Raw genomic sequence first — 255315 nt, forward strand, 5'->3', positions numbered from 1 at the left:
TGCATCTTTTCAGCAGATATCTGATACGTACAACCTTCCAACTTCTCTTTTTTTTAAATACTTGCAGGATCTGTACTTTGTCTCAGTCTCCATCCCAGGGTTCCTAGATAAACCTCCAAACAATGTGATGGATGAGATCATGATTTTCAATCCCTCCAAAAGGAAAGCCATTTCAGCAATGATAGCTCTGATTTCACGTCTGGATTCTGTTACGGTTTACAGCCGTAACAGACAACCCAATGAACTAACAAGGTCCAGCTGTGGACTCCAGCAGAGTAATACTTGATACAAAGGCCAAGTTTGAAGACTGTTTAATAACAGTAGACCAAAACCAAGGTGTAGCACACAAAACGCTCAAACAAAGAGATACAAAACAAGATGGCTTAAATAGACAGACAGGACTCCAGCAGGAAGCACAGGTGAGTGGGCGGAGCAAGAGGAAGAAGCCACAGCAGACCTGCACAAGATCACAGAGTGAAAACCAAAAACAAAACAAGCAGAACGTGTCATAACCCCTCCCCCAACGTCCGGCTACTAGACGGACGGCAAGGCTGGGTGGGATTGTCCCGATGAAACCGGGCAATGACGTTCTCGTCCAGTATATGTCTCTCAGGCACCCACTGACGGTGCTCAGGTCCATAACCCACCCAGTCAACCAGGTATTGAATGCCCCGCCTCCTTCTTCGGGAGCCAAGAAGCTGGTTGATAGAATAGACAGGACCACCATCTATGTAACGTGGTGGGGGTGGTTCCAAATCAGTGGTCTGAAGAGAGCTCTCCCTCACTGGCTTCAACTTGCTGACATGGAATACCGGATGGACCTTCAAGGTCGACGGAAGGTCCAACCTCACGGCTACTGGATTGACGACCTTCGTGATGGTGAAAAGTCCAAGGAACCGTGGATGTAGTTTTCTGGAGCCTCCTTTCAGGGGTATGTCCAAGGAGGAAAGCCACACTTTACCTCCCACCTTGTACTCAGGAGCCCCGTTCCGGCGACGGTTGGCCACAGCAGTGAACCGCTCCTGGTTCCTCAGCAAACTGGCTCTTAACCTCCTCCAAGTACGCTGGCAGCGTCTCACAAAGGCAGCCGGATCAGATGTAGATGCCAGTTCTTCCTGATGTGGGAAAAGCGAGGGTTGATATCCATAGGCTGCCTGGAACGGGGAGAAGCCAGAGTTGTTGACTAAGGAGTTGTGGGCATACTCACCCCATGGAAGCTGCCTGGCCCATGTGCCAGGGCTCTTGGCACACATGGCGGTCTCCAGATCTTGATTATAACGCTCCACCTGGCCATTGGTTTGTGGATGGAATCCAGAACTCAAACTAAGAGTGATCCCCAACAGCTTGCAGAACTCCTTCCAGAACTCTGCCACGAACTGGGGTCCTCTATCTGAAACAATGTTAACAGGGAGACCATGCTGTTGAAAAAGGTTTCTAGACATCACTTCTGCCAATTCTTTGGCAGTGGGTAGTTTTTGAAGAGGGACTGCATGGGCCAACTTAGAGAACCTGTCAACAATAGTCAAAATTACAGAAAAACCTCTGGAGTTTGGGAGTCCTGTGATAAAATCTACGGCGATATGGTACCATGGCCTGGAGGGCACTGGGAGAGGCTGTAGGTGGCCGGCAGGAGGTCGTCGGGGCACCTTGGCACTAGCGCATGCAGGGCACGAAGAAACAAATGCTCTGATGTCAGAGGTCATCGTGGGCCACCAGAATCACTGTCCAAATAGGAAAATTGTTCGAGTGACACCAGGATGGCAGGCCAAACGAGAGCAATGTCCCCATTTTATAACTTGTGAACAGAGACTCGAGGGAACAAACAAACAATGGTTGGGCAATCAGATGGAACAACAGAGTCATCAGGCACAGAGGCTTTAACCCTCCGCTCTAGGGCCCACCTTGTTGTAGCCAGCACCATGTTTTGAGGAAGGATGGTACACTCTTTATCTGAAACCATAGAGTCGCTCTCCTTCTGGTGCTGCCGGGACAGAGCATCCGGTTTGGCATTCTTGCTTCCTGGCCGATGGGACAGCAAAAACCTGAAATGGTCAAAAAACAAAGCCCATCGAGCCTGGCGAGAGTTAGGTCTCCTGGCAGTTCTTATATATTCCAGGTTCTTGTGATCTGTCCATATGAGAAATGGGTGTTCAGCTCCCTCCAACCAATGACGCCACTCTTCAAGAGCTAATTTAACAGCGAGGAGCTCCCTGTTCCCTATGTCGTAGTTTTTCTCTGCAGGAGTGAGCTTGCAGGAGAAATACGCACAGGGGTGCAACTTACTATCAGATGCCCTCTGGGACAACACTGCACCCACCCCTGTGTCAGACGCATCCACCTCCACAATAAACTGTTTGGAGGTGTCAGGCTGAACCAGTTTGGGAGCCACAGAGAAACGTCGTTTGAGCTCTGAAAATGCTTCGCTGGCATCATTATCCCACAGGAAGCGTACTTTTTGTGACGTTAGTTTGTGGAGTGGGGCAGTAATGGCACTAAAGTTCCTGATGAAGTGTCTATAGAAATTTGCAAAACCAAGGAAGCATTGGAGCCGTCTCCTTCCCGTTGGTTCGGGCCACTCCAAGACAGCTTTCACCTTGGTAGTGTCCATATGAACGGAACCTGGAGATATCACATGACCGAGAAATATTGTCTTGGTGGTGTGAAACTCACATTTCTCGGCTTTGCAGTAGAGCTGATTCTCCAGAAGCCGCTGAAGAACTGCTCTCACATGCTGCACATGAGTCTCAGAGTCTGGGGAGAAGATCAGAATGTCGTTGAGGTAAACAAAAACAAACTTATTGATCATGTCCCCGAGAACATCATTTATGAGACACTAAAACACAGCTGGAGCATTAGTTAGCCCAAAGGGCATAACCAAGTATTCAAAATGTTCACTGGGAGTGTTGAAAGCTGTTTTCCACTCGTCCCCCTCTCTAATCCGCACCAAGTGGTAGGCACTGGGGAGATCCAGCTTAGTAAAGATGTTAGCCCCCTTCAATAAATCAAAAGCAGGACTTAGCAGGGGTAGAAGGTAAGTATTGCGAACTGTGTTGCTGTTCAGTCCTCTGTAGTCGATGCAGGGACGCCAACCACCATCACGTTTGTCAACAAAGAAAAAACCTGCTCCTGCTGGGGAGGAGGAAGGGCGAATGATTCTTGCCTGTAGGCTCTCCTGAAGATATTGGTCCATCGCTTTACGCTCTTGAGGGCTCAAGGGGTACAAATGACCTTTGGGTGGTTGAGTTCCTGGGAGCAGGTCCACGGAGCAATCATAGGGACGGTGTGGGGGAAGGGACTTGGCCCGAGTCTTACAGAACACATCATCTAAGTCATGGTAAACAGAAGGAACCTTGCCAAGGTCAGGAGGCTCTGGAGCAGGTGTGTTCTGGACAGAAGGACGTAAAGTAGCAGCATTCAAACAGTTCAACAAACAGAATGGACTCCAAGACAAAATCCTACCAAAAACCCAGTCTATGTGAGGGATATGTTGACAAAGCCATGGATAGCCCAAAATGATGGGGGGCTTCATTGACTTAACAACAAAAAAAGACATCAGTTCATTATGATTTCCAGAGACTGTCACTTTAACAGGGGTGGTGCGAGCAGACACTCTGAATGAGTGCTCCATTGATGGCATTGATGAACAGGGCAGCAGGCAGGCGCTCTATGGGTATCCTCAGCCTGTCCACCACATCTTGGCATATCAAGTCTCCATCAGAACCAGAGTCAATAAGAGTCTCGAACTCAACCAACCGCAGATCACAAGCCACCAGAATCGTCGTTGGAGGCCGATTGGGCGGAGAAAACAGAGAAACGCGGCTCACAAGTTGCTTTTGTGGTGTTTTGCCGGACAGCTTCTGACGAAGTGGCCGGGTCTCCCGCAGTAAAGACACAAGCCACCTCTCATGCGTCTCTGTCGTTCTGTTGGAGATAGCTGCCCCAAGACTGCCTGCAGGGGTTCCGGAGGAGTCTCAGAGGATGGAGCCCAGTCATCAGGGTGACTATGGGTAGGGACAGGTGGTGTCAATCGCTGACGTTGGTGACGTGTCGTAGGACCAGACCCGTTCCTGGGTTCTCTCTGTTTTGCGTCGGTTGATCCGAGTCGCGAGATCAATCAGGGCCTCCAAATCTTCAGGAACCTCCCTCGCTGCCAGCTCATCCTTTAAGGAGCTAGAAAGTCCTTGGTGGAACACATCCACAAGCACCTTGTTAGGCCAACAGGTGCTGGCAGCAAGTGTGCGAAACTCTACTGCATAATCTGAAACAGTGCTGGACCCCTGGGTCAGCCGGAGGAGTCGAGAAGCAGCTGTTTGGTGAGACTTGGAGGGGTCAAAAAACGTCAAAAGCTGAGTGGAAAAAGCACTGAAGGAACAGCAATGGGGCGCCGCCTGATCCCACTCAGCCAAACCCCATCGTTTTACTCTTCCCGTCAAAAAACTTGGGGCATAGGGGAATTTGCTCTTTTCGGATGGAAAGTCACTGGGGTTGAAATCAAACTGAAGCCGACACGAAACAAGATAGGGCTGGCAATTTTCAGCCGTGCCACCAAAGAGTTCAGCAGAACCAAGTCTTATCTGTCGGGGGTGAAGGTGAAGGCTGCTCCAGACGTGTCATGCGACCATGAAGCTCCAGCAGTTCAGACATGCAGCCATGCAAGTCCTGGACAAGTGAGGCAATCCCGCCATCGGGTGGAATGGCTCCATCTGCTGGAGGCAACGGAACATCACAAGCCTGAGAAAACTCTGCTGGGTCTGTCATGTTGGTTGGAGCGTAATGTTACGCTTTACAGCTCAAGAACCCAGATGCAGAGTAATACTTTATACAAAGGCCAAGTTTGAAGACTGTTTAATAACAGTAGATCAAAACCAAGGTGTAGCACACAAAACGCTCCAACAAAGAGATACAAAACAAGATGGCTTAAATAGACAGACAGGACTCCAGCAGGAAGCACAGGTAAGTGGGCGGAGCAAAAGGAAGAAGCCACAGCAGACCTGCACAAGATCAAAGAGTGAAAACCAAAAACAAAACAAGCAGAACGTGTCAGATTCAACTTCAATGTTAGTCATTAAAAAGGGTTGGGAGATGGATCTTCAAATTAAGATCAGTGAATCAGAGTGAGATGATGTTTTAAGGAAGATTTGCTTCTCCTCAATGTGGGCCAAACATAGTCTTATTCAGTATAAAGTGGTTTACAGGATTCACCTTCATAACTCCAAATTGGCAAAAGTACACCCACATATTGACCTGATTGATCTGATTCACATGTTTGGCTTTGTCCCAAAATACAAATGTTTTGGGGCAAAGTTGGTAAAGCATTGACTGTTGTATTTGGAACTAAAGTTCCTTGAAACCCACTTTTATTCCTCTTTGGGGTCAGGGATAAAACCTTAAAATTGCCTACTAGGGGTCAGCAACCAATTGTTTTTTCAACTCTTTTGGGTTTTCTAAATTGGAAGGATGCTGCCCCACCCACAGTGACACATTGGATTAGAGATGTGCTGTTCCATCTTAAATTAGAAAAAAATAGTTATGTGATGAGAGGTTCAGGAAGAAAAATGTTTATGACAAGGATTGGAGGCCTTTTCTGGACTTTTTCCATCAGCAGTCTACAAAGGTTCAAGACTAACTTATTGCATATGTGGCTGATTTTGTTGTCATACTTTCTGTTTGTATGGCTAATTTTTGTCAGCAGGTATGGGGTTTGCAATGTTTGAAAAAAAAGTTGCAGCATATATGGTATGTCATATCTACAGCATTAAGAGGGCACAGCAAAAGTGGTTTCATAAAAATCATGCAAAAGAACATGAGATCAAAGTTGAACTCATATTGTAACTATGTTTGTTTGAAACAGACAGTTCTGCATTTGTTGTATGTCATACATACAGCAATATAATTGGCTAGGTTGCAACAAAATACAATCAACATTTCCAAAAACTTCACAACCATTAACATTCAAAAAAGCGAATGATTTTATTCATCTAGTTACATTATGAGACAGGGCCTGAGTATCTTAATGTAAGTTCATTCCGTCATGGGGTTTTTAATGCAATTGAAAGTAAACGTTTTACTTTCTCCATTGTATGCTAGAGATTATTATTCAAATCTTCCACAATTGGACAGCGTCATCGTTCATTTTTTTCATCCTCAGTGAATGGAGTGGGGATCAGCTGTAGTATCACATTTTATTTTGATATTTGGTAGAACAGAAAGAAAGTCTGGGTTTAATCTGACCTTGCTTGATGATTATTCAACAAACTGAACTCAAATGTCTGCCGCTGAAACGCCAAAAACATGACAAAAAAAACAGCTGTGCGGTCAGAAGCGGGTTCAGCAGCTCGCAGATCAGCTTCACGTGCTCATGTTCCATCCACAGACACTCCCTCATTTTGCTCCACCTGTCATTTCACCGACAACTGTTTCAAAACACAAAAACTATTAACCCTTGTGCTACCTTAGAAGACCCCACACTTACATTAACGTGTTCTCCCTACCATGACAAAGGTGGATAAAGGGGGAAAGATTTCATGTAATCCATGGACACCAGTGAAGATCACAAATCATTGAAGAAAAAAGGTTCAGAGCACTGTCTAGTGGGTCTAGATGACCCAACCCCCAATGTTAAAGTGCGTATGATAGCACAAGGGTTACAACCACTGCCAGCTTGGAGTCTGACTGAGTGATTCTGTAGACAGGTGTCTTTTATACAGGTGACAGGTTGATTAGGAGAGTCTAACTGGTCTCTGTGAACCAGAACTCTTAATAGTTACTGGGGGATCAAATACTTCTTCCAACTTAAATATTTCTCTTAATGAAATGCAAATTTCTATTTAAAAATTTTGTCTGTGATTTTCAATCTCTCACTGTTGAAAGGATCCTGCCATCAAAATGACAGACTGTCAATTTGTTTTTAGGTGAGCAAACCCACTAAATCAGTAAGGGATCAAATACTTATTTCATCCACTGCAGACAAAATGTAAACATCTTTATCATGACTGAAAATGAAATGTTAGAAGTAGTGTTTTCCAACCACTCTAGAGTATAAGAAGCAGTTTATTTCTTTTCATTTCTTTTGTTTTTTTTTACAATTTTCTGTAATCACGGGATTCCTTTAGGAAGTGTTGAACATATTTGAGTTACTCTTTACCTGAAACTCCTACAAAGGCCCAAAGAAAAACAAACAGACAAAGGAAAGCCCATTGTTAAACAGGAAGTTTGTGATGCCACGTATTTCCAGTAAAAAGATCTGCAAAAACGACAAGATCTGAACCTTCATTGTCTTGTTTTTATAAACGTTTGAGTTGCATTTCTGGTTCAGTTGAGCCTCAGGTTTCTGTGTTAATGTTCTCAAGAGCACATCAAACAAACAAGGATGCAGATGCCTCAGAGATAAAGAGATGCTTCTTGGGTCTCTGGCAGTTGAAAAAGCAGACAGACAAGTGATTTGGTTTACCTATCATTTTCGATTAAATACTAAGTTTTCTGTTTTCTTTTCAAATTATAGGCCGGTTGCAGGAAAGACGGGATTTAGGGACATCTGTGTGAATTATCAATGTATCCTAACTATCAGGAAATATTTCACTTCCATTCAGGCATTTACTTGGCTCAGAGCCAAAGGACATTTCTGCTTCAACAATCAATTCAGGCTTAAATTTGATGCGATACATGAGCCGTTTCAGTTCCCTCACATTTGGCTGGGAGGTCATCCGATAGATAGAGGTCCTTCATTCATGAGAAACACTTAGAACTTTCTTCACACACAGACAAACCATGTTGATGGAAATATCTTGGGTGCTTCTAAAAAAACCAAGTGAAACATCTCAACATAAATTCATTTTATTTAGAGGAAAGAAAATAAAAGCTTGAATTGCCAGAACACATCACACATCTAGATGTTTTAATCTGTCTTTATGCCGTCAAACAGATTTTTTAAATAACAAATTTGGTGATAAATTATGAACAATGTTTCCTATCTTATGGTAAAAATATTTTTAAAGAAATGTTGGTGAAAATGTATAATTTGCTTCTTCATAAACAGTAAATATTTCTTGTTTTCTGAAGAGTGAAATCAGCTTTGCTGCTTCTTTCTCCCACTACTGCTTCAACACTTTTAGCTCTCTTTAGCTCTCTAACCATCATCCCAGCATCAGGTCCTAAGCTGCCTGTGGCTGGAGACACACAAGTGAGCGGAGGGAGGGAAAAAAACAAAACAGCCTGATCCTCTGAGGGAGCTTGTAGGAAATGTTTGTAACATGTAAACACAAAGAAACTGGGGACTGAAGAGGAAAGCTGGAAACCAGCCAACAGGGATGGCATTAAAGGTCAGCTGGGTAAAGAAATTCACAAATATAAAAGAAATTATAAACCACCCAGCTAAGGGTTTCTTTAACAAGTCAAACAGGTGTATTTCTGCATTGAGCACTTGCTTGTTAGAAGTGATAAGGAGTGTGGGTGACCCAGTTGGACATTTGGTCTTTAGAGCGTTTGGCAGAGCTGTGGGTGGTGAACAGAGATTTAAAAGCTTCAGACTTCTCCTCCAAGTCCTGGATGGATCTTTTGGTGGTAGAGCTTGTTGAGGACTTGGAGCTCTTAGAGGAGCTGGAGGATCCAGAAGGTCCAGCCACAGCTGGGTGGTAAAAAAACAAACAATAAGGTCAAAAAATATTAAAACCAAGAAATATTTTAAACAAGTAAAAATAGCACAGTTTAAATAATTATTTTTTAAATGAGCATTTATTTTGGAATTAGCTCAGACAAGATAGATTCGTTTGAAAAAACATTATGGAGCTCTGTCCAAACTTTAACAAGGCACAGACTAACACTCAGTAATGTCTACTAAATGTTAAAAACTGTGACTAGACCTTCATGAAACCTTAAGGATGTTTTTATGATATGGGTTTAGGTCATTTATAATCTCACTGAGGTTTATGCATAATCCTGAGCTGCTTCCTGTCTGCAACCCAAAAGAGTCCTCTCACACAGCTAACCCTCTCTGCTGCAGCTGCTGCACTTTTGTTTGCATAATCTTTGCATTTGTGAGCGTCTATGAATCAATTTTAAGTTTCAACAAAAAAACAAAAGTGCACCATTTTGGCATTTGTTCATGCACTGTGCTGTTGTTTTCATTGTTCTATTAAATTAGTTAAACTGCAGAAAAAAAGCTAATTGATATTTTCCTTGTGCTCCTCTGTGAGAGTCAGAGTCCAGAGCAAACATTTGAAGAGAATAATTCCTGTTTATGAGGAAGAAAGAAATTAAGAGATTTTATATAAAATAGTATCAGAATATTTAACAGTTTTCGATGGAACCCAAGTGTGTTCATCCTACCTGACTGGCTGCTTCCATCACCATTTAGCATGGAGCTCCTCCCAGCTGTATCGGCTGGTGGAGGTTTTGCAGCTCCTGCGCAGAAGAATTAGGAATCGGTTCATTATGACCAAAGCACTGCGACTGATGACACGATCAAGCTCTTTCTGCCTCTCAATAATGACTGTTCGGAGTGTTCTGTAAGTGATCTCCATTTTAATGAAATCAATGAAATCAGTTATCAGGCATTTTATGATGAGATATATTTTCAACTTTTGCCAGTTACGTAGTCCTCTGTTACTCAAAGGAAAGTGTGGACTTGTCGTTATTAAGAAGCTTTTATGTGAAAACAGGAGACGGGGGACATTTTTAACACGTTTCTTAGAGTCTAAAGTAAAGGTTAAAAAAGTGAAATTTTACAATTGTTTCTCAGCTGTGAGCTCGCCTGTGACGGGGTTCTTCTTAGCAGTGAATAAATTAATCACTCTAAAATAGGATGACCAAGCCAGCAGACTCCAAATTTCAAAATGGGATTGTATTGATCCCAAAACAATAATCAAAGAAAGAATACAAAGTTTCTGGGAAAGCCTGTTGCCACCACTGCAACCAAGACTGCTCTCTCAACTGGGAAATGTTCACCCATTATAAAGGCTTATGCCCTCACACAGGCAAATTAACAAAACAATTCCTTAAAACAAGTTCCTGGGGTATCCTTACACATAACTCCAAAATTACAGCTATTTCGCAGAAAAAAATAGTAACAGTTGAAATACAGAACTAGGTTTGAAACAAAATCAATCAGACAGACAGGGGAAAAAAGAGAAAAAAAATTATTCTGACATGAGAAGTCACTTCCTGTTTCCTGTAGATATGCATGCTGATGTATACAATGCTCTGGTTTGGGTGTTTGTGCACAGAAACGTAGAAGGTGAGTAAGATTCTATTTAAAACCAAGTGTGCACCCTTAGAACTAAACAAGATATGATGTGTGAGTGATTTCTTTGTCTGGGTGAGTGCATGTGTTCGGTGAAACTACAAACTGCTGCTGGGCTGGGAGAAAAGAAACACAAAACAAACAATGTAGGCTGGTGTTTACAGTATGCGCTGTCCTGCAACCTGTGAAGCTACTTCACCACATCTCCACTCATCGTTTATAAAATATATGTAAATATATACCTAAAGCTATTATAAATGTATCAAATACATGTATTCATAAAGCAATGCATGAGAAATGGTATTGTTTCCTACTTGTGAGAACAGTGTTAACTCCTCAACAGGGTGTTGGATTACTGCTGCAATCATTGATAATTATTGCTCTATCGCATGTCACAGCTTTGTATTAGGGAACTAAATGAGAGAAGAGGAAGAAAAAAAAAAGGGGGAAACCTTTCAACTCATATTTTTCAGCAGTGACATCCCTACTCATTGTTTCTACATATTTATATAGAAGTATAAACCTAAAATGTACATTTGAAAAAATAGAAGTGGTCGCAACCTCTTTCTGCCTCTCAATAAAGACTGTTCGGAGTGTTCTGTAAGTGATCTCCCTTTTCATGAAATAAATGAAATCCATTAATTAAAACAATTGCCAGTGATACGTTTTATTATGAGATATATTTTTGACTCTTGCAAGTTACCTAGTCCTCTGTTACTCAAAGAAAAGTGTGGACTTGTCCTCATTGAAAACCTTTCAAGTGAAAACAGGAGACGGGGGTGATTTGTAACACGTTTCATAGAGAGAGTCTACAGCAGGGGTCAGCAACGTTTATGACATGAAGTGCAAATTGGACATTTTCTCCTTAACAAATGTGCCATCACCAACTATAGTGCAAACTATAATACAAAGATATACAAAAACGTTTCAAATATTTCTGACATTTTATTTAATTTTACAAACTGCAGGTCAAATGGTTTTTTTAACTCAAAAAAGTGGTTTCATAACAATCATGCACAAGGAAATTAGATCTAAGTTGAAATCGTATTGCAACTATGTATGTCTGAAACAAAAAGTTCTGCATTTGTCGTATGTCATACCTACAGCAACAAAATTGGATAGGTTGCAACAAAGTTCCATCAATATTTCTAAAAACATCACAACCATTAATATAAAAAAAAAGCGCATGATTTTGGCTTTTTTATCGTTGTTACATTATGAGACAGGGCCTGAGTAACTTAATGTATGTTCATTCTGTCATGGTGCTTTTTTTGCACTTGAAATTAAATGTTTTACTTTTTCCATAGTATGCTAAATATTATCATTAAAATTTTCCCAAATTGGACTGCGTCATCATTAATAATTTTCATCCTCAGTGTATGGAGTGATGATCAGCTCTCTGTTCCATCCACAGACACTCACTCACTGGTCATGTGACCGTTAGAGGTTTCTGTTTGTAAAGACTGATGTGGTAAAGTGGAAGTATTTTATAGGTGGGTGGGGTCACAGTGACAGGACTGCATGAATAAACAATGTCCTTATGATGCCATAGGGGGAAAAAGCTCATTGTGACTTATTAAAACCCTTGTGCCATCTTAGATGACCCCACCCTTACATTGACGTGTTATTCCTACCATGAAAAAGGTGGATAAAGGTGGAAAGATTTCATGTAATCCATGGACACCAGTGAGGTTCAAAAATCGTTGAAGAAAAAAGGTTCAGAGCACTGGCTAGTGGGTCTAGATGACCCAACTCCCAATGTTAAAGTGCCTAGGATAGCATGAGGGTTACATGACCATTGTTGTCACACTACAGCGTACCACTGTCTTTCTCTCCACATACCAACTCTGGCACACATGCCCCAGGTTACCAACTGTTGGTCTATAGTAAAAACTAAAAACGTACAATCTTTCAACTCATATTTCTCAGCTGTGAGCTCTCCACTCATTGTTTTTGAAATATCTGTATATAAATATAAACCTAAAATTATTATGTATGTTTATCCATTATGCAAATATATGCAGTCATAAACTATGCAAGCTATGATTCAATAAAGTTCATTGTGTCTACAAATTTAAACTGAGTTCTTACATTTGTATTTTTTCTTTTTTTATCAGACTCGGTTTGTTTTTGTCAAACATACCTTAAATGTTTTTGCGAAATACCTTCCGCCTTCGTCACAACTCAGTTTATGCAAGCTATGGATGAGAAATGTTATCATTTCCTCCTAGTGAGAAATCTACATCAAAGGTTTGTATTCTGGAAATTTTTGCAGAAAAACAAGACACATAAATCATTTGGGGGGATCTGCATAAAGTAGAGCACAGAAAGTAAGTATTTGATTCCTTGTTGGTTTTGAATTATTTGCCACCTAAAAGGGAATTGACAGTCTGTCATCTTAATGTTGGGTTTATGTATACATCGAGAGACAGAAAATCACAGATAAAATCAAGAAATCCACTTTAAGTATTGGAACCCTCTTGCTGGAAATTAGCCTGGAAAGGCTTAGTACTTTGTATCAAAACCCTTATTAGCAGCACAGATGTCAGACATTTCCTGTTGTTAGTTGATAAGCAGGTGTCTGCACATATCAGCTGGAATTTTGGTCCACTGCTCTTCTAAATCATTTAGATTCGGTGGCAGTCACATAGCAACTCTAAGCTTGAACTCTCTCCATAGGTTTTCTATAGGATTAAGGTATAGAGACTTGCTGGGCCACTCCATGACCTTGATATGCTTATTCTTCTGCCATTTCTTGGTTTCCATGGTCGTATGTTTTAGGTCATTAACCTATTTTGAAAGACCAACCCACGACCCATTTTAAGCATCCTGGTGGAAGGAAAGGAGGTTCTCACACAGGATTTGACGGTACATGGCTCCGCCCATTCTCCTATGCACACAGTGAATTAGCCCTATTCACAAAAACACCTTAATAATATTTTCACCTCCGTGCTTGACAGTGGTGATAGTGTTCTTAGGTTTAAAGGGATCATTTCTCTTCCTCCAAACATGACAAGTTGACTTGATGCCAAAGAGTTCAGTTTTGGTCTCATCTGACTATAACACCTTCGCCCAGTCCCTCTAAGACATGAAGGTTTTCACTGGCAAACATCAGGCAATTCTGAACATGTGCCTTCTTAAGGTGGGCTACTTTGCCAGAACTGCAAGATGTTAAACCTTTGTAGCATAAAGTGTTCACCAGTGGTTTCCTTGGTGACTGTGGTCCCTGCTGCTTTGAGCTCATCTACTAACTCCTGCTATGATGTTTTAAGCCGGTTTGTCAGTGTTTGCATGATCATGGAAAACCCACCAGGTGAGATCTTGGTTAGAGCCACAGGACTGAAAGCCATTTTGTAATTCTTGTTCTTTGCCACATTTGCACCAGCCGTTGTCTTCTTAACCCCCAGCTTCTTGCTGATGGTATTGTAGTCCATTCCAGTCTTGTGCAGGTCTACAGTCTTCTCCCTTAAAATCACTGCAAGCTTGGAGTCTGACTGAGTGATTCTGTAGACAGGTGTCTTTATACAGGTGACAGGTTGATTAGGAGAGTCTAACTGGTCTCTGTGAATCAGAAGTCTTAATAGTTACTGGGGGATCAAATACTTCTTCCAACTTAAATATTTCCCTCAATGAAATGCAAATTTCTATTTAAAAATTTTAATGGATTGTCTGTGATTTTCCATCTCTCACTGTCGAAAAGATCCTGCCATCAAAATGACAGACTGTGTGTCGGGGTCCCGCCGAGAAAGGATGCAGAGGAGCCAAGGTGAGGAGGATCTGTCTTTATTTCCGACACTGTGAGCACCGCGCAGGGCCACGCAGCACATAGCACTCTGTCACTCCTCTCTCATTACACCACCTGCAGTGCTCCCTCTTAAATGGGACGCCACGCCCACGGGGCGTTGCTCTCCATTCCATCCAGGTGGCACCACAGGTAGTAATCATTAAATGAAAAATACATCAACACACAAACAATAAAACACGGCGTGGCCCCCCCTCGTCATCTGAAGGTGCCACACCGTCACACCATCCCCCTCCTCTGAGAGATCGACGGTGTGCGGCGATCCAGTCCAGCCCTCCGCCGCCGCGCAAGCCCACGCCGAACCACCAACCCGTTCCGCAGGCGCCCCTCGCCTAATGTAGAGGCCCTGCCCGGTTGGTCTACAGGCATCAGCGGGACTGTCCTCCGGCACGTGCTCCTCCTCCCACTTCCTCGCGTCGGATGGATATACGGGCTGCGGCTGCTCCACGACGGCGATCCCTCCGATCCGCTCCTCGGTGCGCCGCTCAAGTCGGTCCCAGCCCCGGCTAAGGCCCTTCCTTCGGCCACACGCCCCCGCTGGTCTCCTCCCGGATGGCACCTCAGCCGATCGGAGCCGCCGACAGCAGGTTACAGGCGAGTCGTTACGCCTCTCCCGGAGCACTCCCCTGACGTCCCGGTAGACGTCGGTCCGCCTCCTGTCCAGCTCCGCGCAGGCCTCCAACGCCCGCATCCGCGGCAGTGGAACCGGGCGGTGTGCCCGTCCCGCCTCCGGCCGTCTCCGCGCCCCGGCGGTCCGCCCCTGCTGCCCGCGAGGTCCGCCGCTCGTCATGGACGCCGTAGTGTCTCTTTCCGGGCCCCTGGCCAGGCCTGATGCTCTGACAAGGCCACCCGGATCCACCCCCTCTTCCTTAGAGGATGAAGTACCTGGAGGAGGTGCTGAGCTGCCGGGGAGTCGTCGTCCCCACCACGCCGCTGCGTCCCCACCTTTTTGTGGTCTCCTCTGCGATCCCACTTCTGACAGCAAATGTGGTGGGGTCCCGCCGAGAAAGGATGCAGAGGAGCCAAGGTGAGGAGGATCTGTATTGATTTCAGGAAACTCAACTCCATCTCTGAGTTTGACACCTATCCCTTGCCCAGAATAGATGACCTGCTAGAGAAGATTGGACCTGCAGAATACATCACCACCCTTGACCTGTGCAAAGGGTATTGGCAAGTCCCTCTGGAGAAGACGAGTCGACCGTACACTGCATTCCAAACACCTGCAGGGTTATTTCAGTTTACTGTTATGCCCTTTGGTTTGCATGGTGCCCCAGCCACCTTCCAGAGGTTGATGGACAGAGTGCTACAGGGATGTGGCGTCCCATTTAAGAGGGAGCACTGCAGGTGGTGTAATGAGGGAGGAGTGACAGAGTGCTATGTGCTGCGTGGCCCTGCGCGGTGCTCACAGTGTCGGAAATAAAGACAGATCCTCCTCACCTTGGCTCCTCTGCATCCTTTCTCGGCGGGACCCCGCCACAGACTGTCAATTTGTTTTTAGGTGAGCAAACCCACTAAATCATTAAGGGATCAAATACTTATTCCATCCACTGCAAAAAAATGTAAACATCTTTACCATGACTGAAAATGAAATTTTAGGAGCAATGTTTTATAACCACTCTAGAGTATAAGAAGCAGTTTATTTCTTTTTATTTCTTTAGTATTTTTTGTTTTTTTTTACAATTTTCTGTAATCACTGGATTCCTTTAGGAAGTGTTGCACATATTTGAGTTACTCTTTACATGAAACTCCTACAAAGGCCCAAAGAAAAACAAACAGACAAAGGAAAGCCCATTGTTAAACAGAAAGTTTGTGATGCCACGTATTTCCAGTAAAAAGATCTGCAAGATCTGAACCTTCATTGTCTGGTTTTTATAAACGTCTGAGTTGCATTTCTGGTTCAGTTGAGGCTCAGGTCTCTGTGTAAATGTTCAAGAGCACATCAAACAAACAAGGATGCAGATGCCTCAGAGATAAAGAGATGCTTCTCTGGCAGCTGAAAAAGCAGACAGACAAGTGATTTGATTTACCTATTATGTTGGATTAAATACTAAGTTTTCTGTTTTCTTTTCAAATTGTAAGCCGGTTGCAGGAAAGACGGGATTTAAGGACATCTGTGTGAATTATCAATGTATCCTAACTTTCAGGAAATATTTCACTTCCATTCAGGCATTTACTTGGCTCAGAGCCAAAGGACATTTCTGCTTCAACAATCAATTCAGGCTTAAATTTGATGCGATACATGAGCCGTTTCAGTTCCCTCACATTTGGCTGGGAGGTCATCCGATAGAGGTCCTTCAGTCATGAGAAACACTTAGAACTTTCTTCACACACAGACGAACCATGTTGATGGAAATATCTTGGGTGCTTCGAAAAAGAAAAAACCAAGTGAAACATCTCAACATAAATTCCTTTTATTTAGAGGAAAGAAAACAAAAACTTGAATTGCCAGAACACATCACACATCTAGATGTTTTAATCTGTCTTTGTGCCGTCAAACAGATTTTTTAAATAACAAATTTGGTGATAAATTATGAACAATGTTTCCTATCTTATGGTAAAAATATTTTTAAAGAAATGTTGGTGAAAATGTATAATTTGCTTCTTCATAAACAGTAAATATTTCTTGTTTTCTGAAGAGTGAAATCAGCTTTGCTGCTTCTTTCTCCCACTACTGCTTCAACACCTTTAGCTCTCTTTAGCTCTCTAACCATCATCCCAGCATCAGTTCCTAAGCTGCCTGTGGCTGGAGACACACAAGTGAGCGGAGGGAGGGAAAAAAACAAAACAGCCTGATCCTCTGAGGGAGCTTGTAGGAAATGTTTGTAACATGTAAACACAAAGAAACTGGGGACTGAAGAGGAAAGCTGGAAACCAGCTAACAGGGATGGCATTAAAGATCAGCTGGGTAAAGAAATTCACAAATGTAAAAGAAATTATAAACCACCCAGCTAAGGGTTTCTTTAACAAGTCAAACAGGTGTATTTCTGCATTGAGCACTTGCTTGTTAGAAGTGATAAGGAGTGTGGGTGACCCAGTTGGACATTTGGTCTTTAGAGCGTTTGGCAGAGCTGTGGGTGGTGAACAGAGATTTAAAAGCTTCAGACTTCTCCTCCAAGTCCTGGATGGATCTTTTGGTGGCAGAGCTTGTTGAGGACTTGGAGCTCTTAGAGGAGCTGGAGGATCCAGAAGGTCCAGCCACAGCTGGGTGGTAAAAAAAAAAGACAAACTATAAGGTCAAAAAAGATAATAAGCCCAGAGAGATTTAAAACAAGTAAAAATATAGCAATTTTAATCAATATTTTTTGAATGAGCATTACTGGTAATTTTGGTACTAGTTCGACTAGATTGGTTTGAAAAAGCTTGATGGAGATCTCTCCCAACTTTAACAAGGTACAGAATAGCAAAAAATAATCTCTACTGAATGTGGAAAAATCTGACTAGACGTTCATAAAACCTTAAGGATTTTTTAATGCTATGGTCATTTACAATCTCACTGAGGTTTATGCATAATCCTCACCTGCTTCCTGTCTGCAACCCAAAAGAGTCCTCTCACACAGCTAACTTGTCTGCTGCACTCTTGTTTTTCATAATCTTTGCATTTGTTAGTGTCTATGAATCCGTTTTTCATTAGTTTTCAGTTGGACCCAAGTGTGTTTATCCTACCTGACTGGCTGCTTCCATCACCATTTAGCATGGAGCTCCTCCCAGCTGTATCGGCTGGTGGAGGTTTTGCAGCTCCTGCGCAGAAGAATTAGGAATCGGTTCAGTATGACCAAAGCACTGCGACTGATGACACGATCAAGCTCTTTCTGCCTCTCAATAAAGACTGTTCGGAGTGTTATGTAAGTGATCTCCATTTAAATGAAATCTAATTCTATCATTTTCAATTATTCAATTAAAAAAACTGTCAGTCATGCATTTTATTATGAGATATATTTTCTACTTTTGCTAGTTGCCTAGTCCTCTGTTACCCAAAAGAAAGACTGGAATTAATTTTTATTGAAAACCTTTAATGTGAAAACAGGAGATGGGGGACATTTATAACACTCTTCTTTTCTTAAAGAGTCTTAAAAAACAATAAAATCTTTCAACTTATATTTCTCAGCTGTGAGCTCTACACACATCGTTTTTGAAATACTTATATATAAGTAGTTATTTAATGGTTATATATTAATAAGTTATTATAAATGTATCAAATTCATGTATTTACAAAGCAATGCATAAGAAATGGTATTGTTTCTTCCTTGTGAGAACGTCGTTAAATTCTCAACAGGGTGTTGGATTACTGCTGTAATCATCAGTTTGTATCAAGGAGATAATGTCATAGGTTTCATAGGTTAATGTTAAGGAAATAATGTCACAGGTTTTACAGGTTAATGTTAATGGCTAATGTTAGGTTACTATGGAAATAACATAGTGGGGGTGGCACTTTAGCTCAGGCGGTGGAGCAGGTCGACCAACAACCGAAGAGTTGGTGGATCGATTCCCGCTCTCCCCAGCCAACTGTCACCGCCGAGTCAAGCTTGTCTTCAGTTCACCGCTCCTCCAGGGGATAGGTCAAAATGCGGAGAACAATTTCCCCATTGTGGGATAAATAAAAGTAAAATAAAAAATAAAACATTTAGTGACCCTGCGACAGACTGGTGACCTGTCCAGGGTGTCCCTTGCCTTCGCCCATTAGTGGCCGGGATAGGCTCCGGCAGCCCCGAGACCCCGAAAGGGATAAACAGAAGAAGATGAATGAATGAATGAATGAAAAAAAAAAATTACTGTCACAGGTTAATGTTAAGGAAATAATATCACAGGATTCACAGGTTCCACAGGTTAATGTTAAGGAAAAACTGTCACAGTTTATACTAGGGAAATAACATAGTGGGGGTGGCACTTTGGCTCAGGCGGTAGAGCAGGTCGACCAACAACCGAAGAGTTGGTGGATCGATTCCCGCTCTTCCCAGCCAACTGTCACCGCCCCACCCACCCCTGAGTCGAGCTTGTCTTCAGTTCACCGCTCCTCCAGGGGATGGATCAAAATGTGAAGAACAATTTCCCCATTGTGGGATAAATAAAAGTAAAATAAAAATGGGCTTGTCGGCCTGTCCTGTGGGGGGGCGTTCTGGGGGGGAGGGGGGGGGCATTATTGGTACGGGTCGGGGGGGCTAGCGGGTCGGGGTCTCCGCTGAGGCAATCAGTGGTTGCCTCGGCCGGTTGGCCTCCTCGGTCCCGTCAAGGCCTGACCAGAGCTCCTCTAGGGCCGGCGTCTAGGGGTGGGGGCCTGGGCTTGCTCCGGGGGGGGGCGTCGCTCTCTGGCTCCTCTCTCTCTATGTGGGGTGGGTGGTGCCGGGCCTGGGGTGGTGGGGCCCCTGGGCTGGGTGGCCCTGGCCTCTTTGCTGGGGGGGGGGGGGTGCTGGGGGACAGCTGTTTGACCACCGGGGGACAGTCTACCAGCTGTCCCCAACTTACCCCCTTCCTCATATAACCTCATATTAGGGTGAGGGGGTGGGGGGGTCTAGCCTGCGATGCGCCTTGGGGGGGGGCTACTTGGCAGTGGCCCCCCTCCTATGGTTGCCGTATGGAGTGCCCCCCCCCCTTTCGGTTTTATTTGCACCTTAGACATGAAGGGTCCTTGGTAGGGGGGGTGCTTGGACATCACTGCAAGCAAGCAGCAGATGTCCTCCTGGCACCCTACCCGCCAATTTTAACCGCACCTTAGACATTTAAGGCCCCTTGGTGGGGAGGGTGAGGGGACATCACTGTGAGTAATCAGGAGATATCCCCCTAGTGCCCTACTCGCCAATTTTAACTGCACCCTCCTTAGTACACACACCCCTCCCCCTTCAATATATACATCCCAACATAAACACACACACATGCACACACACACCCTCTCATACACACATACACGCACACACATTTTGCAAGGAAGGTGGGACCTGGGTCCATCTGTCCCCTACCCCTTCCCTGGTGGGGGGTGCGGGCCCCTTGGCGATGGCGGCCGTGTCCCTTGGGTGCCGGCTCCCTGGGCCCGGCGGTGCTCTCTCCGCACGGTGGGGGGGTTCATATTACACCTGAGCCGGGGGTGTTCGTGTCCCTGGGGGATGGGTCCTGGTCCTTGCCCCTGAGCGCTGAGCCCCGCCAAACTTCCAACATGGCCGAGCCTGGTCGGGCCATATTTATAACACCCCTTGTGGGCCACCCTTTTTTCCCCGGGGTTCCCCCCTCCTGGGCGGGGGCGGCGGGCCCCTGCCTTGCTCCTCCCTGGACCAACCGTGGGCCGGGTGGGTGGCTGCCTGGAGTGCGGAGCGGGTCTCCCTTGGGGGGTCCTGGCTCGTACCTGGGGTTGGGGCGGGGGGATGCCCGGAACTCCTGGGTGGTGGTGGGGTGCTCGTCTGGGGCTGTGGGCGTCCTTCTCCGGTGGGGCCCTGCATTGGGCTCTTCCGGCGTGGCGGGGGGGCTGCTTTCCTGGCTGGGCTTTCCTGGCTTTCCCTCCGCGCCTCCCTGCTCTTTGGCTCTGGGGGCCTCGCGGCGGTCCTGCTGGCCCTGGCCTGGGTGGAGGTCTTGGTCGCCCGGGGGGCGGTCGTTCCCTGCCTGTTCCCGTGTGGCGTTGGGGGAATTCCGGCTGCCGCTGCTGCTGTGGCGGGGGTCTGGGTGTGGGGGTGGCTGGGCGCTCCTCCTCCTTCTTTTCACATTCCACCATCCATTTTAGAAGAACATAAACACTCACCTGAGCACAGGTGTTAGCTCACTTTGCACATATAGTTTGCATGATTGAATGAATGAAAGATTTCACACTAGTTGGTTTAAAGGCATAGGTATGCGTTCGTGAACACTATCTGTTTTGTGTACATGTTGACATGTGAACATTTTTTTGCAGCTAGCAGGTGTGTTGATAATATTTGAGTGTGTGTGAACAGGCCCCGCCGTTTTTGTACTACATTTAAACTGTACCATAATGATAAACAACCAGTAAACCTGTCTGCTTTATGCTGCTACATGGTCTTACCCCCCCCCCCCCCTCTCACTATCACCCCCCCCCCTGACATCCCTCCCTCTTCTTCCCTTCTTTCCTTTTCCGTCCGGTCCAACACCAAAGATTTTCAATCATGGTTGAAATGAATAAAAGTTTGGCCTCAATTACAAAAGGGGTTTGTTCAGTCATACCTTTGGTTTGTCTGAAGATTAATAACCCCTCTTGTTAAAGTAAAATATGTCCAACACAAGAGGCCCTCAGCTCTCATCTGCCTGCCTAGCTGTTGGACAGGACAAGTAAAAAAAAAAAAAAAAAAAAAAAAAGTAAAATAAAACATAAAACATTTAGTGACCCTGTGACAGACTGGTGACCTGTCCAGGGTGTCCCCTGCCTTCGCCCATTAGTGGCCGGGATAGGCTCCGGCAGCCCCGTGACCCCGAAAGGGGAAGAACAGAAGAAGATGAATGAATGAATGAATGAATGAATGAATGAATGAATGAATGAATGAATGAATGAAAAAAAATTAATGTGACAGGTTTATATTACTTTTTATATTTTATATTGCTATATTATTATTGAGAGGGGAGGGATTTTTCAACTCATATTTCTTAGCAGTGAGTGGATTCACTTTCAGCTGCTTTGGTCTTCTTTGATTTCTAAAAATGCAATAATTAAACATCAATATGACTACGCCTTAAATTTTACTATGTATTTTACAGGTTTATAAGTAAAAAACAAGTCAACTTTAGCAATTTAGTTCTTCATTTGTGATAATATGACCTTGGTCTTGGCTTTGGCTCGCCTCTCTTCCATCTTCTCCCTCTGCTTCTCCACCTCTTCCTTTGTGCCGTTGAGCACAATGATGTTGTCATCTTCAAAAGGATCTCCACACTGAAATACAAACAGAAAATTCTTACAAAAGAAAAAAAAACTATAAACATTGACTGCACCCCCATTATTTATCATTAAGTGTAAATGTTTTTCAGATTCAAAGTATATATTTTTTTTTAAAACACCATCTTGTTGTAAAATTACTGCTTGAAGCTCAGTTTATGAATTATAGATATCTAGAAATTAGTTTAAAAAAAAAAGAGTATACTAAGAGAAAAAACTTGAAACAAACTCCACTGTGATGTTTTAAATGTTCCTTAATTTTTTTGGACTTGGTAAATATTTAAAAATATTTATCGTTTTTGTGGCCCTGGGAAGTGTGCACAAACATATCTTAAACAAACAGAGTCCTTGTGCTTTCCTTTGTTTACCAGAGGAACCTGCATTTTTATTGTTAGCATTTGTTTTTAATGACCATAATTCTCATGAAGAACAAAGATTTTCCTTTTAACCTGACATTCATCTGTCCCAGGGTAACATGACAAGCACTGTCTGTAAGCCCCTGCATCCTATTTAAATTCAAATCTGACATGAATTCTACAATTCCAAATGGTATCTGCCACTTTCTTTTAGCAAAAGTGACAGACTGAATTTTTAATAGTGAAAATAGTGATTTTTAACAGCATTTGCTGTAGGTAAGTGCTTTGTCAGATTTTTTTCAGTCTTTTTATGGGGTTTGTTGCATTTTGGAGTGGCAGCCACATCCCAAATTTTCACTTCAGCTAATAACTTTTAACTGGACACTTTATCTTTTGTCTTCCACTTTAGTTACTACTTTGTCGAAGTATGAAATGCCTTCACCAGAATCAATTTTCAATCAAGTTGTTAAAGCCTGTCAGTGATAATGGATTTTATGCACATCATTATCAGGCTTTGTTTCCCTAAAGTTACACCACAGGCTGATTTTAAACATTTTATTTTACTTGGAAAAAAAACAATCTTGCTTATAATGGTACATTTTCTGAAGGTGGTCAGAAACAGGCATGTGGATAAGTACAACATATTTAACGTTGTTTTAAAAAGGCCATGCTGCTGCTAAGACTCTGCTGAAAATGAATGGCTGTTCTATGTCAGAAATAAAATCTATTATATACGTAAAAGAAGGAAAATGTCCCAGTTTTCCAACCACAACTTTCAAAACAGACAGCAAAATGTGTTGTTTCCCTTTCGGCTTTTCCCATCAGGGGTCGCCACAGCGAACGAGTCGCATGGTAAACTTGGCAATGTTTTACGCCGGATGCCCTTCCTGACGCAACCCTCTCAGAGCAACCGGGCTTGGGACCGGCACAGAAGTAGAGAAGGGAATAGGGAGCAGCCTGGAGACGAACCCTGGTTTCACGGATGGAAGGCGCCGCAAACCAGCACGAGCTAAAGCGGCTGTCTTTTGATGAGCTGCTGTTCAGCTAAGTTCAGAGAAGAAAAGAAGAGACACTTCTGGTAAAAAAAAGTAAGGGTAATTTAATAGAAATCAAGAGGATAAAAAAAAAGATGCAAGCAACATTAGGCAGGAAAATGGACGTGGGAGGAGAGTGGATAAAAAAATGATAGGAAGTGTGTGCACGATGTGCGAGCATGTTCTTGCATCAGGTGTGGTGTGTGTATACTGTACACAGCATGAGGAAAAATACTAATATTTGGCTTAAAAAATACAGGAGAAAAATGAAAAAGCATGGCAACAAAAATACTTTTTGCTGTTTTTTTTTACACTGTGTACATTATATCCTCTATTTTTATAATGCGATTGAAAAATAGAGGATCCTTGTATCAACGTTCTATAGTGCTTTTATGACATTATACATAGTGTAAGCCAAACTTATACAAGCATAGCACACTTTTACAAAAAAAATATAAATTGGGAATTTAATGTATAAAAATAGGACTGAAAGTAAAAAGAAAAATCAAGATCCGCAACAAAACTAAGACTGAACTAACGAAACAATAATCTTACCAAAACACAGCATCAAAGTCCATTTATGCAGTGCAATGTAAATGATTAACATAAAAAAGCAGAAGGAAATCAAACACAATACAATTAGAGTAGAAAGCAAAAACATTAAAAAATTAAATAGTAAAGACTAATAAAGAAAAAAGGAACCATCACCAAAATAAGTAAACACAGAATTCCAGGAATTATCAGGACAGAATTTAGCAAGAAAAACACAAAACTGCAGCATGACGATTACTGATCGAGCAACATGTGTGTACATGATGTGATACTTCAATTCCAATACTAGTAATCTCAATGGTTGCACACAAGCACTTATATACTGATAATGGAATAAACATCTCTCAAGCATAAGAACAGATGAATATTAAACTCCCACAAATATTTGCTGTTAGTCAAGCTTTACTTAACAGCATAAGTAAAATATATTGTTCAGTGTTTTTACAATTTAATTGATTTAGCCTACATTTAACCATGAAAGTCCCATTGAAAGTATAAAACCTCGTGTTTAATGGGAGTCCTGGCCAAGCGGTGGCAAATACAAATCACTTACTGCTGATAAAGATGTGGCTTCCACATGTTTACTGAAGTGCAATACAAGAGATTGATGTTCCAAAAATACAAGCACATTTTGTGAAATATAAATCCTTAGAAATTAGTCAACATATTTTGAAAAATTCAATATTATAGAATGCACTGATTTAGATAAAAACCTGGTTGATATCAGATTCTCAAAAAGTAGAATCTGCCAATATATACAGTATTTAGGCAGAATTAAATTTCTTTCTAAAAACTAAAAATGAAAGTACGTGGAAATTAAATATGACCAACATTAACTCAGGATACTTGTATTATTATAATACTTACACAACTGCACAGTTTGAAAGTGTACCGGTACTACTTCTCCTTCTCCCTTAACTAAACTTAAACAGTGAGTTAAACAGTATAGAGAAGAAAAAACTGCGGGGAGGATATACCAGTAATTTTACTACAACAATTGCAAACCAGGAAAAAAAATTGTTTCTAAATTCCGTCGTAGATCAATGGGTCAGCGCATATCTGCTCAATTACAACACCAGGCTTTGGTATATTTATATTTATTGCTGTTGGGTAGTGGCTCTGCAACATCAACCACGAAACATATAGTGGATTTATGATATACACAGATACTATTTTTTTGCCTACAAAGATCTGATTGGACAAACAACCAAGAAATCCCAAATATGTTAAAACTAAGAAGGACATTGTTAAAATGAGAGATGAACCTATTTATAATTGAACATGTGTTGCTCCATCTATACAGGGCAGTTAAAGAACAAGATAGAAACCCTAATAATATCATATTTATAAAATTTAAGGAGAATGTTTTCTTGTCTAAAGGGCTTGTTTGGCTATTAAAGATTTAGATTTGGATTTTTTTAGCTATATATTGTTCATTTTGAGGAAGACATTTTGGCTGAAATGTTAACACATTAGCTTTTGTTATTTGAAACTGCATTTTCAGTGTAACCAGCTTAAACTCTCCTTACTGACAACAGCTGTGTCTTACTTCCCTGTGCGATTTGTGCTGCGTGTAAACAGCAAAGACAGGAGCATCTTCCTTCCCATGCATTGCTCTGCATTTTGATTATAGAACAAACAATTCATATACATCACAAAACTACTACTACAGACGGGAACTATCCCAGAGTTTTTGTGAAATAGATTTCATAGCCTAAGCTACTAAAGCTGGTTTCATCAATCAGACATAGCCTACATATTGAACTCCTTTTAGTATTCCTAAAGGGTCTGAAAGAACTTTGCAAATAACTGAACCAAATCTCTTTTTCACAGGAGCTCTTTCTGAGGCGGTGCTGGAGTATTACGGACAGACAGGACTATTATGTACCAGCTTGTAGGAAAAAAATGCAGCTTCTTGCTTTGCCTAGGAATAAGCATAATTATAGTTTCATTTATCCATTTCAAAACTAGAATCCCAACTCAACTAAAGCACGTGCAGAGTTCTGACTGCAGAAACTTTTCCAATGAATGTAGGCCCATTCTGAACGGCCTAGAAACAGCTGTACAATGGTATCGGCGCGACTGCCAGGTACGTCTCTGATTCTGCATTTGTGTTTTTAATTTGTTAAATTAAATGCAAAGAAACATTTTTGATCCAATCTTTGATGTAACTACTAATACCCTGGAGATGAATGAACTCATGCTTTAGCCATAAGATTTCAGGATAACACACGCTGAATGCATTGGCAACAAGACCAATCCAATCCTTTTGCAGAAATGTAAACTAAAACACTGGTTTAAATTAGTTTAATTCCTCACTCTGGGGTCCTAAAACTACAGCTAGGTAAACCTTGTCTTGTTTACGTGGTAGACGACGTAAACTGACGGAGAGGGGTCAGCGGATGTTGAAGCGTATAGTGCAACAGAGCTCCAAACTTCGTGTGACCTTCAGATTAGTACAAGTACAGTACGCAGAGAGCTGAATGGAATGGGTTTCCATGGCCGAGCAGCTGCATCCAAGCCACATGTCACCAAGCGTCAGATGCAGTGGTGTAAAGCACGCCGCCACTGGACTCTAGAGCAGTGGAGACGCGTTCTCGGGAGTGATGAATCTGGATTAGAAGGTTGCCAGTAGAACGGTACATTTGGGACAGCATTGGTCCAAGTGTAAAATTTGTTGCAGGAGGAATTATTTTGGACAATTCCATGCTCCCAACATTGTGGGAACAGTTTGAAACAGGGTCTTCCAGCATGATTGTGCACCAGTGCACAAAGCAAGGTCAATAAAGACATGAATGACAGAGTCTGGTGTGGATTAACTTGACTGGTCTGCACAGAGTCCTGACCTGAACTGGGATAAATTAGAGTGGAGACTATAACTAGAGTGGAGACATCAGTGTGTGACCTCACCAATCCACTTCTAGAAGAATGGTCCAAAAGTCCTATAAACACAAACCTCAACCTTATGGACAGCCTTTCCAGAAGAGTTTAAGCTGTAGTCGCTGCAAAAGGTGGGCCGACATCATACTGAACTCTATGGGTTAGGAATGGGATGACACCTCAGTTTATATGCTAGTCAAGGCAGGTGAGCCAATAGTTTTGGTGATATTGAGTATGATGGAAGACAATCATCTTGTGGCTGGTATGTTTAAAATCCTAAAAGCAAATGTTGATTAGGCCTTAGTCACTACACCCTTATGGGTGGATACGGGCGATTGATCAATCACAGGAAAAATAAAAAGTGATGCTGTTTTAATGACATCGAGATTCCAATATTCTGTTTTTGTCAACAGGTGGAAAACTACATCCTAAAAGAAAATCTGCCGTGTTCAGAAGTAATCAGAGACTTGCACTTTATTACTAGACCCCTGAGTCAAGAAGAAGAGGCCTATCCCTTAGCTTTCATTATGACTATTCACAAAGATCTGGAGATGTTTGTGCGTACACTACGAGCTATTTACATGCCCCAAAATGTGTACTGCATTCATATTGATGCTCAAGCTCCATTAGAGTACAAGAAAATCGTGAGTGGGTTAGTCAGCTGTTTTGAAAATATATTCCTTTCCAGTCAAAAAGAAACAGTGACCTATGGGGGCTATTCTCGCCTGCAAGCTGACTTAAACTGCATGAAAGATCTAATCAGGTCGAACGTAGGCTGGAAGAAGGTTGTGAATTTGTGTGGACAGGATTTCCCCATTAAGAGCAACCTGGAACTTGTTCAGTACATGCAGAGCAAAGAGTGGAGGGACAAAAACCTTACACCTGGGGTCAAACAGCCAGCGCACATCAGATCCAGGACAGAATTCCAGCATCAGGAGATTGTAGGATCCCACGTCATTCAAAAAGGAGAGAAGAAGGAACCTCCACCAGATAATCTGCAAATTTATTTTGGAACAGCATACTATGCTTTAACAAGGGCGTTTGTAGACTTTGTTTTGAAAAGCCCGATAGCCCTCAACCTCTTGAAGTGGTCCAAAGACGCCTACAGTCCAGACGAGCATTACTGGGTGACACTTAATCATCTCAAAGGTAAGATTTGGACAATACAACATCCTACCACTGATTTTAAATTATTGTACCAAGCATGAATTGTAATATTTTTTATCTTCTTTATTTAACTAACTTTATATAATGATAAAATGATGAAACCCTAGAGGAGCATTTATGACGGATTGCATGACTCTTTGGCACAACCTGTCCTATGACTCAACACCATTCTAGGGACTAAATTCTAAATTCCCGGCATACTTGCATCAAATAAAGTATAATAGAAATGCCTGCACAATACCATAGAACATAGAATTTTGGGACTTCTGTAATCTTAACGAACTAAAAACATGAAATGATTTCATGCCATGTGTTGGACAAGTGACATTTATGAGGCAAGTGATTCAGATAAACCTTAGTGACATAATTATTAGAAATCTGTACTTTCTTTTTCGTAAAGAAGCTCCAGGCAGCCGTGTTGATGGCGGTTGGGAAGGAAACATCCGAGCAATAAAGTGGAGTGATCAAGAAGGAACAGCTCACCAAGGTTGCAAAGGTAAAGCATATAAGATCTCACAACAACTAGTTAATGAGTAACAACTGAATTATAAAGACTAGATTGTTTTAGAAATGTTTTACATGGTAGTAATATCCCATAACAACATTTTTCCAGTCCTTTATCTGTTTGACCGGAAATATTTCATGTGTACGTTTGTTTGAATTATGCAGGACTGTATTTTATAATCATGAAGTCCAATTATTTACAAAACTTGCATGCAACACAAACTTCCATCCATCCATATTTTTAACTCCCTTTTGGTGTAATGGGGTTGCCAAAGTCAGTTAACTGTTGGCCGAAGGCGGGGTACACCTCGGACAGGTTGCCAGTCTGTCGCAGTGCAACACTAACTTTTTCTATTTATTTAAGAGCAAACAGACAAATAAAAGCAAACAAAACCATTGTGCACAGATTTAAGTCATGAAACATAAAGCCTAAAGTCCAGGTTAACAGCTGTTTCTATTTTCAAGGACACTACGTTAGAGGGATCTGCGTTTACGGAATGGGGGACATCGAGTGGATCATCAACAACAACAACATGTTTGCCAATAAGTTTGAAAGTAATGCCTATCCTGAGGCCTTGGACTGTTTGGAACAGTGGCATAGGAGCAAAGTGCTCAACCAGGCAAAGATTCCAGTTCAACCATCGTGGGTTCTGGCGATAACAGAGAAATTAAGCACCAGCGATGACTTCAACAGCACTACAGTGACATGACATGTCTGCGAATATAAGCAAGTCATTACAGATCATTTGGCCACTCTCTAAAACATATAACATGTTTAAATAAGGCCTGCACAATTAATCACAAATTTATCATTATCACGATTTCAAGCTGTGCAATATCCATATCGCAAAAGTCAGCGAAAATCGCAATAAATGGTAAACCTTAAATGTGCTAAAACAAACCCTTTACAGCCCTTTACATTGTTGACCAATCAGATGGAGCTTTTATGCCATATGTGTCTTTATATTTAAACATTTATTGATGAAAATAAAACAACAGTTCAGATACAAATCTTAATTGTAATAAACTGTAACTTCAAGCTGAACGAGTCGAGCTCTGACATTTTTTCTGCAGGAGACATTTTAAACACGCTGGCTGCTACACTAACATAAATAAATACAAAACCCTGTTTTATTTTAGTGGCTTTGCAGCTCCTTCTGGGGTTTAATCTGAGAGAAACAGACCAGAATGGTTGAAAACGGCAGAATACCGTTCGAACAGAACCAATACAAAGTCCAAAGTCCATGTTTACCTCCAAGCACCGTCAATACGAGACAGAGATACCTGATTGGTTGTAATCTAGACCAATCAAGCGGCTGTTTGATGGAAGCTTTGTCACACTAAACTGAAGCTCATGTGAGAAAAATCAATGATTAATTTAAATACAAGTCAACATCACTTAAATTGCACTCCAAATCCCCCTCGCCTACATAGGAGGCAGGCCTCAAACATCAAAGGGATCCATCCGATTGGTCAACAACGTAAAGTGGTCCACCTGATTGGTCAAATGCATAAAGGGATATTTTTGATTCGTTCAATACTTCAAGCTGCCATAAGATCGTTTAAGCACATTTTAAGCAACCATCATTGCAATTTTTGCTATCTTTTGCGATATTCGTATTGCACAGCTTGATATCGCGATATCAATAAATCTGCGATTTACTGTGCAGGCCTAGTCAAAAGTATTAACAACACAATTAAGCAAAGTCTTCCTTGAGTTTCCCATTTATGGTACTTTGTCAAAGGCACTATCCCAGGAGCACTAATCTGAGCAGAGGTAGCCACATCACTCTCATCAGCCACCTTCGTCATCTCATCTAAGATAGGAAAGCTATCAAAATAGAGCAGCAAAGCAATACAAGCAGACCAACCAGAGTTGTTGTGTTCTGTGTTGATATAATATTGTTTAAGACAAATTTCTGGGGCAAAACTGGGGCAAAGGCCTCTGTCCACACTGATGTTATTCAATGCTTTAGTCTTCACTTTTAGAGTCAAATGAGTTCTGGGAACCTGTTCCACCTACATCAATGAGATGTGGGAATGTACATATGCATTACAAATGCATCTGCTCACTTATGAATAAACAACACACAGCCAAAGACTTAATCACAGCTGCCCTCACAGGGGAATATGGACTGTCTGCAGTTAAAATGAGCAAACATATATGACATACGCATAATATCAAATGCATGGACCACTCTGTGAGCATGTAGAGCCAAAATGTTCATGCACTTTTTTGTTCCAATTTTTATGACGTCCCTTAAGGTGGCACCACAAGCCTCAAAGTAACTACGAGAAACACCTGAGCTTCCAATAAGACTTCCAAGAAAATAAGTCACCGCTCCTCTCTACAATCCTCCTACAACGAATCTGGACAACCCAAAAATCTGTGGGACCCCGTACGGGTCAACCCTTCCATACGGGTGCATGTGACGCTCCATGTGAGTGGTAACGTACCAGGCAGCTGTGGTCAGACGCCACATTCTGGTTGACAATTAAATTTTAGCAATCCATAAACATTATTTTCTGTGGTAAAGATGGAAAATTTGGATCGGGCTGGGCCTTGGAATAAATGGATTCCCATTACATCTTTTCCTCCTCAGACTTTTTCTTTAAGCTGCAGTTCTTCGTTTTTGTTCAGGGTTATATTGGTGGGTCTGGGTGGGTGAAGAGAGGAATCTGGTGAGGGAGGGGTGCTAATTTTGTGTGAGTGACCTGTGTGTTTTTTTTAAACTATTTTTCATATTTTATGGCTATTTTATTTCCTTTTATGTAAAGCGCTTTGTATTTTTAATCAGTATGAAAGACGCTATACAAATAAATAAAGTTTGAGTTTAAGTTTGAAAAGGAGAAGAGACAGGATCCATGAAACTGTCTTAAAGACCCACTTCAAGGAAAATGGTATTTTTGGTGTTTTTAACATTTTTCTTATAAATGGAGGAGGTAATAAAAAAATTTGGCTTCAAATTACAATTCTGTGCATTTTTTTATCATGGTGAATCAGAAGCAGACAAAAAATAATACTGAACAAAAACTTATAGATGAGACAGAGAAATTACAGTGAGCCACAAGCTCCCTGCTCAGCTCCATTCTGATGCATCCGCGTCCAGACAACTAGATCTATGTACATCTTCATTTTCCTCGTCTGAGCTGGTATAGGCTCTAAAGTGTACGGCTGGATTGCTCCAGTATGGTCATCATTTTTGTTGCACCAATGATGTTAGGTTGGGGTTGTGAGGGACTGACTGTAAGCTAGTAAGAGAGAGAGTATAAACAGATGGATCATGGGAAGGAGGTGGGCTTAAACAGTGCCAACAGTCCCATCCACAACTCAAGACACGAATTTCTAATGAACTGCTGCTGCTCTACAAAAACTATTTCATAAGAAATGACACAGGTTTTTGATTTAGGTGAAACACTGCATATTCAAAACTAAAAGACCACTGGGAACGCCTTTAAAATAGATCAAAGATGATCAGAGTGGGACTTTAAAATATTTAAGTGACATTAACCCCAAAGCCAGCTGAGTACATCCCAATGATTTTAATCTAGTACTATAAACAACTATTAAAAGCAACTACATACACATTCTTATCAGTCTTTACTTGTTTTTATTACAAATCTAAAGATCAAAGGTAAAACTGGAATCTTTGACCAGTCTAACCACAGCAGGGAGGACTGGAAAATACCTTTCTATGATGAATTTGGGTGGAAATTCTAGAGTCCAGCCAACAACAATTAATATTATATATAAAGATCACAAACTTTGAAGCTTGTATAGCCAGCAGTAAGACATCTAAATATAAAGTCAATGCTAGCAAAAGTCTCTCTGGTTTTAGGTTCTATGTAAAACACAATAAAAATGTAAAAAAAAAAAACACTACAGGGTTTATCTGCAACATCTTTTAATAAAAGGGACATTTAACCCTTGTGCTATCCTAGGCACTTTATCGCTGGGAGTTGGGTCATCTAGACCCACTAGACAGTGCGCTAAACCGTTTTTCTTTAAAGATTTGTGATCTTCACTGGTGTCCATGGATTACATGAAATCTTTCCACCTTTATCCACCTTGTCATGGTAGGGAGAACATGTCAATGTAAGGGTGGGGTCATTTAAGATAGCACAAGGGTTAATCATCTACTGCCTAAAACCTTAAAATAGCCTGTGCATGGGGAATCACAACCACAGCCTTGATGCTGCTTATAACAGAGGAGAGCCCAAAATAATCTGTAGCTTCTTCTCATTTCAGAATAAACTAGAAGGAAAACAGAGATAAGCCAAGCTAGAGACAGTAAAACCTAAGTAATACCACAGAACTGAGCATATAGGTGATTACAATCTGATGTTTATATTGAAGTAGTGCTTCCCACAGAATAACACAATCATTTTTAAGGACACAGTGGCCCTATCATCTCAAGTTTACTTTCCTCAGCCTCGTCGAACCTGTTTGGACAAACAGTTCAACAGTTTGGAGTAACAATAGAAACCTTTTTTTCAAGTCTTTACTGGTTTATCTTTGATGTTTAAAATATATCTGTAGTTGCTTAACAATAAAGTTTATAATGTTAAGTTTTCCAAATGTACTAGATATCTTAGGAAAATTTAAAAAAACTGCCATGTTTAGGTATTTTTATTCTATGGGAAAAATAAAACACACTTTGGGATACTGTTTTAGACAATTAATGGGATTTTTCTGAAATCCACTTGGGCATCGGGTATTGTGTCACATTTTTTTTTAAATAAAAACATAAAGGAGGCCAAATGCACTACAATAGAAGCCTAGCATGATTCTTTGAAATTGGACATACCGGTAGTTACTAAGAAATACCCCAGAGGAAGGAGCTTTGTAGAAGGACTTACCTTGTGACAGATTTCTTTTCTTTTTTTTTTTTTTTTTTTTAACTTGTCCTGTCCAACAGCTAGGCAGGCAGATGAGAGCTGAGGGCCTCTTGTGTTGGACATATTTTACTTTAACAAGAGGGGTTATTAATCGTCAGACAAACAAAAGGTGTGACTGAACAAACCCCTTTTGTAATTGAGGCCAAACTTTATTAATTTCAACCATGATTGAAAATCTTTGGTGTTGGACCGGACGGAAAAGGAAAGAAGGGAAGAAGAGGGAGGGATGTCAGAGGGGGGGGGGGGGTGATAGTGAGAGGGGGGGTAAGACCATGAAGCAGCATAGAGCAGACAGGTTTACTGGTTGTTTATCGTTACGGTACAGTTCAAATGTAGTACAAAAAGGGCGGGGCCTGTTCACACACACTCAAATATTATCAACACACCTGCCACCTGCAAGAAATGTTCGCATGTCAACATGTACACAAAACAGATAGTGTTCACACACGCATACTTATGCCTTTACCTCGTACCCCAGGTACGAGCCAGGACCCGCCAAGGGAGACCCGCTCCGCACTCCAGGCAGCCACCCACCCGGCCCACGGTTGGTCCAGGGAGGAGCAAGGCAGGGGCCCGCCGCCCCCGCCCAGGAGGGGGGAACCCCGGGGAAAAAAGGGTGGCCCACAAGGGGTGTTATAAATATGGCCCGACCAGGCTCGGCCATGTTGGAAGTTTGGCGGGGCCCAGCGCTCAGGGGCAAGGACCAGGACCCACCCCCCAGGGACACGAACACCCCCGGCTCAGGTGTAATATGAACCCCCCCACCGTGCGGACAGAGCACCGCCGGGCCCAGGGAGCAGGCACCCAAGGGACACGGCCGCCATCGCCAAGGGGCCCGCACCCCCCACCAGGGAAGGGGTAGGGGACAGATGGACCCAGGTCCCCCCCTTCCTTGCAAAATGTGTGTGCGTGTATGTGTGTTTGAGAGGGTGTGTGTGTGCATGTGTGTGTGTTTATGTTGGAATGTATATATTGAAGGGGGAGGGGTGTGTGTACTAAGGGGGGTGCAGTTAAAATTGGCGGGTAGGGCACTAAGGGGACATCTCCTGATTACTCACAGTGATGTCCCCCCACCCTCCCCACCAAGGGGCCCTAAATGTCTAAGGTGCGGTTAAAATTGGCGGGTAGGGTGCCAGGAGGACATCTGCTGCTTGCTTGCAGTGATGTCCAAGCACCCCCCCTACCAAGGACCCTACATGTCTAAGGTGCAAATAAAACCGAAAGAGGGGGGGCCCACTCCATACGGCAACCATAGGAGGGGGGCCACTGCCAAGTAACCCCCCCCCCAAGGCGCATCGCAGGCTAGACCCCCCACCCCCTCACCCTAATATGAGGTTATATGAGGAAGGGGGTAAGTTGGGGACAGCTGGTCGACTGTGCCCCGGTAAGATATAATTTTATCTTAAATACTTGTGCATGTATTTGTAAAAGAAGTTAACAAAACAAAAAAAAAGTCAAAAGCATTATTTACTTTAATGAATTAATTTTGGATTATATACGGTATTTCTGATCTTTTACACAAGGTAACTATTACGTTTATTTAGAAAAATAGACTTTAATATCCTACAAGTGTGGTGCTATAATTGAGTACAAAACACCAGAAGTTCAATTGAATGTATTTGTGAAGCTAAAATTGGTTCTAAACCAACATATTAAATGTTTCTTTTTTAACCAAACCAAAGATGACATTTCAAATCTACTGTAATAAGCAAAGAAACATTCTCACACTTCATCAGGGGATGTGGGGAATGTCAAATGTCAAATTGATATTAATAATGAACATCAAATTTAAGATTTAGACACATTTCCATCTGCAGTACGCTGGCAGGTTGATCTTATTATTGAAGAAATAAAAGTGACTTTAGGAAGAAACTTAGAAAATTAGAGGTAAAAGACAAAATACCAATAGAAGTAAAGTATAAAACTAAAAAAATATTGTAACGACCCAGGGTTTGGACAGAGCTGCAGGTGGCTGGCGCCCCCCTCTTTCTGTCAGTTGCTAGACCACAGTGTGTGTCAATCAGCGGTGGGCTGGTGACTGGTGGGAGAGAGGGGGCGGGGTCTACCTGTGGGTGTGTGGGTGATCGGTGAACGCGCTCGCTTAAGTTAGTTAGTAGAAGCTGGCTGTGCCTGTTGGTCAAGCTGTACCCGTTCTGAGATACAGAAATAAAAATAAAGAGCTGTTTGACAACCGGCCGCCTAAGGAGCTTCCTTGCAATCACTACACTGGTGTCAGAAGTGATTTCGGACGCGGGGCGGCGTACTGACGGTCGGACTGGTTCATGCCGGCGCTCGGATTAGCTGTACTAGCTGGAGCTAGCTTGGAAGCATGGCCGTGCAGCGAAAGACTAAAGTAAAAGAAGAGGTGAGCGGAGAAACGGGGGAAGACGGCGCATGCGGCTGGTCGGATGACGCAGTTAAGGAGTTCGCTAGAGCTACATGTGAAGCTAGAGACCGCGTGAGGGAGGCCGCAGTGAGAATGGCTGACGCAGCGGGACTAACTCCATCGGCACGCGCCACTTCTATCCGCTCCGGAATCGGTGGCCATGATGCAGCCTTGAGCGGGAACGTCGGCTCTAGAACGCCAGTTGTTGTCTCAACCACCAAGATCCCCAGGTACACCGGTAGGTCAGATTGGGAAGCGTTTCTGGCGCAATTTGAGCTGTTGGCGGAAGCTGAAGGATGAACTGTTGAAAAAAAGGCTTTAAACCTGGCACTTTCCCTCACCGATGATGCGTTGTCCTGTCTTTTGCTGCTGAACCCGGCTGACAGACGTGATTATGGAGCACTAGTGGGTACTCTACAGCGACGTTTTGGACAGTGCTTACAACCTGAACTCCTGCGCAATGAACTGAGTAACCGGGTCAGGAAGTCTGGTGAGCCACTAAGGTTGTTGGCCAACGATGTGGAAAACCTGACCCGGCGGGCCTATGCACACATGTCCCCTGGCGTACAGAGCGAGTTGGCGCGGGACCAGTTCATTAGAGCTCTCACACCCTCAGAGCTGCGCATTCAGGTGCAGCTGCTGCACCCTCAGACCCTGCAGGCAGCCCTGGGGATGGCAGTGGAGAGGGAGAATGTGTGGGGTGTGTCGGTTTCTGGGGGGCCCGGTTCTTATGGAGACCGCCCTGCCAGGGGAGCTGCAGTAGAGAGTCATACAGTGGAGAAGCCGGCCTGGGTGAGTGATATGACTGAACTGTTGAGAGCTGTATCATTACAGACAGCCCGCCGACCTCACCCAGGTCCCAAGGCCTGCTGGGGATGTGGTCAGCCTGGACATTTGGTCAGAGAGTGTCCCAACTCAAACAGACGGCAGGGAAACGACTCGGGGTCTGCATAAAGGGGGATATGCAGACCCAGACCTCTGCTTTGCATGTGCCACCCCAGCTAATTCTCTCGCTACCACCAGGAGGCGCCCAACATTACAGCCGGGGAGGCATGGCGCAGCCTTCCCCAGAAGCAGACGCGACCACTCACTGGGAGCCAATCATCGCGGTGGGACGTGCCGGCTCTGGAGACTCTTGCTACGTTCCTGTTAGAGTTGAAGGGGTTCCCTGTTCGGCGCTAGTGGATACAGGGTCAACAGTCACTGTGGTGAGACATGACGTGGTTCCAGAGGGAACCGTGCTGGAGCCCACTTTGGTACGTCTACGCACTGTCACAGGTGAGCTGGCCCCAATGAAAGGCAAAGGTGTGCTCTCTTGGACTGTTGGGGGGAGAACACTTCGCCACACCGCTTGGATAGCGGCAGTGCAGGACCCGTGTATTCTGGGCCTGGATTTTTTAAGGGCTGCAGGCTGTCAGTTAGATCTATTAAGAGGGACTGTGAACTTCTTCGCGGGGTCGGTTTTCACCTTGTTTCCTAGGTGTCGTGAAGGACACCCAGAGCGGCTAACAGCTAGGGCCGCAGACACAGTTGGTGTCACCCCCTTCCAAGAGTCACCTTCTGGGAGGGACGGCGGTTGTGCCACTTCAAGCAGACATTTTTGCTCATCAACCTCCCCCGCTGGAGCGCAAATGGAGAGAGAGGGAGCGGTGGGGGTGATACGAGAAATATGGGAGAAAAACTGCAAGGGTCTTGAACCACAACAACGGGACCAGTTGTGGGAACTGCTAGTGGAGTTTCAGGACTGTTTTGCCATGAGTGATGAAGAGGTGGGGAGGACGGAGCTGGTGCAACATGAGATTGACACGGGTGATGCACGGCCTATTAGGTGCCGCCCGCGTCGACTCCCACTGGCTCGACAGCAGGCATGTGATGAGGCTGTGACCAAAATGCTGCAGGCAGACATAATCGAACCTTCAGACAGTCCATGGGCGGCAGCTGTGGTCATGGTCCCAAAGAAGGTGTCAGGTTGGCGTCTCTGCTCTGACTACAGGCCGCTGAACTCTGTGACAAAGAAAGACTCGTACCCGCTTCCGCGCATTGATGAGTCGCTAGATCTGGTTTCAGGGTCCTCCTGGTTTTCCTCCTTAGACCTCCGCAGTGGGTATTACCAAGTGCCTCTTGCCCCAGAGGCTACACCCAAAACAGCGTTTTGTACTGGACGAGGCTTGTGGAAGTTCAAGGTCCTTTGTTTTGGACTCTGTAATGCCCCAGCTACTTTTGCCAGACTGATGGACAAAGTTCTGGCCGGTGTACCCCGCCAACAATGTCTGGTCTATCTGGATGACATACTTGTGCATGGCAGCTCCTTTGAGGCAACCTTCGGTTCCTTGCGGCTGGTGCTGACAAGAATCAGGATGGCTGGCCTGAAGTAACATCCAGACAAGTGTCACTTCATGCAGCGGGAGGTGTTCTTTCTGGGACATAAGGTGGGAGGAGAGGGGATTGGCACTATGAAGGAAAAGGTGCAGGCTGTAACTGACTGACCCACTCCAACCACTCAGAAACAACTGAAGAGTTTTTTAGGCCTGGCGTCATACTACCGTAGGTTCGTACGGGGTTTTGCATGCACAGCCGCTCCTTTGTTTCAGCTCATGCAAAAGGACAGAGACTATGTATGGACCGAGGCATGCCAGGAGGCTTTCAGTTGCCTACAGCGTGCATTGAGTGAAGCTCCAGTGTTGGCTCCGGCTGATCCCTCTTTACCCTTCATCTTAGACACAGATGCTAGCAGTATTGGAGTGGGAGGCGTGTTGTCCCAGGCGGGGCCAGAAGGGGAGCGGGTGGTTGCTTATTTCAGCCGGGCGTTTAACAAGCACGAAAAGCGGTATTGCGTCACCCGCAGAGAACTGCTAGCAGTTGTGCTGTCAATCAGGCATTTTAAATACTACCTGTGTGGATTAAGATTCACAGTGAGGACTGATCACTCTGCCCTGCAGTGGCTCATGACGTTCAAGGAGCCTGAAGGGCAAGTAGCCAGGTGGATCGAAGATATCCAAGCTTTTGACTTTAAAGTGGAGCATAGGGCTGGGGCACGCCACGCTAATGCAGATGCTCTCTCTCGCCGTCCATGTGCAGCGGATACTTGCCGGTTTTGTGAGAAGAGGGAGGCCAGAGAAAAGGAGCTACAGTTGGAAGGGATGGGGGCCACAGAGCAGCCAGTAGTCGAGTGGACTTGCCGGGGGCTGCAGACTGTAGACATGGCAGAGTGGAAACGGCAACAGGAGCAGGATGTGGACCTACAGCCTGTGCTGCAGTGGGTTGTCGCACAGCGGCGGCCACCGTGGGAGAAAGTGGCAGCACTATCCACTGCAAGCAAGGGGTTTTGGTCTAAGTTTGAGGCTCTGCGGTTAGAACAGGGTGTCCTACAGCGTGCATGGGTGGCGCCTGCAACGGGTGAGAAGAAGTGGCAGATCGTGGTCCCAAAGGGCCTTAAATTGGAGGTGCTGCGGGCCATGCATGGAGTGGCGGGGTCTGGACATTTTGGAGTTGCAAAAACTCTTCGCCGACTCCGTCAGGGTTTCTATTGGGGCAGATGTAGGAGGGACGTGGAGGACTTTTGCCGTCAGTGCGACCCCTGCATAGCCCGCAAGGGTCCTTCAGGCCAGTCACATGCTCCTCTCCAACCATTTCAGGTGGGAGGGCCAATGGAGAGGGTGGCTGTTGACATCGTGGGCCCGTTGCCGCGCTCTTCTAGAGGTAACCGTTATATTCTTTCTGCTATAGATTATTTTACTCGGTGGCCAGAGGCGTACGCATTGCCTGACCAGGAGGCAGAAACGGTGGTGGATGCCCTTCTGGGGGGCATGATCAGCCGTTTTGGGGTTCCGGAGACCATACACTCCGACCAGGGCCGGAACTTTGAGTCTCGGGTGTTTGCCCTCATGTGCGATCGCCTGGGTGCCCACAAGACTCGCACCACCCCCTTGCGACCGCAGAGTGATGGATTGGTGGAAAGATTTCACCGCACCTTGGGGCAGCAACTGGCTATCATCACATTAAAGCACCAAAAGGACTGGGATGACCACCTTCCCCTGGTGCTAATGGCATGTCGGTCAGCTGTGCAGGAATCCACATCCTGTACACCTGCTCTTCTCATGTTGGGAAGAGAGCTCCGTACACCGGCCATGATGGCTTTTGGCCGGCCACCCGACTCTGACGACACGAGTCTGGGGCATAAGTATGCTCGGAAACTTCAGGAGCGTCTGGACTCTGCGCATACTTTTGCTCGGGAACAGCAGAGAAGTGCCGGACAGAGACAAAAGCGCCACTATGATGTGAAAGCTAAAGGAAGACATTTCGTAGTTGACGAGCCAGTGTGGGTTTACAGCCCCCAACGCAAAAAGGGACGATGTCCAAAGCTGGACAGCCAGTGGATTGGGCCATGCAGGGTCCTAGAGAGGCTAGGGGAAGTCGTTTACAGGGTGCAGTTTCCACACAGGGGGAGAAAGGTGATTCTCCACAGAGACAGACTGGCTCCCTATCGGGGTATCTCTGCTGCGCCTACACAGACAACGCCAGCTGTCCCATCCTTGCTGGTTTCTACACCAAGTCCCTTTTCTGCCCCTCCAGCTTCTCCAGATCCACTTCCAGCGGCGGCAACACCAACCCTCTTAACCCCGTTGCCTCCGCGGGGTAGGCCGCAGCGTCAGAGGAAAGTTCCAAGCCGATTCAGAGACTTTGTTGCTTCCTTTTAGCAGGGAAAGTTGTTAATGGTGGGACAGTTTGTTTTAGAGGGCAAGAATGCGCCCTGGTCCCTCCGGAAGGTCAGGTGGTCTACCCAAACCTTCTTTAAAAAAAAAAATTAAAAAAAAGAAGAGGAAAACTGTGTTGATGATGATGGTTCTATGGTTCTGTCCTGTTTTTCTTTACACGTTCTTGGTGTGTAAAGTTGTGGGTCAGGTAATGTGTGTCCCTCGTGGGCAAGGGACTTGGTGGGGCAGGGGTAGTGTAACGACCCAGGGTTTGGACAGAGCTGCAGGTGGCTGGCGCCCCCCTCTTTCTGTCAGTTGCTAGACCACAGTGTGTGTCAATCAGCGGTGGGCTGGTGACTGGTGGTAGAGAGGGGGCGGGGTCTACCTGTGGGTGTGTGGGTGTTCGATGAACGCGCTCGCTGAAGTTAGTTAGTAGAAGCTGGCTGTGCCTGTTGGTCATGCTGTACCCATTCTGAGATACAGAAATAAAAATAAAGAGCTATTTGACAACCGGCCGCCTAAGGAGCTTCCTTGCAATCACTACAATATATAATATTTTAAAATCAGTTTCTGTTTAGTAATACCATTTCATGACTCATTTTATAGCAGGATTCGACAGGTCTAAGAACAGATGAGTAGGCAAATGACCAAATACTAGCGACACAGTGATTTATGGGATAGAATCATTCATTCTATGTAGATTTACCTGCCAAGCTCGCAAGACATAATCCAGGTGTGAAAACAGCGTGAGTTTCGTGTCGATCATCTGTTCTTCGGCTGCACCGCGCGGTAAAAGTTGTGAGGTGAAAGCTAAAAGGTCCACCTGGCCGACTGAGTTTCCACGGTTGAAGGAAAATAGTATTTGTCAGGAAATCTTGTCCCCCTTTTCCTCTCCACGCGCCTGGCTGTGCTGTGAAAGTGGGCGAAGTTGCTGCATAAGAAACTTGACTCCTTCTTTTGGACAAAGCTACGGAGCCCGTGTCCTGACATTAAGATATAAAAATATATCTTGTTCCCACAGATTAATATCTTGTTCCCACAGATTAATATCTCGTTCGCACGAAATACTATTCCGTTCCCACAAGATAGTATTCCGTTCCCACAAGATACTATTCCGTTCCCATAAGATACTATTGCGTTCCCTCAAAATACTATTCCGTTCCCTCAAAATGATTAACTCGTGCGAACGCATAATTATGTCGTTCGAACGCAATAATTAATCCGTTCGAACGCAATAATTATTCACGTCATAAGTCATTCACGCGGATATGCTCTCTCTCTGTACGCCGGCAAAAGCCGCTTTCAGTGGTAACTTCCGTGTCTCTGTGACCCATATTCGTTCAAAAAAGGAACATGAAAAACAAAAATGATCACTTTATTACTGTCTCAATGAATATAAGAAAAATATCAAAAGATTTATGATAACTACTAGGCTGCTTTGTCAGACGATAGCTCATGCTAGGCTACTACTAGCGCCGCCGCAGAGCTCTTTGATGTATGCCGGCATTTGGGCAACTGGCTGGTCGGTTGACAGACAGCTGATATTGTAGTTTAGGGTCGAATAGGAATAATAATATTCAGGACTTGTATTTAATTAACTTTAGCAGTCAGCCGCTTTACATTCAAAGGCTATTAGGCTACATGCTAACTGACTAGCCGATTATATCCTGTTATTGATTTACGTCATAGATTTACAGCACATAACTTCACATTTCTGTATGTGTGTGTCTCATTACATTGCATTGAAGACACGGAGGATGTTTAGAGATCAGATTTATTTATTTTAAAAAGCACAAAAGCATCCATCGGATTCACGTTCATTCACATGATGATGATCTGGTACGCCCTCAGTCATCTTGCTGCAAAAGCCGCTTCCTGCCGCTACATCCGTGTCTCTGTGAGCATTCAATAGGGGTAAAAATAAAAGCAAGAATGGTCGATCTGTTATTGTCTCGATGAAAATCTGGAAAATATCATATTAAGCTGGCTGCTTCGCCTAAAGCACTTACTTTTAGCTCGTAGCATAACAACAATAGCAGTACGTCACGTTACCCAGAATGCTTTGCTGCCAATCATTGGTCTTGTTGTTACACCTTGGTTACAGGGACACGGTGATTGGTCAGATGCATTTTGGGAAATGGCCTCCGTTCTTGCGCACGTAATGTGGACCCGCAACGTGGAGAGGTACATGTGAAAGCAAAGCTCTACAGTAAGTAATGGCATCCTTTGCTCATTGACTGTATAGGCTAAATGTATGGTGTATAGGCAACAATTTGAGATTCACTCACATTTTAAGTGATAGTCCAAAACTTCCTCAGGAAGTACCTGTTACCTGGGAGACGGAAAAAAATAAAAGAAGAGGAGGAAAGACTCAACAAAGACAGAGATATTTCAAGTAAATATGATTTAACAGTCAATCATATCGTTGCTGTTGCAGAACTAATGCTAGCATCGTTAGCTTAACGTCAATTAGCTAGCGCGAGTGCTCGAAGCTTTAACTTAAACTTCAACGTCTGTATTCTGGTCATGTTAAGTGATCCTTGTTGTTATGGAAAAGTTTTGTAACAATGCCTACCTTACATTCCCCCAGACTAGGTGTTATGCTAATTGATTTAAGTGCTTTTCTTATGTTGTCCCACCTTGGCTTGTTGTAACAGTCAATCAAAATCGTGTACATCGTTATGTCATAATGTCATCATAAAATTCACACATGCTATATTTTACTGTTATTGCATTCCTTATTGCAATTACTGTAATGACGGCATCATTGAAATTACATATGAATGACTAATATAATTTGCAAATTAGAGAAACTTCATTGAATTTTATACAGTCTAGTCAACATAGCACATGCATCTCCATGTTATTTTTAAATGTATACTATTTCATTTAATTTGATTCTGAGACCATTATGTCTTATAAATTGTGTTTCACATAATCCTCTTCTGTCCTCAGATGCGCTCCTGTGATTTCTCAGTCCTTCCTCTCCAATTCCTTGTCGCCTACACATCAGCATCACATCTCAGCATTGTTGCTGTAGCATCAAACGCTGCTCCTCCAATAGACCTAGCTTACTGGCTTATTTCATGTGCCATGTATTTACAGGAACTTTTTATTTTAATGTTACCTATTTTGAGATTGTTTCTGTGTTTTCATTATAATTTGAATGTTTTTTTTCTTCTTAAAACTCCAGAAGAATTGCATATTTCCAAATGTTAAAATATTAATGAATTAACATTTTTACCAAAACATATAATAAATCATAGCAAAAAACTATTTCCTTGATATCTCATAAGTATTACATACTTGCTGGCCCACCTTCCCTCAAGTGGCTTCTTTTGGTTCAACCTTAACTCAGAGAGAAAATTTGAACGGGACAAGAACAGCTACACTGGAATAGTAATACAAAAATGAATACTGTAAAACTGAACCTCGAATTGAGCTTTGACACTTTAAAGAACCATTAAAAATAATTACCAGTATTTACATTTTATTATTTAACTTGATTAGTATTTATTCATCAAATTATCTTATAAATCTCTTTTAAAAGCTACTTTTATAAGTATTCATTGTGTGTGGGGTCAGGTGTTGTATTTGTTAACGGAGGGGAGTGGGAAAGGTGAACGGTGGATTGGGTTCTTATTGTAATATTGTGTTGTTTTTTTGTATGAATGTTTTAGCGTTTCTAGTTGCGCATGGTATGACAAGTTTTTTTTTCAACAAAAAAAATAAATATATATAGGTTGATTTGATCACACTTCAAAGACTAATATTATGCCAGTTTGTGGCATATAAGGTTGAAAGCTACATTGTTAGACCTTGAGTCTGGCACATTGACTTTTCATCAAAGTCTGAAATGTTATCTCAGGCAATACACTATGAAAAAAAGCTAAATGCATACAAAAGTAATATTTGGAGAGGTACGTTCATGTGCTATGTTTCAAGCCTGCTATTCATTTGAATGTTCTTTGTAGAAATCAATCCAAAATGGAGACACAGCTGCGGGAATTCCTGATCGAGCGCAACATAGCTGAGGAACTGATTAAGAAACTTGAAGATGAAAACGTAAGTTACTATTTTATGTATTTGTGAAATCAAGCTCTTATATTGACCTACCGGTACACTGCTTTAAATATGGCACAAAATGTGTTAGAAGGAAATCATTTTCCAAGTACTATAGGTTTTTTCCCACCAACACTGTAGCCTTTTTTTGAGCCGGGAATCAATTTAATAAAAAAACAAAAGGACAAATTAGCTGGATATCTGAAAATTTAATTGCGATGATTTGCTATAACAAAAATATATAACAACAACTCAATTCAACTCAGTCATGTAAACATAATAACCCAAACAATCATTTAAATGAGTTACACCAACACATTTCATAAATTAGGAGGCTTTATCATATCGCATCTAGATTGCACTCCAAACAAAAAATTATTCTAAGTTTTGTAAGTATGAGCTAACCATGATGGTTGTGACTTTCCAGAATATTTTGCAAAAGCTTAAACTAACATATACCATCACAATATAACTCAATGCAATAACCATTGATGTGATGCACACCAGTCTCAATAACCCAGATAAACCATGTGACTCTTTGATTTCTGCAACTACCCCTGGTTGCGGCCTGGTGAATGCTTAACGTCGTGGAATACTCGATCACTGCGGAATGCTAACCCCGCCCACGTTGAGCTCGTCTTTTTCTTCGCATTTTTAAAGTTTCCATGTGCTATGTTAGGGAGTTAATAAAATTAAGACTCAAAAGCGCTACTTTTTTGCTTGGCCTCACGGATTCTGAGGAAGTATGTGTGTCCGACTTTTATCCTTGAATGCACTTAAAATGCATGCAGGCAATGGAGCAATGTGCATCTTGGCTGCATGTGTTGCGTGCGACCAATGTGAATTTCCATTGGTGTTTGTGTTTGATCGCATGTACATAAATGCAATTAACCGCCTTTAGGAATATTTTTTTTTTTTGTAATTGTTGTGTATTTCAGCTCAGTTCACACACAACTCAAGGAGTGCACAGTCTCTGTTGGCTCTCCAGCAACGGTTGTCTCTCTTGCTGCTCGGGAATATCTTTAATTTACAAACATCCTTGATTTCAGTGCAAAATGCTTCACAGTCGCTTCTAATAAAAAAATTAAAAAAACAAAAGTTTCCCTCAGTTCCATGACTCTTGTAACTCATGAGGGAACCATTTTGGAGCTCTTTCAGAATTTCCCTTCTGTTCCCTTTTATTACCTTCATACCATCAGGCAGGGAATATCTTCCTTGAAACGACAGAAAAAAACGCACATTACATTTAAAAATACGAAATTGTTTTGGAAAAGCAAGCAATAATCACAATAAAAGTTTTCTTTTCATTAATTTTTTGTTTTTACGTTGCTGCGTTCCTCCATTTTGAAAAGATCCCTGTCGCTGCACATGGAAACGAAGAAGACCACAACTGCGCTGATGGAGACTCACATGCAGGAGCTCAGTGTGGGCGAGGTCGGCGTTCCGCGTGGTGATGTGGGCGGGGTTGGCATTCTGCATTGTTCCAGCATTCCGCGATGTTGAGCTTTCCCCAGGCCGCAGCCAGGGCTTACTCGACTTCTGAGCTACGGAGCTTATAAGTTGGAATGACATCACTCTTCGCTCAAGTCACATGAGCAAAGGAATGCTGGGTAATATAATCACATAGAGAAATGGGGAAAATTTTGGAAATTACTAATGCTCTACTCTAATTTAAAAACCATCACACACTTTAGATAAATTAGAGATTAGGAAAAGGACTCATATTAACAAGTTTAGATCAGATTTCACCAAATGTGTTATTTTATGTTTGCATGACATTTTATTGTGTATTATTGCCTTGTTTGTGTTTAAGTTGTACATTTTTTTTTTAGTCCTTAGATTGACGCAGCTGTTATTCCACTGATGTCAGATACTGACTTGGCAAAATATATTCCCAAAGTTGGAGATAAAGTCTCCACTGTTGCTTTCTGCAGACGAACAGCTTTGTCAGAGAGTGGGTCATCCAGGAAGGAGTCCATCCTTTCAAGACTGCGGCAAAGAGTCAGTGGAACTGAAGAGATGCCTTTAAAAAAGCGTTTTTCTACACTCAAAGGAAATGTAAATGCCACGCGACAAATGAGACGAATCGAGATTGGCTGGATGGACTTTGATGAGATTGCAGAAAGATACAAACAGGTGAAGTCAGTTAATGGTGGTGGCACAAGGCATCTGTCAATTGAAAAAGAAAAAACTGTGGCAGATGTCAAAGTACTGGCTGAAAGTCTGTTTTTTCCTGAAGGCTTTTTAAAAAAAACATGCGTCTTTCAAATTATTCCACTCATATTGAGAGCTCCCAGATGAACATTTGCGTTTCTGATACAAGTTGCAAAGTCAAACTACTGAGACTTTATCTCTGCACCAAAAAGAAAATGGAACGGAACCAGGCAGTAGAAGAAGATAATGACCCAAAAAGCCAGTCTTCCATGATAGATCTCACTGAAAATGACCAAAGTCAGATTGTTGAAAATTTGGCAACATCAAATCAACATGCAGTTGGTGGAATATCCACAAGTGAAGATTTGGAGTTAGATGACACACTTGTATGGGATGGACATTTTACTGTAAGTGAAGATGAAGAATCAGACACAGTTGTTATCTTGCATGCTCGTGACACGGTGGAACTGAGAGTAGATGAGCCAAACAATCAGGCTATCGTTTCCGAAGGCACTGAAGATTTTCAAACAGTGGAACATTCAGCATCTGCTCCAAACATTGCAGAACAGACTAGCACAGACGCAGAGGCAATGCCTGAACAACAGTTTTCTCCTGTGACAGTGATTGTGAGAAGAGGTCATTGTCTTACTGATTTAATGTGTGCCTTTAAGGACCCAAAGGTTTTGACATCAGAGATTACCATCAAAATGCGTTTACCAAATGGGGAGCTTGAACAAGGAGAAGGGGCAGGTGTTTTTCGAGACAGCCTGACTGAATTTTGGACAGAATTCTATGACTGTTGCACGTTAAGAGTTCAAGTGAAAGTCCCATTTATCAGGCATGACTTTCAGTTGGAAGAATGGCAGGCTGTGGCTCGGGTGTTTGTGGTGGGCTGGAAACAAGTTTCTTACTTCCCAGTGAAACTGGGAAGTAAGAAATTTCTGGAAGAAGTGCTCTATGGGTCAGTAACCAGTAGTTTAAAAGAATCCCTTTTGATGTATGTATCACAAGAGGAAAAAGATCTCATTGTAAAGGCTTTGGAGGACTTTGACTCTGTGGAAAGTGATGAATTGCTTGATTTTCTTGGAACGCTTGACTGTAGGCAACTGCCTACCAAAGACACACTCCTTCCCATTTTAACACAAATGGGGCACAAACTAATCATTCAGGCCCCAAATTATGTCATCAAGTGTTGGCAACCAATTTTGCACTCCATTAGTAGTTCACTTTTTTTTGTATTTTGCAAACAAAAAGACAATAAACACTTATGCTATGATTTTCACAAAGGTATGATTCTTTTTTTTAATTTATTTTTTATAAGAAATTTTAATGTTGAGTAAACACTTAAGTTTTGGTATTTGAAACACACAATTTTGATTAATTAAATGTAGCTGCAATTGTTTTTGCAGAAATTACATTTACACAGTTACCTACAACGGATTTTTAGTGCCACCCACCCGTAACGTGGTCTGTTCACTCTCCTTCCCTCGGGATGAAGGTACAGTAGTTAAAGTGCAGGACCACCATGTTTGGTATGAATGTTTCAGATATCCTGTATACATCCTACTCCATCTTTAGTTTTTTATTTAACAAAAAGTCAGTCAGCTTTATTGTCAAGTATTCTGCATACACAAGACAAACAGCACATATGAAATTACTTTCTTCTTGAGCCATAGTGCAAGCAGCATATAAAATAATAAAAATAATAGCAATCTAAATTGAGCAAAAAGAGCAATGAGATCGTGAAGCGACAATTCTCAGCACAAGTTTGCAACATGGAGTGGAGGGGGAAGAGGGGGTATGGCAGGGAGAGAGTCGAGTTTCCTTATTGCCTGATGGAGGAAACTGTCCTTGAGTCTGCTGGTTCTGGCCTGGAGACTTGGCAGTCTCCTGATGGCAGCAGGCTGAAGTGGTTCTGGGATGGATTACGGTACCTGCAGTCCTGATGGCTTTGCAGGTGAGACGAGAATGATAAATGTAGGCCAATGAGAGGGACACCGATGATCTTCTCAGCTGTTTTTACAACCTTTACCCTTTAGGCATTTAGAGCAGACGGCAAAGTAAGCATCTCATTGTACAGGGACAACCCAGTCTCATCCTAAAATGTGTAGTAGCTACATTTGTCCACATGGAAATGCGTGAGAGTTTTACAAAAACGCCCCCTAAACTGTGAGGGGGATACGTTTCATTTTTCTATTCATTTTCTACGAGCCTTCTCAGGATCACGTGACTTTGGAGGTTTGGCCTGCCGTGAGCAAAAAACATGGCGGATGCACGTTCATTTTTCGGTGGAATATCCCATAAAACAAGGTATTTTGAGGACTAATTTTTATTTTGACAACATTTCTAGTGAGAAATATACCATTGTCTTTTAAAATATGCTTTCATTTTGTACATACAGTTTGTAGTTTGCTTGTTTCGTTCAACTTTTTCTCCCAAAGGCTCTGTTACGTTGGAGAAACACGTTAACTTTCATTCATATCTGCAGACGTGCGCGTGGGTCACGTGACTAATATGTTTCTCTTTTTTTCCGCAGAAAATGCAATAAAATAGGAGTGATTGTGGACTAATTTATTTTTGAAAACATTTCTAGCAGTATATATCCCCTTTATTTTCATAATATCCATTCATTGCAGACATGCAGTTCGTAGTTTGTTTGTTACGTTCAACTTTTCCTCAAAGGATCTGAAGGCGTTTGATCTTTTCCATAAATATATGCAGCCTGACGTGGGTCACGTGACCTGAGTTTCTTTTTTTTCATATAGAAGATCTCGTAAAAAGGTACGTTGCTATTTATTAATTATTTTTATTTACATTTCTACGGACCCGTGTATAGGTTTCATGCTGTGTTGTTGCGACTTTGAAGGACATTTAAACAAACCGGAAGAATGTTGTTCAGGAACGGACTGGAGAGTTCTCTAAATTTACTTAGCGATTTATTTTATTCAATATTCTTTTACATGTTAAAGTATTCACACTACAAGTCTAAATACTGTGTACAATGTCTGATCTTTCCCATCATATCTGTGGGCTGACGTGGGGTCATGTGACGCGAGTTTCTTTTTTTTCCCGTGGAAAAAAAATCTCGTAAAATAAGATCGTCTGAGGTTTAACATTTACGTTTAACAACATTTCTAGGGACCGATGTACTCTGTCGTAACGTCCATGCAAGCGTATTTTTTCAACATCAACTAGTTGAGTTAAGAAATACACTGTAAATAATAAAAAAAGACGTTTGGCTCTAAACTGGTTTTGTGATTGCTCCCACGTTTATCGGGAAGATTAAGTTTTAAAAATAAGCCCAGCGACAAACAGGTGTTTATTTTTAACAGAAATTAATGTTTCCATTACTAATGCAAACTTTTTGTTTTGCAGGTACTTAAAGAAACAAAACATCAAATGTTTTTCAGAGCGAAGGTACCTTGTCGCATGACAGATTGCAGTTGTTTTTTATTCAAACTTTATTGACTAACAATTCAAAACAACAATTCCAAAAAGCAACAAGAAAGAAACAAACCAGGGGATTATTATGAAATTTTTCACAAAAACATTGATTGAATGTTTTAAATGCTTTCTTATTGTCAGAGTTTCTTATTGTGTTCATGTTTTGTTTGAACTCATTGATAAAGTTAAAAAAATGGGGGGTATGATTTATAACTTTGTATTTATGAATGTGCCATATGAATAAAAATAATAAAAGGTTAATGATGTAGAATTGTTCTTTTTATGGGATGGACAGTGGGTGAGGCACGACAGATTACAGTAAAACAGTCAAACTGCTACCACAATAGCGTTGAACTTCTGTTGAGAATAATTCATTCATAAATCTGTCTATATATTAGAATATCAGCATCTGGATCATTTACGTCTATTTTAACATAAAAGGGGCTAAAAAGAACTAACATCAACAAACAACAACTACTAATAAATATTATAGGAAATAAGGAAAAAGTATAAAAAAGTAAAACAAAATAAATGTACATAGTATATTATTTATTATTGTAAATAAAAAAAATAAACATGTCTGACTAAGAGTGGGAGTTGAGGGCGGGGTTTTTTTTGTCTCTTTTTTGGAATCCAGCGTAGAGGCCATGACCCCCCCCTGCAAGAAAAGTAGAGAAGGTTCAATCAAACAGTGATAGACAATGGGCTACAGTTTGTTCACTCAGTGCTTACAGGACGACTGTTTTTAATTTGATTAGTGTCAATTATCCTTTGTAGGAAATATTAGTACTATTCAAATATTCATGAATAATTACAATATTACATTGATTTTTAACGCATAGCACAAAAGCATCAAATAATCAATATCTAACAACTTGTAGAACATGAATAATAAAACTTGGACATGCATCCATCATCTACCCCTTTTGTCCTTTTATTGACAAAATTAGAAAAGATTTATATAATTTTAAATAAACAAAAAAACAAATTAGGCTGATTATTATTTGGAATTATTTATTTGCGACCAAGCAAAAAAACTGATGGAAATTCATGTTGAAGAGGCACGTTGCTGGATTGTCCGCACGTATTTTAACCATAACCCCGCCTTCTTTACTTGCAAATAGGCACTTCAAAAGAAATAAATAAATTCATTAATAATATATACAACATAAAACATGACGAGCACTCCATTAACTCCATCTGGGTTTCATAAATAAAATAAAAACGTTTACCACTCAAAACAATCATCAGAACTCTAACACAGTAAATATGCCAAACAAATTAATAAAAAAGCATTTATATACATTAGAGTTCTACTTTAAAATAGTAATAATGTAAAATAAAAACTGCTCCTTTTTTCTTTAAATGTCCTCATTGCATATTAATCTTTTCCTCCAATCACACGGCTGCATTCTGAAAGATGAAAAGTGTAAACTTGTTTAAGAGATGTTTAAGAGGACTACTGTAAACTAAGATAAATGTGTTAGTTAAAATAAAGTAATAATGCATAGTTATTTTATAATAAAAGACTAAAAAAGGCAAATTAATAATACAAAATCCAAATCTTTACAAATTCTGCAAGTATTTTGTCGTATTACTTTTTACTGGTGGAAATGCAAAGAAAAGCGACAAATTAGAAGAACTGGTTTGAACATGAATTATTGCACAAAGACGGAAAGGTGGGCGTGTCTCCAGGAAAGAGATCCTCATGACAACCAACATGATTTTTGATACGGAGGCTGATGCTTCAAGGAGAAAAGAAACGTCAACAGCCAGTGCTGATCAGAACACAATCCAATGTTCTCATCATTTGAATAAATCCTGAAATGTTCATCTGCTGGTGTTTGTCTGCATTTCTTGATGAAGTTTTGCTGCAAAATAAACCCATTAACCATCACTGTGATGGAATACACGCCAGGGCTACTATGGGAAGATATACGGTAGTCAACATTTTCTTGGAAAGGATTCTTTTTAAATAATATTTTATAGAATCTTTTAATAGTGTGTAAAATGTTTTTAACTACAAAGCATTTTAATTGCATGTTATATGTTTTATATCAACTGTAATGCCCATTAAAAAGAGAAGCTAAAGTAAACTTGAACTGAATTATTTCTTTCTTATTAAAGATTTGAGGAAAAGTGTAAAAATAACCACCAGATGAATAATTCTGTAGTTTCACATTTCTTTGGAGAAACATTTGTTGATGATAAAAAAAACACAGGAATTTCTTAAAAACATATCATTTTTGCTAACTGTGCAGAAAAATAAGATTGTACCAGGATAGTAAAATGTCAGGAGTTGGGACACTGGTGGACGGCTGTGGGGCTGAAGTGGTGAGAGGATGGATGTCTGAAACGGTTGATGGTTGGACGGCTGAAGCACTGGAGGGCTGCTGGTTTTTCCAACCTTAATGGATGAAAATGATGATATGATTAGTGTGGTTGTTTTGGTGAGACATGACCAGATCTGCTGACGGTTCACAAATGAAAGTTTCTAATCAAACTAGAGTTTATGCAGATTGAAGATGTCGTGTCATCAAGCTTCCATGAATAATGAGGAACAACAACAGACTGAGGTGAATGTAAAATTATTATTACCAGTATACCTGATACAAGGCCTTCATCTAGTCAAAGCACGTTTCTGCTTGATCAGGGAACTTAGGGCACCTTAGGGGCACAACATGTGTGTGGTAAGAGGCGGGACTTTTTGGCAGGTTTGGCAGCAATTTTTGTATCGTCATCGTCAAAATTTAAATTATCATATAACACTGTGAACAGATCGACAATTGGTTAATGACTCTGAGTCACAGATGGTAAATACATACCAATACAGACACTTCATCACATGTGAGGCTTTCTCTTTTGGCCTGAAATCTTTGTAGCCCGCCTGACATTTGGATGTTTTGGCGGCCACAGCGATCACAGTTGATGCAAGAAGTTGTCGAGCCTCGTGGCAGAGTCAGCTGAAAATAGGAAAAGCAGAATTTTTATGTCTCCAGTTCCCCATTCTGATAAGATTTGGGGAAAATATTGCCATATTAATGACAATTAATGGTTGTTCGTTTTACAATTAAATTAAGGTAGCAATTGAAGTCTAACAGTTTTGTAAGAATGTGCAGGTTATTATTTCTGAATTTTAAAAAGAAAAGTTATAAAAAAAGGTCATGAAGACTTGGTTTTGAGCTGAAGATGTCTTTCCTCTTGTCCAAAATGATTTCTGGAATAAAACTGGTAAAAAAGCAGTTTGACTGGATCAGAGAAAAGGTCTGAGCGAGTGTGACGTCACCCATTTACTTCCAGATCCATCATAACAAATTCAATTCTGTCGTCGTTTCTCTGTGATACAGACGTCCCCACGTTGGAGCCAGTTGACAGTGATTGATCTGAGTCAACATTTCTATGGCAACTACTGTCGCCAATCAGGAGTAAGCTTGTTGAAAGTCCACACTGCTTCCACTGAAAGTGAGCTTGGTGGAATTTGTCAAACAAACATTCAAGGTGGCACATGCTATTACTGAGGCATCTGTTGGTCAGTCTATAATTTGAATAACTTGTGATAAAGAAACAGTTTTGTAAGACAAATAACTGGAATTAGCAAAAACATGTTGAAAAGGGTATCACAACAAGAATGGTTAATCTGAGCCATAGAATGACTAACTAACAGCTGTTTGTTTCTCTTTAGAAGTCTACAGGATTTTGGCTCCTTGGAGCCAGCGGGTACTTCCTGTTTGGAACGTGAGGGGGAGGAGTCAGTCAGTCCAGGTCTCTGAGACAGAGACTGTTTTAAAATATTTACAAAACCAAGTCCAGATGATCGTTGTTACAACGTTTTTTGTGTAAATTTGGAGAAAAACCCTAAATAGGTCAATCATAACACTTTAATATATCAGTAAATTACTGTTCCTTTTTTTGCCGGGAAACCGGCGGTGGCGCGAGCGCTGCCATAATCATTAGCTAATGTAACCCCGATTCTCACAAAGCCTCCCTTCCTCTGCTCCACCACAATAACTATACAGTCGAAACAAATAATTAATACATTTTTCTATGACGATCATAGTAACCTGCAGTCGTGTTACGTTCAGTATCTCGATGGAGGCCGTATTTTTCAGCACCGCTCTTCCGTCACAGTGATAACAACAGCGGCATTCATCTGTCAGATGAAAATACATTCAGATGACCATAAAGTATTTTCATTACTGCCTCTTGTGTCAAACATTTCTTACCTTTGAGACTTCTTTAGCTCGTGCAGAGATGCAGAACGCGCGACAACCAGATTACCTTTATTGACGCCCAACACCCACCGACCGGCGCGCGGATACGTGGGGGTGGGGTGGCTTAATGTGCACGGCGCGCACGCATGCGTATTTGCACAAGAATTTTCACATGGCCTCTTTGGCATATGAACCTAACATTTCTATCATTTGTGTCTAAATTACGAGCATTAAATAACACAACTTGATGTGTGTCTGTCATAAAATATTCCATGTTGGGTCTAAATCAGATAAGCATTGTTCATCACATCAAATATTTACATATTTACTGTATTATACTGTTTTCATATATTTATTACTTTTATCATCTAAATTGTCCTAAGATTTATGAAAAAAATGAAAATCACACACTGAAAAATAGGGTTTGCTTTATCAGTTTATTCTGCATAATGGAATGTTTGGCTCAAAACTGAGCTCTTTGGCATCAACTCAACCATTGGGTTTGGAGGAAGAGAATTGCTACCTATGACCCCAAGAACAGCTTAACCACTGTCAAACATGGAGGTGGAAGCATTATGCTTTGTGGCTATTTTTCTGCACAGAGCTACGTCACCACGTTGATGGAGCCATTAATGGAAAATCCTGAGTGAGAACTTCCTACCCTCCTTAAGCCAGGACCCTTCAAATCAGTCATGGATGGGTCTTCCAACAGGTTAGTGACCTAGAACCTACAGCCAAGGCAACCAAGGAATGGCTGAAGAACAATCATATCAAGGTCATTGAGAGGCCCAGCCCATGTCAATCCTATGGAGAGATCTCACAGTCGCCAAGCAACAGCCACCAAATATTCATGATGTAGAAGGGTCAAAAGAAGGGCAAATACATTTATATAAATTCTTTCAACTTGATTTCTTTCTAGGTTTGCAATTCTGCACAACAAACAAAGGACAAAAACTTTTTTTGCTCCAAATAAAGGGAAAAACCTTGAAACTTCATGTGAGTTCTTGGCAACTGCCATTTCCCAAATCCTGCTCATACTGGACCCACATCTCCATGTCTTGGATATAAGTAATTAACTTGCCAATAACAAAGACTTATTAAAGGTCACTGAGGTGAACTTTGTAGACAAGTGCGGAAACTGTATAGTGTAAGGCTGATCGGCAAATAAAAGACCATGAAAGTCATCTTGGACTTTAGTAGGCATAGAGGAGGGTTCACAGCTTCCCTTTCCTTGGCATCCCCATCTCAGCTGATCTAACTTGGTTTCCTAACATTCAGGACGTTATCAACAATGCACATAAGCACGTCTGAAGCTGCTGGCAACCTACCGCTCAGCCAGTCCAACTGCATCATGGTCTGGCTCTCAGATCAAACTGAAGAAGAGCAGCAGAAGCTTCAGTGCTGAAGATACTGGAGCAGATCATCGGCTACCCCCTTCCCTACCTGTCATCCTGTCTGAGTAAAGGAACATGTCAAGGACAGCGCCCTTCCTGCAGCTAACATACTGATACACATATCACTCCACACTTCTAATATTCTTAATTTCTCATGTCATTTACCCCTAATTTAAGATAACTCATTGTCATTTTGCTACATTTTACTTCAGTCTTGCTACAATTAAAATGTAGTCTGTACCCTGACAAAGGATTTGGAGATGCATAGCACATTTATTATTTGAGTTTAATAGGTCAGTGTTTCATTCTAAGGTGTTGGACATACAAATCAAAGGCCAAACGTTTGAGTTAAAATGAGAAGTGTCTTCAGCACAGGTGTGAGCACTGAAATGTTAGGCTAGTGTTGTAGAAACTTGAACGGAGGTAAAAAACAATGTAATTGTTGAAATTTAGGTTGAAAAACCCTTCATTGGTGCAGTTCAGAAAAAAATCTCTCATTTCAATTAAAAGTCATTTATTGGTACAAAGTTGAAATGAGGTTTTCCTTTATATAAGCCTTTTTTTAGGGGTGGAGCTGGGGCTTGAACTGCAGAAAAGTCTCCTCCTCAACAGACAATTAGTCCTTCACGTCCTCTCTCCATCAATGACTCTGTGCTGCCTAAAAATGAAATGAAGAAGAAAACACATAAATGCCACAAGCCCTGGACATCCATGCAGATCACAAAGAGAAACCTCCTGGCTGTGTGGGGCAGAACCTTCCAAAAGCTGGGAGGAGAGCTCTTCAACCACACTTCAAGGATCTGCAGTGCTGCTGGACTTCACCAACCACAGTCTGGTCAGCAGCATGACATCATAGAGCCTTTAGTTCTTTACCATGGCACCATAACCTGCAATCCATCACATCATGCTTGATCAGTTATGCAACAACTTTAGAAAGTGTAACCCTTGTTCTATCCTAGGCACTTTACCATTGGGAGTTGGGTCATCTAGACCCACTAGACAGTGCTCTGAACCTTTTTTCTTCAATGATTTGTGATCTTCACTGGTGTCCATGGATTACATGAAATCTTTCCACCTTTATCCACCTTTGTCATGGTAGGGAGAACACGTCAGGGTGGGGTCACAAGATAGCACAAAGGTTACAAAAGATTTTTACCATATCTTGATGACAGCTGATTCTTGTTTTCCTGATGCTCAGACAAAGCCCTTCAGTGTTTTTCTCTGGGTCATTTTGATTGGTCCTTGTGGGAAGAGATTAATGTATTAATAATACTGAAGAAATCAAGAGATATTCCACATCAACAGCATGAGAGTAACATGAAAGAAACAAGCCAACATTTATCTACATTACCAGAGTCTTTACCTGGAGGTATCATTCTGGTCACGTCTGCTCCAGCTTTTCTGACTTCCGCTTGTTCCAGCCACCGGCCTGAACGGCGAGGATGTCTGTGCAGAATGAAAGGATCAAAATGTATTAAACTGAGAAAACAAACTACACAAAAAGGATGCATCTTCAATGAGTATTTACCAATATTTGACACATATGTACTCGGAACATGTGTCTGCTGAAGAGAGGAAGCTGTTCAGTCGGTTCAGTCCCTTTCCCTGATGTTGTCCCTTCTTGATTTCATCCTCGGATCCTCATCATTTCAACCAAAATGTATGTTTGCAAACTTTTGAAACATAAGGGGTTAGAAAAAAACTCCAACAGGAATAAGGGCAGAGGCCCTAAGGGAGACCCAGGACACGCTGGGGAGACTACGTCTCTCAGCTGGCCCCGGGGTCCCCCAAGAGGAGCTGGAGGAGAGGGAAGTGTGGGCATCTTTGCTTAGACTGCTGCCCTCACAACCTGGTTCCTGATGAATGGAAGAAGATGGATGCATGGATGGAACGTGTTCAGGCCTTTCAGCAAAACTCCACGATGGCAGACTGCGATCCTTCCTCATTTACTTTGCCAGAAAACTTGTTGGAGGACTCTGGTGCTGCCACAAACTTACCTGCTCCACATCTCCCATCTCCAGGATTCTATCAAAACAAATAAATGTCGTATATTAACATGATGATATGACACAAAATACAATAAAACATATATGCAGGCATGTTCATTTTCTTAAGGAAGAGGCCATGAAAATAACCTTACATATTCTATTTCCCCATGAATGCAGTTCACAAAGGAGGTCACCACAGTGTTTTTGGTCAAAAACGCATCTTCCAAATAACCACTGAGCCTAAAAGAACAGAAAAGTTTACATAAAAAAAACATTTAGACCATCAAAAATGTAGGTGGAAAAGAATTTTACACAACCCAGTTGGCTCTCAAAACAGTACATTTAGCAAGTTCCATCCACTGCTACGGCAAACATAGAGGGAGAGCATGCAGGACCCTGAAACAGATGAACCTGACAGCCTCTCCATCTCAAAGTTAGCAGAAGATCAGTCCAGGAACTATTTGTGCATGTTGTCTCCAAATAACTGACCAGTCTGAGAGAGGAAAGGGAAAAAAACATGAGGTTCTTTTATGTATATACATACACACACAAAAGAATCAGGAATCAGACATTCTGTTGGAGTGGGACTTTAAGTCCCACTCCAACAGAATTTTTAGCTATTATAAAATCGTTCCCAGTGTTTTTTTTAATTACGATCATTTTGTTTTTTTAAGACATTTTTCTGCAGCACAGCAGCTCATAAGAATTTCACCTCAGAGCTGTGGTGCAGATGTTTGCCTCTGCTAATTTCCCATAAACCGTTTGTTGATTCTCTCTCCCGCTAGCTTATAGCACCTCACAAGCCCTAGCCGACATTAGCATAGCAAAAAAAAAAAAAAAAATCAATGAGCAACATTGGAGCTATCCATGTGTACACTTTTGAGCCAGATACCAGCTCAGACAAGGGAACTCAGGACATTAATGGATCTACTGGTTTTTGTCTGCAAGTGGATGCATCAGAATTGGAGTGGAGTAGAGACTTTGGCCCATTCATGGCAGTTAGAGCGTCACAACTATAAGCTTTTTGAGACAATCAGTTTCATTTTCTCCTGATCCATTGAGATTTGAATAAATACTCAGAAACAGTTTTAATCTTATATTATTGTGTATGTGTTTATATTTTTGTTAATGTTCTCAATAAAGAGAAAAATGTTTGATCTTAAAAACATGACTTCCATTGGAGCGGCTCTTTAACTTTGTTGACAATGCTAGGATAAATACATGTGGTCAGCCAAATCAGCCATAATTGTTTAGACCAGGGGTCTGCAGCCTGAGGCTCCACAGCCACAAGTGGCTCCTTGACCCCTCCTCTGTGGTTCTCCGACAAAAAATAAAAATGTTTTTAATTCAAACAAATATCCTATTTTTCAGACGACACAGCGCATCACGCAAAACAAAACAGTCAGATAAGTCAAACTTTACTCAACTTGGTGATCTACTCAACAGTTGAAGCAAAGTATTACTGTGCCAGGCTCCTGACTACAGTACCCATAATGCTTCAATAATCTATCAAGCGGTGATGCACAATATTTTAAGAAATTCCAGCATTTATGAAGAATTTTTTTAAACCTGACAACGTACCCTAAAAAAAATCAATTTGAGGTCAATACGCACAATTTAGAGGGCCTATACCATGCTAGCCATTTAGAATAAACTATTTCCTTGATCTCTGAGGCTCCGCCTTTCTCTTCTTGTGGGTGTCGCCTATTTCATGACATCAACCTAGAGTCGGCGTCGGCAGCGTTTCTGCGTTTCTTCCATCCAAACTTTTGCAAAGATGGATGTGAATATTGTGCAATGAAAGCATTTTGCTGATCACCGCTAGCTCCATTGAGAAAGTGGGCGTGTCTGTTAGCCTGGAGGCGGTTTTAGCTGCACAGGCTCTTCCTAGAAGAGGCTGCTCCTCACTTATGATGACGTCACAATGTGAGGACCCTCTTATTGTGAATTGGGAGGGGCTGGTGCTCAGAGGGTTTCAGAGGAATGCTGAGAGATGCGTGAATGGATCAAAATACCGCTGTGGATTAGTTTTTGTGAGGAATTAACATTATAATACACTTTAAAATTTTAAAACGTTGATGTTGCATGATATAGGCCCTTAAAGAAATACTGGCTGAGATGTACTAACAACATAAAATCTACAATGTGTAAAAAAAAATAAGCCTTTGTAAACCCCAGTAGTTATCCAGTTTCCAAAATAACATAAATGCAAATGAGTGTTTGATTTTCTAAAGGCTGAAGAGAAACCTTGTGTGTCCTACTGAGTTCTGGACAGTGAGACATTTAAATGCTCTTAGCTGTTTAAAGGGCTGCAGACCCCCGTTTCTGGCTAAATGACCCAAAAGGAAACTTACCTCTGCGGAGACCACGTGACGTTTCCGCCCCCGTCCTCTATACAGAAGAGGCCTTCACCGTGATGCTGCGGCCTTTTAAATTTAAGATGGAAAAACGCCTCGTCATTCAACGTTTATCCTAAACAGCCAACACGTTTTTACTAAAAACCCATCCCTGGTTTCCCAAATCTAAACATTACATTTCTACAGAGAAAAGTTCAAAGCATCGCCCACCTTCCAGCTGTCCAAGAAGTTCCTCAGCCGCGCGCCTTCCTGCGGGTTCATCCGGGGGTTTCCGGGGGAGTGGGGTGGGGGTGCCCGTATGACGCTGCGTTCACTGGCTTTTCGAAATGCGCACTTCATGTCAATTGGGGCAAATTGAAGGCTTAAAAGCCTGTTTACTTTAGATAATATATCCTATTTAATATATCCTATTTAAAACATTATTGAGAATTACTACAGGAAACAGTGATGAAACCTTTTTTAACAGATAAATTAGAGCACTTCATTGTAATACTATAATATATGAGATACGTCAAAAAATTGACAGTTAAAGAAAAAAGAATATAATAGATCCTAATATTTTATAAACTCCATCAAAATAATTTTTTCATCTCATTTATCATAATATTTATAGTTTTTTCTATCACACACCATTAGACTCGTAGTGTAAATAAATTAAAATGCAGAAAAATCAATTTAAAGAACTCTTTGGTCCGTCCCTGAACTCAACATTTTTCCGGTTTGTTGTCACATGTCAATCAAAGCCTGATCGCCGCAACAGCAACACGGAACGAGAAAACCTATACACGGGTCCCTAGAAATGTAAATAAAACAAATTAGTAAATCGCAACGTACCTTTTTACGAGATTTTCAACAGGAAAAAAAGAGAAAGGCACGTCACGTGACCCACGTCAGCCCGCATATATGAATGGAAAAGATCAGACGCTTTCAGATCCTTTGAGGAAAAGTTGAACGTAACAAACAAACAACTTCATGTCTGCAATATTACGAAAATAAAGGGGATATATTCTGCTAGAAATGTTTTCAAAAATAAATTAGTCCACAATCACTCTTATTTTATGGCATTTTCTGCGGAAAAAAAGAGAATCATATTAGTCACGTGACCCACGCGCACGTCTGCAGATATGAATGAAAGTTAACGTGTTTCTCCAACGTAACAGAGCCTTTGGGAGAAAAAGTTGAACGAAACAAGCAAACTACAAACTGTATGTCCAAAATGAAAGCATATTTTAAAAGACAATGGTATATTTCTCACTAGAAATGTTGTCAAAATAAAAATTAGTCCTCAAAATATCTTGTTTTATGGGATATTCCACCGAAAAATGAACGTGCATCCGCCATGTTTTTTGCTCACGGCAGGCCAAACCTCCAAAGTCACGTGATCCTGAGAAGGCTCGTAGAAAATGAATAGAAAAATGAAACGTATCCCCCTCACAGTTTAGGGGGCGTTTTTGTAAAACTCTCACGCATTTCCATGTGGACAAATGTAGCTACTACACATTTTAGGATGAGACTGGGTTGACAGGGAAAACTGTTTCCTTACTTTGCATATGACAATAAACCCCTTTGAATCCTTTAAGTTTAGTCTGTCTGCTTTGCTGCTGCGTGGCATTCAATTGCTGCACTTAATGGTCACTTCAACTCTAATCTTGTAAATTTATGAAGAAACAGTAGGAAATGTAAACCTTTAAATCTTGTAATGTTTATTCATTCATTCATCTTCTAAACCTATTATGTCCCTTTCAGGGTTGTGGGGCTACCAGAGTCTATCCCGGCCACTCGTGAGCGAGGGCAGCAGACATCATGGACGTGTTGTCACTGTCGCAGGGCCACAATCATACTAATAAATACCCTCACATTCAGACCTAGGGACCATTTAGAGTAACCAATTAATCTATAAAGCATGTTATTAGATCTCGTAATATAACTTTTTTTGAGTGGCCCTAAAAGTCTGTTGTAGTTATCAAACACAAAACTTATGCATTAAAAAGAACAACTACAGATATATTTTCTACAATTAAACAACACCATTGCCAGTCTTCAATGTGATTCTGATTTGTTTTAATTTTAGTTGTAAGCAAAAGAACAAAACATGTTTCAATACAAAATCTTAGTATGTTATCCAGTCCTTAAACACCCTCAGCCAACTCTGAACGAATATTTTCCCTCAGATTAAGATATAAATCAAGCGACTGAGACATGGTGGATGGGAACTCTAAGTGTGACTCTTGCATTGTTATTGTAAAAAGTTCAAACAAATCCATTTCACATGGGACGGGACTTAAAAACGTGCAGCTGCTTTTGCACATGGTCAGATCGTCGTTCAGTGGAACAAGGAAGTCTTCTGCGTCCCAGAGGTGTGGAGCCATGTACATGATATTTGATATCCCACAGGGCACATGCTGGTTCTTAGAGGGCCTTAAGCGGTGTGCATTCCAGACATTCTTGATGTCATTTAGCACCTCCTGTTGTAAAAAATGAATACAAAATTTAGGAACATGGGGTACATATTATAACCAATGATCATCTTTGGTTTTCAAATTTATCTTAGATAAAAGAGTGCAGATGAAAATAAAAGAGATACGAAAATTACATCAAATTATATTGTTGTGATGTGTTTGAGAAACAGTCACATATTTATTAGAAAGTTATTCAAATTCATTTTTCTTTTCTTTCTTTTTGTTTACCTGAATGACTGGCATGAAGCAAAACTGAGACAAAGCCTTATCCAACAAGTCTCCAGAGAAGGAGCCCTCATCCTTCAGCTCGGACAGCATCACGATCCACTGTTCGATTCCTTCTTTTCTCATCAATCCCCACCAACTTTCAATCCTCTGGTTGGCTGTACTCGCCCCTGTGATGTGACTTCTCTCTGCTGCTCTATCATCCTTGTTGTTTCTTCTGAGATACTGCTGAATGTCTCTCACCACAACATTTTCTGTTCCCAAGTCTGTTCGTGTGATCCTAGGGCATCCCTCAATGCACTCCACTGCCTCCAGGAAGTATCCCCCGATGACTTTTTTTTTTTATTGATTTATTTCAAGCATTGTAGTCAAAGCAATAAAGAATTTACACATATTTATCAAACTCATTACAGAAATGATGAAATGAGGTATAAGTAGAGTTTGATTTATTGCTTGAAAAGGAGTGGGAAGAAGCAAGCTTATATAATCCCACCCCTACTACTTTGGGATCGCTATTGGTGAAGGCAGCCCGCAGCCAGATTATTTTACGGGAGAAACCGTCAATGCAGCCATTAATGCATATTCCATAAGGCTTTAACTTGTCATATGAGTCTATGTTTGGACCTTTAGCAAAATATTGTCTTCTTCTGAGCCTTCTTCTCTGGCGAACATGACAGCCAACCGGGTCAAGAAGATAAAGAAGAATCCTCACGTCTTCTTTTCGGACTCGGATACCCCGTTGTTTACACTTCGTATACATCCACCTGTATCCGTGATCCTGTCCATCGCCTTGGAGTTGCTCAGCTATGAAATCGATGGCTTCATCCAAGTCATAACTCCACCTTTCTAATCCCATTCCTCTCAAAAGTCGGTATAAATGTCTCTCCGAAATGATGATTCCTTGTATTGCCAGGCTCTGCAAAATGCCTTTATAATGCATTCCCATTTGGAAATACACCTTGATTAGATTATCCCTGTCCATCGTTCAAAAGGAAAATTGTGGTCAAAGTGGGATGTGAGATGGAAAAGGGTAACATACTAAATGCTACGTATCCCATGCACCACACATATCCCAAAATGCATCTGACCAATCACCGTGTCCCTGTAACTGAAGTGTAACAACAAGACCAATAATTGGCTGGTCGAAGTGTATGCTGGGTATTCGTGATGCATGACGGGTTATTCTATGTGTGTTATGCTAGGACCTAAAAGCTAAGTGCGGTAAGTAATTTTCATCGAGACAATAATAGATCGACCGTTCTTGCTTTTATTTTTAACCCTATTGAATGTTCACAGAGACACGCAATCATCGTGTGCATGAACGTGAATCATGATACCGATGGATGCTTTTGTGCTTTTTAAAATAAATAAATCTGATCTCTAAACATCCTCCGTGTCTTCAATGCAATGTAATGAGACACACACATACAGAAATGTGAAGTTATCTGCCGTAAATCTATGACGTAAATCAATATAAGGATATGATCGGCTGGTCAGTTAGCATGTAGCCTAATAGCCTTCGATTGTAAAGCGGCTGACTGCTAAAGTTAATTAAATACAAGTCCTGAATATTATTATTCCTATTCGACCCTAAACTACAAAATCAGCTGTCTGTCAACCGACCAGCCAGTTGCCCAAATGCCGGCATACATCAAAGAGCTCTGCGGCGGCGCTAGTAGTAGCCTAGCATGAGCTATCGTATGACAAAGCAGCCTAGTAGTTATCATAAATCTTTTGATATTTTTCTTATATTCATTGAGACAGTAATAAAGTGATCATTTTTGTTTTTCATGTTCCTTTTTTGAACGAATATGGGGCACAGAGACACGGAAGTTACCACTGAAAGCGGCTTTTGCCGGCGTACAGAGAGCATATCCGCGTGAATGACTTATGACGTGAATAATTATTGCGTTTGAACGGATTAATTATTGCGTTCGAACGACATAATTATTGCGTTCGCACGAGTTAATCATTTTGAGGGAACAGAATAGTATTTTGAGGGAACGCAATAGTATCTTGTGGGAACGGAATAGTATTTCGTGCGAACGAGATATTAATCTGTGGGAACAAGATATTAATCTGTGGGAACAAGATATATTTTTATATCTTAATGTCAGGACACGGGCTCCATACAAAACGGCCATGTTCAGTCTCATTGGTCCAAAAGTGAACACTGTATTTTATCAACACTGCCACCTCAGGTGGGCGTGACCCAGCACGATGAAGTTAAGGCTCAGACGAGGCAAGCACAAGCTGATTGGTGGAACCGGCGTCCAATCAGAACCCTGTGCGTCTCACCGACAGTCAAAGCAGCGGCGTCAGAAAACGAACCAATCCACATTATTACTTCTTTAAAAAATAAACGATTTGACTACTTAAGATTCTGATCCGCCAGCTTATTTTGTAACGAAGTCTTGTTTACTATATTACTGTTTAGAAACAACATTTACAGCAATTTTCTTTTCTTTATTAAAAGAACAGGTTACTATTAAACAAGGTTTTTTCATTCGTTAACAACAAAACTAAAATAAAATGAAATGAAAAAAACAAAGAAGAAAAAAGAATTTTATGCAAAATCTTTTTTCTGACTTTTACCTTGGTGGCCAGCCTACTTTTAAAATAAAAAACAGATTAAAATGACAAAAATAGGATTATATGATAACAATAATAATAATACGTTTTCAAGTTAATAAAAACAATTAAAGTTGTATTTCTTACTAAGTGAGAATCTCAGACTTCCAATCATCTTTCACACACTTTTACTTTCTGTCTTTTTTTATCCCTTTTTCCTTCACACAACTCTATTATGTAAAGTAAATGTATTTCTGCCCCTAATATCAACAGTGACTTCCTAGATAAAATAGTGTTGTTGCAAAGTTTATTATTTTCAATATAGAAAAATAATTCCTAATTTTTAACGTAGCTTAATCTGGACAAGCATTTCCTATATATTTAGAAAGATCTGCAGACATATCAGTGTTGGTCCTTCTTAATTGCTCGTTTCAAAGCGCACTAGGCCCGAAGGCTGAGCAGATCACTCTCTCCAAACTCCGTAAAGCTCCAAGAATCTCAACGCACTACTTTGTCGTTACTTATTGCTTCTTGGTGAAGTGTTGCCCCGTTGAAAGGGCCACTCTGATATCCAGATTATTATCAAATTTCAGGACAACACCTTACCGCATGTGTTCCTTCTTTTCTTAGTATTTTTTGCTTACTTTTTTTATATCTTTACAAATATACCATTAATGCCATCTTTCCATTATTCTTAATTCCTGAGTCATTACATCTAATGTAGACCAAATAGTGATTAAAGTACTTTAACCGCGTGTTTTCATGACCAGGCTCAAATGACACATTTTCATCTTTTTGGGTCCATCCAGCCGCGTCATAATGCGCATGTGAACCGCAGGACATGCGGGATTGAGGATTATCTCTGTCGCCCCTGTTGGTCGCGGGTCTGTTGTGATGCCAAGCAGAAACCAAATGATTAAATAGCATCTGAACAGAAACAGGAAGGACCTTAAGGACGGTACGTTTGGCCTAAACAGCACTGATGCTTGTGTCAGTCGGCTGCAGTGACCAGGCCCCGCGTTTATCCAGTCTCCCATGTATCCTTGAATGATAAACAAGTTTATGATCGGTTATGCAGCGGGATTTGACTTTTGTCTTTCAACTAATGTGAATTCTAATTCTGAACAATAAAAGCGCAAAAAACAATAACACCGTAAATATTTGGATTTCGTTTTAATTAAAAAAAAATAAAAAAGAAGTAAAACTGTTTCCAGACGCAGAACACTTAATTTGAATTTTCATTTTCTTTTTAGATAATAATACGCAAATAAAATTAAATCTCACTAAAATTGAATAGAAACACACTTTCGGTTAAAAAAAGCTTCGAACAATATTAATTTTATTTTTTTCAAAAGCGCAGCTCGATTACAAACAGGTGATCCTCATCCTCAGGAGCAAATGTGATAAATATGGAGCAGGTTTGTTGAAATGAAATCAGCCGTGAAAGGGGAAAAGCCAACTCACCCTCCAGTCTATTCTCTCCAGCAGAGACATCTGCAGGGCTCCGGTCACAGTAATCCCAACGAGACGCAGCGAATGAGTGAAACCATGGGAGGTTCACGTCTCACCCCGCTTCTGACGACTGCGCCCCCGCGCATGCGCCCTTCGTTATCAACAATACACTATAACATTTAAATTGTCATTTTTGTATACAGTATCTTTTACCATCTAATTGTCTATCTAAACAGAGGAGTGACTTTTTTTCAGAGGCATGAATACCAAAAAGTTAAAAAAAAAAGAAATGTTGCACAAAAAGGTTGTGTTGTGCGGATGTCCTCCTAGCACCCTACCCGCCAATTTTAACCGCACCTTAGACATTTAGGGGCCCCTTGGTGGGGAGGGTGAGGGGACGTCACTGTGAGTAATCAGGAGATGTCCCCTTAGTGCCTTACCCGCCAATTTTAACCGCACCCCCCTTAGTACACACCCCTCCCCCCTCAATATATACATCCCAACATAAACACACACACATGCACACACACACTCTCTCAAACACACATACACGCACACACATTTTGCAAGGAAGGTGGGACCTAGGACCATCTGTCCCCTGCCTCTTCCCTGGTGGGGGGTACGGGCCCCTTTGCAACGGCGGCTGTGTCCCCGGGGTGCCGGCTTCCTGGGCCCGGCGGTGCTCTCTCCGCGCGGTGGGGGGGTTCACATTACTTCTGAGCCGGGGGTGTTCGTGTCCCTGGGGGGTGGGTTCTGGTCCTTGCTCCTGAGTGCTGGGCCCCGCCAAATTTCCAACTGTGGCCGAGCCTGGTCGGGCCATATTTACAACACCCCTTGTGGGCCCTCTTTTTTCCCCGGGGTTCCCCCCTCCTGGGCGGGGGCGGCGGGCCCCTGCCTCGCTCCTCCCTGGACCAACCATCGGCCGGGCGGATGGCTGCCTGGAGTGCGGAGTGGGTCTCCCTTGGGGGGTCCTGGCTCGTACCTGGGGTTGGGGCGGGGGGATGCCCGGAACTCCTGGGTGGTGGTGGGGTGCTCGTCTGGGGCTGTGGGCGTCCTTCTCCGGTGGGGCCCTGCGTTGGGTTCTCCTGGCGCGGCGGGGGGGCTGCTCTCCTGGTTGGGCTGGGGCGGCGCCCTCTTTCCCTCCGTGCCTCCCTGCTCTCTGGCTCTGGGGGCCTTGCGGCGGCCCTGCTGGCCCTGGCCTGGGTGTCGGGCTTGGTCGCCCGGGCGGCGGTTGTTCCCTGCCGGTTCCCGTGTGGCGTTGGGGGGATTCCGGCTGCCGCTGCTGGTGCGGTGGGGGTCTTGGGGTGGGGATGGCTGGGCACTCTCCCTCCTTCTTTTCACGTTCCACCATCCATTTTAGAAGAACATAAACACTCACCTGAGCACAGGTGTTAGCTCAACAGACTGAATGACTGAAATATTTCACACTAGTTGGTTTTAAGGCATAAGTATGCGTGTTAACACTATCTGTTTTGTGTACATGTCGACAGGTGGACATTTTTGCAACTAACAGGTGTGTTTATAACATTTGAGTGTGTGTGTAGACAGGCTCCGCCCTTTTTTTTTTTTTTTTTACATTTAAACCTTACTATAATGATTAACAACCAGTAAACTTGTTGCTTTATGCTGCTTCATGGTCTTATCCCCCTTCCCCTCCTATTATCACCCCCCCCCCCCTCTCTCTAACGTCCCTCTCTCTTCTTCCCCTCTTTCCTTTTCCGTCCGGTCCAACACCAAAGATTTTCAGACATGTTTGAAATTAATAAAGTTTGGCCTCAATTACAAAAGGGGTTTATTCAGACATACCTTTGGTTTGTCTGAAGATTAATAACCCCTCTTGTTAAAGAAAAATATGTCCAACCCAAGAGGCCCTCAGCTCTCATCTGACTGCCCAGCTGTTGGACAGGACAAGTAAAAAAAAAAAAAAAAAAAAAAAAAAAAAGGTTGTGTCACCACCTTGTGACCATATTTGTTCATTACATCATTTCTTAGCACTGTTTTACTGTTGCAAATGTTAGCAAAGAAAAGTCATTATCTGACTTATTTGATTCAAACTTTTTATTTTTTATAATGAAGGGAGGCTTTTCATAGTTCTTCACATCACTGTCATTCAAAACACACCAAACTTCATTTTCTTTCTAAATGAACACTTGTCAGAGCATCCATCCATCCAAATAACTGAAGATACTCATGTACCACAACATTCAGTGGGGGACTGTTTTTCTACAATAAAGTTTTTTTCCTCAATGTTTCTCTTCACTCTTTTGAATGAGAATGGGAGCAGATACAAAGAGTGACTTGAGTTTTTTAAATGCAGCATCAGCCTCCGGGTTCCAGGAGTAGACTCTGTTGATGGAGGTGAGTTGGGTGAGTGGGGCAGCAATGCTGCTGTAATTACGGATAAACCGGCAGTAGAAGTTGGCGAATCCTAGGAATTGCTGAAGCTTCTTCCGGGTAGGGGGAACTTCCCACTGGGTTACTGCCTCAATTTTAGCTGGATCAGGGCGGATATTGCCAGCCTCTATGATGTAGCCCAGAAATGGGATGGAGGTAACATGAAATTCACATTTCTCGGCTTTGACATAGAGCTGGTTTTCGAGGAGCCTCTCGAGGACAAGGCGGACATGATGCTCATGCTGTGGGGGATCAGTGTAGTAGACTAAAATGTCGTCTAAGTAAACAAAAAGAATCGATTGAGGAAATCTCTCAAGACGTCGTTTACTAAACGTTGAAATATAGCAGGGGCATTGGTTAGACCAAACGGCATCACTAGGTATTCATAATGCCCTAGCGGGGTGTTAAACGCAGTTTTCCACTCGTCCCCTTCACGCATACGCACTAAGTGACAGGGGTTGCGCAGGTCGAGTTTAGAGAAGATTTTAGCCTGTTGAACCGAGTCAAAAACGGAATCGAGTAGTGGAAGAGAATATTTGTCTTTGACAGTAATTTGGTTGAGCTCACGGAAATCAATGCATGGTCTAAGAGACTTATCCTTCTTCTCCACGAAGAAAAACCCGGCGCCTACTGGAGAAGAGGAAGGACGGATATGACCCAAAGAGAGGGCTTCTTGTATGTAATTTTCCATGGCGCTCTTTTCGGGTCCAGAGAGATTATAGAGCTTCCCCTTGGGAAGTGGGGCTCCATTTAACAGTTCAACGGAGCAGTCGTATGGGCGATGAGGTGGCAGGGCACTAGCTTTAGATTTAGAAAAAACGTAGCGAAGATCAGGGTAACAGGCAGGCACATTAGTGAGGTCAATATCTTTAACGAGAGCAGGATCAGGCAACTTGGTAGCAGGCATTGCGGAGTGTAAACAGTTAGCCATGCAATACATGCTCCAGTTAACGACGCGAGGCGCGCTCCAGTCAATGAGAGGATTATGAGCTTGGAGCCAAGAAAAACCAAAGATTATAGGTGTTTGAGGACACTGGGTGATAAAAAACTGGTGGTATTCACGGTGATTACCGGAGGTCAAAATGAGAACGGGATTGGTGCGCTTTGTTATGCGCGTGAGTTGTTTTCCTCCCAAACCAGCAGCATTAATAGGGTTGGAAAGAGAAACCACCGGCAGCGAGAGATCCTGAACGAGGCGTTGGTCGATTAAACTATGTTCAGCTCCGGAATCTACAAGGGCTTGGAGCTCAATAACTTGGTTTTGATTACTAATTTTGACCGGAACAAACAGAAACTTAGCACATGAGGTGAGTTCAGAATTTTCCTCATGTGGTCTGACTTCTAACGGGGGTTTTCGAGAGTTAAAATGAGATTCGCATTTCGAGACTTGATGGCCCGGCTGGCCAGAGTAAAAGCATAGACCTTCCTCCCGTCGTCTCTGTCTTTCAACAGAAGGAAGCTTAGCATGACCGATTTGCATGGGTTTGTTATGTTGGTTGGAAGATGTTTTATGGTTGGGAAGAGGGTCCAACATAACAGGGGTAACGAGATTAGCCGGGGGCGACGGAGGCTTACGCTGTCGTTCGATGTGGCGTTCACGAAAACGGGCGTCGGACCTCAGGGCAGCAGTGACCAGGTCTTCAAAGGTGTCAGCTTCAGGCTGAGAACATAGGTGGTCCTTTATCCGATCATTCAATGACTGATAGAAGATGCCTTTAAGAGCGGGATCCGGCCAACCAGCTTCGACTGCTAAGATGCGGAAGTCGACTAGATGATCACTTACCGGGCGGTTACCTTGTTTGAGACTCAGTAACCGCCGGGTGGCTTCTTCCTGCTTTCTGGGCTGGTCGAACACCAATCTGAATTCTCCAATGAAGCGATCGTATGGAAGCTGTATGATAGGATGGGCGGCCAGAAACGCCTGAGCCCACTGGAGAGCCCTGCTGCGGAGAGAATTTACAATCAAAGATATGCGACTGTGATCGGCTTGATAATACCTGGGGGCCTGTTGGAAAATTAATTGGCATTGAAGCAGGAACCCTCCACAGGTTTCAACGTCACCAAAAAAAGGTTCCGGCTGGAGACGGACATTTTCCGGGATCTCGGCGGAAGAGGAAGTGAGGTAGTTGCCGGAAACAGGAACATGAGCAGTGTTAGCGGGATTAGCATGTTGGCTGGGAGTAGCACTGAGTATTTGCGTGATGCTATCGAGGCGACGGAAAAGATCCCACTGTGCCGAGGACATGAGAGTGATGGCCTCCGCTTGCTGTTTAAGTAGATCTCCTTGTAAGGACACGGCGTGGTGGAGCCCCTCCGGGTCAACTGGGTCAGGAGTATGGCCAGATCGTTCTATCATGATGAGGCATGAAAACAGAGTGACCCAAACGCTGAAACCCGGAAAGAGACTCAGACTAAGAGGTAAGTTTGGGAGGTTTAATTTGGCGGAACGTGAGTGGTGGCGTTTTTCCCAGGGTGGGGAGCGACGGCTGGCTGGAGGAGTCTTGCAGAGCGGGTCCAGGAGCGAAGCACGAGAGACCAGAGGATCGCGACCAGGTGAGTACCAGAGCAGGATTTTCCGTTGGAGGAACAACGATCTGGCGTCGGCTGAAGATCCATGAGCTCCTTAAGAAGGCAGCAGTAATGAAGGGGTAAGTGGAAACAGCTGGTCTTGATCCAAGGCAGAATCAGCGGGGGAGGGGGAGAGAGACTGTCAGGCCACCATGACAATACACTCCGTAATGGTGATGATGGGAGGCTTACAGTGGAAAGCATTCATCAGTCCCCTTTATATTTTCAGACTGTTTAATTGCAGCCATTTGCCAAAATAAGTAACGTTCATTTATTTCTCAATAATGTATACTGAGTGGCCCCATCTTTACAGAAAAAAACAAAGGTGTAGAATTTTCTGCAAATTTACAAAAAAAGAAAAACTGAAAGGTGCGCAGTAGCACAGGAGCTAAATTTCATCTGTTGTCCTAAGGCAGGATAATCGGTTCAACAGTTACATTTACAACACAATAGCACAATATTAGTGATACAGATATTTACAAAAATCATTTACAATAAAACAGGAGTCTAAAAAAATCCAAGAAAAACAACAATAACATCATTGTCTGCAGGACTGGTTTGTTTTTTTAGCCATTGTTTAAGAGCTGTTTTGAAGGTAGGATATTTTTCACAGGTTCTAATGTGCTGTGGCAGTGTATTCCATAACTGTGTTCCTCTGATTGACACCGCTGTTTGGTAATTGTAGTCCTGCGCCTTTGTACATTACAGTCCCCTCTCTGATTGCTTGCACAGAATTGTTACAGGAAGAGTGTGTTCAGAGTTGAACATATTTTCAGTTACTTTTTATACAGAACATCTTCTTGCTTCCGGTCTGCAATCAAAATGAGTCTTCTCACACAGGTTACCTGTGAACGACCATTTTGTTTTACGTATCTTTGCATTTTTTTAGTTTCTATGGAGCTGGTCTTTAGAAAGTCATAAGTATTTCAGATTTGGATTTTCCACAGATTAAGTGCACCAGTTTGACATACGTCCGTGTACTTTGTGTTTTTTTAATTGTTTTTTTTTTAGTCAGATCCAGTTTCTTTCATAGTTTGTAATGATGTTAATTTTATCAATTTAAAACAAGAAAGGAAAAAAGAAGTTGGCTATGATGACTGGTTTGAACCAAGATTGACAATTATTGACTAATCATTGAATAATACAGAAAATGGAGAAGAGATTATGTTGCACAAACCAAAGTTCTGAGATTTGAGACTTCAGAATAAAAAGACTTTCTGATAAAGAAGTCAACAAGTTATTTTTACCGATGCGGGTTGGAAACCACCCTCCTCCCGCAAGGTGGAACAGTGGGCAGTGCTTCGGCTTCACAGCAAGAAGGATCTGGATAGAATCATGGGACCCTCCTGTGTGGAGTCTGCATGTTCTCCCTGTCCATGTGGGGGTTTTTCTCTGGGCCTATTGTTTCATCCCACAGTCAAACAACACGCCTCATGTGTTAAATGGTGACTCTAAATTGTCACTTGGTAGGTGTAAGTGTGTGGCCCCGCAACAGTCTGGTACCTATTCAGTGTATCTCACCTTCGCCCAGTTGCTAGGTTAGCTCCTGCACCCCCGTGGACCTGAATGGGATGCAGCAGTTATATTAAATTAGTTGAATTGCAGAAAAAAAGCTAATTGATCTTGTCCTTGTGCTCCTTTGTGAGTGCAGAGCAAACTCTGATTGCAACCCAATGTGGGAACAAAAAGGAGTAAAAAAATATATCTTTGTGTAGCACCTTTACTTGAACACATTTAAAAAGGGGATAATTCCTTTTTATGAGGAAGTAAGCCCCACTTTCAAATTAAGATATTTAAATTAAAATAGTATCAGAATATTCATCAGTTTTCAGTTGGACCCAAGTGTGTTCATCCTACCTGACTGGCTGCTTCCATCACCATTTAGCATGGATCTCCTCCCAGCTGTATCGGCTGGTGGAGGTTTTGCAGCTCCTGCGCAGAAGAATTAGGAACCTGTTCATTATAACCAAAGCACTGCGACTGATGACACGATCAAGCTCTTTCTGCCTCTCAAAAAAGACTGTTCGGAGTGTTCTGTAAGTGATCTCCATTTTCATGAAATCAATGAAATCAGTTATCAGGCATTTTATGATGAGATATATTTTCAACTTTTGCCAGTTACGTAGTCCTCTGTTACTCAAAGGAAAGTGTGGACTTGTCGTTATTAAGAAGATTTTATGTGAAAACAGGAGACGGGGGACATTTTTAACACGTTTCTTAGAGTCTAAAGTAAAGGTTAAAAAAGTGAAATCTTACAATTGTTTCTCAGCTGTGAGCTCGCCTGTGACGGGGTTCTTCTTAGCAGTGAATAAATTAATCACTCTAAAATAGGATGACCAAGCCAGCAGACTCCAAATTTCAAAATGGGATTGTATTGATCCCAAAACATTAATCAAAGAAAGAATACAAAGTTTCTGGGAAAGCCTGTTGCCACCACTGCAACCAAGACTGCTCTCTCAACTGGGAAATGTTCACCCATTATAAAGGCTTATGCCCTCACACAGGCAAATTAACAAAACAATTCCTTAAAACAAGTTCCTGGGGTATCCTTACACATAACTCCAAAATTACAGCTATTTCGCAGAAAAAAATAGTAACAGTTGAAATACAGAACTAGGTTTGAAACAAAATCAATCAGACAGACAGGGGAAAAAAGAGAAAAAAAATTATTCTGACATGAGAAGTCACTTCCTGTTTCCTGTAGATATGCATGCTGATGTATACAATGCTCTGGTTTGGGTGTTTGTGCACAGAAACGTAGAAGGTGAGTAAGATTCTATTTAAAACCAAGTGTGCACCCTTAGAACTAAACAAGATATGATGTGTGAGTGATTTCTTTGTCTGGGTGAGTGCATGTGTTCGGTGAAACTACAAACTGCTGCTGGGCTGGGAGAAAAGAAACACAAAACAAACAATGTAGGCTGGTGTTTACAGTATGCGCTGTCCTGCAACCTGTGAAGCTACTTCACCACATCTCCACTCATCGTTTATAAAATATATGTAAATATATACCTAAAGCTATTATAAATGTATCAAATACATGTATTCATTAAGCAATGCATGAGAAATGGTATTGTTTCCTACTTGTGAGAACAGTGTTAACTCCTCAACAGGGTGTTGGATTACTGCTGCAATCATTGATAATTATTGCTCTATCGCATGTCACAGCTTTGTATTAGGGAACTAAATGAGAGAAGAGGAAGAAAAAAAAAAGGGGGAAACCTTTCAACTCATATTTTTCAGCAGTGACATCCCTACTCATTGTTTCTACATATTTATATAGAAGTATAAACCTAAAATGTACATTTGAAAAAATAGAAGTGGTCGCAACCTCTTTCTGCCTCTCAATAAAGACTGTTCGGAGTGTTCTGTAAGTGATCTCCCTTTTCATGAAATAAATGAAATCCATTAATTAAAACAATTGCCAGTGATACGTTTTATTATGAGATATATTTTTGACTCTTGCAAGTTACCTAGTCCTCTGTTACTCAAAGAAAAGTGTGGACTTGTCCTCATTGAAAACCTTTCAAGTGAAAACAGGAGACGGGGGTGATTTGTAACACGTTTCATAGAGAGAGTCTACAGCAGGGGTCAGCAACGTTTATGACATGAAGTGCAAATTGGACATTTTCTCCTTAACAAATGTGCCATCACCAACTATAGTGCAAACTATAATACAAAGATATACAAAAACGTTTCAAATATTTCTGACATTTTATTTAATTTTACAAACTGCAGGTCAAATGGTTTTTTTAACTCAAAAAAGTGGTTTCATAACAATCATGCACAAGGAAATTAGATCAAAGTTGAAATCGTATTGCAACTATGTATGTCTGAAACAAAAAGTTCTGCATTTGTCGTATGTCATACCTACAGCAACAAAATTGGATAGGTTGCAACAAAGTTCCATCAATATTTCTAAAAACATCACAACCATTAATATAAAAAAAAAGCGCATGATTTTGGCTTTTTTATCGTTGTTACATTATGAGACAGGGCCTGAGTAACTTAATGTATGTTCATTCTGTCATGGTGCTTTTTTTGCACTTGAAATTAAATGTTTTACTTTTTCCATAGTATGCTAAATATTATCATTAAAATTTTCCCAAATTGGACTGCGTCATCATTAATAATTTTCATCCTCAGTGTATGGAGTGATGATCAGCTCTCTGTTCCATCCACAGACACTCACTCACTGGTCATGTGACCGTTAGAGGTTTCTGTTTGTAAAGACTGATGTGGTAAAGTGGAAGTATTTTATAGGTGGGTGGGGTCACAGTGACAGGACTGCATGAATAAACAATGTCCTTATGATGCCATAGGGGGAAAAAGCTCATTGTGACTTATTAAAACCCTTGTGCCATCTTAGATGACCCCACCCTTACATTGACGTGTTATTCCTACCATGAAAAAGGTGGATAAAGGTGGAAAGATTTCATGTAATCCATGGACACCAGTGAGGTTCAAAAATCGTTGAAGAAAAAAGGTTCAGAGCACTGGCTAGTGGGTCTAGATGACCCAACTCCCAATGTTAAAGTGCCTAGGATAGCATGAGGGTTACATGACCATTGTTGTCACACTACAGCGTACCACTGTCTTTCTCTCCACATACCAACTCTGGCACCAACCCAGTCTCATCCTAAAATGTGTAGTAGCTACATTTGTCCACATGGAAATGCGTGAGAGTTTTACAAAAACGCCCCCTAAACTGTGAGGGGGATACGTTTCATTTTTCTATTCATTTTCTACGAGCCTTCTCAGGATCACGTGACTTTGGAGGTTTGGCCTGCCGTGAGCAAAAAACATGGCGGATGCACGTTCATTTTTCGGTGGAATATCCCATAAAACAAGATATTTTGAGGACTAATTTTTATTTTGACAACATTTCTAGTGAGAAATATACCATTGTCTTTTAAAATATGCTTTCATTTTGGACATACAGTTTGTAGTTTGCTTGTTTCGTTCAACTTTTTCTCCCAAAGGCTCTGTTACGTTGGAGAAACACGTTAACTTTCATTCATATCTGCAGACGTGCGCGTGGGTCACGTGACTAATATGATTCTCTTTTTTTCCGCAGAAAATGCCATAAAATAAGAGTGATTGTGGACTAATTTATTTTTGAAAACATTTCTAGCAGAATATATCCCCTTTATTTTCGTAATATTGCAGACATGAAGTTGTTTGTTTGTTACGTTCAACTTTTCCTCAAAGGATCTGAAAACGTCTGATATATGCGGGCTGACGTGGGTCACGTGACGTGCCTTTCTCTTTTTTTCCTGTTGAAAATCTCGTAAAAAGGTACGTTGCGATTTACTAATTTGTTTTATTTACATTTCTAGGGACCCGTGTATAGGTTTTCTCGTTCCGTGTTGCTGTTGCGGCGATCAGGCTTTGATTGACATGTGACAACAAACCGGAAAAATGTTGAGTTCAGGGACGGACCAAAGAGTTCTTTAAATTGATTTTTCTGCATTTTAATTTATTTACACTACGAGTCTAATGGTGTGTGATAGAAAAAACTATAAATATTATGATAAATGAGATGAAAAAATTATTTTGATGGAGTTTATAAAATATTAGGATCTATTATATTCTTTTTTCTTTAACTGTCAATTTTTTGACGTATCTCATATATTATAGTATTACAATGAAGTGCTCTAATTTATCTGTTAAAAAAGGTTTCATCACTGTTTCCTGTAGTAATTCTCAATAATGTTTTAAATAGGATATATTAAATAGGATATATTATCTAAAGTAAACAGGCTTTTAAGCCTTCAATTTGCCCCAATTGACATGAAGTGCGCATTTCGAAAAGCCAGTGAACGCAGCGTCATACGGGCACCCCCACCCCACTCCCCCGGAAACCCCCGGATGAACCCGCAGGAAGGCGCGCGGCTGAGGAACTTCTTGGACAGCTGGAAGGTGGGCGATGCTTTGAACTTTTCTCTGTAGAAATGTAATGTTTAGATTTGGGAAACCAGGGATGGGTTTTTAGTAAAAACGTGTTGGCTGTTTAGGATAAACGTTGAATGACGAGGCGTTTTTCCATCTTAAATTTAAAAGGCCGCAGCATCACGGTGAAGGCCTCTTCTGTATAGAGGACGGGGGCGGAAACGTCACGTGGTCTCCGCAGAGGTAAGTTTCCTTTTGGGTCATTTAGCCAGAAACGGGGGTCTGCAGCCCTTTAAACAGCTAAGAGCATTTAAATGTCTCACTGTCCAGAACTCAGTAGGACACACAAGGTTTCTCTTCAGCCTTTAGAAAATCAAACACTCATTTGCATTTATGTTATTTTGGAAACTGGATAACTACTGGGGTTTACAAAGGCTTATTTTTTTTTACACATTGTAGATTTTATGTTGTTAGTACATCTCAGCCAGTATTTCTTTAAGGGCCTATATCATGCAACATCAACGTTTTAAAATTTTAAAGTGTATTATAATGTTAATTCCTCACAAAAACTAATCCACAGCGGTATTTTGATCCATTCACGCATCTCTCAGCATTCCTCTGAAACCCTCTGAGCACCAGCCCCTCCCAATTCACAATAAGAGGGTCCTCACATTGTGACGTCATCATAAGTGAGGAGCAGCCTCTTCTAGGAAGAGCCTGTGCAGCTAAAACCGCCTCCAGGCTAACAGACACGCCCACTTTCTCAATGGAGCTAGCGGTGATCAGCAAAATGCTTTCATTGCACAATATTCACATCCATCTTTGCAAAAGTTTGGATGGAAGAAACGCAGAAACGCTGCCGACGCCGACTCTAGGTTGATGTCATGAAATAGGCGACACCCACAAGAAGAGAAAGGCGGAGCCTCAGAGATCAAGGAAATAGTTTATTCTAAATGGCTAGCATGGTATAGGCCCTCTAAATTGTGCGTATTGACCTCAAATTGATTTTTTTTAGGGTACGTTGTCAGGTTTAAAAAAATTCTTCATAAATGCTGGAATTTCTTAAAATATTGTGCATCACCGCTTGATAGATTATTGAAGCATTATGGGTACTGTAGTCAGGAGCCTGGCACAGTAATACTTTGCTTCAACTGTTGAGTAGATCACCAAGTTGAGTAAAGTTTGACTTATCTGACTGTTTTGTTTTGCGTGATGCGCTGTGTCGTCTGAAAAATAGGATATTTGTTTGAATTAAAAACATTTTTATTTTTTGTCGGAGAACCACAGAGGAGGGGTCAAGGAGCCACTTGTGGCTGTGGAGCCTCAGGCTGCAGACCCCTGGTCTAAACAATTATGGCTGATTTGGCTGACCACATGTATTTATCCTAGCATTGTCAACAAAGTTAAAGAGCCGCTCCAATGGAAGTCATGTTTTTAAGATCAAACATTTTTCTCTTTATTGAGAACATTAACAAAAATATAAACACATACACAATAATATAAGATTAAAACTGTTTCTGAGTATTTATTCAAATCTCAATGGATCAGGAGAAAATGAAACTGATTGTCTCAAAAAGCTTATAGTTGTGACGCTCTAACTGCCATGAATGGGCCAAAGTCTCTACTCCACTCCAATTCTGATGCATCCACTTGCAGACAAAAACCAGTAGATCCATTAATGTCCTGAGTTCCCTTGTCTGAGCTGGTATCTGGCTCAAAAGTGTACACATGGATAGCTCCAATGTTGCTCATTGATTTTTTTTTTTTTTTTTGCTATGCTAATGTCGGCTAGGGCTTGTGAGGTGCTATAAGCTAGCGGGAGAGAGAATCAACAAACGGTTTATGGGAAATTAGCAGAGGCAAACATCTGCACCACAGCTCTGAGGTGAAATTCTTATGAGCTGCTGTGCTGCAGAAAAATGTCTTAAAAAAACAAAATGATCGTAATTAAAAAAAACACTGGGAACGATTTTATAATAGCTAAAAATTCTGTTGGAGTGGGACTTAAAGTCCCACTCCAACAGAATGTCTGATTCCTGATTCTTTTGTGTGTGTATGTATATACATAAAAGAACCTCATGTTTTTTTCCCTTTCCTCTCTCAGACTGGTCAGTTATTTGGAGACAACATGCACAAATAGTTCCTGGACTGATCTTCTGCTAACTTTGAGATGGAGAGGCTGTCAGGTTCATCTGTTTCAGGGTCCTGCATGCTCTCCCTCTATGTTTGCCGTAGCAGTGGATGGAACTTGCTAAATGTACTGTTTTGAGAGCCAACTGGGTTGTGTAAAATTCTTTTCCACCTACATTTTTGATGGTCTAAATGTTTTTTTTATGTAAACTTTTCTGTTCTTTTAGGCTCAGTGGTTATTTGGAAGATGCGTTTTTGACCAAAAACACTGTGGTGACCTCCTTTGTGAACTGCATTCATGGGGAAATAGAATATGTAAGGTTATTTTCATGGCCTCTTCCTTAAGAAAATGAACATGCCTGCATATATGTTTTATTGTATTTTGTGTCATATCATCATGTTAATATACGACATTTATTTGTTTTGATAGAATCCTGGAGATGGGAGATGTGGAGCAGGTAAGTTTGTGGCAGCACCAGAGTCCTCCAACAAGTTTTCTGGCAAAGTAAATGAGGAAGGATCGCAGTCTGCCATCGTGGAGTTTTGCTGAAAGGCCTGAACACGTTCCATCCATGCATCCATCTTCTTCCATTCATCAGGAACCAGGTTGTGAGGGCAGCAGTCTAAGCAAAGATGCCCACACTTCCCTCTCCTCCAGCTCCTCTTGGGGGACCCCGGGGCCAGCTGAGAGACGTAGTCTCCCCAGCGTGTCCTGGGTCTCCCTTAGGGCCTCTGCCCTTATTCCTGTTGGAGTTTTTTTCTAACCCCTTATGTTTCAAAAGTTTGCAAACATACATTTTGGTTGAAATGATGAGGATCCGAGGATGAAATCAAGAAGGGACAACATCAGGGAAAGGGACTGAACCGACTGAACAGCTTCCTCTCTTCAGCAGACACATGTTCCGAGTACATATGTGTCAAATATTGGTAAATACTCATTGAAGATGCATCCTTTTTGTGTAGTTTGTTTTCTCAGTTTAATACATTTTGATCCTTTCATTCTGCACAGACATCCTCGCCGTTCAGGCCGGTGGCTGGAACAAGCGGAAGTCAGAAAAGCTGGAGCAGACGTGACCAGAATGATACCTCCAGGTAAAGACTCTGGTAATGTAGATAAATGTTGGCTTGTTTCTTTCATGTTACTCTCATGCTGTTGATGTGGAATATCTCTTGATTTCTTCAGTATTATTAATACATTAATCTCTTCCCACAAGGACCAATCAAAATGACCCAGAGAAAAACACTGAAGGGCTTTGTCTGAGCATCAGGAAAACAAGAATCAGCTGTCATCAAGATATGGTAAAAATCTTTTGTAACCTTTGTGCTATCTTGTGACCCCACCCTGACGTGTTCTCCCTACCATGACAAAGGTGGATAAAGGTGGAAAGATTTCATGTAATCCATGGACACCAGTGAAGATCACAAATCATTGAAGAAAAAAGGTTCAGAGCACTGTCTAGTGGGTCTAGATGACCCAACTCCCAATGGTAAAGTGCCTAGGATAGAACAAGGGTTACACTTTCTAAAGTTGTTGCATAACTGATCAAGCATGATGTGATGGATTGCAGGTTATGGTGCCATGGTAAAGAACTAAAGGCTCTATGATGTCATGCTGCTGACCAGACTGTGGTTGGTGAAGTCCAGCAGCACTGCAGATCCTTGAAGTGTGGTTGAAGAGCTCTCCTCCCAGCTTTTGGAAGGTTCTGCCCCACACAGCCAGGAGGTTTCTCTTTGTGATCTGCATGGATGTCCAGGGCTTGTGGCATTTATGTGTTTTCTTCTTCATTTCATTTTTAGGCAGCACAGAGTCATTGATGGAGAGAGGACGTGAAGGACTAATTGTCTGTTGAGGAGGAGACTTTTCTGCAGTTCAAGCCCCAGCTCCACCCCTAAAAAAAGGCTTATATAAAGGAAAACCTCATTTCAACTTTGTACCAATAAATGACTTTTAATTGAAATGAGAGATTTTTTTCTGAACTGCACCAATGAAGGGTTTTTCAACCTAAATTTCAACAATTACATTGTTTTTTACCTCCGTTCAAGTTTCTACAACACTAGCCTAACATTTCAGTGCTCACACCTGTGCTGAAGACACTTCTCATTTTAACTCAAACGTTTGGCCTTTGATTTGTATGTCCAACACCTTAGAATGAAACACTGACCTATTAAACTCAAATAATAAATGTGCTATGCATCTCCAAATCCTTTGTCAGGGTACAGACTACATTTTAATTGTAGCAAGACTGAAGTAAAATGTAGCAAAATGACAATGAGTTATCTTAAATTAGGGGTAAATGACATGAGAAATTAAGAATATTAGAAGTGTGGAGTGATATGTGTATCAGTATGTTAGCTGCAGGAAGGGCGCTGTCCTTGACATGTTCCTTTACTCAGACAGGATGACAGGTAGGGAAGGGGGTAGCCGATGATCTGCTCCAGTATCTTCAGCACTGAAGCTTCTGCTGCTCTTCTTCAGTTTGATCTGAGAGCCAGACCATGATGCAGTTGGACTGGCTGAGCGGTAGGTTGCCAGCAGCTTCAGACGTGCTTATGTGCATTGTTGATAACGTCCTGAATGTTAGGAAACCAAGTTAGATCAGCTGAGATGGGGATGCCAAGGAAAGGGAAGCTGTGAACCCTCCTCTATGCCTACTAAAGTCCAAGATGACTTTCATGGTCTTTTATTTGCCGATCAGCCTTACACTATACAGTTTCCGCACTTGTCTACAAAGTTCACCTCAGTGACCTTTAATAAGTCTTTGTTATTGGCAAGTTAATTACTTATATCCAAGACATGGAGATGTGGGTCCAGTATGAGCAGGATTTGGGAAATGGCAGTTGCCAAGAACTCACATGAAGTTTCAAGGTTTTTCCCTTTATTTGGAGCAAAAAAAGTTTTTGTCCTTTGTTTGTTGTGCAGAATTGCAAACCTAGAAAGAAATCAAGTTGAAAGAATTTATATAAATGTATTTGCCCTTCTTTTGACCCTTCTACATCATGAATATTTGGTGGCTGTTGCTTGGCGACTGTGAGATCTCTCCATAGGATTGACATGGGCTGGGCCTCTCAATGACCTTGATATGATTGTTCTTCAGCCATTCCTTGGTTGCCTTGGCTGTAGGTTCTAGGTCACTAACCTGTTGGAAGACCCATCCATGACTGATTTGAAGGGTCCTGGCTTAAGGAGGGTAGGAAGTTCTCACTCAGGATTTTCCATTAATGGCTCCATCAACGTGGTGACGTAGCTCTGTGCAGAAAAATAGCCACAAAGCATAATGCTTCCACCTCCATGTTTGACAGTGGTTAAGCTGTTCTTGGGGTCATAGGTAGCAATTCTCTTCCTCCAAACCCAATGGTTGAGTTGATGCCAAAGAGCTCAGTTTTGAGCCAAACATTCCATTATGCAGAATAAACTGATAAAGCAAACCCTATTTTTCAGTGTGTGATTTTCATTTTTTTCATAAATCTTAGGACAATTTAGATGATAAAAGTAATAAATATATGAAAACAGTATAATACAGTAAATATGTAAATATTTGATGTGATGAACAATGCTTATCTGATTTAGACCCAACATGGAATATTTTATGACAGACACACATCAAGTTGTGTTATTTAATGCTCGTAATTTAGACACAAATGATAGAAATGTTAGGTTCATATGCCAAAGAGGCCATGTGAAAATTCTTGTGCAAATACGCATGCGTGCGCGCCGTGCACATTAAGCCACCCCACCCCCACGTATCCGCGCGCCGGTCGGTGGGTGTTGGGCGTCAATAAAGGTAATCTGGTTGTCGCGCGTTCTGCATCTCTGCACGAGCTAAAGAAGTCTCAAAGGTAAGAAATGTTTGACACAAGAGGCAGTAATGAAAATACTTTATGGTCATCTGAATGTATTTTCATCTGACAGATGAATGCCGCTGTTGTTATCACTGTGACGGAAGAGCGGTGCTGAAAAATACGGCCTCCATCGAGATACTGAACGTAACACGACTGCAGGTTACTATGATCGTCATAGAAAAATGTATTAATTATTTGTTTCGACTGTATAGTTATTGTGGTGGAGCAGAGGAAGGGAGGCTTTGTGAGAATCGGGGTTACATTAGCTAATGATTATGGCAGCGCTCGCGCCACCGCCGGTTTCCCGGCAAAAAAAGGAACAGTAATTTACTGATATATTAAAGTGTTATGATTGACCTATTTAGGGTTTTTCTCCAAATTTACACAAAAAACGTTGTAACAACGATCATCTGGACTTGGTTTTGTAAATATTTTAAAACAGTCTCTGTCTCAGAGACCTGGACTGACTGACTCCTCCCCCTCACGTTCCAAACAGGAAGTACCCGCTGGCTCCAAGGAGCCAAAATCCTGTAGACTTCTAAAGAGAAACAAACAGCTGTTAGTTAGTCATTCTATGGCTCAGATTAACCATTCTTGTTGTGATACCCTTTTCAACATGTTTTTGCTAATTCCAGTTATTTGTCTTACAAAACTGTTTCTTTATCACAAGTTATTCAAATTATAGACTGACCAACAGATGCCTCAGTAATAGCATGTGCCACCTTGAATGTTTGTTTGACAAATTCCACCAAGCTCACTTTCAGTGGAAGCAGTGTGGACTTTCAACAAGCTTACTCCTGATTGGCGACAGTAGTTGCCATAGAAATGTTGACTCAGATCAATCACTGTCAACTGGCTCCAACGTGGGGACGTCTGTATCACAGAGAAACGACGACAGAATTGAATTTGTTATGATGGATCTGGAAGTAAATGGGTGACGTCACACTCGCTCAGACCTTTTCTCTGATCCAGTCAAACTGCTTTTTTACCAGTTTTATTCCAGAAATCATTTTGGACAAGAGGAAAGACATCTTCAGCTCAAAACCAAGTCTTCATGACCTTTTTTTATAACTTTTCTTTTTAAAATTCAGAAATAATAACCTGCACATTCTTACAAAACTGTTAGACTTCAATTGCTACCTTAATTTAATTGTAAAACGAACAACCATTAATTGTCATTAATATGGCAATATTTTCCCCAAATCTTATCAGAATGGGGAACTGGAGACATAAAAATTCTGCTTTTCCTATTTTCAGCTGACTCTGCCACGAGGCTCGACAACTTCTTGCATCAACTGTGATCGCTGTGGCCGCCAAAACATCCAAATGTCAGGCGGGCTACAAAGATTTCAGGCCAAAAGAGAAAGCCTCACATGTGATGAAGTGTCTGTATTGGTATGTATTTACCATCTGTGACTCAGAGTCATTAACCAATTGTCGATCTGTTCACAGTGTTATATGATAATTTAAATTTTGACGATGACGATACAAAAATTGCTGCCAAACCTGCCAAAAAGTCCCGCCTCTTACCACACACATGTTGTGCCCCTAAGGTGCCCTAAGTTCCCTGATCAAGCAGAAACGTGCTTTGACTAGATGAAGGCCTTGTATCAGGTATACTGGTAATAATAATTTTACATTCACCTCAGTCTGTTGTTGTTCCTCATTATTCATGGAAGCTTGATGACACGACATCTTCAATCTGCATAAACTCTAGTTTGATTAGAAACTTTCATTTGTGAACCGTCAGCAGATCTGGTCATGTCTCACCAAAACAACCACACTAATCATATCATCATTTTCATCCATTAAGGTTGGAAAAACCAGCAGCCCTCCAGTGCTTCAGCCGTCCAACCATCAACCGTTTCAGACATCCATCCTCTCACCACTTCAGCCCCACAGCCGTCCACCAGTGTCCCAACTCCTGACATTTTACTATCCTGGTACAATCTTATTTTTCTGCACAGTTAGCAAAAATGATATGTTTTTAAGAAATTCCTGTGTTTTTTTTATCATCAACAAATGTTTCTCCAAAGAAATGTGAAACTACAGAATTATTCATCTGGTGGTTATTTTTACACTTTTCCTCAAATCTTTAATAAGAAAGAAATAATTCAGTTCAAGTTTACTTTAGCTTCTCTTTTTAATGGGCATTACAGTTGATATAAAACATATAACATGCAATTAAAATGCTTTGTAGTTAAAAACATTTTACACACTATTAAAAGATTCTATAAAATATTATTTAAAAAGAATCCTTTCCAAGAAAATGTTGACTACCGTATATCTTCCCATAGTAGCCCTGGCGTGTATTCCATCACAGTGATGGTTAATGGGTTTATTTTGCAGCAAAACTTCATCAAGAAATGCAGACAAACACCAGCAGATGAACATTTCAGGATTTATTCAAATGATGAGAACATTGGATTGTGTTCTGATCAGCACTGGCTGTTGACGTTTCTTTTCTCCTTGAAGCATCAGCCTCCGTATCAAAAATCATGTTGGTTGTCATGAGGATCTCTTTCCTGGAGACACGCCCACCTTTCCGTCTTTGTGCAATAATTCATGTTCAAACCAGTTCTTCTAATTTGTCGCTTTTCTTTGCATTTCCACCAGTAAAAAGTAATACGACAAAATACTTGCAGAATTTGTAAAGATTTGGATTTTGTATTATTAATTTGCCTTTTTTAGTCTTTTATTATAAAATAACTATGCATTATTACTTTATTTTAACTAACACATTTATCTTAGTTTACAGTAGTCCTCTTAAACATCTCTTAAACAAGTTTACACTTTTCATCTTTCAGAATGCAGCCGTGTGATTGGAGGAAAAGATTAATATGCAATGAGGACATTTAAAGAAAAAAGGAGCAGTTTTTATTTTACATTATTACTATTTTAAAGTAGAACTCTAATGTATATAAATGCTTTTTTATTAATTTGTTTGGCATATTTACTGTGTTAGAGTTCTGATGATTGTTTTGAGTGGTAAACGTTTTTATTTTATTTATGAAACCCAGATGGAGTTAATGGAGTGCTCGTCATGTTTTATGTTGTATATATTATTAATGAATTTATTTATTTCTTTTGAAGTGCCTATTTGCAAGTAAAGAAGGCGGGGTTATGGTTAAAATACGTGCGGACAATCCAGCAACGTGCCTCTTCAACATGAATTTCCATCAGTTTTTTTGCTTGGTCGCAAATAAATAATTCCAAATAATAATCAGCCTAATTTGTTTTTTTGTTTATTTAAAATTATATAAATCTTTTCTAATTTTGTCAATAAAAGGACAAAAGGGGTAGATGATGGATGCATGTCCAAGTTTTATTATTCATGTTCTACAAGTTGTTAGATATTGATTATTTGATGCTTTTGTGCTATGCGTTAAAAATCAATGTAATATTGTAATTATTCATGAATATTTGAATAGTACTAATATTTCCTACAAAGGATAATTGACACTAATCAAATTAAAAACAGTCGTCCTGTAAGCACTGAGTGAACAAACTGTAGCCCATTGTCTATCACTGTTTGATTGAACCTTCTCTACTTTTCTTGCAGGGGGGGGTCATGGCCTCTACGCTGGATTCCAAAAAAGAGACAAAAAAAACCCCGCCCTCAACTCCCACTCTTAGTCAGACATGTTTATTTTTTTTATTTACAATAATAAATAATATACTATGTACATTTATTTTGTTTTACTTTTTTATACTTTTTCCTTATTTCCTATAATATTTATTAGTAGTTGTTGTTTGTTGATGTTAGTTCTTTTTAGCCCCTTTTATGTTAAAATAGACGTAAATGATCCAGATGCTGATATTCTAATATATAGACAGATTTATGAATGAATTATTCTCAACAGAAGTTCAACGCTATTGTGGTAGCAGTTTGACTGTTTTACTGTAATCTGTCGTGCCTCACCCACTGTCCATCCCATAAAAAGAACAATTCTACATCATTAACCTTTTATTATTTTTATTCATATGGCACATTCATAAATACAAAGTTATAAATCATACCCCCCATTTTTTTAACTTTATCAATGAGTTCAAACAAAACATGAACACAATAAGAAACTCTGACAATAAGAAAGCATTTAAAACATTCAATCAATGTTTTTGTGAAAAATTTCATAATAATCCCCTGGTTTGTTTCTTTCTTGTTGCTTTTTGGAATTGTTGTTTTGAATTGTTAGTCAATAAAGTTTGAATAAAAAACAACTGCAATCTGTCATGCGACAAGGTACCTTCGCTCTGAAAAACATTTGATGTTTTGTTTCTTTAAGTACCTGCAAAACAAAAAGTTTGCATTAGTAATGGAAACATTAATTTCTGTTAAAAATAAACACCTGTTTGTCGCTGGGCTTATTTTTAAAACTTAATCTTCCCGATAAACGTGGGAGCAATCACAAAACCAGTTTAGAGCCAAACGTCTTTTTTTATTATTTACAGTGTATTTCTTAACTCAACTAGTTGATGTTGAAAAAATACGCTTGCATGGACGTTACGACAGAGTACATCGGTCCCTAGAAATGTTGTTAAACGTAAATGTTAAACCTCAGACGATCTTATTTTACGAGATTTTTTTTCCACGGGAAAAAAAAGAAACTCGCGTCACATGACCCCACGTCAGCCCACAGATATGATGGGAAAGATCAGACATTGTACACAGTATTTAGACTTGTAGTGTGAATACTTTAACATGTAAAAGAATATTGAATAAAATAAATCGCTAAGTAAATTTAGAGAACTCTCCAGTCCGTTCCTGAACAACATTCTTCCGGTTTGTTTAAATGTCCTTCAAAGTCGCAACAACACAGCATGAAACCTATACACGGGTCCGTAGAAATGTAAATAAAAATAATTAATAAATAGCAACGTACCTTTTTACGAGATCTTCTATATGAAAAAAAAGAAACTCAGGTCACGTGACCCACGTCAGGCTGCATATATTTATGGAAAAGATCAAACGCCTTCAGATCCTTTGAGGAAAAGTTGAACGTAACAAACAAACTACGAACTGCATGTCTGCAATGAATGGATATTATGAAAATAAAGGGGATATATACTGCTAGAAATGTTTTCAAAAATAAATTAGTCCACAATCACTCCTATTTTATTGCATTTTCTGCGGAAAAAAAGAGAAACATATTAGTCACGTGACCCACGCGCACGTCTGCAGATATGAATGAAAGTTAACGTGTTTCTCCAACGTAACAGAGCCTTTGGGAGAAAAAGTTGAACGAAACAAGCAAACTACAAACTGTATGTACAAAATGAAAGCATATTTTAAAAGACAATGGTATATTTCTCACTAGAAATGTTGTCAAAATAAAAATTAGTCCTCAAAATACCTTGTTTTATGGGATATTCCACCGAAAAATGAACGTGCATCCGCCATGTTTTTTGCTCACGGCAGGCCAAACCTCCAAAGTCACGTGATCCTGAGAAGGCTCGTAGAAAATGAATAGAAAAATGAAACGTATCCCCCTCACAGTTTAGGGGGCGTTTTTGTAAAACTCTCACGCATTTCCATGTGGACAAATGTAGCTACTACACATTTTAGGATGAGACTGGGTTGCTGGCACACATGCCCCAGGTTACCAACTGTTGGTCTATAGTAAAAACTAAAAACGTACAATCTTTCAACTCATATTTCTCAGCTGTGAGCTCTCCACTCATTGTTTTTGAAATATCTGTATATAAATATAAACCTAAAATTATTATGTATGTTTATCCATTATGCAAATATATGCAGTCATAAACTATGCAAGCTATGATTCAATAAAGTTCATTGTGTCTACAAATTTAAACTGAGTTCTTACATTTGTATTTTTTCTTTTTTTATCAGACTCGGTTTGTTTTTGTCAAACATACCTTAAATGTTTTTGCGAAATACCTTCCGCCTTCGTCACAACTCAGTTTATGCAAGCTATGGATGAGAAATGTTATCATTTCCTCCTAGTGAGAAATCTACATCAAAGGTTTGTATTCTGGAAATTTTTGCAGAAAAACAAGACACATAAATCATTTGGGGGGATCTGCATAAAGTAGAGCACAGAAAGTAAGTATTTGATTCCTTGTTGGTTTTGAATTATTTGCCACCTAAAAGGGAATTGACAGTCTGTCATCTTAATGTTGGGTTTATGTATACATCGAGAGACAGAAAATCACAGATAAAATCAAGAAATCCACTTTAAGTATTGGAACCCTCTTGCTGGAAATTAGCCTGGAAAGGCTTAGTACTTTGTATCAAAACCCTTATTAGCAGCACAGATGTCAGACATTTCCTGTTGTTAGTTGATAAGCAGGTGTCTGCACATATCAGCTGGAATTTTGGTCCACTGCTCTTCTAAATCATTTAGATTCGGTGGCAGTCACATAGCAACTCTAAGCTTGAACTCTCTCCATAGGTTTTCTATAGGATTAAGGTATAGAGACTTGCTGGGCCACTCCATGACCTTGATATGCTTATTCTTCTGCCATTTCTTGGTTTCCATGGTCGTATGTTTTAGGTCATTAACCTATTTTGAAAGACCAACCCACGACCCATTTTAAGCATCCTGGTGGAAGGAAAGGAGGTTCTCACACAGGATTTGACGGTACATGGCTCCGCCCATTCTCCTATGCACACAGTGAATTAGCCCTATTCACAAAAACACCTTAATAATATTTTCACCTCCGTGCTTGACAGTGGTGATAGTGTTCTTAGGTTTAAAGGGATCATTTCTCTTCCTCCAAACATGACAAGTTGACTTGATGCCAAAGAGTTCAGTTTTGGTCTCATCTGACTATAACACCTTCGCCCAGTCCCTCTAAGACATGAAGGTTTTCACTGGCAAACATCAGGCAATTCTGAACATGTGCCTTCTTAAGGTGGGCTACTTTGCCAGAACTGCAAGATGTTAAACCTTTGTAGCATAAAGTGTTCACCAGTGGTTTCCTTGGTGACTGTGGTCCCTGCTGCTTTGAGCTCATCTACTAACTCCTGCTATGATGTTTTAAGCCGGTTTGTCAGTGTTTGCATGATCATGGAAAACCCACCAGGTGAGATCTTGGTTAGAGCCACAGGACTGAAAGCCATTTTGTAATTCTTGTTCTTTGCCACATTTGCACCAGCCGTTGTCTTCTTAACCCCCAGCTTCTTGCTGATGGTATTGTAGTCCATTCCAGTCTTGTGCAGGTCTACAGTCTTCTCCCTTAAAATCACTGCAAGCTTGGAGTCTGACTGAGTGATTCTGTAGACAGGTGTCTTTATACAGGTGACAGGTTGATTAGGAGAGTCTAACTGGTCTCTGTGAATCAGAAGTCTTAATAGTTACTGGGGGATCAAATACTTCTTCCAACTTAAATATTTCCCTCAATGAAATGCAAATTTCTATTTAAAAATTTTAATGGATTGTCTGTGATTTTCCATCTCTCACTGTCGAAAAGATCCTGCCATCAAAATGACAGACTGTGTGTCGGGGTCCCGCCGAGAAAGGATGCAGAGGAGCCAAGGTGAGGAGGATCTGTCTTTATTTCCGACACTGTGAGCACCGCGCAGGGCCACGCAGCACATAGCACTCTGTCACTCCTCTCTCATTACACCACCTGCAGTGCTCCCTCTTAAATGGGACGCCACGCCCACGGGGCGTTGCTCTCCATTCCATCCAGGTGGCACCACAGGTAGTAATCATTAAATGAAAAATACATCAACACACAAACAATAAAACACGGCGTGGCCCCCCCTCGTCATCTGAAGGTGCCACACCGTCACACCATCCCCCTCCTCTGAGAGATCGACGGTGTGCGGCGATCCAGTCCAGCCCTCCGCCGCCGCGCAAGCCCACGCCGAACCACCAACCCGTTCCGCAGGCGCCCCTCGCCTAATGTAGAGGCCCTGCCCGGTTGGTCTACAGGCATCAGCGGGACTGTCCTCCGGCACGTGCTCCTCCTCCCACTTCCTCGCGTCGGATGGATATACGGGCTGCGGCTGCTCCACGACGGCGATCCCTCCGATCCGCTCCTCGGTGCGCCGCTCAAGTCGGTCCCAGCCCCGGCTAAGGCCCTTCCTTCGGCCACACGCCCCCGCTGGTCTCCTCCCGGATGGCACCTCAGCCGATCGGAGCCGCCGACAGCAGGTTACAGGCGAGTCGTTACGCCTCTCCCGGAGCACTCCCCTGACGTCCCGGTAGACGTCGGTCCGCCTCCTGTCCAGCTCCGCGCAGGCCTCCAACGCCCGCATCCGCGGCAGTGGAACCGGGCGGTGTGCCCGTCCCGCCTCCGGCCGTCTCCGCGCCCCGGCGGTCCGCCCCTGCTGCCCGCGAGGTCCGCCGCTCGTCATGGACGCCGTAGTGTCTCTTTCCGGGCCCCTGGCCAGGCCTGATGCTCTGACAAGGCCACCCGGATCCACCCCCTCTTCCTTAGAGGATGAAGTACCTGGAGGAGGTGCTGAGCTGCCGGGGAGTCGTCGTCCCCACCACGCCGCTGCGTCCCCACCTTTTTGTGGTCTCCTCTGCGATCCCACTTCTGACAGCAAATGTGGTGGGGTCCCGCCGAGAAAGGATGCAGAGGAGCCAAGGTGAGGAGGATCTGTATTGATTTCAGGAAACTCAACTCCATCTCTGAGTTTGACACCTATCCCTTGCCCAGAATAGATGACCTGCTAGAGAAGATTGGACCTGCAGAATACATCACCACCCTTGACCTGTGCAAAGGGTATTGGCAAGTCCCTCTGGAGAAGACGAGTCGACCGTACACTGCATTCCAAACACCTGCAGGGTTATTTCAGTTTACTGTTATGCCCTTTGGTTTGCATGGTGCCCCAGCCACCTTCCAGAGGTTGATGGACAGAGTGCTACAGGGATGTGGCGTCCCATTTAAGAGGGAGCACTGCAGGTGGTGTAATGAGGGAGGAGTGACAGAGTGCTATGTGCTGCGTGGCCCTGCGCGGTGCTCACAGTGTCGGAAATAAAGACAGATCCTCCTCACCTTGGCTCCTCTGCATCCTTTCTCGGCGGGACCCCGCCACAGACTGTCAATTTGTTTTTAGGTGAGCAAACCCACTAAATCATTAAGGGATCAAATACTTATTCCATCCACTGCAAAAAAATGTAAACATCTTTACCATGACTGAAAATGAAATTTTAGGAGCAATGTTTTATAACCACTCTAGAGTATAAGAAGCAGTTTATTTCTTTTTATTTCTTTAGTATTTTTTGTTTTTTTTTACAATTTTCTGTAATCACTGGATTCCTTTAGGAAGTGTTGCACATATTTGAGTTACTCTTTACATGAAACTCCTACAAAGGCCCAAAGAAAAACAAACAGACAAAGGAAAGCCCATTGTTAAACAGAAAGTTTGTGATGCCACGTATTTCCAGTAAAAAGATCTGCAAGATCTGAACCTTCATTGTCTGGTTTTTATAAACGTCTGAGTTGCATTTCTGGTTCAGTTGAGGCTCAGGTCTCTGTGTAAATGTTCAAGAGCACATCAAACAAACAAGGATGCAGATGCCTCAGAGATAAAGAGATGCTTCTCTGGCAGCTGAAAAAGCAGACAGACAAGTGATTTGATTTACCTATTATGTTGGATTAAATACTAAGTTTTCTGTTTTCTTTTCAAATTGTAAGCCGGTTGCAGGAAAGACGGGATTTAAGGACATCTGTGTGAATTATCAATGTATCCTAACTTTCAGGAAATATTTCACTTCCATTCAGGCATTTACTTGGCTCAGAGCCAAAGGACATTTCTGCTTCAACAATCAATTCAGGCTTAAATTTGATGCGATACATGAGCCGTTTCAGTTCCCTCACATTTGGCTGGGAGGTCATCCGATAGAGGTCCTTCAGTCATGAGAAACACTTAGAACTTTCTTCACACACAGACGAACCATGTTGATGGAAATATCTTGGGTGCTTCGAAAAAGAAAAAACCAAGTGAAACATCTCAACATAAATTCCTTTTATTTAGAGGAAAGAAAACAAAAACTTGAATTGCCAGAACACATCACACATCTAGATGTTTTAATCTGTCTTTGTGCCGTCAAACAGATTTTTTAAATAACAAATTTGGTGATAAATTATGAACAATGTTTCCTATCTTATGGTAAAAATATTTTTAAAGAAATGTTGGTGAAAATGTATAATTTGCTTCTTCATAAACAGTAAATATTTCTTGTTTTCTGAAGAGTGAAATCAGCTTTGCTGCTTCTTTCTCCCACTACTGCTTCAACACCTTTAGCTCTCTTTAGGTCTAACCATCATCCCAGCATCAGGTCCTAAGCTGCCTGTGGCTGGAGACACACAAGTGAGCGGAGGGAGGGAAAAAAACAAAACAGCCTGATCCTCTGAGGGAGCTTGTAGGAAATGTTTGTAACATGTAAACACAAAGAAACTGGGGACTGAAGAGGAAAGCTGGAAACCAGCTAATGTAACAGGTTCAGTTCGGTCGCCGATGCACAATGAGGAGGGGGAGACTCAAATCTGGTCACTGCGTCTTTAATTCTTTAAAACAGCGCAAAAGAAAATAGCATCAGTGGACATCACAACTGCAGCTCCCAGCTCAGACCGCTCACTCCAACTGGTTGTTTACATTCATCCAAAAAGTTCAATAAATGTACAATTTTCAGAATAAAATATACTCAGACACAATGCCATACAATAATAAAACAAAAAGAAAACACATTTGGTAAATACAGCATTTAAAATAAAACATTGTTAAACAGAATAAGACAAAATGGCGGAGACCAACCTTTAAAACAGCGCAAAAGAAAATAGCATCAGTGGACATCACAACTGCAGCTCCCTGATCAAAGGAAAAAGAGCGCATCAAAACCGGCACCAAAAACCACATAAAAATATAGTTAAAAGTAAATGTAAATTATTCGAGAGCAGTTTCTTGTCAACTGCATCCATTTTTAAACATATTTAAGAAACTTATACCCGTTTATTTTAACAGCTAACTAAAAATATTGGGAGACTGCAGAAAACGCGACTCACCAGCTCAGACCGCTCACTCCAACTGGTAAGGGAGGGGCTGCGGCCGCATGGTGAAGGCAGGGTGTGTCCCACTAATTGCCTTCCCTGCGCAACAGGTAACCATGTGGAACACATTTTTCTTGTGAAATAATGAGATTAACCAAATATTTATATAACGTGCTAACTCAAAATAAAATAATTTCAAAATTAAATAATCACTGAAGGTTTGAGAATGTTCATTAAAAAAATCAATTTGCTACACTAACAGGGATGGCATTAAAGATCAGCTGGGTAAAGAAATTCACAAATGTAAAAGAAATTATAAACCATCCAGCTAAGGGTTTCTTTAACAAGTCAAACAGGTGTATTTCTGCATTGAGCACTTGCTTGTTAGAAGTGATAAGGAGTGTGGGTGACCCAGTTGGACATTTGGTCTTTAGAGCGTTTGGCAGAGCTGTGGGTGGTGAACAGAGATTTAAAAGCTTCAGACTTCTCCTCCAAGTCCTGGATGGATCTTTTGGTGGCAGAGCTTGTTGAGGACTTGGAGCTCTTAGAGGAGCTGGAGGATCCAGAAGGTCCAGCCACAGCTGGGTGGTAAAAAAAAAAGACAAACTATAACTATAAGGTCAAAAAAGATAATAAGCCCAGAGAGATTTAAAACAAGTAAAAATATAGCAATTTTAATCAACATTTTTTGAATGAGCATTAATTTTGGTACTAGTTCAACTAGATTGGTTTGAAAAAGCTTGATGGAAGTCTCTCCGAACTTTAACAAGGTACAGAATAGCAATCAATAATCTCTACTGAATGTGGAAAAATTTGACTAGACGTTCATAAAACCTTAAGGATGTTTTTATGCTATGGGTTTAAGTCATTTATAAACTCACTGAGGTTTATGCATAATCATGAGCTACTTTATATCTGCAACCCAAAAGAGTCCTCTCACACAGCTAACTTGTCTGCTGCACTCTTGTTTTTCATAATCTTTGCATTTGTTAGTGTCTATGAATCAGTTTATCATTAGTTTTCAGTTGTACCCAAGTGTGTTTATCCTACCTGACTGGCTGCTTCCATCACCATTTAGCATGGAGCTCCTCCCAGCTGTATCGGCTGGTGGAGGTTTTGCAGCTCCTGCGCAGAAGAATTAGGAATCGGTTCATTATGACCAAAGCACTGCGACTGATGACACGATCAAGCTCTTTCTGCCTCGCAATAAAGACTGTTCGGAGTGTTCTGTAAGTGATCTCCATTTTAATGAAATCTAGTTCTATCATTTTCAATTATTCAATTAAAACAACTGTCAGTAATGCATTTTATTATGAGATATATTTTCTACTTTTGCTAGTTGCCTAGTCCTCTGTTACCCAAAATAAAAACTGGAATTATTTTTATTGAAAACCTTTTATGTGAAAACAGGAGATGGGGGACATTTGTAACACTTTTCTTAAAGAGAATCTACAGTAAAGGTTAAAACAATAAAATCTTTCAACTCAAATTTCTCAGATGTGAGCTCTGTGGTGTCCAGGGTGTCCCTTGCCTTCGCCCATAACTGGCCGGGATAGACTCCGTGACCCTGAAAGGGATAAACGAAAGATGAATGAATGAAAAAAAAAAATTACTGTCACAGGTTAATGTTAAGGAAATAATGTCACAGGTTTAACAGGTTTCACAGGCTAATGTTAAGGAAAAACTGTCACAGTTTATACTATGGAAATAACATAGTGGGAGTGGCACTTTAGCTCAGGCGGTGGAGCAGCTCGTCCAACAACCGAAGAGTTGTTGGATGCCAAGAGTTTAAGCACTGACAATATTTTTATATTGAATGAAAAGTTTCAATAGGATCATTTTCAAATCCGTATCCAAAAGAAGAGGCACAAATTTTCCTTAAATGTTTTGGACTTGCTAAATATTTAAAAATATTTATCCTTTTTGTGGCCCTGGGAAGTGTGCACAAACATATCTTAAACAAACAGAGTCCATGTGTGCTTTACTTTGTTTACCAGAGGAACCTGCGTTTTAATTGTTTGCATTTGTTTTTAATGACCATAATTCTCATGAAGAACAAAAAGTTTCCTTTTAACCTGACATTCATCTGTCCCAGGGTAACATGACAAGCACTGTCTGTAAGCCCCTGGATCCTATTTAAATTCAAATCTGACATTAATTCTACAATTCCAAATGGTATCTGCCCCTTTCTTTCAGCAAAAGCCACAGACTGAATTTTTAATAGTGAATTTGTTAAAGCATTTGCTGTAGGTAAGTGCTTTGTCAGATGTTTTTCAATCTTTTTATGGGGTTTGTTGCATTTCAAAGTGGCAGCCACATCCCAAATTTTCACTTCAGCTAATAACTTTTAACTGGACACTTTATCTTTTGTCTTCCACTTTAGTTACTACTTTGTCGAAGTATGAAATGCCTTCACCAGAATCAATTTTCCTCTTTTCTTGAGAAGTTGTTAAAGATGGATTATGGATTTTATGCACATCATTATCAGGCTTTGTTTCCCTCAAGTTACACCACAGGCTGATTTTAAGTATTTTATTTTGCTTGGAAAAAACAATCTTGCTTATAATGGTACACTTTCGGAAGGTGGTCAGAAACAGGCATGTGGATAAGTACAACATATTTAACATTGTGTTAAAAAGGCCATGCTGCTGCTAAGACTCTGCTGAAAATGAATGGCTGTTCTATGTCAGAAATGAAATCTACTATATAAAAGAAGGAAAATGTCCCAGTTTTCCAACTACAATTTCCAAAACAGATAGCAAAATGTAATAACTAAAAAATTACGGGTTTAACGATTCATTTTAACAACTTCTGACAATTCATATCAGAATTTGTGGTTGATGATACGATTTATAGTGGATATTAGTCCATTTTGAACAATCCCATTCAAGCTCTAGAGTCAGTTACTGCCATTATCAAATGACACACAGACTTTTACTTAGTCACTAATTTGATGATTAGGTGTTTGGCTAAGTCAACCAGAATCCTGCAGCAGCTGGTGAGGGGACAGACATGGTTGATGTTCAGTGGAGCGACATTACAGACGCTTAGACTGCAATGATGAGCTGCTGTTAAGCAAAGTTCAGAAAAGAAAAGAAGAAGAGACACTTCTGGTAAAAAAAAAATGTCTGGGGTAAATCAATGGAAATCAAGAGGATAAAAAAAAGATGCAAGCAACATTAGGCAGGAAAATGGACGTGGGAGGAGAGTGGATAAAAAAATGATAGGAAGTGTGTGCACGATGTGCGAGTATGTTCTTGCATCAGGTGTGGCGTGTGTGATTGGGTGTTACTGTTGGTAACCAGGCAGGGATGGACCTTGTCTCGTGGGGATGTGGGGGGAGCGCCTTAATCAGCTATGAGTACGACCAGAGAATAACACAGACACTGACAGAATCTTGAGCTAAGGGAACTCTGCCTCGCTGCCAGGACGAAACAAAACAAGCCTGGCCAACAAATTTAGCTCGAATACTGTCAACACTGCTGCTCAAGCCGCCAGTGGGAATCCTTTTTGTTCCTCCCAGGACTTCACATGGATTGTAGGAACTTAAAGAGGACTTCAGAAAATGATCCAAAGAAACGCTTAAATGAGAAGTTTTACTTCTTTTTCAAACAGAATTGCAGACTGAACTGCCTCGAAGGTAAATAGATCACCGTTTTAATTTTGTATATGCTATTTACATATGTAAGTCTTTAACATGGTCATACGCCTTTGCTTTCATCTCCTGGTTCAATGAGAGACATTGATGCTATTCTAGATTATGCACTTGGGTTGTAGACTCAGACTCCTCAGAGTTTGTCAGGAAAGAGGTCTTCTTTAAAAACAAACATAAGTGGAGACATTTTTAAGTAGATCACAAGTGAAATCAATAACATTAGTTCTAGTCTCAACAGGCTTAATTGAGGAAGTATAATGTACACAGCATGAGGAAAAATACTAATATTTGGCTTAAAAAATACAGGAGAAAAATGAAACGGCATGGGAACAAAAATACTTTTTGCTGCTTTATTTTTACACTGTGTACATTATATCCTCTATTTTTATAATGCGATTGAAAAATAGAGGAACTTTGTATCAACGTTCTCTAGTGCTTTTATGACATAATACATAGTGTAAGCCAAACTTATACAAGCATAGCACACTTTTACAAAAAAAAATACATTGGGAATTTAATGTATAAAAATAGGACAGAAGGTAAAAAGAAAAATCAAGATCCACAACAAAACTAAGACTGAACTAACGAAACAATAATCTTACCAAAACACAGCATCAAAGTCCATTTATGCAGTGCAATGTAAATGATTAACATAAAAAAGCGGAAGGAAATTGGTTTCCTAAACACAATAAAATTAGAGTAGAAAGCAAAAACATTTAAAAATTAAATAGTAAAGCTTAATAAAAAAAAGGAACCTTCACCTAACTTAATAAACATCGAATTCCAGGAATTATCAGGACAGAATTTAGCAAGAAAAACACAAAACTGCAGCATGACAATTACTGATGGAGCAATGGAGAAACATGATGTAATACTTCATTTCCAATACTAGTAATCTCAATGGTTGCATGTCAGCACTTACTGTATATACTGATAATGGAATAAGCATCTCTCAAGCATAAGAACAGATGAATATTAAACTTCCACAAATATTTGCTGTTAGTCAAGTAAGGGTTAATGGCCGACGAAGTGTGCGTTTATTACTTTTTAACGCACGCCGTGGAAGCCTGAACCGTCCGACGTGATGCGGAGGACGGTTGCTTCTGCGAAGTGCGTTAAAAGGTAATAAACAAACACTTCGAAGGCCATTAACCCGCTTATACCATGGTCACTTACAAAAAAATATATTTTTAATCAGTTTTAGCACTTTATTCTTGTTTTTTGTTCAGTTTAGATCACTTTTTCACAAAAAGCGGACTATTTTTTATGTGGTGCTGCGCGTTGTCATGACTACAAGTTCAAGTGCGGAGCGGAAGAAAGTAGGATCATATGGTCATCGTCATGATAAGTGCACCTCTTACCGCTCGTTATTGTCCAGATGATGAAGCAAAGTGTGATAAAGAAACAAATACACAAGTAGCTTCCAAAATTTTACTATAACAAATCTCTAACAATAAATCTGAACATTAGCTGTCAACGAAAAAAACAAAAACGGTTTTATTAATTAATAAGTTATTTTACATCGAGCTTGTTAACTTTGAACCGAGCAAAAAAATCGGGCTTAGGAAGACAGAATTGTTTATTTAAAATTAAATTCAACATTGCCATTAATTGTAAAATTTGAAAGAGATACTGGCATGTCCATCATATTGCTGTTCGAAGGACAGATATTTAGTTTTTGTGAACCCTGACCACTGCTGGTGGCGACGTTGCGGGACGACAGAATGTTGCTCCATTCTCGTCTTTCCTGGAGTGACGGAGCCCAGTAAGCCTGCAGGCTGCTTTCACAGCGGTGCCCCGTCACAGACATGATCTGGCGTGATTCCAGACCGGCGTCTGAGAGTCGACCCACAGCCGTGCTCCACAGACTGTGATTTGTGTAAATCTGCGATAGACCCACCTTAAAAAACAAAACAAAAAAAACAATCATAAACACGCAGGTTATTTACAAAAGCAGGAGAGGAGTTTGACAAAAAAATAGGGCTATGTAGATCGATGTACAGACCTCTTCACTAATTTTTTTTAGCATTGCTCCCAGGTAGTTGACACCCATCGGTTCCCTGGAGTACCAAACCTCCAATGCTGCGGTGTCAGAGCGCTTCGGATGCAGATAAAAAGATTTTGCATCTGGGGGACGTTTAGAGATGTATTTCTTGAAACTTTGTATTGGGCACAGAGGATCCCCGGGTCTTGCAAACATAAAACCTCTTAGGTTTTGCTTGTGTGGGTCGTTTGGAGTTTTGTGATTTTTAGTGTCCAGATTATGCGATAGGCTAAGGTATTCCACGCCTTCCTCGTCTCTGTGGATGCTAAAAGATGCCATTGTCAGCTCACGACACCCCTCCCTCCCACGTCGAGCCAAACACAGGAATACGAGGATGGTGAGGGCTGGTGTCTTTCCCACTCTTTCTGTAGCTGGTGTCTTTCCCACTCTTTCTGTAGCTGGTGTCTTTCCCACTCTTTCTGTAGCGCTTCATTATGGACTTAAAAACCGCATTGCTGCTCTTGAAGACAGTGTCGCTTATGATGTTGACGTCTCTTACATGGCGATTGATGCGGGCTCTCAAGCTCCCCAGACTGGCAACACTGTACTCTCCTCCATCCTTAGTGGACTGAACAGACGCATAAAAAAGCCGCAGACTCTCATTGAGAGTGGTGGCAGTGTAATTTTCAAAGTTGATGTCCATGTATTTTTGAACCAGGAAGTCTCGAAATATATTAACTGCCCATTTCGTGATTTTCTTTGTGTTTACCTCGTCCATCTTCCAAAAAGTTCAATTCTTCCGGTGTCACTTCATTGTGTCTCCTCTCCCTCTTTTGATGTTCTTGTCTCTCTTTCTCTGTGGCTGCATCCCAGTCATCAAAATTATCAAAGTCACCGAACAAGTTAAAAGAAACAACGAAATCACTCATGTCTTTTTTCTGGCTCTTGGTAAACTGTGAAATAACGTATTTCGACGTATGCTTTAAGTTTTATCCTAGCGCAGTGATATGTGACCGGAACTTCTTTTTTCACCATGCGGTTATCAGATTTTAATGCACACCCAGCAGCCAAACAGAATCGAGTATTCAACCGGACCATGGTATATGCTTTACTTAACACAGGGGTCTGGAACCTATGGTTCGCGAGCCATATATGGCTCTTTTGATGGTCGCATGTGGCTCGCAGACAAATCTTTAATTATACTTTTTTTTATCCTTAGTCCAGTCCTTCTCGGGCGCGATGCCATGCCAGAGGCGCGCAGTATTAGCGGTGCTTGGAGAGAAAAATCTGCGCCAGCACTATCAGTTTACTATTATCTATTATTTCACAGAGTTTGTACCAGCCTGAAACCTGTGAATTGCCGTGCCTAAAACTGCGCGCTCCCGTCTCTGAGAAAGAGTGCGCAGTTGCGGGGATGGGATGTGTGACAACGAAAGCAGAGGGTGGGGCAGGCAGCAAGGGGAATCACGCAGGGATTGTAAAAACGTAAAACCCGCTGCCCGTCACTCACTGCAGCATGTGAGTGTGTGTTTGGCTCCAGGTCTGCATGTGAGCCGTCTTTCTCACATGTACAAAACATTCATACCAACCAACGATCACGTTTAAAGTCTCAACGCCTGCATGAAGCAGAAACTCACCACCGATCAACCGGACTAAACCATCAGCAAAACTACTACGAGAAATACTCATCATTTATTAGCAACAGCATAACGATGTTATTAAAAAGAATCCACAGAGTTATCATACTTTAAAAATGTTGAAATTACATCAAATGCACACATTCACTTGTATATTTAGTTTTAAACATTGTCGCGGACTGAGTTGGATGACTGTCGGACCACGTTAAAAGTTCTGGAGTTCAATGAACGCATCAAGTAGAGATCTGATTGGCTCTCAGTTCTGTCGCTCAGCCTGTTGTTAGGTAATTTGGACCATTGGGGCTCAGCTATGGGCCGAATAAGGGAAATGGGAGGGCTGGAGCGGGAGCAGGGGAATATAAAGTTGGGAGAAACGCTCTCGTCTCAGCGGGAGGAATTGAGGAGTTGATGAATTAATTGTACAGCGTTTGTTGCGGTCTACAGTAATCAGAATAAAACACCTTAAAAGAGGTTAAGTCTTCGTGCCACAGTGTGGGAAAGGGAAACTACATTATTGTATGGCTCTTTCGAAATTACTTTTAAAAATATGTGGCGTTTATGGCTCTCTTGGCCAAAAAGGTTCCCGACCCCTGACTTAACAGCATATGTAAAATATATTGTTCAGTTTTTTTTACAATTTAATTGATTTAACCCACATATAACCATGAAAGTCCTGTTGAAAGTATAAAACCTCGTGTTTAATGGGAGTCCTGGCTAAGCGGTAGCAGATACAAATCACTTACTGCTGATAAAGATGTGGCTGCCACATGTTTACTGAAGTGTAATACAAGAAATTGATGTTCCAAAAATACAAGCTCATTGTTTGAAATATAAATCCTTAGAAATTAGTCTACATATTTTGAAATATCCAATATTATAGAATGCGCTGATTTAGAATCCTGGTTGATAACAGATTCTCAAAGTAGAATCTGCCAAAATGTATATAGGCAGAATTGTAGTAGGTTTAGGGGATGTCATCTGGACTTGGTTTTTAAAGTTAGAAGACGTTTCACCTCTTATCCAAGAGGCTTTGTCAATTCTGAATAAGCTGGTCGAAGAGCTGGTATATATGCACTCATGGGGGAGGAGTCAGACCTGAAACTGGATGGTATTGTCAACTTAACCTACATGGTTTCGGGTCGTTAAGAGTCCTTTGTCCTCAGCTGGGGGTTGGGGTATGTTTGCAAAATCTTGTGAATTCCTAACATGATGCTCTGAGAGATTAAGTCATCGACAAGCCTCTATATTACAGACTGTACCCGGGTAATACCATTCCATGCATTTATGGCCTTCACAAGATTTTGCAAACAAAGTCAAACATCTTCAGCTGGATTCTGACGAGACGATGGTGTTTTATGATGTAACTTCCCCCTTCACCTGGATTCCCACCACCAAGGCAGTGATTTCAGTGAGGAAGAGATTACTTCAGGATCTCAGTTACAAGACAGAACAAATCTGACACCAGACTCAACTCCACATATTTCCAATTCAGGGGAAACTTCTACAGGCAGAGGCACGGCTGAGCTATGGGCTCTCCAATCTCGCCCATTGTGCCCAATTTGTACATGGAAAAAGACAAGAGAAGAGCCCTGGACTCTTTCCCAGGTACTACTCCAAGCCACTGGTTCAGATATGTGGACGACACTTGGATCAAGATCAAAATCCAGGAAGTGGAGACTTTCACAGATCATATCAACGCAGTCGACAAGAACATCAAGTTCACCAGGGAAGACACAAAGGACAACACCCTAGCCTTTCTAGACTGTGCTGTGGTCATTGGAGAGGACAGACAGCTCCAGGTTGAAGTGTACAGGAAGCCTACTCACACAGATCAGTACCTGTTATTTGACTCAAACCACCCCTTACAGCTCAAACTAGGCGTTATCAGGACACTACAACACAGAGCCCAGGAGGTGCCCACAAGCTCTGACAGAAAGAAGAAAGAAGAGCAACATATCCGCCAAGCCCTCCGAACCTGTGGATATCCCAACATACAGAAAAACAAGACAAGAAGGAACAAGAGCCGAAAGGGAACATTATTTCAATTCTGTATATCTCAGGCCTGTCTGAAAAACTTAAAAGGATTTTCAAACAACATAACATCCCAGTTCATCTCAAACCAGTTAATACTCTCAGACAAAAACTGGTTCATCCAAAGGACAAAATTTCCAGCTACAAACAGAGTAATGTTGTGTACTCTATCCACTGCAAAGAGAACTGCAGGGAACATTATATAGGAGAAACCAAACAACCTCTACGCAAGCGGCTTTACCAACATCGCAGAGCCAACCCAAGTGGACCTGAGTCTGCAGTACATCTCCACCTGAAGGCCACAAACCACTCGTTCGAGGACAGTGAAGTCCGAATTCTAGCCAGAGAGAAAGGATGGTTTGAGCAAAGAGTGAAAGAAGCCATCTTTGTCAAGAAGGATAAACCTTCTCTTAATAAGAATGGTGGTCTCAGGTTTATTCTTCCATCCATCTACGGCAGTGTTTTAAAACCTAAATAAACCAAACCAGTTCCACCTGGGTGGTTAATAGCTGAAAGAGATGACCAGTTTGGGGAAGGAGTCACTGGCTCCCCAATCCCCAGCTGAGGACAAAGGACTCTTAACGACCCGAAACCATGTAGGCTAAGTTGACAATGCCACCCAGTTTCAGGTCTGACACCTCCCCCATGAGCGCATATATACCAGCTCTTCGATCAGCTAATTCAGAATTGACAATGCCTCTTGGATAAGAGGTGAAACGTCTTTTAACTTTAAAAACCAAGTCCAGATGACATCCCCTAAACCTACTACAATGGAACCAACCTGGATGAATGAGAGTCTTCATAGACATATAGGCAGAATTAGATTTCTTTCTAGAAACTAAAAATGAAAGTATGTGGAAGATAAATATGACCAACATTAACTCAAGAGACCTGTATTATTATAATACTTACACAATTACACAGTTTAAAAGTGTACCGGTACGACTTCTTCTCTCTTAACCAGACTTAAACATTGAGTTAAACAGTATAGAAAAGAAGAAACTGCAGGGAGAATATATGAGTAATTTTACTACAACAATTGCAAACCAACTTTTCTAAATACGGTCGCAGATCAATGGGTCAGCACATATCTGCTCAATTACAACACCAGGCTTTAGTATATTTATATTTATTGCTGGTGGGTAGTGGCTCTGCAACATCAACCACGAAACATTTAGTGGATTTATGATTCACACAAATACTATTTTTGCCTAAAAGGATCTGATTAAACAAACAACCAAGAAATCCAAAAAAAATTTAAATTAAGCAGGACGCTTTTAACATTTTTAATATGCTAATATCATGATATTGGTTATTAAAATGATAGATGGACCTATTTATAATTGAACATGTGTTGTTCCATCTTTACAAGGTCAGTTCAAGAACAAGATACAAACCCTAATAATATCATATTTCTATAGAAAAAATTAAGGAAAATGTTTTCTTGTCTAAAGAGCTTGTTTGGCTATTAAAAATATAGCTGTTCCCCCCTCCCCCTACTAGGTTGGTCAGATCACAACCTGGTTCATATTTTACCCGTCTATAAACCTGTGGTGAAACGATAACCTCCAACTACAAGATCTGTGAGAAGATGGACAGAAGAGGCCAGTGAGGAACTGAGGGACTGTTTTGAGACCACAGACTGGGAGGTGCTGTGCGGATCGCACGAGGACATTGACAGTCTGACACACTGCATTACAGACTCCAACAATAAACCACGCTGTCATCTACTTGATGCACAGAACCCTGCTACACCTGGAGGAACCTGGAAGTACTGTTAGAATCATGTTCTTCGACTTCTCCAGCGCCTTCAACACCATTCAACCATCACTGCTCAGGGGAAAGCTGGAAGGTGCTGAGGCTGACCTTGTGGATTGTTGACTACCTCACCAACAGACCACAGTATGTGAGGCTCCAAGACTACGTTTCTGCCCAGGTGGTCTGCAGCACGGGGCCCCACAAGGGACAGTGCTCTCTCCTTTTCCTTTCACACTCTAAACATCTGACTTCCACCATGACTCAAACCTGCCATATCCAGAAGTTCTCCGATGACACAACCATCGTTGGACACGTGTTAGAAGGAAATGATCTGGAATATAAGAAGGTGATCAAGAACTTTGTGGACTGGTGGAAACTCAATCATCTTCACATCAATGCCACCAAAACGAAGGAGATGGTGGTTGAATTCCGCAAAAAGGCTTCTCAGTCTCCTCCAGTGGTCATTCAGGGACTGGACATCGAGAGGGTGGATGTGTATAAGTACCTGGGTTTTCACATCAACAATAAACTGGACTGGTCAGATAACACAAGGGTCCTGCACAAGAAGGGCCAGAGTCGCCTCCACCACCTGAGGAGACTGAGATCCTTTGGTGTGTGTAGGCCACTACTCAAGACCTTCTATGAGACTGTCGTTGCATCAGCAACTTTCTATGCTGTGGTCTGCTGGTGTGGAGGAATTAATGAAAAGGACAAAAAGAAACTGGACAAGCTGGTCAAGAGATCTAGCTCTGTCCTGGGCGGTTCCCTGGACTCAGTGGACTCTGTAGGTGAGAGGAGGATGCTGACCAAGCTGTCCAGCATCCAGAACAACCCCTCTCACCCCCTGTATGCAACGGTGAAGACCATGAGTAGCCCGTTCAGCCAGAGACTGCTGCACCCCCCCAGTGCAAAAAGGAACATTACCGGAGGTCCTTCGTCCCAACAGCAGTCAGACTGTTCAACAACACGGTCTAAGGACTGCTGAAACCGCTGTTGCTATTTATTACCCTATTTAACTTGTTATTTATGATGTGTACTTTTACTTCCACTTTGTATTATTACTATTTTATTCTTACTCATTGCAACTTTGCTTTTTGTCTTTTTCTAACTGCTATATTTCTTGTTTTGGCTGCTGTGACAACTGAATTTCCCTCCGGGGATCAATAAGTCCTATCTTATCTTATCTTATCTTATCTTATCTTACTACTACAGGAAAAAACTTAACTGACAGGAATTATCCCAGATAAGAGTTTTTGTGAACTAGATTTCATAGCCTAAGCTACTAAAACTGGTTTCATCAATCAGACATAGCCTACATATTGAACTCATTTTAGTATTCCTAAAGGCTCTGAAAGAACTTTGCAACTAACTGAACCAAATCTCTTTTTCACAGGAGCTCTTTCTGAGGCGGTGCTGGAGTATTACGGACAGACAGGACTATTATGTACCAGTTTGTAGGAAAAAAATGCAGCTTCTTGCTTTGCCTAGGAATAAGCATAATTATAGTTTCATTTATCTATTTCAAAACTAGAATCCCAACTGACCTAAAGCCGCTGCAGAGTTCTGACTGCAGAAACTTTTCCAATGAATGTAGGCCCATTCTGAACGGCCTAGAAACAGCTGTACAATGGTATCGGCGCGACTGCCATGTACGTCTCTGATTCTGCATTTGTGTTTTTAATTTGTTAAATTAAATGCAAATAAACATTTTGATCCAATCTCTGATGTAACTACTAATACCCTGGAGATGAATGAACTCATGCTTTAGCCATAAGATTTCAGGATAACACACGCTGAATGCATTGGCAACAAGAACAATCTAATCCTATTGCAGAAATGTCAACTAAAACACTGATTTAAATTTGTTTAATGCTTAACTCTGGGTTCCTAAAACAACAGCTAGATAGACCTTGTCTTGTTTACGTGGAAGACCACGTAAACTGACGGAGAGGGGTCAGCGGATGTTGAAGCGTATAGTGCAACAGAGCACCAAACTTCATGTGACCTTCAGATTAGTACAAGTATAGTATGCAGAGAGCTGAATAGAATGGGTTTCCATGGCCGAGCAGCTGCATCCAAGCCACATGTCACCAAGCGTGAGATGCAGTGGTGTAAAGCACACCGCCACTGGACTCTAGAGCAGTGGAGACGCGTTCTCAGGAGTGATGAATCACTCTTTTCCATCTGGTAATCTGATGGATAGGTCTGGGTTAGGAGGTTGCCAGGAGAACGGTACATTTGGGACAGCATTGGTCCAAGTGTAAAATTTGGTGCAGGAGGAATTGTGGTGTGGGGTTATTTTCAGGACTTGATCTTGGCCCCTTAGTTACAGTGAAAGGAAATCTGAATGTTTCAGGATACCAAAAAATTTTGGACAATTCCATGCTCCCAACCTTGTAGGAACAGTTTGAAACAGGGTCCGTCTAACATGATTGTGCACAAGTGCACAAAGCAAGGTCAATAAAGACATGAATGACAGAGTCTGGTGTGGATTACCTTGACTGGCCTGCACAGAGTCATGTCCTAAATTGGGATGAATTAGAGTGGAGACTAAGAGCCAGGCATTCTCCAACAGCATCAGTGTGTGACCTCACCAATCCACTTTTAGAAGAATGGTCCAAAATTCCTATAAATTTAACCCTCAACCTTATGGACAGCCTTTCCAGAAGAGTTTAAGCTGTAGTACCTGCAAAAGGTGGACTGACATCATACTGAACTCTATGGGTTAGGAATGGGATGGCACCACAGTTTATATGCAAGTCAAGGCAGGTGAGCCAGTAGTTTTGTCGATACAGAGTAGGATGGAAGACAATCATCTCGCGACTGGTATGTTTAAAATCCTAAAAGCAAATGTTGATTAGGCCTTAGTCACTACACCCTTATGGGTGGATACAGGCGATTGATCAAGCACAGTAAAAATAAAAGGTTATGCAAAATAATGTTTTAATGACATTGGGATTCATTTTTTCTGTTTTCGTCAACAGGTGGAAAACTACATCCTAAAAGACAATCGGACGTGTTCAGAATTAATCAGAGACTTGCACTTTATTACTAGACCCCTGAGTCAAGAAGAAGAGGACTATCCCTTAGCTTTCATTATGACTATTCACAAAGATCTGGAGATGTTTGTGCGTACACTACGAGCTATTTACATGCCCCAAAATGTGTACTGCATTCATATTGATGCTAAGGCTCCATTGGAGTACAAACAAGACGTGAGGGGGTTAGTCAGTTGTTATGAAAATATATTCCTTTCCAGTCAAAGTGAAACAGTGACCTATGGTGGCTATTCTCGCCTGCAAGCTGACTTGAACTGCATGAAAGATCTAATCAGGTCGAACGTAGGCTGGAAGAAGGTTGTGAATTTGTGTGGACAGGATTTCCCCATTAAGAGCAACCTGGAACTTGTTCAGCACATGCAGAGCAAAGAGTGGAGGGACAAAAACCTTACACCTGGGGTCAAACAGCCAGCGCACATCAGATCCAGGACAGAATTCCAGCATCAGGAGATTGTAGGATCCCACGTCATTCAAAAAGGAGAGAAGAAGGAACCACCTCCAGATAATCTGCAAATTTATTTTGGAACAGCGTACTATGCTTTAACAAGGGCGTTTGTAGACTTTGTTTTGAAAAGCCCGATAGCCCTCAACCTCTTGAAGTGGTCCAGAGACACCTACAGTCCAGACGAGCATTATTGGGTGACACTTAATCATCTCAAAGGTAAGATTTTGACAATACAACATCCTACTACTGATTTTAAATTATTGTACCAAGCATGAATTGTAATCTTCTTTATTTAACTATCTTTACATAATGATAAAATGATGAAACCCTAGAGGAGCATTTATGAGGGATTGTATGACTCTTTGACACCACCTGTCCTATGACTCAACACCATTCTAGGGACAATTAGCAATACTCCCGGCATACTTGCATCAAATAAAGTATAATAGAAATGCCTGCACAATACCATAGAACATAGAATTTGGGGACTTCTGTAATCTTAATGAACTAAAAAATTGAAATGATTTCATGCCATGTGTTAGACAAGTGACATTTCTGAGGCAAGTGATTCAGATACACCTCAGAAATCTGTACTTTTTTTGTAAAGGAGCTCCAGGCAGCCGTGTTGATGGCGGTTGGGAAGGAAACATCCGAGCAATAAAGTGGAGTGATCAAGAAGGAACAGCTCACCAAGGTTGCAAAGGTAAAGCATATAAGATCTCACAACAACTAGTTAATGAGTAACAACTGAATTATAAAGACTAGATTGTTTTAGAAATGTTTGAAATGGTAGTAATATCTCAAAAAAAAATGTTTCCAGTCCTTTATCCGTTTGACCGGAAAGATTTCATGTGTACACTTGTTTGAATTATGTAGGACTGCATTTTATAATCATGAAGTCCAATTATTTATAAAACTTGCATGCAACACAAACTGCCATCCATCCATGTTTTTAACCCGCTACATACTTTATGGTGTAACGGGGTTGCCAAAGTCAGCTGACTGTTGGGCGAAGGCGGGGTACACCTCGGACAGGTTGCCAGTCTGTCCCAGTGCAACACTAACTTTTCCATTTATTTAAGAGCAAACAGACAAATAAAAGCAAACAAAACCATCGTGCACAGATTTAAGTCATAAAATATAAAGCCTAAAGTCCAGGTTAACCGCTGTCTCTATTTTCAAGGACACTACGTTAGAGACATCTGCGTTTACGGAATGGGGGACATCGAGTGGATCATCAACAACAACAACATGTTTGCCAATAAGTTTGAAAGTAATGCCTATCCTGAGGCCTTGGACTGTTTGGAACAGTGGCATAGGAGCAAAGTGCTCAACCAGGCAAAGATTCCATTTCAACCATCGTGGGTTCTGGCGATAACAGAGAAATTAAGCACCAGCGATGACTTCAACAGCACTACAGTGACATGACATGTCTGCGAATATAAGCAAGTCATTACATATCATTTGTCCTCTCTCTAAAACATATAACATGTTTCAATTAGGCCTGCATAAGTAATCGCAAACTTATCGTTATTGCGATTTCAAGCTGTGCAATACCCATATCGCAAAAGTCAGCGAAAATTGCAATAAATGGTAAACCTTAAATGTGCTAAAACAAACTTATGGCAAATTGAACTATTTAATGAATTGAATAAATCCCTTTATGCATTTGACCAATCAGACCGAGCCCTTCACATTGTTGACCAATCAGATGGAGCTTCTATGTTATATGTGACCCTCCTAATTAGAAACAGGTCATTTGGAGAATAATTTAAGGTATTTTGACTCTTGTTTAAATTAAACTTTTGCAGGGAAATGGAAATGTTTTTGTTGTTTTTGGTATTTGTTCATTTATCGCAAGTTATATCGTCATCATACTTTTACATGCCGTAAATGTGGAATACATATACTTTAAAGATGTTTTTAAATGCCTATACATATATTTATGTATATACTGCTAAGATGTTTACCTATTGTGGAATAAACTAAAGTTAAAATAGTTATTTTAAACATGATGTCCAGTTAAGACACGCCAATACCTTCATGTCTGTAGAGTTTAGTGTGTTCAAAGTAGGGCTGCATGATTTGAGGAAAACTTGCGAATTATGATATTAATGATCAAAATTGTGATGACAATATAATATTTATATTTACATAACATGGTGTCTGCTACCTAAGCTCAGAAGATGAGCAAGCTCTTTTTACCCTCGATTTTGTCTCTTTGGCTGAAAGTTTATAATTATAATCATTTTAACAATAATTTATACTTTATTTTTTTTATTTTTTAGCATTGGTTATTTTTTTTTATTTTTTTTTACCATAGTAAGATTTGTGAATTTATGGCTGAGGATCTCCTGAAACTGTAAAATAAACTGTAACGTTTATCTGCTGACAGTCCATATTATTTTATGCTGCACAAGTTTATGGAATAGATTAACAGCAATAATAAGCATGAAAACGATGGCTCACCAAAGTAAACACAATGTATTTAGCAAAAGGAGCATTTTTAACTTTTATGTTAATTTTTTACAGCATCATATTTTTAAGAACTCCTGTGCGTTTGTTCAAAGTTTTAAAAAAATTACTCCTGAAAAAATGCAATTTTCTCTTTATATTTAAACATTTATTGATGAAAATGAAACAACAGTTCAGATACAAATCTAAATTGTAATAAACTGTAACTTCAAGCTGAACGAGTCGAGCTCTGACATTTTTTCTGCAGGAGACATTTTAAACACGCTGGCCGCTACACTAACATAAATAAATACAAAACCCTGTTTTATTTTAGTGGATTTGCTGCTCCTTCTGAGTCTGAGAGAAACGGACAAGAAAGTTTGAAAACGGCAGAATACCGTTCAAACAGAACCAATACAAAGTCCAAAGTCCATGTTTACCTCCAAGCACCGTCATCACGAGACAGAGATACCTGATTGGTTGGAATCTAGACCAATCAGACGGCTGTTTGATGGAAGCTTTGTCACACTAAACTGAAGCTTCTGTGAGAAAAATCAAAGATTAATTTAAATACAAGTCAACATCACTTAAATTGCACTCCAAATCCCCCTCGCCTACATAGGAGGCAGGCCTAAAACATCAAAGGGATCCATCCGATCGGTCAACAACGTAAAGTGGTCCACATGATTGGTCAAATGCATAAAGGGATATTTTTGATCCGTACAATACTTCAAGCTGCCATAAGATCGTTTAAGCACATTTTAAGCAACCATCATTGCAATTTTTGCTATCTTTTGCAATACTCGTATTGAACAGCTTGATATGGAGATAACAATAAATCTGCGATTTACTGTGCAGGCCTAGTCAAAAGTATTAACAACACAATTAAGCAAAGTCATCCTTGAGTTTCCTATTTACTGTGGTTTGGCGGGGCGGCCGTGGTGCAGCGGTAGGGCGGTCGACCCATGATTGTAACATTGCAGGTTCCCGCCTTGCACACCCATGAGTCGAAGCGTCCTTGGGCAGGCGGGCGCCTGTGTTTGGCAGCGGAACCGCCACCAGTGTGTGATTGTGTGAGTGCATGTGTGTGTGACTGGGTGAATGGGTCTGTGACTGTAAAGCGCTTTGTCTTTGTAGGAAGAAAGGCGTTGTACAAGTATACGCCATTTACCATTTGTCGAAGGCACTATCCCAGGAGCACTAATCTGAGCAGAGGTAGCCACATCACTCTCATCAGCCACCTTTGTCATCTCATCCAAGATAGGAAGCTATCAAAATAGAGCAGCAAAGCAATACAAGGAGACCAACCAGAGTTGTTGTGTTCTGTGTTGATATAATAGACAGAACATCAGTGTGGAAAGAGGCAAAGGCCTCTGTCCACACTGATGTTATTCAATGCTTTAGTCTTCACTTTTAGTGACAGATGAGTTCTGGGAACCTGTTCCACCTACATCAATGAGATGTGGGAATGTACATATGCATTACAAATGCATCTTCCTCACTTATGAATAAACAACACACAGCCAAAGACTTAATCACAGCTGCCCTTACAGGGGAATATGGACTGTCTGCGGTTAAAATGATCAAACATGTATGACATACGCAAAATATCAAATGCATAGACCACTCTGTGAGCATGTAGAGCCAAAATGTTCACGCACTTTTTTTGTTCCAATTTTTATGACGTCCCTTAAGGTGGCACCACAAGCCTCAAAGTAACTACAAGAAACACCTGAGCTTCTAAAAGACTTCTAAGAAAATAAGTCACCGCTCCTCTCTACAATCCTCCTACAACGGATCTGGACAACCCAAAAATCTGTGGGACCCCGTACGGGTCAACCCTTCCATACGGGTGCATGTGACGCTCCATGTGAGTGGTAACGTACCAGGCAGCTGTGGTCAGACGCCACATTCTGGTTGACAATTAAAGTTTAGCAATCCATAAACATTATTTTGTGTGGTAAAGATGGAAAATTTGGATCGGGCTGGATCTAATCCCCATTACATCTTTTCCTCCTCAGACTTTTTCTTTAAGCTGCAGTTCTTCGTTTTTGTTCAGGGTTATATTGGTGGGTCTGGGTGGGTGAAGGGAGGAATCTGGTGAGGGAGGGGTGCCAATTTTGTGTGAGTGTCAATTGTTTTTTTTTTAAACTATTTTTCATATTTTATGGCTATTTTATTTCCTTTTATGTAAAGAGCTTTGTATATTCAGTCGGAATGAAAGACGCTACACAAATAAATAAAGTTTGAGTTTGAGTTTGAAAAGGAGAAGAGACAGGATCCATGAAACTGTCTTAAAGACCCACTTCAAGGAAAAGTGTATTTTTGGTGTTTTTAACATTGTTCTCATAAATGGAGGAGGTAATAAAAAGAAATTGGCTTCAAATTACAATTCTGTGCATTTTTTTATCATGGTGAATCAGAAGCAGACAAAAAATAATACTGAACAAAACCTTATAGATGAGACAGAGAAATTACAGTGAGCCACAAGCTCCCTGCTCAGCTCCATTCTGATGCATCCGCGTCCAGACAACTAGATCTATGTACATCTTCATTTTCCTCGTCTGAGCTGGTATAGGCTCTAAAGTGTACGGCTGGATTGCTCCAGTATGGTCATCATTTTTGTTGCACCAATGATGTTAGGTTGGGGTTGTGAGGGACTGACTGTAAGCTAGTAAGAGAGAGAGTATAAACAGATGGATCATGGGAAGGAGGCGGGCTTACTCTGTGCCAACAGTCCCGCCCACAACTCAAGACACGAATTTCTAATGAACTGCTGCTGCTGCTCTACAAAAACTATTTCATAAGAAATGACACAGGTTTTTGATTTAGGTGAAACACTGCATATTCAAAACTAAAAGACCACTGGGAACGCCTTTAAAATAGATCAAAAGATGATCAGTGGGACTTTAAAATATTTAAGTGACATTAACCCCAAAGTTAGCTGAGTAAATCCCAATGATTTTAGTCTAGTCCTGTAAACAACTATTAAAAGCAACTACATACACATTCTTATCAGTCTTTACTTGTTTTTATTACAAATCTAAAGATCAAAGGTAAAAGTGGAATCTTTGACCAGTCTAACCACAGCAGGGAGGACTGGAAAAAAACCTTTCTATGATGAATTTTGGTGGAAATTCTAGAGTCCAGCCAACAAAAATTAATATTTTATCTAAAGATCAAACTTTGAGGCTTGTATAGCCAGCAGTAAGACATCTAAAAATAAAGTCAATACTAGAAAAAGTATCTCTGGTTTTAAGTTCTATTCAAAACACAATAAAAACATTTAAAAAAAAACACACAACAAGGTTTGTCTGCAACATTTTTTAATAGAAGGGACACTTAATCATCCACTGCCTAAAACCTAAAAAATAGCCTGTGCGTGGGAAATCACAACCACAGCCTTGATGCTGCTTATAACAGAGGAGAGCCCAAAATAATCTGAAGCTTCTTCTCATTTCAGAATAAACTAGAAAGAAAACAGAAACAAGCCAAGCTAGAGACAGTAAAACCTAAGTAATACCACAGAACTGAGCATATAGGTGATTACAATCTGATGTTTATATTGAAGTAGTGCTTCCCACAGAACAACACAATCATTTTTAAGGACACAGTGGCCCTATCAGCTCAAGTTTACTTTCCTCAGCCTCGTCGAGCCAGTTTGGTATGGAAGCGATTGTGTAGCATAAATAAAAAGAAAAGTCAAAACCAGAAATGCTTTTTCATTTTCAAAATTAAGCTGCATTTTTTTGACTCAAAATTAAAATGAAAAAGCAATCCACCAAAATGCTTTTTCATTTCCTTCCTCAACACTGCTTATTCTGTCACTTAATTAAAATGATAATGAAAATGGTATTTGACATTTCATTTTCAAAATGTTTTCTGGTAAATGTGTAGCATAATTCATTTAAAAAATGTCTAATTTGACAATTAAAATGGATTAATAGAAATGCTTTTTAATTTTCAAAATGAAGCTGGATCAAATGACTCAAAATTAAAATGAAAAAGCAACACTTCAAAATGCTTTTTCCTTTTCTACTTCAACACAGCTATTTCTGTCACTTCATTAAAAAGATAGTGAAAATAGTATTTGACATTTCATTTTCAAAAAGTTATCTGGTAAATGTACAGCATAATCAAAAAATGCAGCTTCATTTTGAAAATGAAAAAGCATTTCTGGTTTTGACTTTTCTTTTTATTTATGCTTCACAATCGCTTCCATAGTTTGGACAAACGGTTCAACAGCTTGGTGTAACAATAGAAACCTTTTTTTCAGGTCTTTACCGGTTTATCTTTGATGTTCAAAATATATCTATAGTTGCTTAACAATAAAGTATATAATGTTAAGTATTCCAAATATACTTGATATCTTAGGAAAATTAAAGAAAACTGCCATGTTTAGGTATTTTTATTCTATGGGAAAAATAAAACACACTGTGGGATACTGTTTTAGACAATAAATGTGATTTTTCTGAAATCCACTTGGGCATCGAGTATTGTGTCACATTTTTTTTTAAATAAAAATATAAAGGAGGCCAAATGCACTACAATAGAAGCCTAGCATGATTCTTTGAAATTGGACATACCGGTAGTTACTAAGAAATACCCCAGAGGAAGGAGCTTAGTAGAAGGACTTACCTTGTGACAGATTTCTGTCTTGACCTCCTTCAGGGCTCTTTCTGAAAACACACAGCCACAGGTCTGCAGGTAACAGAACCTACAATTTTAGAACAAAAAGGTTTTAGAAAAATTCTTCAAAGTAAGTTCACTGATTCATAAAGCCACCAGTCATTGTCAAAGGTAAGTAAAAAATAAAATAAAATAAACTAGCCATGGTTCTAGAAGTGCTTCCTTGCATTTCACCCTTGCAAATGTCAAGACAAACAGAGCAGCTTAAACTGGCAGGGTTCAACTAAACATGTGTCCTCTGAGTGTGCGTAACCCCTAACAACAACGACTTCAGCATTGGGTCTCTCAGCAGATTTAACCAGAAGATATTCAATAACTGCATCCTTGTTATAAAGCCTGAGAGACAATCCAGACAAAAGTGTTAAGAGTAGAATGTCTTTGTATAAGTTAAATTTAAAATTATAATTTTATCTTAAATACTTGTGCATGTATTTGTAAAAGAAGTTAACAAAACAAAAAAAAAAGTCAAAAGCATTATTTATTTTAATGAATTAATTTTGGATTATATACGGTATTTTTGATCTTTTACACAAGGTAACTATTACGTTTATTTAGAAAAATAGATCTCATATCCTACAAGTGTGGTGCTATAATTGAGCACAAACACCAGAAGTTCAATTGAATGTATTTGTGAAGCTAAAATTGGTTCTAAACCAACATATTAAATGTTTCTTTTTTAACCAAACCAAAGATGACATTTCGAATCTACTGTAATGGGCAAAGAAACATTCTCACACTTCATCAGGGGATATGGGGAAAATGTCAAATTGATATTAATAACGAACATCAAATTTAAGATTTAGACACATTTTCATCTGCAGTACCCTGGCAGGTTGATGTTATTATTGAAGAAATAAAAGTGACTATAGGAAGAAACTTAGAAAATTAAAGGGTAAAAGACAAAAGACAAAATACAAATAGAAGTAAAGTATAAAACTAAACAAAATATAATATTTTAAAATCAGTTTCTGTTTAGTAATACCATTTCATGACTCATTTTATAGCAGGATTCGACAGGTCTAAGAACAGATGAGTAGGCAAATGACCAAATACTAGCGACACAGTGATTTATGGGATAGAATCATTCATTCTATGTAGATTTACCTGCCAAGCTCGCAAGACATAATCCAGGTGTGAAAACAGCGTGAGTTTCGTGTCGATCATCTGTTCTTCGGCTGCACCGCGCGGTAAAAGTTGTGAGGTGAAAGCTAAAAGGTCCACCTGGCCCACTGAGTTTCCACGGTTGAAGGAAAATAGCATTTGTCAGAAAATCTTGTCCCCCTTTTCCTCCCCACGCGCCGGGCTGTGCTGTGAGAGTGGGCGAAGTTGCTGCATAAGAAACTTGACTCCCTCTTTTGGACAAAACAGCCACGTTCAGTCTCATTGGTCCAAAAGTGAACACTGTATTTTATCAACACTGCCACCTCAGGTGGGCGTGACCCACCAAGTCTCAGATGAGGCAACCACAATGCTGATTGGTGGAACCGTCGTCCAATCAGAACTCTGTGCGTCTCGCCGACAGTCAAAGCAGCGGCTTCAGAAAACGAACCAATCCAGCGGCAAGATGGCGGACCACGAGCATACAGTGTTCTAAACTGCTTCCCTTGAAGAAAAGATCTACAGAAACACTGCAGATATTGTAACCATCAAAGAAGTGGTGGAAGGCTTGGATCATCAGGTTAAAAAAAGCGAGGCAAGGATGCAAGAGGTGAATCACAGATTTTCAGATCTGGAGATGAAGACCGATGAGATGGAACGGTACAATCGCAGGTGGAATCTGAAGATGTTCAACCTTCATGAATCCACAAATGAAACAACGGAGGAAACAAGAGGAAAAGTTTTTGAGGTTTTTGCCCAGATAGCTCCAGAAGAAAGGCAGAAATTTGGCTTTCTCATTGACACAGTGCATCGCGTGGGACAGCGTAAAGATGAAAGCAGGCCTCGACCAGTCATCATTCAATTCACAATGCAAGTCTTCAGGCAGAAAATCTGGAGGGCGTCAAAGGATGTTGCAGTCATGAAGGTAAAGAAGCTTCGCATCGCCGAAGATCTGACCTTTCGTGAAAGGCAGAACAGGGGAAAGATCTGGCCATTGGTGGAAAAAGCTCGGAAAGAAGGGAAGAAAGCCACCTGGAGAAGACAGGATGCCATCATCGATGGAAAGAGAGTTTCAGCTGAAAATCTAAAAAACTGATTGATGTAACTTTAAAGGTCGGTGATTAAGAAATATTCCCTTTGCAACAGTCATTTGTTGACTTAGAATTTACCTTATGAAGGCATGTCAAACTTTCGATAAGTTTTTGTTTCCAACTTATCCCTAAAGCTAGGTAAGTTGGTATAGAATTGTTATATGTTCTTAGTTCTTCTTTTCAAGTTCTGTGTTCTATAAGCTATGACTGATTTTAAGTTTAACTCTTTAAAAATAACTTCTTTAAATGTTAGGGGACTACGTGATACAACCAAGAGAAAAGCATTATTTCTTTTTCTTAGAAGAACTGGCGGAAATATTTTTCTGTTGCAAGAAACTCACTCTTGTGAGTTGGATGAAAAAGTTTGGAAATCTCAGTGGGGTGATCAGTATTTTTTCTCTCATGCTTCTCATCATTCTGCAGGTGTTTCAATAGTCTTTAACAAATTTACTGGCGATATTTTAGAATAAAAGAGTTCTGAAGATGGCAGATGGATAGTAATGGCGTTAAAGCTGGATAATTCCATTTTCATAATCTTTAATATGTATGGTCACAATATAATAGCACAAACAAAACAATTAGCCACAGATGTTTACAATATTATACAGACTTTTATAAAGAAATATAAAGATGCAATTCTGATTATTGGGGGAGACTTTAATGATGCCCCAAATGATTGTGTGGATAGATTTCCAGTAAGAGCTCTAAACTCTCAATTTAAATTGACTGATTTCTTAATTGATAAACTTCCCCTCATTGATGCATGGCGTTTTTTCAATCCAAGTAGCAAAGAGTTTACCTGGAGTAACTCTCGTAAAACTCTGCAATCAAGAGTAGATTTATGGTTAACATCCTGTAATTGTCTACAATATATAACTAATACTTCACATTGTTATGCCCCCTTTACTGATCACAAAATGATAACTATCCAACTAAATGGTTCAAAACACAAAACTAACAATAAACTAAGAGGATATTGGAAATTTAATAACAAATTACTTGAAGATGAACATTTTGAAAATTCCATTAGACAAGAAGCAAAACATATATTCGGAAATGAAAGCATGAATGCTAATCAGAAATGGGAGTTCTTTAAATTTAAAGTTAGATCAATAGCAATTGAACGTAGTAAAACTCTTAACATAAACAAACAGGCCAAAGAAAATACGATAATGGAAGCTATACAGTCTTTATTACACAAAACGTGTCTTTCTGAGGATGAAAAGACAAATTTAACCCAACTTCAAAATGAAATAGATAAATTATACATTGAAGCTGCAAAAGGCGCCTTCATTCGATCTAGAGCAAAATGGCTAGAAAATGGAGAAAAAAATACCAGCTACTTTTTTGCTTTAGAAAAACGAAATTATAAAAGAAATACAATTACAAAGTTGAAGATTGATAATAATATAATAATATTTGTACTGACCCCACAGAAATCGCAAACCATATAAAAAGATTCTATGAAGAATTGTATATTTCCAAATTTAATGAAGAATACAGTCAAAAATTTTTAGGTAACCTAAAAGAACACATCCCTTCTATTTCAGACACATTCAAATCTATCTGTGATAATCCTTTAACTAAAGATGAGCTGCTTAATGCCTTAAAAAAGATGAACAATGGGAAATCTCCAGGAAATGGTCTTTCTAAAGAATTTTATTGTCACTTTTGGGATGTTATCAATCCTCATCTTATGGAGCTGTACAAAGAGTGCATTGTACAACAAGAAATGACATCTACAATGAAACAGGGTTTATAACTTTAATACCCAAACCAAATAAAGACCCTGTTTTGATAGAAAATTGGAGACCAATAACTCTCTTGAATGTGGATTATAAAATATTAGCTCTTGTTTTTGCCCAACGATTGAAAAGTAATCCACACGAAATTATTAGCGAGACTTAATCTGGTTTTATGAAAAATCGACATATTAGCAATAATATAAGGTTAATTTTGGATTTATTAGACTACTCAGAACATATTGATTCTGAAGCACTCATTCTTTTTTTAGACTTTTACAAAGCTTTCGACACTGTAGAACATCCCTTTCTCTATGATGCACTGAAATTATTTGGCTTTGACGAAATTTTCATTTCTATCGCTAAAATGTTTTATAAAGACATTAGCAGCTCTATTCTGCTTTATCCTGATACATCCCAAAGATTCTCCATAAATAGATCAGTACGCCAACGATGTCCAATTTCTCCATTTTTCTTTTTAATTGTTGCAGAACTACTTTCATTAAGAATTAAAAATTGTCCAAACTTCTTAGGTTTATCTATATTTCAGAAAGAAATCAAAATAACACAACTAGCAGATGATACTGCATTATTCTTAAAAGACAGAAACCAAGTTGACCTTGCTATAAGCACAATTAACTCCTTTTCAAATGCTTCCGGATTACACCTTAACTTAGGAAAATGTGAAATATTAAGTATTAAAAACGTAAAATATGAAAAAATTCATAGTATCCCGATTAAAGATGTAGTTACATATTTAGGTATTAGTATAACTAAAGACATTAAATTTAGACAAAAGCAAAACTTCTCCTTGAGAATTAAAAAAATGCAGGATGTTATGAATATGTGGCTACAATGTAATCTATTTATTTTTGGCAGGATCCTCTTGACTAAAGCAGAAGGGATCTCAAGAGTAGTTTATCCTGCCTTATCTTTATTTGTTCCTGATTCAACTTCCAAAGAAATAAATAACCTCTTAGTTAACTTTGCATGGAAAAATAGACGTCACTATCTCCAGAAAGAACAACTTTATGCCCCCTCATGTAAAGGTGGGTTTGAACTCATACATTTTTCTGATTTGAATTATACATTTAAAATTAACTGGATTAAAAAATGCCTTCAACACTCGAATTCAATTTGGTATTTCATCCCCTTCAATATTTTTAATAAAATTGGTGGCCTTCAATTTCTATTAAAATGTAACTATAATATCAAAAACATAATATCAATCTCTCAAATTTTTATCAGTAGGCTCTTCTTGCTTGGAAGTTATGTTATAGTCACAATTTCTCACCACACAAAATTATAATTTGGAACAATGAAGACATAACAATACAAAATAAATCTTTGTTTAAACAAAACTGGATTGACAAAAAAATAATTTATGTTTCGGATCTTTTTGACGAGAATGGTACGATTTTGGATTATGGCAGATTTCTAAATAAAATGTGTTTTCCAGTAACCAGCAAAGAATTTAAAAGTGTAATGAAAGCTCTCCCCTCAGAATTAATTCAGCTGATGACCTCTCACCTTAAATATCAAGACGCCTCTAAAATTGACTCTCCTTTAATGCGACAATATATTCGGAATACCTTAAGTGAAAAAAGAAATATCACACCAAAAGGAGAAATATTTTGGCACAATCTTTTAAATGATATAAATTGGAAAAAAGCTTGGTTATTGCCAGATACATTTTGTATAAATAACAAAGTTAAAGAAATACACAAAAAAAATTCTACATAACATTTACCCCACAAATATGTTTATATCCAAATTCTCAAATATAGAAAACAATTGTAGTTTTTGTATTGATTTCCCTGAATCAGTTCTTCATCTTTTCTACTTTTGTAAACTTTCCCGTGAATTTTGGAACCAATTAGAACGCTTTGTAAACAGCAAATTTAACTGTAACATTGCATTAAATTTGAAACAAATAGTCGCATATTTTAATTCGGATGATAAAAAAGTAGAAAAAAGTATTAATTTGTTACTTCTCCATTCCAAATTTTACATTCATAAGAGCAGAATAAAAAAAACAACTCCCAACTTCACCATATTTAAGATCGAGATGCTCCAGTTTTATGAATATATTAAAAAAATTAAAACACCCAAAGCAAGTAACACTGAAATAATTTGTGCTTTTTGTTTGATCCCCTCCTCTAAGAAAACTTTGTTTTATAAATATTATTATTATCATTATTTTGTAATCCCCTTTTATATAATTTATGATACTTATGATCAGCATTTCTATTTTGGATATTTTTCTGATTATTTGTTTTTTTTTTTTAACTTTAGATGATTCAATAAGTTTGGATTGATGACATTGACTATCACTGCTGATGTTCTGATTCATTGATGCTGGAATTTGTATGTTTATGCTTTGTTCAATAAAGTTGAAAAAAAAAAAGAACCAATCCACATTATTACTTCTTTAAAAAATAAACGATTTGACTACTTAAGATTCTGATCCGCCAGCTTATTTTGGAAGGAAGTCTTGTTTACTATATTATGGTTTAGAAACAAAATTTAGGGCAATTTTCTTTTCTCTTCTTTTTTTAACAGAACAGGTTACTAATAAACAAGCTTTTTTCATTCGTTAACAACAAAACTAAAATAAAATGAAATGAAAAAAACAAAGAAAAAAAGAATTTTATGCAAAATCTTTTTCTGACTTTTACCTTGGTGGCCAGCCTACTTTTGAAATAAAAAACAGATTAAAATGACAAAAAATAAGATTATATAATAACAATAACAATAATAATACGTTTTATAGTTAATAAAAACAATTAAAGGTGTATTTCATACTATGTGAGACTCTCAGACTTCCAATCATCTTTCACAAACATTTACTTTCTGTCTTTTTTCATCCCTTTTTCCTTCACACAACTCTATTATGTAAAGTAAATGTATTTCTGCCCCAATATCAAAAGGGACTTCCTAGATAAAATAGTATTGTTGCAGAGTTTATTATTTGCAATATAGAAAAATAATTCCTAATTTTTAACGTAGCTTAATCTGGACAAGCATTTCCTATATATTTTTAACGCATGTGTTCCTTCTTTTCTTAGTATTTTTTGCTTACTTTTTTTATATCTTTACAAATATACCATTAATGCCCTCTTTCCATTATTCTTAATTCCTGAGTCATAACATCTAATGTAGACCAAATAGTGATTAAAGTACTTTAACCGCGTGTTTTCATGACCAGGCTCAACTGACACATTTTCATCTTTTTGGGTCCATCCAGCCGCGTCATAATGCGCATGTGAACCGCAGGACATGCGGGATTGAGGATTATCTCTGTCGCCCCTGTTGGTCGCGGGTCTGTTGTGATGCCAAGCAGAAACCAAATGATTAAATAGCATCTGAACAGAAACAGGAAGGACCTTAAGGACGGTACGTTTGGCCTAATTGAAATGCTGTAAACAGCACTGATGCTTGTGTGTCAGTCGGCTGCAGTGACCAGGCCCCGCGTCAATTCAGTCTCCCATCCTTGAATATAATAAAATAATATGGGTATATATAGAGGTTTTTGAACGGTTATACTGGGGGATTTGACATTTGTCTTTCAACTAATGTGAATTCTAATTCTGAACAATAAAAGCGCAAAAAACAATAACACAGTAAATATTTGGATTTTGTTTTAATTGAAAAAAAAAATAAAATAAAACTTTTTCCATGCGCAGAACACTTAATTTGATTTTCATTTTCTTTTTAGATAATAATACACAAATAAAATGAAATCTAACTACAATTTAATAGAAACACAGTTTCGTTTAAAAAAGCTTCGAACAATATTAATTTTCTTTTTATTTTCTTTTTTCAAAAGCGCAGCTCGATTACAAACAGGTGATCCTCATCCTCAGGAGCAAATGTGATAAATATGGAGCAAGTTTGTTGAAATGAAATCTACGGAGCCCGTGTCCTGACATTAAGATATAAAAATATATCTTGTTCCCACAGATTAATATCTTGTTCCCACAGGTTATTATGTCGTTCGCACGAAATACTATTCCGTTCCCACAAGATACTTTTCCGTTCCCACAAGATACTATTGCGTTCCCTCAAAATACTATTCCGTTCCCTCGAAATGATTAACTCGTGCGAACGCAATAATTATGTCGTTCGAACGCAATAATTAATCCGTTCGAACGCAATAATTATTCACGTCATAAGTCATTCACGCGGATATGCTCTCTGTACGCCGGCAAAAGCCGCTTTCAGCGGTAACTTCCGTGTCTCTGTGACCCATATTCGTTCAAAAAAGGAACATGAAAAACAAAAATGATCACTTTATTACTGTCTCAATGAATATAAGAAAAATATCAAAAGATTTATGATAACTAGGCTGCTTTGTCATACGATAGCTCATGCTAGGCTACTACTAGCTCCGCCGCAGAGCTCTCTGTCTGATCATGTATGCCGGCATTTGGGCAACTGGCTGGTCTGTTGTCAGACAGCTGATATTGTAGTTTAGGGTCGAATAGGAATAATAATATTCAGGACTTGTCTTTTATTAACTTTAGCAGTCAGTATCTTTACATTCGAAGGCTATTAGGCTACATGCTAACTGACTAGCCGATCATTTCCTGTTATTAATTTACGTCATAGATTTACAGCAGATACCTTCACATTTCTGTCTGTGTGTGTCTCATTACATTGCATTGAAGACACGGAGGATGTTTAGAGAACAGATTTATTTATTTGCTGCCAATCACTGGCCAATCATTGGTCTTGTTGTTAGACCTTGGTCACAGGGACACGGTGATTGGCTAGTGATTGGCAGCAAAGCACTCTGGGAAACGGGACGTACTGCTATTGTTGTTATGCTACAAGCTAAAGGTAAGTGCTTTAGGCGAAGCATCCAGCTTAATATGATATTTTTCAGATTTTCATCGAGAAAATAACAGATCGACCATTCTTGCTTTTATTTTTACCCCTATTGAATGCTCACAGAGACACGGAAGTAGCGGCAGGAAGCGGCTTTTGCAGCAAGATGACTGAGGGCGTACCAGATGATGTGAACGTGAATACGATGGATGCTTCTGTGCTTTTTAAAATAAATAAATCTGTTCTCTAAACATCCTCCGTGTCTTCAATGCAATGTAATGAGACACACACAGACAGAAATGTGAAGGTATCTGCTGTAAATCTATGACGTAAATTAATAACAGGAAATGATCGGCTAGTCAGTTAGCATGTAGCCTAATAGCCTTCGAATGTAAAGATACTGCTGCTAAAGTTAATAAAAGACAAGTCCTGAATATTATTATTCCTATTCGACCCTAAACTACAATATCAGCTGTCTGACAACAGACCAGCCAGTTGCCCAAATGCCGGCATACATGATCAGACAGAGAGCTCTGCGGCGGAGCTAGCCTAGCAGGAGCTATCGTTTGACAAAGCAGCCCAGTTATCATAAATCTTTTGATATTTTTCTTATATTCATTGAGACGGTAATAAAGTGATCATTTTTGTTTTTCATGTTCCTTTTTTGAACGAATATGGGTCACAGAGACACGGAAGTTACCGCTGAAAGCGGCTTTTGCCGGCGTACAAGATCATATCCGCGTGAATGACTTATGACGTGAATAATTATTGCGTTCGAACGGATTAATTATTGCGTTCGAACGACATAATTATTGCGTTCGCACGAGTTAATCATTTCAAGGGAACGGAATAGTATTTTGAGGGAACGGAATAGTATCTTGTGGGAACGGAATAGTATATCGTGCGAACGACATAATAACCTGTGGGAACAAGATATTAATCTGTGGGAACAAGATATATTTTTATATCTTAATGTCAGGAAACGGGCTCCGTAGAAATCAGCCGTGAAAGGGAAAAAGCCAACTCAGGGCTCCGGTCGCAGTAATCCCAACAAGACGCAGCGAATGAGTGAAACCATGGGAGGTTCACGTCTCACCCCGCTTCTGACGACTGCGCCCCGCGCATGCACCCTTCGTTATCAACAATACACTATAACATTTAAATTGTCATTTTTGTATACAGTATCTTTTACCATCTAATTGTCTATCTTAACAGAGGAGTGACTTTTTTTCAGAGGCATGAATACCAAAAAGTTAAAAAAAAAGAAATGTTGCACAAAAAGGTTGTGTCACCACCTTGTGACCATATTTGTTCATTACATCATTTCTTAGCACTGTTTTACTGTTGCAAATGTTAGCAAAGAAAAGTCATTATCTGACTTATTTGATTCAAACTTTTTATTTTTTATAATGCAGGAGGCTTTTCATAGTTGTTCACATCACTGTCATTCAAAACACACCAAACTTCATCTTCTTTCTAAATGAACACTTGTCAGAGCATCCATCCATCCAAATAACTGAAGATACTCATGTCCCACAACATTCAGTGGGGGACTGTTTTTCTACAATAAAGTTTTTTTCCTCAATGTTTCTCTTTCTGCCACCACCAAGTGTCATCCTTGACGACAACTGATTTCTTCAAATAGTCACTCTAAGTGTTGTTCTCCTGGAGGTTTCGACCTGTGGAAAATGGTAAATGAAATATACTTGTAAAGTGCTTTCTACCTTCCTCGAAGCCCCAAAACGCTTCAGAGGAAGGAAAGGAAAGTGTGGGGTTAACTTACTTGCCCAAGGTATGGCGGGAATCGAACCTGCATTCTCTCCGGCTATTTATTTGGGAGAGACTGAGGGACAGATTTGACTAATATTTAGAGGTCTTACTAGAGCCACAGGGAAATGCCACTGGAGGAATTGATAGGAAAGTGAATGATATTGCAGGCTATGTAAATTTCTGCATAAACGTATACTAATAAAAAGCCTTGCATCACTTCTGATATCAAGTATCCTGAACAGGAAGAGGTATACACTCCGTAATGGTGATGATGGGAGGCTTACAGTGGAAAGCATTCATCAGTCCCCGTTATATTTTCAGACTGTTTAATTGCAGCCATTTGCCAAAATACGTAACGTTCTTTATTTCTCAATAATGTATACTGAGTGGCCCATCTTTACAGAAAAAAACAAAGGTGTAGAATTTTCTGCAAATTTACAAAAAAAGAAAAACTGTAAGGTGCGCAGTAGCACAGGAGCTATATTTCATCTGTTGTCCTAAGGCAGGATAATCGGTTCAACAGTTACATTTACAACACAATAGCACAATATTAGTGATAGAGATATTTACAAAAGTTATTTACAATAAAACAGGAGTCTAAAAATCCAAGAAAAACAACAATAACATCATTGTCTGCAGGACTGGTATGTTTTTTTAGCCATTGTTTAAGAGCTGTTTTGAAGGTAAGATAGTTTTCCCAGGTTCTAATGTGCTGTGGCAGTGTATTCCATAACTGTGTTCCTCTGATTGACACCGCTGTTTGGTAAATGTAGTCCTGCGCTTTTGTACATTACAGTCCCCTCTCTGATTGCTTGTACTTTTAAGTGCAGTGTAAGTAAGCCATAACATTAAAATGAACTCATGCAGTCTGGCCCCAGCTGTACAGCCTTACACTGATCTATAGCTTCTTGCAGTTTTTTTTTGATTAGTCATTTGAAACCAGCAAAAGAAAAAACAAAAACCATCCATCAAATTTCTAAACCTGCTTAATTCCTCTGAAGTTAGACGGCTGCTGGAGCCAATCCCAGCCACTGTTGGGCGGTACATCCATAACAGATCGCCAGTCCATTACAGATTTTGTTTAAGATATAAAATGAAACAAGAATACAACATTTTCATTAAAAATTTGTTACAAACAAGAATTTTGATGAAAATCTCAGAATTCGCTGTCGTTGGAGAGACAAGATTTCATATGATTTCACTACAGTAATTTATTGACTTTAATAATAATTAATTGCCTACAATTAGGAGCTCTGTCTTTGACATATGACACATTTATGTCTAAAAGAGAATAGTTGTGTCACATTTCCTTTAAAATACATTCTCTTATCAGAAAAATTAAAGAAAACCTCATGACAATATTAGTTGTTATCTGGTCGGCACTGTGTGTAAGCCATTACAAAACTTTCACAGAACACACCTGAGACCACTCCTACTTCTGTTTGGTGATTATGTATGATTCAAATCATTTTTTGGATGTGTGCCTGAGAGTTTGGGCAATAAATTATTACTTCATGACTCCTAATGCCTTTTAAAACTCTGACATCATAAACTGCAAAACCATGTACTTGAGGAAATTACTTTATATATCTTGACTCTACCTGATAAAGCAGGAGGTCCGTGCTTCTATAGAAAAAAAGGGGGGGGGGGTATGTTTTGCTTTGAAACAAAGAAACGATACTCTGAAAATGGTTCCAGTTTGCTATTAAAGTGATTGTTCATTTTTGTAAGAACTGAATGAAAGACATTTGCCAAATGAAACAAAGAAAAATCAATACCACACCTCTGGAAAAAGGACCAACAGGGTAAAGATATTCAAATTCATTCATTCATCTTCTTATCCATTTGTTCCCTCTCGGGATCACAGGGCTGCCGGAGTCTATTCCGGCCAATTACGGGCAAAGGCAGGGGACATCCTGGACAGGTCTCCAGTCCGTTGCAGGACCACAATCACACTCACACCTGTGGACAATTTAGAGTAAGCAATTAACCTACCTTTTGGATGGTGGAAGGAAGCTGGAGGAGCACAGGGAGAACATGCAAACTCCACACAGAAAGGTGTGGAGTTCTGTTTCATGTCCCCCAGCCTGGACTTGATCTGGGGGCCTTCTTGCTGTGAGGCAAGAGCCCTAAACACTGCACCACCGTTCAGCCCATATTCAAATTACTTTTTATATAAGACATAAGAAACATTTATGTAGAAGATATGGGAAGATAACCGGGGGAGGGAGAAATCAAAAGTTAAGTAAGACACCTTTAACTAAAGAAACAAGCATATATAACTGTATAAACATACAAAAAAGTAATAATCAATTAAACAAAATTTAAAGCTATTATTTAAAAATCAAGCAGTAAAACAAAGATTCGTTTTTAACTACATCATGGGTGAGATGCTGCTACATTGTTAGCATTTGTTAACAACATGCTAATACACGCTTCCTGAACTTTGAGTCGCGTAGTTGCTCTGTCTCGGGCAAACTGAAATGTACATATATATTTAATAAAGTGATTTTCACATGAGAAAAACTTACAGCACGAAAAAACCCACTGCACTTGTTCTTTGTGGTCGTTTGTTCACGTTTTCAAAGAATTTCTACCCTGTGGGATGAATAAAGTTTAATTATCTTATCTTTTCTTTGCATCCACATTACATCCACTGTTTTTTCTTTCAAAGGCCTCTGGAAAATGAAAGTCCCGCCCCATTGCCTTGCCAGAGTGGACATGCAAATTTCCGCCTATCAGATCAACCAGAAAGGTTACCGCTCCCAAGTGACAAACACACCCCTGAACACCGCCCCCCAAGTGACGAAAACGCCCCTCAACACTGCGCACAAATCCTGACCTGGTGAGGGTGCAAAAGGGAAGTGACCGCGTGGGCTCACCGCTCAGTTAGGAATGCAGGCGTGCAGTTTTAGAATTGCGCCTGCGCGGTTGTAAGGTTGGCTCACTCAGTTCCTGAATAAGCCTGCTCAATTGTCTTTACGCCCTTTCACTTTATGGCAGCGATGAAACCCAATACTTCTAATATTATTTTCCTACTTCATGTAATTGGTGCATCTCTTCCTCCAAGTAAAAATTTGTCGTTTAGCAATCCAATTGATCATAAAATTTATAAAAAATTTGCTTATAATTTAGGAAGTATTTTGGTCTGTTAAGAGTGAGTCTACTAGTCCCAACTGCACCTAATGTTTTCTTCCCCCCTTCAGTCTAAGAGTCTACATTTCTCAGGTAGCAACAAAAAGGGCTGAAAACTCTCAATCATTTATTTCATGAAAATAAGTTTGCATCTTTTCAGCAGATATCTGATACGTACAACCTTCCAACTTCTCTTTTTTTTAAATACTTGCAGGATCTGTACTTTGTCTCAGTCTCCATCCCAGGGTTCCTAGATAAACCTCCAAACAATGTGATGGATGAGATCATGATTTTCAATCCCTCCAAAAGGAAAGCCATTTCAGCAATGATAGCTCTGATTTCACGTCTGGATTCTGTTACGGTTTACAGCCGTAACAGACAACCCAATGAACTAACAAGGTCCAGCTGTGGACTCCAGCAGAGTAATACTTGATACAAAGGCCAAGTTTGAAGACTGTTTAATAACAGTAGACCAAAACCAAGGTGTAGCACACAAAACGCTCAAACAAAGAGATACAAAACAAGATGGCTTAAATAGACAGACAGGACTCCAGCAGGAAGCACAGGTGAGTGGGCGGAGCAAGAGGAAGAAGCCACAGCAGACCTGCACAAGATCACAGAGTGAAAACCAAAAACAAAACAAGCAGAACGTGTCATAACCCCTCCCCCAACGTCCGGCTACTAGACGGACGGCAAGGCTGGGTGGGATTGTCCCGATGAAACCGGGCAATGACGTTCTCGTCCAGTATATGTCTCTCAGGCACCCACTGACGGTGCTCAGGTCCATAACCCACCCAGTCAACCAGGTATTGAATGCCCCGCCTCCTTCTTCGGGAGCCAAGAAGCTGGTTGATAGAATAGACAGGACCACCATCTATGTAACGTGGTGGGGGTGGTTCCAAATCAGTGGTCTGAAGAGAGCTCTCCCTCACTGGCTTCAACTTGCTGACATGGAATACCGGATGGACCTTCAAGGTCGACGGAAGGTCCAACCTCACGGCTACTGGATTGACGACCTTCGTGATGGTGAAAAGTCCAAGGAACCGTGGATGTAGTTTTCTGGAGCCTCCTTTCAGGGGTATGTCCAAGGAGGAAAGCCACACTTTACCTCCCACCTTGTACTCAGGAGCCCCGTTCCGGCGACGGTTGGCCACAGCAGTGAACCGCTCCTGGTTCCTCAGCAAACTGGCTCTTAACCTCCTCCAAGTACGCTGGCAGCGTCTCACAAAGGCAGCCGGATCAGATGTAGATGCCAGTTCTTCCTGATGTGGGAAAAGCGAGGGTTGATATCCATAGGCTGCCTGGAACGGGGAGAAGCCAGAGTTGTTGACTAAGGAGTTGTGGGCATACTCACCCCATGGAAGCTGCCTGGCCCATGTGCCAGGGCTCTTGGCACACATGGCGGTCTCCAGATCTTGATTATAACGCTCCACCTGGCCATTGGTTTGTGGATGGAATCCAGAACTCAAACTAAGAGTGATCCCCAACAGCTTGCAGAACTCCTTCCAGAACTCTGCCACGAACTGGGGTCCTCTATCTGAAACAATGTTAACAGGGAGACCATGCTGTTGAAAAAGGTTTCTAGACATCACTTCTGCCAATTCTTTGGCAGTGGGTAGTTTTTGAAGAGGGACTGCATGGGCCAACTTAGAGAACCTGTCAACAATAGTCAAAATTACAGAAAAACCTCTGGAGTTTGGGAGTCCTGTGATAAAATCTACGGCGATATGGTACCATGGCCTGGAGGGCACTGGGAGAGGCTGTAGGTGGCCGGCAGGAGGTCGTCGGGGCACCTTGGCACTAGCGCATGCAGGGCACGAAGAAACAAATGCTCTGATGTCAGAGGTCATCGTGGGCCACCAGAATCACTGTCCAAATAGGAAAATTGTTCGAGTGACACCAAGATGGCAGGCCAAACGAGAGCAATGTCCCCATTTTATAACTTGTGAACAGAGACTCGAGGGAACAAACAAACAATGGTTGGGCAATCAGATGGAACAACAGAGTCATCAGGCACAGAGGCTTTAACCCTCCGCTCTAGGGCCCACCTTGTTGTAGCCAGCACCATGTTTTGAGGAAGGATGGTACACTCTTTATCTGAAACCATAGAGTCGCTCTCCTTCTGGTGCTGCCGGGACAGAGCATCCGGTTTGGCATTCTTGCTTCCTGGCCGATGGGACAGCAAAAACCTGAAATGGTCAAAAAACAAAGCCCATCGAGCCTGGCGAGAGTTAGGTCTCCTGGCAGTTCTTATATATTCCAGGTTCTTGTGATCTGTCCATATGAGAAATGGGTGTTCAGCTCCCTCCAACCAATGACGCCACTCTTCAAGAGCTAATTTAACAGCGAGGAGCTCCCTGTTCCCTATGTCGTAGTTTTTCTCTGCAGGAGTGAGCTTGCAGGAGAAATACGCACAGGGGTGCAACTTACTATCAGATGCCCTCTGGGACAACACTGCACCCACCCCTGTGTCAGACGCATCCACCTCCACAATAAACTGTTTGGAGGTGTCAGGCTGAACCAGTTTGGGAGCCACAGAGAAACGTCGTTTGAGCTCTGAAAATGCTTCGCTGGCATCATTATCCCACAGGAAGCGTACTTTTTGTGACGTTAGTTTGTGGAGTGGGGCAGTAATGGCACTAAAGTTCCTGATGAAGTGTCTATAGAAATTTGCAAAACCAAGGAAGCATTGGAGCCGTCTCCTTCCCGTTGGTTCGGGCCACTCCAAGACAGCTTTCACCTTGGTAGTGTCCATATGAACGGAACCTGGAGATATCACATGACCGAGAAATATTGTCTTGGTGGTGTGAAACTCACATTTCTCGGCTTTGCAGTAGAGCTGATTCTCCAGAAGCCGCTGAAGAACTGCTCTCACATGCTGCACATGAGTCTCAGAGTCTGGGGAGAAGATCAGAATGTCGTTGAGGTAAACAAAAACAAACTTATTGATCATGTCCCCGAGAACATCATTTATGAGACACTAAAACACAGCTGGAGCATTAGTTAGCCCAAAGGGCATAACCAAGTATTCAAAATGTTCACTGGGAGTGTTGAAAGCTGTTTTCCACTCGTCCCCCTCTCTAATCCGCACCAAGTGGTAGGCACTGGGGAGATCCAGCTTAGTAAAGATGTTAGCCCCCTTCAATAAATCAAAAGCAGGACTTAGCAGGGGTAGAAGGTAAGTATTGCGAACTGTGTTGCTGTTCAGTCCTCTGTAGTCGATGCAGGGACGCCAACCACCATCACGTTTGTCAACAAAGAAAAAACCTGCTCCTGCTGGGGAGGAGGAAGGGCGAATGATTCTTGCCTGTAGGCTCTCCTGAAGATATTGGTCCATCGCTTTACGCTCTTGAGGGCTCAAGGGGTACAAATGACCTTTGGGTGGTTGAGTTCCTGGGAGCAGGTCCACGGAGCAATCATAGGGACGGTGTGGGGGAAGGGACTTGGCCCGAGTCTTACAGAACACATCATCTAAGTCATGGTAAACAGAAGGAACCTTGCCAAGGTCAGGAGGCTCTGGAGCAGGTGTGTTCTGGACAGAAGGACGTAAAGTAGCAGCATTCAAACAGTTCAACAAACAGAATGGACTCCAAGACAAAATCCTACCAAAAACCCAGTCTATGTGAGGGATATGTTGACAAAGCCATGGATAGCCCAAAATGATGGGGGGCTTCATTGACTTAACAACAAAAAAAGACATCAGTTCATTATGATTTCCAGAGACTGTCACTTTAACAGGGGTGGTGCGAGCAGACACTCTGAATGAGTGCTCCATTGATGGCATTGATGAACAGGGCAGCAGGCAGGCGCTCTATGGGTATCCTCAGCCTGTCCACCACATCTTGGCATATCAAGTCTCCATCAGAACCAGAGTCAATAAGAGTCTCGAACTCAACCAACCGCAGATCACAAGCCACCAGAATCGTCGTTGGAGGCCGATTGGGCGGAGAAAACAGAGAAACGCGGCTCACAAGTTGCTTTTGTGGTGTTTTGCCGGACAGCTTCTGACGAAGTGGCCGGGTCTCCCGCAGTAAAGACACAAGCCACCTCTCATGCGTCTCTGTCGTTCTGTTGGAGATAGCTGCCCCAAGACTGCCTGCAGGGGTTCCGGAGGAGTCTCAGAGGATGGAGCCCAGTCATCAGGGTGACTATGGGTAGGGACAGGTGGTGTCAATCGCTGACGTTGGTGACGTGTCGTAGGACCAGACCCGTTCCTGGGTTCTCTCTGTTTTGCGTCGGTTGATCCGAGTCGCGAGATCAATCAGGGCCTCCAAATCTTCAGGAACCTCCCTCGCTGCCAGCTCATCCTTTAAGGAGCTAGAAAGTCCTTGGTGGAACACATCCACAAGCACCTTGTTAGGCCAACAGGTGCTGGCAGCAAGTGTGCGAAACTCTACTGCATAATCTGAAACAGTGCTGGACCCCTGGGTCAGCCGGAGGAGTCGAGAAGCAGCTGTTTGGTGAGACTTGGAGGGGTCAAAAAACGTCAAAAGCTGAGTGGAAAAAGCACTGAAGGAACAGCAATGGGGCGCCGCCTGATCCCACTCAGCCAAACCCCATCGTTTTACTCTTCCCGTCAAAAAACTTGGGGCATAGGGGAATTTGCTCTTTTCGGATGGAAAGTCACTGGGGTTGAAATCAAACTGAAGCCGACACGAAACAAGATAGGGCTGGCAATTTTCAGCCGTGCCACCAAAGAGTTCAGCAGAACCAAGTCTTATCTGTCGGGGGTGAAGGTGAAGGCTGCTCCAGACGTGTCATGCGACCATGAAGCTCCAGCAGTTCAGACATGCAGCCATGCAAGTCCTGGACAAGTGAGGCAATCCCGCCATCGGGTGGAATGGCTCCATCTGCTGGAGGCAACGGAACATCACAAGCCTGAGAAAACTCTGCTGGGTCTGTCATGTTGGTTGGAGCGTAATGTTACGCTTTACAGCTCAAGAACCCAGATGCAGAGTAATACTTTATACAAAGGCCAAGTTTGAAGACTGTTTAATAACAGTAGATCAAAACCAAGGTGTAGCACACAAAACGCTCCAACAAAGAGATACAAAACAAGATGGCTTAAATAGACAGACAGGACTCCAGCAGGAAGCACAGGTAAGTGGGCGGAGCAAAAGGAAGAAGCCACAGCAGACCTGCACAAGATCAAAGAGTGAAAACCAAAAACAAAACAAGCAGAACGTGTCAGATTCAACTTCAATGTTAGTCATTAAAAAGGGTTGGGAGATGGATCTTCAAATTAAGATCAGTGAATCAGAGTGAGATGATGTTTTAAGGAAGATTTGCTTCTCCTCAATGTGGGCCAAACATAGTCTTATTCAGTATAAAGTGGTTTACAGGATTCACCTTCATAACTCCAAATTGGCAAAAGTACACCCACATATTGACCTGATTGATCTGATTCACATGTTTGGCTTTGTCCCAAAATACAAATGTTTTGGGGCAAAGTTGGTAAAGCATTGACTGTTGTATTTGGAACTAAAGTTCCTTGAAACCCACTTTTATTCCTCTTTGGGGTCAGGGATAAAACCTTAAAATTGCCTACTAGGGGTCAGCAACCAATTGTTTTTTCAACTCTTTTGGGTTTTCTAAATTGGAAGGATGCTGCCCCACCCACAGTGACACATTGGATTAGAGATGTGCTGTTCCATCTTAAATTAGAAAAAAATAGTTATGTGATGAGAGGTTCAGGAAGAAAAATGTTTATGACAAGGATTGGAGGCCTTTTCTGGACTTTTTCCATCAGCAGTCTACAAAGGTTCAAGACTAACTTATTGCATATGTGGCTGATTTTGTTGTCATACTTTCTGTTTGTATGGCTAATTTTTGTCAGCAGGTATGGGGTTTGCAATGTTTGAAAAAAAAGTTGCAGCATATATGGTATGTCATATCTACAGCATTAAGAGGGCACAGCAAAAGTGGTTTCATAAAAATCATGCAAAAGAACATGAGATCAAAGTTGAACTCATATTGTAACTATGTTTGTTTGAAACAGACAGTTCTGCATTTGTTGTATGTCATACATACAGCAATATAATTGGCTAGGTTGCAACAAAATACAATCAACATTTCCAAAAACTTCACAACCATTAACATTCAAAAAAGCGAATGATTTTATTCATCTAGTTACATTATGAGACAGGGCCTGAGTATCTTAATGTAAGTTCATTCCGTCATGGGGTTTTTAATGCAATTGAAAGTAAACGTTTTACTTTCTCCATTGTATGCTAGAGATTATTATTCAAATCTTCCACAATTGGACAGCGTCATCGTTCATTTTTTTCATCCTCAGTGAATGGAGTGGGGATCAGCTGTAGTATCACATTTTATTTTGATATTTGGTAGAACAGAAAGAAAGTCTGGGTTTAATCTGACCTTGCTTGATGATTATTCAACAAACTGAACTCAAATGTCTGCCGCTGAAACGCCAAAAACATGACAAAAAAAACAGCTGTGCGGTCAGAAGCGGGTTCAGCAGCTCGCAGATCAGCTTCACGTGCTCATGTTCCATCCACAGACACTCCCTCATTTTGCTCCACCTGTCATTTCACCGACAACTGTTTCAAAACACAAAAACTATTAACCCTTGTGCTACCTTAGAAGACCCCACACTTACATTAACGTGTTCTCCCTACCATGACAAAGGTGGATAAAGGGGGAAAGATTTCATGTAATCCATGGACACCAGTGAAGATCACAAATCATTGAAGAAAAAAGGTTCAGAGCACTGTCTAGTGGGTCTAGATGACCCAACCCCCAATGTTAAAGTGCGTATGATAGCACAAGGGTTACAACCACTGCCAGCTTGGAGTCTGACTGAGTGATTCTGTAGACAGGTGTCTTTTATACAGGTGACAGGTTGATTAGGAGAGTCTAACTGGTCTCTGTGAACCAGAACTCTTAATAGTTACTGGGGGATCAAATACTTCTTCCAACTTAAATATTTCTCTTAATGAAATGCAAATTTCTATTTAAAAATTTTGTCTGTGATTTTCAATCTCTCACTGTTGAAAGGATCCTGCCATCAAAATGACAGACTGTCAATTTGTTTTTAGGTGAGCAAACCCACTAAATCATTAAGGGATCAAATACTTATTTCATCCACTGCAGACAAAATGTAAACATCTTTATCATGACTGAAAATGAAATGTTAGAAGTAGTGTTTTCCAACCACTCTAGAGTATAAGAAGCAGTTTATTTCTTTTCATTTCTTTTGTTTTTTTTTACAATTTTCTGTAATCACGGGATTCCTTTAGGAAGTGTTGAACATATTTGAGTTACTCTTTACCTGAAACTCCTACAAAGGCCCAAAGAAAAACAAACAGACAAAGGAAAGCCCATTGTTAAACAGGAAGTTTGTGATGCCACGTATTTCCAGTAAAAAGATCTGCAAAAACGACAAGATCTGAACCTTCATTGTCTTGTTTTTATAAAAGTTTGAGTTGCATTTCTGGTTCAGTTGAGCCTCAGGTTTCTGTGTTAATGTTCTCAAGAGCACATCAAACAAACAAGGATGCAGATGCCTCAGAGATAAAGAGCTGCTTCTTGGGTCTCTGGCAGTTGAAAAATCAGACAGACAAGTGATTTGGTTTACCTATCATTTTCGATTAAATACTAAGTTTCCTGTTTTCTTTTCAAATTATAGGCCGGTTGCAGGAAAGACGGGATTTAGGGACATCTGTGTGAATTATCAATGTATCCTAACTTTCAGGAAATATTTCACTTCCATTCAGGCATTTACTTGGCTCAGAGCCAAAGGACATTTCTGCTTCAACAATCAATTCAGGCTTAAATTTGATGCGATACATGAGCCGTTTCAGTTCCCTCACATTTGGCTGAGAGGTCATCCGATAGATAGAGGTCCTTCAGTCATGAGAAACACTTAGAACTTTCTTCACACACAGACAAACCATGTTGATGGAAATATCTTGGGTGCTTCTAAAAAAACCAAGTGAAACATCTCAACATAAATTCATTTTATTTAGAGGAAAGAAAATAAAAGCTTGAATTGCCAGAACACATCACACATCTAGATGTTTTAATCTGTCTTTATGCCGTCAAACAGATTTTTTAAATAACAAATTTGGTGATAAATTATGAACAATGTTTCCTATCTTATGGTAAAAATATTTTTAAAGAAATGTTGGTGAAAATGTATAATTTGCTTCTTCATAAACAGTAAATATTTCTTGTTTTCTGAAGAGTGAAATCAGCTTTGCTGCTTCTTTCTCCCACTACTGCTTCAACACTTTTAGCTCTCTTTAGCTCTCTAACCATCATCCCAGCATCAGGTCCTAAGCTGCCTGTGGCTGGAGACACACAAGTGAGCGGAGGGAGGGAAAAAAACAAAACAGCCTGATCCTCTGAGGGAGCTTGTAGGAAATGTTTGTAACATGTAAACACAAAGAAACTGGGGACTGAAGAGGAAAGCTGGAAACCAGCCAACAGGGATGGCATTAAAGGTCAGCTGGGTAAAAAAATTCACAAATGTAAAAGAAATTATAAACCATCCAGCTAAGGGTTTCTTTAACAAGTCAAACAGGTGTATTTCTGCATTGAGCACTTGCTTGTTAGAAGTGATAAGGAGTGTGGGTGACCCAGTTGGACATTTGGTCTTTAGAGCGTTTGGCAGAGCTGTGGGTGGTGAACAGAGATTTAAAAGCTTCAGACTTCTCCTCCAAGTCCTGGATGGATCTTTTGGTGGCAGAGCTTGTTGAGGACTTGGAGCTCTTAGAGGAGCTGGAGGATCCAGAAGGTCCAGCCACAGCTGGGTGGTAAAAAAAAAAGACAAACTATAAGGTCAAAAAAGATAATAAGCCCAGAGAGATTAAAACAAGTAAAAATATAGCAATTTTAATCAACATTTTTTGAATGAGCATTTATTTTGGAATTAGCTCAGACAAGATAGATTCGTTTGAAAAAACATTATGGAGCTCTGTCCAAACTTTAACAAGGTACAGACTAACACTCAGTAATGTCTACTAAATGTTAAAAACTGTGACTAGACCTTCATGAAACCTTAAGGATGTTTTTATGATATGGGTTTAGGTCATTTATAATCTCACTGAGGTTTATGCATAATCCTGAGCTGCTTCCTGTCTGCAACCCAAAAGAGTCCTCTCACACAGCTAACCCTCTCTGCTGCAGCTGCTGCACTCTTGTTTGCATAATCTTTGCATTTGTGAGCGTCTATGAATCAATTTTAAGTTTCAACAAAAAAACAAAAGTGCACCATTTTGGCATTTGTTCATGCACTGTGCTGTTGTTTTCATTGTTCTATTAAATTAGTTAAACTGCAGAAAAAAAGCTAATTGATATTTTCCTTGTGCTCCTCTGTGAGAGTCAGAGTCCAGAGCAAACATTTGAAGAGAATAATTCCTGTTTATGAGGAAGAAAGAAATTAAGAGATTTTATATAAAATAGTATCAGAATATTTAACAGTTTTCGATGGAACCCAAGTGTGTTCATCCTACCTGACTGGCTGCTTCCATCACCATTTAGCATGGAGCTCCTCCCAGCTGTATCGGCTGGTGGAGGTTTTGCAGCTCCTGCGCAGAAGAATTAGGAATCGGTTCATTATGACCAAAGCACTGCGACTGATGACACGATCAAGCTCTTTCTGCCTCTCAATAAAGACTGTTCGGAGTGTTCTGTAAGTGATCTCCATTTTCATGAAATCAATGAAATCAGTTATCAGGCATTTTATGATGAGATATATTTTCAACTTTTGCCAGTTACGTAGTCCTCACTCAAAGGAAAGTGTGGACTTGTCGTTATTAAGAAGCTTTTATGTGAAAACAGGAGACGGGGGACATTTTTAACACGTTTCTTAGAGTCTAAAGTAAAGGTTAAAAAAGTGAAATCTTACAATTGTTTCTCAGCTGTGAGCTCGCCTGTGACGGGGTTCTTCTTAGCAGTGAATAAATTAATCACTCTAAAATAGGATGACCAAGCCAGCAGACTCCAACTTTCAAAATGGGATTGTATTGATCCCAAAACAACAATCAAAGAAAGAATACAAAGTTTCTGGGAAAGCCTGTTGCCACCACTGCAACCAAGACTGCTCTCTCAACTGGGAAATGTTCACCCATTATAAAGGCTTATGCCCTCACACAGGCAAATTAACAAAACAATTCCTTAAAACAAGTTCCTGGGGTATCCTTACACATAACTCCAAAAAAAGAAAACAAATAGTAACAGTTGAAATACAGAACTAAGTTTGAAACAAAATCAATCAGACAGACAGGGGAAAAAAGAGAAAAAAAATTATTCTGACATGAGAAGTCACTTCCTGTTTCCTGTAGATATGCATGCTGATGTGTACAATGCTCTGGTTTGGCTGTTTGTGCACAAAAACGTAGAAGGTGAGTAAGATTCTATTTAAAACCAAGTGTGCACCCTTAGAACTAAACAAGATATGATGTGTGAGTGATTTCTTTGTCTGGGTGAGTGCATGTGTTCGGTGAAACTACAAACTGCTGCTGGGCTGGGAGAAAAGAAACACAAAACAAACAATGTAGGCTGGTGTTTACAGTATGCGCTGTCCTGCAACCTGTGAAGCTACTTCACCACATCTCCACTCATCGTTTATAAAATATATGTAAATATATACCTAAAGCTATTATATATGTATCAAATACATGTATTCATTAAGCAATGCATGAGAAATGGTATTGTTTCCTACTTGTGAGAACAGTGTTAACTCCTCAACAGGGTGTTGGATTACTGCTGCAATCATTGATAATTATTGCTCTCTCGCATGTCACAGCTTTGTATTACGGAAATATATGAGAGGAGAGAAAAAAAAAGGGGGAAACCTTTCAACTTCTCAGCAGTGAGCTCCCTACTCATTGTTTCTACATATTTATACATAAGAAAAAAAAAAGAAGTGGTTGCAACCAACTCCTCTAAATACTGTGCAAGAGAATGGTTGAAAAAAAAAGTCAACAGCTAAAAAAAAGTAACTCTCAACTTTGGACAAGAATTACGGAGAAAGCCTTCCCTCATTTCCCATCATCCCTTTGTTTACACTTTCTCTCACCAGCCTACAGTCCCTCACAATCCCAACCTAACATTACCAGTGAAATAAAATTAGCGATCAATATTGGAGCTATCCAGCCGTACAGTTTTGAGCCAGATGCCAACTCAGACGAGGAAAACAAAGACGCACATGGATTTAGTCGTCTTAAGTTTAATTTTCTTGTATATGTCCCCCATCATAAGGAAAATGCTACAAGAACATGTTAAAAACGCTATTTTCATTGGAGTGAATTGTGTTAAACTAAACACTATTTAATTTCCAGCACAACAATCAAACACTAAGCTGTATTGGTAAATATTATATAACAGTATTCAGATAACTTTATGTGTTCTCTCACTTTTGAGCACTGACAATATTTTTAATTTGAATGAAAAGTTTAAATAGGATCATATTCAAATCCTTATCCAAATGAAGAGGCAAGTTTTGCACCATTCTGTTAGCTTAATAGTTTTGTTTATGTAAAGTCTAAAGCATAAATCACTTCCATGACTTTAACAAACCTTTTGATGCTGCAGGTGTGGATTCACTTTCAGCTGCTTTGGTCTTCTTTGATTTCTAAAAATGCAATAATTAGACATCAATAGGACTACACCTTAAGTTTTACTATGTATTTTTAAGTCAACTTTAGCAATTTAGTTCTTCATTTGTGATAATATGACCTTGGTCTTGGCTTTGGCTCGCCTCTCTTCCATCTTCTCCCTCTGCTTCTCCACCTCTTCCTTTGTGCCATTGAGCACAATGATGTTGTCATCTTCAAAAGGATCTCCACACTAAAATACAAACAGAAAATTCTTACAAAAAAACTATAAACATTGACTGCACCCCCATTATTTATTATTAAGTGTAAATGTTTTTCAGATTCAAAGCATATTTAAAAGAAACAAAATATTTTGTTATACAATATAAAATATAAAAATTGACGCTCCGTTTATTGAATTATAGATATCTACAAAATATTAAAAAAAATAAAATAAAATAAAAAAAGTATGCTAAGAGAAAAAACTTTAAGCCAACTCCACTGTGGTGGACTTGGTAAATACCATAATTTCTGGACTATAGAGCGCACATTGTTATCAGCCGCACCCATTACATTTTTAAAGGATAAAACATTTTGTACATGCATAATGCTGCACCTGTCTATAAGCCGCATGTGCCCACATTGAAACATGTGTTGTAGAATGAGAATGTGTGTGTGTTGCAACCATGCGCCACGTGTGTAAGAAAGAGGGAAGAGCGTGTGAAGCGGAGGAGGGAGGGAGCGCTCCCACTCACTCTTGCGCTGCTCAGCTCCTTCCTCTTACACACGCAGCGCTGACACGCATACTCATTCTACAACACCTATGTAGTTAGTTCCTTAGTTAGTAGTCAGTTGTTACTGTTATTTGTTATTAAAGAATAGTGTGTTGTAATCATTACTTGTATCGGTATTCATTTGCCCCGCGGCTGCCGGGGGATTTTGTGTTGGGGGGGGGGGGGGGGGGGGGGTGCACCTCAACTCCTGCTGCTTCATCACCGCGATGATCAAGAATCCCTCACTGTCACAGCTCTATTCCAAACAGTGTCTGTGACGCGTCAGTAACACGGCAGCAATATGGTAGTAACAGCACTACCATAGCACTATCAGCACTAGCTGGTTAAAAAAAAATACCAGTAAAAGTCACTGAGAGCAGCAGTAACTTATAGGCGAACGCCTCCTGTGCACTGAAACTATGGAAGTCTTCCTCCTCAGTGTCGGATTGGAATAGCGTCACATATTTTTCCCCACACACTATCTCAGTGTCTCCTTCATTGTCGCTGTCAGAGTCACTCTGAGGTAAATTCTCTATTTTGTCGGGACACGACTGGAAACACAAATCCACGTGATTGTTTGACGGTTTCTAAGGACTGAGCGACATTCTGCTTTGAAAAGTTCGCACACCGCCCCAAAGCCGCTGTGTGAGCTCGAAGTCCGAGCTCTGCTCGGACACACGGTTCTCCTGCGTCCGGCAGCCGCTAACCCAGAGCGGCGGGACGGATCGCAGTCCGAATTCTCCCACATGTAACAAAACAACAAAATGCACATGTAACAAAGCATCTTCCTCCCTCCCCTCAAACACAAAGTTATTAATCCAGCTGCTCTGCTCAGAGACACAGTTCGTTCGGTCCACCGGCACCTGAGCCAGTACCGTGCAGGGTCTAGACGTCACAGGGCACGAAGCGCTCCTCCCCGGCACCCCTCGTGAGGGGTGTAAGATAGGGAAGAGGCGAAGAGCCAGCGGGGTGAGAGCGGAGCGGGGCTTCTCACCGGGCCTCCGGAGAGGATCTGGGCGGTCCTGTTTGAGCTCCAAAGCTTTCACTGTAGCACCGTACCGTCTATGCATGACGTTAAACCACAGCAGAAGTGACACACGATCAGAATGAACCGTTTACATGAACAACCATCGGATCAACAATTGGCATAACCCACCTATCTCGATTGGAAAGAAATTTTGAACCGAATGAGTCTGATCGGGGCAGAGTATTCCGAACAGCGTTTTTACATGATGCAATTTTCTTCCGATCAGGCGTTCTTTCCGATTACTTTTGTCCATGTAAACGCAGCTAATAAATAAGCCGCAGGGTTGAAAGCGTGCGACAAAAGTAGCGGCTTATAATCCGGAAATTACGGTATAAAAAAATATACATAAAAATTATAAAAATAATAAAAAATGTCCTTTGTCCTTTTTGTGGCCCTGGGAAGTGTGCACAAACATATCTTAAACAAACAGAGTCCATGCGCTTTACTTTGTTTACCAGAGGAACCTGCGTTTTTATTGTTAGCATTTGTTTTTAATGACCATAATTCTCATGAAGAACAAAGATTTTCCTTTTAACCTGACATTCATCTGTCCCAGGGTAACATGACAAGCACTGTCTGTAAGCCCCTGCATCCCATTTAAATTCAAATCTGACATGAATTCTACAATTCCAAATGGTATCTGCCCCTTTCCTTTAGCAAAAGTGACAGACTGAATTTTTAATAGTGAAAATAGTGATTTTTAACAGCATTTGCTGTAGGTAAGTCCTTTGTCAGATTTTTTTCCAGTCTTTTTATGGGGTTTGTTGCATTTCAAAGTGGCAGCCACATCCAAAATGTTCACTTCAGCTAATAACTTTTAACTGGACACTTTATCTTTTGTCTTCCACTTTAGTTACTACTTCCTCGAAGTATGAAATGCCTTCACCAGAATCAATTTTCCTCTTTTCTTGAGAAGTTGTTAAAGCCTGTCAGTGATAATGGATTTTATGAACATCATTATCAGGCTTTGTCTACCGAAAGTTACACCACAGGCCGATTTTAAACATTTTATTTTACATGAAAAAAAAAAACAATCTTGCTTTATAATGGGACATTTTCTGAAGGTGGTCAGAAACAGGCATGTGGATAAGTACACCATTTTTAATGTTGTGTTAAAAAGGCCATGCTGCTGCTAAGACTCTGGTGAAAATGAATGGCTGTTGTATGTCAGAAATGAAATCTACTATTAGGGTTGGGCGATGTCCCTTAAATTGTCCGTTGACGATGTTTGCTGTCAACCATCGGGATGGACGATTATATCGTCGGGGGGGGGGGCTGTTTTTAATATTTCGGTCTTATATAATTGCTATTCGTTATTTTACTTTATTACTTTATTTATTTTATTTCCCAACAAATGACTCATTCGTGATTATCCAGTATAAACTGAGGGAAGTGACTTTAACAAAAAAGGTAACAAACAAACTAGAAAAGAAATGGTCTGCTCCCGCACTTAACTAGTCAAGTGGACCGGCGGGGCGCAGACTTACAGCTTTGTGTTTGAGTGGAAGGGGGGGGGGGGGGGGGGGGGTGCTTTATTACATGAGTGGTATGTGGGAGATTTAGAACTGCGATCCGTTCCGCAGCTCTAGGGGAACGGGCTACCGAACTCAGAACCGGGTCTAAAAGTGTGTGTCTGACCAGAGGATCGTGAGCACACACACAGCGCTTTGGGGCGGTGTAAGCTTCAAAGTAGAAATGTTGCTCAGTCCTTAGAAATCGTTCAAACAATCACGTTGATTTGTGTTTCGAGTCGTGTCCCGACTAAATAAAGGCTGATGTTATTCCCACATGTTTATATGCAGCCAAGATGCAGATTGCAGCACCACCCAGCGCTAATGTTGTTAGCCCGTGTTAGCATACTGCTAATTCTGGCTTCTTTCCGGCTCCGTTTTTCAACAGAAAAAGCAATGACCACACGGATTAAAAATAAAACGATGAGCGAACAGGCGTTTCATAATAATCGAACATTATTAAAAGCACGTTTAGAAGATCGTCTTGTATATTACCGAGCTGACATATCAATGTATAAAGCCGCTCGGCAACATTTTGTATTGAATTGTTACATTCAATAAAGTTTGAGGAAAAAATAGCCGCTCTGCGGAACTGATATCCGCTTCCGGTTTTTCAAACCCTACTGCGCATGTGCGAATGATTTATTCCGACCGAAAGTGTGACCCATGTGAACGTTTGTTATATTCTGAAAACATTTTTCTGGAACCATGTACACGGTTGGATTCTAATCCGACCATTGATCTGATCAAGATATTTTTTCACATGTAACCGCGTCTTATGGTGTCGACTCGCAGCGTGGCGGGGGCGTGGCATCACGATGGTGTCTCTCCATCGGGATGTCAGTCACCCATCACGATGGACGATGGTATCGTCCATCGGCACAACCCTATCTACTATATACATAAAAGAAGGAAAATGTCACAGTTTTCCAACTACAACTTTCAAAACAGACAGCAAAATGTAATAACTAAAAAATTAAGGGTGTAACGATTCATTTTAACAATGATTCGATTCATATCAGAATTTGTGGTTGATGATACGATTCATAGTGGATATTAGTCCATTTTGAAAAATCCAATTCACTGACTAAAATAGATCCGGGACATCTTTAGCCAAAACTTCAACCAGTGTGACTCAGAGATAAATACTAAAATAGATTAAAACAGGACATTATTAGAACATTCTACCACAGTGTAATGATGGCTTGAATATTCTTTACTGCCATCACATGTATGCTGTTGGATGTGATGCACTTGTTTTTTTTTACAATACAGTAAAATAAACCTACCGCCCTCAAACCAAACGGTATTTTCTAATTTAGAAACATTTTTATAATGCTATAGGTCGATAGGATAAACAACTTGCCTCAGACAATTCAATACGGTTGGATCGTAGGAATATAAACTGAGTCATTGATTAAGTTGATCAACAACACCCCTACTAAAAAGACTATTTCAGGCTATTTTTTGCCATGACATGACTTGGAACAATTTTTTTTTAGTTAAACTCTCACAATGAAATTCACATTTGCTAAACGGAATTTGTCAAAAACTGAAGGCTAACAAATTCTTTCTTGATCATTTTACAGAGATTGTGATCCAAGTATTGTCAAAACCAGAGAAGCACTGGAGAGCTTAGGGTGAAAGTAAGTATTCACAAATGTACAATTTCTATCTAAAACCAGAAAACTTCAAGCGAGATGACAGCCTCCCAAAAAGGAAAACACACCCATAACAGAAATATTAAACACAAGCAACCGGCAGGGGATCCATTGTTTGGTTATAATGCGGGCTCAGTCGGGTTTGAACTCCAGCCATGTGCTGTGTTCAACAGAAGAGGGATAATCTCAGAAGCTGACCAGGCAGCAAAAAAAAAACAAAAAAAAAAAAACGGTGCGTGCAGCTCTAGGGTCAGTTACTGCCATTACCAAATGACACACAGACTTTTACTTAGCCAAACACCTAATCATCAAATTAGTGAATAAGTCAACCAGAATCCTGCAGCAGCTGGTGAGGGGACAGACATGGAGGATGTTCAGTGGAGCGACATTACAGACACTTGGACTGCAATGAAGAGCTGCTGTTCAGCTAAATTCAGAGAAGAAAAGAAGAGACAATTCTGGTAAAAAAAAATGTCTGGGGTAAATCAATGGAAATCAAGAGGATAAAAAAAAAGATGCAAGCAACATTAGGCAGGAAAATGGACGTGGGAGGAGAGTGGATAAAAAAATGATAGGAAGTGTGTGCACGATGTGCGAGTATGTTCTTGCATCAGGTGTGGCGTGTGTGATTGGGTGTTACTGTTGGTAACCAGGCAGGGATGGACCTTGTCTCGTGGGGATGTGGGGGGAGCGGCTTAATCAGCTATGAGTACGACCAGAGAATAACACAGACACTGACAGAATCTTGAGCTAAGGGAACTCTGCCTCGCTGCCAGGACGAACAAAACAAGCCTGGCCAACAAATTTAGCTCGAATACTGTCAACACTGCTGCTCAAGCCGCCAGTGGGAATCCTTTTTGTTCCTCCCAGGACTTCACATGGATTGTAGGAACTTAAAGAGGACTTCAGAAAATGATCCAAAGAAACGCTTAAATGAGAAGTTTTACTTCTTTTTCAAACAGAATTGCAGACTGAACTGCCTCGAAGGTAAATAGATCACCGTTTTAATTTTGTATATACTATTTACATATGTAAGTCTTTAACATGGTCATACGCCTTTGCTTTCATCTCCTGGTTCAATGAGAGACATTGATGCTATTCTAGATTATGCACTTGGGTTGTAGACTCAGACTCGTCAGAGTTTGTCAGGAAAGAGGTCTTCTTTAAAAACAAACATAAGTGGAGACATTTTTAAGTAGATCACAAGTGAAATTAATAACATTAGTTCTAGTCTAAACAGGCTTAAATGAGGAAGTATAATGTACACAGCATGAGGAAAAATACTAATATTTGGCTTAAAAACTACAGGAGAAAAATGAAACGGCATGGGAACAAAAATACTTTTTGCTGCTTTATTTTTACACTGTGTACATTATATCCTCTATTTTTATAATGCGATTGAAAAATAGAGGAACTTTGTATCAACGTTCTCTAGTGCTTTTATGACATAATACATAGTGTAAGCCAAACTTATACAAGCATAGCACACTTTTACAAAAAAAAAGATACATTGGGAATTTTATGTATAAAAATAGGACAGACGGTAAAAAGAAAAATCAAGATCCACAACAAAACTAAGACTGAACTAACAAAACAATAATCTTACCAAAACACAGCATCAAAGTCCATTTATGCAGTGCAATGTAAATGATTAACATAAAAAAGCGGAAGGAAATCGGTTTCCTAAACACAATAAAATTAGAGTAGAAAGCAAAAACATAAAAAAATTAAATAGTAAAGCTTAATAAAGAAAAAAAGGAACCATCACCAAAATAAGTAAACACAGAATTCCTGGAATTATCAGGACAGAATTTAGCAAGAAAAACACAAAACTGCACCATGACGATTACTGATGGAGCAACATGTGTGTACATGATGTGATACTTCAATTCCAATACTAGTAATCTCAATGGTTGCACACAAGCACTTATATACTGAAAATGGAATAAACATCTCTCAAGCATAAGAACAGATGAATATTAAACTCCCAGAAATATTTGCTGTTAGTCAAGCTTTACTTAACAGCATAAGTAAAATATATTGTTCAGTTTTTTAAAATTTAATTGATTTAGCCTACATTTAACCATGGAAGTCCCATTGAAAGTATAAAACCTCGTGTTTAATGGGAGTCCTGGCCAAGCGGTAGCAGATACAAATCACTTACTGCTGATAAAGATGTGGCTGCCACATGTTTACTGAAGTGCAATACAAGAGATTGATGTTCCAAAAATACAAGCACATTTTGTGAAATATAAATCCTTAGAAATTAGTCTACATATTTTGAAATATCCAATTTTATAGAATGCGCTGATTTAGAATCCTGGTTGATAACAGATTCTCATAGTAAAATCTGCCAAAATGTATATAGGCAGAATTAGATTTCTTTCTAAAAACTAAAAATGAAAGTACATGGAAATTGAATATGACCAACATTAACTCAAGATACTTGTATTATTATAATACTTACACAATTACACAGTTTGAAAGCGTACCGGTACTACTTCTCCTTCTCCCTTAACTAAACTTAAACGGTTAGTTAAACAGTATAGAGAAAAAAACACTGCAGGGAGGATATACGAGTAATTTTACTACAACAATTGCAAACAGGGAAAAAAAATTGTTTCTAAATTCCGTCGTAGATCAATGGGTCAGCGCATATCTGCTCAATTACAACACCAGGCTTTAGTATATTTATATTTACTGCTGTTGGGTAGTGGCTCTGCAACATCAACCACGAAACATTTAGTGGATTTATGATTCACACAGATACTATTTTTTTGCCTAAAAAGATCTGATTAGACAAACAACCAAGAAATCCCAAATATGTTAAAACTAAGAAGGACATTGTTAAAATGAGAGATGAACCTATTTATAATTGAACATTGTGTTGCTCCATCTATACAGGGCAGTTAAAGAACAAGATAGAAACCCTAATAATATCATATTTCTATAGAAAAAAATGAAGGCACATGTCTAGAGGACTTGTTTGGCTATTAAAGATTTAGATTTTTTTTAGCTATAAAGTTCATTTTGAAGAAGACATTTTGGCTGAAATGTTAACACATTAGCTTTTGTTATTTGAATCTGCATTTTCAGTGTAACCAGCTTAAACTCTCCTAACTGACAACAGCTGTGTCTTACTTCCCAGTGCGATTTGTGCTGCGTGTAAACAGCAAAGACAGGAGCATCTTCCTTTACAAGGAATCCATGCATTACTCTGCATTTTGATTATAGAACAAACAATTCATCTACATCACGAAACTACTACTACAGGAAAAAACTTAACTGACAGGAACTATCCCAGATAAGAGTTTTTGTGAACTAGATTTCATAGCTTAAGCTACTAAAATTGGTTTCATCAATCAGACATAGCCTACATATTGAACTCCTTTTAGTATTCCTAAAGGGTCTGAAAGAACTTTGCAAATAACTGAACCAAATCTCTTTTTCACAGGAGCTCTTTCTGAGGCGGTGCTGGAGTATTACGGACAGACAGGACTATTATGTACCAGCTTGAAGGAAAAAAATGCAGCTTCTTGCTTTGCCTAGGAATAAGCATAATTATAGTTTCATTTATCTATTTCAAAACTAGAATCCCAACTGACCTAAAGCACCTGCAGAGTTCTGACTGCAGAAACTTTTCCAATGAATGTAGGCCCATTCTGCCCGGCCTAGAAACAGCTGCACAATGGTATCGGCGCGACTGCCAGGTACGTTTCTGATTCTAAATTTGTGTTTTTAATTTGTTAAATTAAATGAAAAGAAACATTTTGATCCAATCTTTGATGTAACTACTAATACCCTGGAGATGAATGAACTCATGCTTTAGCCATAAGATTTCAGGATAACGCACGCTGAATGCATTGGCAACAAGACCAATCAAATCATTTTGCAGAAATGTAAACTTAAACACTGGTTTAAATTCGTTTAATGATTAACTCTTTTGAAAGAATGGAAAGCTCTCAGAAGCTCAGTGAATTCCAGTGTGGAACTGTCATAAGATGCCACCTTTTCGACAAATCCAATCATGACATTTCCTCACTCCTAAATGTTCTACACTCAACTGTCAGCAATATCATAAGAAAATGGAAGAGTTTGGGAACCACAGCAACTCAGCCACCAAGTGGTAGACGACATAAACTGACGGAGAGGGGTCAGCGGATGTTGAAGCGTATAGTGCAACAGAGCTCCAAATTTCATGTGACCTTCAGATTAGCCCAAGTACAGTACGCAGAGAGCTGAATGGAATGGGTTTCCATGGCCGAGCAGCTGCATCCAAGCCACATGTCACCAAGCGTCGGATGCAGTGGTGTAAAGCATGCCGCCACTGGACTCTAGAGCAGTGGAGACACATTCTCAGGAGTGATGAATCACTCTTTTCCATCTGGTAATCTGGTGGATAGGTCTGGGTTAGGAGGTTGCCAGGAGAACGGCACATTTGGGACAGCATTGGTCCAAGTATAAAATTTGGTGCAGGAGGAATTATGGTGTGGGGTTATTTTCAGGACTTGATCTTGGCCCCTTAGTTCCAGTGAAAGGAACTCTGAATGCTTCAGGATACCAAAACATTTTGTACAATTCCATGCTCCCAACCTTGTGGGAAGAGTTTGAAACAGGGTCCTTCCAACATGATTGTGCACCAGTGCACAAAGCAAGGTCCATAAAGACATGAATGACAGAGTCTGGTGTGGATTAACTTGACTGGTCTGCACAGAGTCCTGACCTGAATTAGGATGAATTGGAGTGGAGACTTAGGCTATGTTCACACTGCAGGGCTTAATGCTCAATTCGGATTTTTTGAAAAAATCCGAATTTTTTGCAAGACCGTTCACATTTCCAAGTAAATCCGAACTTTTGTGGTCTCCAGTGTGACCGTGAGACGACCCAAAACTGACCCGCATGCGCAGAAGAGTACTCAACGGTGAACGACGTCACTCGTTTTTTGCGGAGCCAATGTGAACAATGTATGTCAACAACAGTGTTGTCAACAGTGGAGCTCTTTTTGCAATATTAAATTTATTTTTACGAAGGAGCAGCGCAATTACAATCTTCTCATTTTAAGAAGGCAATGGAGTCGGGATCGTCTGTACACACTGTAGTAGAATGAGGATGTGTATGTGTTTGGGCTGCGCGCCGTAGAGACAGGAGAAGAGCGCGTGCAGCGGTGGAGAATGGGGGAGGGCAGTGTGGGCGCGCTTTCATGTTGTGTGTTACGGAGGAAGGAGAACGGTAATAGAAGAAGGTTTCCCCCAGAATAAATGCTATTGATTCTTTATTAACCCGCTCTGGAGAATCCTCGAGAATCTAAGGGTCAGAACAGGGAGGAGACGGAGGATCCGCCTTGGGTCCCACGCGCTTCTGATCACGGTCGGAAAGGGGAGAAAGAAAAAAAAGTCATCGCGGGAAAGGTTCAACACCACGCTCGGCCATTTAGCTGGAAATTTTTTCAAAAACCGCCCGGTTGCGATAAGAGCCATCCAGTTTGGCCTGAATAGAGCGATCGACCCAAATATTAGTCCAATCGGGGACATCGCTTCCCTTCCACTGACTGGTCTCAGCAGCATCGTCCGCCATGGTTGTTGTTTATGTTTTCATTCCCGCCTACTTCAACGCAAAATAATGACGTTTGTTTCGTATCGATCACATATGGTTCGGAATCAAGCCGCCTGGCCGGTCAGACGGCGGTCGCAATTGAAAAGATAGGATACGTTTCGGAATCAGGACGGCATACCCAAGTGGCCTGGGTCGCAATTGAAAAGATCGGATCTGTGTCGTTCAGACTGTCATGAAAAGATCGGAATTGGGTTGCATAGGGGCAAAAATATCGGAAACCGGTCGTTTCCGCCTGCAGTGTGAACGTAGCCTTAAAGCCAGACCTTCTCCAACAACATCAGTGTGTGACCTCACCAATCCACTTGTAGAAGAATGGTCCAAAATTCCTTTAAATACAAACCTCAACCTTATGAACAGCCTTTCCAGAAGAGTTGAAGCTGTAGTCGCTGCAAAAGGTGGGCCGACATCATACTGAACTCTATGGGTTAGGAATGGGATAGCACCTCAGTTTATATGCAAGTCAAGGCAGGTGAGCGAATAGTTTTGGTGATATTGATTATGATGGAAGACAATCATCTTGTGGCTGGTATGTTTAAAATCCTAAAAGCAAATGTTGATTAGGCCTTAGTCACAACGCCCTTATGGGTGGATACGGGCGATTGATCAAGCACAGGAAAAATAAAAAGTGATGCAAAATAATGTTTTAATGACATCGGGATTCACATATTCTGTTTTTGTCAACAGGTGGTAAACCACATCCTAAAAGACAATCAGCCGTGTGTAGAATTAATCAGAGACTTGCACTTTATTACTAGACCCCTGAGTCAAGAAGAAGAGGACTATCCCTTAGCTTTCATTATGACTATTCACAAAGATCTGGAGATGTTTGTGCGTACACTACGAGCCATTTACATGCCCCAAAATGTGTACTGCATTCATATTGATGCTAAGGCTCCATTGGAGTACAAGAAAGTCGTGAGGGGGTTAGTCGGCTGTTTTGAAAATATATTCTTGTCCAGTCAAAGTGAAACAGTGACCTATGGTGGCTATTCTCGCCTGCAAGCTGACTTAAACTGCATGAAAGATCTAATCAGGTCGAACGTAGGCTGGAAGAAGGTTGTGAATTTGTGTGGACAGGATTTCCCCATTAAGAGCAACCTGGAACTTGTTCAGTACATGCAGAGCAAAGAGTGGAGGGACAAAAACCTTACACCTGGGGTCAAACAGCCAGCGCACATCAGATCCAGGACAGAATTCCAGCATCAGGAGATTGTAGGATCCCACGTCATTCAAAAAGGAGAGAAGAAGGAACCTCCACCAGATAATCTGCAAATTTATTTTGGAACAGCATACTATGCTTTAACAAGGGCGTTTGTAGACTTTGTTTTGAAAAGCCCGATAGCCCTCAACCTCTTGAAGTGGTCCAAAGACGCCTACAGTCCAGACGAGCATTACTGGGTGACACTTAATCATCTCAAAGGTAAGATTTGGACAATACAACATCCTACTACTGATTTTGAATTATTGTACCAAGCATGAATTGTAATCTTTTTCATCTTTAACTAACTAACTCATTTAACTAACTTTACATAATGATAAAATTATGAAACCCTAGAGGAGCATTTATGAGGGATTGTATGACTCTTTGACACCACCTGTCCTATGACTCAACGCCATTCTAGGGACAATTAGCAATACTCCCGGCATATTTGCATCAAATAAAGTATAATAGAAATGCCTGCACAATACCATAGAACATAGAATTTTGGGACTTCTGTAATCTTAATGAACTAAAAACATGAAATGATTTCATGCCATGTGTTAGACAAGTGACATTTATGAGGCAAGTGATTCAGATACACCTTAGTGACATAATTATTAGAAATCTGTACTTTCTGTTTACGTAAAGAAGCTCCAGGCAGCCGTGTTGATGGCGGTTGGGAAGGAGACATCCGAGCAATAAAGTGGAAAGATCAAGAAGGAACAAATCACCAAGGTTGCAAAGGTAAAGCATATAAGATCTCCCAATAACTAGTTAATGAGTAACAACTGAATTATAAAGACTAGATTGTTTTAGAAATGTTTTACATGGTAGTAATATCCCATAACAAAATTTTTCCAGTCCTTTATCTGTTTGACCGGAAAGACTTCATTCATATGTTTTTTTTAATTATGCAGTACTGTTTTTTATCATCATGAAGTCCAATTATTTACAAAACTTGCATGCAACACAAACTTCCATCCATCCATATTTTTAACCCGCTATATCCCTTTTGGTGTAATGGGGTTGCCAAAGTCAGTTAACTGTTGGGCAAAGGCAGGGTACACCCCGGAAAGGTTGCCAGTCTGTCGCAGTGCAACACTAACTTTTTCTATTTATTTAAGAGCAAACAGACAAATAAAAGCAAACAAAACCATTGTGCACAGATTTGAGTCATAAAATATAAAGCCTAAAATCCAGGTTAACAGCTGTCTCTATTTTCAAGGACACTACGTTAGAGACATCTGTGTTTACGGAATGGGGGACATCGAGTGGATCATCAACAACAACAACATGTTTGCCAATAAGTTTGAAAGTAATGCCTATCCTGAGGCCTTGGACTGTTTGGAACAGTGGCATAGGAGCAAAGTGCTCAACCAGGCAAAGATTCCAGTTCAACCATCGTGGGTTCTGGCGATAACAGAGAAATTAAGCACCAGCGATGACTTCAACAGCACTACAGTGACATGAAATGTCTGCGAATATAAGCAAGTCATTACAGATCATTTTTCCTCTCTATAAAACATATAACATGTTTTAATGTGAACAGAAAACAGTCACTGCACTTTTACATGCTGTAAATGTTGTGATCCTGTGGGTATGCTGTCATCCAGTGCCTGAGCCACACCTGCACCTCATCTTGGTCTCGCACCTGGTCCTCATCTGCTCCTCGTCAGCCACTCTACTTAAACCTCACATGGACCTCCAGCCGACGCCAGAATATTGTTCACCTCTGATCCTGCCTGTCAGCCCTCCTGCTTGCCAGCCTTCCTGCCCGCCTGCAAAACTGCCAGCCCGCCATCCTCACTCTGTTCAAAATAAAACTGGTTACCCGGACAGCCTTGTCCGCATTTGGATTCCACCTTCTACCCACCTGCCATAACAGTAAATGTGGACTACATATACTTCAAAGATGTTTTTAAATGCCTGTACTTATTGTTATATACACTGACCAAAAATATAAACGCAACACTTTTGTTATTACTCCCATTTTTTATGGTATGAACTCAAAGATGTGAAACATTTTCCACATACACAAAATAACCAGTTCTCTGAAATATTGTTCACAAATCTGTCTAAATCTGTGATAGTGAGCACTTCTCCTTTGCCAAGACAATCCATCCCACCTCGCAGGTGTGCCATATCAAGATGCTGATTAGACAGCATGATTATGTGTCTTTGTGCCTTTGGTACGGTGGCCCAGAAGGGTCACAACACAACACATTAACTTTACCCACAACACATTAACATTACCCACTACACATTAACTTTACACACAACACATTAACTTAACACACAACACATTAACTTTACACACAACACATTAACTTTACACACAACGCATTAACTTTACACACAACACATTAACTCACAACACAACACATTAACTCACAACACAACACATTAACTCACAACACAACACATTAACTCACAACACAACACAATAACTCACAACACAACACATTAACTCACAACACAATAACTCACAACACAACACAATAACTCACAACACATTAACTCACAACACAACACATTAACTCACAACGGAAGTAAAGCTGCAATGGAAGTGCTTTTATTCTGAAATTAACGTCACAGTGAGCTGTGGAGGGAGCATGTTTCTTCTACAAGAGAAGCTACACAATGTTAACGCACACTCCTCCGTGCTGCACTCACACCCCCTCTCTGTCGCTGCACGTGCTCCGCTCCTCTCCCTTCTCCAGCCCCCTCCTCTCCAACTCACTGGGTCCCCAACACCCCCCACCCACACACCCTCCCAGTCCCTGCACCTGCTCCTCTCCTTTCTTCGGCTCCCTCTTCCTCTTCCTCTCACACACGCACGCGGTCCCCAACACTTGACACGACAAATGTGGAGAGATCGCACTGTCAGGCTTTAATGAACACAATTTCTAAGAGGCGGGGCGTTGCACTCCCCCAACAACAGGTTAGATGACAGAGCCCGGTCCATTAAGCTCTGCCGTTCACGGAGCTTCAGTAGAACTCCAAAAGCCACACGGCCTAACGTAGGCCGCTATTATATATTCATGAGTGGGAAAAAACCCGCTGAACCGACCTTAAAACCGCCCAAATTATGCATTTTTGACCGCAAATTTACACCCAAAACCGCCCAATCTGGCAACGCTGCTGCTAGCTTCTCTTGTAGAAAATCATGCTCCCTCCACAGCTCACTGTGACGTTACTTTCTGTTAGGCAGTTAGCCCCTCAGCCCAGTGGAAATTTCAGAATAAAAGCACTTCCATTGCAGCTTTACTTCGGTTGTGAGGTAATGTGTTGTGTTGTGAGTTAATGTGTTGTGAGTTATTGTGTTGTGTTGTGAGTTAATGTGTTGTGTTGTGAGTTATTATGTTGTGTTGTGAGTTAATGTGTTGTGAGGTAATGTGTTGTGTTGTGAGTTAATGTGTTGTGTTGTGAGTTAATGTGTTGTGTTGTGAGTTAATTTGTGTGTTGTGAGTTAATGTGTTGTGTTGTGAGTTAATGTGTTGTGTGTAAATTTAATGTGTTGTGTGTAAAGTTAATGTGTTGTGTGTAAAGTTAATGTGTTGTGTGTAAAGTTAATGCGTTGTGTGTAAAGTTAATGTGTTGTGTTGTGACCCTTCTGGGCCACCGTACTTTGGAGACAGCTTACGGTGGACAAATGGACATTCAATTCCCTAGCAACAGCTCTGGTGGACATTCCTGCTATCAGCATGCCAATTGCACGCTCCCTCAAAACTTGCGACATCTGTGGCATTGTGCTGTGTGATACAACTGAAGATTTAAGAGTGGTCTTTTCTTGTGGCCAGTCTAAGGCACACCTTTCCAATAGTCATGCTGTCTAATCAGCATCTTGATATGGCACACCTGCGAGGTGGGATGGATTGTCTTGGTAAAGGAGAAGTGCTCAGTATCACAGATTTAGACAGATTTGTGAACAATATTTCAGAGAACTGGTTATTTTGTGTATGTGGAAAATGTTTCACATCTTTGAGTTCATACCATAAAAATGGGAGCAATAACAAAAGTGTTGCGTTAATATTTTTGGTCAGTGTATATACTACTAAGATGTTTACATACTACGGAATAAAGTAAAATTTAAATAGTTATTTTAAATGTGATGTCCAGTTAAGGCACGCCAATACCTTCATGTCTGTAGAGTTTAGTGTGTCGAAAATAGGGCTGCACGATACGAGGAAAACTTGCGATTTGTGATATTACCGTAATTTCTGGGCTATAGAGCGCACCTGATTATGAGCCGCACCCATTACAATTTTAAAGGATAAAACATTTTGTACATACATAAGGCTGCACCTGTCTATAAGCCGCATGTGCCCACATTGAAACATGTGTTGTAGAATGAGGATGTGTATGTGCTGAAACCGCGCCCTGCGTGTGTAGGAAAGAGGGTAGAGCACGTCCAGCGCAAGAGGGAGCGCTCACTCTTGCGCTGGTTGAGCTCCTTCCTCCAAAACACTTGTGCGCGCTCTACACACGCAGCACTGACACATATACTTATTCTACAACACCTATATAGTTAGTTCATTAGTTAGTGGTTAGTTGTAACTGTTATTTGTTAATAAAGAATAGTGCGTTGTAATTATTACTTGCACCGGTATTCATGTGCGTCGCGGCCGCCGGGGTTTTTTGTGTTGGGGGGGACCGCGACACCCCAACTCCTGTTGATTCATTTCGCGATGATCAATAATCCCACACTGTCACAGCTCTATTCCAAACAGTGCCTGTGACGTGGCAGTAACACGGCAGCAATATGGTAGTAACTGCACTAACAGGGCTGGTTAAAAAAAACATACCAGTAAAAGTCACTGAGAGCAGCAGTAACTTATAGGCGCATGCCTCCTGTGCACTGAAACCATGAAAGTCTTCCTACTCAGTGTCGGATTGGAATAGCGTCAGATATTCTTCGCCACACACTATCTCTGTCAGGAATTTACATTAAACTTCCGTCTTGCTAGACACATACACTGTATTCCCCCTGTCTCACTCTTACCCTTTCCTGCTTGAGCGCCCCTAGCCATTAGAAAAAATGCATTAAAAAAAAGAAAAAAATGCATAAATTATCCGCATCATTGAATAAGCCGCAGGGTTGAAAGAGTGTGACAAAAGGAGCGGTTTATAATCTGGAAATTACGGTAATGATCAATATTGTGATGACAATATAGTTTGCACTACATGGATATGGAGTAATATTTATGCCACCGCACACAAAACCTTCTAAGTTGCAAATAAAAATATTAAATGTTTGCTTTCAATTTTGAGTTTGGCTTTTTAAATTTTTATTTTCACTTTCAAAAACTTTTTTTTTTTAGCTTTCAAAAGATATTTTTGTGGTTGCAAAGCAAAATATCTTGTCTTATCTCGCTTTTTTCCTATCTTTGACTCACATAAGTTTCAGTTAGCGTGACAAAGATTGGTCCAGATTCTAAACAATCAAATCGCCATATTTATCCAACATGGTGTCTGCTACCTAGGCTCAGAAGCCGATTGAGCTCTTTTTACCCTTGATTTTGTCTCTTTGGTTAAAATCTTTTTATTATAATCATTTTAACAATATTTCATACTTTCTTTCTTTTTTTCTTTTTTAGCATTGATTTTTTTTTTTTTTACCGTAGTCAGATTTGTGAATTTATGGCTGAGGATCTGGGGCAAAGGCCTCTGTCCACACTGATGTTATTCAATGCTTTAGTCTTCACTTTTGGTGACAGATGAGTTCTGGGAACCTGTTCCACCTACATCAATGAGATGTGGGAATGTACATATGCATTACAAATGTGTCTGCTCACTTATGAATAAACATCACACAGCCAAAGACTTAGTCACAGCTGCCCTCACAGGGGAATATGGACTGTCTGCGGTTAAAATGAGCAATCCTGTAAGAGATACGCAAAATATCAAATCCATGGACCATTCGGTGAGAATGTAGAGCCAAAATGTTCATGCACTTTTTTTGGTTTCAATTTTTATGACGTCCCTTAAGGTGGCACCACAAGCCTCAAAGTAACTACGAGAAACACCTGAGCTTCCAATAAGACTTCCAAGAAAATAAGTCACCGCTCCTCTCTACAATCCTCCTACAACGAATCTGGACAACCCAAAAATCTGTGGGACCCCGTACGGGTCAACCCTTCCATACGGGTGCATGTGACGCTCCATGTGAGTGGTAACGTACCAGGCAGCTGTGGTCAGACGCCACATTCTGGTTGACATTTAAATTTTAGCAATCCATAAACATTATTTTCTGTGGTAAAGATGGAAAATTTGGATCGGGCTGGGCCTTGGAATAAATGGATTCCCATTACATCTTTTCCTCCTCAGACTTTTTCTTTAAGCTGCAGTTCTTCGTTTTTGTTCAGGGTTATATTGGTGGGTCTGGGTGGGTGAAGGGAGGAATCTGGTGAGGGAGGGGTGCTAATTTTGTGTGAGTGATCTGTGTGTTTTGTTTTAACTAATTTTTGTATTTTATGGCTATTTTATTTGCTTTCATGTAAAGCGCTTTGTGTTTTCAGTTGGAATGAAAGACGCTATACAAATAAATAAAGTTTGGTTTTGAGTTTGAAAAGGAGAAGAGACAGGATCCATGAAACTGTCTTAAAGACCCACTTCAAGGAAAAGTGTATTTTTGGTGTTTTTAACATTGTTCTCATAAATGGAGGAGGTAATAAAAAAATTTGGCTTCAAATTACAATTCTGTGCATTTTTTTATCGTGGTGAATCAGAAGCAGACAAAAAATAATACTGAACAAAAACTTATAGATGAGACAGAGAAATTACACTGAGCCACAAGCTCCCTGCTCAGCTCCATTCTGATGCATCCGCGTCCAGACAACTAGATCTATGTAAATTAGGCCTGCACAATATACCGCAAATTTATCGTTATCGCAATATCCAGCTCTGCAATATGCATATCGCAAAAGACGGAAAATATCGCAATAAATCGCAAACCCAAAATGTGTTAAAACAATCTTCTAGCAGCTTGAAGCATTTAACGAATCAAATAAATCCCTTTATGCTTTGACCAATCAGATGGACGCCTTCCCATTGTTGACCAATCAGATGGAGGCCTATTATGTTAACCCTGGTCCTGAAGAGCCTCAACCCTGCCTGTTTTCCAGCTCTCCTTAACCAGCTTGCTGTTGATTGGCTGACTCAAGTGATTTCACATCCTGATTGACTGAACACACCTGATTTTGGTTATCATTATCGATAAATCTAGGGAGAATTGGAAAACAGACAAGGTTGAGGCTCTTGAGGACCAGGGTTAGCCACCCTGACGTTTGTCCCCCATGTCGATGAGGGTCATTTGGAGTATAATTTTTAAACTGTTGCAATGAAATGGGAATGATGTTTTTGTTTATTTTTCTATTTGTTTATTTACCGCAAATTTATCGTTATCGCAATATTGATCACTAATATCGCATATCGCAAGTTTACCTCATATCGTGCAGCCCTAATGTACATCTTCATTTTCCTTGTCTGAGCTGGTATAGGCTCTAAAGTGTACGGCTGGATTGCTCCAGTATGGTCATCATTTTTGTTGCACCAATGATGTTAGGTTGGGGTTGTGAGGGACTGACTGTAAGCTAGTAAGAGAGAGAGTATAAACAGATGGATCATGGGAAGGAGGTGGGCTTACTCTGTGCCAACAGTCCCGCCCACAACTCAAGAGACGAATTTCTAATGAACTGCTGCTGCTGCTCTGCAAAAACTATTTCATAAGAAATGACACAGGTTTTTGATTTAGGTGAAACACTGCATATTCAAAACTAAAAGACCACTGGCAACGCCTTTAAAATAGATCAAAGATGATCAGAGTGGGACTTTAAAATATTTAAGTGACATTAACCCCAAAGCCAGCTGAGTACATCCCAATGATTTTAATCTAGTACTATAAACAACTATTAAAAGCAACTACATACACATTCTTATCAGTCTTTACTTGTTTTTATTACAAATCTAAAGATCAAAGTTAAAACTGGAATCTTTGATCAGTCTAACAACAGCAGGGAGGACTGGAAAAACCTTTCTATGATGAATTTTGGTGGAAATTCTAGAGTCCATTTAACAACAATTAATATTGTATATAAAGATCACAAACTTTGAAGCTTGTATAGCCAGCAGTAAGAAATCTAAATATAAAGTCAATGCTAGCAAAAGTCTCTCTGGTTTTAGGTTCTATTCAAAACACAATAAAAATGTAAAAAAAAAAAACCCACAACAGGGTTTGTCTGCAACATTTTTTAATAGAAGGGACACTTAATCATCCACTGCCTAAAACCTTAAAATAGCCTGTGCATGGGAAATCACAACCACAGCCTTGATGCTGCTTATAACAGAGGAGAGCCCAAAATAATCTGAAGCTTCTTCTCATTTCAGAATAAACTAGAAGGAAAACAGAGATAAGCCAAGCTAGAGACAGTAAAACCTAAGTAATACCACAGAACTGAGCATATAGGTGATTACAATCTGATGTTTATATTGAAGTAGTGCTTCCCACAGAATAACACAATCATTTTTAAGGACACAGTGGCCCTATCATCTCAAGTTTACTTTCCTCAGCCTCGTCGAACCTGTTTGGACAAACAGTTCAACAGTTTGGAGTAACAATAGAAACCTTTTTTTCAAGTCTTTACTGGTTTATCTTTGATGTTTAAAATATATCTATAGTTGCTTAACAATAAAGTTTATAATGTTAAGTTTCCCAAATATACTAGATATTTTTAGAAAATTAAAGAAAACTGCCATGTTTAGGTATTTTTATTCTATGGGAAAAATAAAACACACTGTGGGATACTGTTTTAGACAATAAATGTGATTTTTCTGAAATCCACTTGGGCATCGAGTATTGTGTCACATTTTTTTTTAAATAAAAACATAAAGGAGGCCAAATGCACTACAATAGAAGCCTAGCATGATTCTTTGAAATTGGACATACCGGTAGTTACTAAGAAATACCCCAGAGGAAGGAGCTTTGTAGAAGGACTTACCTTGTGACAGATTTCTGTCTTGACCTCCTTCAGGGCTCTTTCTGAAAACACACAGCCACAGGTCTGCAGGTAACAGAACCTACAATTTTAGGACAAAAATGTTTTAGAAAAATTCTTCAAAGTAAGTTCACTGATTCATAAAGCCACCAGTCATTGTCAAAGGTAACTAAAAAATAAAATAAAATAAAAAAAAACTAGCCATGGTTCTAGAAGTGGTTCCTTGCATTTCACTCTTTCAAATGTTTAAATTTTACCTCAACAATTCAAGACAAACAGAGCAGCTTAAACTGGCAGGGTTCAACTAAAAATGTGTCCTCCGAAGATTGAGCGTAACCCCTGACAACAACCCTCCTTAGAAGTGTCAGATGCTGGTGTCAATAGCAGGAAGACTAGAGAATTATAGTTCCAACAACACAGTGTTGAGACATTTACTAGGTCACCTTTATTATGAAAACCTTTATGAACAATTTAAAACTGATAATAAAACAGAAGTGTGTTATGGTGATCAAACAAAATAGCATTTCAATGACGGTATTACAAGCGCTTGTGAATGTGTTTAGAAACCAAAAAGAATTTAAATTAAAACTAAAAAGAATACACCAATAAATTCAAAAATGATAAAGCATTTTTTGCAAATCATTAAAAGTCTGAGAATACAATAAGAAACTTTAAAGAGGAAATTGCAACAATTACTTTGGATATAATGTTGTATAATGCTGTTTAGGTTCAATACCCTTTACTTAACATTGCTTACCTGTGTTTTCCATTCATTTCCAAACCAACGACGGGACAAATGAACATGCCACGATGGATGTCCTCATATATGTCTCCTTTTGCATTTCTTCTCTCCCCCTCCCATTCAGGATTATCGGTCAGGTTGAGCTCCTTTATATCCTGCAAATAAAGATTGGTTTATCAATGTACAGTACTTCCTGTTTAGAAAAAAAGAAAACAATGAACAGATTACTAGACAGTTTCAAGGCCCCTAAACCACCATGTCAATGTACAAATCACTGACACTAATATTGAAGTCATTTCAGTGCGAGTGGTGTGGCGCTTTCTGAAACAATCTTAACATAAATCTACGAGCATCAGCACTTCAAACATAAAGACGTTGGTTGGCAAACAAAGTAAAATAAAGCATGATTAACATTTACCTCAAAAGACCTGAGCTCTAGTTAGATATGCCTTTTTCATTTCTCTTTGACAGTTAAGCAGAATTAACTACTGTGGTGATATAACCCAAATTGTGAAGTCCATGCATGCGGACGCCAGGTCTTCAGAGGTTAAAAGAGAGGTGGGCAATGTTCTGATATTCGTAAAGACCTAGTAAAAAGTCACTTACCTTAGTCCCACGGATATGTGCTACAGCGTCAGCATTGGGTCTCTCAGCAGATTTATCCAGAAGATATTCAATAACTACATCCTTGTTATAAAGCCTGAGAGACAATACAGACAAAAGTGTTAAGAGTAGAATGTCTTTGTAAAAGTTATATTTAAAATTATAATTTTATCTTAAATACTTGTACATGTGTTTGTAAAAGAAGTTAGCAAAAAATAAAAAATAAAAGTCAAAAGCATTATTTACATTAATGAATTGATTTTGGATTATATACAGTATTTTTGATCTTTTACACAAGGTAAATATTAAGCTTATTTAGAAAATAGACTTTAATATCCTACAAGTGTGGTGCTATAATTGAGTACAAACACCAGAAGTTCAATTGAATGTATTTGTGAAGCTAAAATTGGCTCTAAACCACCATTTTAAATATTTTTTTAACCAAACCAAAGACGACATTTCAAATCTAATGGGCAAAGAAACTGTCAAAAAATGTCAAATTGATATTAATAATGAACATCAAATTTAAATTTGCCAGATTTAGACACATTTCCATCTGCAGTCCCCTGGCAGGTTGATGTTATTAAAAAAATGTTATAAAACTGACCTGTAGAAGAAACTTAGAAAATTAGAGGTAAAAGACAACATACAAAATTCAAATAGAAATAAAGTATAAAACTAAACAAAATATAACATTTTAAAATCAGTTTCTGTTTAGTAATACCAATTTCTGACTCCTTTTATAGCAGGATTTAACAGGTCTAAGAATAGATTACCCGACAAATGACCAAATACTAGCGACACAGTGATTTATATAGGATCGAATCATTCTATGTAGATTTACCTGCCAAGCTCGCAAGACACAATGGGGCGTCTGAGTCTCTCCTGACTCAATGCACAGAATTTCCACTTAGCAAGTAGTTCAGCATTTTTATCCACCTAAAAATCAGCGTGGACAAAACAACATATTATGAACATAAATGATAATTTTCTATAAGTAAAAAAAATGTATATAGTAAAACAGGCTATTCATTAGAAACGAGAACACGCTAAAGGGTGAGGTACCCCACTGACTTTAAGGTAAACGCTTAAAAAATGATTTACTGGGTGACTTTTAGATAACAACAGACATTAGCATGTTGTCGTCGTTGACTCCTTCCTTAGCCTCTCTAACGCTGAATATTTTAACAGGAGAAGAAAAAATGCCCTACCTTTTCAACCTTCTTGGGACCTTTCACTAACTCGTGTCTTTTGGGAATCGTTCCACCATCGCATCCCATTTTTGAAACTTATTTTAAGATTAAGTCAATCGGTTAGCTTGCAGGCTTACGCAGACCAACACATACAGGAAGTGATCGAGCTGTAAACAAACAGATCTGTGAACACTTGCTAAATTCGCGTTTTGTTGCATACCGCCCTCTAGTGGCTTGGCTGAATTTATAACTTGCATCCCACAGCTGCAGTTTGTAGTTCCAACCACAAGGTGGACACATTACACCAGTAATCAGTCAACTACGACTGAACTAAGGCAGTCACTCTTATTTATCCTTAAACTGATTTTTGAGAGAGAAAAAAGAGGAATAATCACAGTTTTCTGTTTTAAGTTTAGCATTTTTATTTTATTTTAGAATAGATAAAACATAGGTTGATTGGCAACTCTAAATTGACCATAGCTATGACTGTGAGAGTGAATGGATGTGCGATTGTGGATATTCTACCCTGCGACAGACTGGCGAACTGTCCAGGGCATCCCCTGCCTCCGCCCACAAGTGGCCGGGATAGGCTCCGGCAGCCCCGTGACCCCGAAAGGGAAAAACGGTACAGAAAACGAATGAATGAATGAAAGATAAAACAATAAATTTAAACGTGTAATGCACACAACAATGAGTGAATCATGAAAGCAGAGCATGCAATTTGGGCCACAAATCAAGTAAACATGCCTGATTAGTTTTTATTCAGTACATAACTTTACTAAAAAACTCTTTCACTTACATATTCTACATTTGCGTACACCCTTGAAAATAAAACAACCAAAGACACATTACTTCATTCTTTTACTGCTCATCCATCTATTTGACAATTTCAGTCAGCCATTAACTTTAGAACTAGTAAGTGACATTAGTCTGGCTCTTAGGGCTGTTGTCAAAGTGGTCTAAAGATGAAAGTTTCCTTGGAAGATAGTTCAATGAGTGCTAATGAGATCTGTTTCCTGTGCCTTGCAGGCATCAGATTAGTTTACTATCGATGATGCTGTCCAAGAGCGACCATTAGTTTGGGGAATACCTCAGTGGAGACATCTCTGCCAGCATGACTGATGGTCTGTGTGGAGGAGAAGGCTGCATAAAATACAAAGTTTGACTTCATTTCAGCAGAGAAAACAAATGTCAGCCTTTCTGCACCCACCACATACAGATACCCCAGATGCACTCACTAAAATGGAGCAAAACGAACAAAACAAAAGAAAACACAGACTCTTCATATGTTGCCCTTAGTTCGATTGGTTCTTCCTGTAATTTATAAATTGTGTTATGTGTCTTATTGAATTTCCCCCCTTTCTCACACAGCGCTAAATGTTTAGTATGGATTTTCATTAGAGGCAGTGGAGTGAAAGCTCTGTTAGCAAACTGTCTTTGAGAGAGTTGAGCACCCCCCAACCCATGGTGCAAACCAACACCCCAGGACACCAAGGAACTCAATAATTAGCAGACAAAAGAAGACCACAACAATGATCCTTTTAACCTATTTGCCATTGTTCTTTAGTTTTCTCCCACAATTGGTTTTTGAGGGTGCTGTGAATTGATGTTTTCATAAGAAATGCAAGTTATTGTTGAGAGGGGTGATAAGTGGTAATGCGGTCATCCTATATATATATTTATAAATATAAAACAAAAAAAACAAAAGTATGGACTGAAATTTTCACACAATGTCTTACAAAACTCTGTTTGCTAACATCAGCCTAATCCAAAAAATTATAATGTATACAAAGTGCATTTAATCCAAACGAATTACCCAAAATGGCAAACTATTAAATGTCCTGTTTATAAAATTGCACACCCTAAAATTAAAGTATATTAATACCCGCTGTAATTTTTACTAGATCACAAAAAAGTATAGAAACAATGTCTTTCCTCAACACGGTAAATATCACGGTGGTGCCGTGAGATTTGTGTGATAAGTCAGAATAGGACATTCTGTTATGTCTGACCTTATGAACACCAACAATCAAGCGGATATCTAACTTTTACTTCCACAATCAAGTTTAAAATTAAATTTAAAGCATCCCAACACTCTGAATGCCAACACTACTGTAATTTCTTAAATTAGCATTATTATTTCAGAGTTCAGTAAAAAAAAAGAAAGAAAATACACAATGCTTTATTCTTGAGTTTTAAAATACTATTTGTTAATCACAACAGGTATTACCCATATTTTTATGTCACTTTTTTACCTTTTAAAAATGAAACATATTATATAAGCTTGACCCATAAGTAACTTTAAAAATGGTTTTATATGACAACGTGGTTTCTCTATAAACTTGAAACCAATAGAACACATATTGAAATATGTGTTTGTTGTATTCTTAAAATTATGGTTAAGATACCATATTTGAGCCCCCAGGTATATAATCACCACAACCAGGGAGCAGGTTTAAAACTGACTAACATTTAGTGTGATGTTGAGTAAAAGTGGGAGCATTGCCAGACTAATTCATTTCAATCACTTTCTACAAACACTATTAAATAAATAATATGCGGTCACGGTTATGCCAATAATTATGATCATATTATCTATTATTATTATTCTATCTATATTATCTATTTTTTTATCTGAGCTGTAATTACTGCAGTTAGAGAGTCCATGTTCCTCTTGCAATCTGCATATGTGCAGTAGGAGGATACCTTACCCTTATGGTGAATTCCTGAGACTGAGTTTTTAATTTAAGCAGAAAGTTTGCTTTCACCATTGCTTCTGATGTGATTGGAAAAACATTTAACTGAGGTATTATTGCTTTCAGCATAGATGTCTTAAAAAAGCAACACAAGAGAAAACATGCAGCCAAAGCAGCAGATGATTGCAGGGCATTTATTTTTCGGTGCTGTGTGTGACATTTTCAGTTTGCTGGAAGCACCAAGTTCACAGCTCAACATTTTACTGACCACAAGTTGTTTGGAGTCATTGCACTAGCCAAGCCAAGACACGTACCCATTCACCAGCATCACTTGTGCACAGTCCACCTGGATGAGATTATTACTATCACAGGGCCAGTTTTGTGATTATCTTTCCCACTGTGGAAAGCCACCCTGAATGAAAGCAATGATGAGAACACATGGGAGACACATCGATTTGTAAGCACAGAACCATACTGCATTGTGGTCCAGAGACCCTCATTGATAGCTGTGAGTATGCAGACATGAAGACAGAGATCTGAATGGAAGAATCGCTCCAGCTACAAACAGTCACAACTCATTAGCTTCACATGGCAGCAGAAAAGTTTCTGACAGCCTTCTGGCTGTGCGTGGTGTGGCCCAGGGTGATGGGGACATATCTGTGGCTACCTTGTGTATTCTGTGGGCTAGCAGTGAACACATGAAGCTGCGGAGGCCAGCTGGCAGAAAAAGGCCTAAATCTTAAGCTGCTGGCTTTCCACACACATTTTTATGTCATGTTTACATTTTTGAAAACTTTTTTGGAATCCATTTTATTGTCAGTGCCTCACTTTTTTTTTATTTCACAGCAGAAGAGCAGGGTGTAGGGTCATGACAGGTAATTATGAAAGCCAGAAAACCAAAATCAGTTTAGACTGTTGTTACTCTTCCGTTTATGAACAAGATTTTCAAGTTTGATTTAGAGAATAATTTCGTTTTTGGATAGATGGTAAATGCCATCAGTACTATTCTCTGTGAGCTGACTGCCACACTTCAAACAGTAGTCAATTACCATTTGTTTTTTCCTTTATAAAAAAATATATATACAAAAACCCTACTAACCTTAATCTAAGAACTGACTGAATAAAGATATCATATAATCACCCCCACTCCCCACATTCAGTTTCCAAAGAAGAAAGTCATTAGGAAGTACAAAATTATGCAGTTCCCAAAAAGACCACTGGGGGCTGGTTTCAGAGAAGGTAACCTCCTCATTAGCTGTGTTTCCACTAAACATGTAAGTAAAACTTTATTCATATTCAGGAAATATTAAAAAAATAAACACATTTTTGCAATTACGCTGTTCCCATAAAAATCCTAATTATGCGCATAGACACAAACAAACTCACGTGATAAGCTCTTCAAAAACATGGCGACAGTGTCACAGTCTGTCAGTTTTTTTGTGCAATTTGGCTGTGGCTCCGCCCCTTCTCCCATCTTACCTGAAATGTCACAGCTGCTAGCATTTTCAGTTGATTAGTTTGTTCTATTTAAGCTCACCTGCTTTTGCACTTAGTGTTGCACTGTAGTTTTCTGCTGGTTCTCATGTTCTTGGCTTGGCTAAAACATGTCTTCAAATGTTTGGAGAAGAACCTTTGGCTAAATTAAATCATTCTCCTCACTCCACTTGCTTCTTCATTCCTGCATTCAGATTCCCCGCAACAGACAGATGTGAACAAAACAGCAGATTCATTCAAATTTTCTGCCGCGGCACTGGCACTCATCATCATCTATCAAAGGAGACGTCGGCGTCTTAATCAGGCCATGGAGCGGTGAGCTTCTTAAACGTCTTAGACGTGGATTTTGGGAAATAGTGGTTGATGATTTTACAGAGGAGCTGTGGATCCAACAATTTTACATGACATGCTCACCTTGTGATTAGCGGTGTGACGCTTCCATTGTGGCTTTGCATAATATGTCCATTTCAATAGGCCTCAAAAACCGCAAAGCACAAACATTTTTTTTTTAAAGCGAGTCTTTTCAAAATTGTCATGTTTCTATTACAAAAATCCAATTTGCACAATTTCATAGTCAATGGAAACGTGCGAGTTACAGTAGGTCGAAAATTGTGTGTCATTTAGGGGTCACTGGTGACACCTCTGGTGTTAAAGTGTAAATCATTACTATTTTTCTCATAACAGCTTTGATTTTTGTTTGGAGTGTCCACAGCTGGACTCAAGAAAAACAAATGTAATAATTTCCTACAGAGTTGCCCATTTTTTTTGCAATGTTATGTGTAGTTAACGGCAGTCAATCCCCCACCTCAGACTTAGTTTGACATCATTCAGAATTATTTTGGATAACGTCAGAAATTATTGATCTAATCTATGTCAATAAACATTAACCATCTATATTAATTAGTTTATTATTTTTATAAACTAAAATTTAGCTAAATGTCCTAGTTGTGAATTTCATTTCATCATTAACAGTTCCACTCTGATCACTTCAAGACTTACATATTTAACAAGAGAAATGTCTTCTTCACCGTAGTCTTTCAGTTTTGCAATTTATCTTTTTTGAAATGATTTGATGCTGCCTGTCCATTAAATCCTAATGAAATAAAACATTTATAGCTATTTATATTAATGATTCCGTGTTGCTATGCATTTATGCTGCTACGTCAAAGAAAAATCAATTTGCAAAAGAACAAGTCCCATAATTTTTCTATAACATTTTTGTTCTGTCTCCTAAATTGACATTCAGTTATATGATTTTCTGCCGTAGAAGATTTTTTCTGAAAACGAGACATCTGCTGTGTTTTTATTTTCTCTGAGGTGTCTTCAAGGGAACACGTGTTTCTAATAAGTGTTTCTGCGTCTGGCCTTGCATAAATGTTTTATCGCGTTCCTTCTGTGAACTGGGGCCTGTCTTTACAGAGGAGGCTAATCAGCTGTAAATTCTGTTTTAAAAAGGAAATGAAGGGCCTGGAACAAGTTAATCCACAAGGCCCACTGCACGTCCTGTCTCTGCCTTTATTCGGTCCACCTCTATAAGACTACCTTTTGCGTATTTGCAGACAGCCACACCCAACAAAAACTGAAAGCAGCCGTTGATGACAAAAAAAAAGAAACTAGATGAGAAGCTCCAGGCTCTGACAAATGATCTAATAAATGGGTTTGGAGATTACAGGTTTGGTGCCCATGACAAGAGGAACTAAGGGAGTAAATAATTTTTAAAAGCTGTCACTAAATTGGCAGACTGAGCCAAGGAGACATGACTGCTGTGCTGAGAAAGTGGCTATTTTTAAAACTAGTTAATTACATTAAACAGAAATGACCAACTGGTCTTTTGGCTGCTGTATTTACTAATTCCTTCAATTTAAATTCAAATTTCATAGTTCAACCTAAAAGCTTATTTGTCTGCCAAAAGGAATATTAAGGCCTCTTAACTGTAGCCATTCTTCCAACTTTTGCAAATTAATAATTTATAGACCAATCACTATTACAAGCTGCATGTCAGGGAGTCAGGAGGCAATAAAGTTCACAGACTCACTTTCCCACACCTTTTAACCATGCTTCCAACTCAGCAGCACAATTAAAGCTGATTTAAGGGTTCACCTGCATGCCTATTGGCAAATATTCCCCATAGGGTGGTGGTTCTCTGTGACTGATGGATTGATGAGATTTGTGTCAGACTTCCAGCTCTTCCCTGCAGCGCTGTTTTTTCACTTGAACATGTATAGTCTGCTTCTTAGGGAAAGTCAGATCCTCATAAAACAAGTACCTATAAATAAAACTGGGTTAGAGTTTGGAAAGGAAAAAAGAAGATGCTTGTATACTGCACTTGCATGATTTAGCCCATGTCGGTATTTTAACTCGTAATAATAATAATAATAATAATAATAAACTTTTTGCAAATGTTAGCATTTAAATTACACAGAAGTGCTGTGACAGAGACATTAAAAAACATATTAAGGAATGGATAAAACAGATTGAAAGTGTACAAAAAATATAACTTATTAAGTTAAGTTAGTAGTTTAAGATATTTTTTTTAAAACATGTGAAATAAACGTTTTTTTAGCTCTTTGGCTCTACATTTGACCCTTTCATCTCATAAAGCTTGCAGGAATTTTTCCCTTCTAATACAGAAGTATTTGAGATTTTAAGTGGTTTTATTGCAAAAAAATATTGTTGTTGGATATCTACCAGCAATGACACTTATTTTGGTAATGTTGAGTTTACTGGCCTTGCAGACACAGGTTTCTTCCTCCCACTCCTTTTAATGCAAATATTTACATTCTTTTTGACAGCAATCATGTTTAATGGATTCAATATGTCATCTAATATATGTACACAAATGTCTAGTAATGCTTAAGAATAATTATAATAGCATCATTTACATTTGTACCTGGATATATATATATATCCAGGTACAAATGTAAATTGTTTTTCTTCTTTAGTCTTTTTTTGTTTCGATTGTTTGAAGTACACCAATTCCTAGCTAATGTTTGTCTATTTTTTGAAATCAATAAGTAATTGATGTGTGTAATGTTTGTGATTTATCTTCAGTTTCAACACAAAACTGTGTTTTTGTTGATGGCAAACAGTGTATTATGGTTACAATGCCTTTAATTTTAATAACTTTTATACCTTTTTGTTACTAAAAACAATAAAAAATGAAATACAACGTCAGACCTCCCAGTCATTAGACATAATATTGAAAGAATGATGTAATTGTGCTGGACCCTCACTCCCACTGATGTTCTCACTTGGCAAAATATAATAATCACCACTCAAGCTGAAAAATGAAAACCTGCTTTGTTTTGTACTGATGGACTTTGAGAAATATTTTTGTTGGGCTGTGACTGCTACAGGAGTAAAGCGAAGAGCCGTTTGGACCATACATAATGTTTTATACTCACCTCCTATCACAAAGGCTCTAAAATGCTTTTAAGGAAAGTCTACACACAAAGCCATACACAGTTCGCTTACTACTACAAATATTTGCACTCGCTACCTCACATATAAACAAATACACAACTATAAACTGGTGCATATGCTGCAGTTGCTTGTCCAAGTGTTCTCACAAAGTACCGGTAATACAAATGTTCTCACACACGACTACAAATGATTGCACTTGTCTGTACAAACACTCGCACAATGGTAAAAATCTACTCACATCTTCAAATACTCGCACACTCATGTAGTAGCGTTTGCACAAACTGCCAAAAACACTAGCACACAACGATTTCAATGCTTTGAGACTATAATACAAACACATTACTATAAAATCTCTCACAAACAAGTACTTCTATGTGCTATTTTACTAGTATATTTACTATTATTTTTTTACGTGGAGTGTTTGTACTACTGTGTGAGAGCATTTGTTGCAGAGTAAGTGTTATAATAATGTGTGTTTCTTTAGTAGCATGTATTTAGGCTTTTTAATAGTACGTGCTAGTCTTTGTAGTAGGAAATGAGTGAAACTTTATTCGTGACATGAATTGCTCTTCATTGAACCTTTGGCTGCATCACAATTGTCCTTGTGAACATTACAAAATTGTGTGGTTTCTCTATGTTAATCACACAGTAAGACACAAACACAGACCTATGCACACATCTTTGCACATGACCACAGTAGAAACTCCTGAGGATATTGAATAAGTGTCAGAGTGCTGGTTCTGTCTTCTGCCCCTTCCTCCTCATCCTCTGAACAGATCTTCTTGTGTTTCTGTGTGGTACGCAGAGAGAACATCCTCTCTTTTCTGACGTTCTTCACTTCTGCTTTCCTGTACCACGGATAGTGTTACTTCAATCCTCATTGTGTTTTTTTTTTTTTTTTGCTGAGTGTGCTGTCAGATATTTAAGACCTCTCAGTCACCTTGTGGAGTGTTCTGACAAGTGTAAAAATATATTTATGTTTAGAACGTTCAGTAAAATCTCTTAGCTAAAAGCATCCCAGAAACTATTAGTCTATTTAGAGCAGTTAGTAGACCAGAGGTTGGTTTTGTGGTCTTTATCTGAGCCAAGTGAGCTTTGAGACCTGGCAAACAAAGTTGTCATTGTTTGGGTTTCTTTCTGTTGGTTTTTGCTTTCCATCTTGTTTCAGTCATGTTTGAGTTCTGTTTCCTGTTTTATTTTGAAAGGTTTCCTGTTTTGTCATGCGCTTGCGTTTTCCTTGGTCCCAATCTCTCCTGATCATGTTCACCTGTGTCTTGTCTGTCCTGTCTGTATTTAAGTCTTGTCTCTGCCTTCCTCTTGTGCTGGTCCATTATCGTCTCTTCCCTTCTGCCATGTGTTCATGTTTTTCTCTCAGTAAGTTTAGTTTTGTTTCCCTGCTCTGCAGCTCTTTTTGTTACTTTAATAAACCTCTTGCCCTGGAACAACGTGCCTCCCGTCTCTGCATTTTGGGTCCTTCATGCTCACAAGCCCTCCCCACCTGACAAAAGTGGTTATTCAAGGAAACAAAGTGGTGACCAGATCAGACTATTGTCAAAATGCTCATCATATTAGTCTGCAATACCTAACACACTTTTGATTTCTTCCTTTTTCACAAATCTTTTCATTGGTTTCACAAAATCCAAATGTCTCTGGTATTTTTATAGGTGCCTTTAGAAAACAGCAACCAAACTGATGTCCCATCCAACCAACCAACCAAACCTCAAACCTATCTGAAAACAAGAAGTTTAATTTTGGTCTCCAGTTTCCCTTTAAAAGCTCTCATAGTTCACTAGTTAGCTGTCTTCTGTCTGTTCACTGAGACTATCAATATTTTTTTAAGTAAAAATGCAAACCTTAAAAGAAGCTGTGGCCAAACTCAGGGGAATTTAACTATAGCAATTAGCTATAGCTATAGCTATAGCTACTGTTTATGTACATTTGACTTTAGAAGCTGGACTTTCTGATGGAATTTGGTGGTATTTGCCAGTAAAGAGCTGCATAACCTTGTTCTGTTCTGCTGTAATGTCCAAAAGCAGAATCTAGCTTGCCCTAAAGCTACATACACCCCAAGCATTTGATATGTGTCGTTGCTGTGTCTGGGTTCACCAGATGAACCTCTTAGTTTGGAGAGTTTTACCTCGTTACTACCAAATCCAGCTGCTTTATTGGTCAAAGTTTGTCTTGGTTTGGCTGGCAGAGTGCATTCATTTTGTACATAGAGCCTGAAGACAGTTGTAAAAACGTGTAAATACTTCCATATATAGGCCTGCATGCAAGAGTTTTGACTGCAGAAGTGTGCTTACAATGTATTTACATACTTTTTTATTTTGTCACTTGAACGCACGTGGCCGAGAGCGGTGTGGACGTAGCTTCTTGATGTTTGAATATTCAGTAGTGCACAACCCCTTGTTATGGGGTCCCTCTTACTCTCAATATATCAGCAAAAAACAAAAAATTTACTGGCAGTAAAAAAAAGAAGATATATTATATGTTATAACATTCACTCATTCATTCATTTTCTTGACCGTTTTTCCCTTTCAGGGTCACGGGGCTGCCGGAGCCTATCCTGGCCACTTGTGGGCGAAGGCAGGGATGTTATAACATATGTATTTAAAAATATATATATATATGATCTCTTTCTCATTTTTTCCGGTTTGCTTTGATTGAAAATTGATGTTTTTTTTTACATCTTTCATAGGTTAAATTGCTAAATGCTTTTAGAAAATTTAGTGTTAGAACCATTCAAGTTTTAATGCTATAGCCTGTATTCACACTGCAGTGCATGCAAATTGGTAAACATCAAAACAAAGAAAACTGTCTAATCCCAGTTTAGTCATGGCTCTTACTCATCAATTAACAAGCCACTAGCAATTTAAAAACAAATAACATCAACTTCCTCTGAGGAGCCCAGTCAAAACAAGCAGCAAAGGCTGGTTTGTCCATGCTTTCCCCTCAAAATCAAAGCCAGATGTCTCCTCAAAAACAATTTCTCCCTCTTCCCCCCTGCCAGCACCCCTCTTTTTCGAATCTCTCGTTCCCCTATCCCTTCTCCCCTCAGCCCCACTTTCTCCTTCCTGTCAGAGATTGTATAGACGGCTGGCCCTCAGCAGTTGTGATTTGGCACTCTTCCTGTCGGCTTTCTGACTTTTCCCTCTTTTCCCTTTTTTTATGTCTGTAGACTCAGCATCTTGTCAAACATGCATGGACCCACAGTGAACCTGTACAGCACTCATAATCATTCAAGGTGAAATATTAAACCCACATGGCAGATGTCCTCAAAGGAATGCCTCTTGCCGAGCAGGGTCTCAGTTGATCTGATGGCCTTTTTGATGTCATAGTCATTTTAAAATACTGTACATGCCGCAGCCTGTTTGGCCAACAGTCCAAGACTTCTTTCTGTTTACTTAAGCATGAGCCATGTCCCCCTTGTTACAGCTCTTTAAAGACAGCAATCTTTTAGCTGTCAGCACACCATCCTCAACTTTTCTTTTCTTTTTACAGTCAGAGCCAGGCACAGAGTGAATGCTAATTTACTTTTCCACCTCACTGCTGAAGGAAAACACTCTCCAAGAGATGCTAAACAGTTTAGGCAGGCCTGTTCTGCTAACTGCTCTTTTGGGGGAGAACCTCTGGAGCTTGACGGTCTACTACCACTGTTTTCAGGTGACTGTGCTATCTTTTCCTGCCCCTTTAATCTGAGACACAAATAGCCCCCAGTGTTGTCTTTAGAGCTCAGGCAATACTCTGGAAAGCTTAACAGGTCCTCAGAGAAAAGCAGGAAAAGCACAAGTTGGTAGGTTTGAAGTTTGCTTAATGACTGACATTGATTTACTGGCTCTTTAACCCTTTGTACCCAAGCATGATGTTTCAATCCCTTATGTTTGTTGGTTTCTCCTTAGGTTTTTATAAAAAAAGACCAACAATGACAGGGGTCATTTGTACTTTAGACATTTTCTTAGAATTCCTGTTTCCAGGAAATAAACATTTCCCAAAACCCAGATCTGTGTGAACATTGTTTTTAATCCAAATGTTTTCAATCCTTAAATCCATGCAAAACCTTTCCAATTAAATTTTGTTTTGTTTTTTGCATGTAACATTATTGTTTATTAGAGCCACACCATTTTCATTTTTGGCTCTTTAATTTACACAGATGAGTGAATGCCTGCAAACTATGCAGCTTCGTTTGGATTCAGGGAAGCAGAGGAAGTAGCATCAGATTCTTTAAAGGGGACACTTGTGAGAAGGAAAATGGTCTCATTGCAAGAGATCAGCTTATGTAAACATTCAGGTTAATGAACCTCAGTGGACCTAATCCTCAGCCCTCTTTTTTACTCTCCCTCACCCTATCTTTAAACCTAGTGACCCCTCTCCTGCACCCCCACCCTTTACCCTCAACCTACCCCATTTTCCATCGTAATCCCCTGCAAGGCCAGACACTGTCAATCAAAGGGACTTTAGGAAAGAAGGAAGAAATGCATTAAAAATTGTATCTGTGCTTTTGTGCATTATGTGCTCATGTTTGCAACCAATTTATGTTTGCATGTGTAAACACTTGGGAGCGTATGTGAGCTCATGCACAAAAGCGACACCTATCCAGATGTTTGTGAGTGGTAAATGCTTTGAGGTTTAAAACTGGTATGAGGATTTTCAGTTAGAGATGTTATCTGCTTCGAACCATATGAATCAAACTGGTAGAAGAGTGGATACAGATTATGAGTAGTCTGACTTGAAACACAAATGTGGGGGCTGGGATTGAAGAAAATGGGGGCAAATAGGGAAAATGCCAGTAATGTGTTTAAGATGATATTTAGAGATCAGCAAACACTGACATCTGACATTAACATGAGAGGACACACTGATATCAAGAAAGCAAATGTATTTACCATGGTACTGTATAACAGAAAGATGTACAACTATTGTGATACTCAGCAACGTTTCTATAAAAAAATAACAACTATGTACATGTTTGAGAGGTAAGAGACATATTTCTTCATTATTTAAACATTTCTTGAACATCATCTCTGTCAAACTTGTATTGGTACTTTCACAAGTCTAGGGGTTCTTATAGAGGTTTAATAGACAGTGTTATATTTTTTCTCCCATAACTTTCAAGTCAATGCAGGAAAAAGTTCAATTGGCAGCTTAATTGTCTACCTATGATTAGCATTATTAATTTCTTTTCTATTAAAAAATAAAGAAAAAAATCTCTTATAAAATGTGAGCTATAAGAAAAAAACATGATTTGAGCATATTTAAAGTTAGAATCTTTTAGGTAAAAGCTGCTTATAAGTGATAATTACTGTAATTAGTTTATTGAAAACAAAATTTTACTGACTTAGGTCACCTAAATGTTTTTAGCGCAACTTACTGACATAGTAATGGTGGAAACAAACGTGAAAGTTGCATATTTGGAACTTTAATTAAATTTTCTTATGGATACATCTTTATAATTATAAGTTGCATACTGCAAGAGTTGCATTTGTATTTAGATTTTGTGCAAAAAAGCTCTTTTTATTACTCTTTTATTACAACTGATCATAGGTCTAACAAAGACCAATAAACACAAGTTAATCAATAAGAGTGTACCTGCCTTGGAGCTACATTGAAAGCAAAAGTGAGTATGTTTGCTTGTAATTAATAAGACAATAAAATATTTATGTTTTCTTTTTTTCATTATATATATATATATATATATATTCAAAAGTCAGCCAAAGTAATTACCTTAAACTAGCCCCTCATTCTCATAGTTAGGATTAAGGTTTCTGTGAAGACGTTTGGTGAAATAAAATGAGTCCCGTTAACAACTTGCAGACTGTTGAGGCTGAGCTGTCTGAGCACTTCTGTCAGAGGTTTGTTCACCAAAGCCAGATGGCAGAGAGAGTGAAGAAGAAGAAGGAGGCAGATGACAGAAGAGGCAAAAAAAGAGTGAGGTATGAGACAAGATGACAAACTGGGTGGTTTGGGGTTTCCCTGGCATTTTGCTTAAAGCTGAGAGCGCACATGCACGCCCACACAAACATACCCACTCATAAATACTGAAGCATTCAGTGCAGCAGCTGGCTCCGTTCCAACATTAACACACTGCAGTCCATAGCCGGAGTAGCTCTGGCTGATCCTGCCAAATTTCTTCCTCTGTGGTAAAGCTGGTGTTTGGAACCATCTGACAGGGCCAGCGGCATCCCGCCGCCCCTGCCAAACCTTACTTTCTTTCTTCTTCTGTGGTGGGTGTGGTGTCAAAGGATGCCTGGGATAGAGCTTGGGGCCCATCCCTTTTGCTACATTGTCTCATCAGCGTCCTTTTAATAAGAACTCAGCAAGATTATTATTGTTGTTTTTAACTGCTTGAGTGTTTTTGTCCATGCTTCAGTGCACTCAGCTGTTTCTCTTTAACTCTTATGTTTTCTTAACTTAAGAGACACTTTTGCAGAAGTATATTCAGATATTTTTCTTTATTATCCCCCCAACTGCTGCCCATCTTTTGGCCAGTCTGATTCGCACACTGTTTTTTTTCTGTTCCACAGCATGAATTAAACCAAGCAGAATAGCAATGTCTTTATCTAAAGGCTGGCATGACATTTTTTAAATTAAGTTCAGCAAGCCAGACAGTCATAAAAAATGTGAAATAATAGATTGAAATAAGCCTGGTTTGTCTCAAGTAGAGTGCATCCAAGTAGCTAAACAGTCAAACATGACTGTAAGAAAGCAGAGCAAACTTCTCTCAGCTACATATTTAAAAATTGTTTGCTTTACCTCTGTAGGGAGAATTTGCAATTATAAAATAATGACCATGCATAAATCAAGATTGTTTTAGAAATATGATTCACCAAGTTACTTGTGATGACTTTTGTGATATAGCTACCTATTCTTTGTCTACAGAGAACATTTATGTTGAATGGTTTTAGCTATCATTCACCCCCCCCCCCGTCCTTTTTTAAGACAGGGTCATAAAGTGAATGTAGAGACATCAGGCTGATAGCTAAGAACCATGAAAGGCTGATCAATAACAAAGCTCAGGTTTCTGCACTACATCATGGAGAGAATGTGAAGCAGCAGCTGTTTAAAGCTTCTCTGCTGATATTAAGTGCAAAGCTCACGTGAGAGGCATTCCTTTATGAGGGTTGACATATGGACACTGGTCATCTAAAAGATAATCGTTTGCCTCAAAGGACTCTTTTTAGAGAGCACATTTTGGACAAAGACGGGCCATACAGTTTGAATTTAAACTGATCAAAAAAGGGATAAACTTACAAATGATGGGGTAAACAGAAGATATTGTTGTATAATCTTCAAAAAAAATTTCTTACGCGAGCTCCATAAATACATCTTGCATTTAAGGTGAACTCTTGTTTAGTTCAAGTGGATGGTGTAGTTTATTTATCATTAAAATATAGATCAAAGTTCGTTTTTTTTTCTTTTTTTCTTTAGAATAGAAAAAAAACGAACAGTTGGGACTCTCCTGGGGAAATTACCAGAATACTTCATGGCTGATATTTGCTTGAGAAAAATTTATTATTTGTGTATTTTTCTTGGGTGAAACTACCAAAATTGTGATGGGAAACATGTATTGATAGCAATAGTCCAAAAGGACTTTGGTTTTTGGTTTAGATTTGGATTTGGAAAACTAAAGACAAACAAGTTAATCCTATACACAGTATATATGATATATTTACTATATACTTAGATATATCAATTTTAGGATAATTAGTCGGAAAATTGATATGTGACACAATGAGACTATTAAATACTAGGCTTGTGAATAGTCGTTTAACTAATTGATTGAAAAGGATTGGGAAGAAGTGAACTTATATGATCTTTTTTTGCTTTACTTTTTTTTAAAACTTGTCCTGTCTAACAGCTGAGCAAACAGATGAGAGGTGAAGGCCTCTTATGTTAGACATATTTTACTGTTACAACAGGGGATTATGAATCTTCTGACGCACAAGGTGTATATTTGAATATACCTCTTTTATAATTTAGGCTGAACTTTATTTTTGTTGCATTGGACCGAAAATAAGAAAAGGAAAGAAGAGAGAGTGATGTTGGGGGGATGGGTTAAGGGCATAAAAAAGGGGGGGTAAGGAAATAGAAGGATGATTATAGAAAGGAAGGGGGGTAGAAGGATAAAGCAACACAAGCAACTGGAAGTTAATAATCGTTACTGTCAGGTGCAAATGTTAGTCTAAAAGGGGCGGGGCTTGTCCACATGCACACTCAAATGTTACAAATATACCTGTTTTCTCCAAAAATGTCAACATGTACCCAATACAACTACAGTTGACACACACATACTTAAGCATAAAACACATACTTGTGCATAAAACCAACACATGGCCATTTCATTCAGACACACATACAATTTGTGCAAAGGTGAGTAGACACCTGACCTCAAGTGAGTGTTTATGTTCTGCTGTGGTGGATGATGTAATGTAAAAAAAGAGGAAGAGTGCCCTGACAACTCCACACCAAGACCCCAGTTGAAGCAGCAGTGGCCGCCGGACCCCCCAACACCCGCGCAGATAGAGCAAATCAGCCCGCCGAGCAATCCAGCCAGACACCCAGACCAGCAGGCCACCACAGGGGCCCACAATGCCAGAGAGCAGGGAGGAATAGGGGGACAGTGAGTGCAAGCTCCAGCCTAGCCAGAAGAATACCTGGCTAGGTATTCATTGGCCAATCACCGTGTCCCTGTAACCAAGGTGTAACAACAAGACCAAGGATTGGCCGCAAAGCATGCTGGGAAACGTGACATACTGCTATTGTTGTTATGCTACGAGCTAATGGTAAGTGCATTAGGTGAAGCAGCCAGCTTAATATGATATTTTTTTTTTACCCCTATTCAATGCTCACAGAGACACGGAAGTAGCGGCAGGAAGCGGCTTTTGCCGGCGTACAGAGAGCATATCCGCGTAAATGACTTATGACGTGAATAATTATTGCGTTCGAACGGATTAATTATTGCGTTCGAACGAAATAATTATTGCGTTCGCACGAGTTAATCATTTCGAGGGAACGGGATAGTATTTCGAGGGAACGCAATAGTATTTTGTGGGAACGGAATAGTATTTCGAACGTACGAGATATTAATCTGAGGGAACAAGATATTAATCTGTGGGAACAAGATATATTTTAATATCTTAATGTCAGGACAAGGGCTCCGTACAAAATTAAGTCTACATTTGATAAACAATAAAAATGCTCAGAAAGTCCTCAACTCAAGAAAATTCTGAATCGTGCATATTTTTTTATCGTGAATTCAACTCAGATAAACACTTTTATAAAAAAAAAACAGAAGCCCATTCGTAAAGAAAGACTTTAGTTTTTATGATTACCATAGGAAAGCAACACTTAACATTTAAACACACATTACCAAATTATTTTTTTTCTATTCTTTGATACATCACCACATTATAGAGAAAAAGCTCTAATAGTTGGCACCCATGCAACTAGAGATCAGTTTTATAGTTTTTGAATTTCACTTCCTTCCATAAAGATTGGGTCCACAGGTCACTATAAAAAACTTAAATGTTTAATTTGTTTACAATTTATTTAAACATTTTTCCTGCATACCTTTGAGTGGAACTTGTACTTGGGAAAACTACTGAGTCACATTTTTCCTCTCAATCAACGCAGTTCGATGATAGTAAACCTAGACTCAGTGAAGCAGGGGGAGGGGGGGTCAGAATGGATGGTGTGTTACGTTTTTAGAGAACTGAAAAAAACACTTGGCATCCATCACTTGTGCTCCAAGAACAGCTGGTCTGCTCTCCTCCCTGGTGGTTTATCAATAAGCTGTAAACTTAAATAGAAAGAGTGGTGATTTTTTTCTAAAGCACTGGTTCTTGTGGGAAAATTTACTCAGCCGAAACTGAGCCTGCTACTGATCAGACATATGAATTATTGAGAGCCCTGGGAAATCTTGAGAGGCCCCTGGATTGGTAATAATTTATGCCCTCCAACTGGATTCAAATGTGATAATGTACATGCAATCATTCGACCTTTCAATTTGTTAATATGTTGTTAATTTAATTACCTGGTAATCTTTAAACATGCAAAAGACATTGTTTTCTTTTACTGTCACCACTCCAGCAGCAGAAATGAATAGCGAGGAACACGGCCGAGTCTATGATTGCTCGTCCGGCTTCGATTGCCTAAAAAATTTTCTCAGTTGTGTGCCGAATTATTGAAGCCATCTTGTGTCCTTCAGTTTGAGTAATAACAGGGTAATGTGGTGAGTCAAACAGTCTTGTTCTAATTAAGTGTGGTTGGGTGTGTGTAGTTCCAGTGAGTGTTGACTGCATGCAGACATGGCCATAAACACATTGGCCCCGCACTTAAGTGGAATCACATCCCACTGGTGGATCCAAGACGGACTTTTCTACTGTGTTTTGATATTAAAAAGAAGGGAAATCCAAAAATAACTGGGGAATGGTAATTAAACATAACTGTATTTTGCGCAATATTAGGCGCACTTAAAAGCCTTATTTTTTTTTCAAAAAACTTCAGTGCGCCTTAAATGTGGATTATCTCTGGTTGCGTTCACTGATGTCAAAGGGATTTTGAGAGGTACACAGCGCTCGGTCAAAATACCAATCTGTTTTTATTTAGGAATAGCAAAGTTGGTAGTGGTTTTGTGAACACACTAATGCAGCCAATGTGTGGCGGTGTCAGAGTGTTGTTTTTTTACATGTTAATAGCAAGGTTTGGACTTAGCATAGTCACAGTCCCGTATGTTTCGTGGTATCCATCTGTTTTTTACTAAGTGGCTAATGTGTAGTGAGTTAAAAAACGTTTTAGGCTATGTCCAAATTCCTTCACCACTCACCATATAGAGCATTATATGGTGAGTATATAGAGCACTATATAGTGAGTACAGAAGTGCAGTAGTGAAGTGCTATATAGTGCACTATATAGTGCGTTTGCCATTGTGTAGCGCTGTCCGAATCTACAATTCCAAAATTGAGTGCCCTAGAAACTTCCCAGAAGTCTCAGTGAAAAACTAGTGTACATCGATGCTCACTAGATTAGTGAATAGAGACCACAATGCATTGTGTTTGAACAATTTTTTTCAAAGAAAATGTATTTAAATTTATTTTTTTAATAAAGTATGAGCAGTTTCATCTTAAGAATGCAGTAGATTCATAAATGGCATAGCAGAACGCTCATATCAATGAGATTTTAACTTTGTGAAACTGATGACGTCATATACGGCGTTTGAAAAAAAAAAGTAATGAGCATGGGGTCCGAATTGCTTTTAAAATCCAGGGCACTACATAGTCCCACACTATTTCGTTTTTTAGTAGTTAGGGAGTAGGGTGGGAATTTGGACATAGACAGAGTTAATGTGAACACAGTTAATAAAGTCTGACTGAAGGACTTATATCTGACTCTTTTGTCCCGTTTAATGTGCTTTAAAGTTCGGTAGGCTTATACCTTACATAGGACTATGACAAAAGTGAAATGATGGTCTGCTTATAATCTGCTGAACCCTAGGCTACTGCAGAAAATATGGTGGTAGATAAAACAAATGTAATTTCTACTGTTGGAATAAACTTGTTAACTTTAATGGATCAGCCTTTACACGTCTAAATCGTTGAGTGAAAGATATCATTGGAGAAATTTAATTTTGAACTGTTTTCTTGTACAATTTATCTTTTTACTCTAAAAAGTCCGGTTGTGCTCCTCATGTGTTTGCCAATAAGAAAATGACAATGACTTTGCGCTTTAAACTGACACTGTGCCCCCCTGTATTACAGTTTTTCTCAGTCGCTTTAGTACAATTCTCGGATCAGAATTGAAGTTTGCAAATATGTGTGTGCATTTCTCAAAACAATTTGTACAAACGGCAAAACACTATGGATTTCTCGCAAAAGCCTGTAACTTGTTCAAAATCTTTACTTCATCTCTTAAATCTAAGTCTTTATGTCATTGAACATGTCAGTGCCATCAGAATGTCAAGTCCTTGTGTCATTGTCTACGAACAAGACAGGCAAATTACTTAGTCATGTTGTCAATATAACTGTGTACTTTAGAGGGAGGTTCTGATGTAAACTATGGCTAAAGTTTGGATGACAATTATTGTAAAATGTAAATTACACCTTTTTTGTTTGATTGCAAGAGACTGGAAAAGATTCACATTTACACCTTTACTGTTCATATTGTAATTTGTTGACAGACCATGTCACACCAGCATAGAAAAAACCCACTGCAAACAGTAACACAAAGGGAAAAGAAAGATAGGACAATATTCTGTACAACAGTACAGGCAGTGCAGTAGGAATTGGTGTGGTCTTCCTACACCTCTTGTCGTTCCTGTATGTTAGGCCACAAATTCTCATCCACATCACAGCGAAAATCCTTTCTTGCAATGCAGCGAAATATGTTTGTCACATTATGACAACTTGGTCAACCATTTTGCAGTTAATGACTTATACGATGAACTAATGACTAGGTGTTTTGAGGAGTAAGACTATTGCACAGTGAACTATATAATACATTTTGATCAACATGACATAAACAATTGATAATGTAGCAAAGAGCAGAAAATTGTACATAATCATTTGCATGGATGTTGCATGGATGTACCTCTTTGCCTAGGTTTTCACAGAATCCATCATAATTATCAAAGTAATTTACACTGTTCTTGGGAGTAAATGATCATTCACTAAAAAGTCCTTAGATAAATGTGTGACATCAATCTTTGAGGTCATATTTCAACATTGCCACATTATCATCTTTTTTCCTTTTTATGTTGAAACGCACCAAGCATGGATTATGGACATGATTGACACATCCCAACCCCACAAGACTGACAAGTAACTGAGGTGTAAAGGTTAAGGCAGATTTACGACACACTGCAGCTTTGGATAGAACAACCTGTGCTGTGGGCCAGGAGTCTTGTAGGTATGAGGGAACATCACCGTGTGAATCTCCATTCATGAACTGATTTGACGAAATGCCTACTTGAAAACACAGACACAGTACTCTGTTTTTAAACATTCTCTCCTTCTATCTTCAGCCTAAAGGGGTGGAGTTTTCACACACAGTAGTAAGAAGACAGTGTGCAAGTAGGTAAGCGTTGGCCAAAAATCACTGCCTGCAGCAGATTGAAGAGGAAATGAACACTTTAGTTCTTTGATTTTCTGCAGCGTCTTGCTCCTCCCCACCTTTTCTCTCCTTTACAGTCTCTCCCACTCATTCACCTTAGGCAATGAACTGAAGAACTGAAAGGTCACCTGTAGTCTCTTCTCCAGCCCCTTCCTTCTATCACTTTTCTCAAAAAAAAAAGACAAACATGCCTGAGAGAGTTTCTGTGCTTATCACCCAGGGCAGATTTTTGTGGGAGTTGAGCAGGTATCTCCTTGTCTCATACTCTCAATTTCCCCTGAATCATTTCTGTGTTCCATGAGTTCATTTACTGCAAGAAGGTGAAAAGGTCATCATGACAATTTGTAACTAAGAAATGGAAGTTGAAAAGGTGTGTCTTCATACTTCATTAACTGCTTCTCTCAACAGCAATCTTGACAAATGTACAATTAAAATGCATTCCTACCACCATTTAAACTTTAAACTGTTGCTTTTACTAAATATTTTAGTAGTTCTCATTAGTGTACCTTCTAAAGAAACATAAAGGGAATAAAATCCAAATGTTGTAATAATTTTTAGAGATTATCACTGCTCTTTATATGTATTTTCAAATGTACTTCCCCCAACCCTATTTATATCTTTCTTATGGTTTATAAAGACCAACTCACCTTCATGAATTATTAAATAATAGATCTACAGCTGTGAAAAAAAACAATTATCCTTTGTCAGTGACTTCCAACTCTCCCTCACACATACACTAAGGAGGTATGTTAAGCTATAATGTTTCTTATTGATTTGCTGCAATCAATTTTCATGGTTTTGTAAAAGACAAGAGCCAGTAGTGATTCAGGCCGAAGCATGCTGCTTGAAACAAATCAATGTTTTCAAGGCTTAAAACAAGGCTCTTACTCTACTTGAATTTCACAAAAACTGTCAATTTAATTAAATTAGTTGATTTTCAGTGCTTTAAAAAAATATATATATATATATATATATTGTTATTGTTGAAAAATGTGTGTGCAAAGATTCCAAATTGTGGAACTAGTTTTACTTTTCTGTTGATAAAAATCATATATTTGAGTAAAAATTGCCTCTTACTTATTAAAATATAGGTATATTGTGATTTAACATTTCAGATCTTTAAGTAATTTTTTTCTATAGATTTTTATCTGTATTTTTTGCTTGAACTCAGTGATTTGACATAAAAAATTAGAGACAGCATAGGGTTATTTAAAAAACTGTTATTTCAGCACTATCAGAAACTTCAGAATGAAAGATCTCCAAATTATACATTTGGATTTTTGATTATTTTCTCTTCATTATATTCTCTACTACCATGTACATATCTAGGCCAGCCAGTAGTTTTATTTTTTATGTATTCATTTTATAAAAACGGGATGCACAACCTGATGTTTTATATGTATCTGACACATTTTTTATTAAAAAGAATCAGAAATGTTCGAAAATTAAAGTTTTGACTATTTTTATCTAAAGATGAACCAAAAGTATTCAAATAACACACAAAAAATTGCAAAGTAAAATTATTTACTTTTACTTCCAAGAACAGCTTGTTTTTTGTGATAGAAGTAGGACATGACCTGACAATGACGGCTGTCTAGCATTACAATTGGAATGCGGCTGACACGACACTCCTTCCCTGTTCCTTACAAAACCATTACCTAAAACAAATACAGGTGAATTCAGATGTAAATGATCATCTTCTTTCACACCTGTTTCCCACACCCCAGGAAACACAATAATAAAATAATATAAAATAATTCTTGGCAGTCAAACAGCTGGCATCCGCACCTTCCTAAAGGTCACATAGGGAGAGCAGAAACACAATACTCTCAACACATCTCTTTTTTTCACACAAGGAGAAAAACAAGAAGACAAAGGGACAAAGAAAGGAGGAGTTTACAAAATTCCTGTAGGTTTTAAACACGGTCCTTAAGCTTGACGCCTTCTTTGGAGTCGTGGGAATTGTTGTGACTTCATGTGTGAACAAAAATACCTCACCTTTGAGACAACACACAGGAAATAGACAGCTTAGAAGCATGTTTGTGTGCGGGTTTAAGGTGTAGGTTGAGGGCTTCAAAATGCAAAACGCAGATCATCATCATATAAAAGACTGGCTGAGGATCTGCTTTGTTTGTGCTCATTGGGGAACGATAAATCAGCAGATGTAAAACTCTGTATCAGCTGCGGGACCTGTCATTTGGCAGCATGCTGCTTTTCAGATGGTCTTTGTAATATTCCTGCAGATTGATAAGGCGTTGTTGGTCTGTTGTGGTTGCACATTTTGCACCAAAGGGTTTTCTTGTATCAGAAGTTGTTCTTAGTGAGACAGTTGATATCTTAATGGTCCAATGTTGGGTCGCTGTTTGTGCGAGAGATAAAATAAAACTCAAACCTGCTTTCACACAAGCTGAAACAGAAGAAAGTTTGGTTATGAACCTGAGAAAACTAACAAATGAGTTCAGTGAATACCTGCCCTGAGGATGTTTAATATGACATATCCACTTAAGCATTCTTATATGTTTAAAACAAGGTAATACTTTCCAGTGTTGGTGAGAAAGACTGCTTTTCCCCAAACACTTTCCCACGCTTCAAGCACAAACCAAGAGCAGGGATAGAGTATAAGATTTGCACCTACTGGCAAATTCTTTATGAAGTTGCCAAACACACCTGTAGTGATTTCAGACAGAAAATACCTGAGATAATCAAACAAGTGGGTTATATTTTAATATGTAGACCAAAAACCATAATTTTACTGATGTAGTGTTCAATGTCCTAAAAATGTGCTTAACAAACAAAATGTGCAACCATACAACCTCAAAATTGCAGGTATTCAACAAAATTCTATAACTGGTAAAAGTTTTGACATTTTTGCACATAAAATTGATACAAATTCCACTGAGGCGATTGCCTCTGTCACAACTTCCCTTACGGGTAGATACGGGCTGTTAGCAGGTGAAAAATGTGTAAATATATACTGAGCAGACAAATAGCCCGCACTAAGGCAAGTCTGACTGTAGGATGTCCACACAAACTACACTTTGGCAGGCTTGGACTAAATATCCCAAAGCCGATTCCTTTTTTTCTCACACAGATCAACCCTGCAACAGCACAAACCAAAGAATCAAGCTATCTAAGCTGAAGCATTCTTGACTTAATACAAATGTGATATATACTGAATGTTAAAATAATTTACTTTGACATTTTTATGTCACTAAAGTTCACTTATAGCCACAAGTTTAATTTAAAATACAAAGCCATATTTCATAGACAGAGTGGCATTGATAAATGATTATCCCCGTTATTCTTAAATGTAAAATATTTGATTAGAAACTGTACACCAACAGAAGAAATAAACTGCAAAAAAAGAAACTGCAAGGTCTTCGTGCTGTGTAGTTCAATGTACATTTCTTTGCTGTTTATAATGGCATTCTAACATCACTCAGCTTATAAATTATATAGAACCAATAAGCAGCTTCTGCAGACTGAGATTTCATCCTACTGTGGAACCAATTCTGTCTGAGGCTTACTGCCTGAAACATCTGTTCTAATTTCTGTCAAATTGAACTTTTATTACCTGGTCATTAAAGCCTGAGGAATGGCAAAACCAGATGGGTTTTTGCTGACCTTACAACTGGTTGTATTTTATGGTGTTGGTGAAAATTGAACCAAAGGAAGCCGTGCACTTTATAAAATTAAGGTAATCATTCTCGCAGACCTTAGACTTGGGGGGCTCTGAGAAGGAGGAATAAAATTGCGATGAAGGGGTTTTTGGTGTACAGCTATGGATAGTTATGTGTCATGTGTGCACATTCATAGGTTACTGCTAGACACATTTTTACAGAACAAAGAAAATCCCTCTGTTTGTGTTATAATACACAAATACAACACCTGTTTTCATTTCATTGTGCAAATTTAAAACATATTTCGCATTCGGAAAATAACCTCCCTTGGCCTAGCACATGCCTGTGTTCTTGAGGGCCTCCTGTGAGAGTCCAGGGTCAGTTCAATAACACATAATACAGCCCCCAGAGTTGTTGAAAGCTGTCCGTTTGGGAGGCTGAGCCGCTCTACCACTGGTCCCTGTGGTTTAAGGAAGGAGGAAAGGTGGGATGTTACAATGAGAAAAAAGGTTTGATGTTTTGAAAGAAATACAGTGTCTAGCAATCAGTTAATTTCCATAAATATTTGCTTAATTCTTATTTTTTTGGAATGTATGGTACATATTTTTTACCAGGGACACAGGGAAAATCCCGGACATTGTTTTTTAAATCTGCTAAAATTACATGTCAAAAATGGAAGAAGTAATTTAAATCAGGTTTCTGAGGTATAACAAATGTAAATGTACTTGCCTTCATTAAGCATTTGAAAATGTATATATATACAAATACAAAGTCAAAACAATCTAAAAGTTGGTTTAGTGAGCAAATACAAGATGATATCACCAAATGCATAGACTTCTATTCTTATTTGATGTTCTTAATATTGTCCTCTTCCTGTAGAGTTTTCTGCATCTTTTATCCAGGAAAAATTAGGGCTATATAGGATTAACAGTATATAAAAAAAAACGTTATGTCAGAAATTTTTATCAATGTGGAATTAAGCACAACTGAAATGTATATTAAATTATATTAGTGTCAGTGAAATTCATTATATTGTCTTTTAGCAAGATTTGGGGAACACCAACAGCACACACAACAGTAAATGAGTGTCTGCAGATAAAATGACTGCCAACTGAAGCAGCTAGGGGAAGACACAAAACAATGGAAGCCTTTATTTGCCCATCACAGCTTCCTGTCAAAGTAACGAAATAAAACCACTGCTGTTGGAACCAAAGACAGACTGGTTCATCATGTCTGGGTTACTGTACTTTCCAGTCCCAATTTCATTTCATGCCTCTGTTTCAGTGTAGAATCTTTCAGCTTTTTTTCTTTTTTAATCCTTGCTTTAGCCCTCATTGGTGCACAACTTCTACATACTGTATTTGTCACGGTTGTGACAATGGAACCGTGCACGTATGCAAAAATAAACAAACGGAAAAAATGTAAACGTATTGACAAAGGGTTTACACAGCTTTAACTAAAATTAGACTGAGGCAACACAATAAATGGAATATTTAAAAATAAAAGAACAAAAACAACCAAAATTTTAAACAACTACCAGTAATCTGGGAACTTGGACTAAAGTGGTTGTTTGAATGGTAAAAATAAAAAAGTTTCAGCATAGTCTGCATGAAACACATGAAATCACATAAAAATCCTTATTAGATCTTTCTCAATTTTTAAATGATTAGATAAGAACAAACAAACAGACAAGAGGAAACAAAGCACACAGAGAGAACTCTCACTACTTCGCAAGTACTTTAATGCCCCAAACTTAGTTTCTGCATTCGATGCATATGGTACTTGCACACATCGAAATGAGCACACTTATTCCGTGGAGAATCTTAGTTAAACTTTTACTTTGCTTAATTTTAAAGAACCACTAACTGCCGTGTATGATGGTTTAACTTTGAAGCAAAATTGTGTTTCCCTGCTATAAACTATAAACAGAATTTGTTTTTTATATTGTTTTTTATTTTTTGTAATCCTTCTAAATTGTGATAAAAATGAATCAGTTAGTTCAAAAGGGGCCCAAGTCCAAGAAGTTTGTTTTTCCAGGAAATTATTTTAATTGCATAACTTAAAGGGAGGCTACACCAAATGAATAACTTACCCAGATTTAGCACCAGTTCAGAGCTCACAAATGCTATAATATGAGGCACCTCACTTTTATAGTTTCAGAGGACTAGCAAACTAAAGGCTCTGGACTTGGGCCCTTCTTGAATTAAACAGGGGTGCTGCCATATTGGATAACTAGTGCTGCAATCTATGGGATAAAGCAAAACCCATGCAAGAGAGGCCCAAGTCCAGGAATTTTGCACTTAATGCATTTTAAATGTCAAGCACAGTCAATACATTACAACGGATTTGGGACTTTTTAGCACATAATCAGATAGCTTTTCCCTTGAAGACCATAGAACATTTAATATCTCTGTTTTGAAAAATTGTGGACTAAATATACAATCTGTTTACAGTTTTTTTTACATTCAATATGTGTCTTATGCTATGGTCCAATCCAGCCCCAGACCTACACTTTTGTGGACGTATCAAATTTTATTCACAATTGGGAATTTTGCAATTAGATTTTGTCATAAGATACGTTTGTTTTGTTTACATTTTTTGCTACACAGTGGCTGTTCATTCATTTAATTTTCTAAAATAAAACTAAGACACTAACAAATGAGATTAACTAGAATGACCCCTTTCTGGCTCGCAAGTAAAGAAAAATAAGCTGACTTTCGGGTCAGAGATATTTCAAAACTTACTAAATATTTAAATGATTTTACTGCTTCTTCAGACAAATCCTCAAAATATTTTACACAAAATTAAAATTTACTTAAAGAAAAAATAAGCTGATTGATAAAGAGGGTGTCAAACCTCCTCACTGTTTAACAAAGAACAAAGTGAGCAGCACAGGGAAACATTCGATTTGAATATTTGCTCCCAGCAAAAAAAAAAGTAGACACCTGTGAAACTAAATAAGCAGTTGGGAGTGTGCAAGCCGAAAGTTTATGGAAGGGTTATTGTGTTACTGAACAACCGAGTTGAGTGCTTTGGTTTCAATAAGAATGAAAATCATTCCCACTAAAAACAATAACTTGCAGCCCTCTTGGGCAAACAGGTGTGAGTCCCAGACAACAGTGCTTGTTTCAATTATTTCCAATAAAAAGGTTTAATGTTTTTCTGTTTAAAAATCTAAACCCTGACAATGCTACTCTTTCAGATCTTTGTAGAACTGCAGACTAGTTTTAAAGCAGAAATATTTGTTTCCTATGTTCAACCGCCTCAGACAAACAGGATGCACCACTTTTGCAACAAGCTTTGCTTTATGCTGAAATGTGGCTGTAATTCTCTTTCTCTTTTCTTCTTTCTGAATGTTGCTCTGCAGAGGTTTGCAGGTTCGCGCTAAAGCTCCGAGCCCAAGTAATTCCTCAGATGCTTTGGAAGATCAATAACACAAAAAAAGAGTTAGGAAATTCTGAGTTCTATAACTCTTTTCTGCAGCAATAAATCTTTACTTTTGAGCTTCATTAGACAAATTAGTCAGCTAAAGAATAGCTGCCAAATTTTCCTAAATGATGTCTTTGTTTTTTATGTTAAAGTAATTGATGCCGACACTGACCCAGACAGAAAGTAGAACAGATCAAGCCCCAGGTTACCTCCCACGCTGAATCTGTGGAGATGATGTCAGTGACTATATCCTGTTGTCCCTGCGCAGGAGAACCTGTTTCCTCCTGAATGGTGTCTCTTAGCTCAGACACAGTCTTCCTCGTGTTACAGAAAACACACAGAAACAATGGAACACATGCTGGTCATGCTTAAGACTGGCACATTCTTATTCCATGAATCTTAGGGATGAACAGAGGATGAAACACCTGCATTCAACTTCCTCACTTTCAGGGAAGCTTGCTGGGAATGTGTTTGGCTTCGACAGATAAGGCTGTCAAAAACTGCTTTCCTGTACAACAGGTACATGATCTGTTTTGGTTCCTTGAAAAAGTTCTCACATTTTTCCACTCAATCAGAAGCAGCTACATCCTCGCAAGTCTTTAATACATTTTTAGAAACTTTATTAAAGTTCATGATCTTACAGTTCAACCAGCGTTCCCTTGCATGACAAAAAACATTGATAAATTAAATGGGTGATACGTTGTTTTTTTTAACTATCTTAGCTGATTCCCTGAGCTAAAATTGATCTAGAACATCTTTTGCGGAAAATTCAACCAGTGGGACTCTGAGATAAATACCTGGGTACTGAACAGTGCAGGTGATGTTTTCCAGATTTCTTATACTTATTTCAAGATAATCAAGTGTAAGTTAAATATGTGTACAAAAACATCTAATAATGGCAAATCCATTCGCATTTTAGTTTCATAAAGTTCAGATGGCACTTGGTCTTTTTCATGTTATAGTAAAATAAACCTACCATGCCAAAATCTAAATGGTGTTTTCCCATATTGATTATAATCAAATGTTTTCCTTTTGAAAAGATCTTTTAATGGTATATATAATGATTCAGCTAACAGCTGTAAATTGAATGATCAATTGAGCTGATTAATTGTTACGTCCCTAATAAATAAAAAAGATTTAACTGTAATTTTTTTATTTAATTTTTTTCACTTTATGTGAGTACGTTTTTCTCCTATAAAGCCACAAGATTTTAGAGAATAAAAACGTTCTGAGTATTTTGAAAAGATAGTGGTTTTGGCTCCAAATGTGACTTTTCAAATCTGTTTTCTGTGATTACTGTAACTCATACTTTTCGCAAAGAAAGCCAGATTTGGTGGAAAGAAAATGTGTGAGGGCTAACTAATCGGCCTGACATTCTCTGAATCCACATATCTTCACATAGAACAGAAATAAAACTAAATACATTTTTATCTTCTTTTTTTAAAATTATTTTTAGTTTAGTGTAAAGGACCAAAGGTGCCCAGCCCACATGGACTAACAAAGACAAACAACAGACAATGTTCATTTCAGTCAGACAACTCTTGCAGAAGAATATTTATTTCACAACATCTTTAGGTTGACATTCACAATTTGATTCACAACTTCGTTTTGGCATAAGGCTCCGTTCAATTCCTTGAGACACTTATTTTTTCCATACACTTTCGGGTAACAACCCCCCTAACGGAGCCCACAGGTGGAAGCCGGGGAGGAGGGAGGGGCAAAGAATGAGCGCTGAAGGTAAGAGAGAATGAACAATTGCACACCTGACTTAAATAGGACGCTAAGCAGGTGGGTTAATTAACTGACCCGCCCTAGGGGAGTAACCTGCAATTCTGCCGAGTGTCTGCCCGAAATGCGACGAGTCGCTATTTTAAGTCAAGTCTTACAGCGTTCCCAAGCTTTCAACAAGATTTGCCGTTTTAAACACATTAAACTTAAACAAATGTTTCAATCTGTTTTCATCTGATATATCAAACAAAAATAAACCAGAAAACAATTCACTTCTCGTGATAAGACAATAAAACAAAGACTGGCTTTCATTTACTATTTCATTTAGGTGATAGAGGGTACAAACACAGATCTCTTAAGGGACAGAATGGAATCGCCTCATTTCTAATGCTAGTGGCAGAATACCACATCTAAACTGGGCACACACAGACCTCTGACCTCAACTTGGATTATGTTTAACTTAAAGTCCTGTACTGAAACTATCTTTTATCAAAATATAAGTTCTTAATTTTGGTTTACATAAAACATCAGTATTCCATTGCAGTTTATATAACTCAAAACATGTATTTCTTAATTTCTTATATTGCAGCTCAGCCTGTTTCTATAAATATACTGAAGATCAAGTTCTGTCAAAATGTACTGTATCTGCTGACTCCAGGAGGATTTATAAACTCCAAATAACTATATGTTTAGTCAATCTTGTGTCAGGCATATTAATAAATCTTACCATATCACACTGGTGTCTTATTTCACAAGGTTCCCAGCCTGTGTCTCCATGCAGAGCTAGTTCAGGAGCCTTTTGATGTACTCATAAAAAATACCTCATAGCTCTGCATTGAACCTTTTCGCTACATGTGTATATGCTTACAAAAACCCCAGACTCCAGCTCCATAGTCCAACAGGACGAACTCAGGACCTGTACAATTCTGTGAAGGTTTTAAACCCCAAGGCATGACATACTTTATTCATCACAGCTCCTAAGGCTCGTCCCACTGACTCTGACAGAGCTTAAATTCCTTCATCAAATATAAGATGTTCATCTAAAACAAGTCCCAGGTATTTATAGGTTTTAACTAAGGATAAAGTTGATATACCAAAACAAAACTGAAATTTTTTTTTAGCAGTTGACACTTACTTCTGAAATGAATTACTCATCAACGAACGACTTTATCAAAATGATTTTGAATTTCTGATTTGACAACCAGAGACAAAAAAATAAAGAAAGTCTGTCGGAAAACATTACATCTGTTTATATGAAATGTTTCATATGCAGGGGACACTATGAAACGCTCAAAAATAACACAAATATTTATCTTATTTAGATTGCAGAAAGAAATGACTCTGTTCTTCTAGTTTGGCCCTCAGGGCTCTAAAGGTAAAGTAGCCAAGGTTTACAACAGCTTATTACACAATTTGTCCAAAAACAATTGAGAAATTGTAAGTGCTCAGCCATTTATTATTGAGTTTTTGACAAAAGCCTGTGTGACGGAGGAAATTTGAATGCGGACCTCATTTTGGGTCGGACTTTGGACATGCCTGTTTAACTGGTTCACACACATAAAATAATAGCTGAAATTTTTACCATTCTTTTCGCGCAACTATACAGATGACACACATACTTAAAGTGAATGAAGCATCCCTTGTGGTAAAACTCCTACAGTGAAACAGAAATTTAAAGCACATTTCTGAAAGACGTGGCTGACTGTGTTGTATATTGATTCAAACATGGTTTGGCATTCTTCATGAGTTTTCCACAGTAGTACCAAGGCGGTGAAGAGAGAATGGAAATCATGAATCTCCCCCTCAAAGATAACAAACTGTTGACGTTGACCGCTGCTGTCCACAGAGCAGTCAATAGTCTGAAGTTATTTACAAATCTGAAAAATCTTCATATCTGAAGCGCTCACAGAGACTTTCAATGATTCGTTCAAACGTAAACAAACGTGGATAATAGCCCTTGACCAAGAAAACATGTGGAATGCAGATAGAAAAGGAGCGAAAAGGGGAACGCTGCTGCTGAGAGGGGGAGGGGCATGCGCACAGACAAGCACGCGCACAGCCAGGCCGTGGAGGTGGAGGAGGAGGGAGCAACCAGGAATCCTCCTCACATCACCTCCCCACGGCCGCGAAAGCAAACACTCCTCCTCAAGGCTGCAGAGGACGAGAGTTGAGCTCCACGCGAGTGTGCGTCTGCACAAAGCTGGTCACCTGGAGCCCGTTTTTGGGCGCCCTCCTCCTCACCCGCTCCCGGCAAGCAAGAGCGCTCCTTTCCCCGCTGCGTTCAGGGCCCGTGGCGGCAGCATGGAGACTCCACGCTGCTGAAGTCTGCTCGGATTCTTCCTGTTTTGCTTCATTCTAAATGATGGTAAGGTTAAAAAAAAGTTTACATTTAATTCTGACCTTGTTTTTATTTGTTCTTTTAACTCTAATACTTTTTTATGATTTCATTAGGCTACTTTAAATTGTATTAAATTGTGTTTATTTAAAATAAACATTTTCAGACTCGAAGCTGTATAAAACAAATTTTAATTTAACAAGCTTTTTATTATTATCTTAAATTGAATTATCGGTCCTATTACACGTATTAGGCAATTATTTTCTGAGTTTTGCTTATATTTGTATTTTTCTGTGAGTTTTCCAATTAATAGGACATTTTATTTTAAAATATATTCAGTAAATATATTGTTTCATTCGAATCAGGTTTTTTAATGAGTATTATAGGTTTAATAATGAAATATTATTTTTATGAAGAATGAAAAAGCAAAAATATTTCGCAGCCTGTCACATCTTTTCCTAAATTTAAGGTCTGCTCTTCATTAAAGGCCTGGTACAAACTAAATTAGCCAGCAGAACTCCTATTATTTTCAGGATATTTTTAATTTAGCATAAAGAACCCATAAACCCAAATATGTATTATTTTGTATACAGGTTATTATAGGCCTAAGTAAAGTAAAAACTGCACATTAATTTTTTAGTAATGTTTTTATGAGCAGAAGAAAAAGAACCATTCAAATGATGATTTGTGTTTCACAGTCATTTACGTATCTCCTGAAGTGTTGTTTCATTTATACTGGCTGCTATGTTTCTTGTTGTTTTTTTTGCATTTCTGCTCAGCCTGAGCTACAGAAGAGTGCCCCCTAATTACTGATACCCCACCAGAAAAGCGATGTAAGTTCTCCTTATTAAAGTAAATTAGGGGAGACTCCCTGAACATTTTTTTCAAAGGCATGTATTCATATTTTTCAAGGAACCCTTCATGACTTTGAATCAAAAAGTCGCTGTCTGTGTTTTGCCAGCTGTTTGAAACCAATTTGTGCAGAAGAGTAACACTTGATGAGGCCCACTTATATCTGTCAAGCCATAAAATAAATAAAACTTTACTACATTTTTATTTTATATTATATGGGTGTTTTACTTTTCAGGGTTTAAACTTTCGTAATTATTTCATTTTTTTAGGGGATGTGCATGTTTTTACCCTTTTTATATTTCAAGACAAGTTAAAAAAAATTTAAGGCCGAGAAAACCTCTCAAAAATATCACATTTTAAATTTTTTTATTAAAACAAGCTAAACATACGTTACTCCATGTAAGCGTTAATAACCTGGAAATAAGCCTCTGCGGTTAAAGAACAGCCAAAGAACGATTATTTGAAATGGCATTATATCGTATTCTGAATCTTGACAGGCTTTAAGTCCTCCTAAATCTGCTGTATAATTAGCTTCCTAAATAACATCCCCGGTTTTGGAGGAGGCAGAGGAGGGTGTTCTCGGACCACATACTGTAGTGTGCTCAAGCCTGTTTGATTTAACACCGAGGTTCTTTTCCTAATAACATTAGGCCCCAATTCTGGACTCCCTCTGTATGGCTGACCCCAGACCCTCACAGTTGTTCCCTTTTCCCCTCAAACTCCATGGTTCTTATTACTCGCTCCAATAAATTTTGGATAAGCAGGAGTTTCAAAAAGTCCAGGGCTGTGGAGAATTCCCCATCCTGTAGCACGAGGCACCCCCTCTTAAGAAAACACAAATTAATTCCAAACCCTTCTGTGGCCACATTTTTGTAGGATTGATAAATATTTTTAAAGGAAGTTCTGCTTTTCTTGACTTTATCTGCTCCAGTGTTATTATATTCCCTCACATCCTTTCAGTTCTTGATGCCTGGTAGCCTCTGAACCTCTTCCTCTTTCCATTATACCCTTCTCCTCTTCAATAGGAGTCACATTTACTCAAGTTCAGGCTTAAAATAAAGTTAAGCCTTAAAATGTTTCATGTGCCACTTTGGTACAAGGATAGTCCAGGACACGCAAAAAAGCCTTTCCACATTTCGCGTATTTCTTCTGAACCTCCTGCACTAAGTTGTGGTTTTAGCTGTCGGTTTATTCCACAGAACAAATATTTGAGAGTCTGTTTTCTAATGTGATTGACGGGCTAATCAGAGGTAAAATAAAAACATGTCAACTAGTTTATTCAGTTTTTACAGTATTGGTTGTGCATTTGTTTACCACAAAAAGGTACTGTAACTATTTTGTTTTCAATCCAATTATGTTTAATTGTGTTAAATTGGTCTTTTGTGCATTCAATTTGAATATTTATTTTATGAGTCAATAGATTACTATTGGAGCATTACCCTACTAATGCACAATCATTTTGTTTACCTATAATTTCTTCTAATTAAATCTGCCTTTATGTTAACAAAAAAACCTGACCCAAATTTGCCATTAAGTTTAAAATATATATTACTGCTCATTAAAAATAAGTTGGCTAACTTGGATGAAGAAATAGGTTTTGAAATTTTGCGTTTTCGAAATTTGAAGTTGGATTTTTAAGCTTCAGAAAAACGTTGAACTGTTAATTTAAATAATGTATTGTTGGAATGGCATCCAATGTAAAGCCAAACAGACGAAAGCATCTTCTTATATTTTTCATGCAGGAAAATCCTTGTGGATATTTTCTTGGCTGCTCATTTGTGAATATTTGCAGCTGGTTTCTCAAAGAGTTTGAGATGTGATTAAACTTTCCTCTAAATATCTCTGTCCTCTTTCTGCTCCATTTTTTTTTTGATTCCCTGAAGTCCCCAGACGGCTCTTGGGATGTCTTTGTGGTGTTGTGTGTTTGTGCGCGTGCGTGTGTGTAATAAACCTTGTTCTGTCAGCAGACAGCAGCTGTCTCTCCGGCTGCCTCTGCTGTCCTTATCTCATTTGGCGCACAATGAAGCCACACGCATCGCAACAAGCCTTCAGTGGATAATCTTGAAAGTTAATTTAAAAATTCTTCCGTTTGTGAACTATTGTTGTGGCTTCAACAGAAAATTCCTTTGGCGTTAGCTTTTATCTATAAAACTACCCACAGTTTTTTTTCTCTTTTTTTTACACTAGTTTTCTAATCTAAACCATAATTAATACTTTAGGGAACACATCTTTTCTCCTGATTTTCTTACTTTTGGTGAAACTCATCCATGCAGCTTTCTAAAGAGGTAATTGGAACTGATCCTGTCTATAGTGACTGTGTCTGTCTAGCCAGCTGTTAGCAAATTGGGCGGCCACTTGCCATCATGTGCAGTGGAGACTAATCGAGGGCAAACCTTTTCATCCTAATGACTAATAAAGCAGCAGGCCTGCAAGTGTGTGTGTGTGCAGGAGTGTTGGTGCAGTCAGGCATGTGTCACTCCTGAATCTGTGAGCGCTTGTACAGCCGCACTCTCACCACTGGGACAGATGTTTTCTACCTGGGAGCCGGACCACCATCTGACTGGGGTCAGCCCAGTCCTTCAACCCCGTGCTCACTCTTTCAGTCTGCTGGGAGGTCTGCCAGCTGTCCCTCTCGCTGACCTTCGTCCCGGGGCACTGATTCTGGAGGAGACTGAGTCTTGAGCCGTGGGGTTGGTGGTCCCTCCTGCCTGTATTACAGGGGTAAATTGTTAGGATATAATTAGTGTAAGTCCTCTGACACAGACATTGAACCGAAGTATGGAAGAAATATAGTATCAAGAAGCAGAGAAAAGAAAAGCATCTTGTGTCCAGAAGGTAATTTAGAAAGAAAGAAAGAGTGCATGTTGGAGAAACAGGGAGATAAAGATGCAGAAGCAGTTGAAAAAACGGGGTTTGATTACTAAGAGGCACAAGGGGTTCCTTGCATTATAGTGGTCTTAGTGCAAGAGTTACTCAAGCAGAAAGGAAAAGCCATCAAGTTTGGAGGTAAAGTTACAGGCTGCAGACAGAGCCGATAACAGCTTCACTGCTGCTAGAGATTAATTGAATTCAATTGCAGAATGACTTCTGTTCTTCTTCTTTCACATGTTAGCTCACATGTTCTTCCACTCTGCACGATTTGTAAAGAAGTTGTTGAGATCAATCCCACCTGTCCTATAGTTATTTGTCTGTTTAAGACAATGTTTGAATCTATTTTAGCTTCATGAATCGGTAGGATTGAGTATTCTTTTAAAGACCCATTCCGATGAAAATTGTTTTTTTGTGTGTGTTTTTACCATCTTCTTGTAGCATTTTTCTTATGATGGACAACTTATATTTAAAAAATTGAGAATAAAACTACCATTTATTTTTGCACCTGTAATGTTAGGTTGAGGTTGTTAAGGCCGTAGGAGAGTAAGTAAGTAAACAAAGGGTTGATAAGAAATGAGGGTACGCTTACTCCACACCAGCAGCCCACATCCCAGATATGAATTTCTAAAAAACTCCTATAGACTGGTTTTTTGCAGAGACTTTTGGAATTTTAGATTTAAACAGTTCTACAAAATGGGGAGGAAAAGTGCACTATGTAGTGAGTAGTGAATGAATTTGGACACAACGCAGTCTGTATTCTCATTAAGTCTGATCACAGGTTTGCCTCATATGAAACCTTCTTCTATATACATACAATGTTAAGTATGGATCAAATCCATATCATACAGATTGGGCATCGAACGCTGCAGTTTCATTAAATCTGATTTCAGGATAATTAAAATAAGTGTTTTCGAGTCATTTTAATGTCTCTTTGCTCTTTTTTTATTTTTATTTATTCATTTCAAGAATTTGTTGTTGTCAACACAATACAAAAATAACACACAGATTTATCAAACTCATTTCAAAAATTATGAAGTGGAACGATAAAAAGCAAACTAACAAAAATAAAGACACACTTCAGTCAGATTTACTTAATTATAATATAGTGATCATTAACTAAAGTCAAGTAGAGCTTGATTTATTGCTCCAGAAAGGAGTGGGAAGAAGCAATCTTATATAATCCTTCCCCTACTGAGTTAATTCATTTTATGGTTTTGCATACCGGTAGTTCTAAGATACCACAATTCAGCTTTTTCTCGCTCTGCTAAGACAAATTCAATTTTAATTTAAAAAAAACGAGGACATTTTTCTTTTTTCCTGCCACATAGTACACCTAGGGTCCATCAGAAGTGCTGAAAACACAATAGGAGCCTCATTTCACAAATTAACAGATTAGTAGTTGTTTGGATAAGGAAACATACCCTTTGTGCTGCCGATACACGACGGGTGTGTTTTGTGAATCCTTTTTACCCACAAGATCACAGAGAATTTTTTTTTCCAGTGTGAAATTCTGAGTGAGTCATGTAGAAACGGTCAGTGAGTAGTTACTCAGCCAGATTACATGAAATGGGAGTTTAGGTTTCTGGACATATTTGTAAATATTTAAGTAAAGAAAATGCTGCTTAAAAAAACCTAAAGTGTGCTTTTCTAATCTAAGGCTTTATATAATATTGAGTGGAATTTTAACATTAGAGGGTTATGTTTATTGCTTGTTTTCCTGATGTTTTCCATCATGTCAAGGAAGTCATCTACGCTAAGTCTCAATAAGGATTTGTCTTTTATCCAATTATTTCAGTGAACTGCAATGTTATAAAGACATTTTCTGGAACAAAATTTACCCCAAATATTCACCATTAACTTTAGCCTGTCCTGTAAATTAAAAGCTTTGTGGTAAAGACTGGACAGATGGTATTTCTATCCCCACATTAAAAGACAAGCGTGTCACAGTCTCACATAGTGGCCCTTTTGTAATTTGTCTTATCAGCAGTTGAGAAAAAGTTTTGTGTTCAACCGTGATTTAAGCCCACCCAGAGGCCCCCAGGCACTTTTGTAGACCATCCAAATCAAGGACTCCAGGTGGGGTCCCATATGGCCTGACTACAGACCTGCAGGTCACCTTTTCAGGCTGCTGACTTTCAGAAGGTCTCTGCAAAATGTAATCAGACATCAAAACAGACTTGCACACAGTTCACATTCTGATGCTGTATGAATTTCCAGTCAGACAGACACCAGACATAAGTACAAATTGGTCTATTTTATTATTTTATTCGGAAAATAAATCTCCTTTAATTTGGATTTAAAAAAAGCCCTTTTATTCTAAAGTTAAGAAAACCTGATGGTTGGTGGGAGTATTACTGAGGGTACATTTCTGACATTACTGTTTTGCTTTGCTTTTACTTTGTGGCTTTCTTGTGTAAGCCTCAGATAAGAGTAAACTGCATTGATCCAATGATAATGGTGTTTTTGTGTTTTTAACATGCTCTTGTGAGGAAAGGAGAACATAGATAAAGGAAATTAAGATTAAGACTGAGTTTTAAAGTGTTTCTATTTTTCAAATCAATGTAAATCATGAGCAGACAAAAAAAGGACAGCTAAAAAAGCTTGTAGTTTTTAATTTGGAAAATACAATTGGCAGGCCACAAGCTCCCTGCTCTGCTCCATTCTGATGCATCCACTTGAAGACAACTAGATCAATGCACATCGTCATTTTCCTCGTCTGAGCTGGCATCTGGCTAAAAACTGCATGACATTTTGTTGCACTTCTTATGTTAGGTTGGGGTTGTGAAGGGTTTTAATCTAGCAGGAAAGAGTATAAGCAGTGGGATGATTGGAAATGAGCCCAGACTTACTTCTTGTCAACAATTCAGAGGCAAATTTCTGATAAACTCCTGCCGCTCTGAAGAAACTATAAAAAATGACTCAGGTTTTTTGACTTTGCCTAAAAACACCATAACCATAAGACCACTGGGGACACATTACCAATAGGTTGAAAGATGATTGGAGAGGGAATTTAAACAAATACAGTAGTTTCAGTAAAACTTTAGTGTTGAGGTAAAGTTTCTACTCTGGCAGAGAAAGAATATGAATGTCTGCACAACTGCTTCCTTTTGTGTTAGCTCGCTTATTTTGCTTTCCATTTGCGTGTTGTGGCAGATATAGTTAAGCTTCATTTAGCTTGAGTCCGTTTTTTTTTGTGTGTAAATCATAAATTGCTGACCTGTTAACATACATGAAGATGTGTAGAAATGATGTTCTTCTTTTAACTATCCAGACAAATTCTGTAGTTGGTTCCTATTTCTCACTTGCTGTTTTCTTATTCACATTATCAGTTGTCAAATGTTAGACGTTAAAATGTTGTCTTTCCTGATCTGATGGAAGTTTTTTACCTAACAGTGACCCCGGAACTGCAGAGACAATGCTATTGGGGAAGTGTGTAAGCAGGTTTGTTACAGTTGATTCAGGATTTCACAAATCATGTCAAATCATGTCGGACACACATTTTTCTTGTCGAGCAGGCACAGCGACCCATGAAAATCAGTTTTTTATGGCAAAATGGGATTTAAGCTGTGTGTATTTAGACAGAGACTGTATTCAGTGAAGCTGTCAGTCAGTTTCCTTGTATTTCGCCAAATTTGCTTCCTCTTTCCATTGCTGTTGATTTACATGTAGGCATAAAAGTTTTGGAAATTATTCTATAAGGGGCTTGGTGTTTTTCTAGTTTCTGTTCTCTTAGTAGTTTAAATATTAAAAGTGTTTTCTTAGGAACATTACCTTTTGAGCTTGTACGCAGAAAAGTAGATGTTTTCATATAAAATAATACCAAGAATTGGTCTAAATTACCTTTGTTTTGTTTTTCTCATCACTTTGAATGAATTTTCTGTAAATAGAGAAACACTGTCTTAAGTCTCATCACAGTTAATTATTGCCAGATAAACGAAACCGTTGGACAAAAAATCTAATATATCGACTTGCACCAAGTTTTCCATTTGCCTTCATAGGTTATGTTATGGGCCCTATAAGGGTTTCTGTTTTTTTGTCAGTGTTTCCTTCCTTACTCAGCAGTTAGTCATGCAGGTACATCTGCATAAACACTGTGAGCTCTTTTTAAGTGTATCAAATTATATTTCAACTTACTGCACAATAGGCAGCACAAAGGTTAGAATTTGATATCCGTGAAAGAAGTCGTGGTTTAGCAGAACCCTGGGGCCCAGGTGAAACTTGTGTGACTGGCCTTGTGGCCCTTTGGCCCCCTGTAGACCTGCAGAGTTTGTTTTAGCTTCGGTTTCAGACCTTGGCTCTCTGCGTCTCTGCTGAGCTGTGCGCATCTTCTTCCCAATGTCCTGTAGTTTCCCATGGCCTTGGCTGCCCTCCACCCAGGCCTCACCCTTAACCAGGAAGTGCCTTGGCTGTCACACGACTTTTGCGTCTTTGTGGATTTGTATTAGCATAAACTGAAGGGGTTTTGACAAAGTCAAGAGGACATTTTCTCTTCTGATTACTGGAAAGGGCCAGGACAGGCAAAAACACAGCAACAGCTACTGTGTTCAGTTATATCCCTGTTTTTGTGTCAATCTGTAGACAGTGCCTGTGGTAGAGGTTAGATTAAGCTTTGTGACCGTGGTGCCCCGGTTATTGTGAGGGATACGTTCCATAAATAACCTGCCATGGGTGAAAACTGCAAAGTAGGATTACGGATGTTTTAAGGCTGTAAAATGCCTCACATCACATTTTATACACTTTTCTCAGACAGACATGGAGATTTTCGCACTTTTCTCTCTTAAGGTTTGGACTCTCAAAGTTTAAACCTTCACAGAAAAAATAAGTCCAGTACTTTAGAATGATAACAAAAACCTACTCACAATCAAATATTTATGTAGATTTGGAAAGCTGAACCCATATCTTTAGAGGTGACACAGCACAGAAGAGATTCATTGACAAGGCCAACAGCCAATCAGGAAGCAGAACACAGTTTGCTGTTTAAAGAAAAGTGTGCACTGAAAAGAATTACAAGCTCACAAAAAGTAAAGCAATGTGAGGTAACACTGTATAGAGAAACCTCTTGTAAAGGTAGGACAGTATTCTAGCACTCAAAGCTGTATCTATTTTGTTGTTACTGTTTTTTTATGAATTTTTTGGTGAACTTTGACTGAAGTTGACATCAGTTACAAGAGAAACAATAATGTGTACATAGAGGAAGTTCTTCAGCTTGCAAAGGAGTTGAACCCATTGCAACAAATGTTACTGTTACTAGATCCAATTCAAAACTTATTAAGACCTTCAAACTTTCTAATAGGTGATTTTGTTATTATTTTGGAACAATACTGACTATTTGCGGTTAGAGTAGATTTATTTTTCTTTGTTAGCTGTACAGGAATGGACGTTTTTGTGCAATCTTTCAAACAGAGCTTTATTCTGCTGTACTATTTGATGATAATTTGCTGAATTTGTTTTTTTATACTGGAATATGATGAAAGACTAACACAAATTATGATACTCTGACCAAATGATTCACAGCAAAAATGCAGTCATGCTGCAGGAATTGGGAGCTGTTTGTGCTACAAGCATTACATTTTGCATTTGCAAAACCATTTAGGCTTTTTTTGTTTACCTCACCTTTAGCAAGTTTGACATTAAAACTGTTTTACTTTTCCTAGTTTCTCCTTACAGTGTTAGTTTTATACTACTGACATAATTGATTGTTTCAATGTTTTTCATTCACACTTTTTTTACTGCTCTGTTATATGTTTTGCTTTTTTTATTTGTTTTTTTCCCTAACTTTATTGAACCAATCAATACAAAATTATTTATCTGAGGACTTCAGACCTTTTCCTTGTCTTATGCGTAGTACTATTTAAGTAAGACAAGGACTCTACTTACACCCAGTATTATTTGCATACATGTAAAAAACAATTAGCTTTTCATATGTGTAACTTTACACATTATGCTTAACAACACAAAATGCTATACAAAGGCCCCAAATACTTATCCTCTCACTGAATTTAAATTTGCTAAACACAATCCAAGCTAAAATAAAACTAAAAAGTGTCAAAAATAAAAAAAAACTAGAATGAATTATTATACAGAATAAACAGGCTTTTGTTTAGTTTTTCTTATAATTACTCACTTTTGCCACACAAACTGTAAATGTCATATATTGTAGGGTCTAATTCATTAGAAAAAATTGATGGATTTGGCTGAAGTTCCTACCCCCATCTTAGTTCTTTTTCTGAAACTTCAGCGGAACCGGTTAGCCAGAGGTGTTAGTTATTCTGCCATGCGTTGCATATATACTTGAATATTTTGCCCTAACCTCTCATTAGAAACAAATTATAGGAATAAAATTGTTTAATTTCATAAATCTAATATATCTTTTTTTACATTAGATATTTTTTCTTCAAGTTTTGTTAAAAAAAAGATCAAAACTAGTTATTTTCTTAAATGCCAGACAAAATTTTTGAAAAAATTATAATCACCATGTTGTCCGACACACAGACTGTCCAAACTTTTGGTCTGTACTGTATATATATAAATTTTAAATCCTTAGCATGTTTTACCTACAAAAATCCTTTTTTTGGCGTTTTTATATCTTGGGTGGTTAACAATAAGCATGGCACGTGGGAGTCATCAACGGTTTAACTTTTTCAGTTTTTGAATTTTTTTCTTAGTCTTGTAATTACTGCCAAAAAAAAACAAAAAACACAAAGACTCTTTATATTTCCTTCTCTCTATCATACATTTTCCTACCAACTCTTATCTTTTGTGACTGTGTTGATGGAGAAAATATTTTTCCTCCTATTGCTGCCAAAAGTCTCAGGGCAATATTTGTTGTTTCCACAGAATAGTTGACAGCTTTCGAAGACATCAAATCAAGGGCAAGGTGTCTGGATAAAGAAGATAAGACTCTTTCCTTTGGAGGCAGGTAGGAGAACAACTGTACATTTATATATAGATATGCATGCGTATTTTTACACACAAACGGAAAAGAGCCCATTGAGGGAAAGCAGGTAGTTAAAGATTCAATTCAAAGATTCAAGATTCAAAGGGTTTATTGTCATATGCACAGTAAGAAACGAGTTTCCCTGCACAATGAAATTCTTTTTTTGCTGTCTCCTTTGAATGCCAAAAAGTATACAGGTAACTGAAAATTCACACAAAACATACCGTACCCACAAAAAACACAAGATTTATTGCAAATTCTAAATGTCCAAAGATCATCAATCTATAGATCATAGAGGATTTAAAAATAGATCATATTTTGATCTATTTTTAAAACATTCCCAGTGGTCTTTTAATTATGATTATGCAGTTTTTAGGTAAAAATAAAAGAACTGTCATTTTTTGGGGCATAGTTTCAGTAGAGCTGCACTAGTTCATAGGAAATTCACCTCTATACTGTGGGTGGGACTGTCGGCGCAGAGCAACCCCGCATGTGGCACACAAGCCGCTAAAACTAAGAACTAGGCTGCACTTTATCTCATCATTTTAAAGTCTTTGTGGTTTTTAGTGTCTTATCATCGCTACGTAATATCAGTCACGTCCCTTTCTCTCCTCTCACTTTATACGCTGATTCTTCCCTATGCAAACACTCTGGGCATGCGTGTGTTACAGCCAGGGTACGTTTGCTTTTTTGTGTATGGGGATACTCAATTCATTCACAGTCAAGTAGGCATGTTTTTATGAAAGTTGGAGGTTGGTTAGTTTGCAACGGAACAAGAAAAACAATAAATGATTCCTACAGTTTTTCTGAACACTAGTGTGATTGATAGTTCAAGATAAAACCCTAATGCAATGGTAGAAGTGAAATATGCACCAAAGAAAGGAATTTATATTCGTAAAAGTACAAGAACAATGCAGGAAAGATTGTTCAAGAGGAAGATAGCAAGATAATTACTTTACTCATTCCCTAATTTAAAAAGTAATCACCTACCTATTACTTTTTTCCACACACATACAAATTCTCAAGGGAATGAAGCTAGCACAAACAGGACACCATCAAAATAAAGATAGAAAGGCTATACAAGTGCAATCAGGGTTTTATTATTTAGCACCACCTCATTAATTTCACCTCATGAAAATAAAATAATATAGCATAGGATATATATTATATAATATAGTAGCCTACATAGTGTATAGACAGGTTGCTCATTGACACTAGGGCAGTGAAAAGCAGTTCATCTCCAGAACAAAACTTGCACTCCACTGAAATGGTTTTGCCTTCGTTTTCAACAAATTAGAAATAATTTGAATATATCCTGTTGCTACTTATTTGTCCATGTCCATATTTCCACTCTCTTATCTTACTTTGCATCACTTACTGGGTTTTTTTAAGGATCCGTTTTGTTTTATTTAACCAAGAGACAATGTCAGATCCAACTGTTAACACGCATTTTTTTGATCAGTCAACTATGGTTTAACTGCACCAAAATGTGAGTAATGAAGTAATGAGGGTTTCTGTAGTCTAGTAATTGTAGTTTATTACGTTGCTTTGTTCCCGACAATTGTTCTGAAATTCAAGGATTTTTTTTTCTTCCTCTATAAGGCTGGGAATTAAGCAGAGAAATTGATCTTAATTTTTCATATGCTAGGTCTTAAAAAGTCTGAAATTTAACTTGAAGAAATGTGTAGGAACTCTGTTACCAATTGCTTTACTTCAAGACTGTACATCCTTCATCTGGATTGGCTGAGAGACATGCTTCAGCTTTTGCACTTTCTTAAAAAAAAAGGAGTCTGCCTTATTCAAAGAGCTTCGATGCCCTGACGACGCTTGTCAAACCGTATGGTGCTGAATTCAGATCACATTCAGCTGAGCTTCCTAACACCCAGTATCAGCATTCTAAAACTTGTGTTGCAACAATGAAAACAAAACAATAAAACATGTTTTTAAGGTTTTTCCTGTTGTTTGTGCTGCCTCGTTTCAGATCAGCGTCATGGCTGCTTATGGACAGACCCAGTACAGCCCCGCCCTGCAGCCTGCAGGACCTTACGCACCTTACAGCCACCACACACCAGGCTACAGTGTGCCATCCTACAGTTAGTACAAACACTATCATGTTTGCACAAAAGTAACCCTTGATATTTGAACAATTAATTCAAAACTAGATGGTGTTTGTGAAGTGATGACAATGTGTGCTTATGTATTTGAATTCTCTATTGATTTAATTTGTTGACTTTATTTCGCTTGTTGTGTCAAATACAATGGCCTTCATGCATTCAAGACAGTTTAAAACAAATAACTCCAACTGAATGCTGACTATTGGCTTTGAGTTTGGTGGAGAACTGTCGAGCACTAAAGTCAGTTTGCATTGACATCCATCAGATCAACTCCCACACTTGATTATCTAGATGCTTATTTTGGTTTTAGTTTTAGTTTGAATCATTAGATTTGGCACCATTTAAGTAGAAATAAATCAATTTCAATAGACAAAATCATAGCTTTAGCTCAGAAGCCATGCCTCATCCGACATGTGAACTGACAACTAAAAAAATGGTGTTGTTGTTTTTACCGGATATTTACTTTTATAAAATCTATCATTGATGGTGCCAACTGTCAGTGTCCGACACAGGATCCTGGTTGGGTTCATCCTGTAAACATGTTGTTGCTTTATGTTCTCCTAGACATTAAAACAGAGGACGGTTTGAGCCATTCTCCAGGACAAACGGGCCTACTGGGCTATACAAACTTCAGCGGCACACCTCCCAGCCAAAGCCTCTACAGCTATTCTCACACACATGGTGAGTTTGAGTTTGTTTCCTGACATATCCACCAGTCTTTTGTTGGTCTCCTTTGTTTTGGTGTCACTGGATGAAGCGTTTGTCGCTTCCTAAGCCTCTTCTGGAGTCTCCTCTGTCTTCTCCACCACACCTGTTCTCCATTAGCTATGGTCTGGGCTCTTGGCGTCAAAAGTCTCCCTACCCCTCCTCTTTTCTCAGGGTCAGGCCCCCTTTCTCTGTTCAAAACAACAACGCAGCATGCATATGCCTGTTTCTTTTTTTCTCAAAAAGAGAAGAAGCATAGTAAGAACAGGTAAGAGGGGGGGGGGGGGGGATTGTGGCTGCGATAATAGTTGGCAGGGAATCTTGGGGATAAAAAATTGCTTTGATAAAGATGTGTTGTGCTTTGGAGTGTGCAGTTTTCAACATGTCAGTATATTTGTGATTGAGTGTGAGTGTCTGTGCTGTTCACATTCCTCAGCCGACCGGCGCCCAAAGCATGGCTTACTCAGTGCGGCTATATGGCTTTGAAACCAGCATGAAATTGACCTTATGTGTGTGACAGGGGAGAGGTTAAGGGGCGTTTTGTGGAGGAGGGAGCACATTTGGTTTTTCAGACAAGGCAAGAGTTGCTGCCAATGTATGGACGAAACACGTATTTGAAAATGTCTATCCCTGCTTTGAAAGTGTAGTTATTCTTTTAAGTTTAGATATTATTCTTGATTTTGTGATAAAATCTCAAGATGACTGCGGCGCAAAGTATGCTTGAAGATGACCAATACATATCTATTTTATATTTGCTTTACTAGTGTTTTTACTATTGATTAATGTGCATTGGCATTTTAGTGAAGATGGAATCATAGATTTTTTTTCTTTCCAAATTCAAACTTTTTATGCAGATTGTATTTTTTTTTGCTTGATAGATTTTAATTAAATCTGGTGTTTTTTTCCTCATTCCTCCTAAATGGAATTTATTTTTAAACTTCCCAAAACCTATGTGAATTTGTGAATAAAATAACAAATATTTAGTGCAAAAAAAAGTGTTTTAATGCCTATCTTTTGCAGATCATGCAAGTTTTTAAAAGTCCCATTCCAAGCATTTTTTAACTGTTGTAAAAGCTTGCCAGTGGTCTTTTATTTATGATTATGCCGTTTTAAACCAAAATCAAAAAAATTGTGTCGTTTTTTAAGAAATAGTTTATAGTTTCTTTGTTCATAAGAAATTTGTCTCCAAGTTGTGGGTGGGACAGTTGCACAGAGCACCCACCCCCTTCCCGTCTCTGCTGCTGAAAGCTCAGAGCAGGGAGCTTGTGGCCCACCCAGCGTACTTTCTATGTCACAAATAGGCTCTTTTTCAAAGAGCATTTTAGCCTGGGGGCGGTGCTCGCAGCACTCTGGTCTTCACTGGTCTACATCAGCTCGTGAGACACTTGTTCGTGGTTTGGGAGGGGCTGGTGCTCAGAGCGCAAAGTCTTTAAAGGAATACTCAGAGATGTATGAACGGATGAAAATACAACTTTGGGGTTACTTTTCATGAGGAATGAACATTATCATTCACTTAAAAGGTCAAAAAATTCATTGTGCATGGTATAGACCCTTTAAAACCCTAAAACCATTATTTTCATCGACGTGGGTCTTTAAGTCGATAACAATAGTAGCTCACTATTGTTATCGACTTAAAGAAGGGTGTGTGTGTGTGTGTGTGTGTGTGTGTGTGTGTTTGTGTATGTAAAAACCTTTTTACATCTTTTAAAGCAAGTTTTTAAAGTAACACTGTTACTTTACTTTAACAGAAAGTCTTTGCTATTCATAAAATATTATCTTCAAGAAGAAGTTTTTTCTAGAAAACCTTTTTTAGTAGTTTATTATATGTAATACAAAATATATGTAATAAACTAAATGAAAGGTAAAAGTTTTATTCTAGGGTGAAATTTCTGTCTGTCATTTATAAAAAGATTAATTTATAAAATCAGAACATAGTTCATTTAACGCTCCTTTTTTAAATCCTCTTTTTGGCCGTGAAGCAAATATATATATATTTTTTGGTGTAGCTATGCAGACAACCGTTTCTTGATAGAAATGATTTCTTTTGACTTTTGCAGACCTGCGTGCAGCAAATTTCCGGTGAATGTCATTCTGATTGCTTATTCAGCCACGTGCCCAATTCTGACAAACTTTTATCCCATGAAGACAGTTTTTCTTTCCCCATTTTCTTTTTCTCCAAGAAAAAAATAGTTTCCCATTGGAGACATTATACAGGAATGTAAATATTCACGTAAAAAGCCTTTGATAGAACCTTTTGACAAACTGTCCTGCCATCAAAAGCTCTATTTTTTTCAACTAACAGCTTTTAATAGCGTAGTTAGAGTTTGAGGGGCAGTGTTCCCAAACAAAGTACTTTTGTTTGAATATTCCAATCCATAAATCATTCACTGTGGACTTCAAAAGGCAATAAAGTGCATCAGCATTTAGATGTTTGAATGTTTAGTGAAAAGCTTCCATGTCTTCTGTTCACAGTTCAAAATCTACACACACACAGACAGGAGCAAACACAAAAAGACAGTATTCTGTGGAAAATGGCAACCAAATGGAAGTCTTTTGTGTTTATTTGAAGAGACTTGCATTTTTTGTTTCATGTAGTGAAGACTGTGGTATTGTCTGGAGAGTGTTTGTCTGCAGCCAGTATCCCAGAGTAATGAGAAAAAGCAGCAGCAAACCGGTGAGATAATTCAAGAAGGAAGTAAATCCTTAAAAACACAAGTGGACCTAAACTACTTTTTAGATACCAGCTAAAAAAAACTTAGCAAGTCACAATAAGGTTATGCAATGCTTGGTGTGTATATTTGCTTTGTGTTGTGTGGATATACCAGTAATCAAAAATACTCAGGTATGTTACTGGATCTCTTTTTCTAGTTGATGAAGGCAGTTTGTTATTATATCTTAATATCTTTTTCATTTCAAATGGAGTTGATGATGAAAATATTTTATTTCACATATGTACTTTAAAAGAAAAGAGAGGAAAAGCAAAAAAAAGAAATGCTGAAAAATATCCAAAAAGGAGTGAGAAGAAGTAAAAGCCTTATTAATTCTCAACCCCATGTCCTAGACCAAGTGTGTCCAAACTTTTTGCAAAGAGGGACAGATTATTGAGGTTTTAATGTGTGAGGGCCAACCAATTGGCCTGCATTCTTTGAAACATTACAAATGTAAATAAACAACTTAAGGAATTACATCTAAAAACATTTTTACATAAATTACTGTAAATTTCTGATTTGAAGACCAGAAATAAAATAAAGAAAAAGACTGTTTGGGGAAAAAAAGACAATAAATCCTCTGGGTTCATATGAATAATGTAAACTTCTAAATCAAAACATGTGAACAGGAAAAAAAAAACCTGTCATGCACTGGTATCAGGGCTATTTATCTGCTTTATTGCTTTATAACTGATAATTGGCATTTGCTTTGGGTTATCTGACTTAGGCCAACAGCCAGCACTGCTGCGGTGCTCTTGTTTGTTCAAATTTCATAAATTGAGCCAAAAACTAAAACATTTTCTGTGGCAAAGACAGAGATGATAAGATGACAGGATAATTGATCACACAATGCTTTGACAAGAGGATCCAGGTGGAGAAGGAGTGCTTAGAGGAGGACATTCCCGCTTTGGCTCACTGAAAGGATTCCAAAAGCTGCAGGAGCAGCAGGAGCAGTAGATGTTTCCACCTGTGTCGTTATGTCAGTTATAAATCTAACTGTAAGCTGTTACCCCTCTGAAATGTCATAATCAGAATTTCCCCTTTTCCTCTCCAAGTCAGAAATGAGGCCAGATGTTGAGATATCGTATTTGAAGCTTATTTGCCTGTTTGAGGGTGACTTTGGTTAAATATTTAAGCGGTTCATGATTAATATTTTGCTTTTTAATCCCAAGTGTTTACTTGTTTAGACGTTTTGAACTTTTTTCTCTCTGTGACATTTCTTAGGTGGTGGTATTTCATCTGGAATTTTTCAAGGCACCCATGCAATATCGGGTTCAACTCCATTCAACCCTACACAGCAAGTGAGTAATGCCACAAAACTAAGTTTTTCTAACAAATAACTATGTTTTTCTAAGTTATTTCTAAGTTTTCCTTATTTTCAGGCATATTTTTTTGTATGAAAAAAAATATGTTCAACTTCAAAACCAACTTTTAATCCATACATATTGTTTCTTTGTGTTTTTTAATTATCATTATTATTATTTTTGCGTCAGGAGTTTTCATCGTATTCAAGCTATTCTCAGAGTCAGTACTCTCCATATTATAATTCCCATCACTACAACAGCCCGTATCTGGCTGGCAGCAGCATCAGCCCTCCATCTATCACAGCTCCATTAGCCTATCAGCACCCAGATCATCCTGCCATGATGCCCAATCACAGCCCAGAGTCACACACAGGTAAACTCTTCTCTTAGTAAAAAAATATTCAGTGATTCTTCATCTCTCTTGCTTTCCATTTTATTTTATTTGTTGCACAGAAAAATGTATCCAAAAAATTACTTTATAGGACAATATGGCCATTTTCTTTCCAAATTGCACCGATTTAGCTGCAGATTTTATGACAGCTTCCTATAAAAATGTGTTTTTCAGTTAAAAACTCTAGATGAAATTAGGCTTTTACTCTTTTTTACTAAAAGCTGTTGGATTTTCACAGTAAATTTTTATTTTTACAATCAAAACTAGAAAGGTGTGTCGGTTTAAAATAGTTTTCATCAAAAAAAGGAGAAATTAATGGAAAAAATGTAACTGTTTTAACACAGTGGGATCTGTGCCATCATGTTAAAATGTTTATTAGTGGGATTGACCGTGATTTCTAAACTGATCATGAACTGCTTGTCAAATGATAATATATTTTATTTGGCTGGTGGAACGATCTGTGACGGGAATACAGCAGAAAATTGCCTAATAATTTGTGTTTTATGTTTACCGTATTTCAGGGGAGTACCACCCACCACCCAGCCCCCCAACGCCAGGTAAAGAGGAGGGGGTTCCAACTCGAAGGGGGTCAGATGGCAAGTTGAGAGGAAGAAAAAGAGTCAGCGACCCCACGCCTCCCTTGGACTCTGATATAGAGGTGAACACACTATTACGCACTGCTGGAAATTACCAGTATTTCTCTGCAATATTTATCTTTTCTTCTTGCACACACACACAGACGGACAAATGGGTCGTGTGGTTAACTTTCCATATTTGTTATTTCACTGCAGCGAGTGTTTATCTGGGATCTGGATGAAACCATCATCATTTTTCACTCTCTCCTCACGGGAACTTTCTCCTCGCGATTTGGCAAGGTATGATCTCTATTCCCATTTGTACAAAACAGGCAGCAGCAGATTATCAAGCCCACACAACAGCAAACATGTAATCTTGGTTTAGGAAAATTTGCCTCTGTTTCTGGGGTCATCTGGTTATTCCACTAACAGTTGAAGTCTGACTTTTTTCACACGCTCACCCTGTTTTGCCTTTCTGCCCTCTTGTTTCTTTTCATAATGCACTGGGGTTGTTTAGTTACTCCGATAACCTGCGGTGTGATTGACAGTCAACGGCACCTTTACACAGCAGAAGGGCAGATGACTAGCCGCACATTTAGTCCATTTCTTGTTTTTGGCCAGGGCTTTTTTGTTTTGAATTCTCACGGTCTCCCTGCGGGTTGACACCACGCTGATGGGAGTCTGATAGCAGGGCTACTAATCACTCCATTCCCCAAGCAGGCGTTGCACGCCTGTGTTTCTTTTTCTTTCTTCCTTGTCCCGCAGAGAAGTCCAAGAGAAAAATGAAAGACGAGCCAAAATGATAAGTCGACCGTTTGAATGTGTTGAACGGTGACTCATATGCCAAGTATTCCTCCCACTGCCTGAACAACTTCTTTCCTGGATCTAGGAGAGCTCCACAATCTGACCTTAAAACTCACATATGCAGCAAAAAATAAAAGTGACTGGGAAAAAGAAGATTGTGTTTTTAGCAAACTGTTGCTGCAGTTACAGCTATAATCTTCTCTAATTCGCTCTTTCTGCATGATACCTTTGTTCTTTTGATCCTTAAAGGTTTTAAAGGGTACTGAGAGAGACTGCAAAACTGAAAAAAAAATTTCCAAAGAAATGAAACTTCAATCAACAAATGACCTTTTACACTTTGGCAAAAATTGAAACATTGAGATAAAAATTTGTTTTGTTGTCAAGCACATTTCATCCTGTGCCAGGAGACAGCTCTCCTTTGGCTAACGTCTCCGTGAGAGTAAATGCTGCTCTTGAATGACAGTGATGTACAGTAGGGTTTTTTTGTCAGCTCAGACATGATTTATGTGTCTTTTGAGGCGAAAATTTGACTTTTTGAATTTAATTTGTTTACCAAAATTTAAGTAATGGGATACGTCATTTAAATATTTTTTGGTTTTTCTATTAATGTGAGATCAAAGGAAGATAGCAATAATGGTTTAACAGAATGGCGGGTAGAATCTGACTTTGTAGAAGTAAAAAGAAGGCCCACAGAACTAAAGATTATAAGACAGCATAACTGCATTTGTAGGACGTGATGCTTCTGTGAAACCTGTCTTCTCTGGTTAAAGTAGTGCTTCTCAATTATTTTTTGCCAGGGCCCCCCTAGGAAAATGTTTCGCGCCACCCCTAACCCCCCACCCCACCCCACACACACACTCGCCGCGGTGACAGTATATTAGTTTAGTATCTATAAAATTGTGTAAGTATACCTACAATTGTATCTTTTAACATTAACAAAAGAAAAATATCAATATAAATCCACTTTCAAAAAATTTTAACTTTTTTTAGCCACAGAAATCCTGTTCTACTCTAAAAGAGAAAAGAAGCTTAAAGTGCCTGAAAGAAAAAATCTGTCAGTCCTTATTTAAACTAAAAACATCTTGATCAACTGAACCATTTGATGCTGAGAAAAATAATTCAATCAATAAATAATATTAAATGTAAATTGATCTGAAACATTAACACAGCAGCACCAATATATTTAACGTTTTTAGTCTGAAGAAATAGGTGAAAAACTTTGTGCTGATTTATTTTCTAAATGATGGATTGTTTATCTATGATCTCATAAAGTGCAGCTGTTTTCCTGGATTACCTGCTGTCTTTATGTCAAATACTGACACCAACTAAACCACAGGCAGTCAAAGAAAACATTGATGGACAATAGAGACACGTCATCGAAATGTCTACAATAATTAAGAATTACATTATTAGCATGAGCTGAGCAATCTAAAGGCACCGATGATCCTGGTGTTGCACAATCCAGGCAGCGCCTGCAGCGCCTGCAGCGCGTGCAGCGCTCCAGGAGCAGCTGCAGGGACGGCAGTTCACAGTTTCAGGCTGTCACAAACACTGATAGAACAGATAATAGAAAACCAATAATGGCGCAGATTTTTTCCAAGCACTGAGCCACTGTCACCACTGCCCCCGTTAAATTTGCGCCCAGGACAATTGATGGTATTACCTGTTCCTAAAACCGCTTCTACTGCATCGGGGGGGCGCGCCCCACTATTTGAGAAGCACTGGGTTAAAGGAATACACTATCATTGTATTAAGATTTGAAAAAAATAAAAAAATAATTAATTTAACCTAAAAATAAATGATGTTTTAAACCAAATGTGTGATCCACTATTGTTATTAAGATTATTTTCATTTTTAGAACAGGGTTAATAGAAGAAAAGAGTCGACAGGCAGTCTGACGCTCCATTGTTTTGTAAGACTGTCAATTTATTTGATGTATTTTGACCTACCTGCTTTTGTTCTGCAAACTTAATATCATTGGAAGCTAAACTTCAAATTATTATTTTATATTTATTTTCATACATTTTTAAAAAGTCACCATCCTTCAGATGCTATACAGTTTTAATAAGTAGGTCACACAGTACGGTAGTTTAAAAAGTTTCACTAGAAAGAAAAAAACTAGTGTTTTCCGCCTGGGGTAAATGACACTTTTGTGACAGAGAAAATTAACCTTTTGAATAAATCAAATTAGTACTCACAACCTTTAAACCCTCATCCTCAGCGTCACTTTCTTTTAGCATTTTTCTGTTCAACAGGACTCGTCAAAGGCTGTATCTCTGGGTTTGTGGATGGAAGAAATGATCTTTAATCTGGCTGATTTGAGACTCTTCTTTAATGACTTAGAGGTGAGTTTGTTTTTTTGTATACCTATAATACTTATTTAAAGTAGGAAATAAAAACAGGTACAAGTTTAGAATCCTAAAGAAATGGAAATTTGTACCAGAGTGAAAATTTGCAGACTGCAGTACTTCATCAGGTTTTTTTTCATGCTACAGAAAAGAAGCATGTCAGTAGTTGTAAGACTTTTCCAGTAAGTTGGGGATATATCACTGAGTAAGCATTTCTAGAAAACCTTCCCTGCCACAGTGCAGCAGGAGCTTTAACATTTGGGTGCTTTTTCTTACTTGGCTTAAAGCACAGTGGCACTCATTGTAGGAATCCCCATATGTAACACCTATCCTGTATTCTCTCTCAAGCGTTTTCCAAAATGTGCTCAGTAAGGAAGAAGTTTTCCCTCCCAGAGTGACAGTAATTAGGGAAATAAGTGCTCAGATACATGCTGTGTGTATAAGTGCAGCTCTTTTAACAGATTCTCAATAAGCCATGGTTTTTTTAGAAGAAAAAAAAGGGGGAACACATTAAAAGAGAGTTAGAGGGGCACCCGTTTCTCTTCACATTTTTCTGTCATGTTCTGACAAAGAACACAGAATGTAAGGGGCATAGCAGAGAGAAGGAACAAGATCACTTTGTCCTGTAAACATAGGTGTGTATCAGAGCATCTAAGAGGAAAATTTGTCCAGTGGGAGGAGGAGAAAGTCAAGAAGAGAGGAAACCTGTTTTTTTCATCGCCATGTTTGTTGTCAAGGTTGATTAACCTCTCAAAACATATTCCACATTTTGCTGCCATTTCCTGCCAAGTCCAGGGGTATAATTATCTTGTCTTTGCTACATGTCACTTGCTACAATCAAAGGCTACAAAAGTCTTACGTGATGCAGCAAAACTCTTAAAAGTGCAGACTTGTAAAAAGGTCAGTGTGAATGCCAACTGCACAGTTTTCATTTTCTTAAAGAAATTGAATGTTATTTAAGAATTCATTTGCAATTTTTTATGTTGGGCTGTGCAAAGTATGAACAAGTTGCATAAACGTCTTATCTGCAGTAGAAAGTGGTTTGCACACTCATCAGTGTCAACTCAAACTTGAAAATATTTCAGTTGTTTTAAGTTTTGTACTGTATCTTTATGGTTTCACTTTTTTCACATTTAAACGAACGTGTTCTGTGGTTTTTTTTAGTCATGTCAGCTGATCAGGACCTTTCCTAGCTTTGTGGGGACCGTAGACAAGATGCTGTTTAGGGGCTTCCAATTTATAAGTTACATAACTTTACATTACGTTACATTACTTTACTTTACGTTACATAAGTTCACTTTACTTTATGTTATATTACATTACTTTAGGTTACATTATTTACTTGATGTTGCTTTACATTACTTTGTTTTACATTACTTAAGTTTGTTGCGTTACATTGCGTTGCATTACAATAGGTTGTGTTACATTACGTTACTTTACCTCAATCTATTTTGAGCCAAGAATGTGTCTGATGCAAAATTACTCCATGCACACAGGTTCTGCATAGTGTTTTATGATCAAATCTGCTAATTATTCTTGCAGTATAACAGTGTCAGAGCTTTTAGTCTTCTAAGTAAAATTTAAAGTAAAAAAAGATCTTCCTCTGTAGTAAATCTCCTTTATCTCCTCGGAATATGTTTAAACTTCAATGATTTTGTTCTCAGTTTCTAGTTTGTGATCATTTTTCAGAGTCAAAGTAGTGTACATTTACAACAGACATTTACATTCAATTATCAGCAGTTGCAGCCTTAAAGGGTAGAAGGCCACCTAAGTGGGGAGGTGGGATCTTACCAGTGGGAACTGAATTATGTAGCACTGTAAGGAAGATGAGGTAGCGTCTCAGTCTGGGTTGCTGAAATGGGATAGGAGCGTCTGTCGGCCATGGGTCATTGCCTAACAATTAGAAGTTGTACCAGGAGTCTGTTTTTGCACACAAAATGTGAAAGTATTGTTGCTTATATATTATTTGTGCACATAATTAAGAGGTAAAGAGACCTGGAAAATTTTGTAATGAATAGATGTTTTCTTTCTTTGATCCGCCATATATTATTTAGGTTTTTTTTGTTTTTGAAAATGCTTGTTTTTTTTTAATAGTTTAAAACAACACATCCAATTTCAGGATGGCGAGTAAAACTACAAATACAAAATCTGGTGTGGGATTATACTAGAATAACACTTGTCTACTTTGGCGCCTCATCGTCCCATGTCCTGGCACTTTTTTACTTCCTCCTTCCCTGTCTATCATTTTAATTATTTTTATGACAGTATCTCTCCTCAAGGCTCCCCTACAGAAAAGAGGCATGTCTGTGCAAGGCTTCAGTCTGAAACAGAGCTCTCAGTAAATCCACTTTTTCTTTTTCTTTTCTTAGGAATGCGACCAGGTTCATATTGATGACGTGGCATCAGACGACAATGGACAGGACCTTAGGTAAAAACTTGGCTGTGTTACAAACCTTCCAAGTGCAGCGAAGTGACTCAGATTAAGACCGTTTTCCTATGGATTGTGAACCAGACTTGCCCTCTTGGGTTTTAAGTGCAGTGCTGGAAAATTGCTCAAAGAAACAAAAGGTTTCAGCATTTGGATGCATCCATATATGTTATAGCATGCAAGCTTGGGAAACGTTTTTTTCCTTTCCTGCTGCCACAAAGGAAGTCTGACCATAATCCAGTGCTTTTTTTCCCCATCAAAAAATAACCTTTTCCTTCCCTACTTCTCCTTCAGTCCAGATATTGTATTATATAAACACGTTTAAGCACTTTTGTATTCTTTTAGGAGTGATGTGAGAAAGGACAAGGATGTACACTTTTTTACATGCATTTTACTGAGCTTGGCCTTTTTCATGTAAATATTTTTTGTGTTTATCATTTTCTTGCTGTGTGCATCTCAGGTAATAAAAGCATGTTCACAACTTTATTTAGTTTGATTTGTTTTTGCCTGATATCTCTGCAGAAATTGCACAACAAAATTTTAGGAATAATGTTTTTATTTGTTTTTAACTCCTGAAGTAATCTTCTAAAATCAGAATAGGTTTTCAGAAGAGTACCTTTTCAGATTCTTTATCACTCCAAGTTAAAAGTGTTTAAGCAAAGTTTTCCAGAAAAGAAACATGTCCAAATGATCAGTGTTTTTACCTCATTGTGATCTTTGCAGCACCTACAACTTTGGATCGGATGGCTTCCAGAGTCCAGCAGGAGCAGGCTCCTTGTGCTTGGGATCAGGGGTCCATGGAGGCGTGGACTGGATGAGGAAACTGGCTTTCCGATACCGTAGAGTCAAGGAGATCTACAACACATACAAGAATAATGTTGGAGGTGAGTTCTACTCCAACAATCCACTTACAGGTCAAGATAAAGTTAACTGCTTTTGCATATCTTTCCGACTACCAGAGAAAAAAATAATTTTTCCAGTCAATTTTGTTTTATTTTATCCTCCACAAACTACAATTCCCTGAGTCCCATCCCTTTACAGTTGGTATCACAGAAAAGCCCCAAATGTTCTCTGTAGATACCAAAAGGAGGTAATTCTGTAGTAAGCAGTGGCTGGGAAATATTCAGATTTAGAACTAGACACATCCTCATTGCTGGTAGTTAGAAGGACATGATAAAACAATTGCAGCTAGTCAGGAAGTAACCCATGACATTCGATAGAGGAAATTGAACTAATCTCTCAAGTTCTGTGCAAAAGTTTTAAGCAGGTATTAAAAAATTCTTTAAATAAAGCTTGCTTTCAAAAATGAAGTCTCAACTTTTCATTTCCATCAATCAACAAAATCCAGTGAATGGACAAAAGAGAAATCCATATTTGCTGTGACCACCTGGGTCCCACTGTCTTCTGCTAGTTCTGAACTAGCACACTGTTCTTCACAGTTCTAAAGGGCACAGCAATTTTAGATAAAATAGAAGATTAACTGGTGATGCAGAAAAAGGAAACCTATTGAAAAGATGATCAATGAAAACATTTAAATTAAATGTCATTGATAAATCTTTTTAAAATGTAGAAAAAGTAGTGAAGTTCTACTAGCAAATGCACAAGACTACCAAGCCATCTTTTTTTTTACTTTTATGTGCCGTTGTTGAAACCAACAATTTCAAAAGAATTTAAATGAGATTAGATCATAACAACCTTAAGAAATTTGTCTTCTATATAAATATATGCAGGTGTGTCTTTAAGTACATATTCACAAACCTTTGTGTACCACTGCAAATATTTGCTAGGTTTACTCGGAAGCCCCAAGAGAGAGGAGTGGTTACAGCTGAGGAGGGAGATGGAAGTCCTAACTGACCTGTGGCTGACTCATGCGCTCAAAGCCTTGGCTCTCATCACTTCAAGGTCAGTGAATGTGTCTATAGTATGGGTCTATAGTATAGGTTTGCAACCTCAGGGTGCGTTGCCACATCCCTCCAATGTGGTTCTTTGGCTATGAAGAAAAAGGCTAACAATTTGAATAAATAATGGATTTGCAGTTTTTAGTTAATAACATTTTGTCATTTATGTTGAGATTTTGAGCATGTCAGGTAACTGAGTAAAATGATGGTAGATTATTAAAATATGTTTAAAGCACATCTTCTTATCTTCTGCTGCACAACAGGGTTAATGGCTGTTCATAGCCATGCTCGCAAAATATACAATTGTTTTTGCATGTATAGATTTTTTATTCTAACTATATTCTGCACCGATGTTATCATGTTTATATTTAATATTAGAAGGGGAAAAATGATGACAGTGCATCAAAGTCATAATGATAGAAAAGGCCTGCCTTGATTTGACTTTCTTGCATTTTTTAATTCAAGTAAATCAGCTGCTGCAGAAGGATCTTATCTGACGTGGGGTGTGTTTTATTTTGAAAGGAACTTGGATGTGCTGCTGTCAAAAGTAAAACAAGTCAAATTTGTTTTATATAGAAAATTTAGCACTGTTACAATTTAATTATTGTAATTTTTTAATCTATATGTTCTAAATTATTAATGGCCACGATAACATTAAAAAAATGTATTTTTTCTAAACAGTAATGTCTCTCTCTCAGTAAGAAACTGGACCTAATGGCTCTTTTAGCTTTAAAGGTTGCAGACCCTAGTCTATACTTACAGCAAAATGTGTTTTACTATAGTTGGCATCATTTAAAAAAAAAAAGGTACAAGCATATCTGTCATTTCCCATTCCAGGCCTAACTGTGTCAACGTGTTGGTGACCACCACCCAGCTCATCCCTGCCCTTTCCAAGGTTTTACTGTATGGTCTTGGTTCAGCTTTTCCTATTGAGAACATTTACAGTGCCACCAAAACAGGTGAGTAACAGGGTTTTTTTCTGTGCACTAACGTCTAAATATGTGAAAATTTGTAGGCCCACATGAAGGATCTTAAATGTTGTTGTTTTTTTTACACTTTTCTTCCCTTCAAAGGAAAGGAGAGCTGTTTTGAGCGGGTAACTCAGAGGTTTGGAAGGAGAGCAGTCTATGTGGTGATAGGAGATGGAGCAGAAGAGGAGACCGTGGCCAAGAAGGTATAACTTAGCTGCTTTTTATGACTGACAGCTGCACAACTAATCAGTTAACCTTATGACAATCTCAACAATTAGTGCAGCTTCTGTTTCTGATTTCATTTTTATGTCCTTCCATTGAATTGACAGATTTTTTTTCCTGGCTGGCTCCTTAAAAGATTTTTTAATGTATTATCCTATATATTTTTTACAGTATAAGCCAACGTGTTGTCCAGATGTTCTTTTTCACATTTTACAGTCTGTTGAAACCACAGCACATTTCACATATAAAGTAGCTCTTCCAGTTGAATTTTTTCTTCAGTTTTTGTGTTATAAATTAACATTACATTTAATTGTGTACTATGTTTGCTTTCTGTAGAAAAACATGCCATTCTGGAGGGTGTCATGTCAGGCTGATTTGGAAGCGTTGAGCCATGCACTGGAGCTTGACTACCTCTAGAGGGCGCCAGCTATCAAGATCTCAAACGTCTTGGTTCTGCAGCGGGAGAAAGGTGCAAATCCTTATGCAGACAAACTATATTCAACCAAAGCCAGAAGAAGATTTTGCTTTATGAATCTTGTCTTCATTCAGACACCATGAAGCTGGAAGGGCAGGACCAAAAAAAGAGACCAAAAACAAGTGACTGTAGATTTTTGATTAACTCCAGAGAACCGATGTTAGTACAGAGAGTAATACCTGTTCATGAAAACTTAGTTTGTTCAGATATTTTTAGACCCCAGTTCATGATAGTATTCCCATGTAGGTAAGCACAAAGTGTTGCACTGAATTCAAATTCAGATTTTTAGATAACTGGCCTCAGATGGATGAGGACTTTGGCTTGTTCTTACACTTTGTGTTCCTCTTTTACTTTGATTTGTTTGAAGATGTAGACACTTTTTATCTGGCCTATGTTATTTTTCTGATAAAATTAGAAAAACTTGTTATCAAGAAAATTAACCTAACTACCACTGGTATTTTAGTCAGATTAGCATCAGATCCTCCATACAGTGAGAGGCTATTTAAAATAATCTGTATTTTGCCATAAATAATGGGGACTATTTATTATTGTTTCAGTTGTACAACAGGGCTCGACATAGCCATTTGTCCGCTGGCCCGGTCCTGTTTTTCGAGCAGTACGGACCACAAGACTTTACTAGTCCGCTCGGGCCACTAAAATATCTAACGGTTTATACATTCTTCACCTTTTTCAATAAAGTAAATTTTGCGAAAACGTGTAGATTTACCTCGTCTTCATAATTTAGTTTTTCTGCTAGTCCTGTGTTCAGACTTCAAGGGTTTCTATGGGAAACCTTTGATCACTTCTCCTTCTCTCCCGCCTGCGCGCGCGCGGCTTTCACTGCCGAGCACCACGCGGCACGCGCTCACTACTTTTTTTTTTCAAACTTTATTGAATGTAACAATTCAATACAAAACAATGTTAAACAGCAACAACGAAGGCACAAGCCAGTGGGTTATTATTACATTTGATTATAAATCCGACACCGTCACTGAAGAGAGACTGAAGCATGTCAGAGATGTGGAAGACATGGCAGGAATAGATAGGAATATGTTAGATGGAGTAATTGGTATAATTAGTAGTATGGACAGCAAGATATTTAATGAATGCATTGAAGATGAAACTGTATCCACTAAGCTTTAAGCTGAATGTCAAAGAATCAAAGGCAACTCCAAATACCTGAATCTCAGGCTCAAATGCAGTAGAATGTTAAACTACTTAATTTTGTTTTTCTTTACAACACTGTAAGCAGTAAGTATTTCTAGTTAGCTGAATGATCTCAGTTAGACCTGCACAATATGAGGAAAACTCGCGATATGCAATATCAGAGATTAAAATTGCAATAACGATATAATTTGCGGTATATAAACAAACAGCAAAATAACCAAATAACCATTCCCAGTTTAAAAATTATACTCCAAATGACCCACGTTGACATAGGTTACAAACATCTAACATAACAGGGCTCCATCTGATTGGTCAACAATGTGAAGGCGTCCATCCGATTGGTCAAATGCATTAAGGGATTTATTTGATTCGTTAAATGGTTCAAGCTGCCATTAGATTGTTTTAACACATTTAAGGTTTATGATTTATTGCGATATTTGCCGTTAGAAGCCCCATGAAAACTTCTGAACTAGTGTTACCTACTACACTGCAGTGCTCTCTTCAAAACATCTGAAACAGACTAGAGCAGATTTAAGTTTGATATGGTCTATTTTCAGTCATTGAAAAGTGTAGAAATAAGTGATGTCACCAGAATGCACCAAATTGCACCATATTAAAAGTTTCCGGGGGGGCATGCCCCCGGACCCCCCTAAAGTTGCAAGCACCTGCGGAGCGGCGGGTCCCGCTATGCGCGGTGTCGGGCCAGTAACTTTCAGGCAGGGCCAGTAAGTTTCAAAAACTACTGGCCCTGTGGGCCAGTGCAAATTTCTGGGCTATGTCAACCCCTGTACAACACTCTGAAACAATATGGAACATCTCTGTGGAAATCTTTTTTCTTTGAAAACCAAATGTGCTCTTGTAAAACATTTTTATAAGAAGTTGCCTTATAAATCCTGTACTATAGACCAGTGCTTGAATCGTTTCCTCTGATTTTGGGTTGTGCATTGTTCTCTTTGATTTCTCTGTAGTCTCCCATTGACCTGTTTGTAAAATAGTTCAAGTGGAATGGTTGTGCATGTGGCGATCACTCTGCCTGTCAGCTTTGCTATGATTTGTATATAAGCTTTATTGTTGATTTCTTTTGACAGACAGTTAAGGTAGATTAATAAAAAAATAAATTAATTTGCATTTTGGGGAATGTTTGTTTTATTTCACATTGTTTCTCCCTTAAAAAAGCAAAACATTTTAAAAGGAAGGGCATCAAGTGAAAAAACAAATAATTGCGTTTGTGTGACTTGATTTGACTGCAAATGTCCACTCTCATTATCTTTTAATCTATTTTTTAAAGCATTAGCAGTGCTCTTTTGATTTGATTTGATTTGATTTGAAATGGTTTATTTCAAGCAATTAAGTAGAAATAATACACAAAAGCAATACAATCATCAGTCATACATTCATAAAGTAATTAATCAACTTAAGATAATTAGACATATTAATAAATATTTCTTGAAAGGGAGTGGAAGGAAGCGAACTTATATAATCCCACCCCGTTATACTATAACCATTTTATTACATGATTTATCAATATCCGGTTCCTAGCTTTTATGAGACAGAATTAAGAATCATAAGGTATCGATAAAGCACATGACAAAGATGAATTATTTAATTATTATGTAAAAAATAACTATTTTAAAAATCAACATGGCAAATGCAGATCAGTCATCTGAAATATTTGCAGATTATGTTACTTATAAAAGTCATTCATATGAATAAAACATACTACTATATCTGTAAAGTAGACAGAACACTGTTTCAGGAATTTTCATAGCAAAATTTCATCAAGTATCAAAAGTTAAAAACATGTGCAAAATTAGGCAAGGCAAGGCAAGTTTATTTGTATAGCACAATTCATACACAAAGTAATTCAAGGTGCTTCACAAAACAGAAAAATGCATTAAAATCACAATACATCATAGAAATAATCAACATAAAATTTACTTTAAAAGAAAAGAAAAAATTTTTTTTGAAAACTGATTTAAAAATAAAGGAAGGAAAGGAAAGAAAAGTGCAGATAGGACCTTTCAGTCATATACACGGCTAAACAGAAATGTTTTAAGTCTAGATTTGAATATGAACACAGAAGAGGCCTGTCTTACGACTTCAGGGAGGCTGTTCCAGATTTTAGCTGCAGAATATTGAAACGCTGATTCCCCTTGTTTAGTTCTGACTCTGGGAATCAACAGGAGGCCGGCCCCTGAGGTCCTCAGAGTACGAGATGGTTCATATGGCACTAACATGTCAGAGATGTACTTTGGTGCTCGGCCATGGAGAGACTTGTACACAAGCAGAGCTGCTTTGAAGTCTATTCTTTCAGGTACAGGGAGCCAGTGCAGAGACCTGAGCACAGGACTAATGTGATCATACTTCCTGGTTCTGGTCAGGACTCGAGCAGCAGCATTCTGGATGTACTGAAGCTGTTTTACAGCTCGTTTTGAGAGGCCGGTGAGCAGGCCGTTACAGTAGTCTAACCTGCTGGAGACAAATGCATGAATAAGTATCTCCAGGTCTGGCTTTGACACTATGTTTTTGATTTTGGCAATGTTTTTCAGATGATAAAATGCCGCTGATGTTACTGACTTGATATGGCTGTTAAAGTTCAGGTCAGAGTCCATGATTACCCCTAGATTTCTGACTTGATTTGAGGGTTTAAGAGACAGAGAATGAAGGTAGCTGCTGACACTTTCTCTTTGTTTCTGTGGGCCAAAAATAATAACTTCGGTCTTGTTTGAGTTTAGCTGGAGAAAGTTGTTCTGCATCCACGCACTGATCTGTTGGAGGCAGTGGCTGAGTGAATCCACCGGCCCATATTCACCTGTTGTCAGTGACACATAGATCTGAGTATCATCTGCATAGTTGTGATAAGATATGTTATTACTGCGTATTAACTGCCCTAGTGGCAGCATGTAGAGGTTGAACAGAAGGGGTCCCAGGATCGATCCCTGGGGCACACCACAAGTCAAGGCCATGTAGTCTGAGACACAACTCCCAATTTCAACAAAATATTTCCTGTCTTCTAGATAAGACTTGAGCCAACTTAGGGCAGATCCAGAGATGCCAACCCAGTCTTGGAGTCTGTGCAAAAGGATCCCATGATCAACAGTATCAAAGGCAGCACTCAGGTCTAGCAGGATTTAGACAGAGACTTTTCCATCATCAGTGTTCAGGCGGATGTCGTTGGTTACCTTGATAAGAGCAGTTTCTGTGCTATGATGGGGTCTAAAACCTGACTGGAAAACATCAAATGAATTGTTTAATAAGAGAAAATCAGTGAGCTGTTGGTAGACAACTTTTTCAAGGACTTTTCCTAAAAATGGCAGATTAGAGATAGGTCTGTAATTATTCAGTACAGTGGGATCAAGACCGTTTTTCTTCAGGAGAGGTTTAATGACTGCAGTTTTTAATGCCTCTGGAAATATTCCAGATTGAAGAGACATGTTAACTATTTGAGTAATTGATGGCAACACACTGTTCAGGACAGACTTTAGAAATCTCGTGGGTAACACATCAAGGCAGCATGTAGACGAGCTTAGACGGGTGATGGTCTCTTGGACAGTTTGGTCAGTGACAGGTACAAAGTGAGTCAGCTTAGAGTGAGTAGGTGGCCGTTCGATAGTTATATGTGTTGTGGAGTTGATGGCTTTTTTAATGCCCTGAACCTTGTCATTAAAAAATACAGTAAATTATGTTACATTAGGAAAAAAATTTGAATCAATTTATCAATTTTTGGAGCAAGTGAAGTAATATCATTAAACGTCGATCATTTTAACCATTTTCAATAAGTGATTAATCATTTGTTTTACTTTTTTTATATTTTTTTGTATTTTTATTTTTTTTATAATAAAGTAATGCTGTAAGGGAAAAATAAAAAGGGTCCATAATCTGTCGATTGTCCAAGGTTGGTATTTCTTCTTCTGCTGAATGACAGCTGATCTTCTGGGTTCAAACAGTTAATAGTTCTCTTCAATGTTATGTCTGCAGACCTTAGATTCAGGTCCATATCCTTCTTCAGCTGATAACAGCTGCGGTGAAAGTTGAGGTTAAGTTGTCTGCATGTCAGAGCTCTGCTGTTATTCAGGTGACGTCAGACGATGGAGAAAGTGATGAATCAAGGCGTCATATTTCTTAAAATGATTTGACTCTTTGATTTATTATTGCATGTTGTTTCAGATGACCGTGATCAAACACTTTTCAAAGTCCTTCATGGTGTTCACAACCAGAACCTTGGACCGGTCCGGTGGACCGAGTGGTTTGACATAAATCCTGCAGCCTTTAATCCAAGTGTTCTCAATCTGCTTACGCTTCCTGAGAAGCCTGGCATGTTTGGAGATTTCAGCATTCCTTCTGGTCAGATGGTCGTTGCTCTTTTAGATGCTCTTTTAGTTGTGACTATTCCGTTTTTACTTACATTTTTTGAAAAACTGTCATTTTCCAGGACATAGTTTCTGCAGAGCGGTGGTAGTAATTCATTAAAAGTTCTTCTGAGTTGTGGGCAGGACTGCTGGCACAGAGAAACCCTGCCCTCACTTCCCATCATCCCTTTGTTTACATTCTCTCCTGGTAGCTTACAGCCCCCTTACACCCCCACCTAACAACAGCAGTGCAACAAAAATGATGAGCAATATGAGAGCAGTCCAGTCGTACAGTTTTGACCCAGATACCAGCTCAGACGAGGAAAAATAAACACGTACATGGATGGAGGGGAGCTTGTGGCCTGCCGATTTTACCACCTACGTCACCCCTACAATATTTTTCCAACTTCATTTTTTTGTCTACCTCTTATTCACAGTGATTTGAATAAAGAAATACTCAGAAATGCAATTTTAAGCTTATTTTTATCTATGTTCTACATCATGAGAAAAACGCTTCAAGAACAGGTTAAAAACACCAAAAACAAGTTTCATCAGAGTGGGTCTTTAAGAAAAGACCCTTCCTCTTTAGCAAAACATTAACAAACTGCAACAAAGTGAACAATTTGAGTAATTATTTTTTATTTTTATTGATTTTTAAATCAGTTACATTGTTAGAGTACATTGGAAACATTTGGTCTTTTACAAGTATTGAAAAAAACATTTGAGTAGCTTGTTATTTTCCTGAACTAGGTTCATACATGTAAAATCAATAAAAAAAATAAAATCCACTTAAAAAAATAAATAGATCAACAAAATAAACCAGTGTTTCTTTTGCAGCAGAGAGAAACTGAACTAAATACTGTTGACAGAGATCACCACGAAGCCTCTTATTATGATGTTGGCCTCTGAAAGTGACAGGCTGGCGTGCAGCATCATCCTCCCCACCATTTTGGGAGTGAACTTGACGCTGTTCTCCACTCTTCCACCTGGACGCAGTTCACGGATCCTTCATGGAGCAAACAGAAAAAAATGTCGGCAGGAATGTCAAAAGTCGTTTCACTTGAGTTCAGAAAAACATGTATGTTTGTTCACACGACACACCCCACATTCTCACACCACACATAGTTCCTGAATGTTGCATCAAGGGATACTCCTTTGTTTGAACACTTCTCAACTTTTAATGGTCAGATATTTTGGATGTTTATAAGTTAATGTGATTTTGTGAGTTTTCACACATTTTTTTCGTTGTTTCCAAGAAACCAAACATCAAGTCCTCAGAAGAACTTTGAAAATGTTCTTGCGGAAGCTTGGAAATCTTCAAACAAAAAGGAAATCGGATTGTCTGGAACCAAACTATAAGGAAACTAACATTTTTACTCTGCACTATTGTAGAAAAACGAGTGATTTTTACCTGAACTGAATCTTTTCTTGGAGCAGTCCGGCCCCTGTCACAGTCAGTACTCCGCTCACAGGGTGAGTAAATGGGTTGGTGAAGGTCACTATGGCTGTGTGTTCTTTATTTGGTACCACATTTTTGTCAACAACCTGAAAAACAAGTGTATCAAATGCTTAACACATCCTTAAATAACTGTACACCTGGACTACATGCAAATAAGTTACGCTCTATAAAACATAGAAGCACACTGAGCTGTGGGTCTTCAATAAATACCTGAATGATGAGGTCTGGGCTGACAATGTTGAACTCCTCTGAGGTCAGGATCCGCTCCAGAGTGGACATGTCCTGTAGAACAACCGCCAGGTTGATCAGCTTGTCCCCCACTGCGTCCTCATACTGTTCTGGAAGGATTTGGTGACGCAGCACCTTGCCTGGAAACAGAAGTGGATGAACAATTAGATCATGCTTGGCAACAACACATGAACAGCAGGCATCAGAATGAGATTGTAAGTAGAAATGAGACAAGCAGATGTACCTTCCATGGGTCCCAGCTGGATAACATCGTGATTTTCCCAAAAGGTGTCAGAGGGGTTGTGGCTGTAATCTTTGGCCTGAGCGTTGATATGCACTTCCACCTTCTTGGCCACTCTCTCCCTGTTTGTAACTTTCACTGTTAAGCGGATCGGCTCCCCGACAACAGGGGATTTGTCCAGGGACGTTGAGACCAAAACTCCCTTGGATGAGGCAGCTGGATAAACAGAAAAGAAAGAATTGTCAATACTGTGCTGTTTCAAAAAACAACAGATCTCTACAATTTGGTGAAAATACCAAAAATGTACCTCTACTCATCGTGGAGACATCCGGCATTGTGGAACTTCTTGAAGAAATAGTTAAAGCTGCTGGGACTGCTGGGACTGCTGGGACTGCAGAAACATAGTAAAATAGCAAAGTAGGTGAGACCTTCACACAAACAAATGGTATTTCTGTAAAATTACTATGCATTTTCTGCTTTGGTGCCATACTTTCGACATATTTGTAGCTTCCTGTGATGTCCTGCAGTCTTGGAACGCCCACAGCTTTAGTGCAGATGAGAGCTCCAACTCTTTCTGTGTCTTTGCTGACGTTGATCACCTTGCCCTGCGCCATTATGATGGTGTGCACATCTGCATTCACTTCAGCATAGACAAACGGGACATCATAAGGCACATCAGTGCGCTGACTCCTTATGGCTTTGACTGGAGCTGGGCCACAGCAATACACCCCTATGTGGCAAAAAGAAAGAAAGTTATTGTTTTTTTTTTGTTTTGTTTTTCAAGATTAAAGAATATTTAAAAAAATTAAAAATCCAACAATCATCACACACCTTTACTCCTTTCCTGTGGTGTTGGGTCAAGAACCTGCCAGCCATCCATATTGGATCCCAGATCCTTGCGAGTCATCCAGCACTCCACCCACACATGAAAGTTCCTGTTCGAAGAAGTCCAAAATGAATTATCGTTATAATTGTGACATATTTATGCTTCTTGTGAATTAGGTACTGATCATTACTGACCATATGCTGTCTCTGCTGAGGTTCAGCTTCTGCCCTGTTTCATTGTAGACCTCCTCAATCACCAGGTTCCCATTGGCGTCATGGGCAGAGTTATAGTTTGTGATGACACGACAAGGAATGCCCAGGACTCTCATGGCTAAAGGCAGAATCCAAAACAGAGATGAACAAAATATGCAAACAGTTACGCAGTGACAAATTATGTGTGCGACTTCTAAAGAAATTTTAAAAGGTACGTGTGTGTCATACCTGTACACATGACAGCTGCAAACACCCAGCACTGCCCGTACTTGACGGGACTGAAGCCACTCTGGGCCCACTGTCTCAAGATGTCCCCACTTCCTGTCCACAGGGAAGGATGGACCCCCTGATCAAAGTTGTCTGACCAGTTTCCTTTTACCACTCCTCGATCATCCTCGCTGTTAACCTAAATTCAGAGAACAGGACATGCTCAGCTTTCCAAGCTGCAGTTTGGACATTCAAGTTTGTTTTGTTTGCTTTGTGATGACAGTGACTGGCAAACAACTGTTGACTTCCTGCAAGGCATCTCACAGCCTGGCAGAGGTCTGCAAGTGTATCTGTGGTCTTGTAAAGCTCAGTTGATTCAAGCCACACCTCATTTTAATCAACAGCCATTACGTCTGAGTTGCCAAGGTAACTGTGTTTGAATCTGTTGACACTCACCATGGCAGACACAACCCGGCCTATGTAGACAGGGTCGCTTCGCTCCAGGTAGTCCATATTTGGGTTCCTTTGGTGCTGGGGGCTGACTTCAAGCAGATTCATGCATGCCTCCAAAACACCAGACTCATACTTTACATAAAGAGAAGTACGACAAAGTAATTAATAAAGTACTGAAAAAGTGCACAATTAAATGTAAATGTGTAGATTTAAGTTTGATTTTTAAAAAGAAAGATGACATCAGTTTCATACCAGATCATAGGACCATGGTCTTGACACGGTGTTCATAGGTGTCCCCATAAACACCAACCCATAGTCTCTCAGGACATACTCCTCTCTTTGATCTTCAAACGGAAGGAACACTGAATCCTCTGAAAGACAAAAACCAAGTGCTTCATTTCACTGAACTTAAAAATCAGTGTAAACTAATGCAAGATGTGACGCAAAATTCATGTAAGAAGCTTTTAGCCAAAAGTTCAAATGGCTGTGACTGATTTTTATCCAAGCTTTGTAGAGTGAACTCACCTGAACACCAGGGGTTGCAGAGCAGGACAAAGCTGCTGAAAGTAGGACTTCCCAGGCTATTTTGTGGGACAACAAACAACTGAAACTCATAGTAGCCCACTGGGGCAGAGGCCGAGGGGCGGATAAGAATGGAGGGGTTCCGGAAGTTGTTGCTCTTTGGATCGAAATATGCATTCCAATCAGACAATGGTGAGTTTTGGGAGGACGTGACCGGCAGCGTCAAACTCAGTCGACCTGGAGAGGAAAACGTTTCATTTTTAAGTCAAATTGCTTACATTAAAATGTAAATGCCGATTTAATCTGCAGTGAATTTAGAATACCTAGCATAATTTTGATCTTCAAGGAATCAGTCCTGGGGTTGAAAGGTCGGCCCCTCAAATACACGGTGATTCTGAACGGTTCTCCTCTTCGCACCACCAGAGCCTTTGAACTGAGGAAGCCCTGTGTCTTGTGCCTTTCAAGGTTTTCGAAATGCTCCAGGTTAACATTCTGAATGCTCAGACCTGAGAAAAAATGGTAAAAATGGATGAAAGATTAAAAGAGGAAATAATGGAAGACTTCAGTATTCCACAAACGCAGGAACACATTGCAGTGTGGGATACATTGCAACTACCAATACTATTTAACAGACAGTGAAAAGTATTCAGCAGCTGACTGTTAAGCAGTTAACAGTAAAGAAAACTCAAAAAACACAAGACTTACCTTCCATCTGTGAGTCTCTGCTTCTCAACAAGTGTGTGTCCTCACAGTTGGCCTCATCGTTTTTATGAGCGCATGCCACTCCTTTCTGAATGTTGATGGATTAGTTTGACTTGATTGTTTCCAAATCACATTATAAGTTTAAACAAAACAGAGACACGCCTCTATCATGAAAAACTAGTAGAAGAGGGATTGAACTCATCTACCTCAACAATGGCCAAAGTTGTTTCATCAGCGTGCTTCATGAGAACTTTATGTGAACTGTTGCAACATTTATTTTTTTTAATACAAAGTCTTAACTAACTGTACAGAAGCAAACCCCCTGCTGCATTTCAAAACACTGAAAATCACTGACCGTTTAATTCATTTTTAATTTAAATTCCTTGTCATGGCCCCTTTTGAAGCAAGTGGGCAATTTTTTACCAGAATTAAAATATTATATGAATATTTTTTGTTTCTCTCTGCCACTAAAACTAATCATCACATCTTGCAGAATGTCTGCAAATATACAATACAATTCAATTATATACAGGAACTGTCACTCTTATTTACAATTGTGCAAACATTTCAACATTTTCAATTAACATCTTATTAATAATAGATCATTTTAGGGCAACATCAAACAAAAAGCTTAGAAAACTTTTAGGACTATAATGTTTATATAAGAAGCGACATAGGTTCATCAAGGAGAATTATCTCCTCTTAATTCATTTGAATCGATTAGACTTTATTTCATCAACCCAGACTTTTCAAACTGTGTGACCTTGTGGATTTTTACACCTCACAACTTACATAAATACACAGATAAACATCCAAAAACAGGTCTTAGAGAATGAAGGAGGCTTCAAACTGGGGGGTCGTGGGAATCTCTCAATCAAAAAGAACCATTGTGTTCTCTCTGTGTGTTAGTGTGCCGCACTGAACTCCAGAACTCAAGTGAGTTCAAACAATGTATAAAAATGCATAAATTCAGCAAAATCTTCACTGAAACTCTTGTTTCACTATATGGAGAATAGAGAAGCTAAAAGTCATTAGACACTCAAACAAATTCCAAATATAAGGATGTGTGAACTTGGAAGTTGTGAAATAATCAATGTTTTCTGATGATTATCAATTTATACTCAATGTGTGATGCCGAATAATGTTTCCTGAAGTGATGGAAAAATGTTTTCTGAGATTAATCAAGAAGCACTCCGATTGTTACTTAAAAAAAGATTTCCACTTGAGATGATAACAATCAAAATATGCCGACTATGTGAATACTATATTTCAACTATTTATAATTATTTATTTTTATTTATCAATGTCTTAATACCTGAAACAGGCTTGATTTATCTGTTTTTTTGTTTTTCATTTGTTTGCATTATTTCATATTTTTTAATGCTTTAAATCCAGTACTATATATACACAGACACATATATATATATATATATATATATATATATATATATATATATATATATATATATATATATATATATATATATATATATATACATGAGTATGTTGTTTTTTATAACCGTTTTTTCATTCATTCAGAATCTTTTGTTTGTCATTTTTGTTTTCTTGAAACAACAAACAAAAAGAAATAAAGAGATTAAAGAGATTGAAAGCTGAATTATAACCAATTCAATCAAGTTGATCCTACTTTGCCAAAGTGCGAGGCTGCAGCAGGCTGTGTCTGCTAACCAGGACACAAAAATATGCTGAACAAGAGAAGTTAGCAGAGACATTTGAATCCTGGCTGGAAACAAGAAGAAAGAGATGTGCAAGCGGGAAAGATTTCCTGGATAAAACACAAGGGTTGATTACAAACTTTTAATCAGTATGTTGCACTGGTTTGCTCACAAACAGCCAACAGCAATAACAAAATTGAAACAGGTGTTTGTACCTTTAATATCAATCTTCTTTCCAGTAGTTTTCCATAGTAAAATGTTAAAGTATCTTTGTTGGATGATCTGATTTTCCTCAGTTTTTGTTTCCCTCTCTGCAATCCCAAAAGCACACACTTTGATGGGAAACCAGTCTTGCAACTGTTGCTTCACTACAGTTATTTAATCCAAGCCTTGGAGTTCATTCCAAACTTGACGTTAGGGCTTACTTCTTTCTGCAAGTCGCTGTCTGCACCTTTATTACATCTGATTGACTAAATAGTTCATAATGACAGATGGGTGGACTGCATTTTTGGAAAATAACTATTTGTCTGAAGTCACGAAAGAAGCTTCTACTCTGTATTCCAGTGATCCACATGTATTTTCAGGAGAGGCTGCATAGTGGTCTGGGGATTAGCACTGTGGCCTAAAAGCAGGGTTTGGGTTGGAATCCCAGCAGGGTGCTTTCTGTGTGGAGTTTCCATGTTCTCCTTGTGCATCCATTGATTTTTTTTTCCCGAGCAATCTGGCTTAAGTGTCTTTAGATGATCTGTTCCTATTTGTAGAATTTCTAGCAGTGGACTCAAAATGTCTTACTTTTTACTGCCACATTTCTGTCATAATTTTTTTTGCATTATTTTAATAAACAAAAAAAAATGTGGTTGCAATTTTTAGAGAAAGCACTGCAATAACTATTAGAGGCAGGAAAATACTGTATGTTTATTACATATGGTTTTTTTTGGGGGGGGGGGGGGTGGCTCAGGCGATTGAGCGGCTCGGCCGATCCTCGCTCCCCCCAGTCAACTGTCATTGTGTCCTTGAGCAAGACGCTTGCCTCCAGTGTGGCTCCACTGGTGTGTGAATGCGTATGAATGTGCGTACTGGCAGCCACGCCTCTGTCAGTCTGCCCCAGGGCAGCTGTGGCCACATCAGTAGCTCACCATCACCAAGTATGAATGAGGAGTGAATGCATTACTTACTAATTAAACATGTATATATATATATATATATATATATATATATATATATATATATATATATATATATATATACATACACATATATACATATATGTGTGTGTGTGTGTATATATATGTGTGTGCGTTTGTGTGTGAAGATATCCAGTCCTTTATTTTTTAAACAAATATTTTACCCAAATTATAACACTTTAAATATACAATTATCTGGACTTTCCTGTTGAAGAGGGTTTCTCGATTCTCCTAAGGAAGTTTTGCTACTCCTTCTTTTTAAGCTTTTCCCACAGTTCTTAGAATTGTTGCCATGGATTTCGTGTTACCTTCTATGATTTACATCTGTCACTTGGCTGACGTCAGCTGTTTACGTAAAGCGATCAAAAGTGACGAAAGTAACATTAAAAAACGCAGTTAGCAAATAGAGAATAATCCACTCGCTAGCTGGCATCTCTTCAGGAATTTTATGCTTTGATGTAAAAAGGAAATTACAAGTGAATTTTTTTTGTCTGAGGAAAACCTCAGTTATTACACAACTTTTTTCATTGTAAAAATATACTCCAAACACAAATGAGGATTTTTCTTCAGTTAAATGTGACATACAATTCAAACCAGAAAAAATAGAGTAAATATACATTTTAATTAAATAGTTTTCCAAAATAATTGTAATCTATAGTTTTACATTTTCTGCACTTGTGACTCTCATTTCCAAAGCAACCCAAATCAGACTTCAAAGGGTGTAAATGCAAGCTTAATGATGAAACAAAAAAAAAAAATCAGAAAAAGAAAAAAAGATCAAGTTTGTTCAGGTTTTTATTCAACTGGAAAAAATGCATTAAGGTGGTAACTTGACACGCCTTTACTCTTGGCACAGAGTATTGAGACTGTGACAAACACCCGCTTCATGTTTTGCACGCATGAGTGACTTCACAGGCTTCCAACCAATTTCTTAGAGCGTGACTCATTTTTGTCAAGTGCTTTTAGGAGTTCCACACCTAAAATCTGTTTTGCAAAAAAAAAAAGAAGTTTTTTTTCAAATCATGTATCGAACAGTAATTGATTAAAAAAGTAAAAGTTTTTACGCAAAATGCTCATTATGTTAAAAAGGCTCAACCTATTTTTGTTGAGTGTGCATAGATTTATCTGAGATACACTAAAGTACATCTGATTTATCGCAATTAAACGTGACAAAAAGCAAACCCAAGACTTTGGTCTGTCTTGAACAAAAAATAAATTAGTATTGTAAAATGAAAATTATGCAAAACACTATTCAACTACTATTTAATTGGCTCGCTAGTACGATATCACGTTTATGATGTATCATAACTGTATCTTTGCTATTTCTGTATTTACCAGAACACTGCAAAAACGGTTCCCTCAGAAATAAGTTAAAGATTCTTACACTGTTGGCAGATTTTCTTTAAATAGGCAAAAAAAGAAATCTGCTAATAGAGTAGGAAAGTTCTATTCACTAAGACATGTTTTCTCAAACTAAGATTATTTTCTTGATAAGATTAGAAAATAACAGCATTTTGTTTCTCTTTTTGCTTTCTTTAGATTCAGTTTTTGCAGTGTATTTTGTATTGAGGAATTTGATTATCATTTTTCACACGTAGCTGCAATTTTCTTAACAGATAACTGGATCGACTAATACAGGAACACAAAACAAATGATACAGTAGAGAAGGAATCAGTTTCCAAATCATCTTGGTTGGTTTTAAGATAGAAAAACATTTAAAAAGAAAAAATATCTGTTATTTTTATCAAGGAAACTGCTTCATATTGTGCAAACAATCAACTCAAAGTCATAATTAACATTCAACAGTCTTTTAGAGTATTGGTTACAAACTTATAATGTCGCTCTGAGAATAGCTTTATTTCTGAGCGACACTCTTTGGCTTATTATAAACAAGGAAGTCTGAGATGTCATGCCACACATTACTGTCGTGATAGAGGTAAGTCATGGAGGACTGCAGCGAGGGCTGAAGAGTGTGAGGGTAATACTCAAACAACCACAAGACGATGCCCCAAACCAGTGTGGCAAAGAGCGGGAATGGGTCTTGTTTTGGTGCTGGGATGACTCCTTTCTCTACAGCCAGCCGAGACAAGGCGAACAGGATTCTGGACAGTAGGTACATGTTGATCTGTGGTGTTGAGGAAAATGAAATCAGGACCAACAATATGAGAATTGGAGAGTCTGATTACAGTGTAATATAGTTTGCAGTCAATCATACCTGACTATTAATGTTGTTGTTTTCTCCAAATACCAACCACCCACCAATACAGGCAGCCAGGAAGGCATGAGACTGTAAACTTTTGCCCTGGATTTTCTCCTGTAAACCCTGAAGTCCTTTATAGGTGAAAACAAAGCAGGCCAGATTCCGGGAGTGGGTGTATGTGGCCTTCAAAATGGCTTTGAGCTTCTCTTTTAAACTAGAAGCAGAGAAAATGGAAATTGTTTTGTTGGGCAGAAAAATTACATTAATAACAATGAATTATAAAGTATATAGAAGATGTAAAAAAAAAGTAATAAAATAAATGCAAGCAGTTACAAAAGTCAAGATAAACGGATAAAACTCAAAATAAATTTTTAAAACAGGAAAAGAAGTGGTACTAAGTCAAGTGTGGCTGCTGATTCAAGTTAGGATTTATCTAGCCTGTTGTCATGTTAAGCCGATTTATAACCAACCAGTAATGTAGCTAAATAAAACACATTTTGTACTTAATTAAGTGCCACTTAGGCTTAATCTTCTCTCCTGTAATGTTTCACATCTAACCTAAGTGGCTTCATCAGTCTGAGTGGTGCTGGGTTCAAACCCCATATATCCACCAGGATATAGTCAGAGAAGCTATACATGTACATATTCATAACCCTTCCCACAACAGAGGGGGAGGTCTCAGACACGATTTGTCTCCCGCTTACTATGCAGCCTTTTCATTAGTCCCAAAGAAGACCAAAACCCCAGCACGGCCACACCTTCTGCTCCTATGATGGAGCTAGGGGGGATTACAGGAGGAGAGGCTTTTCACACTGGTTTCTCCTCTTTGTTCCCCTTAATATCCCATTCAATGGCAGGAATGTGGATGACCACACATTCCTGAGGATCCATGTGGCTTGAACCCAGCCCAACTCAGACTGATGAAGCCACTTAGATGAGATGTGAAACCTTACAGGAGAGAAGATTAAACCAAGTGCCATGACTCAACTTCCAGACAATGAAATGATACCTTTAGCACCCTTTATGTTTATATTGTATATGTTGCAGCTATAGATCTAAAAAAGGTAAAAATAATAATAATAATCAAAAATAAATGTATAAAAATAGCATTGTTTGCCTTAATCACTGGCAATTAGAATGAAATATTTGATTTTTTTGTTTACTTGCCTCAGGATGAAAGTGCACTTGTGACTTAACTGTTTTTGTTATATCGTCATCGCAATATTTGATCACAAATATCACCTATTGCAAGTTCTCCTCATATCGTGCAGCCCTAGATGAAACATAACTGCAAAACACACTATTCTATTGGTCTTGAGCAACAGTTTAACACATTTTATAAATTCTTTGTGTTTTCTTTTTTTTATCTGGACATCAGCTTGTTTTCTTCTACTTTTTATTTAGGACCTACATCAGATGATTTGAAATGAGCTCAATCTACACATTAGAACAATCAATCTACATACATTAAAACAGTTAACTTTAAATCTGTTTAACAGTTAAAAAAATTATCTTATCATTAATTACTTCAATCAATAACCCCAGATCAGTTCAAAAGTTGTTATTGATGTGCAAACAGAAGTGGCTTTGGAGATATGTTACATATAGGGAGACACGGTGAACATGAAGGGTTAATTTATTACCTGCCACTTCGAAACAGAAATGTCATGACCAGGGCATGTGGTGCTCTGATCTTTGCTCCATATCTGAGAGATAAACATAGATTAAAGTCAGTTTCCTTAAACGAAACAAGAAAGGGCATTAAAAAAACTTCTCTGAGTACAGTATGCCACTGACAAAACAATTGGTTATAATTTCATGGGTTAGCTAAAAAAAAAGGAGCTAAAAGCGCTAACGTTTTTGATTAAAATGTGATTTTTAGAGGAGAACAGACTCACACGGCACCATTTCTGAATCCCTTTAAAACCGCCAAAGCTACTTTGTATTTCTCCTGCTGCAGAAGATGATTGATAGTAAACACAAGAGTTTTCATCAAGTCGGATCCTGCCATGATTGGGCTGCAAGGACAGTGTCACACAAAAAGTCCTCCGCGTTGATGAGTCGCAAGGGTTCCGCTGTGTCAGCGCTTCAATTGTTTTCCGTCTTAAAACAAAATAAATAAAACAAACAAACATAAGTAAATACAATAAATATTACCAGTTCACCATTGTTTCATAAAACATAATATACAATGTCTCCGTGGTTTGTGGGCTAAATTCTTTTTTTTTTATTATTATTTTTTATTGAACTTTTATTGAACTTTTTTTATTGAAGACAAAAATACAAACTCCCGCAGAGGATGAACACACCACAAAATACAAAAAACACTAAGGGGGTTGAAAATACTCTCAGTCATAAACATATAGTGTTAAAAACACTTAAAAAAATAAAATAAAAAATAACAGGAGCCAAATGATAACACAGGACGGAAACTAGAATAAAAGCCACAAGGAAATTTGTTTAGATATTTTTTTAACACCTACTGTAATCCTACTGGTCACCTACTGTAATCTTTTCAGTGAGGAATAATATAAATTAAAATCGTTAATAAAACCTGGGAAGGAGGGCTTGGAACCTCTCCACTTGCAACAGTGGATGTGGTATTTTCCTAAAAGTAAGATGATATTAATGATATTTGAGAAAGACTCATCAATATTTTCCATAAACAGCAGGACATCAGAAATACCAAAAGGGGGAATGTTCAGTTTTGAATTAATCCAATTCCTTATTTGAGTCCTGATTTCCCTGGAGTAATCGCATGAAAAAAACAAATGTTCCAGCGTTTCCTCATTGGAGTTACAAAAAATGCAAGATTCCACATCAAATTTAAATCTGCTTTGAAGAAAATCGGAGACAGGATAATATTTATTTATTATTTTGAAATGAGTTTCTTTTATTTTGGGCAGAACAGGCCATTTAATGTACTTTGAGTGTGCTTTAACGAACAAAATTCTGACTTTCCTAACAATCTTTCAAGGTCCCGGATGCAGTCAAAAACCTTTTTAAATGGTATCTCGGAAATATTTCTTTTTCAAACTTTATTTAATGTATCAATTCAATACAGAACAATGCAAAACGGCAACAAGGAAGGAACAAGCCAGGGGGTTATTATTACATTTTCCACAAATACATTGAAACAGTTTTAATGGCTTTCTTATTGTCAGATTTTCCTATTGTGATCATGTATTGTTTGAACTCATTGATAAAGAGAGAAAAATGAGGGGTATGATTTGTAACTTTGGATTTATGAATGTACCATTTGCATAAAAACAATAAAAGGTCGACGATGTATAAGTGTTCTTTTGTATGAGATGGACAGTGGGTGAGGCCAAACATAACGTGTTCTAAGTACAGATATCTCGGAAAAATATAAAATAAGTATTCGTCGAGTAAGACAAAGCTAACATACTTCTATTTTCCTTATTTCATCTAAAGTTCAGTTTTAAAAGACATAATTTTATAAAGAAGACTGAAAACGTATAATAATAACAATAATAATATTAACAATAATAAAGGCATTACAGCTTGTCGCATCACTAATTAAAAAATAATATTTAAAAAGAAGTTCAGGTAATTTTTATTGTTAATAATCATTTTATTTAGTCCGTAGAAAGTCTATAAAAAATGTTATTCTACCTCAGACAATTGTATACCTAAAATAGAGGTTCCGGTCACATGGCTCAAACATTCGATATCACTGCGCTGGCTTCTTTGAAACAAACTTTAGCTTCATCATCTGGACAAAAACAAGTGGTTAGAGGTGAAACTTCTCTTTGTAGTACGTAACACTTTATCTCTTTTTTTATATATACATTGCAAGACTACAGAAGAAATATATTACTTTTTACTTTATTTTTTAAACAAAGGATATTTTACCCAAATTATAAATTACCACAAATAAGCATTTGAGTATTTTTGTTTATTTAAAAAAAAAGGTTTGTTACATGACATGTGCACTGAGAAATAATTACCCACTGCTGTCCATTTAAAAAAAAAAAATTACTCATACAATAAATTCAGTGCATTTAAAGTTCACTTGCATATTTGTGTACAAATCTCTACCTTATAAGGAACACAGCATGTTGATAAAGCAGACAATTACAGTAGTGACATTTTCAATGTGCCTCTATGGTGTTGTCAAAACATTCAGTAAACAGTCAACTTTCTTCATGATAATTTATGCTTTATTGTGCACACTAGTAACACAATAACACTTTTATTATGCCTGTAGTCTACTTCTGTGAGAATAGAACAAAAAGAAACCAAAACAAAAAGTCTGGGTACAGATGAGCATTAACTGCATTGAAATGTGTGTGAGTTTTGAAAACAAATAATCTCAATGTAAAATGAGAAAAATGTTTTGGATATTATAGAAAAATCAACAGTTGATTCCAGCACATAAATAAATGTTCTCACCTAAAGCTTGAGAAGAGTATCGAGTAATTACAAAACCTATCTTTTTTTAAATTTGTATCTTTTTGAATCTCAGAATTATTTCACATTTGCCTTTTTAAAATCCGCTTGACAGTGAATTTTATTTAATTTTTGACTACCATACATTTCTCACATAGTTGATAATCTGTCAGACTAAGTCATTCATCGCACTCTTGGCTTCACTGAATGGCAAAAATATACAAGGAATTTATAAAATAAAGTATTTATGTAAAGCCAATAAAAGCTTGCTTGTGCTCACAGTGAAAGATAAGAGCTTTTTGTTACAGAATACTGAGAATAAAAATGTTTTGCCACAATATGAAACAAAACATTAGGATTACAACTTACAGTAGTAGTAAAAACAGGAACAAACTAAAGCTTATTTTACACTGATTTCAAGTCAAAATCAGCATTTTATAAACACAATTTAACTATTAAATTGTTATCTAAAAGTTGTATTTATATCTCTAAATTGCCCTTTGGTTAAAATTTGTTTTACTCTAATTTAAAAAAAAAAGACGATGACCAGCTTAGCCAACTGTGCCAATGTTTGACTCTGTTACTTTTACAGGTTAAATTAGAATATTTTCAAAAACAATCTAAACTGTATAAATCCAATGCATTTAAATGTAATCAAATTTCATGTTTTGGATATAACACTTTGGGATTTATTGTATTGGTGATGTACATTGACTGAGATTTCTTCTTTTTAACTTTTCATAATTATTATAAACATGGTCTGAATTGGAATCATGTTGTCAGATAGTGGCCACAAGCCCAATTAAATCTACTTTTAGGTTGTAATGGTCTGATTGCTACACAACCAATGAAAAAACCAACTAGCATTTAGTGGTAGCAGGTGGTGGTTAGACAATTGGTCATCTTTTCAAGAATTTCCATGTCATTCATAACAGCTTAAAGTCATTCAAGAAAACCTTCAATGTTTTTTTGGGTTTCCTGTTTGCTAATTAGTTTAGCATTTATATTTTTAATTCAATATGTATAACAGTGACTGTTATGTGGAGCAATGTTTATCAAGTTCAAGAAAACCAAAGCCGTCACACCAAGTGCACTAGAAAAGATAGACTTCACAATAAAAGTCTGAACCCAACACTAAATCTTATCTAAACTTTACAAAAAAAACAATCAAACAAAAGATTCTTTCACTCTCTTGTTGATAAAAGTCTTCAAAAAAACGATTGCACATAGTCTCCCTTCAGAACAATCTGAGCAAATGTCTTTCACAAAAGCGTGTGTAAACTAGTTTTATAGCTTAAAATGATTATATCTAAAAATACAAACCCTCCAAAATGAGGCAGAATCCAAATTCTTCCCCTACCCCTCCAATTGTAGGGGCATTTGGAGGGGTAGGGGTGTCTAAAAATTGTTTTTTGAAAGGGAAATCCGTGTCGCGCTGTGCAGCAGAGGAGAATGGCATGAGGTGTGTGCTCTGAAGCACAGAAGTTTACATGTAAATGTAAGTAATGATTTTTTGTTTTAGCATGACTTTTGAAAGTTATAAAACTGATGCTGTTGTGTATTTTCCGAGTGCTGGCAGCTAAGCGCTAACGTGGATGACCGGCGACTATTAATGACATCATCGAGTCAGAGTGAGGTGCGAATTAAAAGACACTATTTTTTTGATAACTGTTTGGAGGGCTAAATGTAGGGGTAGGGGAAGAATTCTGATTCGGCCTAAGAAAGCGTTGTTCCAGTAAGCAGGACCCCTTTTATAAACCTGCATGTGTGCAACTTAAAATCACACAGAACCAATGTTCCCCTCAGATTTCAACGTTCCCATTTAAAATCCACTAGAGTTCTTGTTTGCCCACTGTTTTGACACACAGAACTGACCTGCCAGAATTTGAGTAATGTGTACTACGGAGAAAAAAAAAAGGTCTGCACACGTATAGAAACTGAACATTTGGCAAGTGCAGACATGAAGTAATTAGAAAGGTGAGCAAGCAGATTATGGATGGAATAGACCATTTGGGTGGAAGGTTCACGCCCTGCTTGAGAATTTAAAAGGAAATGCTCTATTACTTTAATAGAAAAGCTAGAAGAAGAAAAAAAAAAAAAGATTCATCAGATTCCCAAACGTGTCCATACTTTTGGAATAAATTACTGCAAAATGTCTTTAATTTTGTCCAAAGAACTAAGCTCACTACTGCTGTGTTCCGTCCAGCTTGTTGCGTTTACTCCTGCCCAAATCCTTCTGTCTCCTCGATGGCAAACATGAGTTTCTCCTTTAGTTGCTCGTAGGTCTTATAAGGAGGGAGGTCGAGACGATTAAAGCTGAACAAAAAGCAAGAGAGAAACAACATAAGTCAAAAGAATTTATTGATATTTATTTTTATTTAAATAGAAAAATGAGAATTTAAGTGCTTTGTTTAAAAGTCAAAGAATGTTTTTAATAGTTTTTTCTGCTTGTTGTTATGGATTTTAACATATAAAAAGAAATACATTGTTTCCCATCAAAAGCAAAAAGACAGTTAAGACTATAAACATGCACATTAGTGAGCTTTTTCACTAGGTATCAGCTTTGAGCAAAAAGTATGTCAAACATCTGAAAAGTAAAACGAGTCTTACCACGTGTGGCTTCGTGGAAGCCAATTTTCTTTGCCCACTTTCTCAATGCAAAACTTCTGTGGGCCATTGCTTCCTATAACAACGATGCATAAAGAATACATTATGAAAGGGATTCTATCAAGCAACACTGAACTACTGTGAAACATGCGTGTTTGTTCTTTCTGCATACCCATCAAGTCAGCAAATCCACCCATAGGAAGGCGACAGGTTCCTGCCACAAACTGCAGGAGTCTCATCCTTTTTTCATTGTCCATTTCCTTCACAAACTGCAAACGGATTATTATGCCGTCCTTAGTATTAACATTAGTGTGTCACAGTTATCTGGGCTCTGGTATTCAGTAGCTTTATGTGACCTAAAGTGAAAACTAACAGTGATAATAATAATAATGTTTATGGCAGTCCTCTTAGCCCCTTAGGACTAAATTGGATGCTATCTATATTTTACTTTACACACTTGGAGAATAAAGTTACATTTTCATCTGGCTTTGTATAAATAGATAAAAACATAAAAACTATAAAGACTGAGGAGATAAAACTATGAAAACTGCTAAAAAAAACCTTATTCTAAGATTTGATTAGACAAAAGGGCAAATTTTGAACTTTCACCCCCTCTATACAGTCATAGATGATCATTCATAAACCAAAAGTAAAACTGTCTCTTAAGAAAAAAAAACATAATGAATGAAATAAATAGAAAAATTCTGATATCAAAAATATAACCTTAAAAAATAAAAATACATGGAATTTAAAACAGGATTTGATAGAAATGTTTGCATAGAAAGAATGCCAACATTGACTTGAAAATTGAAAAGAATGCCAACAGACTAAATTACAGCTTATAACCGCTTTCATTCATTATTTTATATCCTTTAACAAAAAGAAGTTAAGAGGGGAAGTTACACCAGAGGCTGTGTACTCTGACATGATTTACTTGCTTTTATGTGATATGCATTAAAAAAAATGAATACATTTTACTATACAAACCTGCCAGAACCAGATGATTTGTTTGCTGTTTCGGGCATAATGTCTATAGATTGTGTTTCTTTGCCAGTCAGCCAGATCGATCTCCTGCATCCCACAAAGCATCACCTACAGAGGAGAAAGAAGGGATGGGGGTTTGAAATGACAAACCTATCAAATGCAACGGTCCTTTATTTCCAGAGGTTTAAATATCCTACACTGACTCTGCTATCACATACCATTAAATGCCACCACTTACAGATAATGTTGAGGAAAATTCTAGTAATTGCTATACCTCCAATTCCTTAGCATCAAAGTACTGGAGGTACTGCTGAGGAAGAACTTCATTGAAGCCTTCAAAAAATGCCTGTGTCTGCTCCTCCACTCCTCTGGAAAGTCTCCACTCTGCTACCAACCTGCATACAAAAAGTTAAACTTACATCAAGTTAAAATAGGGCCTCATGACTCAGAAAGTGATCACAGTGTTGAGTTTTTATTAAATTAATTGAACTTTGTTGAAACGCCCAGATTCCTTTCAATGTTTTTGTTTCAGTAAAATGCACTTATGAGTTTAAAATGTTCTTACCAACTACATAGGCCACTGTTGTCATGATAATGTGTAGATGTGTACATGTAAAACTTGTATTTATTATATTTCAGAAAACAGCTATACCTGATATATTCCTCTTTATTGTCCTCTGTCACTTGAATGTTTCCTCCATCGGGCTTCAGCTCATGAGTTGTGACTTCACCCAAGATCTCTTTATCAACTGAGAAAAACATCTCAAGGCCACATTCCTCAATATTGTTGTCCCTAAAGGCAAAACACAGAAGCTGTCATTTCTAATAGTGTCACAGGACATGGTTATATTTGCAAACGCATCCAATTACAATTTCAAATGTTTGCAATGTGTGCAGTTTAACACTTTGTCAGATCGGTTTTCATTTGCAGACAGTTTTTCGGAACAAGAAATCAATGCAGTTCATCTGCTTTCATGGGATACCTACTTGATCCAGATAAGTGAATTATAAAACTCAGGATCAATGGATTCCAGGTCTTTCAGAGTCAGAGGTTTGTTCAAAATCCGCTTGTAAAAGGGTAACGAGAAACCCGTGTCGATGAATTTCCCATGGAACAAAGCCTAAACAACACACACAGCAGGCCGCAGCACAGCCAGACGACAAACCTTATTAAAACGATCTTGTCATACAAGGTTTCAGCTGGCCTGTAATTGTGTGCCATGCTTAAAATATATTAACTGAATAATGATTTTTTTTTTTTCAATTTCAACTTAAAAAAGTAATTTAGAAATACAGATTTTTAGGTACCATAGCAATGAATCGTCCAATGAATTTGAAGTACTTGAGATGATCGGGATTGATGTAAGAAGCAGGATTGATCTGAAGACAGTAATTATCTTTGCCAGCATACTCAAACAAGCAGTACATGGGGTTTAGAACTTCATGGGAAAGTAAGAAGAACCATTCCCTGTGAGCGATACAGCAAAGACAAAGCAGAATTTAGTGCAAACAGACATACTGGTCAAGACAGCAAAACTGTTGATGGTCAAGCATCAATGAAAATGTAATGAGATTTGTTAAATTATTTTTTTTTAATTTTGCTTTTGTTAGCTGTGGGTGTAGCCTCAAAAAGCAATTAGGATAAGTATGATAAGACTTGTCATGACTGCTAATAAAAAAAATGACAAAGAAACTACCTGGCCACACCTCCATAGTCCAAACCCTCTTCTCCAGGAAAAATGATCCACAGCCTCCGCCTAAGATCTTGAGGGTGGAAACTCATAATCTTTTAAAGCAAAGCAAGGACGTTAAAAAAAAAAAAATAAATAAATAATCACGCACACCTCAAGATATGAGATAATAAATCACGTTAAATGTGGTTTAAGAGCTTCATCTCCTAACCTGCTGGAATGAATCCTCAAACAAGGTTTTCCTGGAGACGGTAATCTTAATATGCTGAGGCATTGATAATTGCTAAAAAAAAAAAAAAAAAAAAAGAAAAGAAAAACTACAAGTTAGATTTTAGCTGCGGTTCCTAAATTTTCTGTAAAATAACATTTTCCTTTGCTTGATAAGAATTCTACTTTATGAGAATATAAAAAACTAAACAGTCAACACACCCTAAAAGGTTAAATGAACTGGTTCATACCTGACACCAGAATCTAAAATATTGCACTTTGGCTTTGAAATCCCTGACATAAGTTATCTGTGGTCCATTCTCTCTGTGGAAACAAGCAGAAAACAGCAAAAGCAATAAATCTCATCAATCAATAAATGGTTTAAATAACAATGAGTCTATAAATAATTGCTTGTTTGTTAAGTAACTATTGACAATTAGAATTAGGAGAGTGGTTTTTGAGGTGGCACAATGCGCATTTCAGTTACATTTTTGGGTTATCATTATGTTTCTTGTTTATGTCAATAAACTCATCTATTGGCGAAGGGTAAGTTTGATCAATTTCATTCATTAATCGCATAGTTAAAAAAATAATTCTAAAAGAAAGTCATTTATTTTAAAAATTAAATGTATTAAATGTTTGTTAAACTGTTCCTTTAAAGCAGTGTCTTGGAGTTTTTAAAAAATGTTTTTCTCTTAACTTGCTAACTTTCTTTAATTGACATTGCTTGTTATATAAAAGCAATCTTCATAATCAAACAAAATTGCTTTTTGGAATAAAAATGTGGAAAAATAAATTGAGGTTTAGCTATTTTATGTGAAACTATATGTTTTGCTAAAGATACTCAGCCCGAATAAAAACTGTCTAAACAATATTCTGTTGATTTCAGCTCCTGCACAAAACCTTACAGTGATGAGGATTTCCCTGTGCGAGGGTCAATGTACGTCGTGGTCCTACGATTGTGATCCACATAGTAAGGAATACCGTCCACAGTGAACCTCATCTCCCAACCTTCTGGGAGGGGTTTGTCATTCAGCAGCCTGAAGGACGCAAATCACACCCAGGAGATCAACAAACAATTACAAACTAACAGAAGATGAGTACAGATGCCAAAAAAAACAAGAGACAAAAGACAGCATGCTCTCACCCTTGCCTCCTCGGATCCTCCCACTGAGTAGTGCGAGTTGGGTGATGAACAAAATACACTCTACCATTGGTGTCTGTTCTCTTCTCTGGAACACAAGTTTGAATCCTTTTTGTGTATTAAAGTCAATGTGAATTCATTGGAATGCATTTCTACTAACATCTGATCCAAAGTACTATGAAAGACAATTTTAGCAGCTACATTTATAAAGCTGTCTTTTCTTTGATATTTACCCCAGCCATGTGGCAGAGGTCCCAATGGGTCAAACTCTTTACTGGCTATGGCTGCCAACTGGTCTTGAAGCTAAATCAGAGACAAAATGGAATGAGTATAAATAAAATAATAAAAATTAAAAAAAATTACTTCATGAAATATTTAACTACCGGTATGCTACAATCACAACTGGTTTGCAGTATCTTTCATACAACCAAGTGTAATAAAAGTAAAACTGACCACAGATCGTATTTTGTTCAAGTACAGCTCCAAAAAAGCTATAAGAAAAAATCTTTCTCTTATTAATATTTTGTCTTCTGTTTGAATCCCTGATGTTCATTTCTTTTTACCAGAAGTTTATTTTCACATGTTTTGACTGCAATTTTCTTTAGAAGGATTTTAGCCCATCGTGTCGAATCATCATCAGCTATTTGTGGAAGACCGAAGTCACGACAGACATCTACATCATGATCTGTAGATTTGTCCTACCTGAAAGACCGTCCTTACCCCATAAATGAACCTCTGGTTGAAGTGCTGCATGGCTCCCTGGAGCTGGCTGCGTTGATGCTGCCACTCTTCATAGTTTCGCACCGACTCCTGAGTGGGCCGCTGCCATGTTGTCGTTCGTGTTATGTGGTCAACATAATACACCCTACCCATTGGGTCCACTCTTCTTTCCCAACTAAAATAAAACAAATTAAGTAAGAGAATAATGCTGGGTTCAAACGTATTCTTACATGTTTAAATATGCTATAAAACAAGCAGTAAACATGGAATATGAATAATGGAAATATTTGTTGCATGATTTTTCTTTTTCTTTTTGTACCCGGTAGGAAGAGGCTCTGGTCGATCCCAAGTCGTCCTTTTTTCAATGTGATCTACATAATATACTCTTCCATTCTGGTCCACTCTTTGCTCCCATCTGAAATGTCAAAATTATTAGAAAACTCTTTTTTTATCCTGTAATCACTGCATTTTGCATTTAGCCAAAAACCTATATCATCAGAAGTCGATGTACTGAAAGAAAACAAGAGGGTTAATAATAAGTTGCTCTTTACCCCGGTGGTAAGGGGCAGTTGTTGACAGAACTGGTTGTAGGAGTTGGTGTGGTTGAAGCGGTTGTGGTGGCAGCGCTTGGTTTGGGGCTGGGGTTTATGGCTGTAGTCTGTGGTCGAGGGTTTGCCCTCTGTGAGGAAACTGTGGTACCGGCTCCTCCACCTGACTCCTCCAGCTGCTCTGAACATCCACTCTGGAGTGTCTGAGAGAAGCCATGGGGGGCTGAGGCTTCACTCAGCTCACTTGGGCAGGAACTACTGGAAGATGCTAGAAAAACATAACTTGACGTAAGTAAGCAGTACTAGACTTTATAAATATATAAACAAAAGTTTTCATGCTGTTATTACATGCTGAAGCAGCAGATCTGTGAGGCATGGAAGCTGGAGGTCTGGCAGGCCGAGAAGGAAGAGAGGTGGCGGAGCCACCTAGGGTGGGGGAAGGAGAATCTGTGCCGTTTGCTGTATGATCATTCGATACGATGACCCAGTCATCTGAGTCACTGGACGGAGATGAGTCCATGCTTGATCTAAACACAGCAATAACAAAAAGTCAGTAAGCCTTTTTCAAAACAAAAACAGGAAAATTCATTTCACTCCTAAATGCCATTGAAAAAGTTGGATTATGGTATTTTACTAAAAGTGAATTTAACCTGTTGACTGTGTTGCCATTTTGTCTTGAAGTTCCATTTGGAAGAGCAGCTAGAATAACAAATAAAAAACATGAGATTTTTGTCAAATTATATGTGGTTATAACACAACCAAATACTAACAGTATCTTATTTAATTAAATATTACTAGGAAATGCTAGTGTAAATAAAGAAAGCCAATTTTAAAATACATAAAAGTTAAAGATACAACACATCAAGATCCTTGTCATTACAATACTGAATACATTTTTTGTTAAATTGATACAAAATACAAATACAAACCGTTAGTGCCCTCTGGTGGCTCATATATGTATGACTGACTTATATGTATGTTTACAGACCCACTGCAATGAAATGTTTTTAACATGTTCTTGTGTATTTTTCTGATGATGGAGAACATACATCAAGAGACTTCAGCTAAAATTGCATTTGAGTTTTTCTTGATTCAACTCATTGTGAATCAGGAGCAAACAAAAAAAAACGGCATTGGAAAAAGTTTGTAGCTGTGATGTTGAAGAAACAGCAAGCCACAAGTTTCCTGCACCACTCCATTCCGACACATTTATTTTTAGACAAAAAGATCAATGGACGTCTTCATTTTTTTCCTCAAGCTGGCATCTGGCTCAGAACTGTACAACTATATAGCTCCAATATTGCTCAACATTTTTGTTAGGTAGGTGATAGGTTGAGGTTGTGAGGCGCTGAAAGTTAACAGGAGAGAATGTCAACAGACGGATGATGGGAAGTAGGGGCAGGCTTACTCTGCGCTTTTAGTCCCACCCACAACTCAGAGGTGAATTTCTAATGAAATTCTGCAGCTCAGCAGAAACTGTCCCAGAAAACGACACAGATTTTTTACAATGTTGGCTAAAAATGACAATCATAATTAAAAGACCACTGGGAACACTTTAAAAATAGATCAAAAGATGATCGGAGCGGGCCTTTAAACTTCAAAATTAAATTTAGTGACATGCACTCTAAATACATAAATGCTGTTCACCAAGTGTGAATATACAACACCTGGTCAAAAACAAGTTGTTTTTTCTATTAAGTCTAAATTTGCCCTGTTTTCATGGTAATTCAGTTTTTTGCTTAGTCATGTTCCAATTTAGCAATAATAAACCACAGAGTAAAAACCCAATTGAGCTGCCAAAAGTAATATCTTAACCAAGCTGATTTTGTAATAACATTTTGACATAATCCGATTATGGATGTCAAAAAATGGAATGATGTAATCTTCATTCTAACAAGTGCACTCCTACAACAATTAGAGAAACAGAAAACACGCACAGCAGTAAATGTCATCCTCAGACTTTGCTAAACTGTTTTTGTAGAATTAGATTTGTGTGGTTTTCATATTCTGATTTTTTTTCACGCTGTTTTCGTAAAGGATCCCTTCCTTACCTTGCTCAGACTCTGCTTGTGCAAGAGCCTCTGGATGCACCTGCATACCATCCAGGCAAACGGAGAGCTCACCAACTACATCTAGAGAGTTTCTGCCGGTGGAAAGCTGCAGTGACTGAACCACTTCACATACTAAAAACGGGACAAACAGAACACAGATTATCGCATGCTTTTCATGAGCAAGAAAACTTAACTTATAGCTTTAAAACACACAAAGAAATAAAAGAAAAAAAAACATTTCTGGATCAAACTACTACAAATGATTAAAAAAAAACTCAGTCAATGTAACCTTAGGTGACCCATCACCTAAAGGGCATGTCACAGCACTGCTACATACAATCTGCACATAGTCTACGGAGGAAATTTCGGTCTTTCATGTTACATGCGTGATATATGTCATTCACAAGTGTTTCTTGCGTTTGTCATTAGTCTGTGTGTGCAGATGTCCATCGAGAGTTTCGTGTCTTTCCGTGAAATCGGTTTTAACCTGTTCACAATTTTCGGTCGGTTGAGTACATGCATAGTTTACATAGTTCATACGCATTTGTGAACTCCCCACAGTTACTTCCTCAGATGGTGCCTAACAGCTGACTTAGACCTGGGAACTTTAACTGTTTAATTAAAACAAAGCATTGTAAAGCCCAGCGGCGGGTGCTGACCATGGTGCTGACACGATGGGATTTCTGCTCAGTGCTCTAAAACAGTGTTTTTCAAACAGTGTGCCGCGGCACACTAGTGTGCCGTGGGATATGGTCAGGTGTGCCGTGGGAAATTGCCCTCATTAACTGATCATAAAACATTTTCCATCTCCAGGAAATCAGGTCTTTGTTCATCCAAACAGGCCCTGATAAAACACTGAGAAGTTAGGAATATGAAAGATCATAAAATACTTTTTTCTTTGTGTTAACTTGATTCTATTAAAAACATTTTGATAAGAATGACGGTACCGCGATTTAGCCGCAGCTTCAGACGTTTTCGGAAAAGTCCCGCCCCTTTAACTGCCTCCACCAATCATTCTTGGAGGCTTAATGACACGTCATCAGTCTGACCAATCAGAAGTGGTTAAAGTCTTCACTTCCTTGTTCTTAATGCTGCTGATAAAGTTGCTCAGTTCTAACAAAAATACCAGCTAAAGCTCGTCTTTAGTGGTGTAGTTTTCCGCTCAGAGAAGCGAGTCTATCTGCGTTTGGCGGCTACTTGCACTACATCTACCATGATGCATTGGTTTAAAGTGACAGCGTCTCAACACACAATGAATATTCGTTGTTAAACGTCTTGAAACCACAACGAACATGCAAACATTTTTTAAATCTTCTAACTTAACTTTTATTACATCTTTTAGAAAAAACAGCTGC

The 255315-nt window shown here is 39.1% G+C and overlaps 9 protein-coding genes and 5 long non-coding RNA genes across 52 annotated transcripts in view; 6 read left to right on the forward strand and 8 right to left on the reverse strand.

Moving 5' to 3' along the window:
* Positions 1-16434: 16434 nt before the first annotated feature.
* LOC144992156 (uncharacterized) lies at positions 16435-17914 on the reverse strand. The gene is made up of 2 exons (XR_013656019.1): positions 17703-17914; positions 16435-17240 (listed from the first exon to the last, which is right to left on the reverse strand). It is a non-coding gene; the product is annotated as an uncharacterized LOC144992156 (long non-coding RNA).
* A 3691-nt stretch (positions 17915-21605) lies between these two features.
* LOC144992153 (uncharacterized) lies at positions 21606-116249 on the reverse strand. Of its 3 annotated transcripts, XR_013656012.1 has the most exons (4): positions 116143-116238; positions 95532-95606; positions 94497-95062; positions 93980-94302 (listed from the first exon to the last, which is right to left on the reverse strand). It is a non-coding gene; the product is annotated as an uncharacterized LOC144992153 (long non-coding RNA). The 3 variants fall into 3 exon arrangements; XR_013656010.1 differs by lacking the exons at positions 93980-94302; positions 94497-95062; positions 95532-95606 and adding exons at positions 21606-21662; positions 21787-21897 and having other exon boundaries at positions 116143-116249; XR_013656011.1 differs by having other exon boundaries at positions 93980-95062.
* On the forward strand, positions 25606-30981 carry LOC144992147 (N-acetyllactosaminide beta-1,6-N-acetylglucosaminyl-transferase-like). The gene is made up of 4 exons (XM_078947174.1): positions 25606-25931; positions 27136-27871; positions 28290-28385; positions 28859-30981. The coding sequence occupies exons 1-4, from the start codon at positions 25725-25727 to the stop codon at positions 29101-29103; spliced, it is 1284 nt and encodes a 427-aa protein (XP_078803300.1). The 5' UTR covers positions 25606-25724; the 3' UTR covers positions 29104-30981.
* LOC144992150 (uncharacterized) lies at positions 49159-61513 on the reverse strand. 13 transcript variants are annotated; one of them, XR_013655975.1, is made up of 15 exons: positions 61238-61513; positions 60193-60299; positions 59980-60051; positions 57943-58118; positions 57778-57865; positions 57166-57662; positions 57001-57083; positions 56794-56878; positions 56606-56722; positions 56393-56524; positions 54256-56295; positions 54094-54182; positions 52858-52995; positions 52310-52439; positions 49159-50690 (listed from the first exon to the last, which is right to left on the reverse strand). It is a non-coding gene; the product is annotated as an uncharacterized LOC144992150 (long non-coding RNA). The 13 variants fall into 13 exon arrangements; XR_013655972.1 differs by having other exon boundaries at positions 60817-61513; XR_013655977.1 differs by adding an exon at positions 52639-52699 and having other exon boundaries at positions 60193-61513.
* LOC144992152 (uncharacterized) lies at positions 76263-87734 on the forward strand. 13 transcript variants are annotated; one of them, XR_013655998.1, is made up of 15 exons: positions 76263-76541; positions 77467-77573; positions 77715-77786; positions 79648-79823; positions 79901-79988; positions 80104-80600; positions 80683-80765; positions 80888-80972; positions 81044-81160; positions 81242-81373; positions 81471-83510; positions 83584-83672; positions 84771-84908; positions 85327-85456; positions 87076-87734. It is a non-coding gene; the product is annotated as an uncharacterized LOC144992152 (long non-coding RNA). The 13 variants fall into 13 exon arrangements; XR_013656005.1 differs by lacking the exon at positions 76263-76541 and adding an exon at positions 85067-85135 and having other exon boundaries at positions 76894-77573; XR_013656003.1 differs by lacking the exon at positions 76263-76541 and adding an exon at positions 85067-85127 and having other exon boundaries at positions 76894-77573.
* On the forward strand, positions 97416-116017 carry LOC144992145 (putative beta-1,3-galactosyl-O-glycosyl-glycoprotein beta-1,6-N-acetylglucosaminyltransferase 7). Of its 5 annotated transcripts, XR_013655957.1 has the most exons (6): positions 97429-98121; positions 106940-107195; positions 108531-109266; positions 109658-109753; positions 110234-112719; positions 113200-113890. XR_013655957.1 is itself a non-coding variant. In XM_078947169.1 (5 exons), exons 2-5 carry the CDS (start codon positions 106989-106991, stop codon positions 110476-110478), a joined length of 1284 nt encoding a protein of 427 aa, XP_078803295.1. In that variant the 5' UTR covers positions 97429-98121; positions 106940-106988; the 3' UTR covers positions 110479-116017. The 5 variants fall into 5 exon arrangements, 4 of the variants coding, with proteins under 4 accessions (XP_078803297.1, XP_078803295.1, XP_078803298.1 ...); XM_078947169.1 differs by having other exon boundaries at positions 110234-116017; XM_078947172.1 differs by lacking the exon at positions 97429-98121 and having other exon boundaries at positions 106972-106990; positions 107078-107195; positions 110234-116017.
* An 8603-nt stretch (positions 116250-124852) lies between the features above and the next one.
* Positions 124853-125205, forward strand: LOC144992308 (uncharacterized). Its single transcript, XR_013656177.1, has 2 exons — positions 124853-124966; positions 125081-125205. It is a non-coding gene; the product is annotated as an uncharacterized LOC144992308 (long non-coding RNA).
* A 5167-nt stretch (positions 125206-130372) lies between these two features.
* On the reverse strand, positions 130373-131450 carry LOC144992159 (uncharacterized). Its single transcript, XM_078947179.1, has 2 exons — positions 131214-131450; positions 130373-131121 (listed from the first exon to the last, which is right to left on the reverse strand). Exons 1-2 carry the CDS (start codon positions 131298-131300, stop codon positions 130513-130515), a joined length of 696 nt encoding a protein of 231 aa, XP_078803305.1. The 5' UTR covers positions 131301-131450; the 3' UTR covers positions 130373-130512.
* Positions 131451-137823: 6373 nt separating this feature from the next.
* Positions 137824-164947, reverse strand: rtf2 (replication termination factor 2). Its single transcript, XM_023954922.2, has 9 exons — positions 164756-164947; positions 164389-164483; positions 163548-163641; positions 162957-163096; positions 162203-162281; positions 141563-141673; positions 141404-141458; positions 139336-139410; positions 137824-138629 (listed from the first exon to the last, which is right to left on the reverse strand). The coding sequence occupies exons 1-9, from the start codon at positions 164822-164824 to the stop codon at positions 138433-138435; spliced, it is 915 nt and encodes a 304-aa protein (XP_023810690.1). The 5' UTR covers positions 164825-164947; the 3' UTR covers positions 137824-138432.
* On the forward strand, positions 147126-159518 carry gcnt7 (glucosaminyl (N-acetyl) transferase family member 7). Its single transcript, XM_078947178.1, has 6 exons — positions 147126-147379; positions 149847-150102; positions 152690-153425; positions 153855-153950; positions 154432-154693; positions 154820-159518. The coding sequence occupies exons 2-5, from the start codon at positions 149896-149898 to the stop codon at positions 154674-154676; spliced, it is 1284 nt and encodes a 427-aa protein (XP_078803304.1). The 5' UTR covers positions 147126-147379; positions 149847-149895; the 3' UTR covers positions 154677-154693; positions 154820-159518.
* A 31316-nt stretch (positions 164948-196263) lies between the features above and the next one.
* On the forward strand, positions 196264-226464 carry eya2 (EYA transcriptional coactivator and phosphatase 2). 4 transcript variants are annotated; one of them, XM_004068709.5, is made up of 15 exons: positions 196264-196596; positions 207127-207208; positions 209208-209319; positions 209905-210021; positions 213978-214054; positions 214247-214430; positions 214970-215106; positions 215240-215323; positions 218083-218172; positions 220545-220603; positions 221327-221487; positions 222391-222505; positions 223339-223460; positions 223575-223675; positions 224031-226464. In XM_004068709.5, the coding sequence occupies exons 3-15, from the start codon at positions 209217-209219 to the stop codon at positions 224109-224111; spliced, it is 1431 nt and encodes a 476-aa protein (XP_004068757.1). In that variant the 5' UTR covers positions 196264-196596; positions 207127-207208; positions 209208-209216; the 3' UTR covers positions 224112-226464. The 4 variants fall into 4 exon arrangements, with proteins under 4 accessions (XP_004068757.1, XP_011473233.1, XP_078803307.1 ...); XM_011474931.4 differs by lacking the exon at positions 207127-207208 and having other exon boundaries at positions 196369-196596; XM_078947181.1 differs by lacking the exons at positions 196264-196596; positions 207127-207208; positions 209208-209319; positions 209905-210021 and adding an exon at positions 212812-212887.
* Positions 226465-230302: 3838 nt separating this feature from the next.
* On the reverse strand, positions 230303-234630 carry tgm5l (transglutaminase 5, like). Of its 2 annotated transcripts, none has more exons than XM_078947180.1 (14): positions 234539-234630; positions 234157-234339; positions 233837-234070; positions 233564-233682; positions 233315-233443; positions 232880-233057; positions 232634-232769; positions 232445-232548; positions 232104-232343; positions 231921-231995; positions 231617-231829; positions 231355-231512; positions 231097-231230; positions 230303-230691 (listed from the first exon to the last, which is right to left on the reverse strand). In XM_078947180.1, the coding sequence occupies exons 1-14, from the start codon at positions 234543-234545 to the stop codon at positions 230538-230540; spliced, it is 2064 nt and encodes a 687-aa protein (XP_078803306.1). In that variant the 5' UTR covers positions 234546-234630; the 3' UTR covers positions 230303-230537. The 2 variants fall into 2 exon arrangements, with proteins under 2 accessions (XP_078803306.1, XP_011473235.1); XM_011474933.4 differs by having other exon boundaries at positions 231921-232004.
* A 3542-nt stretch (positions 234631-238172) lies between these two features.
* Positions 238173-241671, reverse strand: pxmp4 (peroxisomal membrane protein 4). Its single transcript, XM_023954923.2, has 4 exons — positions 241494-241671; positions 241239-241301; positions 239611-239809; positions 238173-239520 (listed from the first exon to the last, which is right to left on the reverse strand). The coding sequence occupies exons 1-4, from the start codon at positions 241604-241606 to the stop codon at positions 239251-239253; spliced, it is 645 nt and encodes a 214-aa protein (XP_023810691.1). The 5' UTR covers positions 241607-241671; the 3' UTR covers positions 238173-239250.
* A 1828-nt stretch (positions 241672-243499) lies between these two features.
* itcha (itchy E3 ubiquitin protein ligase a) overlaps positions 243500-255315 on the reverse strand; it is a 14774-nt gene continuing 2958 nt past the window's right edge. For 3 of the 5 annotated variants that reach the window (XM_023954924.2, XM_023954925.2, XM_023954928.2), the window contains 20 exons: positions 253961-254092; positions 252560-252608; positions 252258-252436; positions 251913-252177; positions 251681-251776; positions 251362-251536; positions 250875-250944; positions 250645-250729; positions 250406-250537; positions 249749-249821; positions 249502-249573; positions 249297-249385; positions 248908-249067; positions 248587-248720; positions 248252-248392; positions 247874-247994; positions 247603-247707; positions 246788-246884; positions 246619-246691; positions 243500-246324 (listed from right to left, as the gene is read on the reverse strand). In XM_023954924.2, the coding sequence (XP_023810692.1) occupies positions 246225-246324; positions 246619-246691; positions 246788-246884; positions 247603-247707; positions 247874-247994; positions 248252-248392; positions 248587-248720; positions 248908-249067; positions 249297-249385; positions 249502-249573; positions 249749-249821; positions 250406-250537; positions 250645-250729; positions 250875-250944; positions 251362-251536; positions 251681-251776; positions 251913-252177; positions 252258-252436; positions 252560-252608; positions 253961-254092 (2348 nt within the window). In that variant the 3' untranslated portion in view covers positions 243500-246224. The remainder of the gene's footprint in view (positions 246325-246618; positions 246692-246787; positions 246885-247602; positions 247708-247873; positions 247995-248251; positions 248393-248586; positions 248721-248907; positions 249068-249296; positions 249386-249501; positions 249574-249748; positions 249822-250405; positions 250538-250644; positions 250730-250874; positions 250945-251361; positions 251537-251680; positions 251777-251912; positions 252178-252257; positions 252437-252559; positions 252609-253960; positions 254093-255315) is intronic. The other 2 variants (XM_078947183.1, XM_078947184.1) reach the window with 2 other exon arrangements.

This window comes from Oryzias latipes, chromosome 5, assembly GCF_053564925.1.
Source record: "Oryzias latipes strain Hd-rR chromosome 5, Olatipes_Hd-rR_3.1".
Taxonomy (NCBI): domain Eukaryota; kingdom Metazoa; phylum Chordata; class Actinopteri; order Beloniformes; family Adrianichthyidae; genus Oryzias; species Oryzias latipes.

Coding starts and splice junctions, on each gene's coding strand:
- gcnt7 (XM_078947178.1), top strand. CDS start 149,896: ATGTACCAGCTTGAAGGAAAAAAATGCAGCTTCTTGCTTTGCCTAGGA. Junction 150,103..152,689: donor GGTATCGGCGCGACTGCCAG/GTACGTTTCTGA, acceptor TTTTGTCAACAG/GTGGTAAACCACATCCTAAA. Junction 153,426..153,854: donor GACACTTAATCATCTCAAAG/GTAAGATTTGGA, acceptor GTTTACGTAAAG/AAGCTCCAGGCAGCCGTGTT.
- LOC144992159 (XM_078947179.1), bottom strand. CDS start 131,300: ATGGCCAGGTGGAGCGTTATAATCAAGATCTGGAGACCGCCATGTGTG. Junction 131,122..131,213: donor GGCCAGGCAGCTTCCATGGG/GTGAGTATGCCC, acceptor TTCCCACATCAG/GAAGAACTGGCATCTACATC.
- eya2 (XM_011474931.4), top strand. Junction 210,022..213,977: donor CAGCTATTCTCACACACATG/GTGAGTTTGAGT, acceptor GACATTTCTTAG/GTGGTGGTATTTCATCTGGA. Junction 215,107..215,239: donor CCTTGGACTCTGATATAGAG/GTGAACACACTA, acceptor ATTTCACTGCAG/CGAGTGTTTATCTGGGATCT.
- pxmp4 (XM_023954923.2), bottom strand. CDS start 241,606: ATGGCAGGATCCGACTTGATGAAAACTCTTGTGTTTACTATCAATCAT. Junction 239,810..241,238: donor TTTCTGTTTCGAAGTGGCAG/GTAATAAATTAA, acceptor CTCTGCTTCTAG/TTTAAAAGAGAAGCTCAAAG. Junction 239,521..239,610: donor ACAACAACATTAATAGTCAG/GTATGATTGACT, acceptor TCAACACCACAG/ATCAACATGTACCTACTGTC.
- rtf2 (XM_023954922.2), bottom strand. CDS start 164,824: ATGGGATGCGATGGTGGAACGATTCCCAAAAGACACGAGTTAGTGAAA. Junction 163,642..164,388: donor GTGTCTTGCGAGCTTGGCAG/GTAAATCTACAT, acceptor ATTGTCTCTCAG/GCTTTATAACAAGGATGTAG. Junction 138,630..139,335: donor TGATGGAAGCAGCCAGTCAG/GTAGGATGAACA, acceptor TTTACCACCCAG/CTGTGGCTGGACCTTCTGGA.
- tgm5l (XM_011474933.4), bottom strand. Junction 232,770..232,879: donor TGCAGCTGTCATGTGTACAG/GTATGACACACA, acceptor TTCTGCCTTTAG/CCATGAGAGTCCTGGGCATT. Junction 231,513..231,616: donor CCAGCTGGGACCCATGGAAG/GTACATCTGCTT, acceptor TTCTGTTTCCAG/GCAAGGTGCTGCGTCACCAA.
- LOC144992147 (XM_078947174.1), top strand. CDS start 25,725: ATGTACCAGCTTGTAGGAAAAAAATGCAGCTTCTTGCTTTGCCTAGGA. Junction 25,932..27,135: donor GGTATCGGCGCGACTGCCAG/GTACGTCTCTGA, acceptor TTTTGTCAACAG/GTGGAAAACTACATCCTAAA. Junction 27,872..28,289: donor GACACTTAATCATCTCAAAG/GTAAGATTTGGA, acceptor TTTTTCGTAAAG/AAGCTCCAGGCAGCCGTGTT.
- LOC144992145 (XM_078947169.1), top strand. CDS start 106,989: ATGTACCAGTTTGTAGGAAAAAAATGCAGCTTCTTGCTTTGCCTAGGA. Junction 109,267..109,657: donor GACACTTAATCATCTCAAAG/GTAAGATTTTGA, acceptor TTTTTTGTAAAG/GAGCTCCAGGCAGCCGTGTT. Junction 109,754..110,233: donor AGCTCACCAAGGTTGCAAAG/GTAAAGCATATA, acceptor TCTATTTTCAAG/GACACTACGTTAGAGACATC.